The sequence below is a fragment of the Acanthopagrus latus genome, chromosome 16 (assembly GCF_904848185.1).
Source record: "Acanthopagrus latus isolate v.2019 chromosome 16, fAcaLat1.1, whole genome shotgun sequence".
NCBI lineage: Eukaryota > Metazoa > Chordata > Actinopteri > Spariformes > Sparidae > Acanthopagrus > Acanthopagrus latus.
In genome coordinates, this window is record NC_051054.1 from 14,589,193 (window position 1) to 14,798,812 (window position 209,620).

A 209,620-nucleotide genomic window follows, 5' to 3' on the forward strand; every position below is an offset into this window, starting at 1 on the left:
CATCTGACTGGGGGCTGCGGCAGTGCATCTGGCAAGGAAGGGCTGGGAACCACTGCTGTACACATGGCTTATAACATGATACAGTTAAACAGATTAAGACCCTTGATTGAGTCTATGGTACAGAAACAGCTGAGCCGCGGCCAGCTGCTCGCTCACACAGGTCACTGAGCCAATGGTGCTCGCAGGATTTGTCTGTGCATGCTCTGGTCACCTTCAAAAAGGGCTCGAGGGGCAACTGGTCATGATCTACGACATCGACGCCGGCCAGGCAACGTGCCTGGGGGTGGAGTGAGACTGGTGGACAGTCATAAGACGGATGCAGCGTCCCTCTCTAATTAGATTTCTCCTGGGTTGCAAGATGTGCTGTAATCAGCTGGCGCTCTGCCTGAGTCTATACCAGACATGATGTTCCCTAAGAGAGCTGAAAAGGAGGACACCTCTGTCTCATTAAGATTACTAGTGTTCATTCGCTAACCTAAAGTTTTCCCAGTCAACAAAAGAAAAAAAAAGTATTTCTTTTCCGTTTGTGCATCTGAGCTAACTTGGGGAAGAGAATGAATGGATCAGACTACTAGTCTTCCTCTCTGCTGCTGTGTGTTTTGGATGGCAGTCGGCTGAGTGGTGGGGCTGATGGTGCTCGGGGGCCACTCCGTGAGAGAGACAGAGAGAGAGACACAGGCGTGCATCTTTTTTGCGGGCTGAATGAGGGGAAGGGGAAGCCAGCTCTCTTTTTGGGGTTGTTTAAGATCTTATGGGAGAAGAGAAATGTGTTATTTCCAGGCAGTCAGAGAGGGAAAGTGATGATGCAGCATGGATGAGTGGGGGAGATGAATGGGATCTGTTACATAACCTGACCAGTTTTCCAAGATTTGAGACTGAGTATGGACTGAGAGCTTCCCATACATCCCCCCCCCCCCCCTTTTTTTTTAAAGTCACATTTCCAGCATGCACGTTTTTACAACGTTTTAAACTGAACGCTCAGTTGTGCATCTGTGTTGTGCTGTGGCACTGTAATGAGATGAAATAATAAACCCCACGCCAAATGAATCCAAATCATCACAAAAGAGACGGCATTAACTTAAACAACCCAGCAATCAGTTGCTGTGGAGTCCGAAAGAAAAAAAAAACCCATCTGGTTTCTACATTTTTTTTTTTTTTTATGATATTGTAGTAGCCTGTCAATTCAAATTCAAATTGAAGGTTACTATGAACGCAGCTGCATTCACGATCATTTCGGGGAGTCTCGGTTCAAAGGGGGGGGAGGGGGGAGATCACGGTTAAAAAAAAAAAAAAAGAAGACGCACAGGAACATGATGTAACTTGGCAGGGAGAGTGCGTGTGGGCACATGGACCGAGCGGTGCCGTGAGTGAAGCAACAATACAGCCGACAAGGGGGAGTTTCTTCTTGCAGAGCGCATGCAATCCCTACAAAAATTCCCGGTGACTTCAGATCCAAGGAGGTGGTGATATTCATGGGAGCACGATTCAAACTCTCTCACTTGGAGTAGGAGACCAGCTTCAGAAGCCCTGGAGCCAGCGCGCTGCTCTCTCTGCGCCACTTCTCTGCTTTAACCTAAACTAAAAACAGATGGATTAATGTTTGCTTGAAATAACTTTTTTTTTGTTTTTTTTTGTTTTGTTTTTGTTTTGTTTTTTTCTCCCAGCGCTGGAAGGAGAATAAGAGTGTCTCACTTTGGACTGAAGCTCTGATTTGACAACCTGAAGACATTCTGCGCAAAGTCTCACCTGGCCAATATGAAGAGGTATCCAGGCTTTTTTCATTCCTGGGAGAGGATGCCGTCTTGTTGATCTCGTGTAGCCCAATCGCGTTTTTTTTTTTTTTTATTTGCTCATATTACAGTCGCTCTCCATAACGCGATCTGCGCTTTTACGCGGTAGTTTCAAAAAAAAGTTTGCATGCTCAAAATGGACCGTGCAGGATTTGCTGTTTTAGTGGTTCTGACTGTCGCGCTGGTGCGAGCTGGTGACAGTCGAGAGGACACAACAGGTGTGAGGACAGAGAGTGCAGGGGCCGCCCGGGCGGTCTGGGACCAGCAGCTGTCCCAGGTGAGGAGTCAAGGTCACTCGCCCAGGGGACCGGGGGACGGGTCATCCTCCGGACCATCCGGTGAAACCTCTCCTGGGTCCAGCCACTCTAGGAGTCACGTCCGCCTGCCCAGGGGCGCATCGTCCCACGGGGATGGTAGGCACGTATCCGCAGCAGGAGCGGCCGCTCACACCGCGGGCGCTTCCCGGGAGGACCTCGCCTCAGCGCCGCGGGATGGTGCGCCGCGCACCGCCAGACACCCGGCCAGCCAGCAGCACAGAACCAAAGTGAACCGCAGGCAGAGCAGCAGACCCAGCTCTGCCAGCGCGAGGAGACTCGTTGGGTAAGAATGCCAACCATGTGCTTTACAGACTGCTATAAATGTGTTTTTACTTTCTCGAGCCTCTCAGCCTCACTGTTGGAGCTGTGCCCGTGAAGGAATCTGTGTGACCTATTTTACTGTATGAGTCCATGTGGTTTACTGTAAAGCGGCGGTGGCCCACTTTAGCAAGAATCTCTTTTCCTGTAAGGCAAAAACCAAAGAGATGATGTAACATGACAACCCGCAGGAGAAATGGCTACAAAGTGTCCTTCTATATCAGTGCAGGGCTGCATGCACGAAGGCGCATGGAGCTGTCACCCAGGAGGTGAAGGAGCTGCACCCCAGCTACATCTGAACTGCTGTAACATGTGCATTTTGTCACCAGGGTCGCAGCAGGACATGGAATAATAGCCGAGGTTAAACACCGCCGCCGATTACCAGGCTGATAGTGGGAGCCTGTAATGGGGCAGCAAATGAATATGAACTGCAGCTGAACTATTTCGAGGCTATAACGCAACGCTGCGTTATCACCACTTCCTCCCATTACTGCGCGTTACAGTGTATTTCAGGTCGTAGCGGGAGGAGGGTGGCCGCAGACTGCTTCGGTGTGCGCGCCCCAGTTTTCCGCGCTGTTGCCCGGCGGCCAAGTGTTGCAGTGGCTCGAACGGAGCAATCGGGCTGTTGAACATTTGCAAATTGCTGCGCCTGGTGATCAGAAACACCTGTTGTCTCCGATGGCTCCTCTCTCAACTCCGAAAAACAGGACGATGGGTTGTTTTCCACATTAAAGCCGCCCCCCCCCCCCTTTCGTCTTCTTTTTGTTCAATGAACCTCTCTGGCGCGCAGCCCTGTTTGTTCCATAGGGACAGAGTGTTTACATAATAATCAGAAAGGGGGGTTGCATGGCTCACCTTATGTTGCAGGCTGGAGTGAAGATGAAATGTCTGTTCTGTGTGTCTCAGCAGAGCCTCTTTGCCCTTTTGGGGGAGAGGAATTTGATTATTTATACGGCCAATTTATGGTGAGTGCTTTACAATCGACTGGAGTATTCGGCCAATTGGTTCGCCATCTGTAAACGCATGAAAAAAAAAAAAAAAGTGCTCACCTGCCTTGAGTCCGAACACAGAGGGCAGGGAGTGATGGACTGTACATTTTCAGTTCACGCCCCCCCTCACCCATCTGCTCCTGAGCAGTTGAGGTAGCTCTGTGGCGCAGGATACTTACACCCAACAGCCCAAGACAGGTGATGTACAGCCTAGTTTTAATCGAGCCTGTCCACGGAATACACGTGTCATATCATTCAGCAGGAGCATGCCCCGATCCATCCTCCCCAACCTTAAAAAAAAAAGAAAATATTTCCCAGCGCATCCGTCAGCCAAGTCGGTTGCACTTTACGCACGGCTGAGTTGCGGGCGCTGTCTACTTAAAGAAAAAAAAAAATAGCAGCCTTTGGTATTAGATCCAACACGCGAATGCCTCGCTCGACGTTTTCCAACAAAATATATTTCCAGTGTCGAATGAATGGCGCTCTTTGAGTTTCTTTTTAAAAAAAGAGGGGGAGCGTGAAGGTGGCGTTACGCAGGAGCTCTGCTGGGGGAAACATTACCTTACAGTAGAACACTTTGGTTCATTAGCTTCAGATGAATCATCCGTTTACAAGAAAGTGTTTTTTTCGCTTTTCGTGACACATTTCCTCTTGGAGTTCCCACTCAGCTTACCTCTTTTACCGCACCCCTCCGGCACTGGCAGCGCTGGGTTCACTTAACCCCCCCTTTTTCTCTCTCTTTTTTTTTTTTTTTTTTTGCATTGACTCAGAGTGACTCCCCTTTCTGTTTCTGCACCTGTCAGACTCAAGATAGAGGTGAAATAATACTCCACTACCGCCTCGTGTTGGGGGTTTTACATAAAAACACTACAGAAGAAGGTGTGAGCATGATGTTATCTCTGCTCTAACCTGGGGCGCCGATCCTCACCGTGGTGCGTAAACTTCTCCATTACATACATACATAAAGAATATTACGTGACGGGATTCGAGCGCGATGACCGACGTCTTTGGCACGGGCCCGGCCTGATGTGTTTGATTTACGACAGAGAGAGAGAGAGAGAGAGAGAGAGAGAGAAAGGTGGGGCCCCCAAACAACTGCAGGTGTTATCACCGCGACGCCTCACTTACCACTCGGCAGGACTCAAACCGAGGGTCACTGAGTCGACTCATCCGTTATCTCCTCGAATCACAGCGAGGCAGACACCCACTTACCGTAATATGTTGTGAAAAGATGACGGGTCACAGATCCGTGACTGTTGCCCTTGAACGTCCAGGTGCCTTCTCATCTACCTCTGCGGCATTTGCCCCCCCTGCACTGCAAGTGCGGATTAAAGAGCGCAAAGGATCCAGTTGCAGCTGTTTAAAACTTTGTCGACCTTGTCTCTCATTTGTGCAGTGATTTATCGAAGATGCAGGGTGCTTTTTCATGTCCCTTGTGTCTGGCGTAATCCTTGTCGAGCCTCTGGCAGGACAGATACAAAGGAGGGGCCTTGTGGATCTGGCCTTTGGATAGAGTTTCCAGACATTTTTCTGTTTTTATCAAATAAAACGCAATTAAAGGGTAATTCTCTCAGGGGGTTCGTATAAATACGCCAACCACATCAGAGTGAATCCTGAAACTCAAAACAAGTGTTTTCCAGTCAGATCAGTTTGTCATGCGAAAGGTTTGAGGGATTCCACCCTCACTGTCATTGCTCTGTGGATTGTGAAGAGGCCCCTGTATATCAGTGGATGCTTTAAAAACTGTACCAGTCAGTGTCTCATCTCACCCTGTCTCACATTTGTTCAGGCCGAACGTCTGTGGAGGTCAGCAGTGCTGCTCCGGCTGGGCGCTGGCACCGGGAACCAATCGCTGCATTAAACGTAAGTAGAAAATAACAAAAAACAGAAACGTAACCTGTGTACATTTCACATGTATGCAGTCAGCCTGAATCAGCTTCATTCTGCACAAACTGAAGCCGAGACTTTGCAAAGTCGACATGCGTTGTGCGTAAGCTTCGCAGACAGAGAGGCTTTACAGTTTTACGCACACAGACCGAAGAATAACACAGTAAACGGCTACTAATGACTGTGCTGTCGAGCGGAATTGCCCAATGTAAGTTTTTCCTAGTGTGTTATTGCCCCCGTGGCCGTGTTCATCGTGCCTTTTCCTCTTTTTCATGCAGGGATCCTCGCAAAGGAAAATTACCACCACTTAGCACTTGGCTCTCTTTTTTGACACAGGCCCTTAATTATGGGTGGAACTGCCTCTTCTGTTATTTGACCACAGCAGTATTGGATATCCTAACTGCCAGATAATTAAAAAGCGGAATGGAAGACACTAAGGCAGCTTCTTAAACAGCAATATTGACCAAAAAAAAAAAAAAAAAAAAGATTTCAGCATAGACATTCTTGTCTTTAACTTGCACGCAGACTCTCAAGAGAACTGGGCCGGTGTGTCGGAGTCTTATCGCAGTTTACACCAGATTTGCTCTAATGTCATGTTCCAGTTTTGTGTTTACGGCCTCCATTGTTTGCTGTAGACTGAAATAACAGGTTGGAATTGGAGCTTTTTTGGTGGGGGGGGGAGCTATCTTTAAGTTTTACAAGTGAAGTAAAAACCGACATGGCAGCTGGCACCTCCTCACCGGCACACTTGTCTTTTTTCCTTTTTCCGTCTCCCCTATCTAGAACTGAAGTGCCATCCCATTCCTAACTCATAGAATTCAATATGATGTCGGTCCACCTTTTGCAGCTATTACAGCTTCAACTCTTCTGGGAAGACTGTCCACAAGGTTGAGGAGAGTGTTTATAGGAATTTTTGACCATTCTTCCAAAAGCGCATTGGTGAGGTCACACACTGATGTTGGTCGAGAAGGCCTGGCTCTCAGTCTCCGCTCTAATTCATCCCAAAGGTGTTCTATCGGGTTCAGGTCAGGACTCTGTGCAGGCCAGTCAAGTTCATCCACACCAGACTCTGTCATCCACGTCTTTATGGACCTTGCTTTGTGCACTGGTGCACAGTCATGTTGGAAGAGGAAGGGGCCCGCTCCAAACTGTTCCCACAAGGTTGGGAGCATGGAATTGTCCAAAATGTTTTGGTATCCTGAAGCATTCAATGTTCCTTTCACTGGAACTAAGGGGCCAAGCCCAGCTCCTGAAAAACAACCCCATACCATAATTCCTCCTCCACCAAATTTCACAGTTGGCACAATGCAATCTGAAATGTACCGTTCTCCTGGCAACCTCCAAACCCAGACTCGTCCATCAGATTGCCAGATGGAAAAGCGTGATTCATCACTCCAGAGAACGCGTCTCCACTGCTCTAGAGGCCAGTGACGGCGTGCTTTACACCATTGCATCCGACGCCTTGCATTGCACTTGGTGATGTGTGGCTTGGCTGCAGCTGCTCGGCCATGGAAACCCATTCCATGAAGCTCTCTGCGTACTGTACTTGGGCTAATCTGAAGGTCACATGAAGTTTGTAGCTCTCTAGCAATTGACTGTGCAGAAAGTCGGCGACCTCTTTGCACTATGCGCTTCAGCATCCGCTGACCCCTCTCCGTCACTTTATGTGGCCTACCACTTCGTGGCTGAGTTGCTGTTGTTCCCAAACGCTTCCATTTTGTTATAATAGAGCTGACAGTTGACTGTGGAATATTTAGGAGCGAGGAAATTTCACGACTGGATTTGTTGCACAAGTGGCATCCTATGACAGTTCCACGCTGGAATTCACTGAGCTCCTGAGAGCGGCCCATTCTTTCACAAATGTCTTGTTTCACAGTCTGCATGCCTGAGTGCTTGAATTTATACACCTGGGGCCAGGCCAAGTGATTAGAACACCTGATTCTGATCATTTGAATGGGTGAGCGAATACTTTTGGTAATATAGTGTATCTAGCGACCAGCTGGCCATACTTCTTTTTGACTTGTTTACTGAATTCCCTGTTTGTTCTCTGCTAATTAACCCCCCCCCCCCCCCCCCCACACACACACACACACATGCACACACAGTTCACAGTTAACACACATTTCAGCCAGTCGATTACACAACAAGCTGATTGGCCCCAGCAGCCTCCTAATTAGATCTGCTTCGCTCCTGCCCAGTGCAAATCCCTCCTTCCACTTTTTTTTTTTCTTTTCTCAAGCCCTGGCTAAAGGCACACTTACCAAGGTGTAAATTACATTTAACATGGAGCTGCAGTTGCAAATTAAAAGGGTAAATACTTTTAATCTGCCAGAAAACTAACAGGTCCAGTCTAACGCGTCTGTGTTAAACAAGACGGTGCATCCGAGCAGGCCAGGGGTCCCTCCAACCATCTGGACCCTCTTACAGCTTGGCCCTCGCCCAGGTCTGACTGGAGGCTATGCTATCATCAGCTGAGTGAAGCCCCACGACCGGCAAGGTGCCAACACAAAGGCCCCAGACTGGAGCTGGGACTGGAAGCCCCCACGTAGAAGACCTCCGTGGAGGAAAACAGGCTCAGGCTATCTTTATTCTGTCCCTGCCTGAGACCCGGGCGGCTTTATTAGGAGATGGCAGCATGAGAAAACATGTTCACAGTGGGGGAAAGAAAAGGAGAAAACCTGTTGAGCGGCAGCATAAGTAAAAACATATCACGGCTGAGCTGCGTATAGGAAATTCTCGCTGAAGGGATTGAAGTAATGTCTAATATTAAAAGTGTCAGCTGCAGGCTTCACCCGCGAGGCTGGATTGGGTGTCTACAGCTATGGCTTCCTAACAATAACTCCTTGTTCAATTGGGTTGAGCTCAGAGCAAATATATGACAGGAATTGGATCACTAGTTGTCCGGGGAGTGCGCCTACATGTCTTAAGAAATGTTTATAAAAACGGTCTGCGTCTGGGTCTCCGTGGGTCTTGTTTGAGATTGTTGTCTGGCTCTCTGAGGACACGGTCTTGCCCGCGTCCTGGCAGGTTCGGTGCTGACGGTCTCTGTTTTCGGCTTCAGGGTGGATGGTTAACAGACTTGTTTGTGTATTAAACCAAATTCCATTTGCTGAAAATAGCCAGTGCTGTGCGATAGAAAGCTTTGATCCATTAAGGAGAACAGAACATTGCATTTCCACTGCTGCGTCTTGTTTGTTTCACTTCTGGTGAGGTTAACCGCTCTAATTAGTGACTAACGTTTTACATAACCAATATTAGTTTTATTAATGGTGGCCCAGAGCCAAAGGTGTGTGTGTGTGTGTGTGTGCGCTGTGTTTGGCTGGGAGAGTGAGGCCAGGTGTAAGCTCGGGCTGCGCCTCCGTCTGTTTACTTGCAGGCAGGATCGCAGCTCCCGTTGAGATGAATGGAGCATCTTGTTTTTAGGTCAGCGCTCGGACTTATTCCCCGCCGTGCGGGGGTTCACATCTGCTCATCAAAAAGCACTGTTGCTAAGATGAAGAGCCGAGGGAGTCCGTATTGTAGCCTAACCCAGTGAGAGCGCAGCAGTAGTCCTGCCTGAGTTATAAGGAATCTGTCAGCTGCATTACCGTCTCTGTCAACACCATCCCGACGCAAAAACCGATGAAATGCTCCCGCTGCAGATGGTCAGCTCGGCGTCTTCCCCTGGTTTCATCCTGAACAGCTTCACTGACACTTCATCAGCATCATTCATGAAACGCTCCGGTAAGAGTATGGCGTGGGAATGTTGCGCACCTGACAGCAATTACCCAGGAAAGGGAAAACAACAAGTTGATTTAGTCGAATTTGTACCAACAGTTTGAATGAGGAACAGCCACGGAAAGCTGTTTACAAAACAGCAAGCTACTTAGCTGCGGAATTAAGATGAAAGTTTGATTTTCTGACAAGTTTGAGGATAAATACAGAAACCCCTCAATTAGATGTGTTGTCAATCAGCGTAGAATTACTGTTTTGAAGTTTTTGGTTTACACGAGTTCTTGGAAAAAAAACCCCAAAACACAGTAAGAACTTTAAAACCCAGTGTTACCGGAGAATAGATTTGAGTCTTATCTGCTCTCCTTTGCATCAGCTTTCAGGGGCTTTGCTCTTATCGTTTGACTTTCACTCATACCAGGCTGTAAATGGATTGTTTTATGGGCTACTAGAGAGCACACAGACAGTCTGAGGAGCTCTTTGGCAAGTGTAGTATACTGTAGATGTCTACTAGTGTAACAAGGAGACTGCAGCTGAGGTAGCAGCTCTCTGAGGTTGTACTTAGTCTCCACACTGTGGTGCTCTTTTTAATTTTCCTTCCTGTGTCTCACAAACTGCAGCTATTCCTGTGTTGTGGTGACTCCGAGGGGACACACGACTTTTAAACCAAGATGTTTCAATCGGAGGGGGCTCACTGGTCTATGACTGCCTGCCAGCTTGACGGAGCATCGGGCCCGCCCCTTTGACTAAGTTTAGCCTATTAGCACGCTAAAGGATTTGGTCACACACCAAGCACTGGACGAAGTTTGACCTGATGATGGTGCTAGATGAAAAGTTAGAGATCACCAAAGACCAAAGTTATGACAAGTTATCCTGAATGGGTGCATGAATATCTGTAAAAGAAATAAAAAAATTGCAATGGATGAATTATCTCTGTCAGGAACAAAGCAGATGACTGACACGCCGACATAGAGTCATGTTCCGAGCTGACAAGGATTGCTGACGGGGCCACTGTTGGTCAGGGTTATGTTGCGTGACTCTGGCTTCTCCGGTTGACATGGCTGTTTTAGTAATTGGATTAATGGCACGGTCCCCCACACACGCAGTTAATGTACGGGACAATATAGAATACTTCGGACCGGGGGAACAGCTGGGGGGGAAAAGACTCCCAGCAGCACGGACAGGAACTGGCTTCACGTTCAACCTGAGCCCACAGTGCTCCCCCGATGCGCAGCCTCACAGATGCTACAGCGGAATTCATTTCACCACACTATACATCACAATATTTTGTCGAAAGCGTGCACTACATATGGCAACATGCTGACCTACCAAAAGAAAATGAAAAATAAATAAATGAAAAAAAGCACACAGATGGCTGTTGATTTAAACCTGTTGCCGTCTGAGAGAGTGCAGATGAAAGGTGCATCATTCACGTGGAGGAATAAAGTTGTTTTCAGTCTCTTAAGCAGTTGGTGATTGACAGAGCGAAACGCGGCGGAGAGGAGTTTCTTTTTGATTGCCTTCCAGCTTTCTTTGGCCTGCTGTGCCGCTTAGTTCCCCATCCCAACCCTGAAATAACTCCTCATGCGGAAGATCTCTCTCTCTCTCTCTCTCTCTCTCTCTCTCTCTCTCTCTCTCTCTCTCTCTCTCTCTCTCGCTCACCTCTGTCATTGCAAGGTAACTTTTCCTCGCCTCCCATGACAAAGCTATAGCATGTAGCGTGCTTCCCTGACTTCATCATTTCCCCGGCGTAGTCGGATTAGAGCCCTCCAGGGTCGAGAGAGCCATGTTAAGGGCTCGACCCAGCTGTTCACCATGACATCACCACCATCACGATGTTGTTTTTTTTTTTTTTTAACATGAACTAGTTAATGAAATAATGGCATATTCATAGCAACATCGTAAAATCCAGCCTTTTTGAGATTTAAACCAGATCCTGTGTGTGAAACTCACTTAATTCTCTTTTGTCTGCAACGACATGTGCGAACCAGCTGCTGGAGTATCAAGGACGGACACGTGCGAACGTTTCCTGACCTCCAAAACGGTACCCAAATGTAGGTTCACCATCATCGCCTAATAGATACAAGCCGTCTCAGTTTGCTTTTTATTAGCCTCCTTGACACACAACAGAATAGCCTCATCTATTGGACCGGATCTTTACAGCGAGATTTCTCCCCTGCACTCACAACTCATGTTATACTTCAAGAAGCTGTCTCGAAGGCCAGCGCACAGCAGGAGCATTGTGGTACTTGCTCTTAGCCCGACCAGTCACATGTATGTGTTTTTAAAGGTAGAAAATAGACGTTTGAACTGTGCTGTGAGGGGGTTACGGCATGCGCACTTCATAGGATAGTATATGACATGCAGCTGGAGGTCATGAGCCGGAGTCAAGCACATGATGTAGCGTGCAACACGAACCGCCGAGTCACCAGGTCACCAAATAGCACTGCTAAATGCATTAGTGTTTCAGCAGAATTACTGTAGATGTTGTTGTGCATTGCCAGATCTCCAAAGCGCTGGAGGGAGGTCTGGCTGCCTCAGTGCATCAAAAAAAAAAATTGGTTTACTTTTATTGATTTAAACCAGTCACAGTTCTTGTCTTGGGTGGTTCAAAGCACAGGATGCAGCGACGGTACAAGCACAATCAAACAAAGAAATACAAAAACAAAAAAAAAAGGACAGAGACCAACACAACACTGGAAACATGGGCAGGAGCACAGGAGACACAAGACTGATGAGGAGAAACAGAACAGATGACTAGACAAAGAATTAACTAAAGACAGGACTTGAAAACAAACTAAACTAACCAGGGGACGAGGTGCAGGTAGAGTGAGGAGGAGAAACGCGAGCGAGAGGATAAACACTAAGAAAAGGGAAGGAGCCGATAGGATAGAAAGAACAATTGGAAGAGGAGACAGGAGAGCAGAGGGTCTCGTAAAAAGAACAGAAATCACATTGGACACAAATAGAGTGAAAATGAAATGACAGGACTATGAAAGAGATGAATGGCTGGGGTAGACAGTGGAATGAAGGAGGGAAATGCCAGGCTTATACTGGCAGTCTACATCCAGCAAGTCAGATGATTGCAGATATACGATGAGTCAATATCCTGGGGATAATGTGCAGTTTTTAATATACAACATCCCATAGGCATCTGCAGAGTTGAGAGTTTAGCTTTTAGTTTGATGAGCAACTGTAATTGAATCATACATTTGGCATTATTCTGCAGGAGTGAGCATTCAGGGGAAAAAAAAGGAAAGGAAAGAAACATTTTCCCAAAGGCTTAAATGAGAACTGAGCATCCCGAGCAGCATCCTCCAGTTTTTTTTTTTTTTACAAGAACAGAGGGAGGCTTTAAAAGTCCTGGCGTTTCAGGTGACGTCCTTGAAATTACTGCTGCACAGACAGCCACAGAGTCCTCCCCGGCTTTATGTGTCGTGTGTGGATTTGTGGGGGTTGCGCAGTTCACAGTTCAGGGGCCTAACACTCCCCTGGCAAGCCCTGTAGAGAGTTATGGCCCATTAGACAGAACCTGTAATCAATACACACCCCTTCATCCCAAAACCCATCATTAACATAGATGTTGGACAGCTCGCTCTTCGCTTGTCTCCCCAAACCAGGAGTGCCGCTTTCTCCGGCTCCAGCTGGTGTGTCTGTTTGTAGGTTGCAATTGGGTCCTGTTTTTGGCCTCCCGCGCCACATGTTTTTCTAATTGCTACCATAGACTAAAGTGTGGTGAAAATGAGGTACTACTCAGCATCTGGTCCCTAGACGTCTTTCCTGTAGAATTTCTCCTCTGTTTATTTGTACGTCTTTGTTCGTGAGCCGCCGTAATACGGAAATAATAAAGACAGTAGACCAAACTTGGTATTCTGCAGTAACACATGTTTGCCTGTCTCTCTTCAATGTCTTAATTTCAAGAAGAGCTGTTTTCTCTTACGGACATATGAGCCCTTTTACACATGTAGCACACGTGAGATTCAAAAATAGATTAGAAAAGACACTGTTCCACCTGGCATCAGACCCAGTTGAGACGCTGGAACCATAAACTCAAAATGAATGAACAAGGCCTCTGCTCTTCCTCACGATTTAAGACTTTGTCCTACATAGTGTTGCTTTAACCGTCCTTAATGCATGCCCACTGCCTTGCCTCTGTGTGGTTCTGTTTCTCCAGCTCCTTCCTGTTTCGCCTGTTTCTTTCTTCTTCTTTTTTTTTTTTTATTGAGTAGACCTACAGTAAATAGAGGTTGCGTCACAATCAGTGCGTTTACAGGAAGGATGTCTGCAGAGCATGTGTGATCGACAGTGGGTGGGAGCAGAAGAGCGAGGGCTGATAGTCACCTAGTTAACCGGATGGTGTTGTTCTTGCAGATGGATTGAACGAATAAAAGAAGCCTATAACATGCTTAACCCTCCTGTTGTCTTCGGGTCAAAATGACCTGCCACTGCATTAAAAACCCGCAAAAAATCCCCTAAACGATATTTTTTTAACTTGAAATTTTTGTGGTGAATGACAAGTTGTTTCTTCAAGCAAGATGAAATTTGGTGTTTAAAATTCAATTAAGCTGCTTATATTGAGGGTTTAGTGAAGACGGGTCATTTTGACCCGGAGGACACGGGGTGTATACAGAAAATGAGGACAACAGGAGGGTTAAATGAGTAGCCAAATATAGCTGGGTGGACCGCCCAAGTAAACTGCGTGTGTGGGAAACACTGAGCACTACGTACTACATTTCAGTGTATAGAATTTCAATAAATAGGTGTGCAGAAAAGAGTAAGAAGCAGCTACACTGACGTAAAAGTCATCACCCACTGGTTTAATGCCAGTGCTAACTGGTGTGGACATTTGGGCTCATACACAGCTCCCAGCAATGTCTGGACACTTTCAGGATAGAAGTATGTGTGTGACAGGGGATAAAGACATACGTGGGCCAGCAGATCTCTCAGCAGCAAGTCTAAAAAGCAGGCCTTGGTTTGATTGACGCTTACTATGCAACACTAACAACAACCACCCCTCTGCCTCAGTCACACACGCTCAGCGAGGCCGCAGCGTTGTTAGGGCAGCCCGTAGCCGACCGTATATCATAGCACCCTCCTGCTTAAAGACCATATGGAAGTTGTTGTTGGGATGTGATCCCCCTGGAGGATGGGGTTTGTGGCTTCTTGGTGAACACCACGTCTCACAGAGTCAGCTTTACAAGTTGGCGGGGCGCACGCCCCCAGATCCAGATATCCTCCACAGAGCGGCCCTGGCATGTGGCTCATTAGCTAGGAGCTGAATGTGGGAGTTTGAGCGGTGCGGTGGAGCCTCGGTATAGCGTGGCTAAAAGTAATGTACACAGTGTCATGGGTCAGCTGTAGGTTAGCTAAATCCTCCCACAGAGCCGAGGTGGGTTAGGAGAAGGAGAAGCCTCAACTACTGTATCAGACCGAAAAACCCACACTCTGATTGAAAAATGTACATCTATGACAGAGGCACCTTAATCTGGTGAAATATTACCCTTGTAAGATTTACCACAAAGTGAAAATAAAGGATCAGTCAAACAGCGTCAGCGTCTCCCACCCTTCTGGTCCTCATTAGAACAAAAGAGAAGTTTTGATTCAGAAGTTTAGAGTTACGGTAACAGCAGCTCGGTCGCAGACGGGAAAAAGTTAGTGTTTGGCAAGCATTAAATGATAGCACTTGCGCTGGCAACCATGTGGAAATCACATGTTGTAAAGAGATTAACACTCACTTGAAATGATTAGCATCGAGAGGCAATTGTATTAACTGCTCAATAGACCAATTCTTACTTCTTCAGTGGAGAGTGAGTCCGGATGAGGGAAGAATTTTCAGGCCCGTCTCTCCCAGCTAACTCCAGCAATCTCAAACACTTGACCTATTTCATGAGATCTGTCAGGTTCTGCGGCGACTCCTAAAGAGAGGCTCCTGCTGTCATCACAGGAGGTTTACCAGACACGGGAGTTTAACACTCGTCTGCGATGTCCTGCGCAGTTTGGTTCGAAGCTGAAGATATGATAACAACCTATTCGAAAGGCATGTTTTCAGGCAAGGCTCTAGCCTCTGCAACCAAGTGCATGAACTGTATTTACACACAAGCTACCTACGCTGTCAACACTTTTTTTTTTCACCAACCTACCATCAGTGAGTCAGAAAGTAAATATTTCTTTTTGCCCGTTTAAAGATTGTTGTTATTTATTAAGGTTTTTTTTAAATAACAGGAAGGAAGAAAGTCAATCGTCATGTTTAATCCTATCTGCCATGCCCTGCGACGCCCACGCCCTGCGACGCCACCCGCCTTAAACTCCTATTTTTAGTGCCTGATTGGTACTGTGCATGTGCAACAGTACCAATCAGGCACAACTCTCAACATAGATGAGAAGGAAAATGAGATGGCCCACTCCTTTGCTACCTCCGTCATTATGTTTAATACTTTTTCAGGCAGATGAGCTCTAGATTTACTTCCCTGTTGTGGTATCTTACTTGCAGCAACCCTTATTGTTTGAGCCCTGCCTTTATCACTAAAAAAGACTCAGTAATTAATCACTCCCAACTCGCCAAGCTCTGGTCAGTGGCCTTCAGCTTCAAACCATGACGCTGTTGGTAACACTCCAGCATCAGTTCTGCACGGCACTGTTCTGGGTTCAAGTACGAGTGGAATATGCAATGACTGATCAGACTTTCAAAATAAAGTTTGCGGACAAACATTTCACATTTTGTGAGCTTTGGACTGTTAATGTTGTGAAATGGTTGCAGTGTTGTTCAGGCACCAAAATTACTCGGTTAGGTTAAAGACAACATGATAACTTGGGTTAAATAAGTATGTAAATTCAGTCAACTCACACATTTTAGTTACACATGGGACTCATACTCAGGTCTTCTGAGTGCAAGCCCTGTGTTTGACCTACCCAGCCACCCTAATCTCCTCCTAATGTGGACTTTTGTCACTCTTAATAGCGCAATGCAAGAGGGGCGCCTCCAGAAATAGAGAGGTACCTTCAGTGTCAAGCAGTGGGCCACTGACCAGGCTGCTGTATTTGACGCGTCGGGAGTGAGAATGGGCTGTTCCGAATGCCATTTTATCTCTCATTCTTATTTCCCAACTTCCTGTCTCTCAGTTACAGGGTTTGAAAGGGCCTTTAGTCAAGGCCTTTGACAAATTCTGCTAAATTCTAATCTCCAGAGCAGCTCCCAGCCTCTAAATCTCATAATGGCACGTAATGGGCTCAGCCTGTAGAGAGTCCTTGAAAGATTATTGCGATTATGCTTTCATTATCAATATTATTGTCAAAAAAAACAAAACAAAATAAAAGTCGACTTACCTCTGGTGGCACTGTTGACCTTTGTAAAGTGAAGACATTTCTCTACATGTTTAAATTATGTTGGATATTGGTTTCGAATTGCCCCGAGCTCAATGAAGGGACTGTAAAGATTTGATGGGTTGTGTTACCTAGCGTCAGGGAGAGGGGAAGGTGAATCTCTGGTGGATTGTAATGGACTGGAAATGAGCTCTAAGTTGGAAATGAAAGTCCAGTGCGGGGAAGGGAGGGGGGGGCGGAGGACGAGAATGGCAGTGCAAGCAAATGCAAAACTGAGTTTATAACCGGTAACTGTAACCCTCTAGAGAAATCATGAGCAGCGCTTACCTCAATAAAGTCCGCAGGGTTACTTTAATATACGTACAGAATTACTAAGTGATCACCTTAAATCCAACCAAGAAATAACTTAGATTTATAGACTATATTATTAGAAAAGCGATCGTTTAACCCCCAGGCAAATGCTATTTGTAGAGTGATGGATACCTACATTAACTAAGGCCTCCAGGCACTGCTGTGGAGATGTTACTCAATAAAAACCTCCTTAAACTGTTCTTAGGTGGCTTAAGTTTGGGGGAGGGAGAGGAGATACGTCAGACCCACTAAAATAAGAAGTCGAAGAGAAGCCCAAAGAAAATGCTTCAGTATTAATTATGTGTTTTATAACTGATTCGCCTGAATCAGCATGTTTGTTTGCAAGGGTTCAAAGCTGCCAACAACAGTCTAATCGTCTCCTCTTTTCAGATGACTGGATCTGGACACAATCTCCCAAAACTTGGCCAGTCTGTCTTACTCATAATTAAGGCTGAAGTGGCAATGCCAGGAATGTTTGCCATTTCTCCTCTTTTATTTCCGATGGATTCCCATTTTATTATTACTCTCGCAAAGCAATAATTGCCGCACATATTTGTGAAATGGATGGAATGCGAGGCAATTAGTTTTAATGATGTGCAAGACAAATCTGCATGACAGCAATTACCGCGACAATGTGTTCAACAGCCCAGAGGCAGGGCCCAGAGACAACACAGACAGGCAGCGACAGTGTGCGCCGCGGCCACGCAACGGGCTCCATGTGGGGTACATGTCGGGCCCGGAGTCGCTGACCTGTCCCCGCTATTGTCGGCGCAGGCGACATGTTTGTCTGGTGTCACTTCTGCGGGCCGAAAAAAAAAAACAAACCAAAACGGGTCACACGTCACACGATCGCGCGCATATCCCATCGTAAGCCAGCCGTGAACCTTCCTTTTATTGGCTTATTTTTCTGCCCCGTGCTGTTTCTCGTTTCAATTCAGACGGTTTATTTGAAGAATGCAGTTTCACACATTACCGAGTTCTCCCCCTGCAGCGTAATGTCACTGGAATCTGTGGCCCATTTGATCCACCGCTTCATCCCCAAACTTGAGGTTAAACAGACTCCGGACAAGGCGGTGGCACCCAGCCAGCCACTACTTTAGTTTGATGATGTATTTAACTCCTTGCCAAACAGAGCTCAGGCGATTCCTATTTTATCCCATGATGGAAAATTCGGATCACATACCAAGTTATACAAATCCACAACCGCATTTCTCTAAATGTGTATGCTTCATCAAAAAGAAGGGGGCTACATTTTCCTCAGGGCAGTTAAAAGGAAATGCTTGAATGAATGAGTTGGTTTAAATAAAATTTGCTCCACCGAAAGCAGAAGAGAGTGTCTGATATTTAATCCTCCCCAATTTGTTAGTTTTTCTCGTCATACCACAGGCTAACGATGCCTAATGCAGTGGTCATTCAATTAACGTGATCCGAGGGAACTGAAAAACAGAGCCTGATTTGGCTTTCTTTGTGGGAACATGTCTGTGGAAACGCAGTCGCCACTCAGCGCTGTCATGTTTCCCTCTGTCTCTAAAGTTTTGAGCCTCACGTCATCGGGAGCAGCATTTCTGCGGGGGTCCGGCGTGCTTTCGCTCAAGACTAAAGCAAACATGAAGTGGCCCCGGAGTCTGCGCGGGATCGCAATAACAGGAAGCGTGCAGCAGGTAGAGCGCTGTTCGCACCCAGTGGGGCCCTCTTCGACTGCCAGCACTCCTCATTGCCAAGAGCTGTGGCAGCGTTCCTGCCTGCGATCTGTCAGTGTCCACAGCATCTGTGTCAATAGCATTCCATAGCCCTGTTGACAGAGCGCCGCTGTTTGCTTTAGCCACCACAGACCAGTGGCCTGATTTACTGTTTGAGGACAATGCCATAAATCCTCAAGTGCCGTCTACTACATACATTTGTGTCACAAGATCGACAGCCCGTTTACTCGAAATCGTGCGCCACCGGCCTTCTAGTGCGTCAAGCATCTGGAGTGGACCGGGAGGATTTGGGGGTGGGCCGGTCGAGTGACACAGATTATTTTTCCATGACCATGAAATGACCTCACCGCTGCGTATTTGCAGACTGTTGATAAATAGTATGCGCTCATTCGTCTTTAAGTACACTAAGCCCCTTCAGATTTGGTTTGTTTTTCAAATAAAAGATGCAGCTCTGCAGGCCATTTCTTTGATGAAGTGTCAGCTATTTGCAGTTGGCCTTCCGTAACCAGTTTTTCCCATTCGCTCATTTTTTTTTTATGACCTCTTACTTTTATTAGCTTTTTAAGCTGCCCGTGTTACAGTGAAAGCTCACACTGGATTCTAGATCAGTGACCGGGGATATATTTAGGAAATCACTCCATTTGGAAATGCCGCCGGCGCTAAACTGAGCCATGAAACCCAGAGTATAAGCTTTACCTCACTGAGAAATTGGATAAGGATTTCGTGTAAGTGATCATATACGTTTAGACTAAACAGGGCAGTTAAAGACTCAAGGGAAATTGAACATGACAGCCCCTCCAGGTTTTCTCCTGAAGGAAAAAGGACAGAAAGATTTGAGGAGTGAAACTAATGGCCCCTTGATTGAATCAATTTAAAGTGAGCCCCGGTGTTGAGATCAGGGAAAGTCATTTCTGCTACTGCTCCTTCATAGGAGGGGGGCACATACTCCAACATGACCTGCTGAAAACTTGATCTCCATCTGTGCTCCCTCTTCAGCTGACTGCCAGCCCCCCTGCCAGAACCGTGGCTCCTGCAGCAGGCCCCAGACCTGCGTGTGTCGCTCAGGCTTCCAGGGGCCCCGTTGTGAGGAGCTGGCCCCGGAGCAGGTGTACATCCGAGACGGAGGCGGCCTGAGGCGCGTGCAACCCGGGACCAACCCTTTCCAGAGGGACCAACCACGGAGAAGGCCCTCGGAGAGGCAGGCCATTGACACCACCAGGGTCCAGACCCCGCGACCTGCGACCACCAGGCAGCCTGTCCACACTGTGTAAGTGATGCAGCTGTGCTTCCCCACTTCTGCTTATTATAGCCTGAAAGAGCCTCAGCTCTGCCAAATAAGGATTGGTCAAAAAATAACATTTTACGAGACGTCTCCATCAACTTTAAATTATGGCGGGTCATCAGAAAGTGGTGACATGCTGTGGGTACTACTTGAAGGGCAGGGACACGCTAGCACATGTCAGTCACAACAGCTTCTTTCTATTTTCTCAGTTATGTGCCTCTTACTCCCATCAGGCATTTGATGTCATGATTGTACATTATTTAATTCCATAAAATTGAAGTGATGAGGGTTAAATGGCTCTCAGATCTAAGTTTCAGCATATATAATGAAGCCTTGTCTTATTTTGAAAGGGTTGCTCTTGCAAACATTTTTTTTAAGGATTTGGTGAACGCATGTTGATATACTGCATGTTGGTGGTTTTGGTCCGGTGCCTTTTTCACTGAGTCCCATCTGTTCTAGCCACCATTAGTGTCACGCAGGACAGCTCGCGGGAAACAAATCGGCACACTTCGTATTGGAAATTATTTAAACGCTCTCGAGCAAGCAGTAGCTCATTGCCCTCGACGTTCAACGCTGGTTGTGTTTATCGCTGCAATAAATCAAACCAGACGAATGGGTTCACATGTTAAATCTCTAATACACTCTAAGTAAAGCAAATGCTGAGTGAAGCAAGTGTGAGTTTGCCGACGTTCGTCGACATGCTAGAAAAACGAATTAAAGTAATTCACGCAAAAATGTAGGAAAATAGAACAAGATTTACCAGACAGAAGTATTAACCCGTGCTATTTGCTATGAAAATAGAGCAGGGAGATGATATTTTCTTTAGGCTTTGACCAATTCAGGTTTGGGTTTTTGATTTATTGAAATAACTGTGACTATGATGTATCCATCTAATAATTGCTCAGACGAAGGCCTCTTCCAGTGCATTCACAGCAAATTCTCCACAGACTGCTAATCAGACAGGCCTAATAGTTTCTTGGCCTGAACATCTGACTGTTTAAGTTCCAATCTTGATGGAAATTACTTTATGACTTGATTAATCACTTTACCATGACTAGAACCATATCCACGATCAAGGACGCTGAAAGGGAGTAATTGTTTCCGGGAATATTTTGATGGACCATTATTGCTCACAGGTTCAGACTTATCTTGTCAAATTGTGCTCCACTTTGGACTCAGTCCCAGTGTGTTTCTAATCCAATCACACTCACCAAGTACCATAATTTGTTTGGGCAATGAGGTCATCATTCACTTTTTAGCCTGGTTTGTCATCTGGGTAATTTCACCTCACCAAACCACTTAAACATTCTCAATCACAGCTGACATTTATGGTGCCCTGCTTGCAAATTGTGAAGGCCTCGTGTCATTTTGTGCTTTCGCTGGTGTTGTGGAATTGTGCTGGCTGAGCCGTCCGCATGTTTGCGGTAGCTCAATGAAAATCTACTGAATGTTTTGGCAGATGGTTCATAAAAGAGTTTTAATGCATCCTCCTTCCTAAAACGATTATCTCGGAGTCATCGTAAATCTTCTAATCAATACAAGGCCTCTGATGACTGCACAGTTGCTATGCATGTGTTTTCTTTGTTCTTGACTCACAGGACATTTTTGAGCCCTGAGTCAGAGACCTGGGACAAATAGAAAGAGACAACTGCAGGTTCAACATCGTAAGAGGCAGACAGTGTTTCTGAGTCACAAATAATCCCCCTATGACTGTGTCCACTTTTTTATATTCCTGCTAAGGCTGACTAAGAGCTTGCGAGAGGTGCTGCTAAGTTCAAGATGAGCCATTTCCCCTGACTGGAGTGCAAAAATTCCCAAGCATTCTGCTCAGACTAATCCAATTATTATTTGAAACCAACAAGATTTTTTGTGAAATTCGCAGGACACAATAAACACTTCTGCCAAAACTGCCAAATGTCTTCACTTAAACATTAGTCAAAGAATTATTTGGATACTTGACTCTTACATCGGTGCTTCCAGGAAGCTATTTGGGCGCTTGTGTAATTCACATTTAAAACTCAGCCCCCGTAAACTGCCGCAAATGTTCGGCATTCTCTCGGCCCAGAATGATCTTGGAGGGGTGGAACAGCATTCCCTCCGGAGAAGTGGTGGATGCAAGTCTTGGTTTCATATGTCAGCCTGAGGTTCCACTGTTTGCGAAGCCAGGAAAGCACGAGCAATGTGAGGTCACAGAGAGTGAGAGTCAGATAGAGAGACAACACCAGTGCCAAGGCTCAATTAAGCAGTAAGAAGAGGAGCAGGGAGGACAGACCCCCGGGCTCAGATGAATGGTGTCGGCCTCGTCCCCCACTTATTTTTGAGGGGGCGGAGGTCACCCCATTCACGCAGCACCCAGCCAGTCTCCTTTCATTTGTCCCCTACTAGAGAAGGTGTGAGGTACATTATATGTCTTTCTTGGAGCGGCCTCGACTTGTTATATCAGCGGCACCCTGTCACTGACCCGGCCTGTCAAGTGGCGCCAAGAACAAGAAATAGTGTAGAGAAGGAATGAGACAGACAAGGAGGGAGAGAACAAAAACAATGATAATGATAAGAGGAAAAAAAAAATCAATTAGAGAGAGAGAAGGAGAATGTAATCTGTTCAGCTTTAAACGGTAAAGTGAGTGTTCGGGAAATGGGCTGAAGTCAGTTGAACTTGTGCTTTCCAGACCTGTTGCTTGGCCTCGCGTCTCGCCGTCCAGTCAGCTCTGATTCACAGCTATGAAACCCAACTGAGTTGCACGTGTCAGCAGGCGGCAGACAGGGAAAGTGTAGTGTCTGTGGTTGATTTTAAGAGGTTTGTCAACAAGTCAGTGCAGACAACGCTTAACTCAATTTCCACCATGCCGCAGCACCTCAACCTTGTGCGGCTAGACGCCGGCTTTTTCTGATTGGACGCAAGAGCGATTTTGTGGTCTGGTTATTCTTTCGGAGGGTAAGTGTTTTGACTAAACTACTCACTCACTAACCAAAAGAGGATTTCAGCATTTTCCTGCCCACAAGTAAGGATTGCTGCGTTAACATTTAAAGGGTAACTCCACCAATTTTACACAATAAAGTGTGCTCACATGCTTTGGGTAGTATGAGTGCACATGTGGAAAAAAAGTAGTAAAAATCCTTTTGTGGCTCCAGTGGAAGCTGCATTAAATCGGATAAATTGCCTCCAGAGATGTCCCTAAATGGCTGAGTTGCTTTGTGGGCAAACGTTGTCCACTGGCCTGTCATCTCACTGCTGTCACATGACCAGAAGTGAAACAGCAAAGCCAGAGATATGTCCTTTCTCACTCCACGAATGAGTCTTCCTTTTCAAAACCTGTCGACTACATTACCCACGATGCAGTTTAGCAGTCAGTGAGAGTGACGTCACTGGAGGCAATTTATCCGATTAAATGCAGCTTCCTCTGGAGCCACAAAAGTCTTTATTCTACTTTTTTCCCACATGTGCTACCCAAGACATATGAGAACACTTTATTAGTAAAATTGGTGGAGTTACCCTTTAAATGTCAACATTAAAATCCTGACTTGTGGGCAGGAAAATGCTGACATCCTCTTTTGGTTACTGAGTGTGCAGTTTAGTCAAAACACTCCAACAGAGTAACCGAACAGCACAGTAGAACTTCCAAATACTGTGAACACATTTTATGGAATAATATTGGTAGAATTTCAGTTTAAGTCAAGTAGATCTTGACAGTTTAACATCCACAGAAATTATTGTGGTGAGACACATGCATTATATCATTATAATCTCTTGTGGTAGCCATATTTTGGGCAATTCAAATAATTCAGCATACTTTAGCATTTAAAGCAACATTATGTAGAATGTTGGCATTTTGTGTCATTTGGCGCCCTCCACAGTTTCTGAGTGCAACACCATTGTAAATACAAATCCCAGGCAAGGTAAACGTGTGTGTAACGGTGTGATCCTACCCTCTCACTAAAGTTACATAGTGCAGAAACAAGTGATGGGGGGGACGGAGTGGCTGCGACAGACGCCACTCACCTTACTGCTTCTGTTCCATCAATATGATTTTATAGCTGTTATTTTAAGGTCAGAAAGTTACATAACATTGCTTTACAGTACCTCACTAAAATGTGGAAACAGCCCTTCAAAACATTAAGATGCTCTGTGTTTTGTCCCAGCAAATCTCAAGAATGATTTCTCCATCCCTATTGGCTGGCTCCATGGTGACAAATTTGTCCATCCAAAAAAAAAAAAAAAAAGTCTAACTCAGTTGGAATTTCTCTCATGTTGTCAGTCCTGTGTGACCACAGCTGCTTTCTGAAATGTTATTTTAAAGGATAAACTGTTTTGTGAATAGTCCTACTGAATTAATCCAGCACATTAGGAGTGACAGCCCAGTTGGGATGGACAAAACATATGAGGGGATTTGGGGGCATGGGAATACGACTGCTCTACTCCCTCTTCTTGTATTTCTGTCTCAACCTCTTCCTCCTCCTTTCTGACCATTTCAACTGGGTCCCGAAGGCCCCAGCTGCCCCCCTCTCTGTTGGATAAAACTGTAAAAATTTAAAATAGGTACATCCTATATGCAGCTGGCAAACAAATAACCGCTTCCTCTGGCTTTGCTGTGGAGCAAATGCATTTCACTGCTAAAAACCCGTGTTTCCTGTGAGCGCTGTGCTCAGCGGCAGCGAAGGGCTTGTCCCTGTCAGCACGAGATCCTGTGGCTCCCAGTATGAAGGTCAGGGCCAGTGGTGAACACTCCTGGCCAAGCTGGGACCGCGATAACGCACAGAGGACGCATTCAGCACCTCCTATGAGCCCTTCATGTCAGCTCCATACCCCCACCGCTCTCTGACATCAGTCCTCAGGAAACAGAGCAGGGCAGAGCAGGATGTGTGCAGCATGCAGCTCGTCCCTCCAAAGGTCATCTCTCTCTCTCCCTGGTCTCTGTTACATAATCGGACTAAGGACGGCTGGCAGCCGCTACCTGGATAACAGATCTGTGCACTCGCGCTGCATTCAGTCCGAGCTGTCATTGCTCCGCTACTGGAAGTCAGACACACAGTAGATTTGATTACTAGATGGCACGAACACTGAATTATTCCATACCACCATGATGTTGAAACGTTAAAGAAGAAGAGCTTATTTGATGTAAGGAACACCCCAACACACACACACACACACACACACACACACACACACACACACACACACACACACACAAAAACGGCCTCCATTTCAAACCCAATGACAAAACTCACATCGGCTCTGATGTTACGTCTCTCCAACCGCCTCCTCTCGTGCTGTCTCCTCTCAGTCGCGACAGATTATCATTACATTGACCTCCGGCATCACGGGACTGAGATAAGTATTTAGAGTGGCTGGACTTGGTCGGCTGCGCAGCTCTGAGTGGGGCTCAGCTGTGCTCTATCTGTCCCTCTCTCTCTCTCTTACACTAGCTGTTTTTCTTTATAGCCCTCTGAAAACCTGTGGCTTTGGTCACTGGGTCCTGTTTTTGACAGAGTGCACTTTGGACACTCGCGATGCGTTTGGGCCTTTAGTCACTACAGTACGATACGAGAAGATACAATACAACACTGTGATAGAGAGAGGATGGCGATGGAGCCATCAATTGATTCCAGTGAGTCCCACACAGTGAGGTACACACAATATAAATTTGGAGATAGAGCCGCCGATAATCAGAAAGTTGGATGAGTTTATCTTCATTCGAAATGTTTCCGATTTAATCTCAATGCATCAATGTCTGTCTTGGCCCATTTGGTGAAATAATTGCTCTGCAGAATTTTGCAAAGCACAATTTGCTTCGGGGATGATTACAGATGTGGTCGCACCCAGTAACATATGACGAAGGAAAACAAAAACACCCTGTAACATGGAGCAGAACGACCCTTAAGAGGGTGATGCATACTGCTTTCTCTGCATTAACTGTTTTGCTTATATATCAGCCCCACCGTTTGCCCGGTGACTAATCGGGCTGGCGGTTCTGTGGCTTGTTGACTCAAGGCTTTGCACATAGCCACACAGCCGTTTCTCAGAGCAAATTGTGGTTATAGTGGGAGTTCTCCATGTTAATCATGGATCACTGGTTGCTTTCACTCCCACTCCAGACAAGCCACACCACCAGCGCTGACGGGAGCCACTGTCAAAACCCTCTGGGTGACCTCAGCACCTGTATAGAAATATGACTTGACTATCATCACCAGCGTTCTCGGTAGTAACGGCTGCTGAATAACATGACGCTGACTAGAACAGAAACGTGGAGCTTGAATAAAATATGATCACTGAAAGGTGGAAGTGGGAATTCGCTCAGCAGTGTTCTCATTTCTCAGTTGAGAGGATGATGAATTAGAAGAGGAGCCAGAATCCCACAGTAGCTTTCCATCTCATAATCCTCTTGATGTCTTTGATCAGATGTGTGTGTGTGTGTGTGTGTGTGTGTGTGTGTGTTCTTAAGACGAAAAAAATACATCTAAACATTCAGCCTGGGAAAGTTTCCTTACAGTACAACCTGGCAGTCTGCTTTGCTGCTCATTGAGGACGTGTCTAGAATCATCCTCTTGTCTTGCTTTTTTCGCCTGCTGCCAAAACAGGGGAGGCCTGCAGACAGGGAGTCGGGCTAACACGGAGTCAAAGGCTAAAGTGCAGGGTAATTCCCACAGGTTGTATGCGCTGCTCTCTCTTGAATAGGGGCTCTATCTCGCTTCTAAACCAGGCACATGACAGCACATGTAGAGCTGTGATTTGTATCCCTGCATGGGTGGCGGGTAGACTGGGAATGAACTTGACCGGGGGTCAGCTGAACTGGCTTTCGTGTTTGTGTAGTGTGCTGGTTCTCTAAACTTTACCTTTGCCCTGACCCCCCGAGACCCCGGTGAGCATTTCCGGAGCACGGCTGGACATCCTCTGCCACGGTTTTTGTGTTGTTTGTGGGGGGGACACTGTGCACCTCTTCTCCTGTCGGTTTAACACGAACAAAGTGCAGGTTCAGCCGTGGAGGCCACCCTGTCCTCAGGTGAACTCTCCATGCTACAAAAGGCGAGGAAAATATATTAATTTTGCCTAACATATGAAGGTACAAAATGAATCGAGATTGTTTCAGCATATGTTGTTGGACGCTTCTTTTTTTTTTATACGAGTGTCTAAATTCTACTGTAGATTTTTCAATGTGAGCGAGCTTAGCACACAACGATTTTGACCGAGCCAGGGCAGGAAGAGTTGGTGCTTTTCTTTCTACAAACACAGAGCCAAACGAGTCCCATGAGTGTTTGGCTTCCTGCTAGGCCAGAGGGAACAAAGGACCATAGAGAACTCAGCGCTCAGCGTGGGACAGATATGTCTTTCTCTCTCCCTCCATCCCAACTCTCCAAAGCCCCATCCGAAACACACTCTCTGAGCCGCGGTTTGCCAGCAGAGCCCGGCGTCCGCGGCCAAATCCTTCTCATCGAGTAGGCCTGTGCAGTTTGCAGCTGTTGGAGGGACAAATACTGTACAGCAGTTATAGGAAGAGGGGCGCCTATCCCAGAATGCACTCCAAGCCTCCAGCTCCGGAGCTGAGGCAGATGGAGACAGCATCAATCAGGCTCATCTCCCAGATATGGGGCGCGGTGTTGAAAGGATGAATTAGCAGTATGGCCCGGCGTGGAACCACTTAATCCAGTCAGATGTCAGGATGTAGAGTCCCTGCGGGGCCGAGCCGCGGCGACAAAGTTAGAAATCACAATATGAATATGATATTAATATTGTTAATGCGACAACCTTGTAGAGATGTCTCTTGGTACTTGAATATATATATATACTGGTATCAACACAATAAGACTGTTGAGAAATAATGATCAGTTTTGTTGATAAAATGTCAAAGGTATCAGAGCATTTGAACTAGAATTTGAAGTAGAACAACCTGGTAGGTGGAAAATTGCATCACTTTACTGTAAACGCAGCCTTTGCAACCAGGAAAAGGCACCACACATCACAAAATGATGATACCCACAATCTAAGACAGTATAATTTCATACCAAGAAGACAGTGTATCATTACATGTGACAGCCATATCGCAATTTCGATGACGTTTCGATTAGTTGTGCAGCAGCATTTTCCTCTTTCAAATACAGATGTCAAAACTCGACTTTGTGCTGGCCTTTTCCTTGTCTACATTCTTTCCTCGTGTTCTGTAACCCTCTGGTAAAGTTTTTTTTATTGCTTTTTTAAACCAATGTTACGGTCGTGTTCAAAAACTCCCTCTATCACCTCTCCCGTTGGAAACCCTCCTCTCCGAGCAGTCCGACATATGACACTGAGCAGCGTAGGCACAGGCTCAGTCAGCACTTTGTAATGGCTCTTCCTGCTGACCTGTCTTGTGGCATTTTACTAAGTGAATGATCAGAGCAACTACAATAAACCGGAGGGTATTGAATAGCCTCTCAGCTCGCCATGTCTCCAGGCATTTTGATTCTGGCCCCTGAACCACAGCAACCACACTGCTTTTTTGGATTTCTTAGAGCTTGAAAAAGCCCACTTTGAGAATACTGAGGTGAAAACAGACAGATTGGCACCGTTACTCGCCCCCTGGAGATAAAAAAGGAACTGTTTATTTCACAGCTTTTGGCCTGCGATGGAGTAGACGGCAGTAGTAATATGTTTTGATCACGTAGCGTCTGAAAACCTCAATGAGGTCGGACTTACAGAAAATCTATTTTCATGCCGGCGGTGCTGGAAGTTATACCTACAAAACTTGAGTGGAACTTCATCTCCTCATTTGTCTGCCTAGCACTTTGGCTGATCCGAATTACAGTCTTTGCTAAATAAATTTCTCGACAACCTTTGCTGCTTTTAGTTGTGCTCTAGGCCCAGTTGTTGCTCTAATATAAGCCTCGTCTCCCGGGGCGAGAAAAGAAAAAAAACTTTCTGAATCAATCCAACCCCACTGTAATTCATTTCACCCCGCTCTGGCTGCTACTAGCGGGATTCCTGGAAGGCCGTCCAGACAGAGAGAACATGATTTAATCCAGCCTCTGTGGCCGTTGCGATAAGCCTCAGACACACCCAGATTTTCACAAGGGGAAATATTCTGCCAGGACCCACAATTATCCAAGTCATAATGACTAGAGATGTTATCAAAGAGAGACTGGGCCTTAATTGCTCACCGATGTTTGGCCTTAAGCAGCCACGTATTTGAGAAGAACTTGTCCTTGTTTCGGGAGAACGGAGCTTATCGTTAAAGTGCTGCACATGTTCCTGTGACGAGGTGTTTTCCTGTTGGTCCCAGTTTATAGAATGGGACACATTAGACTACTGGCAATGTGAAATTAAATTTCCATGGACCATTCTGTCAAAATGTAATAATTTTGTATTTTTTTGTGCACCCCGACAATTCCCTGAACACTTGCAGATGACATTATTGATTCATTATTAATGTTTGGAGGGAAAAAAATCTGTTGTTTATTGCCTGTTTGCCCAGACATATTTTTCAGATTTCACACTTTCATTGCTGCTTTTGTGGCGCTGATTGCGAGCCAGCCTCATTTAACTCTTTTATTCCTACATTTTATGACCTCTCTGATGTTCAATCATAGTTGAGTTTCAGCTTGAATATTCTGCTCTAAGGCACTTATATATTTGTTCCCAATGTCTGATCAGTAGCAGCAGAGCCTGACTGATCATTTGGCCCATACTATTGGCCTTGAGTAAGTATTGGCCTATGACAGACATATTGATATTGTTGTAAATGATGTGCAGTATGGGCCAATACTGACTGTTTTTTAAATGTAACATCAAGCATGAAAGATGCTTGGGTGTGGTTATGATTATTAAATTCCCAGTGAAATGTACTGCTTTCAGTGCATGCTTTAACAAAGCCGGCCTCCGTTAAGTATGAATCTTTTTGTGTTTGACAGGAACACACCAAAAAAATGGTAATGCATACATTTTGTGTATGTAAAATATAAGCATTGGTATCATTTTTGTAATTGTTTTGCTCCCCAATATCAGTTTTAGCACTGGCCTCAAAATTCCAGTATCAGCAGGGTCCTAGTGAGAAGATAGATGCCACTCTCATGCCTGTTAATAGGAAGATGGAGCCACTAACTAGTTAGCTTAGCTTGGCTTACAGACTGGATAAAAAAGGGGGAAACGGCTAGCCTACCAACTCTATACCTCACAAAAAAGCTTCATATTCAACACATCAACATGAGAGTGTATGGTATCAATCTTCTTAGCTGACTCTTGGCAAGAAAAGGGATATGTTTTTTCCGCCCAAAAATCTCAAACTATGCCATTAACACAACATCAGTGGTCTTTCTGTGAGTTTTAACAATATGATGCAAAGTTCACGTGCAAGTTTCATTATTATCTTGCAAAACAAGCTGTAAGAAATAGCCAGTGTAGGTTTAAACATTTACTACCAGAGATTAAACATTCGCAATAACCTATAATTTAGGGTAAGACTTTAATATGACAGAGGCTGGTGTCAAGTTATTTTTGAATTTCCAATGAACACAACGTTTACCGCCGTGCCACTGCATGACCATGTTGCTAAGAGGGACACACAACAACAGTATAATGAAAATGCCCTATTTATTGGTGCATGCTTAAGTTCAAACCTCAGGATTTTATTGAAAGAAACACACGGGGAGCTCAGTGGTGAATGATGAATGGATGAGGGTGTTCTGCATAAAGCCTGAGGAATGGTTTGTGTAACCACAGTGGGGTTTGACCACTGGTGGCACAGATGGTTTGTTGCGCTGACTGGGTGGGTAAGAGAGGATTAATTCTCTCTCAGCCCGCAGAGACTTCTTTCACCTCCTAAAATACACCAAGGCTGTTAAGACCGACCAAATTCTGAATTAAACTTTTCCCCCTCTTTGCCTGTGGGCCCTGAGAGTGAGATGAAACATGGAAAAAACTCCCATCCTCTCGAAGTACAAACAAAATCGGCTTAAAATATCCAATTAGTAATTAAATCCTTATCAAACATCAGATATTAGAGCTGACGTTTTGCTAAAACAAATTCTGTTGTGGACAGGTCATACTTGGAACGGGAACCCTAGTCAAACTATGATTGGTATCTTTACTGCTAATCTTGAATGTTCTCTCTTTTCATAGCCACATTGTAGTTAATGTCTTCGATGTCACAGAGATTCATAACACTGTTGGGCTTTGTATAGCAAAACATGAACAAGACTCAAGTGCGTGTGTCTGCTAATGTTCTTGAATAACACCTCCCGGGACCAGTTTCAGCCGTCTGCGCTCTCCTTCCTTGCCTGCAAGCTCGAGTCTGTGAAATGTGGAGCACCATCTGTTGTTAAGCTTTTAACTGAAAAACATCTCTCTCTCTCTCTCTCTCTCTCTCTCTCTCTCTCTCTCTCTCTCTCTCTCTCGACATTCTCAAATTTAAGATTGAGAGCAGGAAGATACGTTATCTCCGTCCGTTTCAAGGTGTTTCCCAGTTTAATGGTGGCCTCCCCTGAAAAGTGTTTTTGGAAATCGTTGGCTGCAAACCATATCTCTTAACTGTTGCTTTGCCACTTGGTGGGGAACACTTTGCTTTGGGATGGGGCCAGCATGCTTTTTGGCATCCAAAAACTGTTTGTGCCCCTCGCACAGTGCTCCTCGAAGCTCACGGTCCTCCCTCTTTGACTGCAAACCTGCATGTCCCAAATACACTCATAAATCTTCTCTTCCTTTGTTGCCAAGAGTGTTTGCAGTGGTTGAGCAGTACAAAGTTTTCTTTGTTTCGGCTGCTGTTTGCACAATTTTTTAGATTTCTGCCGTTCCCTCCAGTTAGACTGATGATCTGCGTATTAGGCAGGGCAGGCTTTGAAATTAACAATAGTCTTCAACGCCTCCTCTGAATGAGATGAATGTGTGTAATCTTTGACTTACACTTGGTCTTTGATGACCGTCATTTACTTTCCCATTTAGCAAGTAGCCTTCAAATTGCCCTAATTATGTGCGGTTCTTATGTAATGCAGGCTTTTTGGCTGACGCTCTGTGTTGGAAAGAGGTAAATGGAACCATTAAACGTTTTGTTTAAATAAAAAAGAATAATGACTTGATTTTCCTCGGCAGGGTCGAACGACTCTTGTGTTGATTGGTCCCAAACCCACCGACGGTTCCAGAGGTTTGCCACTCGTCACTCTGGAAGTCAGGTTTAGTCCAACACAAAGAGAATTTTGACGGGACAAAGTGACAAGGCTGGGAGCTATCGGGTTATGCGGTGTGACCCAGACTGGGGTGCTCATGCCAGACACTTCTGCCTGCTGTCAGACTGGCTTGTTTAGACAGTCTGTTCAAAGCCAAATGGCTCCATCCAGCAACCAGACAAGCTCCTCATATCAGTCTATTTTCTGCATTAGCGGTAATAAGCCAACAATCCGAGCCATTAGATGTGGGTTCGGACTTTGGTATTCTCAAACAAATCAAAATGAAAAACGAGCGTTGCCAAGGCAGACTTGTGCTAAGCCTCAAGTGCTGAGAGGGTGGCTGAGAAACCATTTAATATCACAATCCTTTACCTCTATCCATCCTACGTCCTAAGCCCAGAAAAACTAGGTTCTCTGTCTGAAGCACATTAGTCATATCTGACAAATGTGCTTTATTTCACTCAGAGATTTATAGAGAGAGAAGATAGTGAAAGCACCTCAGAGCCTGATCTGTTAGTGAATGAATCAGCTGTGGCCCATACGTTACTGCACAGTGCTTCACATATAAACACTGTTCTGGCCCCGTCATGCAGATGGTTTAAGATGTAAACAGTAGGCCTATTCCTGAGGATCTGGGTCACTGCGTGTATGTGTGTGGGTGAATGTTAGCAGTGAACAGGACCATCAGATAAATCCAGAGTGTTCCCGTCTACCTAGGAAGCTCCTGCGTTCCGGTGGGCAACTTGAAGAAACAATACAGTCACCACTGGGATGATGGGAAGTGGTGTGTTCCAAGCCCTGAGTATGGGGGCTTCCTGGCACTTAACCAAAGCCACTTTACTGATTTTCTCCATGTGACCCTCCCGTCTACTCCAGCGCATGCTCATGAAAACTTCCAAGTTCGCCACCTGTGTCTGGCTATTGGGTTCAATTACCGACATGGGTTATGTACCACATCAGCAGAAACTCCAAGATCAGAGGGGTTTGTAGCCTTTTTGACTGTCCCCTAGTTCTTGGTACTGACTTGCATTTTCACAGTTCTTGTCCCTGTGCTGGTTGTGCTCTAAATGGACTCCTCTCCAACACATCTGGGTCAAAAGGCGCGGCTGGGACCGCTGCCTGTCATTCCTTCACAAGAGCCAAAATTCACGTGTCGTAATGCCGCAATGAGTTCAAAGATACTGTATGTAGCAGCTAAGTTGGAAGCTTTATCGATGTTTCCTGCACTGTGGGGATTCTTGGACGTCACTTTGATTTGTAATTTCCTAAAATATGATGAGGTTGAGTTCAAACTGCTTTCCGTACATATGAAATGAATGATCGTGATGAGTGAAAGAGTGGACAGCGCCAATGGCTTTAAGTCTTACTTGGAGGCCTATTTTGCGATCGGAAACCAAACTGACGCTTTGATCAAGACTTTGGACTGAGATTTATCAGCGTATAAAAACTGATTGTTTCCCTTTGCATGTAATTATTTAGCAAATGTTCTAAACATGATATAATACATAGAATGCACTAAGCCCACTCAAGCCTGCTGCTTAATGCAAGTGAATCTCCCAAATGTAATCACAATGTTTTTTTGGCCTTGTGATTTCAACATCATGTGTGTCCCAAATGCTCTTTCTTTGGCGTTTTGCTCGTATGTTCAATCACAAGAGTTGTCTTGAAGTATTCTCAAACACTTTATGTCGCAGAGTTATATCTGAAGATTGATTCAAATGTCATTTCTTTGAGTTGAGTGTTGAGCTAAAGCTGGGTGGTGATCAGCTTAGTTTCGCATGTAGACCGGAGACAGGGGAAAAGGTCACATCCAGCACATCTCAAGGTCTGTCTTTTTAATGCTTTGGTGGAAGTTACCTGCTGTTCTCTTGGAAAAAATCATGCGCCTGATGAAGTGACTTTGTAGACTCATGTCACGGTGTGGTTGCCTGAAAGTTAGTGTCAAAGTGGCCCAAACCCGAGCACAAAACTTCTGGGTGTATTAGATTATTATTATTATTGTGAAAAACATGTTTCCTCTGGTCTCTATAAGCTGATCCTCCCTTGCCGAAGAGTATGTCGAACTCAGCTGGAAATTGGCTAACTAGTTAGCTCCGCTTCGGTCCGCCATGCAGTGGCGTTTGAAGTGAGTTTAACATTGATAATATTACGATGGAGCTTGGTTGTCACATTAAAAAGTCTGGAAACGTGCAGACTGGAGACAGAGACGATGCGAATAATGTCCAAGAGATTGGAGACTGTGCTGGAGACAAACACAGCTTTCACTAGCTGTTAGTCATTAGCTACATGGTAGTAACTGTAACAGCACAACAACAAGCTAACATTATTCAGACACACTAACCATTCTGAAAAGTCCTGCTGCAGCCACAGAGTCTGGACCACGGATGGGTTTGGGGCAATGCATTTTGAATACAGTGTTGAATTCTTCTTTTTCAAGTTCAGTTGTTGATATTTTGTTGTTTTTTTTATGGCTGCTCTCTTTGGCTCTTTACCCGCTATGTAAATGTTCCATAGTGTTCACCAGCTAATGCCAGTCTCTAACTTTGTCCTATCTGTGCTGGTCGAATCTTTTTCACTGGCAACGTTGATGTCACATGTGAAAGTGAACCAAAACAGTAAAATTAGGGGCTATAAAAACTAAAACAGTGAGCCGTTTCACTGAAAGCCACTGTAGACTTTAGAGGAACTCCAGAGACCCATAATAGTAACTTCTGTAATATTGAAGGTGGCTCAACTTACAGCTTTTAAATATTTAAGCTTTTGGTTAACAGTTAACAGCAACATCGGGAATGATAACGCTTATGAAAGACAAATTTTGCAAATCCTGTATATTTTTCCAATTATTTTTGTTTGACTCATTACAGTCTTTGCACCATATGCTCGTTCAGCAGCTGTCCCATCAACACCAGCGGTGATTTAATTAAAACTGTATGGCCATCATTTGATACCCCAAAACATATTTCCCATCTGTCTGTTCAAACCGTGTTCTACGTAATCTTGGCAGAGGTCTTCCAAATTGCTTTCAAGTCACCCAGAACGAGGCGGGGGGATGGTTCCTCCTTGGATCGCTGGGGCCTTGAAGTTCCTAACGATTACATCAAATGTTGGGAGTGAGTCGCGCTTGCCCTCGCCGCCCCCTGATCTGCAGGCAGAGAGGGCAGCAGTGAGCTCATGCTGGGAGGAAGTGGCTTTGCCATTGAAAGTGAGAGAGAGAGAAAGTGCAACATCTGGCTAAGCCTATGGGAAGCGAGGCAGGATGCTCGAGGGCCAGGTGTCACTGTAAGCGATGGAAAAACCCAATCGTAATTTAGATTGGACAGTGTAAGTCCTTACCACCTTGACACTGGCACCCCTTGTTTCCCCGTGTCACATCCTATCTCCGGGACCCACCCTGGAGATTGAGGATCTGGGTCAGCAGCTGTCAGCTATAGGAGTTGCCTGTCGTCTTTCGTAAAAGGTGACGTCAGAAACCATTATCAAATGTTTGTCTCCCTTTTCCCCTTCTCGTTTACCGTCCTGTTCCCCTTGGCAGCAGGAATGCGGTTCATACTGTGTGAATAAAGGGACATGCATAGGCTTGTGCTGCATCTAGCACAGCTGGGACTGGGTGTGTGTGTGTGTTTGTGTGTACACGTATGCATTTCTGAGTGTTTATTTGCCCGATTATCGTTGTGTGTTTGTGGGTCGACAGAACTGATTCTGTGTGTAAATACGTGGTGTGTGGCTAAAAACCACATGTTATAAATGTTAATGCATGGTTTATATCCATTTGGGGTTTGATTACAGCCTCAATTACCTTACAGGGCCACAGGTGTGCTTTGTAGAGCTGTTCCTCTGATCTACCCGATGTGCTCCATCTTTGTCTTGCTCTGCTGACTGTCTGTCAGGGCAGATCAGTGGGATCCAGATGTTTTTTTGCAGGGCCTGAATCCCAGCACTCCCGGGGCTTTCTCAGACCCTCGGAGCAAAGGTAGGCCCGTCTGCCTGTCTGTCTGAGAGGCACGCGCCTCCCCCAGGTCACTCACATGAGCTCAGCTTCCAGGTCGTGCAACATGGGCTCAGTAATTGACCCAAATCAAATGCTCACTGGTGAAAAAACGTGCCCCACGCAGCCCTGGACGAGCTTTGTTCTTCGACCCTAGTTTTAATACTTCCTCCGGCCCGGTGTAACGCTCAGGATGTTGCTCCCTGGTTGTCAGACAGACAGTCAGACAGAACAGGGAGTTCATAATCTAGTCAAGCAGACACAATGGGTGATGGAAAGGTTTTGCAGTCCTGATGGAAAGATCTAATGTGTTTAATCACACACTCTTCTCCTGAGACAAGCGGAGCAGCCACACGCACGCACACATGCACACACGCCCGCCCGCACGCCTGCACGCACGCACGCACACACACACACACACACACACACACACACACACACACACAGTGGACCCTGTGAGTCTCATTCCCCTTGGTTGCCTGACATTTTTTGTTAATCAGCGATGGTAAATCTTGCGAAATTTCTTTAATGCCAAACAGAATCTTCCAATAATTAGTGAGGGTCATGGCTCTCCGACTTTAAAGCAGATGTTCATTTTGAAAACCCTATGTGCTTAAAGAATGATATGGTAGTATTTATCAAATTAAAGCAAAATTATTTCCAAATCATTGTGTCTCATCTATAAAATCAATTAAGCAAGGCTATGACCTCAGACGGCATGTTTTTCTCTTAGGAATATTATTTTCTGCTGCACACACCGACCACGCTTGAATGGATTTCATGGTGATGCACATACGTTGCTGATGGGTGTATCTTTGAGAGTGTATATATGTGCGGCACATTAGTGTTCGTCTGAGGTCATATGTTTAAGGTCTTGTGATGATGTGATTGACAGGACCCAAGTGAGACGTGGACCCCCTGACTCCTCCCCTCAGCAGACCGGGACCTCCCGCACTGTGAAACGTTATCCATCATCGTCTGGGCCTATTACCTCCAATGCTCTACCTAATGGCAATGGCTACGTTAACGGCAACAGGAACTGGCAGGGACACAGAAACACTCACAGGCCTACAGGCGACAGCCAGCTACAGGGACAGTTCAACAACGCATTATTACCAGCAGGTAAGAGCAAGAAATTAAACATATCTGTTGCTGAATGCGAAAGGAATATCCAAAAACTTGGATCGGTTCTCACTTTACATGCATATTCAACATTTCCACTCTCCCTGGCCACGTCAAAACAAACACGGCCCACTCCAGCTCGGCTCACAGAGGCTGGGAGACGTACATACACATGCTGTGGTGTCATCGTTAAATGGAACATTAGCCACAAGAAAAAAACTTGGCAGCGTCCCAGGCTGCACTTCCCTTCTCCCACTGTCCACCCAACCCACCCCCTCTGTGGTCTGCATCACAGCAGACAGACAGACGTTTGATATCAAAGCTGTGTACAGAGTGTGAGCATGTGCTGCTGAAGAGGAGTGTGTGTGTGTGTGTGTGTGTGTGTGTGTGTGTGTGTGTGTGTGTGTGTGTGTGTGTGTGTGTGTGTGTGTGTGTGTGTGTGTGTGTATGTGTGTGTCAGTTACACACTTTGATATCTTTGGGAATCTGCGCTGTCACCTCTCTGACATGACAGGCACTGAACCCTGGCGCCTCTACCCACAACAAAAAGAAATGTGATCTTGTCTGTCCTAATTTTTATTCTCCCTTCCTTACTTCATCCTCCTCTGATCCACTATCCAGCACACACAGCTGTCTGCTGTTCAAGCTTCTCTTGTTTTTGAGCCCTGTACCAGAGCAACGGCTGTTGAACGGCTTCCCACCATTACACAACCTTAGCTTGCACTCACGCTCTCTTTGTCTCCTTCACACATACACACATCCAAAACACCTTCTCCCAAAGATAAAGGGCTTGGAGCCCAGCCCGATACCTAATAGTATTCTCTCCCTCATTTGCTGGCCTGTGGCACATCGCTCATTCAGCTGCAGCGTGCCACTGGCCAGCCATCAGCACACACCCTCGCACACTTATAAACCTCCCTTTGCCCAGACTGGGAGTGTGTCACAGTCGAGGCTGACGGAGGAAAGGATGCAGCTCGTCTCCAGCCTGTCTCTGCTGCTGCTCCCTCTCATCCAGGTGTGTGTGTGCTTTCCAGGGGCCAACCTCACCTCCAATCTGGACCGCATCAAGATAGTCTTCACACCCATGCGGTGCCGCAGGGTGTGCAACGGCGGGCACTGCTACAACAGCTGCGAGAAGGGAGACGTCACCACAGTTTACAGCGAGACGTCGCAACACCACCAGCAGCAGCAGCCAAAGAACCAGGGCTTCAGACTCTGTGAGTGGCGCCTGAGGGGCCTTAACCCTTGTCTTACTCCTCTGCTCGTCATCCTCTTTACTTCATCTTCGTCTTCTTCTTCTTTCTTTCTCTTCCCCATTCTCTCATGCTCCCTCAAACACTGCTCCTGTGTCTCCATCCCACTTTTTCATTGCTTTTTTTATGGGGTGATCTTGACAAAATAGGTTCCCAGTGGCATGCTGTCCGTTCTGAATACCGAGCTCAGAGAGGAGGTAGAGTGGTGCACATGAGAGCTGAGAGCAACGCTAAAAACTCTCCCTGTCACACAGAAAGGGAAACAGGGGAAGCGGGAGAGACAGGGGTAGGCCAGATTAAAAAGCGGTCTGTGTAAAAAGGGGGCTAATCTCCCCCCCTACACACACACACACACACACACACACACACACACGTGGAGCTGGTGGTCCCACGCTCCCAACACTTAGCCCCATCTCTTTGCGGTTTACACCTCGCGGTTGGCCCCGCCGTTAACCATTTAACGTGCTCCCTGGGAGAGCAGGAATGAATGAAAGAGGAGAGGGAGAGGCAGAAAGAGAGAAAGAGTAGCAGCATGAACAGGATTTTATAGGGATTACATTAAACCTTCCATTTATCCAGGGGGCTTTGCTCCAAATTCACACAGGAGTGTCCATGGGAAGGGAGGGGGCGGTCAATGCCAAGGGGAGGGTCGTACCCCTGCATGTTTCTTAGTTTTCTCATCAGTATAAGGGTCCGGCTAAGGCTCAGACTAATTACTGCTCATGGATTAGAGGGTGCACATACCACACACATGCACCTCACATCTCACACGAATACAAAAAGTCACACGAACATGCAACCCTCACCTAAGTGCGCCAGGCTCTTCGGAGCGCCGACTTATGAATATGTAAACAGGTTGATGTTGCAGATTTATGTGCCCATTAATGGGGCTTTGGAACATGCTGCAGATATTCCAAACACTTCAGCGTCCTGGCAGAGGCCTTCCGCAAGATTACATTCCTGGCACCCCCGCTTCTGCCTGAGTTTGTTTTTATGCCCCGTTTTTAATTCTCGAGAAGTCTCCCTTCATTATGTTCAAGCATGTGTTAAAGAGTGTGTTAAAAAGAGATTGCTCTCCATTTAGGCCCCGCATCCTGTTATTGCTCGGGGTGTGCGTGTTCGTCGAGGAATGTCAAGTGGACAGCAAACAGTTATCTCATGCTGTTGTTATGTTCCTTACGCGGTGCCGTAAAATCTGGCTGGATAATTACAACAGGCTCCCTTGATACGCACCCTGTGTGCGACACTTTACTTTAAAGCCCGATATTAGATTGGGCAGAAGTCTTTTTATTGAGTGAGAAGTGTGTGTGTGTGTGCGTGTGTGCGTTCTGCCGTAAGAGGTTGTTAAATGGACAGACAGATAGTCAGACAGGCAGCATGGTGTGCAGTCGACAGTAGGTTGTTGTCTAAGAATAGTTCCTGCCCCTATGCTGAGGTGGGACTGGCCTGACACAGACCAGTGCAGACCTGCATCCCACATGGAGAGGATTTAATAGCCGATAATTTAGCCAGCATGTCTAATCACACTGGACTTCTTTCAGTCTCTCTGTCTGCCTGACCCTGTCTTTTTTTTTTCCCCAAATTGTTGTCTCTTTCCTGTTTTTAATCTAGTCCTAATCACTTTCATTCCCTATCTGTTGCTCTTCTATTCTTATTCCATCCCTCCCTCTCTTCCTCCGCCAGTCTCACTGTTGTTAATGCCATGTGACAGGGAGCTCATTCCCTACATGCCATCGAGACTGTCCAGAGTCTCTCCTCTCTTCTGCCTGCCTTCACCCTGTTAGTGCGTTGCCGTCTGTCTGGACGAGACAGAGGGGATGCAGCTCACAGCGTGTTTCCATCACTCGTGTCCTCTTTCATCTCATAGTATGCGGGCCATCTGTATCTCCTACTGCCTTGTAAAGCATGCCCCATATTTGCGGCGTGTGGTGCCGCTGATCCGGATAAGTTCAGCGCTTCGCTTTCTCATCCTTCGTGCCCCAAAATGGTTCTTTTCTTACTCGTCACGGTTGGATAGATTTTTTTCATTTGATAGGCTTTGATGTTTTGAGTTAGGTGCGGTCAGGTCAGAGTGAATTGGTAGATGGGAACGGGCTCAGGTATGCTGGGCTGGCACCCATCCCTTACTCCAAAAGATAAGGCCAATGAAAGGGCTGTGAGAGCAATACTGTCAAACACCATATGTCCAGTGCCGGCCTTTCCTGTTAAATTGCAAAAGTATAAATTAAACTGGACTGAGCACGTTTTCGAGATTCAATTGACTGTAAGAGCCAGTTGCCCTCCTTTGAAGATTTAATCGTTTGGCAAATTCTCATTTTCTCTCCATCTGTCAGCCAAGCAAGTGTTCCATGCAGATATCCGTGCACTATTTTCTCCGAATTATTACAGGATGAATCATCACTCATCACCGCGCACAGGAGTCTATAATTACTGATGAGAGGCAAAACATGCCAGTAAAGGAGGTGCAACATGAAGGGCAGTGCCAAGGCTCTGCCTTCAGTAGGAAGTTGAAACTTGATAAGCGTCATGTGGAATGAGGTGTCTGCTGGTGCCAAAGTCGAGAACAGCATGACCATTGCTAACTGTTTGCAAACAAAGCCTGTCCACATGAAGCCTTAGCACATGCCCTTCCCATTAGGACTATCCCTTCTGTTTCTTATTACCGGATCCATGTGTATCAGGATGCATAAATCTGTGTAACTAAATGCGGCGTGCCGAATATGTTAACAAATCTCTCACTGATAGTGCCCTCTCTTCCTTCTCTCTGCAGTCTTCTGTCAGATTCCCTGTCTTAACGGAGGCCGATGCATCGGCAGGGATCTGTGCTGGTGTCCTACCAACTCGACAGGAAAGTTTTGCCACCTGCCAGCCCCGTCTCCTGTCAGGCCAACCCCTCGCAGCCACAAGGATCACCAAGGACCAAAATCTCCCTTCCAGTCCATGTACACACTACCACTATCCAATCAGCAAGGTAATCCCATAGAATTCTGGCCAATGGGAGACTGTCTCACCAGAAAGTGTAACAGCAAAATTAATCTGCACGTCTTCCTGAAATGTGGTTCTAGAAGCTTGTCGCAAAACCATTTTTCTCCCTGATATTTGTTTTCTGGGGATGGGACATGAAGAGGGGAAAATAAGTTCTCAATTATTGTCAGTTGGCAAACAAACTCTATATCTGACAGTTAGCAAGTTCCAACTTGGTTCCCGCCTCAAACCAATCTTTGACAGATGAAGTGAATAATACTGATCATCTCACTGATGTTAATGCATTGCCAAATGTTCTGCTGTGAAACCTTGGATCCTGGCATTCATGTGGATGCCACTTTGACACACCCCCTTCCATACACCGCTACAGACCAAGTGTAGCCCCTCACTCTGATGGTTATGCCTCCTGCAGTGGGACAGCGCGACTTGGCACACCACAAGGAATGGCCAGAGGAATGTGACAAGGAGCTCAAGGCTTTGACCTTGCCTCCTAATTGCCCAAATTGCAATCAGATTGAGCATCTCTGGGAGGTGCCAGAAGGAGTCCAATTCATGGAGCCCAACCTTGCATCGGACTTGGCTATAAGCTTTGGCTCAGTCTTTCTGGGGGTGTCCCAAGGTGTCTGGCACCAGGGCATTGGCAGCAATCCTTTGAGTTGCAAGGTCCCCCATTGATCTGACTTCTTCTTGCACATCACACAGATGCTCGATCGGATTGAGGTCTGGGGAATTTGGAAGTCACGTTGACGCCATTAGCTACTTCTCACATTCCTAGGGTCAGTTTTTGCTGCGTATCTGGGCGTACTGTCCTGCTGGGGCGGGAGCACTGCCATCTGGGGTTGATGTCACCATGCGGGGGTTTGCTCGATCTGCTACGGGTGGGTGATCCGAGTCAAGTGCATGTATGCCAGGACCTAAGATTTCCCAGCAGCACAATGCATTGTAAAGAGATAATCAGTGTTATTCATTTTTAATGTTGTTGCTGGAATACTCTCAACAGAGTAGGGTTAAAAGCAGCCAATAAGCGACATCAGGTTGTTCCACTGTTGATTCTCCTGCAAGAGTCCACAATGGAATGTCATGAAAGTGTCAGTGTTGTCAAGACATCTTGCTTTTGATCAATGTAACTCAACAAAAACAATTAAATCTGCTGTTCACAGTAATTGTGATAATAAATTCACTTTTTAAAATCTTAGTCTAACAGGGCCCTTGTCCTCTGCAAATTCCACCTTCTCTCCTGACAATTACACGTCATATATTTTTTTTTTTTTTCATGTGAACATGTCTGCTCCTTTTTGATTTTGAACACTGTTTATCATGTAGCACTCTGCCTTTGCCGGCCAACAGCGGAGGCCAGACTCTATTTTGAGCAGATTAAGTAATGGATGACTCAGTGGAAGCCCTCGTTTTGTTCGCACAATGCTGCTATTATCAAACAGGGGTGGATATTAGAAACAGAGCAAGGCAACATCATGAACTTATAAAAAAGAGTATATAAGAGAAAAACTTGCTCACTTTGTTTCCGTCTGCAACTGACAACTTTTTTTTTATCATAGATTTATCTGCAGATTACTTAAAAGATGAACTGATTAATCATTTGGTCTGCTAAGTGTAATAAAAAGTGTAAAATGCTCATCTAAATCTCCCAGAGCTCAAGCTAATATCTAAAAATGTCATCTTTTGTCCAACCAGTAGTCCAAATCCAAAAGTCTTTTCATGTAATGTCGTGTATTGCAAAGAAAAGCCGCAAATCCTCACATTTAGGGAGTTGGATGAGCAGATATTTTACTGTATTTTATCAGCTGCATAATTACTTAAACAATTAATCAATCATCAAAATAGTTGGTCTCTCTGACATCATTTTTTTTTTTATTTCTTCCTTGCATCTGACTCAGCATCTCGCTGTCAAACAGTAAGTAGAAGCAGAACCTATGTCTTAGTTAATTTATATTCCACCTAGAAATCGTCCATCCTCCTGTGTTTAAGTAACATGAATAATCATCACTACATGACATGAATACAATCCCTGGCAGTTTCATATCCAGGCCTCTTGATAAGGTCTACTTCTCCTACTTGGACTCTCCCTGCCGTCTGTCTGTGAGACTATGATTTATGAGAGTGGGTCAGGATTCTGGGAAAAAGCCCTGGCACTCCCTGAAGATAGATGCTTCCCCTCTGTCAGGAGGACAAAAGAGCTCATTCTCCACATTGCAACATCTTCTCAACCCCTCAGCAAATCTGTTTTTGGTCTTTAAGATGATTTGATCTAAACCAGAGAATCCAAAACTCTGTGTTGTTGTTGTTGATATGTAGTCTTACTAAAGTCTTCACTGCTGGGAATTCCCCATGTAGATCTCTTGGTGATGAAGCAAGCTAAGTGTGTGTCGAACAAGTTTGTGCAGGATGTTAGCTGATAGCTCACAAACTGCAGTATGTATATACAGCTTTTATCCCTTGGCTGAGGATGCTTCCACTTACGTTATTCAAAAATGTTCAACTATAAACTATATTGTTTAAACTGTCTGCCGCTCCCTCTCCAGTGTCTCTCCACCCATCCCTGGTGAACGTCCACATTCAGCACCCTCCAGAGGCCGAGGTCCACGTCCACCAAGTTGCTCGGGTGCAGCCTGGGCAGAGACCCACAGAGGGGGCTCACTCTGTCCGGCAGCGCTCCCAGCCTGCGAATGGACATGAATTCATCACTGAGCATGGCAGCAGGCACCCACAAACTAATGGGAACGGTCATGGCCACACCAGACTGCACCACCGTCAGAACGGACATGGCAGATGCTTTCAGGAAACAGTCGATGGACAGGTATTGTGTTGAGTCATTATGACACACTACAGTATGTACACAGTCATCTAAAAAAATCTACGAAAACCAGTGTTGGAATGTGTTGTTTTGCCACATATGACATTACGCTTCCTCCCCATCACCTTTTCTGATACCTACTGTCTTAAACAGGAAGTGGCTATGATTCAAAATATGTCCAGGAAGTACGTGCTCTGACCACACTGGTCGTCTCATGTTCCACTGGTGCCAACATCACAGGCATGTTAAGAGTTAGAACAAATTCAGCGGACAAAGGTTAAGCTGGAAATTTAGCCCATGTGCTTCTCTTTTTTGTTCAAATAACAAGACTTTCATGATCCATATGGCACCGTGCATACGGCATGGCACACACTGCTGCACCACAGATTTACATGGTCAGGATAACATATGGCTGTCACAACAGACGTGCATTTAAGGGGAAAAAGAAGTTAGGAAAGGGAATAACTTAAAGGGTAAACCTGCAATTGTACACATTAGGGTGTGTTTACAAGTCTTGATGAGTAGTACTGCAAGTGGTGAAAAAAAAGTAGAATGAAGCCTTTCGTGGCTCCAGAGGAAGCTGTGAGTAATCTGACAAATTGCCTCCAATGATGTCACTCAGTGGCTAAGCTGCATTGTGGGTCATGTGAAGGCACCAGGTTTAAAAAAGGAAGAAGTATACATGGAATAAAAAAAGGCAGCAATAATAGTAGCGTAATGTGAGACTAGTGGACTGCATTTCAAAAGCTGGTACCTACATTACCAAAAATGCCATTTAGCCACTGATTGACATCACCAAAGACAGTTTATGAGATTACCTGTGGCTTTCTCTGGAGTCACAAATGGCTTTGTACTACTTTTGAATAACGTATAACATATGCAGAAGTACTCTTCAACACTTTTAAACACACGTTGATGTGCAAAATTGGCAGACTCACCCTTTAAATGGCAGTGCATGAGCTTGGCTAATCTGAGGCTTAATACTGCATCAGCTCACTTGGCCGTGATAAGGTGTTAGGTTTGACTCTTAGGCTTTAGGTTTGCAGTCGCGACAGCACAGTGATCGGCCGCGGGGTTGTTTTTGCCAGCATTATTCCTTGTTTGTGCCGAATCGCAGCTCCCATTTTTCTCTACTCTGGTTTCACAGAGGGCTTGAAATTAAACCTTCCAGTCAGTGATTTTTCAGAACCGCCTCAGAAAAGGATCGCACAAAAGCTTCAGGCTGCAGTTTCCCCTCTTCCCCTGCCAGTATGTCAGCGCGCTGCTCTCCAGAAGAATGTGCTCTCTGTTGCCTCTTTAATTTCATAAATCTCTACTGGCCAAAAAATCCAATAAGTAAGCTCTGATAGGAATCTCTCTTCACAATTAGCCAAGTGACTTAATGAGGCATGCCAAGAGGTTCATGGTCGCTCTTGAGACTCTGTGTTTATGTCCTCCTGCAACTAACTAGTCTCAGATGTGTCTGGTTCACTTTGTCCTTCCACTTAGGTATACATGCACACGCACTGTTAAAGCTGAACACACGTACAAATTTTGCCTCTGCCAACGTACACAGGCAAACAAGCGTGCATGCGCAAACATGTAACACTCATAGTCATTTCTTAGATGTAACACAGATGTGTTTTGTTGTTATAGTGTGGCAAGCCTCTGCCAGGCCTTACCAAACAGGATGATTGCTGTGGAAGTGTGGGTGCCTCCTGGGGTATAAACAAGTGCCAAAAGTGTCCGACCAAGCCAGGTAAGCCCTCCTGACTAAAGCCATCAGGCCAGCGTGACTTTTTGTTCCGCTCTGTTCTTAAATCTAATCTATTTATAATCCAGTCTAATTCTGTTGGTATTATTTTCTGTTGTGCTATTGGTATGTTGATCTTTTGGTTATTCACATCGGTTCAAAACAACAAGTTGCAGCTGGGCTCTTTTTTTATGATGCTGTCTTTCAAAGTCTTTAGTCAGCGATGCCCATTGTATTCCTGAGCATCAGTTGTTCATGCTTGGTTGAATTTTACAGCTTTTTTTTCACAGGCCTTAACAATACTGAACTGATGAGGATTACCAAATAGGAGTCATCAAAGTCCTCTGAGGTGGCTGTGTGATTCCCCCATACACCCAGTTGTAAAAAAAAAAAATGAAGCCTCCATAAAAGCGAATCCGGGAAGCAAATGAAAACACATTTAGCATGAAGATGGGAGCCTGGCAGGAGTGCCACCCACCCTGCGGGCAGGTCGAGCCAACGTGGCCTTGAAAAAAGTGAGGAAATGAACAGCTGCTTCCCGACCAGAGCTGCGGTAGGTTTGAGAAACAGCAGCAGGGTGGTTGTACGCGGGCAGGCAGGGTGGGTGGTGGCACTCTTCACTGTAGGTGGAGACTCACTCGGCCTGACAGCTCTGTGTGTTATTTTGAGGCCTCATGGGAAGCAGTTTCGGTGGCGCGTGGGGACACTTTCGCAGACAATCATATTACAGTCGTGCCCGCACTTGTCAGTTGGCTGTCAAGTGCTCACGCCCTGTTTAATGTCTGACCGGACCTTAATAAGAAGCAGACATCATCCCTCTCAGTCTCCTCCATCCATCATAGATGCCGATCCATTCTTTTCTCTCCCTCACTTTCGATCTCCCTCAGTATGCCAGATTCCCGCTCTTCCTAAGTCCCCGGCACGATCTCTTTTGGCTCCCAGATGTTTTCCTCTGCTCCCTCCTTTGAAGTTTGAGGGAGAATCTGAGTGAATACCCTGTTTGCTCAGTTTTGGGGATGTTTTTCGGGGCGGGGGGGCAGGCAGCAGACTGTAAGCCCAGGGTCACACGCAGGCAGGGAATAGGGAAAATGGAAGAGAGGAAAAATGAAGTCAAAATGAAGTCATGTACTATGTCCCAGAGGTCTTGGAGGGAGCTTTAATAAGAGAAATGCTTTGAATTCCTCCAGAGTGTTATTGTTCTCAGTTTAGACATTTGGAGGGATCTCTCAGCTACATTCTTCCCCCACCGGCCGAGACGTATGCTGTCTTGCGTGTTTGACAGGAATGATATACAACGTGGAGACAACAGCCCCTGAAAAATGACACTGTTTCCTTTTATTTCATGTGAATGGGTCAGTTGTCGGCTTGCACTGTGGGGAATAAGTAATATAGCTTTATAGGAGTCTCCTGTGTCTCCTGTTGAGTATGTGATAATGATGTCATGAAAGGCCGGTTTGTGTTTAGGGGTGTAACACTACCATCGGTCAGTTTATAGCAGGTTACAGAATGCGCTGTTGACTGAGAGCAAACATTGCTACTTCGTTTATTTTATTGCATTTGTAGATGACGCCAGCATGACCACACTTTGATGGCTAGGTCTGTTGCAGAGAGGTCGTTTAGTCAGTCTTTGCATCCTGGTGTATCCTATCCTATGCTCAATCTACTTCCACATAACAGTATATATCTTATATTGTCCTCAGTCTATTACTACAGTGAATGGTTCAGTATTGGCTGATAATCAGCAAAATGCTTGATACAAAGAATATGCTACAGACTCTATTACTGTGGTTGCAGTTTGTGTCTCTTAAATCTGGGAATGTCTATGAATTTTAGCAAAGCTGACGACATTATATAGCTGAGCATTATTTATTATCATACACCAAGGAATTTATGTCACTGTCGTGGCAATAAGGGAGGAGATTATGTCTGTATAATGTGAAAAAAAGGCTGACGTGATGGAGGCACGAATGCCAGCGTGTTCCATCTCAGTGGGAGCCGAAGCCTTTAGGAGCTGGTGCATTAAAAAAGTCACATGCTGAGGATTCCTGGGATGTAATGAGATCCAGATCAACCAGAACAGGCTGCAGTCGGCTCCGTCCCTCTGGTTCTGATGATGAGGGGGAGTGAAAAAAGCTGCACTGCGTTTTGATGGAAAGAAGGTGGTCAAAACTTTCCTCAAGTATGAGAGCTCACCAGTGACTTGTTGAGTCAAGTGAGTCTGAGTCTAAGTGAGTGGGGCAAGAGGTAATTTGGTTGCACAAGTTCCATTAGAAACAATAAAATGAGTGGAAGTTTGTTCTTGGAAAGCAAAAACCCAGGATACTGTTGTCTGTGCAACACTTTACATGACTTAAAAGGCAGTTTTTCCAGTTTTCTGTCGGTGCCCAATCAGTTTTGATGGTAAATCTAGTCAGTTGAAGCTCTGAATTCCTCAGTGAGTGCCACATAGACAGAAAAAGCCAAGTTCTCCAGCTGCAAAATCTGTTCTGGCACCTTCATTTGACGCGTACAGTGACGTAGTTGGGGTCAGTCAGAACTACATGCTATTACAGCTTGGATTTCTAGTCTCTGCCTCTAGATAGCCAGGGGCTGTGCCAGAAAATCTTGTTCTTTCCCCTTGTATTTCAAATTAGCTACCTTTCCAACAGCAAAAATGTGAGTGCAGAGGTTGTGATGGACCAGGATATCCAGATGATTTGGATTTTCAGCCATATTTATTCGAGCCAGAAAGAAAGGCAGAGGTTGCGACTGTATTAGCTGTGCAAGAGGAGATGGCCGGAGGGGACGATACCGAACTTGAGCTACTGAGAGCAAACAGCAAGTGGTGGAGCCCTCAGATGCCAACAGAAATCAAATTATTCTGCTGCATTGAATTTTCCGGGTGGGCAGTTTTTGTTGGATGCTGTCGCCAGCACCAACCCCGAGAGAGTCCCGGTGTTTGGAGACAGGTCAGTTTGCATGAAAGTTTTGCTTTTCACTTGGACAGACGAGTGCTGGACACCTGGATCACCTTTTCTAGATAAATGGGATAAACTGGAAAGACAACCAGAACGGGAATAGCTAGAGGGCAAATAACCATTAGGAGTACAGTGTTTCCCATAGACTGTACCTGTGGCGACACCAATGTGCACTAAACGATGCTGCAATGACCAAGTGCACTTACAAATGTGTACAAAACAACATAAGTAAGCCTCTGTTAGATAGGAGAAGCCCACGTGCAATTGGCACTGATTGGACATTGACATAAAATTTTTAATCATCCATATCTATCACTGAAGTAATCTAAAGTCCCCTAAACCAACTGAAGGCTGTGTGCTGTAGCCCTAGTCTGACCCATACTGTAGTGCTGGCATGGCCCTGTGTAACGGTGCTGGCAGCCCCTCCCTCACCGAGAGTTTCACAGCTAATGGAATTCCAAAAGCCATTTGTCTCCCCATCTGTCATTACTGGGCAGCTTCCCTCTCTGTGACCCTCCCCGTCTGCGATGCTGGGAGGCTTCCCAGGGAGCCAGATCAGCTGTCCCTTGGGCCCAAAGTAACAACCACACCCACAGGAGCCTTGGCTTCTTCCTCTAACTCTGCCTCTCTGGGTCATTGAGGTCATGATGATGATGTCACTTCCGTAGCGCTGTCTTTGCCCCGCCCTCTTTTTCTAGCTCTATCTTTGGGAGTTGTCTAAGTGCTTCGCCCACCCACCTCCCCGCCTCCTCTCCGGGTCTATCTGTAATGAGGACACTACTCTTCATTTGGTTTGGATCAATAAAGTCAGATGAGGCAAAGAAGGAGGGGGCCCACAGAGCTCCACGGCTCGCACATTTCCCCACATGAACTCATCCCTCCCAAATCTCCCATCCATTCGCCAGACAGATAATCTGACATCCATTGGGGCCAAAGCCGTTGCATATTGCTTTTTATTAGCGCTGATCAAACGTGAACACTTGTTAATGACCAACAAAAACCAGAGACGCAATGACTTTGCCTCAGGAATAGGCAGCTCGAGAACAGATGCATTGGCTCGGCTCCACAGCGGCTTCTCATGGTGATTAGATAGAGACGTCACATATCTTTGACAGCATTTGATACACTGATGTTGACTTAGTGTTATCCCATCACAACTAGAATGATGGAATCTATTAAGCGGGCAGCCGCCTAGCTAATCAGATGTTAACCACTCGGAGAAATAAATCCCAGTTGGAGGCAGATGGATTTGAATTTGCAAAGCTTGCATTGTTGCATTGCTTAATTGGATACGAGCTAAGTAAAGCACATTTTTATTGGGAATGTACCATGGCATGCCTTCTTTTGGAACGAGACCAGGTGGTTAATATTCCACAGTGAATTGGAGATTATAGAGGAATGTGGGTCTGGTTTAAATGTGTGTTTGATGCTGGTTATATTGCCGTCAGCCATCAGCATCTCAGAGAAGGGCGGTAAGTGGAGTTGTCTCAAACAGAGATGTAAAATGCATACTTTCGTGAATAGAAACAATGAAAAGAATGTTTCGAGTAAAGACTTGATGTTGCAGAAAAATGAAATAATCTCATCAAAGCCTTTTTGTTGCTGCTGTGGGATGGTAGTGATAAGCAGCCAAGCATGTCAATGATTGTAGCTTGTATATTTGTTGTATGTCTATGTCTGTATTAGCAGGAGGATGCTGGTATTAGTCCCATGTGTCCTACTGATTAGCCTTTGCTTCCCTAGTAGGGACACATTATTCACAAGGCAAGTGATATGGACTGTGCCAGAATGGCATGTAGCGCGTGCCAAGGAGACATTCTGTTTTGGAAGCAAATTACTTCCCTTTAAGCCGCTTGCTCAAATCAAGCATTGGCTCAAAGGCAGAGGATCTGAAACCCTCCATGGTGATTAAAGAGCTCTCTTTGCTGCTGCTTTCCTCTTTGTGGCACCAGTTTGTCCCATGGCCTCATGTCAATGAGTACATTTCTGGAAAGGGTCTCAAGGAGGACGTGGCTTTGGTATAAGTTGTTTTCCTTTAAACTGGCCCCCAATGGAGTGGATATAGGAAGTCTCTTATTTCCTTATTCTGGATGGCATCAATTCGTTTTGTCTCAGCCAGTTAAAAGGAGAAGTCCAACACCAAGGTTGCCTCCTAGGCTGGTCCCTGGGGAAGCTGGTGACTTGATTGATGGACCAGACCTCTCTATTGCCTTAGAAGAACAGCCCAAGGGCTGGGTGGTCTACAGAGTGATTGTACCAAATTAGCAATTAGATTTCTGTACAGCTGAGGAAACCATCTGACTACAAACTCCCTCTGTTCTCAGGCTCCTGCCTCCCTCTCTCCTTACTTTCTGTATCATTTTGCCTAAGCTGGCCTTTCATTTGAATACCCTCAGCAGGGCCCTGCGTGGCGCAATCTTTACTTTCATGTTGACAAGAGACTAAAGGGATTCATTCAGATTTAATTTAGGACTGCACCACCAATCAAGAAGTTCAAAGGAATTTGAATTAAATTTTCAGGTCAGAGAATTCGAGCAAATATTGTTGAACAGCCGCCAGTGGAATGCAAAACACAATTGAATGGCGAGGGACAATAAATTAGTAAGGGGTGACAAATTCTTTTGTTGAACAGGGCTAAATGGATTGCCAACAATTGGAAGTTTCTGTGTGTAACCTCAGTGGATACAGACCAGTCTGGGTCTACAGTCTTTGTAACCAAGGGTGACACTAATGATGCGCAGCTTGAGCTCACTCTTGCAAGCCACTGCCTGTGTAATTCTGCTTTTTGACACAAATGACTGTAGCAAAGACCATGAGAACGGAACCATCATTAAGTCCTCTGAGGATAACGTAATTCTTAATTTTTTGCACAACAATGAAAATTACATGGCCAAGTTCTCACTGAGTTTTAGTCCTGCTGATTATCATCTTTTCTTTGTTTCACTGTCCAGAATACGTGGTTCTGATTTGCCGTTACAGCAGACTAGGGTTCAGACAAACTATGTTGAATTATCAAGCCTTGCTCCAGAATTACAAAATTAATTGATTAATGATCTAGCCAAGATGTTTTGTACTCTATAATAAATGCACCCTGCAGAAGGCAGCCAGTATTTAGGTGGTCAGCTCTGTATGCCGAGGTTCAGCAGCTGGTTTTTGAAACTTACTTCAAACAAAATGCCCAGGGGAACAGTAAAGCTCTGCTGAGTTGAACTTTGATAACAAGGATTCTTAAATCCAGGGTGCACATGGGCAAATGTTGAGTACAGTCTGCCAAATTAGGTCCTATGTGCAAATAAAATTGTATGAAAATTCGCCGTAAATGCATCTGCTATATGTGGAAACTTGCCAGATTTACATGACTCTTTAATGTGTGGTACTTCTTACATAATTAGGTTTTAAAGCTCAAGATTTCTGCAACACCTCAATCTCTTCTCTGGAGCCATTTCAAGACAAGCCAAGTTTTGAAATGAGCTGTCCCTCATATTCATGTTGAAGTTGTTACTGACTGCAGAGGTCCTCACCTCCCTGCTAATAAGCTTTATTGAGACACCCGGACCTCCCCCACTGGGCTTCCCTTGGCATGTGCGCCCTGCTGTCACTCAGGCCAGACTTTCCCTGATCCCGTCGCTGCAGGAGGACGTGCTCACCGCCCTACCACAACAGCTCATTACTCAGAAACTTTGATGGGGGGATTAGGAGGGTGCGGAGGAAGATGAGGAGGTGGGCAGACAGGAACAGGGGCGTCACTTTGACACAGTTCCCCCCTTTTTCCCCATCACACCCCTCCATGCTGACCCACTTCTGCTTTGTCAACCTTCAGGTACACTGACCCTGCCCGGTCCACTGGGTCACAGCAGGACCAAAAACATAACTCAGCTTCCAGGGCTGAATTCCCAGAAAACTTCCATGTTGCACACATTCCAGTGACTCCTGGGAAAATGACACAAATTCATGACTGATGGCTGGTGCGATGCCATCCTGCCTTTGCATTTACAGCTGGTACTTTTAATGCATTTGTGTTCCCCATATTGAGAATGCTGCAAAACCTGCGTGTGGATAACTTGAGGTCACCCCAGACTCCCTTAAAAAATCGCTGAGTTTCGTCAGTTGCCTAGTTTATAAACTTCCTAGCAGACTAACACTGGAGATTCATTATATGTGTTGGATATTGCTTCAAATGTCCGGTGGCTGATAGATGAGTTGCAGAGATGTAATTTTGACTGGTCCTGCCTGCCCGCAGTCAGACATCCAGGTTTTCACTCTCGCATTTCTGCAGCGAAACACAGTGAAACTTGTCTCCCTTTCCCAGAGCACAATGCCAGGGGAAGAGATGTGTTTTCCTTGTTGGAAAGGCTGTGACCCTAGTTTCTTGTATGCGTCACCTCTGTTTTCAACCCATCGTCGCTTTGGCAGCAAGTTCAAAGCAATGCTGTGCTTTGGTCAAACCTTATTTTTGCTGGCCATGGTGTGAATCCAGAGATTGTCATCGCTGCAATTTGTTCCTGTTTTGTGTGAACCAGAAATCTTGGATACCACGATTTCTCACTACGTTCATTCTCATGAAATGATGATGCAAAGGTGTATTTCGATCAAGGCCTGTTTAATATCCTGGAAAAGTAAAAAGTCTGACCTTTGCGTGATTCTGAAAAGCTTGCATGAGCTTAGACATAACAAACATTTTTGTACATACGCCATGACATATTTTTTTTAAATCTTGGCAAAAACAGCTTTTCTCCAATGCGTTTATGTGCAAAAAGTGCAAAACAGAATTACGGTTATCACGATTAGCCTAGTCCTACCATCACTGCTTTAAGCTGTCCGATTCATGACTGCAATTTGAGTCGACTGTTACAATGAGAAACAGTTCCGTCATGCTAATAAGTATGTCATTATTCTTAGAGCTCTCCTCACCCAAACACACATTTTCCCCTCCAAAATCAGAAGTTAGATCATCTCCTTTCAGCATGATATGAAGCGAAATTCTTCATCGCAGTTTATGTCATGGAAAGATCTGCTTCTAATAATCACCTCATCTCTGTTTAGAAAGCTATAGAACCTCAAACATGCTGGCTCGTTTTCATTGTCAAACACACCGACACAGACACATACAGAGACTTTCTCTTTGCCAGGTGATAGTCACATTGACCTCTCTGTACGTTAAATGCAGCATGCTGGGGCTTGACTGGGTGCCGAATGAGTAATGACATAATGTGTTCAGGCCTCTGTCACCGGGGCATTAACAGACACTGTGTTATTTACTGCAGGACTTCTGTGACCTTGGAATGTACACACCTGAACACTAAATGATGTTGATTGGCAAAAACAAGCAAAAGCAAAAAGTTTGGGGCCAATCACCTTCCCGCGAGCCAAACATTGTTCGTCACGAGCAGTTAAACTATTTGCCTCATGTTTGAGTAGATTCACACTGTGGTTGGTGATATAGATCAGGGCTGTCGCGTACACTTCCTCAATATATTTATGATGTAAGCATTTTCTCCCTCTGTCCCTCAGGGTTGAGGAGAGTTATAGGTAATGTGATTATATATGACGTCGAGTGTTATCGTTACATTCTCCTGGATGGCAGCGCTGTCTTATAAATGTGGTTGATGGGGATCCATTTCCATGCACTCACTCGAGAGTCCCACAGGGCCCAGCCGTGGGTCCCCTCATTTTTCCTCTTGCCACGATGCTGACATCTGTAAGTTATATGTTCTCCCCTCCTAAAGCTGCGCTCCTCTTCTCCGTCTGCGATGAATGCAATGCTTTGTGACAGAGAGGCACGGCGCTGTAAGATCACCTCACTCCTCTAAAGCTGTGCTTTCTCTTTCTGTTTGCAGCCTATGCCGTGATTGCAAACGGACAAGTGGAATGCTCCAAAGGTTTTAAAAGGCTCAATCTCACACACTGTCAAGGTAAGCTTGGAAATATGTTGAAAAATGTTTCTGAATGTTATCATGTTGCATATTTTAATAGGTAGCTTACCCATAACAGAAACATAGCTTATATTAAATACAATGGCATGGGCGTGATAAAAACTTACTGGCCATATGTTTCCATGCTTACATGGACCTCTGGAGACCTCTATAAAAGTATTCCTTGCTGTATGTCTGGCCCCTGTGAGAAACAGGTCAAGGCTACAATTAGCCTTGGTCCAGGGTCAGAGTTCGGCAGCCAATAAGCACCTGGGGTTGCTGTTTTAATTGGTCTTCAGGGTTCCAAGTGGAGACTGGTACAGCAGGCTGCGATTATGGTAAATGTGGCTCCCTGAGTATTTGGAAGGCAGCTTTAGTTGCTTGTTGCCTCCCTAAACTGCCAGCTCACCCAGCCATCTGCATACAAAAACAAACTTAGTCTGTTCACGAACAAACTCTGCATTTTACTCTGTCGCAGCATCCCGGACGTGTCCCGTTATCAGTTTACTATCAGGTCATGACGCAAAAGCCACCCACAGCGTCAGCCCTGCAGACAGCCGGGTCGGGCTATTTATATGTGTTGCTGGTGTTAGTACACAGCATCCAAATTAACTTGCATGAACAAATAAACCTTGGCTGGGAAAAACGCACTGCTTAATCTGTGAACAATGCAACTGATGCTGACACTTCCAATAAGAGAGTGTAGCCTTTCTGACAGCCTACTTGAGCTGTGTCATTGACTTGATTAATGGTGTCATAATCCAAAGGGCAGTGCTTACTGAAGCCTATGGAGAGCAACAACATAACGGTCGAGTGGACAGCTGTGACTACATCTCCAGCAGGCCTCATCCACTGGTTCAGCAGGTTCAACATGTTTTCTGATCTGCACAGTATACACTGTTATTGGCCTGTTGATGTTTTCAGGTAATGATGGAGCTGGGAAACATTTTTTAATAAAACAAAGAGCTGCGGACAAGAACACACTCCTTTTCCAATAGTGTGTCAACTAGCCAACAACTGTGGAAATTTATCTTTCTATTATTCATGCTTTTCTTGTGTGATTGTTTCAAGATGTTCCTCCCTTTCAGTTGCTCATTTCTGCAGTTCCAAAAAAGCAAAGCTGACAGTTACCCACAATATTTACTGGAGCGCTTTAAAGTCTCCGTCCCTTTCAGCTGCTGCTCCATTCCCAAAAATTATTTCTAATTTAAGGTTTCGCAGCGGCCGCCAAGGAGGCGAAAACTTGCTTTTTCTGGGATTTTGTCATTATTATCAGGGTGGTGTCCAGCTTGCCAAACTGGGGGCCACTAGCTGAGCTATTTGCAGTGTGTTTTATTGGAACAGAGCGGAGCTTGTCGCATGTTCAGTAATATGCATGATTTACCGCTCTGCCTTTGTACGCTGACCCTCTGCGGTCAGTGACGTCTGCGCTGCGATACGATAAGATGCTCTATCAGAGCCATACGCTGCTCTCTGACTTCAGAGCTGATTCCTTATCTTCAGAAGCTGCTTCTTGGAAAATAGGTCAGCTGAATTGGCCATTTGTAAGAGTTCTTGTTAGATGAAAGGCGCACATACATGTGCAGTCTCTGTTGTGGGTGGTAAACCGGTGCCGGGAGCAAGTCGTATTACTCATACACCACTTCAAAGGAGAGATGATGGAAGCGTTACATAACTCTTTTGACATTTTGGATCAACTTAATAAAAGCTAGACACAATTTTAAAACAGTGACATTTAACATTCATCATACTGAATGCTGTCTGGGTCAACAGGTTGAGACCTCCATATATTATGTTATTCAGTAGGAATTTGCCTATGAAAACTGACTTTTCCCAGCAATGGCTGCTCTGGCTATATTTTGGGAATTCTCATTCCTTCTATTCACCGTTTCTAAATGGATGCATTTTTGGCCCCATAAGTTATGTCTGGTTTGAGACTTCCAAAGTACTCATAAGGTACTCCCTTTGGCAGTAACAGCCAATACATATTAAGCAAGTAATGCTGCCAATTTCCTTTATAGTGTCCATAAATAATTCTGCAGGTGTTTATGTGGATCTCGGTTTTTTCCAGAAGGTAACCGTGGGCAAGGTCAAATAAGGTTACAGCAGACCGGTTGACACTTAATGCAGAGTTTGGAAACTTTATCAGACAGTAGTTCTGTTGTCATCAATGTATCTTCAGTGCCAAATAGAAAATGTTAATAATTTGAAAGAAAGGCCTCAATTTGCCTAAAAAGTTTTCACGTTTGCTGAACGTGGTCGTGAACCTGATCAGCTGGTTCTATTCCGAGAGAAGAGGAAGAAGAAGCTGTGTCCACCTGGACTTAGCTCTGTCAGACTTCAGTTGTACACACTGTGACATGTTACATGATGTGTTGTACACATTCATAGTAAGTTCTTTTTAGGTTTTTATGTCGGAAATTGGAAAAACAACAATGCCCCGCCTGCAGTGGAATGAATCATGGGTGAAGTCTGGTTAAGTCTACGCTGCAAGCTGACTCTCTGGAAGTCAGCAGAAGGTCTGCTCGAGGGCTCTTTGTGGACTGGATGAATTGTGGGTTTGGGCAGCGCTTGCAGACATCCCGGGAACGCACCGGCAAAGTCTGCAAGTCTGGACAGTTGGATTCAGCCCCAGATTAATTCCCATGTTCCCTAATACATGACCAAGGCAACTGGTTCTTCTTTATTTATTGACGAAACTTTTTTCGTTTTAGGTTTGCAACATCTACTCCTGCGTAGCCTAGCTCAATCACTTGCGATGTCATTATCTTAGAATATTTCAAAAGTTTGCTTCAAATAGCTTGACAGTTAGATGGTAAACATGGCTAATAAAAACACAATGCAAGAACTGAATTTTTACACACAGACTGTTTGTCATTGAGGGCAATATAGATGTTGAGATTAGTGCTTTTCTTGACAAGTTGTCACAGAAATCAGTTTCACTCCTGATCAATCCACCAGCAGACTGTAACAATAGCACTAATCTGGTACTCAACCGAACCATGGATTAAAGACCCCATGTGATGAAGGCTGAGCCCAACGCTGACCTGAACTCTGACCAGATAGCATGCTGCTTAAACTCACCCCCAGGTCCCCACGGTACCTGCATACATAATATTGTTGTTCCTCGCTCTTTAGAGCGTGAACATCAGCACAGGCAGGCATGACATCTTCGGTCTGCTTTATTGTCTTCACAGCATGTGCCTCATCCTTACTCATCCAAACAGGTCGCTCTTGCTAACAGCCTGTTTGCATTGTTATAACATAGAGGCTGCAGGTTTTAACTTTAGAAGTAGTTCCTCCGTGGAGAGAAAGAGACGTGTAAAGGGAAATGGAAAAAAATAAATAAATAAAGTCACCATATATAGAAAAGAACAAACACCAAAAAAGAACATTGAGGCATTCCCTGAATTTGCTTTAGTCCACAGAATTTATCAGCCTCAATCCCCTCTAAACTCACTTTTTCCAGCAGGGAGCCAAACAACAAAACAAGGGCAGATTAATTAGAATTGGGAAAATCTGTGGTGGCAGGCTGTCGGGTTCCAGTCGTCAAAGCAATGGGGAAAGACCTAATGATGTACTCTTTGTTTAACACGGTAGAACAACAAACTTCGCCTGGTCCCGATGTGATCGCTTGACTAAGCACCTGAAATATGTCCCCCTATGCTCCTGGCTGGCACTTTAGCTGGCTAGCTCGCCTCCATTTGGCTTAGTGAGCTCAGGAGCTGTTGGAGCAAACTCCACTGGCCACTGCAGCAGCCCAGCACATGGTTCAGGGAAACAGAAGGGAAAAAACCTCTTTGTGACTTTATTTCATTGACGTAGGCTAAGTATGCTGTGACCCGTGTTGGATACTGTGAAGGAAAGATGCTGAGGGAGGATTATAATCTAAAACACTCTGCTATTTCCTCTGCGTCTGCCCGGCTATCCACATTTCAAAGGAGGGTTACTTCAGCAGCCCTGAGAGTTTATAATACATTGATGATGCGTGATTGAGTGTATTCTAGTTTACAGTGGTCGAATTTATTGTGCGTGTTTCCTCATGTCATCACTCCTCCTTGCTTTCATACAGTTGTGAAACCTGAAAGCTTCCATATTTCATCCCCTTGCAGCAGCTATTGCCTTTGCCTGTGTGATCTATTGCAATATTTTGTCATCTTTCAAGGTGTGATAGATTTCAAAAGCTTTACATCTGTTAGTCTGCGAGCACGGAAACTCTTTGAAAATGCAGCACACCGACTGTGATATTAATATTGGCACCGAGTTTGGTGGTGGTGGGGGGGGGGGTTCATTTGGAGGTTTCCTGTCAGCGGAAAATCATGACTTCATAATATTTCCATTCATCAGGTAATGTAGTAGATACTCCACGACTGACGTGTCACATTTTTTCGCAGACATCAATGAGTGCCTGTTTCCTGGGATCTGCAAGAATGCTGAATGTCTCAACACCAAAGGAAGCTACAGGTGCACATGCAAACAAGGCTACATGTTAGACCCCGAAAGCAAGCACTGTGTCTGTAAGTATGGCCCCTTTATCTTTGAATCATAACACACAAATTTAAAGGGACAGTTCACCCACCAAATCAAAAATGCATATTTTCCCTCTTGTGCTATTTATCCATCTAGATTGATCAGAGGCACCTTTTAAATCACAATGGTACGATGGTCGGAGCTTAGTAGGCTGTCAGCCATCGGCGATGGATGATGGCATCATTCATCAGCCCAACCCTAGCACCATTAATATTCACATCCCACGCTGTCACGGTGCTGACGGTGCATGCTTTCTCATGGGCTGTAAAACAGTTCAGCAGAAAGACAGCAGTTCCAACGTGAAACTGCTCACAACAAGGTCTGTGGTAGTTCTGAGTAACCGGATCATGATTTCTGGAAAGAGACATTGCTGCGAGCACCACGAGCCGAGTGCCATCCACTTCCATTATGTTTGACAGAAGGCAGATATCTCCACAGCCGATCTCCAGCAGTCTGCAACTCACACCGAAACGATCGAGATGGATAAATAGCACTATAAATATGTATTTTGGATTTTTGGCTGAACTGTCCCTTTTAAATCTGTGACCATTTTCCTTCGTTTTGAATTGGAAAAACGATGGACGCATCAACTTCTCTTCCCAGCGGACAAGGCTGTGTCTGATCAGAAGGCTTTGTGCTACCGGTCGGTGTCGGCAGGCACATGCTCCCTGCCTCTGGCTCAACACATCACCAAGCAGATCTGCTGCTGCAGCCGAGTGGGAAAGGCCTGGGGCGCCGGCTGCGATCGCTGTCCTTTGCCAGAATCAGGTACAGCCACCGAGAGAGACTGTTGTACTGTACTGCTGCCGCATGTGTCCCGAATCCTCCCCCGCCGCTCGTAAACTGCTTAAATCCGGGACTTATCTTGTTGTCCATCTGCAAACTTAACCTTCCATTTCTGGTTTTACTGTACTGGCTGAAAAAACGATTTGCTGCATTAAACGCTTTTGCAGACATAAAACGTCACATGTAATCTTATGCAATGGCTAGCAATGGTAGTGAAAGCACAAGCGAAGAATATTTACCACTCTGTCACCGTTCCGCTCTCTGCCAGGCTTGTAAAGCAGTTCAAAATAACCAAATGTGTTTGGAGTGGAAAAGGACCAGAAACATAACAGTTTTCATACTTTGGAGGCTACATAATAGTGGGAGTCGGTCTTGTGTTATCACTCCAATCCTCAGAGAGAAACCCCACTAATAGACCGGCAAGGCTTCACAGCAGAAATAACTAGCTTGGCCAAGTGAAACATAGGAAGTAGTTGTCATCTTTTTTTCCATACCGATCTAATCTTCAAAGTCTCTGAGAGAAACAGGCTGGTTTTTATGGAGTGTCTGTACTGGCCAGTGATTCATGGGGATTGTCATAGATCAGATATCACTGACACAGACCTCCATGGTGCTGCTCGGCCGGGACTGACGCAGCACACAGACACACAGCCCCTGATTATTTCGAACGCTGGCTCTTGTGTGTCCTGACAAGCTGCTCGAGCCGTGTTCTGAGCGGAGCAGCCAGGCCCATTACTTGTAACTCGGTAACAGGAGCCCGTTGACTTTCATTCCATATTTGCTCCGGCTCCTCTGATGTGGCTTCTGATCATATAGGGCCCCATTTCCCCTCCACTTTAAATTCATCATTCAGTAGCCTATCATATCCACGTCTCCTGCATTTACGCAAGCATTTACAACGACCGCATATCTGTCATTACTCATATCTCTATTCCAGACGCTTTTGGCGCAGAGTTGCCAGTTTCAGGTCAGGTAGGGGACACAGGGCTTCTCACTTGTAATGGATTCACCATCGCTGAGGTCTGCCGGGCTCCAACACAAAGAGGTGCAGTCTCCGTCCCATTATCTAGCCAGCCAATCCTCCATTAGCCTCTCACTCACTACACCAAAGGGTTCAAAGGTCGGTCGGTATTACATGATCCTGTACTTCCCCTACTGGCATGGCTCTGTCCGTTTGAGTGTCCCCAGAAATCCTCTCTGTGACAGCCGTCACCGGCTCTGAAGCGTGCTCGTCCTGCAGAAATAGCCAAAACGTGGCCCCCCCCTCATTCACAGCACACAGTAAAACGCAGCACGCTGAGCATAACAGTATTACATGGATGGCTTATAGTATTGCTCTGAGAATCAGACAGAAATATGAGCAACAATTACACTCTGGCAGCGTTTTATTTTAGCCTGAGGAGCCAAAGGAAAGGATGCTGAGGTGATGTTTAATAAGGCCAGCGGTGAAAGAAGTATTCCGAAGTAAAAGTGCTAAAATCAAACTGTAGTATACTGTCAATACTCCACTGCGAAACTTTTTTTTTATATAAGTAACTAACTGATAAGTCAGTTTTATTAACAGAATGTACTAGTATGTAGTATGAACAGATAACTATTCTATCTGAAGTTTCTGGATTGCTTTTACTGCTACATTACTGTAATGTTTAAAGTTCAGCTCATTTTAACTGCTTTATATTCTGTTGGGTAGTTAAATCTTCAGCAGTAAGACACACTCTTTATCATCATTATGTTTGTAGCGTGGCTGTCCTGTGAGAACCGTGCATCTCTATAAAGCAGACTTTTACTAAGCTCGTGGAAAAAAAAAATTGTTTTCAGCTTTGTGACAATGTATTTCCCAGCTTTTCCGAGAGGGTTTTTTTTTAGAATTGTTTATTTAGTTTGAAGCGGCTTCAGGAGACTTTCATTTTCTGTTGATTCTGGTGGTACATATGAACAAAAGCAGTACGAGCACCAAAGCGTCTAAAGATCTTGACCCAGCTAGCAAGTTCATTTGTATTGGACGCAGTTTTATCGCCACTTTTCTTGAAGTAACCAGACAACACAGCAGCTTCTTTTCTCAGACTGTGACTCCTCAACTCATCCTCAGCACTCTACCATTAAATATTGTTTTCATTTTTCTAGGATCTTTGCCCAAAATTGCTGTTTCATTGTCTATGACTCATTTTGTATGCTCTGTGTCATCTTCCCTGCAGATCATTTCAAGGAGATCTGCCCAGCCGGGCATGGATATACCTACTCACGCTCCGATGTGCAGATTTCCCTCAGACACCTCGGTGAAGACGATGTGCAGAGCACAGGGTTATCATGGGAGGAGCAGAGCCCAGTTCGCCCTCACCCTCCATCCTCTCACCCCTCACTGCTGCTGCCTTTTGTCCCGTATCACCCCAGCCACCCACAGACGCCACATATACCCCAGTACCCCGAGTACCCTGAGACACCACAAGCACCCCGGCGCCCTCTGACACCACAGCAGCCTCTTCATCCCTCTCAGCCAGCCAGAGAGACACCTAAACAGCAGGAAGGTGAGAATGAAATGTTTGGCAGGTCGAATCTCTGCCAAGGTGACTTCAGTGTGGGTAAATGTTTACTCTGAATATCAAAGAGACGAATGGCTGCTGCTGCCGCAGGATGCTCTGCGCATATTCTGCATTTAGGCCCTTGTTGTTATCCAAACATGGTAACCAGTATCATATTTTTACCACAACCCATGACATAAACAATATGTGATACACAATACGCCTTTTTTCTTTTTTTTTTCGACCACAGGACGCAAATAGATTAGTCTTTTTTTGTAAGAACCCAAACATCAACAGGATGTTTTGATCTCCATGAAGAAATGTGTGATTCATCCAGCATATTCGAAGCGGTGCTCATGTCCCCCATCCGTCAGAGCGAAGCCCCTTCTGAGCATCACAGCAGCGCTCACAAGTAATCCACGTTGGCCATACGTCTAACTCCGCGGGCCCTTCTCTAAATATATCCTCCCGATTTAATGCTTGTGAGATACTTTATTGGCACAGCTGCTACACTGTGATTTATGCGAGGAGACAATTCTGTAAATATTTAGGGATTTTTGCCTTCATTATCCGAGATATCCATTTTCTCGTCCCTTTCTTTGTGCATCTTTTTTTCTCCGGCCAGTCGTCTGCAGTGCTTTTCTGATGCCGCTCTCTCTCTGTCCAGCTTAGAGGATAAATGTGCCTTAAGCTGTGTTTTATTAGAAGTAAAGACCTCCGAAGCTGCAAGTCAAGTGCCTGAGGCGCAGGCAGGGTTTGTTGTGTATGTTGTGTGCGGTCAGTAATGCGAACAGAATGTCAACTTTTGCTACTGATAAACTTTTCCTCTTCTTTTCTGCAGATGTGGAAATTCTGAGCCCGGTGAGTTCTCCCTCCCTGTCAGCGTCTTGGCACGTACTTTTGAAATGTTTATCTTAGAACGATATGCTCTAGCTATCTCAGCTGGAGGGTTTGTTATGATTATATAACTTATTCAGAACACATTTTGGTTGATACACACTCCTAATTAGCGCCGGCTATGACGACAAACGTGGACACACTCAGTGATCATGAATATGGTGATGAAATGTAACCAAGGCTTGTTTGCTCATTTTCTAGCCAGCTGCTGTGACGGATTCACCGCTGAAATATCCAGGTAATTTTCTCTTGTGGCTTTCACTCGCACTTCTTGTGGTTTGATTCGACATCTCTAAGCTTGAAGGTCAGTCGTAAAAGTAGTTTCAGTCAGGCATCAGACATGTGATGTGTTTTCTATAAATCTCTTAGCCCTGCACAGCGGTGGCAGCTTCAATTGCCGTCCGCTCTTGCCCTCGCTTACGCCAGTGAAAACATTGACATTAAAGTCTGAAAGTTGACTCCATTCAATGAGTATTAGATTTATTTTGGTCATTGTTCTGTTTTTAGCCCCGGAGTCAAGAGTAGATCATTTTTATATAGCCGCCCAGTGAGTGACAGCTGAGGCGGTAGCGGTCAGGAAAACAAGCAGTGTCTCGTTTAGGTTGCAGAGGATGAGAAATGACGGCGCGTCACAACGCTGGTGGTTCGCTGTGTTCGCACTCACCCAGGCTCGATTCCTCTCCACAGAGACCTCTCCAGACGTCTCCATCATCAACCTGACGCCCGAGTCAAAGGAAACAACCCTCACGGAATCAGCCTTAGGTAAATCATACAGTAGAGGATGTGTGTTAATCCCCCGGGGCTCTCTCGAAGCCCTGTATGTTAATCTGATATCGGCATGCTGGTGTTGTTCCTACAACATTATAATTCATGTTGCTCCTGGACAGTTATTGCAAAGGCTCAGCCAGCAGGTGGTCCAAGTGGTTGCACACAGGGCGGGACTTTCACTCAGGAGACTGTGTTTCATGTGGGACCCATTTTTACATTGTTGACTTCTTTTCAGCCTTCGTGTACCTATTATTTACTTCTTTGACAACTCTCTGACACAGTTTGCTTAGTTTCAAGCAACAAACTACAGTGTTTGGTTTGAGAAAAAGACTGTTTGTGTTAAAAATAAACCCTGACACAATGCTAACCAGGTGTCAGAAAGGCTTCTCCCGTGTGCCTATTGTTCCAGTCCCTGCCAAGACCTGACATGACAAGACACAGATACATGTGATTAGTCAGGCTGAAGTGATGAAACCAGGATGCGTGCAGCTCCTCAACGCGTCTTAAAATGTCTTAAATTAATTAACTGCCGCAAACATTTGATTTAATTTAATAGAGGCCCTGTGAAGCTTCCGTGATGTGCCTAAAAGCCAGTCGTTAGTTTATGTTAGCGGACTCCATTTCAAAATTAATGTTAGCTACTACTGCTTTGTGTTAGCTGAGCATCGTTTGGACTGGTGCAGAAAATCCAACATGTAAATTGCTACAATTTGTTACGTACAGCCCCTTTAAATGATCCATCCTTTAGTTAACCCTTTTTGTATTGTTTTCCAAATGATAGAATGTAGAATATATTATATTATATTATCTACATTTCGACATAAAACCAACCTCTGCGTGGGATCAGATGTATTCTGCGAACTGTAACTTTAAACTTACCTTCAGTGCTTGAATACGAAAAAGATTATTTGTCCAAAAACCTGTCTTACATTTGGTTGAAAAGAAAAGTCTTAAAAAGCGTTGGATTTAAGGTCCGATACCCTGCCTTGAGAAACATTTATTTTGATGTAGTACTCGCCAGTCACTCAACTCACCAGTGCCTGATCACAGGTGGGTATGGAGCGACGGGACAACTGAAAGCAGCGCAGCGCTCGGCTCTTCATATTTTATGATCTAAGTCAACTGCTGGCAGACAGCAGCACATCTCATAACACATTTTTTCAGGCTTAAGCCGAGGAGAGCTTGTATTATGATTTTATTTGACCCCTTTTCTCAGAGCCAATTTGGCTTGAAGGGGCCCCGCTGCACAGAGGGTGAGAGGGCGAGGAACCAAGAAAGAGTGTGCCTCTTGGAAGGGGAAGCTATCCTCCGAGTGGACGGAGGCCAGATTTATGAAAAAAAACGAGGGCAGAAGACATAGTTGAGAATGAGAGGAAGGGCGATAGGGAGATAAAGGAAGTGAGGGAGGATTTGCAGTAATCCTATAGAGACACACTGTGGTGGGGCATTTCCTCCTGCGCCAGACACGGGGGCCCAGTGTTGCACCACGGTCCATTTGGATGGAAAAAGACAAGAACAACAATAATGTCAGGCTCCACGGTGCATGACCTGTTTCTCGACGACCCCTTTGTAAGAGCTCCATACCACCTGTTAGAACACTACAGCCCTGTAAAACCTGTCCTCTCATCCAAGACCCCACCTATAAAACAGCACGACGGGTTCCCATGGAAAACAACATGTGTTAATGGAATGTACTTTTTTTTTTGTTTTTTTTTGTTCAGTGTCTGTGATGTTATGCAACCCCAGGTCAAAAATATTCGTGTCTGCTCTCTCAGTAATGACTGTGCACATCTCTGTGGTTTTAGGCTTCGACAAGTGCGCCACCGCCCCCACCATATGCGGCCGTGGGAAATGTGTTCCCGTGCAGACCGGCTACACCTGCCACTGCGATCTGGGATTCAAGCTCAGTGCGCTGCAGACCAACTGCATTGGTAAGCAGCAACGGGACAAACAGGGACAGGGTGTAGCGCAGGGACACTCAAACATGCTGACACCGGTGACCCCGGCAGCTCTGTCTATCATCATCTCTGTGCGAGCAAGTCCTCAGCACCAAAGATTACACGGCACAGAAGCCTTGAGAAATGGAGCGAGCCAAAATGAAAGGGATCCATTTGTTTATGTTGACCTGTTCCGTGACGCCTGACAACAGCCTCCGAGCCGTCCAAAGAGCTGCCACGGCGCTGTGATCCCTTACCTCACGGTAAAGGCCTTGGCGGCGGCCTCTGCTCTGCATTGGCTGGGCTGAGGCCCATCACTGAGGAATGTCTGCACAGTGGAGGAGCCCCAAAGACAGGGCTTGGAAAGTGAACAGTCTCTGCTGGTGAAATGGAGCTGCGATGTAATGTCACATTCAATCTCAACTGAACTCCCTCTACTTTCTTTTCTCTGATTGTAGATGTGAATGAGTGTGACGAGGACCCATGTGAAGGGAAGGGCCGCTGTATAAACAGCTATGGCTCCTACACCTGCCAGTGCCACAGTGGCTACAGCCAAGTGATCACCCAGAACAGGAAGTTCTGTCAAGGTGAGACACATCTTAAATGGCAGAGAGGAGACATAATGTTTCCAATGGATGAATGCCACCGTGGGCTGCTGTTAGCTTTCTGACTCTCTGTCAGGGCAGAACTCCTCTGTCGGCGCTGCTCATTTAAAAAAGCATCCTGGCCTAATTAATGCTGTGGAACACAATAGTCACTTTCTTTTCCATTCTCCTTGGTTTTCATTCAAACTGGCAGACATTAACGAGTGCAGCATGCCCAACAAGTGCCAGAACGGCAACTGCGTCAACACGGAGGGATCTTACACCTGTGAATGCAACGACGGCTTCGCCAAGTCCTGGAGAGGCCAGTGCGAAGGTGACATGCATGCACAAGCGCCTACGCACACATAATCAAGTTCACATAGCAGCAGAATCCTATCCAGACCTATTTGTTTGCTGCCACGAGTTAATGTGTAGCCCGGTAACAAAACACATGTATTTTCCTCTCGTCGAAGCCAGGAAGAAAAAGTACGCTCGCTTCGTGACAGCGTGTTTGTATGTGTTAGCATTTGTGACCATACGCCCTCTCTCTCTCTCCCATGCATATTGTTTGAGTAACAACTAATTCAATTGATTATTTTTCACGTCCCACCTTCTCCCTGAGCAGATGTGGACGAGTGCATGGATCCCAGCTCCTGTCCCAGCGGCGTCTGCGTCAACACTGTAGGCTCGTTCCAGTGCCAGGGCTGCGGGCCGGGACTCAGGCCCGCCGGTGACAGATGCGTGGGTAAGGCAACCCTACACCCCATCATAGCGCAGCACCACCACTACCCAAACTCTTGGAAGGGTGTTTTCCAACCGTCGCATGGAAATAACCTGGGTTTCCCTCTTACACTGTAAAAGCTTCCTGTGTTAGGTCACATTTACGCAGACAAAGCTGCTGCTCCCGGTTGGCAGCACCAAAAATAACCAAGGGCGGCATGGCATCGAGCCGCGCCATTAATGATCTCCTGACAGCTCGTGATGCTGCGCAGCTCACCAAATAGCACGAGCTGAATTACTTTCACTCAGTGGGGACACTCCTGACTGCTGATGTGCGCGGAAATCAAATGAAATAAATTGCGTTTTACACTTCAAAAGACTTATATTGGATGTTTTATGTCCAGTGTGGACCACTACTGGGCCCACACCACGGCCCAAAACCACAGCGATGATGGCTATAGTGCGCAGGCTGTGCACAGCCCTTCCGCCCTCTCCCTTCCCATTCAGTGTTTCCACGTATGATATATCAAGTCCTCCACCCAGCAGCCTCCGCATGTCCCCATTATTGTTTAAACACATTCAACGTGTTATTGCTGATCCTTCGATATCACTGGCCTCCGTAAAAAGATTGTTTATAATACTTCAATTTGGGAGAGTCCAAATATTTTCTCTTGGCCACAGCCTTGAACAAACAGCATATTATTGTTGGAGAGCTCCGGCCACTGTTGGGCCCAGCGGAGGCCGGAGAGGCTTTATTATTACCACTGCCGGGCTAGGTGAGAGGACCGAGCAGCCGCAGGAGGTGTGCGAGAAGGTCGAAGGGGTCAATTCCCTGCTGCAAAGAGGTCCCGACACGCAAACAAATCCTCTCACTCACCCATAGTGTCCGCTGTAAAGCTCTTACTGCCGATTATTAGATTTAAATACACAAAAGGCCAACAAAACCACATTTGGTGTGGGTTTATGCTAACACGCTAGCAGCCCCCAACCTGAAAGTGGCCCTGTTACATAATAGCCTGACTGGTCTTACTTACCACATCCCCTCTCTGTGACCTTGCACCCCTCTAATTTGTTTGGAAACCCAAGCTCCTGGAGTGACTATTCCAGAAATGTGAAAAGCCGAAAGGCCCAGTGAGGGTGGAAAATATGGAAAATCAACTTTGGTAGTAATTTGGAGTTTTTTTTATGATCGATTTCTCAGCCAGTCTGGAAAGCGATGCCCTTGTCATGATTACCTTGCTTCCAAAGAAAACACCTCTACAGCTGCCCTCTGTTTGTGAGTCCACCAATATAATTCACTCTGTGTAAATCCGTTGAGTAAAAATAGTAACCGAGAGGAACCCTGTAAATGAGGGATAACACTGGAGGTAAATATTTTTACTCCGAACGTCCACGCCGGCAGCGCTAACAGGCCCACAGTATACGTCTGGCGCTGTGGGAGTCACATAAAACAGGCAACATGAGCGCCGGGGTTTCCAGTATTTGCTTCAGTCAATTGACGGTAGCACAGTGGTTTGGGCCCAATTGGCCGAATCACGGATAAGCCTAATTGCTGGTGTGATAGAGAAAACAGCTCCGTTCCCTTGCCAGTGCTTATCGCGGAGGCCTGAGAGATGGCGGATGATTGCAGAAACAATGCAGCGGGCCGCACTGACAGACGTCTGGCAGTGCCCACGGCTAGGCAAACAAAACCCTGTCTGTGACTGGCTTGCCCGCAGTGTTTTCACTGTGCAGGCTCTCCGTTTCAGCATCTACAGTATATCACATCTCAGTCGAGTGTCCTCTCTGCACCCACTTTGCAGAGAAATACTTTTCCTTCCTCCAACCCCATTTCCCTTCCTCTTTTAATGTCTCTCTCTCTCTTTCTCTCCTTCTTACACTTACATAATCAGACTTGCTTTCCCCACACTTCTACCTAACCTGAAACATTGCCATTATTAGCACTTGATAAAAGCATAATTTCTGCATGAGCTTTCCCCGTAAATATAATTCCTGAGTAAACTGTTCGGACTCCTGAAGTGGAAAAGACAGCTACTGCTGCAGGTTGTAAAAGACCGTCAGGAATGAGGCTCAGGTTTGCGCACTGATGTAATTTAATGACCGCTATTTTGCACTAATTTTACACAGTAATTATGCTGTAATTGTTTCCCTTTGCTGCTGTTCTATGCCTGAACGAGCCTTATTGTATGTTATGGTTGTTTCCTGCTGCAGTGGCCCAGTTTTCCTTTGCATCTTATATTTTAAAGGGTCAGTACAACCAAATGTACCAAAGTACAAAATTGCTTACCTCCCTCTAGCAGTGTCTAACTAGCCATACAGATCATTTGCTGCTTTTACCCCTGGAGAAAATTGGGATTTGGTGTGTGGTTTTAACAGTATAAAAAGTATACTTTAAAGAAATTACATTTGCAAAAATTTTACAGCATTGTTTCTTTGGCTGTGAAGACTTAGTTGGAACTATGTTTTAAGGCAAAGGTAGTACCCAAAAAACAGTTATTTCTATAAAGGTATTGCTGTTGAATGTTTTAGGTCAGACCCTGAACACGCCATGTTTTGGCTGATGAGTATGAGGGAGTAATTGGCCGCACTCAAATGTAAATGCCGATACCAAAATGTCTCCCAATATATCTATTGATAGGCCGATATTGACCGGTTGAATTCAGCCAACCAATATATTGGTTGTGCTTTACCTCAAACACAAGTTTTCGTCTAAATTTTATCAACTTTCTTTGGGTTGGTTGCAGAAATCTCAAATGTGTAACTTGGGTGAACTCATCCTTTAATCACACTGAGTGATTGCGGCAGAGTAAAACTTTTAAATCCTCATCTCATATGTTTCCTGTCCTGTCCTGACCTCCTCTGTCCTCAGACTTAAACGAGTGCTTGAATCAAACAGTGTGCGGCCCGGGCAGGTGTGTCAACACTGAGGGCTCCTATAGGTGCAACTGTTTCCAAGGATACCAACTCTCAGCGGACAACTTTTGCCAAGGTAACAGCCAGACGTTGATATTGTCTCATATCGAGGTAACAGCTCTGTGAATAGTTCTCCACAGTGCTGCTACAGAAGCCTCGCGGCGCCATTCATGTTATATGAAAAGGCTACAAAGAGTTAGCGGTTGACTTTATTTTCCTGAGGCCCCCTTTTTTCTTCCTCTGTTTCCTCCCTCCAGATGTGGATGAGTGCGTGCTCCCCGGAGTTTGTCTCCACGGCCGCTGTGTCAATCTGGACGGCACCCACAAATGCACCTGTAACCATGGTTACCAAGCCACCTCAGACAGCAAAGACTGCGAAGGTCTGCAAAGGATTATCCAGAGCTGTTGGGCGTAACTCCCCACTGCATACTTCTCCGCTTGTGGAGCTCTTCTCGAGACAGCAGAATAATGCCTGCAAATTATTTCTTTTTGTCAGATGTCAACGAGTGTGCAACTGGTAATGTGTGCCCAGAGGGAATTTGCATCAACACCGCAGGTTCTTATACATGCCAGAACTGCAGGCCTGGTTTTGGACCGTCTGCTGATGGACTGAGATGTGAAGGTGTGAAATCTGCTGATTTTTGACTTTAAGTGCAGCTTTTCGACAAACCCTGGTAGCTTGTGATGATTCGTCTGTGCAGCTGAGATCAAATTAGTATTTTGTTTCCAGATGTGGACGAGTGCGCCCAGGCTGACTTGTGTCTCGGCGGGGTGTGTGCCAACACGGACGGATCGTACACGTGCACCAGATGCAAGGCTGGTTATAGAGTGTCTCAAGACCGGCAGAGGTGTGAAGGTAAATATTCCAGCTGTGAGACCATTAACGCTTTTATGACTCTTAAAGGTGCAATGCCCAAGATATGGCTAAAATTTTAGATGCGTTTAGACATTATCAGCGAGTGGTAGTCTGATAGCTCTGCATAGTCTTAGCTGGGAGTAGTGGCGAGTTCTCCATGCTTCACAAACTCTCTTGTGTAATGAATAACACACTAATTATCTCAAGAAGTGTCAAGAAGGTAAATATCTTTACACCTAATTTGCCTTATTAAACACAGAATACAACGTACAAGTTTCCCTTTAATTACCAAAGACACGCATAATTGCCTCGTGAACTCATCATAAAACACACCTCATTCGAACTCGACATAGTCGAACGGCATCTCACCGTAACAGACTTCATCTGTCTTCCCACAGCCACCTCTGGTGTGGTCCAAATAAACTCTCAATTACCTGAGTAAGGCGTGAAAATACTGAGACTCTACATGCTGCTTTTGGCCAATGCTGATGCCGACTCTCTCTCGCTCTGTTGCCCGCCGTGTCACCCAAGGTCACGCTCCAGACAGACTCCCAACAGCTAACAGGGTCACTAGCTGCACGGCTAACTGAGCTAATTTGCTTTAACGGCAGGTGGCTACAACAAAGAGTACAGTGAGCTGCAGTAAGGGATAATATTCAAATCATGACCATATCTTAAGTGTTACGCCTGTAAAAGAGTTGCTCAACACATCTTGGGCAGTTTGTCAACTCACCATAGAAAGTCCCTGAATTTCTCCCATTATTAAATGTTTACAGTGATGTTCATGCCTGTCTGTGCTGGTGTGCACGTGTCTTCTCCCAGATATTGATGAATGCCAGTCGCTGTCTACCTGTGCCAACGGGATCTGCCTAAACTCGGAAGGCTCCTACACCTGTGAGAACTGCCCTACAGGCTACAGAGTATCATATGACGGGGAGCTCTGTGAAGGTTAGTTTATTAAGCACCGCTCATCCGAAAGGACTCCGGCATAACACCGCATGTATATTGAATTGAGCCTGAAGGAACAAACTCTGGTGGGGTCAGTGGTTCTCGCCTTTCATAGTGAAGTTGGCACGTTTTTCTGTCTTGCCGGAAGAGAGGCGAGCGTCTAACGGCCTTTGCGTTGTTCCACGGCAGATATTGATGAGTGTGCGCTGCCCGCTACGTGCCCCCAGGGAACGTGCACCAACACAGAGGGCTCCTTCACATGTGTCACCTGCCAACCTGGTTTCATAGTCTCCGAGGACGGCCAGCAGTGTGACGGTGAGGCTTTCGGCTATGTTTATGCAGGAATGTGGGGGTTTTTTTGTTTTTTTTTTGTGATTGTATACTTGAGCACAGGTGTGTATGACTCCCCCTTCTCTATTCAAACATGTCAAACCTTGCCTTAATACCCAACAAGTTTGCGGTTCAGGATGAATGTGCCAGCTGGTTCATGTTGTACGTAAGCTGCATCAGGTGTGGCAGCTTTCGACCCCGAAGCCCCATCATCTGAGCTCAAAATCCCCAAATAATCCTCCTAGACATCACATCATAGCTGGATCCTGGGCCCATCCGCCTCTGGCATGGCTCATCTGATCTTTGCTCAAGACAATGAGACACCAGCCCTCGAATAGAATAAAAAATGACGTCAGGCTAATGTCCTAGGTATTGACATTTGTAATTCCTGGTTCCAGTGATTACCCGTCGAACTGATTACGACTGACGGGCTTTATTTATTTGAGGCCAGAGATGGTAATCTGTGCTATGATGTGACTGTGTTTTTCATGTCCAGATATGGATGAGTGCTCGGCGGCTAACGTGTGCCCGGGCCAGCTGTGCTTGAACAGCCCGGGATCCTACACCTGCAGGAGCTGTGGAGCCGGGCTGCAGCTGACCGAGGATGGATACGGCTGCGAGGGTAAAAGCCGCCTCTGTGTTTACCTGTCAGTGTGGCGAGTATTAACCTTAATGTTGGAGTCGGAAAAGGAATGCATTAAAACCTAGAGCATGATTACAGAAAATCTTTACAGTGCTCAGTAATTGGTCATGACATGATTTATGAGATCAATGCGGCGAAACGGCTGCGTTTAAGAATCCGGGGAGGTTGGACCTGTCATGACTTCATGGGAAGCAGAAAAGGAATGATTATTTAAATGGATTCAAACATGGCCTCAAACTTAGTCATATATACCACGGTGTGTGTGTTTTTGAATGGAAGTGCGGATCTAGCCCGGGAGGAAGATCCCCCACTGATATGTGTCTTTGCGCTGGGAAAAAGTTTCACAAAACAAGCCCAAGTCCAAGTCGGCCTCTGATAGGATTTTAATGGATGCTTCTGATGCCATGGAAAATATTAAGGGCTTAATTTGAAATGAAGTCAACCACTCCCCTGCCGTCCGTGTACTGCAGCGGGCTCGCCCCGTTGAACTCGCTCTGCTCACCCCAAAGGCAAAAAAAAAAGCGGAGCCTTCTCAATCATTTAACAATGGCCCGCACTATTTTCTCCGTAAGAAATACAATCTGTACTGGCTCGAGGAATGTCCAATGATCACATAACAGCGAGCTCAGTGACTGTTTGTAGATACAGTAATTATACGCCACCTGTAATAGCTTGCTGTTTTGGATTCGATGACCGTCCCGCATACTTATCTTTCCACCCTTTTTAATAAAACACTGTCAGTGCGATCTAATAAAGAAAGAGGGCTTTGCTTACTGTACGCTGGGCTGAGTCACACTCGGGCCACTAATCAGTTCTTAACAGATAAGACAGGGAGCGATCAAAAAGTGGACTCTTTAGAGGTAAGACGATAACCTATGGCTAACCTTTCCTCCTTCGTCTGTTCCTCAGACATTGACGAGTGCCAGACCCCAGGTGCGTGTCCCACGGGTGTTTGCACCAACACAGAGGGCTCCTTCTCCTGCGTGGCCTGCGACCCGGGCTTCACGGTGGCACCCAGCGGCCTCTCGTGTGAAGGTGGGTGGTTCACTGCGCTCGCTCAAGTTTATGATATCTGTGAAATCGCTTTCACAGTCAGGAGTATGACCTTACTGTAGCAAGAATAAGTCATCACCCACTAATGCTGATGATGCATGCCTTCTCTGACATGCTCCCTGCGGTCTGGAATCTCCTCATCCAAATGACAACACTTGGGCACACTTGAAGTGAGAGCCAGTGATTTACAGCTGGTGTGAATGTGTCATGCCGATGACGCCTCTGTGTGTGTGTGTGGGTGTGTGTGTGTGTGTCCATGCAGATGTGAACGAATGTGAGGACAACGGCCTGTGCCTGGGAGGTCAGTGCACCAACAGCGTCGGCTCTTACAGCTGCTCCTGCCCAGATGGGTTGGAGCTGGTGGATGGGACTTCCTGCAGAGGTACACACACACACACACAGACACACACACTCTCAAACGCGCATACACACACACACACAGACACACACACAAACACATCCTTAAAGGAAAAATTCACCCAAAAATGAAAGTTTAGTCATTATCTATTCACCCCCATGCCAATAGAAAGTCAGGTGAAGTGTTGCAGTCTATAAAACATTACTGGTGCTCCACAGCAAAACATGGTGACAGCAAAACTCAAGTTTATATGGGGACTTGTTTTAATACATGAAAAAGAAAAACTGATAGAAAAACATGAAATGGCTCCATTCTCATCTGGTGTAATCAAAGTCTTGGGAAGCCCCTAGATCCCAAATGGATTTAAAAAGATATTATTTACACAATTTTTTGTGCCGGAATCTCCGTCGAAGCTGCTAAGCTCAAAGTGTCAGCGCACGCCCCCGCCTGGAGTGGGCGCATGAGCCCGACCGCATGTCAAGGGTGTAAATAATCTTTCTCAAATCATTTTGGGATTTCTGGGCCTCCAGGCACTTGGCTTACACCAGACAGGCCGTACGGAGCCATCTTAATGATTATTTTATAGTTGTTTTTTAAGCTTATTTAAAACATATCTATCCACTTCAGTTGTTTAGCAGAACGATGCAACACTGTTTTGCTGCGAAGCTCCAAAAGTGACAACAAAACTTGACTCCCATCAGCACGGGGACGAGTAGATAATGACTGAACTCTAAAATAAAACACACTGTAAGTGGTTAACCATTTCTTGTGGTTTGACACAGCTGTGTGTGTGTTTGTGCTTGTGTGTGACAGATATCAATGAGTGTTTAACCATTATGGGGATCTGTGGAGAAGGAGACTGTCTGAACACTGAGGGCTCCTACACGTGCCTCTGTCCTGATGGATACGCCACCATCGACGGACGGCCCGGCTGCCAAGGTACAGTAACACACTGAGCACTAATAGCAGTGGGAAATAAATTTTTCACATGGTTTTATGAGCTTTGTGTAATCGGGTGAGGCCGAATGTAAATTGGAGAAAGTTGGTAATTACGTAATAATGGGGATTTTTCAGCCCCTTATTCGGCAAGTTATTTTACAGTAACCGCGTTGGCTTGCACGAGTGTGTTCACTCAGACAGACAGTATCCTCATCATACTGTCCTGGGTGCTGAGGCCAGGCCTGGGACCCCTTGGCATGGGTGCTCACGCCAGCCTTTAATGGGCCTCATCAACTGTCTCGGTTTGATGTTATTCCAGCCGCACCCAGTGACCCAGCGATGGGGGGAAAAAAAAAAAAATTGAGCCTGATCACCAGCTGAGGAAGGCTTTTCTTTTCAACAAACTTCTGTCAAAATACATGATATAAGTTTGGCTGGGATGTCAGAATTGGATCAGTGTTTTTGCTGGTGTGTCTTGCAAGAGTAGTAAGAGGTGATGTTAAGTAAATGGCTGGTTGTCTGGCAGCGAAATATCCTGATGGATGTGAAGCAGGTAGGGCTGGATCTCTGGACTAGAGAACAAGGGTCAGTCCTTCTGGCCTTGGAGCTGTTCAGATATCATCCGCAGGCTCAGAGCAAACTGCCCAGCCAGCGTCAGGTACTCTGGCTGCCCGCCACGACAAATACCGGCCTCTAATTATCCTATAAATCAGCAGTTGTCGTATATTTTCTCGCGGCCTGCCATTGTGTGTACAGTGCTGACACAATAAAAGCCAGACCCCTCTGACATGAGCCTGCAGGGGGAGGTGAAGGGAGGACGATGAGAGTGTGCAAGTTTGTAGGAGTGAAAAATGGGTTTAGTCAGGTGAGGCCAAAACGATGCTTGGCCTTGACCGGAGCAGTCTTTCAGCGAAAACAGAGCATACGTAATGAAGGACTGACAGCCGAGCGAAACACATCTAAATTTAATCCAGATCAGCGGGTTGTGCCATAGCCGCTCTGTGCCTTTCAATACGGGCTTTGAAGTCCTTGAATCAACTCCAAAACAATCCAGTCGCAGCATATTTATGTGTTTACCTATAGTCTGGGATGTTGTTTCTTTTTCTCCCTATCTTTGCAAATTGGTGTTTGCCTTGTCGTCTCTGAAAGATTCATCTGATTATCAAAAGCTGGGAGAGGGAAGACAGGCTTTTTCCCCAGCGATGAATTTTTCCCCACTTTCTAACCTTTCTACCCCGGGTCCAAGTACCTTGCGAGTCATGTTGTAATGCCGCAATTATCCACCACTCTCGGGCTAATCGAGCGTGTCGCATTCATTATTAATTTTCACGAGTCGGAGGGAAATGTTCTCAGCCCAGAGAGCTGAGATAGGTGGTGTTTCTTCTCCTTTGTTTCTTGTTTGCCAGCATATTCTTAAGCGCCTCAAAAAAGGCCAATGCATCTTGTGCTCAGACAAGCGCCTGATTACAGATTAATTTTGTGCAACTTATGAAAAGGAGGGGTGTTCCCTATAGACTCAAGACGGAGGATATGTGGGGATAGAAAAAAAAATCAGTATGTAATGAATCTTGAGCACGCCCTTTCTCCAATTTTTTCCTCTCTGCCTCAGATGTGGACGAGTGCAGTAAAGACAATGTCTGCATCCGGGGTAACTGTCTCAACACCGACGGCTCCTTCTTCTGCTTGTGCGAGGCCGGCTTCAAGTACAACGCTGACACGGCTGACTGTGAAGGTAAGATGGAATGAAACCCTGTGACAATCATATCATGTCCTGCTGTGTATGTCATTAGGCACGTTTCCTCTGCAACCGAAACTCTCCCCAGGGACTAGGAGGCTTTGAAGGAACTCCACCGCAGGGACTAGGGTTTAAATTTAGTCCCAGTGACATAATTTTGTCCTGTAAAAGGTCCCTGCTTCGGGGTTAGTACTTTCCAAATGTCCGCGCTGAATATTACAGGATAACTTCAAAACAACCATCCCAAATAAATTATATGTTTAGAATCAGTTAAACTTTAATTGTATAGTTACTTGATGATTAACTGACAATAACTTGTTTTATGAACCTTAAATTGAGCAATTATCTATTTTAAAGGTGCAATATGTAAGAACTGTAGTTGAAAACATTAGAAAAAAAAAGAATGTGAAGGAAAAGACAATTTTGAGGTCCACTGAAGTTAGCATGCTAACCAGCTAGCCCTAGCCAGTCCCAGTCCAAAGCTCTGACCCATGTAGGCACCAAAACTCTGATGCTCCAAGCTCAGCATCCAGCCCACTAAATGCATAGCTAACTGAGCTAACGAGGTGGCTGCAGCTGCAGTAAGCAGCAATCAGTGGTTACCCTGGTGCTGCTCCCTATTTGTTTTGAGTATGAATCTGACAGGTGACCAGTTCTTACATATCATGCCTTTAAAGCTGCAACTGATTTTTTATAGAACCTGATACATTTTCTGATAAACCTTTATACACTTTTACACAAGCTTATTACTTGGTTTATAAAATATGTCATTGTAGTTAACAGTCAAATAACTATAAACTAAAGTTTGGTTAACTATAAATGTATTAACACGCACTTATTAATGTTGTCATGTTGGTTGTTATAAAGTGTTACTGTACCAGTATCTGTAATTGGCCAAGTACTCATAGCATTTTATTTCAGCCACCATTTCTAAAAGTCTGCAGGCGCAAACCAGTGAAAGTTACAGAAGGAAGAGTCAACAGAAAGAGAGCCAATGTTGTTGTATAGTCACGTGTAAAAATGACGTGTAAAAACACCCTTTTTCATACATGCTGACGTAGATTAATTAACCTAATCTTTGCAGGTCTTTAGACCAGGTGGAAACACAAACACCAACAGGCGGAAAGAACCGTTTAATTCCTTGAAAAGTAGTCCCTGGGATGAAAGGTTTCAGGCACTTTGGGTGGAAACGCGTCTATAGTGATTATTGACCCCAAACCCTACACTGAGGTTCCTACCCTCTGAGTAAACCAACATGTCAGCATTAGCTGTTTGATCGTCACGCTACATTTAAGCCTCACCGTACCCATTATAGCAGAGTTGGCTATGATTGATTATCTATAGCCGGTGGGGACTGAGCTCCAGTAAAAGTGTCCAAGCCAGGTTTTAGAGGCTTTCCTCCATGGTCTCAGGACTGAGGGGTGCCTGGATTACATGGCTGGAGCCCTGAAGTCCCTCTCCCCGAGGGAAGTATGAATGACCCCATTGTGAGCAGGAGGTGTTTCTCCCTCTGGAACGTCTCCCTTTAGCTCCTTCACAAGTTCTTTGGTTGCTGTGATAATATTGTTCTTGGCCATTCCTGTTGCCTGCTGCGTTTACTGAGGACAGCTACACCGCAGGCCTTCTGGCCGACTCCTGCTCTGCAGCCCATTACACTGGAAGCAGAGGAGCAGTGGAGGGAATATTACTGTGCACTTGGTGTGTGTGTGTGTGTGTGTCCACATTAATGTCTGATTGCGTATGTTATTGACTTTGTGCCTCTGTTTGTCAGTCAGTAACAAACATCTGTCTCTAACTCCCTCTGTGTACAGACCAGAATGAGTGTAAGGAGCTTGGAAGCTCACTGTGTGGTACCTGGCGCTGCGAGAACACCATCGGCTCCTACCGGTGCTTCATGGGCTGCCAGCCTGGCCTGGAGGGAGAGGACGCCACAGACTGTGGTGAGTGGTCCAACTGCCTATCGTTACAGTTAATTATGTTAAGAAATAACAGGCAGGTTTTGAGGCTGAAGCGAAAAAAAAAACAACAAAAAAAAAAATCGCATGAATCGAGCTATTTTTGTCCCATACATCTAACCCGATTCTATCCATTTACCATGTGTGCCGTGGTTAAAGAAGGGGGGAGAGCACAGCCTCAAATCAACTCGGCACTCTGCGTACCCTGCAGGGCTCTCCCTCTGCGCCTAGATAATGATATCTGTTTGGCATGCGGACACACAGGGAGGCTGATGCGTATCAAAAGCTATCAGGTACTCGAGGTCTTCCCGCACAAGGGCCCGTGAGGAAGATGAGGAGAAGTGGCCCCTGAAATTGGGGCACTCCAGAAAGAGGAGTGCACTGTCATTGGAGGCGGTGTGTGAGGCCAGCGGTTGATAATGGGCTCCTCGTCCTGACAACGGAGCTAATGGAGCTCCTCTGGCAGAGACACAATGCTGCAACCTGATCACTGCTGGGGATAAGATTGTCAGGCCGCTGCCTCTTTCACCCCCCAATGTGGAGAGGCCCGGTCACCTGGGTTGACTTGCTAGGCTTGTACTCTGTACGCTACATCTGGGCCAACATCTGTCCAACAACAGCGGACACATAACCACGACTTTGAGAATACATGAAGCCTTCTGTGTTTACTGGCAGGATTAGACACCTGGGGTTTGAGATATTAGTGTGGTTTGTTGCACAAGGATTTCGAGTTGAATACTCTTTGTTTTGTGGCGCAGCATTGCTTGTCTCTGTTGCTCTCGCAGCGCCAAAAAACAACAAATCTGGTTTATGAGGACTGCGAGAGACAAAAAAACAAGATGCCAGATATTTCCCTCATATTAATCAAAGCTCGAACAGACGCTGGAGAGTGACAGGGGAAGAGGAGGAAAGCAGTCTGAGAGCATCGCAATGGAATGATGTGTTGGACTGCACATGCAAAGCCGTGGGTGTTTGCGGGTGATTGTGAGCGTGTGCGAGCGCGAGTGTGTGCGTGCATGTGGTCAAGAGTGGGTTTCTGCATCCTCAGCTCGCGTGTTTGTGTTAGAGAAAGAGAACCAGAGACCGTTGCGGAGATGCACTCGGATTGCGGCGCAGCTTCACAAGTTCTCATGACCCGGAGTTTTTATTGGACTATCAACAGATGGGAGATCAGGGGAGAGTAAGCTGCTGCGCTGCTGATCAGTGACAGATCGGACCTTCGCCCCCTCCATCGCCCTGATCCCGGCTACGTGTGGCTGCCTCCTCGCTGCACTTTTATGATGTTGTCTGTCTGGAACCGGCTGAAGAGTGCAGGGGCCTGTAGTGCGATAAGGGGCAGATTGAAACCAGCTGCTCACCTCCGCGCTCCCTTATTGTAGGAGTCCAAACACCGCTAAGCAGCTCACGCAGGCCGCCTCTGGCGTGTGATTTAAAAGTACATCCCCGGTTATGTTATGTGCTTTAAATTCAGATATTGTCTCACCTGAAATGTCCTGTGATGGAATCTGTAAGTGCCACAAAAAAACTCCCAGCTTCACTCTGAATGGGTGCCCAGTCATGACCGCATCTGACCATCTCTCCCCCCGGTTGCTATGTCGTGACGCCAGCTGTTCCTATTTTCTCTAGACCCCACAACAAACACTTGTACAGCTCAGCGCTGACTCACAGCCCCGGTTAAAGGAACCGAGCCCTCTTACCCTCAGAAGCCCTGCGCTTACACACAATAGTAGCTTGTTTCACCTCACGACGGCAAGTTGTGGGAGATGCTGCCGTCACCCCAATAAACGTCCAGGGAGGGGAGCTCAATTACTCCGGGGCATTTTTGTCTGCTTGTAAAAATCATCAAATATTTAAGAAGAGGCCAGACGCTGTAATTTGCCGTTTCTGTGAGGGGCGTTGTTTTATTTTTACTCACCGAGCCTTCGAAGGGGCAGCGGTTGTCTTTGGCTCCGCTCGCCATGCACTCATTTAGATTTAGAGGCCATAACACAAAAGGGGAAAACAGGGGTTTTTCCTGCAGCAATCGCGTCAGCTGCGACTGTGCTGCTTGCGGCATGTGAAAAAGGCAGCGTGTGTGTATTCGAAGGTCATTGTTTTTTAAGCTTTAATTCGCCGTCGCGCTCATAAATTCCCTCGGGCGATGCCTTTTTCTTTTAATAAAGCTTGGAGCGGAAATTCGTCTGTGGTCACGCTGTTTCCAACCTCCAACCCCTTTAAATGTATAGAAATCCAAAGACTTTACCATGTGTGTGCGACTGCTCATGCCGCTCTGCATGCGTAAGAGGCTTTTCTTAGAATCTACACACACAGAGGTTTAACCTCCATTGTAGTTAACCCACGACAGGCTTGTAGATAAAGCTCACAAAACGTGCTTCCCCGAAAACAAATACCTCACCTCATCCTCGCCCAGCCGCGTGTGAAATCACCTCTACATATGGGTCCAATCAGACGAGGGGTTGCCCACGGAATACGGGAGACGTGTGGGCTGCGCAGGGTGAGCCAACAGTCACCGATTCCTATATTTTCATTGCCTGCCACCATGTGCTCCAGATTAACACATGGCACAGAGACACCACACTTAACCCACCCACACACACACACACACACTCACACACACACACACACCCAATCACCACATCACGGGGTTCCAGCAAGCACGTTCTCCCGGGTCAGAGCATCAGGATAGGTGCCTGTCGGGCCGTGTCATGCTTTTAACCTCAGCACCTCCCATCTCGCGTGAACTCCTCACCCTCCTCCCCTGCCTCAGTTCCTTCCCCCCAGGGCAATTTACAGCCCGGCGTGTGTCCTGACGTAACTGATTAGTGCATGGAAAAGACTAGGAAAAAGCAACCCCCGGGTCCTGCCGGTGGGAGCTCTTGGTGGAGTTATCTCACTTTTTTGTATTATCCGTTTCTTCCCACAAACCATCATCAGAAAGCTGACTCCCCGCCCGGATGACGGGTCTTAACGGGCGGTCAAGTACCACTGTAATGCCGCCACTCAAACTCAGCTAGAATCTGAGGAAAACAAAAGCCATTAAAAATAGCTTTGGTCGCGATGCTCTCATTTTTATCCCTGGGATGATACACTGATTGCATCTCATCTCATCCCAACATGTGGTTTGCAGCAGATTTTGTTCCATGTTACACATGAATGAAAAGCCGCCTGCAGACACTGATTATTTCATATATTAGCGGAGAGCTTTCATCGCTTTCCCTCCCAGACCTCCCAGCTGGCGGCCGCTGCCATTCCAACATTCCAAACTCCACTTAAGCTCTTCACACTTGAGGAAAACTTCCTTAAAGTCTGATACACAATACTTTAACCTTACAACGCGGAAAACTCTTGATTCGGCCCTGGGAATGTTCTTCTCGAAAAAAATGTAAAAAAGAAAAGCAAACGAAAAAAAAACAAAACTTTACCAGTCCTACACCAGTTCGGCATCTGAATCCGCAGCTGCAAAATGCAAATCCAGGGGGGTTGGCGGTTTTCAGTATGCATCCATCCATTCGCCCTCTATCATCATGCAGCCATTTGAGCCCACAAGTCTCAGCATTTCCTGTAAAAGAAGGTTTTACAAACGACAAAGACAATTTTTGTTTCTGCAGTTTTAATGGCCTGTGGGAGCCCCTGTCTCTGACCCCAGAGGCATGTTAGTTCGAGAGAGTGGCCAAGTCGGGACAGCGAAACTGACAGAGGACTTGTCCCCCAGCGAGCCTGAGAAAGTAGTTGTCTGCGTTGGACGCCGGCCAAGCGCTCAGTTGAAATCGAATGGCTTGTGGCTTCTCTGGCCCACTGTCTGTCTTTCTTTCGGCAGTGGATGCAGCGTTTATGAGTGCTCAGAGGCAAAATGGAGCTGGTTTAGACAATAGTTGAATGACTGTGGACTTGACTCTTTGACCCCAATGGTGGTAGGAGCGGATTGTTCAGTGGAAGCGATCAGAATGTGCCTTAGACATCCAAGTTGTTGGGCTTTTGCTGTCTGAAAGTCTTGCTGTTTTTACTGTTACTCTTTCCTGTTTTTCTGTTACTCGTGGAAACTCTGAATGAAATGCTGAGGGAGGGCTGTTATGAAACAAAAAAAAGAAATCGAATCATGCATCTGATAAAACAGACATAGCGGTGTGGGCTGTAATTTCATCAGTGCAGGTTGTATCAAATAACGGGGGCCTGCATTTCGTAATGTTCCCAGCTTAATCACATGCAGAAAATATACAAGCCATGACTTAATTTTTGTCTCCGACTGAGTTGTTTTTGTTGACTTTTTATTATGGAGTTTTGTTTTTAAACAAAAAACAAAGAACAAGATGTGGTTTTTCTGAAATGAGCTGTTGAGCAAATTTCTCGTAAACGCCAAGATTGGAACAGATGAATGGCCCTTTTGTTTTTCGCTGTGTGCGCTCCTTAGAACAAGTAAACACTCACAAAATAGTTTTGTGCAGCTGAAAAAATTATAAATGGTTATGTCACGAAAACTTGCGAATTTGTCAGAACGCTGACCGGTAGCCGTCCAAACTGACCCCGAGGATGGCTTCACGTGACTGAAGTGTGATCATTAAAACCCTCTTGGTCGTTTTCCAGACAATTATAATCACACTTGCCCTCCAGCGGTATCAGTCTTTGGCCTCTCCGCTGAGAAATACGCCAAGAAATACTAAATCACGTATGAGAGAAATTGCTAACAAATGTTGCCTTCAAACAGCGAGCGGTGTTACATGGTTCAGTGTTCACAGCCTCAGTATCCATCCCCTCTCTCTCTCTCACTCTCTCTCTCACACACACACACACACACACACACACACACACAAACACCCACATGTAGCATGAAATCTCTCCACTGCTTTTTATTAAACTTGTTTTATGATTTATTGCCATGCAAAAAGCAATCCCCGAAGGCCCGTTTTTGGCCCCGAAAAATCCGGTCCTCGCATCCTATCGTGTTACCATTTTAGCATTAAATGAGATCTACAGCTGATGTCAAACACATTAAAATTGGTTGAAACGTGTAAACCACTGATTAGGATGGAAAGCAATCCCTGCGAGAGGGGCTGTCGAAAAATCTCTTCATGCCAAGCCTGAAGTCGCAGCCATCTTTTCTCCAACTGCTTGTAAAGTGTCTGGGTAAACGCTGAGTGCTGGCTGCGTGCTGCGAACCCTCCCGCCCCCCCCCCCCGACCATTTCACCAGCATCCCAGTGACCTAACTATCACTTCTCACTCTGTCGACACGACCGGAGGACATTCGCCTGCAGTTTTCCATGTCCGCGTCGCACTCCATCTCAGAGAGAAAGTCTCCCCTGAATTTATTTTGCCAGCGCCACAGTTTGAAAACCCCACTAATGAATTGTCTTATCTGTGCGCCACTCTCCGACGTGTTATGGTGGCTGTGATTTCTGTTGTTATTGTAAAGCTCGGGGGGTGTTTATTTTGGAAAAGCGGCGCTGTGTTTACCGCAGCAGTTTGAGAGGCTATTGTGCGGCGCGCGGCTGTAAATATTAGCGTTTCGCTCACCTCTCTGTGCGCTCTCGCCCCGCAGATATTGATGAGTGTGTCAATGAGACCATCTGTGGGAACCACGGCTTCTGCGAGAACACGGACGGCTCCTTCCGCTGCCAGTGCGACCAGGGATACACCAACCCGCCGGGAGACGCCAGCAAATGTGTCGGTCTGTATCTGCCATCAAATAAATCTTCTCTGTGCATAGCTGTTTGAAGGATAAGTGAGGTGATACTCCACTGTTGTTTGAAAACTATTTAAAACACACCAGAGAACCCTCACTGTTGTACTGACATGCTCCTCCGTTACAATGAACATGGACACTGTGGTGTATTTTTGTTGGTCCTGCTGCTTCAAATCCTCACAAGATCACTGAATGTGTATAAATCCACGTCAGAATATAGTCCCCAATGAATCCACAATTTACATCTGTTTGGATGACTTTTGCTAAAATACTAGTGCCCAGCTGTTCTGGGAATTTATGTCACCTTTTGTGAAAATTAAAGTATATTTTGTAGCCTTTTGTTAAAGATTTACATTTTGATGAGGAGCCCAGAGGCCTGGTGCTGAGAGCCTGGGACAGATTGATGTTTGTTTTGCTATTTTAATCGACTCCAGTGATAATGCTAAAAATACAGAATATCACCGGACTTTTCTTTGAAGTACTCTGTGTGATTGCAAACACTCACTTTTATCAGTTTTATGCATCAAATTTTCAGCCTTTTGCATGAAGACAGGTGACCTGATTTATTCTCGTCTTCAGGGAGAATTATTCACTGCACTAATAGAGTAACAGAGAAATGTGGAATCGAAAGTAGAGATGATAGGGTTGGAAAATCTCACATCACTTTTACAGTGAGCAAAACTAATGACATTTTATCAGTATTGTCCATGTCAGATGTTGGGAAAGGTATTGAAACACACGCTGACATCATCTCACCAAGTTTGATGTTAAAATCATGGATGGAGTTAACATTTCAACCCACACGAGCAGTTATGAAATGAACAGAAACACTCTTGGCTGACTAAACTACACAACGTTGTCCTGTTCGCAATTGGGCAAATCGAGTCTGCAGCTGCGGACGACAGCAGAACAACCCAAAGTGCTTTTACAAGATTAGGTAACAATGAAGGCTTTAGTTTACAGTATTGGAAAGCTATTAGCGAGTTAGACCGACCATGACGTTTTCTCTCCTCTATTCTCAAGTCCCCGTGTCATGCGTCGAGCTGAAAGTTAACTTAGATTGCATTCGCTTTAAAGCGCTGGTCGGTGATAACAGCGATGACTCACGAGATTCAGTGTGCTACCTCCATTTTCTTTCTGCATGATCTGCGTACAGAGGGAATATCTTTGATCAAGTTTCCCCTCAGCACTCTTGCTTCAAAGAAATGCTTATCTATAATGACCATAATGAGGATTTGTTCATGTGTATTGTGTATGAATCATTCTGCCAATAACCACATGATAAAGGCTTTTTATTTTTCGAGGTGACCTTGCTCCGACCTCTGTGCGTACGTGCCTGATACCTCACTGACCTCACGCCCTGCTCTCCCGTCTTTCTCAGATGTGAACGAGTGCGAGATGACCCTGGCGCTGTGCGGTGAGGCCCTGTGTGAGAACTTCGATGGCAGCTTCCTGTGCATCTGCCCCAACGACAATGAGGAATTTGATCCCATCACCAGCCAGTGCCGCTCCCTGGGTAATAGAGCAGGACTAGCGCTCACAGCGACTCGCTGGACTTAATTCTCCATCCCATCATTGGGAGACGGAGTTGTCCCTGATTTAATGAGCCGTCTCTCATTATCCAAACAAGGGTGACGAGGTGGACATGACTTACTCCACGTCTCGCAGAGGATCTTTTGACCTCGCTGTTTCCATTTGTTTTATAGGATGGGGTTATGGTTGGGTGAGTTGCCTAGAGAAATTTATATTAGCCTAATCCCTCGGATGACTGATGAAGTAACACCTCCAGTAGAGCCAAGTACATATCCTGAGGGTCTAGTTACTGCAACCCATTTCCTGCCCAAGACAAACAGGGATAAGGTGTAGCTATTGGCCATTAGCGCTAAAGACACATCGCTCTCTTCCGAGCTAAAATGATCTCAAGTGCAGAGGTCACAGATATGCAACGCACTGCAGTTTCACAATGAGAGCGAAGGCCTTTTGAGTCATGGAAACACCATCACCTCCGCAGCTTGATAGGCGTATGTGTACATGAATTGGCCGTATTTACATTATTAAGCGGCGCGCCCTCAGCGGGGATGTTTTTTCTTCTGCCCGGGCACTAAACCCCAGCTATGCCTTTGTGTACCTTTTTGCCACATTCCGCTGTTTGCTTTTGACGTGTGTTAATCAATCATGTGAGAGTGAATGGTGTGTTGACTCACATGCCAGTGTTTCCATTTGGCTAAGCCGGCAGCTTAACGGTGAAATGCCTGAGCCCATGCCTATGGACAAATGAGCAGGCTCAGCAGTGGCAGGCGAGGGGTAATGCACTACCTGCTGGAGTGTTACTGTGCGATGATGTGCAGCTGAAGTGTAGATTCTTCTTTATGTGCTGGGAAATGCCAACTCAATGGGGAGTCGAGCAGCTCTGTAAGTGAGCATGTACCCTCTCCATCACCTCCACAGGTGCTCCTCTGTAGCCAACCATGACCTCTGACCCCCCACCAGACTAAAGAAGTTCTCTCTTTGTTCTCCTACAGCTGATATGACCATCAAACTGCCAGCTAGAATCCCTCCGCCTTCCTCCGCAGCAGAAGAGAAGAAAGAGTGTTACATCAACTTGAATGACGCCAACTTCTGCGACAACGTTGTGTCTCGAAACACCACCAAGCAGGAGTGCTGCTGCACGGTTGGCAAAGGCTGGGGGGACAACTGCGAGATCTATGCCTGTCCTATTCCAGGAAGAGGTACAGCGAAGGACTCAGGTCATCCAGTGCATTGCATTGTGGTCTTTTTGCATCGTTTCCGCCGCTAATCCAGCCACTTTTTGTTTTTCAGATGATTTTAACCAGTTGTGCCCTCATGGCAGTGGATTACTGCCTGTTTCCTCCAGACAGGCTCTGGGAGACTCACATCCTTTCATAGGTACCCTCCACTCTCGTACATGCATACTAACTTACTTTATTGATATTCTTGAGCACACAAAACTTTGCATTGGCTCAGAAAGGTGCAATGTCAGCCTGTTTTATTTCCAACTGCACAAACTCTTAAAGCCAGAGTTACAGACATTATCCCTCACCACATTTACAAGGGTGTCTCCACAGCCGGCCAAGGCTTAATGGGATACCTGCCTGCATACCTAACTAATTATTGTACCCACGCTGTGCCGTGACAGCTGCTTACAAGAGATCTCGGCTGTTGGTACTTTCCGTCTCGCTTATTTAGAGCATGAATCTCTCTTTCTCCCCTTTAGATGCAAACGAGTGCGAGATGTTTGGATCAGACATTTGTAAGAATGGACAGTGTTCCAATCTGTTCGCGACCTATACGTGCTACTGCCGCAGCGGCTTCTACTACGACAACATCCGGCTCGAGTGTGTGGGTAAGAGTTGTCGTCCACATTTACACTTTTAAAGATTTGAAAGCATCCGTGCGACAACAGCAGATACGCTTGCCTCATGCAAGTGCTTCGGTTGATTTTACTGAGGATTACATTCCCCATGAACCTCACTGCTTTCAGGCCATATGTTGATTTTGCACTGAAATCCACCATTTTTTCAGTGACAACGTATTGGCGTAACTTCTGGTTGACTGTTTCTTCATGTTGTGACGTCTGTGTGCATCTCTTTGTGAATGTGTCTTCAGATTACGACGAGTGCGGTCTGGGAAATGCCTGTGAGGACGGAGAGTGTGTGAACACCGCCGGCTCGTTCAACTGTTTCTGCAGTCCTCCGTTGGTTCTGGACAGCACGCGGCGGCGCTGCATCAGCCTCAACACTACAGAAGGTGCGACGACATTCTTCAATCTCAACGTGACCAGTTTAGCATTTTTTACTTTACTTTTACTTTTTTACTTGGTTTGTTACTCTGCAGTCTGTGTATCACCGTCAGTGATCAACGGGAGGAGAGTGCGGAGCCACCCGATCAATTGGAACCTCACTAAAGCCGGTCAAAGAGAGCTTATAGTCGTCACACTCGTCAAGCCACAGCAGTGCCCATAGTAACTCTTGATTGCCGTCCTTGTTGTTTTCAAGGAACTGTTGTGTCTGCCGTTGGTCGTCACAGCTCCCTCAAAGTACACTGACTGGTCTCCATTTAGATAATCCGATGATTTAGTGTAATTCGATTTTCAAGCAGAAATGTTCTGTTCGGTTCCAGCCTCTCAGATGTGAGGACTTGTTGCTTCTCTTGGAGATGTTTCACTTGAAATGTAATATCTTTGGGTTTTTGGCTGTTGTTCGTACAGACACAAACAAACAGCAACAATGTGGATGTGTCAGTATGAGCTCTGGGAATTGATGATTGGCATTGTTTACTGTTTTAAGGATAAATTATTGTTGTGATCCATCAAATGACGTGATGAAAGCGATCTTTAGCTGCACCCCCTGCTTCTGTTAGCTACTTCTCATTTCATCTTTGGTGCAGATTTATTGTCCCCGGAGGGAAATTTGTTTTCATAATCTGCACATGTCTCATCTCTCAAAAGAAAATCATCAACAGTAGCTGGGAAACAACAAAGAGTGTGTCCATAGTTTATGGATAGCAGTGCTCTCTTGGACAAAACTGAGTTTATTGTCTGTAGATCATGGTTTTTTTTTTTTTCCCTTCATCTTTTGTGAATCTCTTTTTCGTTCTCTCTCCCAGAACCTCTCGAGTCTGATCACGATGTGCACATGGATATTTGCTGGCAGCGCCTGGAGAGGGACAACATGTGCGCGGAGCCCCTCCAGGGACACAGGACGACGTACACCGAATGCTGCTGCCTGTACGGGGTCGCCTGGAGCGGACAGTGTGCCTTCTGTCCCAGGAGAGACTCTGGTGAGCAGCAGGGTGCACATAAAACATGCTTTTTTTATATATATATAATTACAGTTTTTATATGAACAAATAAACATATATGCAACAATATGCAAAGTATAACTGCTTTATGTGCTGCTGTATTCAGAGGACTACGCAATAATGTGCAACCTGGCTCGGAGAGGAGGTGCAGACAGTCTGCGGGAGCGGCCGGGATACGAGTACGGCATCGAGGGCCCAGATGATCCTGCGGAGCCTTTTGCTCCTCCATACTTTGACAGTTATGGCAACCCCGCGGGACCGTATGACGTTCCTGAGAGCATTCCTCTCTTCCACGACTACAGCGTTCAGCAGCCACCTGCCCGCGTCCCTGTCCAGCGACCACGGGAGAACCAGCCACAACCAGTGGATCCCTATGCAGGTGAGTGCTTGCATCCTTCACAGGGAGACATCAATTATTGCATGATGCTTTCGCATGCATTTTAATTTTTTTTAACATGTTTCTGTGTCCAATCAGGACGCTACGATGCATTTGAGGGTCTCCGAGCGGAGGAATGTGGGATCCTGAACGGCTGTGAAAATGGCCGCTGCGTTCGCGTGCGAGAAGGTTACACCTGCGACTGCTTCGACGGCTATGAGTTCAACCTCGGCAAGATGGCCTGTATAGGTGGGCTTTTTTTTCTTTTTTCTTCCCAGCAACTTTTATATCTTATAACAGGCCATCTGCACTTACACTCTGCAATCCAAGAGAAAAAATATGTTCGGGGACCTCCTAGAATCAATAGCGAATCAATCATCTCGTTTAATCTGGTTTGTAAAATGTGGTGTTGAAGCTCGGGATTGAACTGCGGTGACCTCCCCCTTCAGGTTTAAGCCCTTTCGGAGCCACGTCTTGGATTGATTTCAGTGAGGTAACTCGCAGTGTATCATCAAGCTCAAGGAGACGCTTTGAATTTAACAACCTTGAGTTAAGTTATATTTTATGGGAAACTAATAAAGCCGTGTACTCCTTAAAACCACTGTGTGTTGCCCTTTGGTTTGAAATTCCCCAGCCACAGGCTGCCAAGAGAAAGGAGGCCTTGAATCTCCGCCACTCGGTGTATTACACGAGATATTATATCGTTTTAAGTATACTTTGTTTGTTTTGTGTGAAAGTGAGACCGTCTCGTCGTAATGAAACACTGTGATTACAATATTCTGTCTACATACGTGCTTATCAGCTCCAAGGCCAGACGTTTTCCCAGGAAGAAAAGTGATTGAATTCCAACACTGTGGAAACATGTGGGAGCTGTGCAACTTGTGCCATGCCTCCTTTTATAAATATCACCACTCACGATTTTTTCCCCAGCAGAACATGACATAAACAGCGGGAGGGTCATTTGAGATTGACTGCCATGAAATGACAATCAAGACCTCCCGGGCCGGAGGAGGCGGGAGGCGGGCGGCGGGGGGTGGGGGGAAGAAAAATCATTCGAAGGCCAAAAGGAAACATAATCCAATGCATTGTTAATTTAACCATCATTCTGAGCTGCTCGGCGCTCAAGATGGTCGGGGAAATTCAAGTTCACATCCTTTCCAGCTGACACGCAACATGACGGCATGGTTGATTGAAGATATGCAACGTGAGACATTATGCAACGTATCGCTGAGTTGGAGTGAAAGTCCTGTACCCCCAAACGTGACCTTTACTGGAGCACATTTCAAACATGTTTGTTTGTTGTTCTCAGGGTTGCACAAAGTTCTCAGTCAACCAAGTTGTATAAAGATTGTATAAAGAACTGTTGTTTTCATTACCAATACATTTGCAGATTGATCGTTTGACCAAATCGTCTTATTTTGTCAGACCGACAGTCCAAATTCAATCATGTGAGAATGAGAGTCCAAAAAATATTCAGTTCACGACATGATTTATGACAGTATGATATAAGACAAAGACGAACAGCAAATCCTCAGAGTTGGGGAGCTGGAACCAGAATGTTTGACATTTTTGCTTGAAATATGACATAAAAAGTGAACCGATTATCAAAATGGTTTCTGATCCATTTTCCTTTTGTTGACTTATCAGTTTAATGATGCTTGAACCTCTGGGATCACTTCCCTGTAATCATCTGAATCAGTACAAATTGCCTAAAGGACATCTCCTCCATCTTAGCTGAAGTGGGTTTATAGTAATTTTTTTTTTGGTGTTGTGAGTTTCAACTTCATCTGCTCACGAAGGACTTGGATATGAAAGGCAGTTTGAAAACAGCAGCTAAGTGAACCTTGAGGTGAAACAGAGAAAGGGGGAGAAAGGATGGAAAAATGAAAGGAGGGAGGAAGAATGAGGGAGGGAGGAGGAATGGAAGGAAGTAAGGTCATAGTAAAATGGAATTAAGGGGAAAAGAAAAGAGGGAAGGAGAGAAAAACAGAGAGAGAGAGAAAGGGGAGGAAGAAGGAAAAAGAAGTAAGGCGTTAGGAAGAGAAGAAGGAAGGACAGAGGAAGGAAGGGGGGGAATTAAGGGGTTTGGGCAAAGTTAAAGTGAAGCTGAAGGAAAGAAACAAGAAGGGAGAAGATGAACATAGGAATGAAGCAGAGTTGAAGGGAAACTGAAAGGAAGGAAGAAGGATGGAGAGAGGAAGGCAGAAGGGAGGAAAGAAGCAAGACCAATGAAGGAGAGAAGCAAGGAAGGAAGGGAGGGAGGATGAAAATACAGGAAACGGTGTTAAAGTGAAATCAGCAGTCTGAATCACTTCAGTTTCCCGCCACCCAGCAGCAGATGTGGCCGCAGGCAGCTGTTTCAGCTGTGAAATCTCCCTGCCGACTGACCCGTCATGTCTCCTCTCTCCTTGCAGACATTAACGAGTGTGAGGACATCAGCGACAAGGTGCCCTTGTGTCAGAACGGGCAGTGCACCAACACGGAGGGATCGTACAAGTGCACCTGTTTGCCGGGCTTCGTGGCCTCTGCCAAGCCACACAAGTGCATCCCGGCGATCCCGGTGTCGGAGCTCGAGAAGACAGAAAACTGAGACAGTGACTTCTCCCGCTCCCCCTCAGAGATCGCCTTACAACCCCCCCACGCCTCCACCCTCCCTCTGCCCTTTTCCCCCCCGAGGGCCTGGCACTAAACCTCCAACAGTAACGCTGAGACGTCCAAACTCGTTTCCCTACATAACACACACACATGCACAGACACAAACACGCACATACGAAAAGGCACACACGCACGCATTCAGATCCCCTTATACACACTCAAGAGGACCAGGAAATGTGCAGTGAATGTATTACATGGGATTTAGTATTCACCAGATATCCATTTGCCTTAAAGGGATTTTGTGGACTGATTTTTGTTTATTCAGTAAAACCCCCCCAGGCAATTTGATATGCAGATATATTTTCCACATTATTTTCTCTGTAACTTTTTCTCTTTTTTTGTGTTATTTATTTCATTTACACGACGGGCCTCTGCAAACTAAAAAAAGCAACCTATTTCAGAGGGCAGACTCCATTCCTCCTGTTTTATTCGTCTCTGAGACAGCGTAAGGGAGATAGATAATGTGTTTTGAAAAAGAAAGGAACGTCATAAGAAACAATCAGCCACCCGTAGATCAGCTCGTGCCACACTGTCGAACCCTCTCGCCGACACGATCTCGCTCAGTCGTATTAATTCACATTGACCTTGGACTAAATGGATGCCAGGGCCTACACACGCCATCAGAGCTTCTCCCCACAGCGACCTTCTGACTGCGAGCTGAAGAATCTCTGGACCAAGAACTGGGACGTCACCGCAGCCAAACATGAGAAAGTTCAGCCTCTGCGTGGGCCTGGAAAGACTGTAGATGTATATGATGATCTATGTGATGTTTTGAAAAAAAAAGGTGCAATAGGTATAACCTGCCTTCCTCTGTTTGACACCAGTTTTTAATCTTAATACCAGCAATGAAGTAGAAAAACATGGACTCAGTTGCTGATCCCATTTTTTCCCTTTTCTTCTTTTAACAGTATTAACTTGTTTTATACTTAAAACTGTAAAGAAAAAACACTTCCAGGACTTACCGAAGTTTCGTCTCTAGCTAACTTCCACAACATTCGTTGAAATCACCCACAGACATCACCGCTCAAAGTGAACGGTTGGTTTTATGTTTCACAGGCAAAAACGGATTTTACATTCAACTGCAATGCAATCGTTTCCCAGATCGCACATCAGACCATTCCCATGTGTGCATCCCCTTCCGGGTGCATGTTAAGACAAAGGCTTCGTTGGAGAGGTTTGGTATATTTTGTACAGATCTAGTACTATGTATTATTTTTGTTACATATTCTCTTAATGCATTATAGCACAACCAATATTTTGTCTGACATAAAGCATAAAATGTAAGAAAAAAATCTGGCATTATAGCTTTGTAGATTTATACGTGTCTGTAAAAAAAATTTTTTTTTCTTTTTTTTTTTTTTTTAAAGCATATCTTTTAATGTATGAGGAGAGTGGCTGACACTGTACCAGAGGAACTGTGTGTATACCCTGCCCTGTGGAGCAGACAATGAAATATATTTTTTTGGAAGTGGCAGCACTGTTCTGATCGCAGACATTTTGTCTCTTCAAGTTCATTACAAAGACAATGCTTTTGAAAATGCAAGTGCCGACTTCATGTGCGTCACAACTACATGGCTTAATATTAGTGATTCTGAGCATTATTTCTGTTAGTCACTGTTGGATCCTTATGTCATGAATGTATCATAATAGTCAGTATCAGCCTATGCATTTGGTTTCTGAACTCCCACTCATACCGTTATGACTTCTCTATACAGGTTGTAGAAATTAATGGCATCATTTGTCGAATGTGTCGAACTTGTCTCAAGAAAAATCTCAACCGAAACATAAAAGTCCAATTCTAACTTTGGAGGATGACTAAAGTTGATGACTTGCGCCCCGCTCACACATTCATAACCTATGAATCTACAGCTTCACAAATGTCTCCACCTGATGTCTAACCGTACTTTCCTGTGCTGTTCAAATCATCGCCTGAACCGGAACCGGACGTGTAATATTTGGGTCAAAGTTGGAATATTTAAAAAGCCTTTCTTTCAAAACCGCAAATAACTTGAGATAAAATGTCTTGTTGTAAAGCTGTGGTCATTGGAAATATCATGCTCGTTCATTTTGTTTACCTCTTGACTGTAATCGCTATCAGTCAGCAAAATAAAAACATAAAAAATACCTGTCTCTTTGATCATTTACTTTGCAAAATGGCACCTTGCACACTTTGCATTTACCATGTGTGTGTTCGTATGGTAATTTCTGTCAGGAAAGTTTGTGATCCATATTAGAATAACAACTGTAAGTCTGTGAGTTGAAGTTTGTTGTATGATCTAAAGGCATTTGATGTTTTAATTGTATTTTTGTTACATAAAGCAGGACCACTATATGGACCACTAGGACATTATTGTCTAAGCATAAGTGGTCAGAAGTAATTAGTCAGAAGTAAAGGTCCAGTGCAGGAATGTTTCCACCAATTGTACTTTAAGCCATTATATATATTAATTATGAAGAAAGAAACATTTTCACAGTGTGATATTTGACCATTTAAGTATTATTTGAGGCATAGCTCTCAATTTAATTTACTGCCGGGCAGCTTAATCTATAATTTCAGCCCAGGAGTTTAATATCTGAATCTGCATAGCTTTAAAATCCATGTTGTGCAGCACAAATATTTTCCTCTGAAGTGCAGTGAGCTGCAAGATTTATGTATCAGAAAATCAAAATAATTAAAGGCTACCTCAAAATTGGACTTAGCAGTAGTTGAGAAAATGCAATTAGCTTCTGACCACTGGTGTTTGTGTTTTGGCTGCAGAGATGAGCCGCAGAATATCTGCCACAGTCAACACTATAAACATGTCAGGACTGGAGTTCGGAAATGATCGTCCCAGGAAAGAAAGAAAGAAAGAAAGAAAGAAAGAAAGAAAGAAAGAAAAAAGAAAGAAATGAGCATTCCAAATGATGTATTATACTATGTCTCCCTCTAGAGACCAAGTATAACAACACATCACTGTCTGCTTTTCCAGCTTTTCCATTACTCTGTTCCCATTGGTCAACCGGGGAAGCGAGCTACTCCTGAAGGATTCTGGGAAATCGCGTTTACCGCGGTACAGCGTGCCCGCGTTAGTTTCGCAGGGGGAATACACCTCCCAGAAGCCACCTCGCTTCGTACGTGTTTCGTCGACTCGAGCCGCAGACACCCACTCGTGCTTTTGCTGTGTTGCTAATGTGACTCTTTTAATAATACAGCAGTCATTTGAGGCGATAGCGACCTTAAACTGACGCAGTTTTTGCTGGGAATTGCGCCTTTTTGCAAGGGGATACGCGGTTAGAAATGTGCAAGCCGGGATAAGCTAGGATAAGTATGTTATTGGTGGAAATGTCGTGGCTACAATATGTCTGATAAGTTGATGAGTTGGAAAGGTGTGACAGTCACTGTCAGTACCAACTGTTGTGACCTGCAGTATTGAGGGATTATACCTGGTGACCAGTGTTGTTATAACAGCGCTAAATGTAGGTATTTGTCCCAGATAGCAAAGCTACACATCATCTAGCCATCACTCATTAACTACCTTTTTTTACTATATGATAAGGCAGTGTTACCATAATACTAGACCCACCTGTCTTCCACGGGAGTCTGGTCATCCCATCACAGATTGTATGTCCTAATGGCAAAGGAAGAATGCATTTCACAAAGGAACAGAACAGCAGGGGACACTTCAACACTGCGAAACAGGAAAATCTTCCCCAGCTCAGAAAAGACCCCCTCCACCCCGCTGTCAAAAGACACACACAGTCAGCCTGCAGGACACCACTCAGAAGATGACGCCCGGTCGTCGAATGGGACACCTGCTCAGTGCTCAGCCAGAGGAAACCACAGCGATGAGCCTCCGAGCAGGGTGCTGCTGATGTTGGTGGTGGGGCTGGCCTTCTCTACTCGCCTCTACAAGATCGCAGATCCCCCTCATGTGTGGTGCGTTAAAGTCCTCTGCGATGCATGCGTGTGGATTTAGTGCATTTTTAGTCTGTGTGGTTTTTGTACGTGATGGCTTGTTTTTTTTTTTTTTTTTTGGCGTTTCAGCTGGGACGAGACGCACTTTGGGAAGATGGGAAGCTACTACATCAACAGGACCTTCTTTTTCGATGTCCATCCTCCTCTTGGAAAAGTGAGACAGCCTATTGTGCTTAAACTCGTGTGTCTTCAGTGAAACCTCTCTAGTATTAGTACTGATCTCCTTTCTACTGTGTTGCAGATGCTGATCGGTCTCGCTGGTTACATGACCGGTTATGATGGCACCTTTCCCTTCGGAAAGCCGGGAGATAAATATGAGCACCACAACTACTGGGGGATGAGAGGGGTATGCCACTTCCCCCACTAGAAAGCTTTTAACATTGAGTTATGTGTTCTTAAGACATATTAGGGCTGCTGATGTGTCTGTCTTGATTTCTGTCTTCCAGTTTTGTGCCATGTTGGGCTCCTGTCTCCCAGTCTTTGCCTACCTCATAGTGCTGGAGTTGTCTCAGTCTCACACCGCAGCTCTCATCACTGCCACCCTGCTTATATTTGGTGAGTGAACATGTAATGGTTGAAGCATCTATTTCAGTGTCAAACCATCCAATGCATCAGAGGTTCTAGCAGCGTGCATTCTTCCTGTTCTCACAAGGAGAATGAATTTTTGCTTGATTCCTCCCTCTTGACAGACACCGGCTCGATCACAATTTCCCAGTACATCCTGTTAGACCCCATACTCATGTTCTTCATCATGGCAGCAGTGCTCAGCATGGTCAAGTTCAACCAGCAGAGATACAGGTAGGTCAAATGTTTTCATTCATGGTGCACATTCGCTGGTTGCAGAATTGAATTTTTTTTGTCAAAATTAACAGATTTAAGTCTAAGTCTTTGGACTTTTGTTATTTCTGATTGATATCCTTACTTAAGTCAGGAGAAACTACAAAAAAGAGCTTGATCAGATAAGAAACTGTATTTACATCCCCAAAGAAATAATAGCAAATTGTCCAATAGGAACTGAACTGAAGGACAATAAGAAGGCAGGGTATATGACAGAGATACTTTTCTTACTTTTCAAGCAATAAAGAGACACTCAGAGTTGCATCTAATGGTTATTTTCATTGTCGACTAATATGTGAATTATTTTTATAATGATGATTATAATGTTTGTTTTCAGGCCTTTTTCTGCCTCCTGGTGGCTGTGGATGGTACTGACTGGTGTCAGCCTTGCTGGAGCGTTGGGTGTGAAGTTTGTCGGTCTGTTTGTCATCCTGTTGGTGGGACTGAACACAGTCTGGGACCTCTGGAGACTTTTGGGAGACCTCAGTCTGTCACTGGTAATCAACATTTGTTTAGATCATAGTCTACATTAACTGTCCTTTGGCTGCTGTGACACACAAATTTCCCCGTTTGCGGTATCAAAAAAGGAATTCTGATTCTGATTTAATGTCACTGGCAGCTGATAATGTTTACGAGTAGAAGTCTGACTGTATTTTCTGGCTCCAGGTGGACATCGCAAAGCACCTCCTGGCTCGGGTTATTGGACTCATCCTGCTTCCACTCCTCCTCTACATTACAATATTCGCAATCCACTTTGTAGTGTTGAACAAAAGGTATGTTGCGGACACACTGATTACCGCTCATCTCACGGAGTACTGCAATGATGACAGCCAGTCCATTTGTTTGGGTAATCATGATTGTCTTCTCTCACCAGCGGACCAGGAGATGGTTTCTTCAGTTCAGCCTTTCAGTCCCGTCTAATTGGAAATAACCTGCACAATGCATCCATGCCTGAGTGTAAGTGCCAAACGTGTGTGAACAAAAACACATGACGCTGCAGCTGTGTTTACAAAAACACTAATAAGGAAAATGGGAAAGGAGGTCAGAGAAAGTCCCTTAATTTTGATAACAGGCAGATGGGCTGAAACATTTGCTTGCATTGCAAACATTTGCACTGTCTTCATAAAATGACATATCATGTATCACTTCTTATCAATTCTTATCTTTAATTGATTTATGTGGTGTCTCTTTGCCACTTTAAATGACATTTTATGAGGCAGTTTGAAAATGATGTAAGGCAATATCTCGTCCGTTCTTCTGATGCAGACCTGGCGTATGGCTCCACCATCACAGTGAAAAACCTCCGTATTGCTGGAGGCTATTTGCACTCTCACTGGCACTTGTACCCAGAAGGAGTGGGAGCAAAACAGCAACAGGTCAGGCTGCCAGAGAGATGAGTGATAAACATTATCAACATAACATAACTGAGCATGCTAATATCTGTGCTGTATTCAAATTGAACCATTTTCTTTTACAGGTTACAGCCTATCTTCATAAGGACTACAACAACTTGTGGCTTGTACACAGACACGGTGATAATGAATGTGAGGAGAGGGGGTTGATTTACTCTTATGACATATCGATAGGATACTATTAAGGAACTAATGCATCTTAAATTTTTGCCTTTTTTAAGCTCAATCGGGGACACCTGATCTGGTTCGACATGGTGACATCATTCGACTGGAGCACAAAGAGTAAGCGTCATGACTCCACGGAGCATCGTCTTGAAAAACATTTAATAATTGAAATGAGTCTGTGTCATTCCAATCCAAATTATGTGAATGTTTTAGAAAATAGATGTTTTCTCTGTCCTTGCAGAACAACCCGCAACCTTCACACTCACCTCCATGAGGCTCCTCTGACCAAGAAACACTTTCAGGTTACAGGCTATGGCATTGTGAGTAGCTCCACAGCACAAAGTTGCACTAAAAATAGCTGTTAGCTTCCCTAATTCAGTATTAATAACATTAAATTCCAATTGCATGTCACTTTTCCACCTTTCTCTGCCCCCTTCTTAGAATGGCACAGGTGACATCAATGACCTGTGGCAGGTGGAGGTGTGTGGAGGGCGGAAGGGTGACCTGGTGAAGGTGCTACGTAGCAAAGTCCGCTTTTTGCACCGAGCAACCGGATGTGTGCTTTACTCCTCCGGCAAGACACTCCCTAAATGGTAAATCTTATCTTCTATGCTCTGATTACAGATGATCCTAATGACAAGACTTTGGACTTTGTGTCCAAACACAATTTAATATATAAGGTGACACATTATCCATAAAAACAATTGCATATACTACTTTGTAGACATATAATTTTAGATTGATTTTAGTGTGTATGTGGACAGTCATGAAGTGCAATTTTTCTCTTCTATTCAGGGGCTGGGAACAGGTGGAGGTGACCTGTAGCCCCTACTTGAAGGAGTCTCCGAGCTCTCAGTGGAACATCGAAGATCACATCAATCCCAAGTGTAAGATGACAACACTTATTGCATACACACTTTTTTTTCAAATACTTGGTGATGCTAAACATTAACCAACATGTTAATATGTCCCTTGTGTCTTCTTGCAGTACCCAATATAAGTTTGTCTGTGCTGAAACCCCATTTTCTGGAGATCTTACTGGAGTCCCACATCGTTATGATAAGAGTAAGAAAGAAAAGATGTCAATCTGTCTGTGATTCAAGAATGTGTTTTATCATAAGACATGTTTTGATGGAGACATTGTCTTTTTTTTAGGGTAACAGTGGCTTGAAACCCAAAGACAATGAGATGAACTCAAAACCCTGGCATTGGCCCATCAACTATCAGGTGCATTGAATAATCTACAGTAAGAATGTTTATATTTGTGTTTTATCCTAATGTAGTAACTAACTCTAAATGTTCTTTATTTGTGTAAAGGGACTGAGGTTTTCTGGAGTGAATGACACAGATTATCGTGTTTATCTGCTGGGGAACCCTGTGAGCATTTTTAAGATTTACATACATTTACAGATACATTTTATTGTTGTCGCACTTGACCATTTCGCAGTAATGTGCTCATGATTAAAACCTGTTTTTCAGGTGGTCTGGTGGATAAACCTTACGAGTTTGGGATTGTATGTAATCATGGTGGCGGTGGCTTCTATAGCACTACAAAGAGGTTTCTCATTGGGACAGAAAAGAATAGGTATGGTTATTAACTGTGATTCCACGGCACATTTTTTTGCACCGATTGCACTGATAATGGTTGCAAGAACAGGAAAAAGATGTAAACATCAAATACATGTTCTGCACGTTGTCTCTCAGAGGATTCTCATGTGCTCATGAGAGAAGGAGGACTGCTGCTCCTCGGCTGGCTGCTGCACTATGCACCTTTCTACACCATGGGCCGTGTGCTCTACTACCACCACTACTTCCCTGCGATGCTCTTCAACAGCATGCTAACAGGTACCAAATCCCACCGCATATTGGCTGCTTACATCTGTTCAAACTGTGAGGAAGGGCCAAATGCCGAGGGCAGAGAGAGAAAGACATGAGGCAAAGATGTAACATGAAGAAAAGAATTAAATCGTTCTCCTACTCTGAGCCCTAGTCAAGTATGATATTTAATGTAATAAGCACCATAAATCTGCTTAGAAATTAGAGTAAAAGGCACTCCTTACCTCTATACACTTTTAATGGTACCAAAATGTATAAAGAAAGGATTAGCTAAATAATATTACCAACAGCGCACTGTCCCACCTGTGCACAGCTCCCAAAGTATTATGGGAACTGTATTTCTAATTGTTGCACAACGAATGTCATCATCAATCATTGTGTTTATTCTTCACAGGTATCACATTAGATGTTCTGTTGAAAAGCGCTGACTTGCTTCTGCGCCGACCGTATTCAGATTGGCTGCAGAAAGTCGGTCTGATGGTACTTCTGTTCAGTATTCTTTACAGGTGAGATGACTCTTTATTCTTAGAGTCATCATAAACCGTATATCATCAGTGTTCGATTTCTGTTGCAATTAATGAGCTTCCTTGTGATTATAACCTACTTCCATTGTGATTTTCAAGTTCTTTTAATGTGTATATATCTTATAATCCCCTCTCTGTCCGTCAGTTTCTACTTGTTCCATCCTCTCTCCTACGGCATGACGGGTCCTCTGGCACACGAGGTGGGCAGCGCCATGGCTGGCCTGAAGTGGATGGACTCCTGGGAGTTCTAGTCACATTGGCACCAAGAGGAAACATAGATTGTGATGTGAGTTGAAGGGAGTTTAATCAAACATGTGTCTCACAGACTTACGGTCTTCGAGTGTTTACACAAAAAAAAAAAAAAAAAAATTATAAGGTATGGACTGTCCACATTAGTATAGAGTCTCCACGTGTCCAGGTTTTTATGTCTCAACATTTCAAGTGTCAGAGTCTATAAAGTGTAAAGAATGTTTTACAAGACAGACATGAACCAGTGCAATATGAAAGCCAGAGTGTTGTGGAGTTTTTGAAAATAAAGATCTAGACACTAATCGTCACCAAGCTGCCTTAACTCACAGCACATCTCACACCCTGGACTTAAATGTGTATATGTGTGTACTGTATGTCACGATGACGACGATGAAGTGCCTGAAAGGAGCCGCTGAAAATAAATCTGAAACGTTTAAATGCTGCATCATGTTACGTAGGTTTAGAGTTCTCAGAGACAGTATTTTTTTGTTTGAGAGTGTCTTGATCTTAGTGCCCGGTATTTTTGTATTAGTGCTGTCTGACTACTACTGACTCTCAGTGTCATACGTTTGTTTCACTATGATCAATAAACTATGATATTCTTGTAGTCCCAGCTTACTTACGTTGTTTTCACCTTGAACAAAAATTGAGACTCAGAATACACACAATTTTCTGGATACTTCTGTTGATTTTAATATTATATATAGTAGTCTAGTCTCTTTTAGATGAATTATCCCCAAGTCCTTGCCTTAAACCAAACATGAAAAAATGGTCTAATTTTAATCTGTGATCATTACTTGATTCGAAGCTGATCTTTCAGTGTGAATTTGGTAATGTAGATTAAATTAATACCATGAAACTTTACATCCAATGAGAGTTTGGATTTCTCACTATCGGTTATTCACAGCTGGAAGAGCAAAGGCATAACAAAAAGAATGCTTTTTAATGTTAAGTCATTTTAAACCATGAAGTGCAAATTCTTGTCTGAGACTACTGCATTATTTATAACAGGGAATATATGCATTTGCAAAAGAAAATAATAGCATAGCTATTCAGTGGCTAAAACCATCGAAATTAGATTATAATAGATTACTTGAAATGCAGCCACATTAGCATATTCATGCAGCTAAGGAGATTATGCTGTGAATGTCAGTGTATATGATATATGTTCATAACTATGGCCTCACCTTGACATTAAACTTCTGGCCGCCTGGTGGCGTGTTTGTGAACTACGCCGCTACGCGTCAACTCCCAGGACGGCCGCTGTGATTGGCTGTCGTCCGTCACGTGCGTATTCTGAAGATGGCGTCTCCAAATGGAGGTAAATTCTAATTCCTTACCCTGCTATGCGGTGTATAAATTGCAAATTTGCCGTTATTACGGACTTTAAATCGTTAGCGACTCCTTTGTTGCTTTACACGAACATCCAGAGTTGACAGAAAACACATGTTAGCGATGTATTTGTGCTGTTTGGAGATGTTTTTTCTCCGCTGGCTACAGCCTTCACTAGCCCCAGTGTTGTGTCTGACCAGTGTACAGAGGCACACTGGAGACAGAAACACAGAAGCTGTCGTACAGTTTGACCCACAGAGATGAAACTGTGAGTGCTGCTAGCTACAAACATAGATACCCGCCGAAGCTCGCTGCTGTGCTTTCAACAGGCCGAATCACCTTTATTTATACCATGGGTAACAGTTACAGTGTTTGGTTTCACAACATTGGGACTAGTAATAGGTTTTACGTTACTGGCTGCTGTCTTTCACGCTTCACCTCCTACATAATGTTATTGGTGTTAACGTGACTGCACGCTACAGTTATGTTATGAGCCATGCCCTTGTTAAGCTGCAGTTGTTTTACAGCCGAATCTCATGAAATATGAATAAAACACAAGTACATCAAGATCAGGTGTTCATCTCCCTCATGTACAGTTTTAAGGTTCTAGTACTTTACTTGAGTATTTCTGTTTTATGCTACTTTATACACACTCCCACTACATTTCAGGGGGAAATATTGAACTTTTTACTCCACTTCATTTATTTTAAAACTTAGATTACTACTTACTTACTTACTGCAGATTCTGATCAACAAATAATGTGTAATTAATGCATGGGTCAGTGTGACTGAAGTCCAGTCTGTAAAATAAAATGAAAAAACATTTTTTTGAAAAAGGAAAATGAAAATCATAATGGTATGTAATATAATGTCAATTTCAATGTTCATTTACTACCCTTCAGATAAAGTGTATACAACATTTGAGTCGTAAGCACATAAATGCATCAGTAGGCTAACGCCTATAAACCAATAATGTTATATGTACATTGTTATCATTCTGGAAAATAAGTTGTGTTACTTTTAATAATTTTAGCAACTCTTGTTAATACAGAAGTATTCACCTAAATACAAACACTTTTACTTGTACAACCATAAGACACATTTTACAGTGTATAAGCCATCTTTGTGAACATATAACTGTAAACATATGCCATATACTTTTATTTTTTACATATATTATTGTGTATTGTGTATCTTAACAGGGCTTGACGCACAGTCAAATTCATAACACTGTTCCAATGCGGATTCCATTGCATTCATTTGACTGTTTCAATCTAATGTGAGGTCCAAGACTTAACCAGTGCCCTACTGCATGCATGTTTGCTGAAGAAAATGAGGGTTTTGGGGGGGATAAATCATATTTCCACCTAATAAATCAACCCTAATAAGCAACCCTTGAACATTTTCTTCAAAGGGCTGCTATCTTTTGTTAAAAGACATGTAACTATTAAATTGTACTGGAACTTGTCTACTTAATGTTTGTTTGTGAAACTGTAAAGTTAGATCATGTTTTTTTAATGGATGTGAGCCACATCAGTCTCAGGAGAGATAAATGGCATGCTAAATTTTGAGATGAGGAAATGTGATATAGAGTAAAAAGATTGTAATGACTTGAAAACATTAATTGTTTAAATTGGCACCACAGGGTTTGTTGTTTTAAAATATATATTTTGGGTCAGAGGTTAAAGATTATGCTTGGCATATATTTATTAAAGGGCCTGTTATATTATTATGTAAACCTATAGTGACATTTTGACATTTCCACCAGAATTCATCTACTTTTGTTGCTCAGAGGTGCATCAGCAAAAAATGTATACACACACACACACACACACACACACACACACACACACACACACACAGTGCTTGGAGAGACTTTGGGTTTGAAAATAAAGTGAAATAAGTGTTCATCATTGAGTAGAACTTTTCGTGTCTTACATGATTTACAAATATGCAGTTTATGCCTTTTCCTTAAAAATGTTACAAAACCAAAATACTTTCTGTGTTATTTGGATAGGTGACGATTTTGAATCCTCTTTGCTGAGTTTTGAGAAGTTGGACAGAGCATCACCAGACCTGTGGCCAGAGCAGTGTAAGTTTACGTCCTCCCTGCCCTTGTGTGTTTTCTCCCTACTGAATTGTGTCCTATGTAATTATAATCCTGATTATCTTGTAATCTCTCATATAGTGCCTGGAGTTGCAGAATTCGCTGCGTCTTGTAAAAATGTGAGTTAGATTCACTGTGGCTCAATTTGATTTACAAACAAGATGATTAAATAGGCTTGATGTACTGTAATATATAGGCCTGATCTATAAATCTGTAATGAGTTGTGTACTGTTGTGTATTAACATCACAGCCCATCACTAATTCGCCCCCAAAGTGGATGGCTGAACTAGAGAGTGAGGACATTGAGATGTTGAAAGGTAAGTGCTGACATTGTCCTTGTACCTGAAACAGTTGGTGTTAAGATGGAGTATTCGGAACAGAAATAGTCTTAACATATAATTGTGTCAAATGAGATAACGTTCTGTTGAAGGTAGTTACATGTGGCTAAGAGATTTGATTATGGGTGCTGTTATGCTTTGTGTAGAGCTGGGTAGTCTGACCACAGCCAACCTGATGGAGAAGGTAAAAGGACTTCAGAACCTCGCTTACCAGCTGGGATTAGAGGAGTGTGAGTACATGAACAACACAAACTATGCAAAGTACACCACAGATGGTATTTGTAAAGGTTAAAATTGTTGGTGGAAATTTAGATGTTTTTGCAAGAAAACAAAATCAAAAATCTGACGGACAAATATGCAAATGCACAGAATACTGCTGAAAAACACACGATTCAAGCCATAGAGCAAGTCACGTAATACCACTAGATGGTGCTCATAGCTTTTCCATATGGAGCTGGTGGATTTCAAAGCATCTTTGTGCATTTTGACAATCAAAACCCAAACAGGCAGACTGTACAGAAGCTCTTTTTTCCCCAAAGACAGGGTGAATAATGTTTATAATCTTTTATAACAAACTCCCCTCTGTTTAAAGACCAGGAAAAAGGTGATTTTGAGGTCTTAATTCAGGTCAGATGGTAGATTTAGGTCAATCTTGTTAACATTGGAAAAATTGAAGAAGCAAGGGCAGACCCACAAGAGCCCATACAACAAGTGCTCAAGCATTTGATGGATGCAAAATCTAGTTTTTAATCCATTCCCCGCTGCCTCCATTGTCATAATCCTTATGGAGTGTGGATTAGAGAGATGTAGCTAAGTGCTCATATTTTCCAAAGAGAAAAAGGGGTATTTATTTTTCCTGTGGCGAAAGCACATAACCAATGAAGAATTGTGGCACAGCCCTCATCTTACTGGGATAGAATATGTAAATAAAAGTACATTCAGTCAGTTAAATTCAACCTACATACCTGTACATAGCACAGGCAAGGTCATTTTACGTAGACAGTGAGTTCAATTGTTGCACTGCGGCCTGCTTGTGATGAACGCGCTGCTTTGTTAAACTCCTTAAAGACAACCTGTAATTACGAATTAAATTATACCAAATGTAATTTGGAAAAGGCTTTACTGAAAAATCTTGAAATATCTGAAGACATTATCAGATTTTAGGTAGGAGTGATTAAAATGTTCAAGATTTCCTGCAATGATCAAATAAGGCATGTGAAGAATTAATAGGGCCGCAGTCAACCATTATTTTCATTAATGAATAATCTGCAGATTATTGTCATGATGAATTGATTTTCGTTCCGTCGCTCCATTTGCCATTTTCAAATTGCTGCTTTTTCTTTAACCAACATTCCAAAACTCCAAAAGTCTTCATGCATCATTAAATACAACGAAGAAAAGCAGCAAATCCATCAATCGACTAACGGTTGCAACTCTACATAGCAGGGGACCTGTGTAAGCCTATAGAGGACCAACTACTTATTAAAAGGCTATAGATTGAATTGAGTGTGTTCTTTTTGCATAGACCTCAAGTCGCAGATTCATTTAGCAGAGAAAGTGTCTAATCTCCCTGACCTCCTAAAGCCTGGAGAAGCATGTCATGTGGCCGGTATGAAGATGTTAGCTGTCACAGGTGCAGGCCTGTAGGCTTTGCAATCATGTCATGTACCTCGGGATGACGGGACACAATGATGGTTATTATTGGTGTCGGAGCAGCCCTGTAATGGGTGCCTGTTTAATGCTCTCTGGTTTAATTTTCTCCTTTTCCTGGCTGTCAGGGGAGGCCTTGTAAATCTCAGCTACTTTTTCATCATGTTTGTGCACTCTTCAGTACCCGTAAACGACACTCCGCAGAGGCACGGCGGAGCGAGGGCAGGGGGACAGGATTTACTGCCCCTCCCCCCTCGACATGTGGACCATTAAAGAGGATGCTGGTTAATGGGCAGAGCACAATCAAGGAGTGAAAACTCACCCATCCTGCTGCAGTGAGAGAAGGGACCAAACATTATTACAGGAGCACCATTATCCCATGCCTGGAATACACCTCAGCGACACCACTGTTGGTTTCTGCCTTTTTTCTCGCAAAGTGTGCACAAACCACCATGTTTGTACTCATGTATTGACATGGATATGAAAGGGAGTATGTGACACAACCATAACACCCCACCCTCCTCCCACCAGCACCCCAAATAATGGCTGGCCCAGTCTTGTCCCAGAGGGGTTTGACGCGTGCCTCTTCCTCAGGCCCCAGCTGTTACTCCACCCAATGATGAATGCCCCTGTCGTGGGCCACTGAGCGCGGGCATCAAGCCCCGAGTCTCTGGGGAAAGCTGAGGATTCTGATAAGTGCTGTTATTGGAGGTAATTGAAAGCTGAGTGTTCCTTTGGGACACGCTGGAGGGCCTCAGCCACTGAGCACCAAGCTGCTTGAGATGGTGACAGTGCTCTATCACACTTGTGTGCTCAAGGCCACTGACTACCATTCAACACTTATAGGTCCAGGACGTGCTGTTAATTAGAAGGTGTTCCTGCTTGTTAATTTAGATTTTCAGAAAGAGAAGGTGAACTGAAACCAAAGGAAATTACAAAAAAGACTGAAAAGCTAACTACTGTGCTTATAGTAATTGTGATGGTGAGCCCTTCTCAAACCAGACCTTCCTCACTCTCACTCTCGTCCTGTCACAGAGTGTACTTAGTAATCACATCACAGCTGAATGAAGCACCTTTCATTAAGGTGTAGGGCAGTGAAAGGTGTGGGAAGAACTTCCCTCTCTCCAGTTGAAACAGAAATCTTTGTACATATTCATTGCATCTTCTGGGAGCGTGATTCCTTTTTTGTTAACATTTATAAACTGCTTGGATTTTACTTGGTAGAGTGTCTTTGTATGTGGTCGGTAGATGCTATCAGTGTACAGAAGACTCGTTGTTGGAGGGTTTCAACTAATTACCACGTCATGCTGTTGGTCACGTAATGTTGCGGACCCTTCATGTTGACATGCAGCTGAAGTGGAAGTGAGTAGGAAGAGGATGTACAGGGTGGTTTTAGATTTAGATATAAAGTCTGAAGTCTACCATTTAGGCAGAAATTATGGAAACATATGTGTCAATAGTTAAAGTGAAGTGTGTTTTTGAGAGACTTAAACAGAAAGTTCATGTGCTGATAACAATGATCCTACTGAAGAAGTGCTCAGACATATCCCTTTTCAGAAATGTTAACCAGATAATGTGTTTATTTCTCTTCTTCTCACCAAGATAGAAAAAAAACACATCAGAAAAAATGTATCACTACCATTTATACCTTAGAAACACCATATTACAATGATTCAAAACTTTGATATTTAGGTAAAACATGTAACACTCATTGTACTCTCGGTCTAGGACCACCTGTTGTCTCTCATGAAGCACCTGTCGTCCACCGTGACGCAGCGTGGCTTAGACCCGGGCCTGACCCCTGTTGCGTCTCCCTATGTGAAGGTGAGACTGAAGGTCGCCCTGCCCTGACAGCTCCTAATGGGCCTCCGCAGTCAACACCTCCTCCTCCTCCTCACCCTTAGGATCAATCTCCGACCTATTAGAAGCACGCCGCTACTGAATATGATTGCATTCACTGGGCCCCACTGGTTCTAATGTGCCTCCATCAATCCATCAGGCGGGCTGACCGCGGGGCGGGCGGTTATGAAGTGCCTGAGCTGACAGCCGCTGAATGAGGAACAGGGGATGCCTCCCCAGCACCACTACCCTTCCTCCTCCTCCACCTCACTTCCACTCCTCCTCTGTGCTCGTCTTTTCACCTCTTCTCCTGTCTCAGTTGCGATGAATGGCAGTGTCGTGGCGCGTCTCTTTGAAGGTGAAACAGGGATCTGAGATGGTTGGTTTTTATCATCTAACATTCAATAACCTTGGGCCTTTTGTGGTTCCTGCTCTCAAATTGGCTCCCATCTTTTTAATTATGGGCCGTACCATTTCATAATAGTGCTGCCTCTATAGTGACGGTCCATCGCTCTGCTCACATTTTGCAACAGGAGGATGAGTGTCTCCTTCCTCTGTGTAGCAGGTTGCAGCTGTATTTGATGGAGCCTGTCCATATCTTGAGCAGGATCAGTGTCGGAGATGTGTGAAAGCACAGGCAGACAGAGCTTAACACACACACGCACACACACACACACACACACACACACACACACACCGCTCCTCAGTTCTGCCTGCCTGCCTCCTCCCTGAGCAGATCGGAAATGACACCTCATTTCCATAAAGGCATTAGGAATTCATTGGATTTTCTTTCCCAGCTAATCATAGTGCGGGTGTAAAACCTTTTAGGCTTTTTAATGAATGATTTTTGACTGATTGCCTATTAATAAGGACACCTCTTGAACAGGCATAGGCTGGGGCAGGGGTTGGGAGGTGCAGATGTGTTTGTTTTGGTGTGTGAATGCGTGTGTGTGTGTGTCAGCCAGGCGAAAATACATTGGATGAGGAGAGGAGGGGTGGGGCCCTCTCGGTTGGGACATAAAGAGGAACCAGTGGCTCCCCTGGGAAATCACAGCTCGTGTCTGCATCTTAAATATCCCTGTGAAGTATCAATAAGTGGGTAATTGAATTTTGAACACAAACATGAGCGTCATGTGTATGTGTTGCGAGACCGAGGAGGGGGTGCGGGCTGTGTGCCGCCGAGTGTCTCTTTACTTGTGTGTTTGTGTGTTTCATCTCCTCTGTGTCTCCCCTCGTCCCCGGGGAGGAGGGCGGTGAAAGAGGATGTTAAATCCATTAAATAAAGCTTACAGGCCGTAATAGCTGAGCAGCGCTCCGAGATGGGCAGTGAGGGTCAGATAAGTCCTCTTAACTCTTAATGAAAGCGAATTGGGGCAGTCAGGGCGCAGGTCCAGGACTCCAGTTAACCCAGGTGGTCATCTGTCTTCGGAGCTAACAGGGGTCCAGCGGCTCACCGGGAGCGTGCCATCGAGAGGGGCAGGCGGAGGCAGGGGGTTGCGGAGGGGAGGGCGAAGTGATGATTACTCTCATTTTATACACAGGGGAGTGGTGAGGGGGGCTGGGAGTGGGCTGTGACAATGACACCCAGATCACTCACCGTAAACGAGGGAAAAGTGAGATGTTACACCACCGCGTTTCCTCTGCATTTACATTTGAGCCACCTGGGTTTTTTTCCAAATGAAAATGATTTGCAAGTTCAGGAGGGACAAATTGCAGAAATGTGTGGGTTGCAGTCTGGTTTTCGTGTTTGCTCTATAATCTTGGAAAAAGGGCATCAGTTTTAAATAGCTTGGGGCATATTTGGCTGTTTGTTTATATAGGTTAATCTCTATTGTTGCAGTGTTCCTCTGCAGCAGTAATCAGGCCTAAATCTATAGCCAGAGGATTACTGTGCTGATGGAGGAGTTAGGTCTGTACAGGAGCCTTCATACTGGTCTCTCTGCAGTGTCCTAAGCCCTCAATCTGATGATAACCTGGCTTTGTTCACATATTGTGTCTATTTAGGGCTGAAAATGAATTCAGATTGCTTCAATAAAAAGGGATTGCAGTCGAACATGCAGAAAATGTAACACGGGTGAAACTGTTTCGTCCAGAATGATGTGGCCGTGTTTACTGTTAGACTGTGATGGAATCTCAGACCAGATCAGGCTAAATGATAATTAGATAGTAACAAATCAACAGGGCAAGGAGATGGCCCACAGAATCCATAAGGTGTCATTTAGTATGGATGGCAGTGGTAACAAGATGCTGATTAACTTAGTGCAAAATTAGTAATTGACCTTTCTAATCAACTAAACAAATCTCTAAGTCCCCCTAATCAGTATTGATCTCGCCTGTTGTATGACAAAGCATGTGTTCGCGTGTGTGTTTCGGTGTGTGTGCGCAAGTGTGTAGGCGTTTGAGGCTTTCTAACCTCAGCAGTTTATGTACTTATTCCAAAAATATACAATCAAATGTTGTAAAAAAATAAAAATAAAAAATAAAAAAAACTCCTTAATAAATATGATAATCAGAAATAAAATAAAATGGAGCACTGTAACATGCCAGTACAGCGGAATTACAGTTTTTCATTGAGGTCAGTCCTTCATCATGTGTACTGCAACACTGTTTTGCCTTTTTTCTGGAAGACATTTTGACATGTCACAGATGTAAATGATCAATTGAATTGTGGCTGAATCCCATTTAGCTGCTTCAGTTTCAGGGTCTGACCCACTCGTCAAGTTCCCATCCAAATATGGACATTTCTAGGGATGCATGAGGTGGACTTTTTTCAGGTAATACCAATAACTGCCAAGAGGGAGGTTGTGTTTTGATCCCGTGTCCATTTGTTGGTTGGTTGGTTGGTTGATTGGTTAGTTGGTTGACAGAAACTTTGACTTTAACTTCTAGTGCGTAAGGGAGAGGAATTTTTATTCACTTTCAAGTTTTCTCTCAATATTTTGTTTAATTTCTTTCAACAATAATGCATGGATCCTGAAAAGAAAAAGGTTGTATTTAAGTGGCGGGTATTTACAAGTATATTTTGATGTAGATCCTCAATCGGGTGATCTTGAAGTTATGGTTAAGTAGTTAAGTGTTATGTAAAATATGGAGAAATACAGGCCTATCATGTTTGATATTGGATCAGGCTCGACTAAATTAAAGGGTACTGTTGGGCCTTAGCGAAGGAATGCATTCTACTGAGTGCCCCTCTGATTTAAACATTTCTTTTATTTAAAGGATCATAAACTTTGGTTAAGGCCCACCTTAACAGGTAAGACAGGCTAGGATATACAAATGGTGGGTGCCATTAAACCACAGCAGAAGAAGAGGGCCCAGTTGTATAAATAAATACATAAATGTTTGTTTCTTGAATTCATTTGAGGAACATTACAGTCCTCTTATGGCTCTACACAGAGCTGACCTCATAAGCAGCACACCAAGCCCACCTTCACCGTGCCAAGCACTTTTCCCCATAATTCTGTTTTATAAAAAGGAATCATAAATTGGGCACTGATTTATGTTTAATGGGGTCTTTAATGTGATGATATCAATGATATTTCTTTCTGAGCAGGGGGACGCTGAACTGAACCGTAATTAATGAGACGCTCAGTGGGGTGAGGGGTCTCGGGAGGAGTGGCACAGCCATCCTTGATCTGTTTTACAGTTTGGGCTCATCAAGAGATGGAAAACGCGATAAGAAGAGAGAGAAGCATGACACCTTAAAAATCCAAAATATTAACTGCTGCCCTTTACCAATCCTAGTGTAACTGCTCCTAATAACAGAGTGACATCAGGGTGCCTGCGCCTTTAGGGTCATCCCAATGTAATTGCTTTCCCTCGCCTAATTTTTTGATGGCTTCATTTCAATCTAAAGCCCCCGCTGCACATCCAGGGGTCCCCTGATGACTTTGTTTAGGGTGATTTAAAGAGACAGCAAAGTGCAAAATGAATCCATCCCATTCCAATTAGCATCATCTTTAACCTAATGAGGGACACCTCAAGGTGACGTGGCCCCCACGCCCAGATGCACCATTATCATTCCACACTGGGCAACTCATCTAGATTACTAACTGGCCCGGATTTTTCATTAGCCGCTGTGGGCAGGGGGAGGCGGGGCTCCTTTACAGCAGCACACAGCAGCCAGTCAAGATCCTGATCGCATGCAGGCATCATGAAGGTGGATGACTTTCTACTAAATGCTCATATAAAGTCTCTGCCGCTCTGTAGTCTTATATTTGTGTGATATGATGGTAAGGTGAATAGGGTCTTTGCAACTCATAAAAACTGCAGTGGAGACGAGCCTGATCCTTGTCTTATCTTTAACGGAGAGTAATTACTGTTACCTGCATGGCACCTTGGCAGGCGTTCTGATGCTGCTGCATTAAAGTCCCCACAGTCTCCATAGTGACACACAGGTTTGTCTTTCACAGGAAAGCCTCAGCAGTGATTGCTCTCCCAGTGAAGACCAGTTTCACCAAGAGGCTTCAGCAGGGACGGTTCTGTTGTAGGACTGTCTATGGCACAGAGTTTACACTCTTGTACAAAACGTACTTCACTTGATCCCACATCTTCAAATTGCTTCTTTTGTCCACTCAACAGAGTCTTCATTTACTATCTTAAATTAAAAAGAAAAGGCGCAGATTTTTACTTTTAAGAAGCCGGAGCCATGTTCAGCAAAGAATGTTCTACATTCATGCTTGAAAAATAACTGAAACGATTAATCAATTAAAGATAGTTGAACTTATTTTCTTTTCATTAACTAATCCACTAATTGCTGCAGCTCTCATATAGTCTCTGACTCAATAGTCCATATGAGCCCAAATAAATGGGCAGTATGGAAATGGTTGTGTTTTATTAAAATGCAAAAAGTCTTAGAGTGTAACCTCTGACCTCAAGCATCAGCTTCTTGAAGAGGCATATTCCCAGTAAGAACAAAGTAACAAAACAGCTTTAGGTCAAGTTGTATCCAGAATATTACTTGAAGTAGAAGTAGTAGTTGCCTTTTTTATGCTTTTGTCCTTTAAAGAGAAGTAAATCTCTCCTGTATCAGATTTTCATTTAATTTGAACTTTTTTTCCTAAGATTGCAGGAGGAAAAAAATCCTCCAGAATTTTCAGGAAAAATGACAAATATTATAGAACATTTTGGAAAATACCCATTAATTTCTTATGGCAGAATATGTTATTTCAATCCCATTAATCATTGTTGAAAACCCACTGGCCTGAAGGGTTACTTGTTATAATCATATTTCAGAGTTCAACAATAAGGATTAGTAAGGGACAAGTAAATCTAGCAACTCAGTTGCCTGATTGGGCAAGAAGTAAAAGAGAATTCAACACATAGTTTTAGAGCTTATGATGGACGTAGTAAAGAAGTTCTGATCTCTGTTGAGAGTTGCACATGCTCAGTACCAATTGTGCACTCACAATTCCACAATTGTGGAAGGTAAAGACGATGATGTACTGAAGCACAAGCAAATGTTTATGAACTGGAGTGCAAGCGAATGTTTCAGTTATCCTGAAAACAGGAAGAAGAATGTTTGCTGCTTCACATCTGTGACACACTGTGTCTTGGTTCTGATTCATTTACTCAAGTTAATATCAAACATGACACTTTAGTGTTTGCTGTTATTTGATAACCATATTTTTTATATGGTTGCCAGTAAAAACTGACTTTCTCACCAACCTGGTAGATTTCTGACCAGCTTGCCCCCAAAGTGAGTGATTTTTTTCCTCTTGCCTGTTATTAACTTCTAGTAAATACTGTAATTTTGCCTTAAAATGCTTTCCCTTTACTTACTTTGCTGGTCACTTATTTCAGACATGGCCATATTCTATTATCTCAAGTGGGGCGGATAGAGACAATCTGCTCTATTCCCTATCATCTTGGTGAATTGCACACACTCACGTACACACACTTTCATGCACGCGTAGGTCTGAGTACTTGTACCCACTGCATTGAGACAGCAATCAAGCAAATCACAAGGCTCTTTGGTAGCCACGTCTCCATTTTATGTTGTTTTCCATGTCCTGAATGAACAGATGTTTGTATAAATTGCCTCCCTGTGTGACAGTGCAGATATTAAATACATGCTTTGCATTTCTAAACAACAGATCTGCAGGCCAATGTTGTGGCAAGGCTGGCAGGGATTTTCTTTCTCATTTTTTACAAACTTGTCAATGATTGTCGGAAAGATGCAAAGAAAAGTAATGAACATAACAATGAACTGAAAACAGATCTTCTAACCTTGTGTGTGTTGTTGTGTTTTCTTGTGTTACAGCCCGGGAAATGACCAGAGGGAAGTTTCTCAACATCTTGGAGAGACCCAAGAAGTGACATGTTTTGTTTGTTTTGTTTTGTTTTGTTATTTTGTCCAAGCAATAGGAAATGTGTGAGTACGTGAAGTATCTGATGTATGCGTTAAACATGTTCAGTCCTTTTTCAACAAAGTTCAGAGACGTTGAGCTCAAACTGTAAATTGGAGCAAAATGCTCACACACACAAACACACCGAGGTCCTCTTGCTCCTGATAGATACCTTTACATTTATGGAATTGATTTATTTCTTTGTCAGTTGATTTTCTCAGTAGCTTGTAGACCTGTTTGATTAAATGTTCCCTATTTATTTTTATTTCTACTTTAAAAAAGAAATACATGTTTTGCATTTTGTGAAGTTGTATAATAAAGTTTTAAATGTAGAGATGATTGCCTTTTTATTTAATATACCTTTGGAATGATTAGGTTTGCAGCCTGAGCATCTAACTTTGGTGATGCAACAGTTATGAGAGACTGTTCAACTTTTAATCAGGGCAATAACTTCATGCCTCTCATTCCACAAAGTGCAGCACCTCTCCGGCTGTGGACATGTAAGGAGCTCCGACGTGAGAGTGCTTTCCCGGCTACCAGGGCATGTTTTCCATTTAATGAGCATTGGAAGCAGGGTCCCCTACACAAAACATTGCGTAAAAATAATATTGCTCATTGTCATCGCCGTTAATGAGAGTTGACATAATTACTAGGACCATTTCTTTTCTAATTAGCACACTTCGGCCTTGTCGGAGCTAGCGGCCGGGCAAAAAGGGAATCAGACAGGCATGCCGAATGGGAAACAAAAAGAAGTCCATCCGCCATAATTAGGTAGGACAATGCCTCGGACTGTTCTCGGCTGGAGATGTCGCTGGGGCTCTGGCCACTCACTCCCAACAAGTTACACTTCTCCCCAGGCCGCTAATAAGCCCCTAATCGTCTTTCCGATTCACACGGACAGAGGCCGCCATTGCCTCAGTGGCTTCACCCCCTGCCTCTCACACAGGGACCCTGGTTCACCCCTTAAGAAAATTATTTAAACAGTTCTGCAAGATTCAGACAGAGTTTGTGGGTCTTTGAACACAGCATGGCCTGGAAGCAGGGAGATTGGGGCCAGATAGAGCACACAAACTTAAGCTGTGTCCAAATCATTCCAAAAAGTGTTCATAGATAAGTTCTTTTTCAACATAAGCTATGTAATAGTACAAGAGGCTCCTAACCCCACCAACCACTACAACCGCCACGACCCCAAATTATATTATTAACCTCTATATGACTTATTTTCCTGTAAAACATGGATCATTAAAACTAAATCTAAAGTTGTCAGGGGCTCAGATACAGCCAACCTGTATTACTAAACCCTGATAATTAGCCTACCCCTGTAATTAGACACGTCTTTATCATTTGTAACAAGTGACTTTATTAATGGCAGATAAATGTGTGATGATGTGACTGATCAATAACAAGACATTAATCAGTAAACATTAGAGTTGCCCAACTTGTGTAATCAAGCATCCATTTATCAAACCGCAGATTTAGTGGATTGCAGCAAACAAAAAACTTTATCAGGAAATAATGACTTATTAACATGTATAATTCCAGACCTGATGGCTTATTATGAAGTGAATACACCTTCAGTGGTTTTGAACACAGTAGCAAAATAATATAAGAGAATGCTGCAGCTCTACTGATTTTAAATTTAAGATGCAATAATGGCTAAACTCAGCCCAATCATGCACCCATCACACAGACACTTAATTTTAAAGTCTTGAAATCTTGTTTGTATTGCTGTTGTGTTAGTCGTATAGTTACCTGATCCCAGAACGTCATCCACACCTATCTACTGAGCATAAGTGATATCAGAGAAGTTAGATGTCTGATACTAAAAGACAACACCCAGCCCAGCCTCAGTCTGTTGACCCTGCTGTATCTGCTGCCGCACCACCAGACTACAGAACAGTGTGTGAAAATCCTCGACTCAAATTTTGCTCTACAACCCTGGTGTTGTAAAATGACTATTAAAGGAACATTTGTTCAAACCTATCAAAGGAAACTTTTATTTTTCTTCACAGAGACGTAACTACTTTGCTCAAGTACAAGGGGTGTAAATTAGTTCATAGCTAACTGCAGGGCACTGCCCCTGTCAAATAAGCATGCCAACACATAAACACAATCAAAAAATTGATATATCAAAGCATTGCAAACACTTATAACTGCTCGATTACTAAGTAGAAATAAGGAGAAACTACATCAAACCTGGCAACCCACATGCTGTTTAGGTTGTGTAACCAGTTCTAACTACTTAGCAGGATTGGAGGAAATAAAATAAAAATAGTCCGTTACAATAAATTCTGCATTCCAAAACCTTAAACCTCAGACAATAAAAATTATAGGCTGTTATCATTTATTACTGAATCATGGAGGCTATAAGTAGCATTTTAGTTGGGGGAGGAAGAGCTATTTTGTGACTATTTTACTGTCTGTTAAGAATTTTACTGTCTGTTAGGAAAATGAATAGATATCAGTCTCTAATAATTTAAAAGGTGATATGGTAATTGTAAAGTAACTGTATCTTTCAAAATAAATACAACATAATTGGCCACAGTTAGGCCCGCCACCTCTGCTCATACAGCACTCAGTATAGGTTGTCCACATTTCAAAAGTTCCCTGATGTCGCTGTAACTGGTTGCGTGTGGACACTTGTTGCTGCTGACCGATAAACGATGCTGACATCCTCAGTATGCTGCACGCACCGGTGGCTGCCCGTCACCCCGCGGCCTCCCCCCACCCCCACCCGGCCGAACAGCCTCCTCAGGAAGCGGCGCGAGGCCCCCCCGCGGAGCTGCTCATCCACACGGAGAGGAAAAATCCCATGCTCCCTCCCTCCCTCCGTCCGTCCGTCCGTCCACCCATCCGCGGTGCGTTGCCTTGACCTCACATAGCCTTTGTGCCCCGACAAACGTCAATCCGATGTGCCCCGAGTCCTTAAATTAGCTGTCAATTAGTGCAAATTAATCAACTCCTCGCCTAATTAAGCAATGCCGACGGGCAGCTACCAAACATGCCATTGTGGAGGAGCCATGAGAAAGCTGCGGGGCTTGCAAACTCTTTCTGTGCTGGGGAGGAGGAAGAGGAGGAGGAGGAGGAGGAGGGTGGAGGAAGGGGTGCATCGCATCACATCACGCCCTGCAACTGCTTTGGGAAAAGCAGAGGCTCCGGCTGTGCTCCAGTTTTTTCCCCCTGACTCGGCTCTACATGTGTGCTGTCATCAAGTTGCTTCAACGCCGCCGAGGACGCCGCCTGATTCAGCACTGCCAGAGGCTGCTGAAGAGTTTTACACCACTTTGATAAACCAAGAGATTGAGGGAGAGGGAGAGACATTGAACGCATCAGTGTTGCATGAGTAAAAAGTTCATATGGGATGATAGATGGAGAATGATTCCGGATCTGTTAATGCATTCGGGTATGTTTTCTGCTGTGACCTTTGCGCAACGGAAAAAAAAAAAAAAAGTTGTCTTCCTATTCGTGACCGCGAACGCATCTCGACTGTCAACATCAGCAGGTTCTGACATTCATTAGACTGGGCGGTTTCTGCTTATGAGTTTTCTAACCTGCTGCAGACACTGAAGGTCACACGCTGGGTGCTGTTCATCACTGTTTGAGGACACCTTGTTCCCTAATTTATTTATTGTTTATTAATATATTTATTGCATTTAAAGTCCCAGGAGCAGAGGCGTGGGTGTGGGGGTTGGTGGAGGAGGGGGCAGATAAACAAAACATTTCCCAACAGCTGTTTGCTTTTTTTTTTTTTTTTTTTTTTTTTTTTTTAATTTGCAGCCGTCAGATCCTGCAGGTCTTTGATGGGCAAACCCAATCTACACGAGTGACTGAACTAAATCTTCCCTTAATCTACAGCCTTATTAGGCGGCAACTCTCTTCTGCATGTAAATCGGCGTGCGGGCCATTTCTACAGGAGATGGATTATTTAAAAAAAAAAAATCCACATGGAGAGGAGACGTGTTGCAGGACAACAAATCATCGTCTATAGATCGCGGTGATGCTGGAGTGAGAGGGGAGCAGCGGGTCACCGTGACTCACAACCCCTCCGCGTTAATAAATGACTCGATCCCAACAGGCCGACGCGCCATTAGCATATCCTGATCACATTGATTCCTTCATTAATAGAATTTCCACTAAATAAGCCCTAATTAGTTTCAACTGGCCAGTCAGCCACTAATTGCAGCAGCAATATTTTTTTCTCCCTCTTAATCAGCAGCTCATCTCAGACTGTTTGATGTCCTGAAATGTGGCTGTGGGTCTGTGGGCGGATCTATTTTCTGCTTCCGCCACAAGCAACAGGGCTCCAGGCTGCTTAAGCCATATTGTGCAATTGACTTAATTTTATTCATTTTTATTTTTATTCTATTTATTTTATTCCAATATTTTTGCTTGCGTTTTTTTCATGGTGCGTTTGCGGGAGGTTTGAAAATTCAAGCTACACTTTTACCATACAAACACAAAATGGAGCAATAATGTGTTTTTGTTTTTTTTTTTCTTCAAATTCGGAACGAATTTATTCCAGTATAATAAAAACTTGGATTACACTACAAACAAACAGGGAAAGAGCAAAACATTCACGTCAGTCCACGGGTTTTAATGTCGGCACAGTAATGTCGAAATTAGCCTCATGATAGTGAGAATATTCTCTCTCTTTTTATCCCCAACGTCAGCTTGACACTGGGACGCCGAGAAGAAAAGATGGACTTCGCTGGCATCTTAAATATCCTTATGATAACGAGGATTATTGTAATAATCACACGACCCAAAACATATTTTAAATGCAGGTCTGCCTTGCATGTAAGCATGCAGAGGCTGCGCTAAAAAACTAAATTCCGGTGCACAAATTACACTAATTGTATTCAAAATGATCAGTAAAGCAGCATGTTACATCAACTCCCTGACAGCAAATCTTTCCCATAACTTCACTGAACTTTTAAGCCTCCATTATTTAAATACAAGCCTTAATTAGCCGTCATTCAGTACAATCATGAGATGAGCTTTAATTAGTGCAGATTCCCTTAATATACGAACAGTATTGCTGTTATACATGAGATAGAAATTTAAAAAAATAATAATAATAATAAAAAAATGTTTTACACTTGTGCAAAATCTTCTGTATTATGTTCCCACGTACTGGGAGGAGATGTCCCTGTGATTTAATCTGCTCTCTCCAGCCTGCACTGCTGCTGCTGCTGCTGCTGCTGCTGCTGCTGTGGGATTAGCGGTGCAGGCGGGCGGGCAGATCACTGCACACTCTCTCCGTCCGTCCACCGTCCAGCTGTCGGTTTTGGGAGGGCCTTTGATTTGCGTGTGATGAGTTTTCCCATAGCATCTGGAGATCAATTATCCATCCGTGTGAGCCAGTGGATCTGCGCGCGCGCACGTGTGTGTGTGTGTGTGTGGTGTGTGTGTGTGTGTACACAGCCTGCTGATTTATTCTAAGAGATTGAGGTAATTTTCTAAAAAAAGAAAAAAAGAAAAAAAAGAAAAGGAAAAAAAAAACGAAAAACCTGCAGCATTTCAAAGAGAGTAAGAGGCGTGAAGCACAGACGATTTAATTAGGCCCCACTTCCTACAGAGAAAACAAAGTATAAACAACAATACCATATATTTGTAGTGAGTTTATAACGGCTTAAACAGGCTGGTGTTTGTTGCCATAATATTCATAATTAACGCCTCTGTAAGAAAAGAAAAAAGAAAAGACGAAAGTGAAGCCCTCCTGCTTCTTTTTGCGTCATTTAATTTCCGTCCTCAGCCTCTTTCTTTTTTCTCCCCGCTTTTCTGAAGAAAGCTTTTTTAATTCCCCCCCCCTCTCTCTCTGTCTCCAGCCTAAATCCCTGCCCGCGTTCATCCATACAGTCCTGAGGAAAATGCAGATATGTATCCGAGAGGGCGTATAATGCATCCATGATCCACAGGAATCCTGAATCCTTGCAGCTGATTGGCTGCTGGCTTCCTGCCTCTTGTTGGGATGGACCTGTTGGATAAAAGGACCATTTTCTAAAGGACTCTTGTGTGTTACACAGAGGATCATGCACTGGGGACCATCCTGCGAGGCGGCACAGCGAGAACAACAACAATAAATAAAAGGCCCTTTCATCACAAGAGACCATGACGGGGAAACAAGGCGCCGTGCTGTCGGAAAGTTTAAATCTGTCGGAGAAAACCTCCCTGGGAGCGAACGGAAGGGATAACAGCCACCAGCCGAAGAGCGGCGCGACCCATCCGCCGCCCAGGTGCACCGGCTTCGGCATCCAGGAGATACTGGGGCTCAACAAGGAGCCGTCCGCGGCCCCGAGGAGCCCGCTGGACGCTCTGCCGGCCGGGGCGCACCTGATCGCCGCCAGGTCGCTGCTGGGCCCCGCCGGAGTGGGCATGGGCGTCGGGATGGGAATAATCGGCCCCGGTGGGATTCCGTCGTTTTACAGCCAGCCCGCGTTTTTAGAGACGGTGCTGTCGGACGCACAAGACGTTCACCTGCAGCCCCACAGCAGGTCCGTGGGGCCGCTGGACACCAGCCAGTCTGCCAGTTCAGGTGATCTGCACACACACACACACACACACACACACACACACACACACACACACACACACACACACACACACACACACACACAATAAATACTGTATTTCAAATTGGGCGACTGTGCATGTATTGACAATTATTATTATTATTTTTTTTTACACTGTAATATCATTATCATTATTATTATTATCAGTAGTGTTATTTTAAATTAAACGATTGAAATGACCCATTCAGAGACGCTCTCACCATGGATGTCATCACCTCTTTTAACACTTGACTTCCTGTTTTTTTGTTTGTTTTTTTTTTTTGTTTTTTTTAATCCAGACTCAGACGATTTGTCCTCAAACGAACGAAAAATCTCAAAGTCGTCAGTAAATCAGAGCAAGAAACGCAAGAAAAGACGTCACCGGTGAGTGCTGATCCTTGGTTCACCATAAAGTCTGATCGTATTTATTTTTTAGAAATGAAAAAAAAATGGCAGAAATTGTTTGTTTTATGCCCGTAAAATAAATAACGAGTGATGATTTGCTGGGACTATTTCTTCAATTAATGTAACACAGTGTTTTTACTGTAGCCTCGATGATACAGATGGAGTCATGAACTACTCTGTACTGTTATGAATACACTGGCCACAGATTAATTGTATTTCCTATCATACTCACATGAAGTTTTATCCAGGTCCAGATTTGGTTCTGCCACATTTTTTTAAACACATATGCACGTGAATAATGATAGACCTAATTTGCTGAAACTGGCCATTACCTTTTGCATTTTCATCCCCCTCCTCATTGAAAGTCCCATTGACACAATTTATTCTGATCAACATGCCAAAATATTTAAACTGACTATAGGATATGTATATGTTTCCACAGAACCATTTTCACCTCATATCAGCTGGAGGAGCTGGAAAAGGCCTTTAATGAAGCGCACTACCCGGATGTTTACGCCCGAGAGATGTTGGCCATGAAAACAGAGCTGCCTGAGGACAGGATACAGGTGATACAAGACTCTGACCCCACGTGTTTTATTTTGACGTGAATAATAATAATCATTCGTATAATCAATCAAAGGTTTTGACTTGTTGGGGTTATGGAAGCCTGGATATTTTTCTTATTATTATGTAATTCTTTTTTTTTTTCCCCCAATCATCCTTTATGGTGTATTTTACATATCTCACCTCGTGGATACATTTTTTGTGTGTGCCAATATTACATTTGCATTAAATACGATATGCTGATGTGTTTTAATATTATATTTGGCTGTGCACTCACAGCAAAAAATACTCTAAATTAATATATATATATATATATATATATATATATACATATACATATATATATATATATATATATATATATATATATATATATATATATATATATATATATATATATATATATATATATATATATATAAATAATTGTTTGGTCAAATTGCCAAATGAATTTGAATGAGACACCGTGTTCAGCTGTATTTTTGGGCTATGCAAAACACCCAACAATTGTACAATTATTCAGACCTTTTTATTTAAAGCATGAACTGGCCTATATACTCTTTGAGAGCTAGATGAATAATAACTCGCTACACAAGGGTAAAGAAAAAGGGTTTAGATGATAAATTCAAAGCAGGGGGTCTTACTTCGTTTATTCAATCTTATTCAAAATATTCAAGATGACTGAATTTCTTGAGACTGACACCTGTGCACACGCATCGCGAGGCATACGCCATCAGACTGTTACTTAATGAAAATAGAAAAGATAAAAATATTTCTGTCATTTTAAGGCTAATTAAGTCAAATGCATATTTTAAGGTAGGCTGGATTTAAATGGCACATTTTTGAATATGCACCTTGTAATGATCCCATCAGTGTTAATAAGCTCCTGGAAGGCCTCTCGTGTTTTGGGGGGGGGACGAGCTCCTCTCTCCTCTGTGAATCGATCAGGGCTGCTCCCCCCTTCCTCCTCCTCCTCCTCCTCCTCCTCCTCCTCCTCCTCCTCCTCCCTTCTTCCACACAGCCCGGCTACCCCTCGCCAGGATAGATCATCTCTCATCGGGCTGCAGTTGGATGTGAAACAATTTGTTCTCGGAGAAGGAGCCGCTAACGACCTAATCAAGCTATCAAGGCGGAAGAAGATTGCGGTGTGACCTGGACCATCCATCTGCCGGGGAGGAGGACGGGGGGGCTTTTAATCTCATTCTCATTACGCGCTCGCAACAGACAGACACAGCCGCGGATAAATAATAAAGGGGAAATAAATAAATAAATAAAAAGCCTTGCTCCTATACCTAAATAAAATTAACACCCAATTTCTTATTGAGTGTAATTAGTTAAATCAGACGAGCTCGGGGAGAGAGAGAGGCCGGGCTGCCGGAGTGGAGAAGAGGCGCAGGGAGTTCAAATGAAATAACTACATTGAATTTATTAGCGCGGGTCAATGGCGCCGCTCCCCCGAGTCCCGGTAGTTTAATTTCCCGTGATATTTGCCCGCCTGGCCGCCATCGATTGGGCCTGAAATTAACTTATTTTTCAATCAGCCGCGGCGCGCCCCAGGGTCACTCCACCTCCCCTGCAGCTCCCCCCCTGCGCTCGCTTCTTTTGAGGGAGGCCCGAGAAGCAATCTCTCTCCTAAAAAAAAAAAAAAAAGAAAGAAAAAGAAGAAATAGTGTCTTGTATGAATTAAGGGTTATCATCAGAATTACCAGAAAGAAGCTTGCAAAAAAATAAAAAACGGTTTGATCGTTTTTTCAATTTAATATCTGTCCCAGAGCCCTCACAGCTGCCGCCCTAAGTAGAGTGTTTAACAGTCCTGTGTTGTGCTATACAATCAATTTGGCCCCTCTCTCTGAGCTGACGGACAGCCTGCAGGGCCTCAAAGCAGCCTATTTGGCTGCGGCCCGACTCAAGCGTCTTGACGCGTCGAGCCATTTATAACGCCATTGCGCAGGTATAGCTGGAGATCAGCCCTGACAGCGGGCAGAGATCCTTCACACCTGTGAGCCAGGAGGTTTATGGGAAATCAATGGGGGGCAGGATCCCAAAAACAGAGCCGCTGTTCTCTTAAGTTAGTTTCAGCTGGATTCCCAGAGAGGGAATAATCTTTGGAATAACTGAAATTGAGCTTCCATTCTTAATTAAGTGTATAGTGTTGCAACCAATGGCTCTGCTAATGGTTAATAAACCGGTTTTGATATGTTTTGGGTTGCCAGGTTGTGAAGTCTCTTATGATGTCATCCTTTCTATTGGGGCAGTTATAAGTGTCATATTATCTGTGATTGTGACCAGTGAGATTAAGTCATCAATTAAAAACTTTCTCCCACAATCTGACAAGTCTGCAGTACACACATTGTTCCAACTGGACATTACCATATTGGAGAATGACTGCAGAGGAGATGGACCACAATCCAAATTGGAAGGATAACAAACAGCCACATGGATTTTTCACAACCACCGACTCAAACTTAAAGTCTCTTTGATAGCTTATATTTGATCTGTTAAGCATAATTAAATTATTAATTCCTCGTTAATAAGCCCAGAACCTCTTTAGGGTGCCCTGTTTGAAAGGGACACCAACTGTGCAGAAGCAAATACGGATTGCAAGCTGCTGTTGGACTTTTTCAAACCCTTAAAATAAAAATGAACCCAGGAGTTTATTTGTTATCGACACCCTGCCACTGTATAACTGGGACCACTAATCCCATGGAGTTCCATCTCTGCCATCCCCAAATGACAGAGAACATCATCTAGTCTGTGCCATGCTGGTTCAAAGTTATCAAGACAAACAATCTTATTGAATGTGCGCCGATATTCCACTCGAGAGAACAAATATTTTGCAGACTTCACTTTTCCCACTGGCAAAAACTGCGAGACTCTCTTCTGACAGGCTTACGAGATGCTGCCTCATGCGTCTTATTGGGAGGTGAGGTTGCAGGAAACAAACATTTTTGTTGATCTGTCCCCCCGTGGCAGGTATGGTTTCAGAACCGCAGAGCCAAGTGGAGGAAGAGGGAGAAATGCTGGGGCCGGAGCACCGTGATGGCCGAGTATGGGCTGTATGGAGCCATGGTGAGGCACTCGATCCCCCTACCGGAATCCATCCTCAAGTCAGCCAAGGATGGCATCATGGAGTCCTGCGCTCCCTGGCTGCTCGGTGAGGCTTCATGTCCGACCTCACTCCCATGTATTCATCACATAGTAGCGGTGCAGCATTTTACATGCGGTTGCTCATCAAGTTATTCATTCTAAATCGTGACAACATTGAACTGTTTCGCCTCAGTAGTGACAGATTGAATGCAGGCCCAGACACCTTCCATGCACAGCTGTGGTAGATGCTATAATATGCTAAGTATGACCCTTTAAAGGTGCAATATGTAAAACCTAACCAAAAGTTAAAATGAATATTCCAAGAAAATAGGGGGCAGCATTTCACCAGAGTGTCATGTTTGGCTAAAATAGGACCCAAATGTAGAACACCAAGGTAGGCAGGTTAAAAAGCTAAATGTCAGCTTTAATGAAATTGGATAGACCAAAGTACATAAATACAAAAATACAAAATACGAAAAGCAGAAATAACGACGGGAGGTTGGACAAAAAGAGGAAGTAGAAAGTAAGCCATAGGATATAGACTACAAAATGAAACAGGAAGTGGCCAACAGTGCACTTAAACCATGACACGGAGTAATCACTAACTGCTACTAGCTGTAGCTGCCTTTAGCTAGTTAGCTCAGTTAGCCATGCAGTTAGTGGTCATGGCTGACTCTGCCTGGAACTGGGAGCTTGGAGCACCGGGGAAGTGTTAGTGATGCTTATTATCAGATTATGACAAAGTAGCTAGGAGCTAGCTGGTTAGCATGCTAACTTCAATATTTACCTCAGCAACACAATACATAGACGACTTTGACATAACATCAAAACTGTTATTTCTTCACATTCAGTCGATCATTTTTAGTTTATTTTTTGAATGCTTTGAACTAAAATTCATATACAAACAACACATTCTACCTTAAAATACAGAATATTTTGCATGACGTGACATTATTCCATCCTCGCTGGTCATACATTGCCATCATCAAATTCAAACATTATTTTCTAAACCGGAACTATTTTTGCTTGCTATTTTCAGTCCAAGATGGCTTACCAATCAACAGACGCTATTCTAAATCTGAATACCCGCAACTCTTTGCAGGGATGCACAAAAAGTCAGCAGAGGCAGCGGCTCCCCCGCCGGCTGGAAAGTGCGATGCGCCCCAGCAGCCGAGCTCTCAGAGGGCGGAGGAGTCTGAGGCGGAGGAGAAGAGGTCAGAAGGCAGGTCCGCCGCCATTTCTAAAGAGGAACTGCGGGAGAACAGCATCGCTGCACTCAGAGCCAAGGCACAGGAGCACAGTGCCAAAGTGCTCGGGACGGTTTCTCAAGACAGACTGCTGGAGGGCAAACAGGAGAGACAGGCGGCCGAGGAGAAGGCCGGTGAGCCCCCGAGTCCAGCAGAGGAGGAGAAGAGTCCATAGAGACTATCACCATCCTGAGGACTGTTATTCTCCAGGAGTGAATGTAGTCACCTGGCTGCTTTCAGCATGTTAAAAAAAAAACTCTGTGTCCAGCTCATTGACTTTCTCTAAACCGGCCCGCATCTGGACTTCTTTGAGAAGAAAAAACTCAGCCTGGCCGACTCAGCTGAGAGGATGCAAATGCACTTTTTTTCTGATTTACTTCCAAACACACAGTTGTTCATGCACAGTAGAGAACGTTTAAGTGGGAGTAAAGTGTCAATATTGGTGTATATAGATCCCACAATTATATATAGAGCCAGATGAGTAAAAGTCTATCCATTATAACAGTTATAATGCATTAGTTAGGACCACAAATGACCACCGAGCATTCTGAAGGTCTACGTTTCTATGTTGGCATTCATTTTTTAACATTGCTCATACTAAATGGTGACATTTGACATAAGAATCATCCCACCGACAGGACTCTTTTAAGAGGAAGAAAGTAATCGTTGTATCGCGCTCTGTATAGTTGATATGTTAATCTCTCTCTCTCTCTCTCTCTAAGGCACAATTTGAAAGATGTTTTCTTGTAGTCCTGAGGAAAAAATGTTTGTGTTTCCATTTCAAAAATATGTATAACTCAAAATACAAAGCATACAATAGAAATCACCTTTTATTAAACGTGACTTTTTGGTGTCTGCTTTCTTGTCAAACAAGTGGTCTAAATCTGTAAAAAAAAAAATTTCATCGTAACTCAGCGGCATGAGGTTGCTCCTCATTGTTGGAGGAGCTACTTGTTGTCACTTGATGCTCCGCTGGCCTGGGCTCATTAGGACAGAGTCCACAGCTGCATGCTCGGGTTAGCCCCCTGTAATCTGTCGCAGTTGAGAGCCTTCAATTTCAGATTAAATTAAGGGGCCGGTGCTTTTGGGACAGGGGAAAGAGTGAAAGCAGCCCCCCTCCCCACCCACCTCAAGTGGGATGACCTCAGCCTGATTTCAAATCACTTTAATAGATGCTATTACTGGCCGCCTCTCAAGCTGTTTCATCCTCTTATCTAAACACTTAGCCAAAGTCTAACAGCTTTATTTGTTGGCAATCTTCCTTTTTTCTGCGGGCTGTCCGTAAAACCTTGTATCGGGCCACTTGAACTCGGCTTTACAACACGTCCGTGCGTCTGCATTAGCCATAATCCATATCACATTTTACACTTCATCCCCGGTTAGTGGAGCCTTCCTAATGAGTCGAACAATCGAGTTCTCGCCCAATTAAACAGAGAGTACTTTCAAAGGGCAAGGGACGACTATTATCAGTATGCTGCTGCATGTCTCCACACTGAATGGCTCCAAGATTGGAACCATAATGTCACCGGATGGGGAAAAGGTTGCTAATTACATTGTTGACAGAGATAAGTATATGCACAATAATTAATAGTGGCTGGGAAATGGACTGGACCGCGTCAGAGCGATAACAACAACACTGATTGGTTGACGTTAGGAAGATGCTTTAACCATGCTGCAACATGAAGCAAGTTTATTTTAAACAACATGAAAAGACAGAAGAACTTTAGAGACTGTTCATCATCATACAGTAAAAAACAGTACTTTGAAATCAGATCAGAAAATGAGCGACCAAAGAGATTCAGTATAACGTTTGAGCAGAGAGAGTGCTTGAAACTGCTATTGCTTGTTTAATTTATAAATTAACTAATCTAATTGGTTTCTTGGTACAAGTGCAACTTCTGTTTCTGGGGATCTGGTTCAAAGCCAACAAGTTATAGAGATTTTTTAGCAAGGCAGTTTCTGAGGGGCAGTCGGTCCAATTGAAACATCTCAAAAACTACTGGATGGCATGACATCATTGTTCTAAAAAGTACCCAAACGTTATACATGAGTACAATTCAAGGAAGAGGGTTAAGTATTATATATTTAATGTCCCAAAATTAATGGTCTGACAATTAATGTACCAAAACTACAATTAATATACATATACATGTATGTAAATTGTTTTCTAATACAGGCTGGACATTTATTTGCCAGATCTGATATCCAGCATTTTACTGATGATCGGAAACAGTGTTTTTTCAGCTGAATGCCCATTATACATTTTAAAGTGTGCTAACTTTGCTTCAATGCACTGTGCGATCTGCAAAGTAACTAGCAACTTAAGTTTTCAAATGAATGCAGAGTAACAAGTACAAGATTTGTGTCCAAAATGTGGTGGAGTGAAAGTTTAAAGTGAAAGGACAGTGGAAACATTCAAGCAAAATTCAAGTACCTTAAAACTGCATGCCAGTAGCTACAATGCTTGAGTAAAAGTTTGTACCGACAGCCGTGTTCCTCACAGGCTGAATTACCATGACTTATCTTTCATAAGAGGGCAGTCACTGTGTCAAAATCTCCATCTGTCCAACAATGTGACCAAAAAGCAAATGAAAACAAAGGACAGATTTATCTGCCTCAACTGTACTTTGTGTTTAATGCTAATTAGCAGATGTTAGCATGCTAACATACCAAACTACAATGGTGACAATGGCAAATAGCCTATCACAGGCCTGCAGAACATCACTATGTTAGCTCTTTTATTGTAAGCAGTGTTAGATCAGGTGATTGTGCGTGGCTGTCTCCACTTACTAATCAGGGCAGGATATAATCTGGGGCCCGAGCTGTGGCCGGGCCCCGTGTGTCATCCAGCAGCGTCCATGCCGTGAGTGAGTGTGTGTGTGTGTTTTCTGAGGACAAGAGCAGCGTTGACAGACTGAATTTGATTTACTGTTTTTGTTCAGTTTGCACTATCCTTTTGTGTTCTTGCTGAGACAATCTTTGCTTTTGGTAATAAAATCCTGAAGCTTGATTTGGGAGTTAAGTCTTGTTTTGTAACGGGTTACCCCCCCACAGTGTCTAGATCTCCTAAGCGACGTAACACTGAGGTTAGCCACTGTTGATGTCTGTGAGGAGGCACTCAAGAACGTAAATAAAATCTCATCCTTTGGACTGGCTCGAAATCTGACCCGGGTTCCTCACAAGGAACTTAATGTCACGCCATAATCTGCTCACAAATGGCCAATAAAAATGTGATTAATACCTGTAAATTGCTACAAATTGCTACATAGAACCCCTTTAGATAACATTTTTCCCCAGCGCTGACTGTAAGCATGGTAGCATTTAGCTCAAAGTAGAATGGATTCTTGGTCTTCATGGTCTTCCTACACCAGAACCTTATCAAAACTTAAAAGATGATAACTTGTAAAGGATTTGCTGGCAGTAGGATTTCCAAAATTATCTTTAAACTCACAAAAAAAGAGAACATTTTGATTCAGTCTTAAATCTCAGGCAAATTACACATTTTAAGCAGCAAATGTCCCAAGAAATATGATTTTTCACATCCTCTCCTAAGGCGGAAATCTCGAGGAATTCTCTAAGTCTGCGTGACTGAAATCCTGTGCAGCAGACCGAGCCCTCACCTCCACAGACCCTCAACCCAATCCAGTTATTGGGGCCAAGACATATACAGAGCGAGGATTATTCCTCTAAAGTGCAAAGCTATTTAATCCTTTGAGAGTGGGATGGCTATGATAGATCAGATTTGCTGAAGATCAAGCTGTTTACATTGGATGTGAAGAGGTAATTCACAGTATCCCTCATGATGGACAGCCTGCACGCTGAAGACCATCATAAGATCATCTCAATCCATGCAAAGTGAGATCAGAGGGATGTTTTACAGGGAGATTTCCACTAATGCAATATTAACATTCAATTTCTTTTTGATAGGGGCGAGAGCGGGTTTGATTTCGGCAGTGAGATTAAGTCCTTGCAGATCATTTTGGGATGGCTCCTGGCTCCTGTTGCATGCTGAGTCGAGATGAAACACAAAGATGTAGTGAGACTGAAGGGAAGCGAAATGTGGTGCTGCTCTGCCCTCTGCTGCATGGAGTTATCGGTACAGCTGGAGCCAGGGCGCGAACTCAGTGTAATATAGTGCTGGTTGTTAATGCAGTGAATCCTGGATATTCAATTAAATCTAAATAAATGGATCAAAAGAGCTCGATGGCACGTTTGTATTGCCTAAAAATGATAGATGAATATAATCTGTCCAAATACTACCTAACCCTAGTTACAGGCAGAAGTGAACCGAGTGAACTGAAATGCTTTAACTCTAAAACTACTGACATAAAATCACAATAAAGTATAGAGCTGATAGAAAATAATCTAATGACCAGTTATTTTCAGGTCTTTTAAGCCTCATTTTTGCTCAGTAAAAAATTAATTTACTTTTCCAGTACTTATAGACATTTAGCTTGAGGGAGGATTTGCTTTTAATAGTTGAGCAAACAATCCTGCGACCACTGAGGTCCATTAATATACACTCTGAAGCACCTCAGACATGGTCTTTCTTCAGCGAATGAAGTTTGCTTGTTTGTCGTGGACTTGTGGATGCTCTCTGTTTTTTTTGTGTGCATTTAACTACTATCTCTGTCACTTAACGCTGCACTTGAACTGTTTGAATTAAAGGGGGCTTCTGATTAAAATGTCTTCCCCAAAACTACATAGCGCTCCTTTAACAATCTCCTTCTCACCACAAGCCTGAATCAGAAAGAGAGAGAGACCATTATGGAGCAACAGCTGAATCTGAAAATACTGAATATATGCAACTGAGCTGTCAGGTAGTGTGGTAAATAAAATGTACTTTGCTTGTAAAATGCCAGTTTTTGATGTTTGAAATTTGAATGTTTTTCTTTTGGTAAACACACAGCCTGACAACAAGACTGTGTGATCTAGGTTGAAATCTCTATGTATGAGTAAAAGTAAGTAAATGGATCTGGTGCTGATGATTGTTATATTTTGTTTCCCCAACTCTTAAATGCACTCAAAAAGTCCCTTATGTAATCCTGGGTAAAATAGCCCTCACTATACATTTAAATCAAATGTGTAAAAAAAAAACAAAAAAACACATGAAACATACATAATGCCTAAAGAACATGCACATATTTATTCATTAAATTCAAACCTTTATTCATGATACACTGACACAGTGCTAAGCTGCCGCAGTGCTGAAGCCAATGGGGATCCTCATAAATCAACTGAACTATTTAAACCCTGAAAATCTTTGAGGGTCCCCTGATATCGAGACACGCAAAAGTAAGAAGTTAGAGCATTTAGAAGAGCAGTAGTCGATGAGAACACACTGACATTAAGTGTTTTTGATATTGTATACTAGGCAATAAATACACAAACAAGCATACAGTGTGTGTGTGCTTCTTTGCATTTATGACCAATGAGTGTGAGAAGTTATGTATCTACAATATGTAGAAGTGACGTGTGTATGAATGCGTGCAGTGTGTGTGTGTGTGTGTGTGTGTGTGTGTGGACTGTTGATTGACACATGCAAACAGCACATTCTTTAACATAAAGCATGTTAATCCTACACACACACACGAGCGTGACACATGATTACATAAATACATAATGACAAACACTTCATGTTAGTGCGTGCATACATGTGTGCGTGCATTTGCAAGCGCTCCATTAATTCTGTTAATGTTTTAGCCTGTCTGTCATCATGTCACTAGTGCAGGTGATCTAGACAACAGTGTAGTGCAACATTTCATCCACACGGCGGCAGTCTTGAGCTGAGCTTCATCCAGAATCAGAACCCTTCTGTGAGAAGATGCTCCTGTTGAATCAGATCACACGGTCACAATCACAATCTTTCCTCTGTCGCGGTCAATATATGAAAATCTTGACGCTGAAACACCGCACACGTCTTGACATTGATCCATATTTGTCCGGGTGAGAGAAAAAAAAAAAAGGCTCACGTTACAAGCCTTTGAGCAGACACCTGATCTGATACCTTGATCAATATTTGTCATCCCTCGTCACTCCTGCGGGGCTCTGGGTGATGAGGCTGTCTGCTGTGGGTTTATGGAGACTGGATTGATACTGCGGCTAAATGATCTGTCCTGGCTGTGGGGGCTGATTTCATCTCCCAGGTTCATTTTTTTTTTCCTTCCTCCAAAGCCGTCCTGGTTGATCACACAGAGCCAGTCGGCTCTATTTGTATTTTTATTTTTCACCCTTCACTGGATATGAGTCTTCATCTTACTACTGCAAACTAAAGCATAATCAATATTCAGAGTATGTGCAAGATGTAAGCCTTATTTGTGAAATTGCATAGCTGCTCCTTTGTGGATGCCTGTGGCCTATTGAATAGTAGAAGGAGCAGGGGAATTAAATAATGGCTCGGTAAACAGCTTTTTTATTCACCTGCTGACCTGTTGCCATTTTCATTTAGAATTACAGCTTAAAAAATAATGAATCCGAAATGTACAATCCCTAAAAAAAACAAACATGTGCAATTTATTTCCTTTTCCAGAAGACACTGGCAGTTCTTTAAATACTACATCAGGCATCAGGATTGTGGGGTGATGGAGCTCTGCGTCCCTGGATGACCTTTGCTGTCTCTGCTCAGCTTTATGGACCGTGACTCCTCTCCGTCACTCGCTGCCTTGTCTAGTAATAGACATCGGTTATCTCTTGAAGTCGGACTTCACTGCTTGTCCCAAAAGATTTATGATGTGTGGCACAACCCCAGCAGCCGTCCACTGCTGCCACCCCGCAGCCCTCCGCTGCTCGGTATTTTCAGCAGGCCATCTGTGGGAAGTTTCAGATGCCAGCTTCCAGTCAAACGAGCAGACTGTAAACCGTGTTAGCCTGCCTCTCTACCTTCATGTTATCTTCTTGCCGGCTTTTTATTTCTCCCCGCTCGAACATTTCATGTCGACGTCACCCCTCCCTGTGAAGTGTCAGCCACTTCGGTTCGCAATTAAAACCCATCACATCTCCGTTAGAAGCCTCCGCTGGTGCGAGGAATGCTTAGAGCAAAAAAAAAAAAAAGAGGGGGGGGAGTGTCCAGTCTGGACTTATCAAGAAAAGGGGGGAAAAAATGAGCAGATAAAACACACAGTGCTGCTTGTTGCTGGAGAGTGATAAGTGAAGCCAGAAGATGAGGCTGCGAGGCCCTTATCAGTCCACAGTGTGTCCTGGCACAGAGAGAGGCATGTTGCTGTGCGACAAAGGTGTGAGGCCAGATAAGCATGTATGTGTGAAATGCTTCAAAGATGAGCTTAACTCTGATATTAAAGTAGGGTTTGAGAAGAAGAGAGAGGGAGGGAGGGAGGGAGGGAGATGGGTTCACAGAAATGGATGCAGACATCTGTTGTGCTGTGTAGGGATGTCTTCATTTCCTCATGCACACTATGGAGGAGCATGTTTGGAATGTAGATTTGTCCTGCTCAAAATCCGCCTGTATAGCTACAGTATCTGCTGAATGTACATGAATGAATAACAAACATGAAAGTGTTTGTGCTGCATGAAAACTGGATGCATGATCATAAATGACACGATTCTTATCTTAATGCATCGACACATCTGTAACATTTCACCGTTACAGCTGTTTGAGGTGGACCAGTGGTTCTCATCCAGGGGTCAGGCCTCTCCAAGTGGTCCCTAAATAAATACGAGGGTTTGTCTTGTCAGATGATTTATAGAGAGGATAGAAGAGAGAAAGTTCCACTCATTCGTCTTTATCTTGAAGTTTAGAGGAAAATCAGTTATTAGTGACATTGCTAACCTTAGGAAACAGTGCGATCCAAAACAAAAATTCTGCTATTATCTCATAACCCTCATGCCAGTGGAAGGTCTGGAGCATTTCTCTCTGGATCTTCACATCAAAACAGCGTTTCAGCATTCTGTTCCTCTGAGAGGATCAAAAAGGTTGGCAAACATGCAATAAATGCAGTGGAGCTGAAAGTGCATTATTTCCCTCTGAAATGTGGTGAAGTTAAAGCATAAAGTAGCATAAAAATGGAAGTACTTAAGTAAAATACATGTAGATCCACCACTTAAGCTAAGAGCTATTAGACTGAATCCTTTGAGATTACCATCAGAGGGATGCAAATTAATAATAGCAGGCATTATTATTTAATGAATATGCTATTATGTTATTCAGACAGCAGACGAACAGAATCGTTATGCAACATCCATCGGATCTACAGCGGGCTATTCTCTTTGGCTGCATTTCGACTAAGTTACCCAAACATATCTCAAGTATAAAGGGACCCTGGCAGCAGACTGATAGAAGCCCCACACTAAAAATAAATAAATAAAAAAAACATTCATATTCCTCTGAAGATTTGCTCAGTTATATATTTGCTTTGTGCAAGTGTCGTTCTGTTTTGGAAGAGGCATATTGACATAGATTCTTGAGACGGACATAAATCTTCTAGGAGGTGTTAGATTTGAAATTAATCCGCCCACACGGAGGTTTGTTTTTTTTTTTGCGGGAGCTGGAGCTTATCCCAGCTGTGCGGGAGGCGGGGTACACCATTGATGAGTCGCCCGGCTCATTAAAATACTGCAAAATCATCACGCTGACAGTAGTAAGAAAGCTTCTGAATATGTTTGAGTACCAGCGTCTGAAAACTCCCGGCATGTTGAAACTGCTGAGCCGGTGCTGTTAACGGAGCCATTACTATTCATATCTGTACGCAAACTGTTGAAAATCTCAAAGGACGTCAGACGTGAGTTTTGGTTCCATCCACCGGGATGCCATTGGCTCCACTGTTGACCTAGAAAAGTGTCCCTGGAATAATCAAACATACATAAAATATATCCGCCTGCATGGGAAATGATCTCTGGATGAACTTCAAACAGCATCCCAGTGTCTGTAATCTACCAAATGAACTGTGTGGTTTCTGATTTAAGATCTGTCAAACAATACGGAGCCAAGAGCTTTCCCACCTTTTAGAAGATACACCAGCATGTCCCCAGCAGCTTCAGATTTCAGGTCACAGTCTCTACACTCCTCCTTCACATCCTCCCATTGTGTGTGTTTTTTTGTTGTTGTTGAGCATGTTGGAAATGAGTCCGTTGAATGCGCTTTGTTTTTTTGAGCATCACGCTTTTCATGGGGCAAAACCCTTGATGGTGTTCCAGGATTTTACTGTAAATTGTTGCAACTACCCCAAATAAACCGTGACACTGAAGATGTTGTTTATGCACCTGCATCCATGACTGGTGACAAGCATTTCATCACGGCGACGACAACAATCTGAGAGTGCCTTTTTCCGTGTCATGACCAGTCGATAGCATCATGCTCCTTATTAATGCAGCCCTCGGCTCTAATGTCTTTTCGTCTTTCCCTCGCTTTCTGTTTCTTATCCATTTTCTTTCAGCCCATTCATCATTGTTTTTGCCGCTACAAACGTGCCTCTCACTTTTGCTCTTGTGTGCAACAACCCATTCGTTTTCTGTCCTTTTTTTTTCTTGCCATTCGCTCGATGTGACAGGTCAGGATATGACTTTCGTTCAGTTTCAGATACGGGGATCATATTCAGAGACACAGTTCTGACTAAATATAAAAACGCAGACCTCTAGTAACCACGCCGAAACTGTGCATGTAAAAATTTGCAGGAGATCGAATTCAACCTGCAGCAGCCTCTTGGAAAGTTTTTTAACCACATGGGGGTGGATGACTAATGAAATCAGTTTGCTGCTGGTGATCTGAGCTAGCTATGGATGCTGTGAGCGACCGAGCGAGCGGGCGTGGGTGAAGCTTCCTATCTATTGAGGGAGAGAAAAACACATGCGGTGCCACACTCGCTCGCAGAGTGAGTCCACTTCAGCACCCCATACAGCGCCCATTGATGAGAGCAGCACTTTTTCGCCTCCGTCTCCCCCCCACCCCCCACCCATCGAGCCACATGCATTAAGAGAGGCCGCGAAAGAGAAAATGGACAGATATAGGAGAGGTCAGGGCTGCGCGGGACTCTCTCACCTCGCCATCTGCTCCACTTCTCCTGGTGCCGCGAATGATACGGGTTCGGATGGAGTGAATCCTTCCCCTCTCCTGCGCTTCTCGGGCTCAGCGTGCGATCAGTGATGTCTGAGTTAAACATGAGGGGCACCGAGTGGTTGAGTATACCGCGGCTCCGGAGGGCTAATGTTCTGATTAGATGGTAGGTGGGCCACGACGGCCCTTCCAAAGACCCGGCGGTGGGAATAAAGTGCTGCTCTCATTTTGTTCCCACACCCTGACTTTAGAAAACAGGCATTGTTCCTGACACTCACAACAGTCTGGCAGCAAAAGTCACCTCGGGGATAGACAGTGAGTGATGCCAAAAAGACGCTGAGGAGCCAGGCCAGTTACAGCCGCAGCCGCAGTCAATATAACGCTCCGTGATCTGACAGGATTCTCTAACCGCACAATCCATGACTTGTTTAGCGGTTCCCAATCCTTGTCGTCTGATTTTGCTACCTCGACAGCCCAATTAGTCGAGCTCAATTACCCCTTCATCGACCCTATCCATCATGTTCTAAATATATTCTTACTGTATGGATTATAAACTGGATGCTATGACACTATTAACAAGGCTGTGTAAAAGTGAAATTTGCAACAGTACTTCTTCCAGCCATTACATTTCCACTGTATGGGTTTAAACTAACTGTGATGCCCAAAGCAGGGACTGCCCAGTTTTCCACAGGCCAGCCAATTATTCCGATACATTTCCAAAAAGGCCCACCCTTGATTGGCAAAAGAGTTCATTGCTTGTCTAGCGTTTGGTTTAGATGGTTGGTTTAGTTGGTTTGGGTTAGAAAAAAAGGTCACAGCCAATCTCCATGTCATGCTAATGCACAGGATTACCAAGAAAGGTGGGTTTTTTTTCAAACATTAGACATTAAACGTGGAAGTGCTGTGTTTGGATGAGCTGACGTCGCATCATGCCAGGCAGAGCTGGAAAAGAATTTGGTCAACCTGTTGAAAAAAAATATATATATATGTATTTGAACTTATTATTTTGTGCATGCAATGACCACTGAAAGTGAAGCGATAGCCCTCTCCCATGCATTCAGATAGAGGGCCTGGTCTTGTTAGCCTGAATAACCTGCCCAGGAAGGTTGCCAAGACGACTACCGAGTCCGACCATTAGCAGCTAATTCAACTGTTTATACTTTTGAGTAACTTCCATCCATCAGCCTACTTTCAGCTGTTTAGTTTTAGCCAAGATTTTCAACTGTTATTTAGTGCTTTGTTTCTCTCCTTGCTTCCTGATGAGCAACTCTCATTTGCAGCATATCATGTCTGTGTGTTACCACTGACTGGTTGGTGGACAGTTTGGCAATGAAAATCAGCATCACACCAATCATTATTTGGCTGTTTATTGTCCTCCTTCGCAGAAATATGGGAACGTTTTCCCTTAAAAAAAATCTAATTTAATTTCTATCCCAGTTTAATCGAATAGCTGGTCTTCACACATTTACCCCCCAGTACCTTGTAGGCTGCCCCTGGTTTGGATGGCAGATTAAGGCCCGCCTCTCAGAAAAGAAACAATGAATAGGAGCGTGAGAGATATGGCCGAGCATGTTTCGTTATTCATGCCAAATGTATTTATTGACTAATTTTACAGTACACAATAAACACAAGTAGCCTAACCCTCTTGACCGCCGCTTGGCATCTGTGTGTACACTGTGAAAATCACCTTTGCTCCCCTTCCTACAAGGAGTCCACCTCTCTCCGTTTACTGCAGCCACAGCCATATTCCTCACATAAACAATCACATAAAAACGGCCCACTGGCCGACTGTTTTTCCAAGAAATCATAAAGTCGACAATACACAATCTGCAACAGTATTGACAGAGAATACACCCACTATAGAGGTAAAATAAAACTGCTGTAAACGGCTATTGTGGTAAAAGGTAGGTAGTTCTTTACTGCTATGAGCTCAGTAGTTCGTCTAACATATAAGTACAGCGCGTCCTTAGTCATCCTTCTGTGGGCGGATTTTCTTCTTCATGTGGTGGTGGAATACCTTGGTGGGAGTGTTGGATCCCAGAAGTAACGATTCAGTCTGGATCAATATGCAGTCCGAGTAATACTTCATCCGCACGTCTTGTTTTTTTCTTCTTTTTTCTCCTCTTTCTCTTCCTGGTTAAGTCTTTTCTCTTCATATAGATTCTTCTTTTCACAGCAGCTAAGGCGCATGCCTTCAGGAGAGGTGAAGAGATCTATCCAGCCTAGTCTTTTCCCTTCCTCCCATCTTGCCTCCTATTTTTTTTTTTTTTAATCGCTGTCTCCCCCCGTCCCCCAGGCAAACTGGTCCCAGTGCTATACATGTCCAGGCTTGGACAGGTAGGCTATGAGGGCCACAACCACCCCCACATACATCCCTGTTCCAACGGTGATGGAAAGGGCAGCCAGGAATAGGGCTCTTCTGGAGCTCATTCCTGCTCTGGAGAAGTCTCCCTTAGCGATGGCCTTGCCAGTCTGACAAAACAAAGCAGAGAGTGAAATGAGCCGGTGTGTTACTCATCAGCACTGAGTGTATGAGTAGGTGTTAAGCCACAGTTAAAAGAGAGAAAACAAGAAATGCTCTCGGGGAGCCATTAGTTACCATGGCAATTAGGTCATTATCCCTCTGACAGTGACAAATGTGTTGTTTGGGTGTTTTGGTTTCCTATCAAAAAATGAACCTGGCCTTTATTTATTCTTCTGACACATTATTTTCTGCTCCGGTATAATAGTCCCTGCAATTACTGTGGAGGATGTTGCAAAACCACTAAGATATGGCATGATTTGCTCGAGGTTGCGCGGCGTGAGCTCAGTGCTTCCGGACCAGAGAGATACTGACACTAGACGATGTCAAGGTGCTGCAGTAATTATAAATGTGGTCTCAGCTATGGATGCAACAACCTGAAATAATGTAATTGCAGTGCACCGCTCGCACAGAGCATACTACCGACCGAAACCTCAATGTTAATGGCTTTCTAAAGCGAATACTACAGACTGACAAGTGGGCCGAACCTGCTGAATTTACGTAGTCAATCATCTGTAACAACTGCAAAGGAGGGTCGCAGGGTGGAAAATAGGCTTCAGTAGTACAGAGTCTGAGTGCTTGTGCTCGCTGACCTTAAATAGAATGCAGTGTAATCAGAGTTAATGACAGGCTTGAGGTCTCTGGGTCTTTACCTTGTGAGAGTAGTAAAAGGCAACGATGCCCAAGGGCCAGAAGCAGCAGAGCATGGAGAAGATGGCTAGGCCCAGGTAGTCCCGAGGGGGCAGCACGATGAAGTTGTCCTCACTCTCGCTGTCGCTGGAGCTGTCACTCTGGAAGACAGTGGGTTGATGAAGAATAATCAGATGTCAGAATAGGAGAGGATGATGCACTTTTTACACGACTACGTGCGCCGCAACTTGCGAGGCAAACCGCACGTTTGCCTTTGTGGTCTTGTTTGACATGCAGATAATAACAGATGGAGTAAGGTTGACGTGTGTAGATAGTCGGGTGGATTCTGCGCATCTTCGCGGTGGCCAGGTCAGTGTTTCTGCCCTTGTTGCACCATCGCCCAGGACAGGATGTGCTCAGCCAGCCGGAGAGGATTTGGTGCCTCTGTCAACACCCATGAGCGGCCTGACAGATAACACAGGATTAACGGATTGTTCCATCATTGCACAGTGACAGGGGAAACGGCAAGAAGACAGTGTCATTTATGTGCTAAATTGCCTCTACAGCACGCGCCAGACCTCCACCGTCTCTCCTCGGTACACCTGCCGTCTTACGTGGGCGAGTGTTCAACAAGCTCCCAATGCCGCACCTCGACACTCCCAACTCAGGGCCACGAGGGCCGAATGGGCCGACGAATGATGGATTCGAGCGCCACTCAGGCCACATTGGCACATCGTGCCTGCAGCGAGGATCACGATGTGACTGCATGGGTGACCTTTAAGAGGACACTGCCTGATACTTCTCTCTGCTGTCCCAGGGACGGAGTGGATGTTTGTCTAAATAAATAGCCCCCATGAGCAGCAGGTTTCATTTGTTAGTCTTGCTGCCTTCAGGGATCAATCAAAGGGGGTTGGGGGGGGAGGAAAGCAACAAAATAGAAATCGATATGTAAGGCAGGAACTGGACCAACCATTTCGAAGGTAATTACAGAACAGTCAGGAAGGCAGACAGAGAAGAAAAGAACCGTACTTGTGTGCTGACGTCCACATTTTTGACCGCGCACAATTTTCTCTCTTTAAGCTCTAATCTGATCTTCAGTTACCAAACCACGGGGCGGCTGTTTTTGGGGGTGTCCCTGTCTGAAGACCTGATTGCGATGGCAGGGAGTAGTTTAGCACTGCAGCTCTATACTATCCAAACAGTTTCCTATCCATGGCCAATAAAAGATTATGAAGCTCTCTGTTATCTGCTTTATGAACACCGTCCACCTGGACAGCCGGGTGTGAGCCATCAAAAACAGCAGCTGGTCATAACCACGTAATCTGACATCACATGAATAAACCGGTGGGAACAAACAGCAGTAATCTCCTTTTATCTTTGTAGCGGGACCTGATAACAGTTGTGAGTGACTGGTGCATTCAGTCCTACTGACAATCTGCCTGACACCGAGTGCGGCCGGCCGGGGACACATTCCCTGTCTGGTCTGATGCCAGTATAACTGATGGGGCTCCTTGCCTTTAACAACCCCGTCGCAGCGCTCTCTGAAGCCTCGTTTGGGCCTGGAGGGGACAGTCGGCTCTACAGCAGGGCACACGTGGACCCCTTCAACACTGTTGCTCGGGGCAATCACAGAGGCACCGTCCATGTGCTCTTGTTAAGTTGTTACCTGCAATTGATTTTTTTCTTCATCACACAGATGTCAAAGATCCGCTGATATAGACTAGCTCTGGACTGTTTTTGTGCTGGTTTAACAATGGATGAAGCTCAGTCACCAGAATAAAATTTGATGATTTTATGTCTAATCCTAACCCTAACCCTTGGGTGTTTAACCCTGACCCTAACCATGAAAATATATATTTTTTACAAGTCATACGTATCATATCTACAGTTCTTAAGTGGGTTGCACTGGGTTGCAGCACATCCCAGTCACCCAAATAAAATTTGGACATTTTACGTCAAACCCCAACCTAGGGCGTTTAGCTCTAATCGTAACCTTCAGGTGTTTAACCTTCAACCTAACCATGTATAGGATATGTATGATATCGCCATTTTTACAAAATGTGTCATATTTTGATCATGTGTTTGAGATGACTTGCTTGTCAGAAAGGGTGTAGTCAGAGTGGGCGGGGGTGTTACAGCGAGGAGAGACTGTGGGAAACAACTGGATATTTTCAAGGAGGTAAGCCAAAGCATGATCTTTCCTAACCCTAATCCCTAAAGCGTTTTTTGTGCTTAAAGCTAACCAACATAAAATTAAGAATTGAACTTAAGTAAAGAGTATAAAAAAATGCATCTGCTGACAAACAATAAACTGTATTATGGGTGAAAACTGCCACAGGCTATGTCCTGGAATTTCAGGATGTGTATGAAAGTTTCACCAGCTCTACTCTATCCTTATTCCCAATCTTCACTGCTCTGTAAATCCTCGCAAATCGAATTTGTCTTCTCTGCATCAACACACATCTAGCACAACCGATGTGTCTTTTTGTGATTCTCAAAACACTGAGGCCCACAAACATACAGACACATACGAAGGGAGAGTGAAGAAACGCAGGTGCTGGGCAAAGACTCTCATATTCCAGCTAAAAAAGCCAGCTTTCGTCTGTGCACTGTTCATCAGATTCATTTGCTCTTTTGAAATTGATGTGGAATAACTTTAGCTCCGGGCACACCTGCTCCGACAGCCATGCATCAGCCGAGTCCCGCTTAATACCCTCGCAGCACGGCATTACTTATGGCATTAATGGCAGTCGGTGCCACGTCTCTATCTATCTGCCAGGCCTCCGAGTGACAAGCGCTGGCTCGATCATCAGCCCAGTTAGGTCGCAATGCTTCTTCCTCTGCCAGCTCCGAGCCCTGGGTACTTCACAAGCAGGCCTTGGATGAAATTAGATTTCTCGCACTTCTGAAAAAGACTTCTGCTCTTTTTTTCTGTCACGGTTTTCCTTTGGAGAGTGAAGTTTTATATCTAAAAGAACAATAGCCTGGGTAGATGAACTCAGATGTGTCGTTTTCTGCGAATGTGATTATGAAACTAAAGCGTACAATTACCCCTGCGCTGGATTTGAAAGACTCTGGTAAATTGACCATTTGGAGAGCAGAGAGAAAAACGAGCGTGAATCACACTGGCAGTCTATTAAAATGAAATAATGAAATAATAACACTTTAAATGCCATGACTCACTTTGTGCTGAAAGATGTCTCTGACAGCTACCACTAAGTGTTGCAACGCCTTTAACTTCATATAGCAACTCAATATTCTAATTACTCTGTCAAACACTGCCAAACGGCTCTTACTTGCATCAATGTGGTCTTTATTGTGTGTAGTTATGGTGATTATCCCCATATAGCTCATAGCAGGAGTGAGAAACCTGAAGCATACTTATGTCGTTAGGCTACAATTGAAACACAGACTGCTTGTACATCTCCAAACAAAACACAACTGAAGCACTGTGATGATATTTTCCTCTCACCTCATACTCGGGTCCCTGCTCCTCCTCCACCTCGTACGACACCGTCTGGATCTTCACATCCTTCTCCCCCTGTACGCTGTCCAGAGGGTTTTCCTCGGAAACTCCGTCCAACACAGCATCCTTACTCTCCGTGAAAGTGGTCTCAAAGCTCTCGCTCTTGGAGTCCTTGCTGTGAAGACTCACATCGTCCTTGTACAGGATGAAATTGGGCCTGTAGAAGGCCTCCACAGCTAGATGCAGGGAGGTGGCATCCAGAAACTGCTGAGTCTTATGCTTGCCATTAGTATCAGTGTAGTAGTAGCCGATGAGGCTGTCCTGGTAAGGCTGGCCCGGGTAGTCACACTGGTAGCCCTGGTAGTCGTTGTGCACCACGTGTCTGCTGGTTTTGTCTAGCAGGGGGTTCTGGAGCTCACTCAGGCTCTCCATGACGGCAGCTTCAAGCTTCTAGTGGATCAGTCCCAAAGATTTGGCAGTCTGGTAGCTGGAGAGTTAAATAGAATCAAACTTGTTAAATAAAAACTGAGACAGTTATCCCCCAAATCAAAAATACATATTTAACCTCTTACTTGTGGTGCTATTTATCCATCTAGAGTTTCGGAGGTGTCGGCCAAACAGACTTGTGCCTTCTGTCTAATATAATGGAACTAGATGGCGCTCAGCATGCCATGCTCAAAGCACTGAATAAAAATTTAAAAAAGCAATGTCTCTTTCCAGAGATCATGACTGGGTTTTTACGTTGGCACTGGATGTTAAGCAATACATCCAGGAGAGGGTAGCTCAGAGATGAGAGCTGCTGACAACAACAAAAGCTGGTTGAGGTTGTGATAATATACCTCAAAAGGTTAGGTAGGTCTGCAAGGCCAATAAATACATGGTGACATGTAGACAGAGACTTCTTTAGAATACACACTTGATTGAATACTAAGTTTTGAAGTTGGAGTTACAACTGTATGCCACTAAAGTCCGCCCGTAATGACAAACTGGAGTGCAGATGAGTCACCGCCTTCTTCTGTGCAGCGATACAGTTGGTGTAGTTTGGCAACAACAAAATAGTTCCTGCATGAAACTGCTCCCAGCAAAACTCTGTGATTTATGTCGAGTAACCGGGTCATGATTTCTGGAAAGCGACACTGCCACTGAGATTTTCAAATGAATTTTTTCGGAGCCTTGGGCACCACAAGCCGAGTGCCATCCAGTTCCGTTATTTTGGAGAGAGGGGCAGTCATCTCTGCACGTCACACCAAAACAATCTAGAAGGAAAAATAACCCTACAGGCATGAGCGAAATCTATTTTTTGATTTTTGGGGTGAACCGTCCCTTTAAAAGACACGAAGAACATGCAGTTCAATCAAATCTTCGCACATTCTTGGGGGAATACAGTTATGTCGCTACGCAGTCAGACCCGAGATTGGGTTTTTTTAGTAATGTAATAATCTAGGACATGAATTCTGTGCAGGAGAGGTTTCATCTTGCCCAGCAATCAGCATTCCTCTCGTAAGCTCTTGCCAGACTGAGCCATAAAATCACCATCTGCTGCATGTTCAACTGTTGCACCCCACACCCCCTGATTCACGCAAAACATATAGGGGAAAAGTACCTTCCACATAGCACGGCTGCCTATATCGGAAAAAAAAAAAAAAAAACAGGGAAGGGCTGGCAGGTGCTGCTGTGCTTTGTACTGCATACGGATAACTGCGACTGTCTGTGAAGTGGCCACCCTGACTCCTCCTGAATGTTTTCAGAATACTGAGACAGGTGATTTTGAGTTGAGTTAAAACATTTGTGGCATACGTAGACGAACGAAACACGGGAACAATGTCAGGAGAGGCTGTCACTTAGGCAACAAGTCCACCGATGACATGTGATCTGAGAGGTGTGAGTAAGCAATGCATTATTTTGTTTTTTGTTTTTTGCAAAGCCAGTACCGATGGTTGATCCCTTCAGGCCAACAAAGACCTCATCCATCCAATTAATCCAGCGTCTTACAGTGTGTCTGATGATGAAATGAGATAATGAGATAATAACAGCTGAGCTGCGGTTGCATCACATTTTTAGAATTAGTGGCAAATCAAGTCATTTCATGCTTTTATGTTGAAAGAGCTGTAGTGAGAGATAAGCCACAGGGTGAGGAGAAATTAAAGATTTTCCCCACATTTTTTTTATTAAAAAAAGAGGGGCTTATTTGTGAAATTTGGGAGTTGACTGAGTTGCAGAGACCTGGACAAAATAACACCCCAAAAATGGGATGCCACCTGAAGCAACAACATTTAAAAAAGGGAAACCGTCACAAAGCAGGTTTTCATTGCAGAGTGCTGTCCTTCTTTGCATTGTACCACCCACATTTGCAATGCTTTCCCTGGACCTAAGAGTAGACATGCAGATCAACTGCAGACCTTTGCCCTCTGTGACCCCTTTGAGACCGAGCAGGAAGAGGTTTCAGAGCTGCTGGATGTGGAGGAGCATGAATAATGTGGGCCAGTGGCTGAATCCACTGAGTCCACGCATCCCACCGCTGCGTCTCCATCCCTTCTCGCATGCTTCTGAGGCTCAGCCACTCTCCAGATAACAGGGAATTCCATTACACACTACATTAGACAACAAAAAACCACATCCCACACGCACAAATAATTCATCTGACTCGAGAATATGGGCACTTAGCACATGTGAGTGTGTGCTCAGACTCCACAATTATTGATGATCGTGAGCGCATTCCCCTTCTCTTACAGTGTGTCTACAGTGCATGCCAGCCTCTATATCTCCCTCTCACACACAGACACACACACACACACTTGCACACACACACAAACGCTCACAATCTTCATTATTTTGATGACATCACACCTTTCTCTCCCCTTCTTTCTCTCCTTTCATTTTATTTTAACCTCAAGTAGAGTATCAAGTACAGATGATCATGAGCGAAATCTCGCTATTTTTAATTCATGTATTCAACTGTTTTGCGCTGTCTTCACCAGAGAGAGATCTCATGTCTACCCAGAAACAAACGGCTAAGAACATTTTTTTTTTCTCTATTGGTCGCAAAACATCTGCGAGAATCCTCTTACCTGTGCTGGAAAATCCTCCCGCAGCTTTGTTCAGCATCGTTCCTCGGCGCAACTGACTCGATGGAGACGGACGGACGGACAGACGGAGCCACCACCTTTTTTTTTTTTTTTTTTTTTTACTTCACATGATCAGTTTTTTGGGGAGGGTGAGGGGGAAGCAGAACTGCCACAGCAGCAGCGCAAACATACGGCATCCGTCTGAAAAGGTAACTTACTCCGTGCGTGTGAGGACGGACTTTGCTCGCCGCTGAGCTCTGCCCGCCATGGCACCGCTGCCGCGTCTGACAGGTAGATTTTTACGCACAGTCTCACACACTGAGCTCGGGCTCCAAAACAACTCCGGCTGAGAGGCTGAGCGGACTCCGGCGAACTGATTGGCTGAGCGAGGACGCGCAGCAAACTCTCAGCCCCGACCCCGGATTTGACATTTCCAAAACTCTTCTCTGCCTGGGCGCGTCTTCCTCCCTCGCCGGTGTCTCACGTGCCAGCCCCCTCTGGCATTCCCACTTTGCAGACTTAAATTATTGCATCGCCTGGCCTCCCTGGACAGCTGATGTTATCCCTTCCCACCGAGAACGCCCACCAAATGTGAAAAAAAGAAAAAAAGACCCACACAACAAGCTCTCCTTCTGCAGCATGAATTTCAGGATCTCCCCCCTCTTCACATAATTCCACTTCTTCTTCTGTTTTCACAAAATGTGCCACTTTGCATACATTTCCTCATCCCCTTGTCTCCTGCAGTGTGCTCTGAATTAGTTCCCAACTATGGCAGAGGAGTAAGCCACTATTAAATTCATTGCACATTTATATTTGATTAATATTTTAGACAAATCCCATGCATTTATCATGAGCCTGCCAATTCTGCTTGCGCCTTTTAACCCCACTCTTCTAAGCTGCTTATGAATCCATGCCATCGTTTATCATTGTAAACACTGTTTACATCAGAGTGAATAAAGATGCATCATTCCCAGTGCGAGCACTTGGGTGACATAATGGATTGCACACACAGCCCGGCTAAGCCTAATTTGTTTTGATCCCACTGGGGATATAATAATGACATAACTACAGTATTTAGCGTCCGTGCTTTGGACACATGTAAACACAGTGCCTGCCTATAATGCTAGGCCGGGAACTAAAAGACTGATATACAGCTTCCGAAGCCTGGACACATATCTTATTCAGAAGGAGCACTCTGTTCCACAGGCTCATAAAAATGTCTGGAGTTAATAATGTGCAAGCCCAGGCTCTGACACTTTCACTGGGAGATGCATTAAGGTGCTGATGGACACTTTATGGGGGAAACATGGGGCTGCATTTATAAGACTGGGCGCACACGGGCTGCGTCCCTCCCAGAGTCACCTTGTGTTCACATGCACGAGGCGACGTGGCATAACAGCCCCCGCGCCGCCTCCGTGATGGATGCCACTCCCTCAGGAGACGAGTGTATTAGGAGAGGGGGGCGAGGAGGAGACCAGGACCCACAACCGATTATTCTTCTTTCTTTCTCTCTCTCTCTCCCTGTTTCTCTCAATCAGCATTCACAGCATGATCCAGAGCAATGTTTTCTAATGAAGATCTGCGTCAGAATGGCGCAGGAGCGTCCACAGCCGCCGCACCTCCGGATCAGAAATGTGGCACCGTGGAGGCGTGACCGGTGTAGCTCGGTAGTGCCACATTGAGCATAGTTTATGAGAAGAGTAGATTTCTCCTCGGACCGGGCTTTTGCCAGCTTTTTTCTCTAGATGGACTGTGAATATTTATGGTCCTCGCTGTGCCCCCTTCTTCTGCTCCATTTTCCGCTCTATATTTAGGCATGGTGTCACTATAGAGCACATGCACCATTTGTCAAGCGTTCTCCCCTACGAGTCTTGCAATTTCGGGGGAGACAAAAACGTTCTCAGAGCCCAATATGCAGGTATGCATGAGGGGGCTGATTGACAAACGGCAACGCCAAGGCCGAAAATGTTCCCATTGAAGTTCCTCCACCCCTGCTTGATATCACAGTCAACCCCTTGACACCGTGAACTTTCCTGAGGCCCATTAACCGGCTTTAATCATTTAAACACGTTTGGGAATTAATCAGCCTAATCCGATTGGCAGAGGAAGTATCAAACCACTTAATTTGATCTGGCCTAGCCGGCTTTTGGGAAGAAAGTGGGGGATTTAAGCAGCTTTTCCCACATGGCCGTTGTGTGCATTATTTCCTGTTTGATTAAACACTTTAACTAAGCGTATGCCGATAGAGCACCTTTGACTAAAGCAATAGCCCATGAGACTGTGAGGAAAGGAACAACTACACAATTACATGTCCCTGGGCTCTTGGTAGCTCACATTCGCAGCATAATTGTGTGCATTTAAAGGGTACCTCCGCTAATTGTACACATTAAAGTTTGTTTACAGGTCTTGGGGAGTGCTACTGCGCATGTGAAAAAGTAGTAGGCCAATAAAGCCTTTCGTGGCTCCAAAGAAAACTGCATGTAATCTTATTCATTGCTTCCAGTGAGGCCACTCAGTGGCAAAGCTGCATTGTGGGTAATGTGGCCACCAGGTTTTCAAAAAGGAAGACAGATGAAGAACATATGGTTCTGCTGTATCGATTTCAATCATTTGTTTTTCGGGAATGCAATACTAGACCAGCGGTCTGCTTTTCAAAACTTGGCACCTACGTTATCCACAGTGCAACTGAGCCACTGAATGACATCACTGGAGGCAATTCATCAGATGACATGCATCTTCCTCATCTACTCCTCGTGCATATGCAGTAGTGCTCCCTGAGATCTGTGAACACACTCATTTGTAAAACTGGTGGAGCTACCCTTTAAGTTCACTCTCCTCATATCAAAAAGATCAAAATGTTTCTTATATTGGCAGTTTTTTTTTTTTTTTTTTTTACTGCAGACATCAGGTGCTGCGTAAGGACCTTATCCATTTGGCCCAAAAGAGGTCAGTTTGCAGAAAACAGTGGGGCTTCTTTCCCCGCGGTGCCAGGTTCAGGTGCAGGAGCGAAAGGGGAGGTGTTGGCAGGAGCACTTTCTAGACCTGGAGGCATGGTGCAAGCCTCCAACTGAAAACTCACAGCAGCACAGCAAGTCCGGCTAAACACTCTGCCTCATGTTCTCCGCCTGACTCAGGGGTACAACAAGCTGGTCAGGAAGTAGATGAGGGTGTCACGTCTTGTACAGGCAGAGTGAGAGTATGTAAATGAGAGTGGGTGATGAATCAGATTGTAGGTTACCACCTTCACGCAGTGGGTGTTTCTTTCAAAGGAGAAAAACTGTCTAGCTTAAGAGCCGACAAGTGCAACAAAAGCTCCTTTATACTGCTCAGTTTGTTTACCACAAAGGACTGCTATCAGGCTCCCACAGAATTAATTTCAGAGAGCTGTATTACAGAGCTTCACTTTAGTTATTTGTTAAGGTCTGATGGTGAAGCCGGGCGGTCTGCGGGGCATTAAAGAAAATGGATTTATTGTCCTCTTACATCCAGACAAAATGAAAATGAGTTTGACTCCTACAGTAGGTTGTCATAATGAAAAACATAATAGTCGGTGAACGCCAACATTATGAGAGGCAATTTCATTAAAGTGTTAGAAAGTTGCACAGTATGTGACTTTTCAAGGTCCTTCTACAAATGTTCAATCAGAATATTAACAGTATGAGCCTGGAAGTTGGCCCACGCCGGTGCCGGTGCGGTGGGGATGGATGCGCGGGGAGTCCCGGGGGAGCGGCGGAGCCTTTTGGCTCTGCAATTTTCCGGCACACAAATGCAATATGTGTCGAATTAGCTGAAAGCGCTCCATCAGGAGGGGAGAGGTCGCAGTTTGTCATCCACAATTTGAGACAGAAGCACCACTTTGTAGCTTTACCCTTCACCTATATGCACATATCCCTTTAGCAGTGCATAAAAAATGCAAAGTGTGCAAACTTGGGAGGGATCCGGTCTGGAGCGGGCGGTAGTTAACGTCAATCACGATTGCACTTCCTCCCACGGACGGAAAGTGAACGAGGACAGCGGGGAGCTTCTCATCTTCACAGATCGCTGGCAGTGGTACAGTAGCCGACCGTTCCACTCCGGGGAGATGCTGCGCACAGATTAATGGCATCCTCCGTGGCGAGATTTGAAAACTTCCATTAATGCAACACCAATGATAATTTATTTGGACAGGCGAGCTGCTTCTCTGTGAATAATGAACTGGCCTTGGGATCATTAATATGATGGATTCCCTCTAATGTGGTGATGCCTGTGCCAGGAGCCCTCGCTGTAAAAAATATATATAATAGCTGTGTGCTTTGTTTGCATTATTGATTGCGGAGCCGAAATGATTTGATGCCAACACTGTCTGTCTTTAAGGGGATTAGGGATTTTTAAAGAAATAATACCTCAGAGGATTAGCATTCGAAACCTCAGAAGTGCTAATGAACAGCGCGCTAATCCTGTGGAGACTGTTCGCAAGTGTACCAGGTGATGAGTCAGCCGGCCATGACAGCTCGCTGTACGACTTGCGGGGGTACTGCTTTTTATTCTCAGCGGTACAATGAGAAGAATTAACAATGAAACGCTGCCAGAGCTGCAGGTCCTGGCATGTCACACATATGCTAGACCTCTCCACTTTGGGAGGTTCCATTAAACCCGTTAAACAGCAGAGGATTTAGGGTCGCATCCTAAGCTTCAGGGAGCAAAACAGAGCTGAGACGGCACCAGACTTCCCAGCGTGTCAGTGGTTTGTGGGTCTGCTGTGGGAGGGCTATAAATAGGTGATCGTATGGAAGCCGCTGCAGGTTAAGCAGAGGAACGCGCTGTGGGCCGGGGTGACTCATCGGCCTGTCTCGTTGCATTATGTCAGTTACCTGGTGGCTGCACCTGCCACCGCCACCACCACCAATTTAAAGCCACTGACTTGCACACACTAACAAGAGCCTGTTGAGAGTTTCCCTGATTTATTTGCAAAATGGCAAAATGTAGGAATTTTAGTTGAAAACATTTAGAAATGATCAACAGAATGTGAAGAAAACAGCAGGTTTGACATTACGACACGTCTATGTATTCTGCTGCGGGATGCCCTCTGAAGTTAGCATGCCAACCAATGGCCTCTACAGTGAGCCATATACCACTGGCAAGTAAAAGGAAATTATACCTAGTTCTAACAGTCGATTGAGAGATATGTACGAGCTCTGCTACCAGCGTATGATAATAATAATCATATGTGTAACAGTTGTTGTCAGGATTACGATGAAGTTACAATCAAGTTATAAAAATGAGAAACAGTTACTGAATAGAATAAAGAGATTAATCAGGCAAAAGTAATATAGTAGTAGAAATGTGGCAAGGGTCGAGATTTCACAATGAGTTTGCGGATAAAAAAAAAAAAAGAAAAAAGGAGCAACAGTTGACCAGTGGGTCATCATGCTACCGGATACGGCTGCATGGCATTATAAGGAAGTGAGCAAAATCTCCCTCTTGAGTAACATTTGGCCAGCTGAGCCAGCCAACAGAGGACACGATGGTCTTGCACCGCTCTTCTACCTTGGATTAACCTGCAGGACGGAGTACGGGAGCAGCCTATCATCAGAGAGTGGACTTCAAGAGATTTGCAGTCGGATCCGAGGATAACAGAGCACAAGGAGGATTGACCATTTTTACCAGCCACCTGTGGATTATAACTTGGACACTGGAGTTCTTTTGTTCACTCTGCCGGCCTGAAGTTCGGACTTTGAGGAAATCTGGGGACCTCGGCCGGGGTCGCGAGTTACCGCAAGGACTCGGACTTTCAGCAGGAAGGGAAAGGCATGCCTGCATCATGGCCTGGCCCTCTCATACTCTACCAAATGTAAGTACTTATCAATAGGTATTCCTGATAATGGTTGATAGTAAATGAGATAAAATTGAGCTGTATGCTTTGCCCTTTGCTAAAACCTTCTAATAAACCTTCAGCCGTAGTTAAACTAGAAGTTGTGGACACTGATTTTATGTCTCTTTGATGTAAGTACATGATAGTGATAAGTGTGCCAAATATCTCCGAAGGGGCTGAAAGGTTACTCTTGCCTGCCAAATTGAAACAGTTCCCTAAAATTCATCCTGTGCTCAGATCATTTGGAAGAGAGCTGTCATTAACGGGCGTGGCTGGTGGCTGTATCCTAAACCTTTATACCGGAGAGCTGGTCTGGTACCTCCTGGGCTGGGGTATACTCGAAATTTAACACCCTCTATTTGTTTTTACCGCCTTTAATAATCAACATTTTTATTAATTACAATAAAGACATCACAATTACGCTCTTAATGACAAACCCAAATGGAGTCCCCATCAGCACTAGAGGGCATTTTAGCAGCTAATTGTTTTGGTTTTTTGACCTTGACTTCTGGCCGTAAGGAGCCACATATTTCCCTCAGGAGTTAGCGGGGAACAAAAGAGAGTTCAACAAAAGCCATACTCCATTCGCCGGGTGGACCTGAACCTGACTCCAAGTAAACGCCCCGTGTCTGCTGAACGTGTGAATAGACAGGTGTCTCGTAACATATTATAACATATACAGTTAGTGACCGTGGCTGTCTGTGAGTGGAGCGGAGAGAGTCAGTGAGACAAGACACTCGAGATCGTGTATTAAGTATCATCGTCAGAGTGTCAAGGAAAATCCAACCCCAAGAATTCCAGGGGCCAGCAGCATTACAGAGATGGGGAGCTTCTAATTTTTCATGTCACGTTACAATCTACTCAAATATGGCCAAAGAGAGAGAGTGATTTAACAAATGTAAATTGATACATATTGTTACACAGAGCACTTTGCAGGAAACCGTGAACTTACCATTGCTTTTTGAAGACTTCAAACCCAGTGGAAACATTTTCTGCTGAAGCTATGATTGCTTTGTCTTCAGCTGCAGGATTTAGCTAGCTTAGCTCTGCAGCCCTGCTGCAGTGCCGGCACTCGTGCGCCCTGATAAAGATTTGGGCTTATTTACGAAAGTCTAATGCCTTTGTGCAATCCGAAATTCTTTATCAGTGCAGTACAGTTTTTGTAGTGCACATTATCATTTTGTACTTTGTGAACAATAGAACTAAACTGCTGATGCACAGATTGTTGTAGATTGCATAATCATCTGCAGGGTAATATGTTTGAAAACCATACTCTCCCTGAACCAAAAACAGCAAAACCAATTATTTCATTTCATGAAGCTTGTGTTATGTATGCGCCGTAAAACTCCTCCACTGCTTCCCCGTCTGATTTGAATCAACAGCCACGCGTTCCCTAATGTTCCTCCTTAATGTTCTTCTCTGAGCTGTAATTTCAGGTGGGTTTATTGTCTGAGCCTTGGCAGGCTGCTGTTGGTGTCCTTATTTAAAAAGCTATTTTCAGTGCGCACTGTCACTGCGGCTGGTGTTGTGACTAATAAACTGCACAAGAGACCCTGGGATTCCTGCGGGTGTCAAAAGGTCAGGAAGGACTACTCATTTGTGCCAGGCTGCCTCTCATTCTGAAAAGCCTCTAATGGACCCGCAGGAGATGCAGCTCTTTCACGGTGAAGGACCAATCCGGACGTAATTACCGTCTGCCAGAAAGCTATGATGCGCTGCCACGCGATCGTTTTCCGTGTCAGCGGCAGCTCTCAGCTGCTCCACAGGATATGTGTTGACTTGGACAGTCTTATAAGAGAATCAATGCTCACATGTGTAACCCCGGGAGGAGGAGTAATCACAAGGATCAAAGATGAAGAAAGATGATTTTCTGTAACTGCTCATCCTTCTGAAGCACTCTGGTCCAAGGCTCTTTAAATGACTGGTCTGCTCTGCTATATCAGTTCGGCCATTTATCCCTGGACAGCTGTCTGCTGCAATAGAGTGATCCTCCAAAAAGCAATACAGGGGGAGAGGATGTGGCTCATATTTCTCACCCTTATTTCATGACAGGAGTGTTCCCATGTGCTCAACGCTATGAGAGGGATGTTTCCCTTCATGTAAATCCATGAAACAGGCATAAAACCAAACATGACAACTTGGGAAAGTATGTGAGATCGATAAAATGAAAAGCTTCCGCATCCAGCTGATCTGAACCATGGATGATATTTGACAACATGTCTGCAATATCATTAACATTGTTAGGCTGAATGGTGGATGCCTCACTGTGCATAATTCATCTGAAATTATGTATTTGCAGATTGTTTTTTTAAGGCTGTAGTTGTCACAGCTGCTGTCACTGTGTCAGCTGTGTACTCTCGACATGAAGAGAGAATCGGAGGCTATCTGCAGGATGTAATAAGCGCATCACGACCACAACTGACCACATTCTGTGCAGGATAGACCACAGGGGAGGTGCTGCTTTTGCGTTCTGTCCTCTTTGACTGAATAACAAACTGAACATTCATGCATGTGAATGACAACTGGCATGCAATATTGGCCCCTGCACCCACGGAACAGATTTTCTAAGGTCCGTGGCAAACTAATTGTGGCTCCAGAGAGATGCTGGACGCTGAAGTTGAGTCAGTTCAACACTGGGGACTGCTGGAAGTATACATATTTTATTGGCGTATCCATATTTTATTGAAGCGCTCATTATGTTGAGTGATGGCTCGGATGGAGATTTAATCAGGTCCTTTTTAATCCCTCATTTATTTCATAATGACCTATTTCCCACTTGACATTGAGTCAGAGGTGGACACGCTGCTTTACTGTGGCACTCTAAAACTGTCTGAAAAAAGTAACATGTCGATTTCCACTTTGCAAGCAAGAAATTACAAAAAACAATATTAGATACGGATGACTTTCTTGATAGCTGGATAACCCAAGGACTCCATCACTTAATTTCAAGCACCGAAATTGCAGAGAGACCGCAGGAGTCCAGAATAATAAGTCTCCTCAGTTGGATCATATTTTGGCTTTAATTTGCCGAATTAAATTTTAGAACGTTATTTTTGTATGCAGTTGAAACTCAGGTATTAACTGCCTTGGTTATTACTTTATGATGGTGAGATATGTTACCAGATAGGAGCGAAAAATTTGACCAGCTTGACTCGACATCAGGTTTCCTGGGATCCATGAATGCCCGTGCCACATTTCAGGGTAATCCATCCAATATCCGTTGAGATGCATATTCCAGTGTGGGCCAAAGTGCTGCACTGACTGATAAAACGACGCTGCCGTCAAACTCCAGCTAAAATTAGTTCATGTGTAAACCTCAATTCAGTCTCTATACCAATATGTCTGTACTAATTAGGATCTTGTGGCGCCAACATAACACGGTCTGGTGCTGTATTTACACTGCGTGAGCAGTAAAGTGATCAGCGCGGGTTAAACATTACATAACTGAAAATATAGGCATGACATATCGCTTTTTCCTACAAGGGGTGTGTGCATGTGTGTGTGTGCGTGTGTGTGTGTGTGCAGTGATCTATGTAAAGGATGATAGTTTCTTAAAATAGGTTTACAATGTGACACCTCAGGCAACCATGGTTACCAAGAATGAGGTAGAGGAAAAAAAAAAAAGCGTGGTGCTGCAGAGGAAACAAGGGCCGGTCATATATTTTCTGTAGACGGCGTGTGTGCGTGTGGAGATTGCCTCGTAAAGGTAGCGTATATGTCAAGATTAAAGCTACTGAATGGCTTTGTTCCATGTAAAGGTTCCCATGACTGCGGGCCCGCTCGCCAAGTTACACTGGCAAGCGTTTTTTGTGAGAAACAGGAGATCACACAGACAGTCATGGTGGAAAACAGAGATTTTTTTTCCATCAGAGGTGTTGTCGCTCCCTCTTGTAAAAATGGATGAAAAAGATACACTCTTTGCTGCAATGATATCAAGCAAGTACATGTTCTCATCGGAGTAGATGTGATTGATATGATATTTTGGATGCTCGCGTGTGTGTCTACACCACACTAACAACGTGAGATGATGCATCCATTGACAGTAGATTATTACCCAGTGTTATCAGCTTTATAGACATCTCCTGAAATGATAACTTGTACAAGGAAATAAACAAATCCTGATATTTTCGAAGTGTAAGTGATCTATATATGAGAGCTATCTAACCATGTACTGCATGTACTGTAGTCTAAAGTCGCAATCCATGTATGGTTCAGAATCCTTCAAATGATACTCTGAACTGTGGTAGCGGCATTATGACCTTGTTTTTGCTCCTTATTTTTGTTGTCTTTTGCCCCCCCGTCCACTACCCACTCCAACTGCATGTTTAAGGAACTCTTGCAAGTAATTGCAACACTCCTCGCACAGCTAGTCCAAAGTACAGTAGCGAATCCTAAAAACGGGTTTGTAAAGCAGTGCGGCTGACAACTACTGCGGGTTCTGTGTCCTTAGCCCTGTGTGCCCACATATCCTTACTCATCAAAATGCCCACCACTTCGCAATTCGAAAGCGGACGTCCCGCAGTTTGTGCAGCATACTGCACCATTCGCCGAATCCACTGGGACGTGACAGTTTGAGGTTTTCTGACATGCCAGGAGAGAGGTTCCCACAGGTGATGTGATGTATAAATGAAGAGCTGTGGCTGCGCAGGTCTGAGCTGTCGACTCACATTATCCACAGGCGTCCTCCTCTCATGCAGTTGGCGAGGCTTCGGGTAAGGTCAGGAGACAGCCGTATCTCCGGACCTTGTGGGTCGATTGAAAGATGAGACCTTGTAAGCGGTTCGCTGGCGGGTGCGGTCGTTACCTCGCAGCGGTTTCACATAAATGACTGATGAGCAGCACAGGTATGCCTCGGTTGAATCAAATCTACTCCAATTTGAAACATCCGAAAACAAAAAAAAAGGACCATCTTTCATTTCCAATTATCCCGCTCTGAAGGTGGTGTCTACAATGCTAATGGTCACTCTCCTGGGACGTCTGTGGGGAGGAAAACATCAAATCACATTAACGAGAACAGTTGGTCGTTCCCTGTGGGTAGGCCGCTCGCAGATGGCGGAGAGTTGTGTGTGATGTGTTTGACTTCTCTCCAGTTGACCCACATTAACTTGTGCCCATCACTCGACTGACTCCAGGGATCAGCAAGGTGATCCTTGATGAGTACAGTGAAAAATAATGGCTCGAGGTAAACCTACAAGTAAGACAGGAGTCACACAGTGCTGTTGAACCAAAGGAGCCACAATGCTAAAACTTTTAAAATTATAATTACGAGACGCTCTACAACATCTAAATGATGCATCATGCATTTGACATTTTGGGATTTTATTTCTTGCCAAGAGTTAGATGAAAAGAGTCTCTATGAACTGCAGCCAGGAGATGGTTAGCTAAGCGTAAACACTGAAAAAAGGGGGGAACCAGCTAGCACTGTTGTTTCCGAAAGGTAAAAGCTTGGTGAGAACAGAGCCAGGCTAGCTTGCCAAAGTGTAAAAATGACAACTTGTAGTTTTACGCAGGATTATGTGCAAAAGTGTATCTTGGCGGGAACAGTGACTTGGCACAAAACCTTCTGCACAAGCACAATTTTCAGTTTGAAGAAGATATGTCTTAGAGGTAATAATCTCCAAGTAATGCATTTCTTTAAATGGTGAACACTTACTTTAACTGTTTGATACATGTTACAAGTCCCCTGTATTCTCCTGAACAATAAGTAGTTCCACCATTAAGGGCATAAAATGTAGAATAAAAAAATATAAAGTCAAGCCAATGCAGAAGTGCATGGAAGTGCCATCAGCAGGGGGGCAACCACACTGGTTTCAAAAGAGGTCAGATTGTATGTAATCATATGAGAAAAAGACCTTCCTCAACACAGCATGATGTCCATTCTTTGAGTAATTGTACCTTGTGATTGACAAGCTGCTGCCATGGCACGGACATCCAATTAGTGTCCCCCGCCCCAAGCTCCACACTTCTGATCCAAATATGGCCAGAAAAACCCAAAACAAGATGGCGATGGGTGTAGTGCCAAACTCAAGGTTACAGGGATTACAGAGTAATTCTTGGCGGAAGAAACTGGCACAAAAACAGCCTTTATAACCACAACTCCACTCTTACACATAGGTTTTTTTTGACAGATTAAACTATATATAACATGTAACATAGTCATTGTTAGAGGTGGTGGTAAATGGATTATTTATTACATAGGCTAGCACGTTACTCTTTCCTGTCTTTATGCTACTTTAGGCAAACTGTCTCCTGGCTGTAGCATCATTTATGATAAAGACATTAGAGTTGTATTTATTTTCTCTCCTTGTTATGTCCTTGTTATAATATTCTTATATCCTTACATATAAGAGAGCAAATACGTAGGTTTCCCAAAACCGTTCCTTTAACTGGAAGATACAAGTGATTTCCTATGCCGTGAGTAGTTCCACACATTGCGTTTGATGATAACACAGAGGGAAGTTTCACTCATGTAGCTCTCTGGGAGAATTTCATTTGCTGTCAGTACAACTGAGCACCCACCACATATATGACACATCACCGTTCTTTTGGTCTGCAGGAAACTGTTCCAATACCATGCAATAAAGTAAAAAAGCACAGAAATGTGCCCCATTTTTTTTGTTCACCATCCAGAGACTATATACGTCTTCTCCTTTCCACTTTTTCTCTTGGAGATGTGACCTTCAAACAGAATATATAGTAGATGTGGGGAAGGAATGATAGAACCATGTCTCCTTGTGACCTTTACATGATGTATTGCCACTGAGCGGTAATTCATATCAATGGTTTTCGTGCCACTATGATGTGCCGGGTACATATGTCACTGTATCCTCCGGGCATTTTAGGTAGACTGTGGCGAACACGTGGACACGTCCTTATGTCTAGGGTCATTGGAGAAATCAACGGAAGGCGGTGGACCAACAGCAAGCAGCAAACAGCCTGCTGGCCTTCATTAGAGTCCTGTGGCTATTTCAGCCAGCCACGATGGAGAGGTGTGGGACTGATGGTGTGAATAAATGGACACTCACACCCTCTCTGTGCTGTGTCTGCAACAAACAACCTATCATTATACATAGATGCACTGCCGAGGCAAACTGAAGCTCCTTTACCAGGCTAGCCCAGCTCTAGTGCAGTGATTGTGTTTTCAAAAGCCCTGAAATCTGAACGCGATATAGTTTGATTGTCGCATTAATAGATGCACCATGTGCTGAAGTGAATATCACAAGCTCACTGAGGTTCCTTGCTCTAAATGTTAAATCAAAAGGCCTTGAAATATTGGACCGCTCCAAACCGGCGCCTAATTAGAGAGTAAATCCATCAGGGAGACGTAACAGAATATGATACGTAGCTCCCTGCCAGTGTGTATCATTTCTCTAATAGCATCATGTGACATCTAATTTGTATTTTCACTTTTTAAAGGGACACATTCAGTGGACAGCAGTTATTGCAGATGATCCATTTCATGGGCTATCACACTGAGCACAAAATATTAATGTAAAAGTCATTGCTCCCGTTATTACATTTTGTCCACACAGTTTTTATTTTCTGTCTGCTTCTATGATATCTACAGTGAATCTGCTCCTGCTGGAGCGCACATATTGGAGCAAATGATGATTGTTTGGAGATACACTGTGCAAATATACTGTCTACGGGCTGGTGTATGCAAATGAGGAGCAGCAGCTGTAGAGGTCTTGCCTCAAGGAAAACAATAAAGTCTTGCCAGAACAAGAAGAATATGAGACGAGAAATGAATTTAAAGTTAATGCTCTTTGTTTGTATGACTTGGCAGTAAGTGAAATGGAAAATCTACAGGCTTGTTCAGAATTTTATTGTAATGCAAAGTCACCAAAGACACATTGTGTCACGAATAAAGGCTCTAAGGGGATGGAGGTGTCGATCGGTCCTGATATTAATATCTCTACAACAATTGGAATGGATTGCCAGGAAAGTGTGTCCAATATTTATGTTCATGACCAACAATCTGCAGAACGGGTGACATTTCCAGCTGTTTAGTGATTATTTGCAAATGATAGCGTGCTAACATCACATGCGTGACAGTACAACCTCACAGAAAACGACAGAATAGGTCAGCTGCCACCAGCTCCCCAAAAGACCTACATGACTTTTCCCAAAAACACTACACGTAGTACATACTAATCATGAAACAGTCACAGTGTGGTTAGGTTCAGACAACAAAACTGCTTGGGTTCAGGAAAAGATCATAGTTTGAGTAAAATAAGTGTGCTAGGTACTCAATTTAAGTACATTATGTAACCTAAGTTAACCAAACTTAAAATAAGTAAGTGCTGACTTTCAATTTCACACGGGACACAAACGGCAGCCTCCTGAAGTTTAGGTCCTGTGTTTAATCCATTCATCCCTTTCGATGGCCATAGAAACACATGTTGTCCTCAACAGTTGGTGGAGACCAAAACCAAAGCTATAAGAGTGTAAACATTGGACATACAGGTGACCAGAAACACGACTCCAAATAGATGCTATGTCATATGCCAAGTCATGCGATCTTATAAATCCATCTTGGCAAGCTCCAATTTATGTGCTCCTGGCCGAGAACACTGTGGTTAAATGACTCAGCGTCCGATGGGTGTGGTAAAGTTGTGATATTAAAAAAAAAAAAAAAAGGTGGCTCCTCAGACGGTTAGTGCAGCTGCTATAGCAACAGATCTATGAAGATTTCTTATTTTTCTTGGCGTAAAATATGTTTCTTTCCTCCCCTTGAGTGGCTTCAGTAACAGTCTGATTTACCTCGCGGCTCTGCAGGTGGCAGCGATCTGCTGCCGTTGATCTGATAAGTTGAGTGTGTCTGTCTTTTGACGACCATAGACAGATGGTTCCTCTTACCACCTGCTTAGTATCTTTTGAACGGTCCTGGTGATTTCCAGACAGTTACTAGTGGCTTCTTTCCAGATGTTATTTTATAACAAGCCATGTGGCGTGTCAGGTTTCTCCTGAACTGTTTAAAATAAGCAACTTTTATGTCACATTAACGTAAAAAGGTGGTAACCTAAGCTTGTTTGAGCTGTATCTAATGACCAAAAAGACATGTAATGTAATATTTTTAAGTCGTGGCACTTAAACTGTTTTATAGCACCTAACATGTTTTACAAACCAAATGAGCTCCAGCTTGAGTGCTACACTTTATCTTTATTAAGGATCCTGCAATGCAAACACACACAGGTGCTGCCACAAAAACAACTTTCCACTGTAACACCAGTGCAATTTCTCATTTCAGCTCTCTGTACCGCACCTTCTATTTCTGTTACTGTAAGCTGCAAACTGTGGTTTCTATGAGGCGAGTGGGGGGAGTCCAACAGTGTCCCACTGCGCGATGGAAACAGAAGAAGACGTGGAGTGTACAGGGTTCAGACACAGAACGGCTCAGACGAGCGCTTGATTTGCTCCGCGTTACTCACCTCCACAAGGGATTCTCACTGGGGGGAAATTCATCCCTCCCGCTGCTACTTCCTCCCCTCCTCGTTCTTTATCTGTTCCTTCGCTGCAATGCTGTGCTTCACTTTTTCCTTGATCCCGGCAATGTGTTGCCTCAGAAGGTTCCGCTGATTGTCGAAAGGCGCTCTGGTTGCCTCAGCACCGCAGCATCTGCTCCCATACCAGCTCTTGTCTCTCCATTCCTCTTACTTCCCTTTTCTGCTCACCCACCTGCTTCCTTTTTTTCCCCCCTTTCATCGATACATCTACCTCTTCTGCAGTATTTGTTCTGTTACACGCCATATACTGCACCTTTCAGTTCTAGGCATGAGTGAGAACTTTGCATCAAAGGATCACAATGCAATTTGGCAGCCTCGCTATGTGAGTCTCCGTGGCATAACATATATATACACACACACACACACACACACACACACACACACAAAAAAGGCTTGGGTATTCCAACAATCTGCTCTTCCATTCAACTCAAACACGATCCCACACGGTGCATTTATGTCAGCACAATTGCAACGTTTACATTTCTTTTTTTCTTTCTTTTTTTTCCCCCGCCAACAGTTTCCATCAAAGTACACCTTGAGGACGGGGGAAAAAAAGGGAATTAAAATCAATTATAAATCATTCCGACAGCCGCACTGGTGAACTGTGTTAACATAAATCTCGCATTAGCTAAACAACGTGTCACTCCAAGCTGCATCCTGTTTCCTCTCCCGTCGTGTGCATTATTTACACCGTGACTAAACAAGTCACAGCAAAAACACGCAGCCTAAATAAGGAGATGTGCTCTTTGGCTTTTTGAATGCATCATCCTGCAAGGGTGGCAAAGTATGTCTCTCTGTATTCAGCCAAAATACAGGCCCATGCCAAAGCCAGTGGGGAGCCATTACTCCAGGAAGAGCAGAGCTGCATTGTCTGGGCGAGGGAAACACTGTGAAGCCAGTTCAATGGCTGTAAAATTCTGGGACCCATAGATTGCTTTATGTGTGTACAGTCTCATTCAGAGCCAGAGATGTAAACTCACGCTTCGCTGTTGGTACTTTCACAGTCAACAGTTTCGCCCACAAATTCATTACCCCTCGTATAAGCCTTGGGTTCTTTTTTTTTTTTTTTTTTGCCTCTTCTGTCTCTACTCTGCATTTACCGGGGAACTGATAAGTGGATTCGGTCTGCGTTATGAAGCTCCGGCTACGTGACTGTGAAAGGCCAGGGAGGGACACAGCCGAGCGGTGATGTTTCTCTTGGCAAACTCCTGTGCAGCCCCTCTCTTGTTGCACTCCTCCGCTATCATCAAGGTTAATTAAAAATTTCACCATGGCTTCACACACATTTTCATAACCACCTCCAGAAAATATTTTCCACATTGTGTGTGTGTGTGTGTGTGTGTCTTTTCTCCACCTCCTCCTCCACCACAGCCTTCTCTCCCTCCGCTCCTCCGCCAGGGTCCTTTGGCCATCATTAGAACTTAATGAACTCAGTTTAATAATCAGGGGAATTAGTGGAGTTGAGTTCGGCGGTGGCGTGTGCTGCTGCATCCTACAGGCTCTCTCCCGCCGCGTAAAAAGTGTTGTGTTCACATTGTGTTTTTCTGCCGTGTCTCCGCACTTTTACTATCAGGGGGACGTAATGGGATGTTCCACATCTTTCCCCTAATTAGTTTTCAGAGTGTGTTCATTAGACCTAGCAGATTTAGTTAACTTATGGGTATCTCACAGTGGCCCAATTCCCCCCAAGTGCGCTGATGTCTGGGTAATAAATCATCTCTGTCTGCCCGCTGCAATTACGCAGACTGGTGAAGTGTCATATTTTGCTCTGAATGTATGGAGCGCTGAGTTATAGGTAGCCTGTCTCGCAGTCTCCTTCAGGCTCAAATGCACCACAATTAATTATGTTTGCATTCTCTGTTGGGCTTGTAAATGGAGTTTAGACTGATGTATTTATCTTTATGATGACCACTTTTACATGTCAGGGTGCACACATCTCTCCTATCAAGCTCGCATTACAGCCTTGATGGAAAGCAGCAGCCTCCCTCCACCCCTCCCGAGTTTAACACATGTTCTCTCTGTCACTTTCTCTCAGCCAGCCATGATATTGGAAATTATTCAGCATTAGTGTGAATGGAGCCTGGTAGACGCGGGGTGTTACTCCCTTGCAGCTGGGTGTCACATTCAAATAGAGGTAAATTAGCTGTCACCGAGGCTGGGCTCGGGAGCTGCTGCTGTGCCTCAGAGACCGCCCTTTGGAACAGGAGCTTGTGCTCACCGGCAAGTCAATGCAAGGCAACAAGTCGTTACACCTGAGAGAAACAAAGAAGCACAATGTAATTAGGGGTCAAACGGCTTCCTTTATCCGACGATGGATTCCCCGCTGTAGGATTGTACATACAGCATCACAGCCAGTGAGGGTGCTGAGGCTCGGGGATGAGGCGCTTGGTTTGAATCTCTGCCTCGCCAACGTTAGACGGTCGCCCTCTCATTATCTACAGGCCAACATTTACTGTGGAGCCGGGCTCATTACCGGCGGCTAAGCCCAAGGGACAGACTAGACTGGCACAGTCTCCTGACAACAGGGTGACACCGCCCGTCTTTAGAGGTATGTGTGACACAAATCCATCACTGCCAACATTTTATGGACACAGATGACGGCAAGATGCTCAGATTGATCACTCAACTATAGGTCTTTCTTCGCTTTTTCTTGTAAAAGTCTGTTTTTGTTTTTATTTTTATTTTGTCTCATCTTTAAACTTTTCACGTATTTGTCTTATTAATTAATCAAATCATCCACAACCAACTGGAGATAATTATCAGATGTTGATGTCCGTTTGCTCTTTAATAACCTGACGCACAGATAGCTAATTAGGGAACATTTATAGCACCAGTTCCAGAGATTCTGAGAACTGGACGTCAATAATCGTTAGTAAGGACGCATGAGGAATATTACGAGGCTTCAGCGACCCCTGGTGGTCAAACTGAGTAACACAGGCAGTGATTTCATGTGGAGTTTACAGTATTTATTATAACAATAAGAGAACAATACTGAGAGGGAAAAAAAGGGACGAACCTCGACTTAATTACGATGGCACTGTGTATACCTCTGTATTTACATCACACACACACCACAAACACATGTGTCTCGACTTCCCCCCTCCATTCACAGTACAACACGGCTACAAGTTGACCACACGATAGTAAACGTATGAAACAATATGAATTAAGAGAAGTTAACGATATGATGCCAAACGCTCACGAGCATAAATAATCCACTGAAAGTACCAGCATACTGTACAAAAAAAATATGTGAAATCACTCTTTATGAAGTGTGTAGTGTTTGAGACAATAAATAGAAACAGAAGCACTGAAAACATCTTGTGCGGTGATATCAACAGGGACGATGATGTGGAGCAACAACAGTTCTGTACATTTGAGGCCTCCTCTCGTTGCACTGTTGTTACCTGTGGGCCCTCGTCAGTGAGAATAATAATGATAGTAGTAATAATAATAATAATAATAATAATAATAATAATAATAATAAAGATGCATCTGTCATATTCACAATAAAGTTATTGATTTCTTCTCTTTTTTTGACTGATGCCTCTGATTTCGGTTCTTATGTTTAACATAAATTATCTAGTCTCTGTTATTGATCAAGAACTGATCAAACGCATCCCCGCAATGTTTTCCCCTCAAAATGCTGCACTCTGCCGGTCAGCTTTTTCCCACGCTTACATACCTTTCACAGAGGGCACTCCACTCCAGCTTCAGCTCTTCACTAAACAAAGTAAGTAATGCTCATTGTGATGACTTTCATTCCTCTCTCAACAGTACAACACAGTGAAAAAAGGCACCGTCTGCTCACTCAAAGCTCCTTTAAATGTAACACCACAGCCTTTTTTGGCTTTTGTACTGTATTTTCTATGAAAAATCTACCGGAGCTTCTTTTGGAAAAAAAAAAAAAATCTCAAAAAAGTCTTTAACTTCTTTAGTGGTGGTATACTGATCAGCTTTTTCTTAAATTGACCGTGCACCAACAGCAGTAAAACAGCTATGCGCACTGTACTTATACCACGTGACGCCAATTTGCCTGGTAACACTTGCACTTTGGATCCAGTTTTACTCACGCTGCCATACGGGGGCAGCACAAGTCTCCCTGGACGAGATCCGGTGTGTGCGTGTGTGCCTAGGAGGAGGAGTCCTCCTCCACAGGGTGGAGAGCGTGCCTCTTCAGCAGTGTCTTTAGTATTTCCACCTCCCGCTCCGCCTCCCTCAGCTTCCTACGTAGTGTCTCATTGGCTTTCTGCAGCTTCTGGTTGTCCTGGGAAAGACACAGAAGACATGCGTGATGTAAACTAGCTGCGGCCCATTAAGGTGCTGTTAGGAGTGAAAGCCTGACACTCACTGATTCCAGGGATTCATAGGGGAGTTTGTTGTCCTCTTCTGGTTCTTTAGGCGCAATGGACGCCCTGTTTTCCCACTTGGCACAGTGTCGCTGTTTTCTCTGGGGCACGGGGCTGGGGCACGAGGTGAGGGTGGGCGTTATTGGGATCAGCAGAGACGGCTGAGCGCGGCCAGGCTCAGGCGATGCGGAGGAGAGCTGGGGTCCCTCTGTCTGGGTGCCGCTGTGGACCCTCTGAGGCCTCGAGTGGGGGGTAACCGGAGAGTCTGGGCTCCAGTCTTTGCTGTCATCCGACTGGTAGGGAAAAGGGAATTCCTCTGAACCTGGAGAGTGCAGCATCATTAGGATTTATTTCAAAAGACACAAATGGAAAAAATATTGCAAACGTTCATGAACTTGACTCTTCACATTGGCCTTTGATCACTTCATCTAAGTAATCGACAACCACAAAACAAAATGACTCAATTCAGATAACATATAGTACGTCAAAGAGAGTCATCCGCAGAGGGGCGTGTTAATATAGCCGCCGTGGTTTTAAGATATGTCTCACTGAGTCAGTCCATATTAAGTAAAATCGAAAGTTCTTCTGTTCTGAATATAGATTCTTTCTCGCAGTAGGAGGGCAGCTTCATTATTACTGTAAGTCAAACAGGGAAATAACCTTGACTGTAGACCCTGTGCTCTGTTTTTTTTTTTTTTTTTCGTTTTTTTTTTAAGCTGCAGCAAACTGCAGAGAAAATCGTGTACATTCTGTCTTTTCTTGTTTTCTGTACAGTGCGGCAGGCTGCAGTGATTACAGGAAACATCACGGCTTGCGTGATAAACTCGCTTCTGAGCGAGTTTTTGCCAGCAGATGGCACGCAACACAGAGACCTACTGTTAACTGATGTCACATTAGTGTTGTTGTCTGCATAACTTAGGTGAGAGTGTGGGTTTGTGGGAACTTGTGTAAGAGGGTTCTATTTGTTGTGACTGTGTGAGGAATAAAATGGTGTGCATTCATCACTCGTGATCAAGCCCACCCTCTGAAGTGCCCGTGGTGACAGACGTGAAGCTCGGCGTCGGGCTGTCGATGGTGCTGGTCAGCCTGGTGTTCTTCTTGCACTCGAACGCCACCTGGTCCTTGCACAGCTTGTGGCAGTTCATACCGCAGTCTGCGCAAGCCAGAAGAATGCACAACATGTCAGGAACAGGAACTCGAGTCTCACATCGGCAAACTGACTTTCTGCCGACTTCTCTTTGAACACTGTCTGTTCTGCAAACGCGGTTCTCTGAGCTTTGCACACTTACTGTCAAGGAAACAAATAGCTCTCGGGCCTTTTGAGGGACGGGGGAGGGGGAAAAACTGTGGTTCTGGCTGCAGTCTGGTTTTTTTTGTGTGTGTTGTTTTTTTGTTTTTTTTTGATGTGCTGCAAGGTTTCAGCTAGCAATGTGCAGCACAGAAAACCACAGTGCACCTTCTCAACATAGCTATGCTTCACCTGCTCCCCACAAGACGCTGCGTGACACTTCATTTTTACACGGTACTGACTGACATTTGGCAAACGATAGATGTGCACACGATGAAGTGCCATAATTACCTTTGCATCTGTAGCCTTGCTTGATGACACCCCACAGCTGTGATATCGAATATGGGGGGGGGGAAAAAACATCACCGAATGTCAAAAGCAAACAAACCTCAAAAAATAACACAACACCCATTCAACTTGTGCTGCGACTTACAAATCCTGAGCAGTTGTCACAGAAGGTGGGTTTCATGTAAGTGGTCTCCTGGAAGTTGTGGACAAAGCCAAGGCCCAGTTTGGAGCAGATGACGCTTGCCCTCATGAAATAGGCTGTGATCTCCTCTCGGCTGACGAGGCCCTCTCTGCACAACCATAGCACATATGGAGCGTCATTTAATAGAGGAGCTTAAATCATACAGTATATACAGGAAGTAAACACTTTAACCACATTTTCAGATCTTAGCTTCGTATTATAATGTCTGCTAATGCATCAAACAACCCCATCCTCCCCATGGGTTAAACACTATTCTCTAATGTACAAACTGTGACATCAGTGATGGTGGTTTTCACACAGGTCCATGAATGAGGAGTGACAAGCCTCTCTTTGGTTTGTGAGCATCATGTACCAGTCTGCATGCATGAGAAATAAAGGAGTGATAATGTTGTGGTGGAGGGTTAGTGTTAGGTCTGCAGCTATTTTATGCTTCCTGTTGCTACACTCGTCACTACAAATACCACCCTTTCTTTTCTCTCCCCTGTAGTCGCGAATGAGCCGAGTGCGTGACCCGTGAAACACTCACTTCTCTTTGTCCATGACACAGAAGGAGAAGGGAAAGCTAGCAGCAATTTTCTCAAATTCCCCTTGAGAAATGAAGCCGTTCTCGTCGTGATCGTAGTTCTTAAACACGGACTGTGAGAGAGACAAGAGGCAAACACCATTGTTGCTTGGAAATTAGTGAACAATAGCTGCGAGAGCAGCCTGTCAAAATGGCAGCATCCAGAAGAATAGTTCAAATAAATGATCGTGCTTATATAACTGCAGCGCCGCGTAGCCATGCAGAGGCTACACTTGAAAAAAAGAAAAAAGAAAAAAAAAAGGAAGCACTTACATCCACCATTCTCTGCACATGTTTGCTGATGGTTCGGGGGTCAGGTTTAGGAGCCACTCCTGATGCCCAGTCCACAACCACTGGAGGTCTAGAGGGGGTGGCTGGCTGATAGAAAATTAATTAGTCATTAAAAAAAACAAGCCTGTGCAGGCAGATACACATGTAAAATATTATCTGAGCAGTGCTAACAACTAGATTTATTCATAACCTGCTCTACAGAAGCAGAAGCAACACTGTAAACTAGCCAGGCATCACATAAACTCAGAGCTAAGTAACATTTAGGACCTGAAACACTGGTATTTTTTACACTGGTAGTATCATTAAGTATTTCAACATTTTGGGAAATAGATTCATTCTCTTTCTTGCAGAGAGTTAAACGAGGGGGTTAATGCAACTAGAAACTCTCATGTCTGTAGTTGTAGCTAGGGTGTGATTTTGGCAGCATTTCCCATGTGTTCCCGGTCTTTTCCCTATGCTGGCTGCAGCTTCATATTTAGCGAGCTGCTTTCCCCCTGTTTCCAGCCTTTATGCTGAGCTATAAATGGCTGCAGATGTAGCTTCATGAGAGCGGTCTGAATCTTCTATACTTCTACCCATTGCAAGTTAACAGGCTACTTGTTTCAGTATGTCGCCGGTCTTAAACTAAGCTACCTGGCCACTGGCTGTAACTTCAAATTTGGCATAAAGACGTGAGAGTGCTATCAATCTTTTCCACTAATGTGGCAAGAAAGCGAATGAGCATATTTCCAAATAAATGTCAAACTATTCCCTCAAAGCGAAAACTTGAAGAATCTCTGCCTCTATGACTCACAGGTGCTTTACAGTTCTTGGGTTCCCTGGTGTAAGACAGTTCATAGATCTCATCCTCGGTGTAGTAAAGGTCCAAGGACAGCTGCGGGGCAGGAGAGATCACATGTTAGCACACGGGGGGTAAACAGAATGAGAAAAGATCTCTCGGCGTATCTAGATGTTTTCTCCTTGAAACATGTTTGGACGAGGGGCAAAATCAGATCACAGGGCAACTCTTTTTTTCTCTTCATGGGCATTCTGCCATTCGAGTACGATTACACAGATAACACAACAATACAGCTATCTGAACTCACTCTCATTCACACTCGGTTCGTCACCCACACACTCATAGATCATAGACTCTCATCGCGCCCACACACAGGAGTGCGGACAATCCACATGCTGTAACGCGCTCATTTGCATCTGTGCTGGCGTTCAATACAACCTAGTGAATCACGCGAAGATACATGGTGATTTGATGAGAAATGCAAAAGTTGCAGTGAGGGGTGCGCTACCGTCAGCAGATGGACCAGGTCCTTGTTGGCGTCCAGCTTGGGGGGGATCTGCTGGAGCTGGATCAGCTCATTGATGTGGTTGTAGAGGGCCTGGAGCTTCTGGACGTTCACCTTGTTGTCCTCCACGTAGTCCGACATGGCTTCATTGACCGAAATCAGGTCTTTGAGGTGGACGCCCAGGATAGGGATTTTAAAACCCGTACACCTGTTGTACGCTTGTCTGTAGTTGTCATAGTTTCTGCAGGAGGACAGCAGGTCTGTCATCTCGTTCAGTACCTGAGGAGGAAATAGAAACCATTTGTAATGATTAACGTGAAGGTGTTTCGGCTCTGTTATCGGCTGGATCTCGCTACGGTAGGAGTCGTTCACCTTGGTGACCTCACTGGGTACATGCGAGGTGGTGTCCTTCAGTCTGGAGATCGAGCTGTGACACAGCCCTCCCACCACCGCCATTAGTGTGTTGTAATTGTGCATAAGGTGTAGACACTGTTGGGACACACACACAAACACATGAGAAGAAATGCACACGTATCAGTACATCCGCGCGCACACGTATAAACACGCACAATTAAACTTGTTCCAGGTAGCCCTGGTTATATAATGCGCAACACTGCCGTTACATAAGCCACTTATATTGTTGGCTTTTTCTTACTGCGCTCTGATATCTCACTCTTTTTTGGAAGTGCTTTTCCCTCTCTTTTCAGCTCTCTAATTCGTGCTGTCACTGGAGCATTATGGTGTGAAATTCGTTTCCACACCCGTGGGTTTCAAGGTTGACAGCAGTGAGCAGCAGCAGACTGGTGCATTAGTGTTGCAGTGCAAGAGGTCCTCCAGAGTACAAGTCTGACTAACGGCTCCCCGAAGCCAGCGTGTCACTTCTCAGCAGGCTGCATGCAGCTTGACATTGGAGTGGTTTAAACAAGCTAGTTCCGATCTGTGACTGCGCTCACGAGTCGTTTCTCTCTTTTCCACTTCCCTAATCCCCTCAGTGTCTAAGTGTGTTCCACTTGATGGCTCCATTAGTGTGCATTCAGTTAATATTTTTCTATTGGTAAAATCTTTGGATGTGCTAAAAGCCCACAGCAGAGCTCTCAAGAATCATTACCTGCTCTCTGTGAATATGCATTACGCAACTGCTAATTATGTGGCATCTACAGTGTGGACAAAAGGCTGTCATTAGTTAGATAAGGTGTGTGAACAGCAGCACACAGCAGAGATGCGAGCAGAGAGGAAATGTGTCAAAGATAGTTGCATTTTTTTTCTCTGTTGCTAAACCAGGAACAGAAAGTGTAACAGTGAAGGGTTGACTGAAGCGCTACCTGAGCCACGTGGATAAACTTGGTGAAAACCTCCGCCCTCAGCTGCGCGGTCGGCCGGCTCAGCACCATCAGCTGAACCCACTGGGAGATACCATTGCACAGGGCGATGGAACGCTCCATCACAGGGATGTCCTTCATGCAGCACTTGCGAATGTAATTCTGGTAGTCTACAAACTGGCACAGAGGGCAGAGAGAGACGAGCATGAAGTGCTGTACGGAAACTGCGAGGCATTTCCCCTGGGGAGGAAACAGCCTAATGGTTTCTTTTAACTCACAGAGATGCATGTCGAATGAGCACGCCATCAACAAAGAAATAATAAGCTATGCAGTGAGCAGTCTTTTAGCGTGTGTACTCACTGATATCCTGCAGAAGGACTTGAATTCCAGGTACGTGAGATGGTCAGCCAGCTCGATGGGCTCCAGATGGTCGAAAAGGAGAGAGACCTTCCTCTTCTTGCTGCTGTTAGCTTTGATTTTCTGGCTGGCCTTCCACGACCAGTCACGCTCGTTTCTAGAACGCATCACGGAAAATAACGCAAACCACATCTACAATCAGCAATGGTTAAATGACGGCATGAGCAGACATATGTTGATGCGGTTAGGCATTGCTCATCAACTTAAGTTGGAGTTGAGACGCAGAAACTTTCAAAAGGCACCCGTATGGTCAATGACATATCAGTTTTGCAATACTATGTGTAAAATGTGTCAAGGTTCGTAATGGGTTTTTTGGGACTTCTTGGGTGACAGGACATGGGATGAGACAGAGGGGATGATATGCAGCAAAAGGTCTCAGGTCAGTCTCAGACCCAGCGCTGCTGCTGTGAGGACCCAGCCTCTGTACATGGGCTGCTCGCTCTAACAACTGAGCTACCGGGGCGCTCCCATAAAACTAATTGTTGACCAAAATTTCGACGATTCAGTGGTACCAGCTTCTGAAAAGGAAATATTTGGTGTTCTAAAATAGTTTTCTATGATAGTTAACAATATCTTTTGGGTTTGGGTTAAGGAATCTGAAGATGTCAGCTTCGGGTCTGAGAAATTGTGATCGTCATTTTCTGATTGATTAATTATTTAAAAAAAAAAAATCCAAGGGAAGATTTATAGACTGACTTTTCTTTTTATTACCAAGTAGTCAAGGGCTGAAAAGATGTGGAAGCATATTAATTTGCTGAATTTTACTGAAAATCATCTTTAGTTGCAACCAAGTAGGTTAAATGACATGCTGGAGCAAGAAGATACTCGATGTCAAACTGTGTGAAATCTTTGATCTAACTTCGAAGACGCACAAGCGGCCTCACGTTGGTCGCAGTTCAAAGTCTGTATTCTCGCTCGTGACTGATTTCAGTATTTTCCATGACTGAACAAACAACCGAGAGTCGTGTGGGCCTAATGTCAGTTGCCAGCTGGTCAGAGATTAACACTTACATCCACTTGGTCTCTAGGAGCGAGCAAAGATGCTCCTGTCCCTGCTCTCTGATCAGCTCGCGAAACTCTTCCAGGCTGTCTGACAAGCTGTGGTTCAACCGGAACATCACCCAGAATTCCTGGATCCAGTGCCTGGGGGTCAGGAAGACACCACGTGACTGATACGGAGGAGAGACGACTGAAGTGAGGCTCTTAAAATGTGTCAGCAGGTTAAACTGACCTGATGAAGAAGCAAATCCTCTGGCACTCTGCCGGCTGCTCATTGTCCAGCGCTACTTTAAATGTAATGGCTTGGGTTAAGGAGCAGACGTGGTTATCAACCTGAGTAATGTGCAGTTTTATCTGAAAGTTAATTCTTGGGATTCATTTCAGGAATCAGCAGCGTTTCAGGCCCACTCACAACTTTGTGTAGGTGAAAACAGCTTGTCAGTGAATCTGCTGGTCCTCGATTATTCTTCGGGACGGGAGTGTTTTGAGTAAATAAGGAACATATGGTCGAATTTCCTGCGCTGTTACTTTTGCACAAGCGAAAGTCTTTCATGAAAACAAAAAAAAAAAACAAAAAAAAAAAGACTACACGAACTAAACAAAAAAGGCGAACAGAAGTGGCATTTGGCGATGTGGGAGGAGGCGACTGCACGAAGCGAAACTCTGATGAGCACCGCTGAATCATTCTGGCATACAGAAGTAGGTGAATAACAGAATGGACAAAGAAAAAGCACACAATCGGTGCCTCATATACTGTGGAGCGGCTGCTGTGTCATGTGCATTGTTTACTGGTAGGACGTTTCAATCAATGTCTCGCTGTTTCTGTCCTCCGTCTTGCACACACTGACCACAAAAGCGTGGCCCCCATCGATTTTTATACAGCGCACACGAAAGCGGGCCCTTGTCATGCGAAGTAGCTCCCGTAAACAGACTGACACTATAGCTCTCGACTGGCAGAAATCAGCGTGAAGTGATGCACATAAAAAGGCTAATTGCGTCATGGGAGCAGACGCACTGCCCACGCAATCCCAAGGCCAGGCTGTGATGAAGGCTGTTAATGGCCCCTGTGTCTCTTCCCTGATCCTAACCCACACAGTGAATTCATTTGATGTATCCTTTTGGGTCTTCGGCTCAGAACGAGAGGGTTAAAAATAGCAGGGGGGAGGGCATTCGGCGTTGAGCGCTCTGACGTGGGTTTGCGTGATTCGGGGGGCCTCTTCAAGCAAGAGTGGGTCTGTGTTTATATATAGTTGAAGGGGACTTGTGTCTGAAAGAGGCAGAGGTAATTAACACCTGAAACCCCCCCCCAAGGCAGCTCGCCTGGGCCACTGGCCTCCTCTGAGAGGCTGTGTGACGCCACCGCAGCTCCCTGAATGGAGGCCTAGATTACAGGCCCCCCCCCCCTCCACTCAGGTCACAAGACGCCGCAACAACACAACAACACAAAAGATTATTTTTCTAGGTGCGAAGTGGCGAAAAAATGGAAGAGATGGAATCAAACGTTTTAAACGGGAACAAATACGCGCTGGTAATAGACTCCCTGTTATTGAACGCATGGGATACAGGGCCCCACAGTGAAGGACATTTACACGCAGGCGGAGATGTAAAAGGTCTGAAGCGGCTGACAGCAGGAGTAAACACGAAGTGCCACTTGCCTATCACATTTTGCACTGACAGCTACAGGCTGCATTGTAAGCCAAGTGCAAGCTTGATTGCCTGTTGCTGTTGACAACCACAGGAAAGCAGCACACAGCTCGCAGCGATATGAGCCGATCACTGCGAGAAAATCCATCCTACCAAGTCTATTAGTCTAAATCCTAGTCGAAACGTCTCCTTCATATACGATAAGGGTGTAAGACACAATCACCTAAAATGCCCCTATGACATGTATTTGTTGTTTGTTTCACTTCCGGTGCTCAAAACTGACCAGCCCACTGTCTGAATCATCTGTCTGGGGTGCGGTGGCAGGAAGTTATGACTTCACGCCGCACTGCTGAAGGATATAGAGCAATGAGTTTGTCGAGCAGGTCGCTGGAGGAGATGAGGAGACGGTGCATGGTCAGGCTGATGTTCAACAGGTGGCTGCTCCCACACACGCAGCCAGCCGAGTCTGCAAGACAAAAAAAAAAAATGTTCACACACTTCAAATGATCAGGTCTTGTTGTTAAATCTTATTGATAAAGCCAAAAAATCCCTGCCTCTTGAGACCCTTGATTCCAGTAAGGAAAACTCCCCACAATAAAAAAACAACACAACCAGGAACAATAAACTTTTTAAAACAAAACTAGTGCAAAAAAACAGTAAACTTATAAGAAATGTAATAATTATTAATGATCCCAATAATCTTTTCCTGCTTTATAATCTCTAAAAAGTTCTAGTTTTGCATACCCTTATATATGCGATCGGCTATGATCTGATAATATCAGACAACTGATATATCTGTCAGACAATCTATATATTATCTTACTGTCACAAATTATTATGAAAAACAACTCAACTCAACAATGGGAAATCATTTCTTGAAACAGCACTGTACTATTTAGCCAAAGCAGTGAGAATAAGATACTTGTTTGGGACTAATGTCGGCAGCAGCTTAATATCCTTGTACCAAAAGAAATGATGGTTCCCTCATCACAATAAAGAAATGTGTCGCCCAGTGTGTTGTGGCTCCCTAGGGTGTTTTTTTTGGACAACAATCGATCTCATTGGAATAAGCTGCATCAGGCTTTGTACTTGTGAGCAGGATCAATTCGTTCCGGAAATGTGGTGCCTTATTCTTTAGTATTTTGGGGATGAACTGCAATGATGGATGGACAACAAAAACACAATGTCCACTGATGCAGACTCTTGTATTATTATATTTCATTCATTTCATTCTATTTTCTGATGTTACGCACTGGAGTGAGGACGAGCAAAGAAATATATTGTAAACTGTCATGGGAAATACATTATTTCCATCAAGTACATCAGCGGGTTGGGTTAGCCAGGTAAAACACCAACCGATGCGCACACTGTAACGTTTCATCATACAATCCGCAGACCCACGTCTGTGAAGATCTGCCTTTTTCCGCCGATTGTGAGAACCACTGCGGCTTGTTTGTCTCACTAACTCCTCGCTTCCTTTTTCCCTGTGTGTATATCTCACTTCCTCTCTTTGTGCCCTGACCACCTTCCTTTATCTTGGTCGTCTGACGCTACGCCGCTGCCAAGCATCTCGAGACCCACGGAGTGAGAAATTTCGTTGTCACCCACTTTTCAAAAAAAACAACAAAAAAAAACCAACAACCTCTTGTGTGCAAAAATATTGCGAGACGTCACAATGCCAGGTCTGACCTATAATTGTAAGAAAACACATTTTCCTGCCCACTTAGGCGAGGTGAACACAACACTTATCTTCCGTGGAAACTTGAAGCCGCTGCGAGGCGCGCTGAATTAGTGGCTGACATACAGAGGGAAGTGCTTTTAATTGCATGCTTGAAAAATATTATTTATGTATACTGAAGGACAATTTTAGATTTTATTGCCCCACTCCCCCCAATAATCTGTAAAGAAGGAACAGACTGTGCTGGAAATATGAAGACTGACATTTGTGAATCCTCAAGCCGAGCATTGTTTCCCTTTAAGCCTCACCACTATTTTGACACCATCAAGGACATCAGGCGTCTATGGACACGCTTTCAAACCGAATCACCTTGGAAATACCTCGGCCGCCATGGCAACATGTTTTCTAATCTTTGTTATCTGTAAGCAACTCACTCCAGCCGCAGCTGACTAATCCAGCCCTCATATCCTGCACGGGGTGTGTTTCTGTTTGTAACACACAGCTGCCGCCACCAGCTAAAGCCGGCGAATGGCGATGACCTCATCAAGTCAATAAGAGAGTAAAAAGAGACAAGTGAAAAAGCGTCTTGTCTTTTAAAATCACACGGCCAGTTAACTGGCAACGCTCCAGTGAAGTTAAGACACAGTTAAACAAAGCAATATCCACTTCTCCTTCTCGATCTGAACAGTGTGGGAACTCAGCTATGAACCCGTTTTCATGAAAATATTAATACACACACGTGTTTCAGTCCACGCTCTGATAACAATCAGGTGTGAATCAGCCAAAGCCAGACAAATTCACAAACAGGAAGCCATGACTCTCCGTCAGGTAAACAATTGCCCCATCCTTTTTTTCACAACTTTCCGACCACTAACCCTCCCCGTGCAGGGTTAATTGCAAGAGGAAATCCTCTCCGCACCGTCTGTTCTTCACTGGAAAATTAGGAAAGCTGCCACCCGCTGCACTGGAACATACCAAACCCGTACGGCTGGCGAACGCTGGTGAGGGCACACAGCGCCTGACCTACTTTTTTAAGGTTATCTTGGACGTTCATCAGTGGATCCAAACTCGCTTTTCCTTGTTTTGACAGAGCACATCAGATTAGACGGTCTCTGTGTTTCAGAGGAATGCGAGTCAGCAGCACAGTGATGTTTATCTCTCTGCGCTCTCAACAAACTTTATGGACTTGGTCTGAATTTTATAGGCTACATTAGAGCAGAGATTCCCAATTAAGGGTATCTGTACCCCAGGGAGTAGGCTGCCTCTCCGGGGGGGGGGGGTACATGGACGGACTGTGGGGTGTCTGTGTTGGGCAGGATGTCAGATTTAAATGAAAAACATATACCCACATATTGAACCTGCTATCACACTTTGACATCACATGACAAAAGGTGACAGTTAACTAAATGTAAAAATATGTAAACAGCTGGAAAATTCAGAAAAATGGATAAGGGGCTGAAATAGAAAAGGCATGGATAAACAAATAGTATAGCTAAAAGCAAAGGATGGTTAGCCTAAAGTAATAAACTAATTGTTGCCCAAAGGTTAGGAATATAGAAATAAAGTTAAAATACCTAGCTAAAAATAATGGATAATGAAAACAACTAAATGTGTTAAAAGTATTCTTAATCGATAAACTGTTAATTAGCTAAAAGTATCTGATAAACAGTTGGGCTAGTTAGCTCAAAGTAATGGACCAGATAGTTAGGCCTATATACGTTAACTTTTTAAACAGCTAAAAATAATGGATCCATAACAAGTAAAAGTCACTGCTGAAATAGTTAGTAATGGAAAATGATTTAAAATAGCTTAAAGGGACATCAGAAATAGTTAGCCTTCAGTAATGAATAATATGGTTTCACATAGCTAAAAGGAACAGCTATAATACCTAGCTTAAACTCATGGATACTATGATTTGAATAGCTTATAGGAACAGTTGACATAGTTAGCTAAAAGTAATGAATTACGTAGTTGAAACTACTAAAGGAAAAGCTTAAATATTAAGCCTAACATGAATAATTAATGGTGAAAAATAAAGGAAATGGGTCTATGGTTGAAATTTTCTGCCACTGTACATGAAAGTATAATGGATACAATCAATGACAGTTCAATAGCATGATTAATGAACTATTATATCCACTTATATATCATTAAAAAACAACTACTCTAGACATAGAGGGCCTTCTATCAGACCAACAGAACACTAGTTCCCACTGTAAGAATACTGTTCAGTGACACATAGTTTTTTTAATTGATATATTTAAATTTAAATATATATGTACACACACACACACACACACACACACACACACACACAAACTGTAGATAGTAATTATAACATATACATGTATGTATTAGGCCGACACTGTTCAGCACATGCAGCCTGGTACAGCCGTGTGGTCCACAGACGGTGATGATGTCAGCAGCTATTGATCCACACCTCGCAGTGCTCTGCATTTCAAAGGCTGGTCAGCATCTGAGGACCACTGTTAGGGGAGCTGACCTTTCGGCGCAGCCAGGCTTGAAGCTGGCTGCCACCAGGTAATCCTTCAAATAGCTCCTACGTGCACTCTCACATTTTGAAAAAAGGTGGCAGGACTCGCGGACCTCGGGGGTTCGCCTGTGATGTGAGCCGGGGAGGAACAGGGCTGTACGAGCATTTCACCGGGAGAGGCTGCTCAAGGAAACCCCCCCATTCATAACACACTGTAGGACACCCAAGCGGAGATACGGGCGTATGGATCTCACATTTTGCATAGTGACAGTGAACGACTTTTTCAAATTAAAAACGTTTGCTTGGCTCTGTGTCACCCTGATTCAATTGTTCCCTTCGTGAATGTAAAACGAACAGCGGGGCTGTCATTACTGCCCGGATCTTCCTCTCCACAGACAAATGTAGTTACGGGATGTCATTTCATGTGCAGCCCATTGTAACACCTCTCCATCGCTCTTGCTCCGTGTGTGTAACCAGGCAACGGCAATTTGAAAGCTCGTCTCTTCAGAGACGCAATCACCATAACTCTGAGAGCACTCCAGACAACTTGATGAAGCCAACGATCTTTGCTTGATTGATCCAACTGCAGCCTACTCAATCACTGCTGTTCACTTTTTTTTCATAAAGAAGAAAAAAACAACCTCCAATAATAATGCACGAATCCACAAAATACAGCAAACCCCACACGTGCAGATGTATAAGAAATTGGAGTGATCATTGTGTTCAGTTTTAAACATTTTCACACCACAAAAAACTGAAAAAAAAACAAACAAACAAAAAAAAAAGCAGACTCGAGAGCGTCATAGGAGTGATATCTCCCTTAAAACATAAACTCCCACAATAAACAACAACGTCAATGTCAGGAAAATCCCTTTCCCCTCTGGTCAGAGACCTGCCTAAACTTGTTCTGAGATTTGCGCAAAATGCCAGGGCAACAACACAGACTTCTGGGAACCAGCTCCACTCTGTGATCTCATAAACTAAGACGGAGTGTTTTCCTGCCTTCGGGGCTTATCATCGTTTTGTTTTCTCAATAACAGAGACAAGCACTGCAGAAAAGCGTGAGTCAAACTCATAACAAAAGATGATCAGCGTTACACAAGCATGGCCCAGAAACACCTGCTGCACGCTTCGGGGTCACTGTTGCGCCATGGCGATCTGGACACCGGTGCCAGGAGCGGGTCAGACGTGGACTTACCGAAGGACTGCAGGCAGGTCTGGATGAGCTCCTCCCAGCTCGCCCCCTTGGTGAGGTGACCCAGGGGCATGGTGGACTTGCCCTGGGTGGTCTGGGCCGGGCTGGGTTTGTGGAACCTGTGAGGACGGCCCGGAGGAGAAACTCTAGACCTGGAGCTGCATCCTGGAGTCGCTCTCCTTGAGGAAAAAAAACAAAAAAAAACACCAAACACAAGAAGAGTGAGGGGGAGGAGGGCCTCGGTGGACCGAAAATGTGCCTTTTTTCTCTCTATCTCTGTCTATTGGCATATGAGGATGTAGAGCATGTGGACGAACAAACCATAATCTTATGATACCGCCGCAGATTATTACGCATGAAACAAGATGTGTTATTGCCGCAAATACTGGAGCCATTGTTGGAACTTCAGAAACCCCCCCGAGATTCTGCTATTCATTGTTCTCATTTCCTTCCTTTGACTGAGGGAAATACCGGTTGATTGCGGACATCCACTTTTAAAACTGTTGAGTGAACGGTAAACAAGAAGGAATTTATTTGAAAGAACATCTTTTTTTTTTTTTTTTTTACCTATTGCGCGTTTGTGCGCAAACTAGTTTGGCGACATGGGATTCACTTTTACGCACCGACTGAAGACGCAAATTAAGATCTGATCCACCGCTGAGCAGCAGTCACACCGCAATCCAGATAACTGAAATAATCAACTGTTGAATAAAGAGCGCACATTTCCGCCAAAACCACACCTGACGCCCTTCTTTTAAAACCAAGAGAAAAAAAAAAAGATTATCTGACTTACGCATCGTCCTTTCCCTTATCGTCCGACGCTACACTTTCGCTGTGGATGTTTTCTCGTGATTGACATCCCATGGCGAGGTACTGGGCGACGAGCGGCTGAACGAGGCTGTCCATCTGTGTTCTCCTCGATGGGAGCATTTCATCGCTCTGCTCGTCTAAGTGCGCCTCCGCGGTCTCGGCAGCATTGTGCTGACTCGTCAATGAACGTTACACAATTAAGAGTCACCCCCCAGCTCGTCTGCGAGTGGGCGGCCGCGGTGCCGGGCTTGTCACTCACACACGGAGTGGGCTCCCTCCGTGCGTGCTTTCGCTTCGGCAGCCTTCACGACTTGCGTCAAAAAAAAAAAAAAAAAAAAAAGTCGAGTTCCCACAGGTCCAATGTTTGGCAACTTTAATCAGATAATTAGTCTGGTCCCTGAAGGCAACACGTTGAGAGGCAGTTAGGACATGCTCACTGTCATCTCACTCATATGAAACCGCTCTAAAGATGACTAATCTGGTTATGGGTTGATTTCTGCATTCACTTTTCACAAATACGTTCATATTTATATATTCATAAGAGTATTCAATTTAAAAAAAAAAACAAAACAGGCAGGCTCCGTGTCCCCTGTGGGTCACATACATGCAGAAAACTGTTGGATGGTTCATCCCTTTTGTAGTTTACCAAAGCTTTTTGTTTGTTCAGTCTGCAGCACAGGAAAAGGGTGGACCTTCCTCTGAAGATAACAACGGCAGCGGATTCCAGTATGGCTCATATGGAGGATAAAGTTATTTTAGCGTGCTGTAGGTGGTCCCAGAGAGGATGTCGAAGTCCTGAGGTCTTTCAACTGCTTCGAGAAGTGAACCGAGTCTTATCACACGCATGTACCTGTGGCTTAACAATAGTTTTAGATAAAGCCCGAGCTCACCTAAAATAATGAAAAGTCAGGTGAAGTCGGGTGAAGTTTTGTGGTCCATCAAACTCCGAGAGACTTAAATCAAGACCCTATCTAATGTTTTGCGGACTGCGAAACTTCACCTGACTCGCCATTGCCATGAAAACTTTTGTTTTTGGGTGAACTTATCCTTTAACATCTGATTGCTTAAGTGACAGCCATGGGCCATAAAATGGCACAGTGATGGATATTTTATTTTTTTATTTTTGTTACTTTCCCTCAAAGAATCAATGACGCTCCTTCTTACTTCACATGTAATATTTCCAGTTCTATTACTTGGAAGACCGTTCACACTATCAGGGTGATAGTGTGAAAGGTCTTTCAAGTAATAGAACTGGACATTAAATTGATATTAGCTTTTCTCTGATGGTATAACATCCAATTTAAGCAAAAAGGAATGTAGTTTTTCACTTAACTTAAACCAAGTACAAACTCAGGAGGAGCAATTCACAGGACAAATGATAAAAGGTGCTCACAGTTTCCCAGACTGATCCTGGACCCCCCCGGAGCGTCCTCCCTTTGGTTAGGTGCCTCCCTGTCCACAGATGAACAATAGTCTGAGTTAGTAGTTTGAGTTAATGTGTTTCCACAGACAGGGTGAAGTCATGAGAACCTGTGTATTAGCAGCTGGTTACTTCTGATAAGATGGCTTGACTGTACCGCTGCTGCTGCTGCGATGCCTTTGAGCCTGCCCCCATGTGGGCTGAAGGCACATCTAGATCTGATTGGTTTCCATTCATGACATGAAGCCCACCACTGCTGGAAGAAATCCACAGCGTAAATAACAATACATTCACAAATAAACATATTTTATATGATGTTTCAAGGAAGTCAAGGAAGGACATTTTCATGAACTAGCATAAAATGCCATTTAGGGTGTCTCCACCCTCATGAGTCTCCACCCGGCTACAGTCAAAAAAACAAACACACACTGATAAGGAAAATTTGAAAGGCAGATTTGAGATTAGAGATTAGAAATGTACTGCAACTAAATGAGAGATTTGATTTAACTTATTCCAATGCAAGTAAACTCTTCTCGCTGCAGCACTGTTTTGGACGCTATATGAAACATTTGGGAGGATCATAATTCCACATCCGTTTATGATTATGCACTCTGATCGAGACGGTGCAAAGTTAATTTCCTCAAATCTCTGACAAAAAGGGGAACAAGGGCATACAAGTGTCAATGTTTAAAAGAGAGAACAGTTTTGTGATAGCAATGTAAACGTCACCAGTGACCTTTATTTGCATTTTCCTATTGTAAAGATATCTGACGTGTTTGCCATTTGGATTCAGACCATTTAAAGATGATCAGGTACCATTTCAGTCTTCAGTACTGTGGTCGGATGCAAAATATGCTGAATGGCCAATTAGTAGTCAGCCAGTCACTGCTGCCACCAGGCCGCATGCTGATTTATGTCTTTAGGGTGTAAGTAAAAAGGGCAGTGAAGGATTTCTTGATAAATGATCAAGGTCTGATTAAAGTGTATTCAAATTGTCTGGCTAAAGTGCGTCTCTCAACGCCGGCTGAAACACAGGAACACTGAAACACCCTTCCCGGGCAAATTAAAAACGGTCACGTGCACACATATGATGTAACGTGGATTAAAATAAAAGAAATTGTTACTTCATTCGTCGACCCAAAACTTACATTTTTAAAAGACACACTGAAGCCAAAAGACTGAGAGACCTGAGACTAACAGCAATTAGGCTCAAGACTTGGACCGTGACCACCCCCTGCTGGATATTCTGAGTCATCTGCTGGCCAACAGGGAGCGCTGGCATTTTGCAGTTAATAAATATTAGTTTCAGTAGCATGCCGAGTAGCCTACACAAGAAGAAATAGAATATTTGAGTACTATTGGTGCACTGTGTATTGTTGGGAAGAAATTTTAATCAGAAGAGAAATACGCCCCAAAAGACTGAATAAACAAACCCTTTGTTTTCATGACTGAATGAACTTAAGAAATAGAGTCACTTTAAAAACACCATTTCATACTGCATTACTTTGTATGTGGCGGACCCTGCCACCATTATAGTTTCAAAACAGTGTTGTTGGGACCTTATTTTTCTTGTAGTCATGGATACAATAAATATTTCCAAGTTTGTGTTATAATCTCATTAATATAATAAAATATTAAAATTCTGAGCTTGAATTTCCTCTCGTGAACTACACAGGGGCCCTTTGAAGTATTTACTGCAGGAGCTCCTTCTGCTCATGTTGATCTTCACCAGCAGTCTCCATATCAATCAGGTATGAAAAAAAAAAAAGGACTTGGAGCACATCTCAGCACTAACTTTTATAACAAAGCAATTTAACAAGCATACTTTAAATTTCATTTTGTGCTTGTCTAGCTACCTAACCTATGTTAAGATACTCACATTGTACCTGCTGCATGCTATCACATTATGCAAATATTGTGATTGTGAAGCAGAAAATCTGCAGTCATATACAGAACGTTCTCTTTTGATAGTTCATATTGTCTTCAAAATTCATGTTAACATACTTTTGTTGCTGTTGCTAATTGTGGTAGTGTTCGCAGGGGAGGGCGTCGAAGGGGAAATTGACAAGGAGGTTGTGAACGCAGCGTTGATTTGCGCCACATGGCACCGCTGCCGCAGCTAGCAGCTAGCAGCTAGCTACTACAGGATAACAGTACCTCGAATGACAGAGTGTAAGCCGAGCTGGTTTCTGCTAAAGCTAGTTAGAGTCTGATACCCATAATCCAGCAGCTTCACTCTTCTTTTTCTGATAGCTTGTGACAACTTTTAGGTGAGGCCAGATGGCGGCGGAAGACGTCCAGTTCTTGAACGTCTTCAGGGGGAAACGCATCAAGCTGACCCTCAAGAGTTCATCTTACCTGGGCGTCGTGCAGCGCATCAACCTCAACAAAACCTTGGTTCTGGTAGACGGTCAGAAAAAAAACTTTTCACCTTTTACACTGTGTACTGTAGTAACTGTGGACTGCGCTGGTTTCTTAGAACTGCCATCAACTTGTGTGTGTGTGTGTTGTGTTCAGTTGTTAGCTGTAGTAATGGCTGCAAAATCCCGGGCTCCAAACTGTTCTTCGGGCGTGAGATTGTGAACGGTGAGTGTGTCTGACACTGACAAAGCCGAATGTGGTGAATACTTTTTTGTGTTAATTTTTTTTTTCTAATTCTTTTTAATTGTGTATAATACAGTGGAATTATCCAATGAAGCTGACGGTGGGTAAGTAACCAACCAAGGAACATATTAGCATCTCTGGCCTGGCCTTAAGCCGTAACATCCAATGTGCTGCGCAGAAATATTCATGACCCCGCAGCTGAAGAGCGCTTGAACGTGGAGAGGTTTCAGCCCTACAGGAAGAGCATCGCCTTTGGTAAGCACAAAGACGAGGGGCACCTTTTCTCTTTCGCTCATACTTCAAATGCATGTCTTCCATATGTGTTTTTTTTTTCTGAGCATTGAGAGGTTCCTTTCACACAGATGATGATGATGAGGAGGAGGAGGAGCAGGAAGAGGAGGAGTTCATCAACTTTGTGGTCATTGACGAGTTTCACGAGAAGTTTGGAACTGCTGTAAGTTGACTTTTGAGTTCTTTTTCCGTTGTGTAAATCACAAACTTGCAGTTTTATCTGCTCGGTATGCAATGGCAGTGACCTGTTTGACTTAAAAGCTGATTATAACATCCCGGGCTTGCTCCCATCCTGCAGGTGATGCACATCAAGAAGCACCGTGTGATCGGTGTGGGAGCAGATGGAGTCGAGGCCTATAAGCTCGGGAGGCTCTGTTGGCTGCAGGTGAGGAGCTCTGAATTCCCTCTCTTCCATCTGGCTTTGTGTCTGCCTTCTTTTCCTTTCGTGGCAAGCGCGAAAAGGTGAGAAAATAACTGAGGCTGGTCGTCATGTGTCTAGATTGCCACCAAAAACAAGGTGTACCTGTTTGATATCCTGTTACTTGGAGCCCAGGCCTTCAAGAATGGTCTGTCCATGATCCTGGAAAACAAGCACATACTGAAGGTGAGCGGCGTAAACAGGCCAGCAAATAACTGCTCTGTCATGGTGAGGATTATTACCATAACATCTGTGTTGCTTGAACATTTGGTACAGGTCATTCATGACTGCAGAGCCATGGCTGGAAGTCTGATTGCGCAGTTTGGAGTCAAGCTGACCAACGTCTTTGATACTCAGGTACATGTAGAGTTTGTACAGTGGCCTTTGAGTCTTTAATGTTTCCCTCCTCTATGTCTAACTGAGCTCACTTACTTTCTTCTTTTCTGTGTGTGTGTGTGTGTGTGTGTGTGTGTGTGTGAAGGTAGCAGATGTCATGTGCTTCTACTCCGAGACGGGAGGTTTCCTACCCGACAGAGTCAGCACTCTGCAGGAGGTGGTGAGTCTCCATCTGAAGGTGCCCTCCTCCCAGCTCCTATCCCTTCAGATGAAGTCACAGTTCACCAAGGTACAGCACATACTCTCACCTGAGATGGTTTCATATCCAGTATATAGTATACAGTATATGCTGTAAAACCCTGGTGTGTGTTTCTATACAAGGAACAGGAGATGTGGCAGCAGCGGCCCTGTCCGGTCCCCCTGCTTAAAGTAATGGCTCTGTCAGTGATCCACCTTCAGCCCCTCAGACTGGTGCTGCTGGATGCTCTCATGATAGACTACATGGCCCTGGTGGATTCATACATCAGCAGCAGCCACTACAAACCTGATGACTTACAGCATATTAGCATGGTGAGTAATTCACCAGTGATCGTTGTTGTATTTCTTTTTTTAATTCCTCTTTGCCTCAGAGGAAATATCTTGTCATACTGACACTAATGCACACATTTTCAGGGGTCATAGTCATCAGCCTTAGATTGTAGAATCCTGCACATTTTGTCTTTGGTGAGCAAACTATTTATTATAAGTTCTGTTTGTTCCTCCTGTTCCTCTACAGTCCTCATTCTTTGTAAAATTACATTGTGAAGAGTAGCTGAACTTGCTGAAAAAGTCTTCTTATTTTTTAAGTATAAAGTTGTCCTTTAGAATGTTGCTCTAAAATACTGCTGATTTGCTGAAACACCTCCATGGTCAGCTTTCAAATTTTGCATTCTGCATTTTCTAACCCTAACCCCATTTCTAACATTGAAATTGTGTTCACAATTATGAAATTCTGCTCAAAACCAGCAGGTCAAATAGCAGAGCCCAAAAACTGCTTAGTGTCCTTATGGAGCAGGTCCTTCCTTCCTGCTGCCATCAGACTTTACAACCAGCACTGCTCCCAGTAGCATACATCTGCATACATTTTTTTAAAAATACCCATATTTATTACTATTTGTAAATCCACTGCCACAGTGTTTCTTTGAAATATTTGTACGCTAAATGTACTCATGTATAAAGGAGTTTATTCTTCCTATTCTATTTCTTACCTTTTTTAATTATTTTGTTTATTTCTCTCTATTGTTACTGTTTTTTAAAGTACTACTGTCCTTTTGCTGCTGTAACAAAGAAATTTCCCCGTTTGTGGGATAACAAAGGTATACTGATTCTGATGACTAAGAAGAAGATGTAAACTTTAACTACATCAGTTTATTTTTGGTTGGTGCCTCAATATTTAATTCAGCTGTTATGTGGTGCCTTAGCTGAACCAAAACTGTCTGTTTTATAATATACAGTAGCTTAGAAGCTACATATAAGCATTAAACAGTCTACTTGTTCTCCAGGAGGACATGTTGGAGATGCCCAGAGAGCTCAAGCAGCTGGAGCAAATGCGCCGCGATCGGCAGGAGTGGGCGGCCAACCACTACCCCGTCACAGAGCAGGGTCTGCTGGCTCGATTCAAACCCCGAACTCCACCCGAGACCTCAGCTGCTGAACAGGAGCAAGGCCAGACACCGGCAAAAGAGTCCTGTGATCCTGCAGCATCACCTTCCTCAATACGAGCGGACCCTCACAGCTCACCCAAGGGCCCTCTGAGAGCAGCCAGTGTTTCGTCTGTGGATGCCCGTGCCTCCCCTGACCCGGCAGCTCAGGCTCCTGTCCCATGTGCCACTCCAGACCTCAGAAAAGAAATGCCTGTGAACGGTCCCCTGTCTCTAAGTGTTGGCAGAGGCCGCACAGAGGTACCGATGATGGGCAGAGGAAGGTCCTTTGAGCAGTCATCTGTCCCGGCCTTACCTACCATGGGAAGAGGCTTCCTTCTCCAGATGTCACAAGCTCACAAAACCGGAGAGTCCACTGGGGACATAGAAACTCCCGGTAGGATGGGGGTGACTCCTTCATGCCCCAACCAGACTCTTACCCAAGACGTGATGCCCCAGCCTGGACAAAGTGCTTCTAACAACCTGCCAAAGGATACCTCAGGGATGAAAGGAGACATTTTTAGACCCCAGCCCCCCTCTTCATCTTCACTCAGCCAATCATTCATTTCTTTCAGATATTGAAAAAACATACAAAGCAATGTGAGGTCGCATCTTAGACACGTTTGCTGTTCCATTGTTTCTAAGTGTGTCCAGTAGATGGCGGTAAGTGTACTGTTTTATGCAAAGGTTTGCTTGACACCAGTTGTTGTATGTCAGTGGAAAAAAAGAAGAGAAAGATTTTGTTGACTGTTGCATGCCATTATAGTTAAATACATTTCTGTTGTTTTTGAGAAAAAGCTGGTTTGTATAATTATTTATACTGGAGTGTTTGCCTCCAGACCTTTCTCAGTTTTGTTATGACTAGGTTGTAATTAATTGTACTCTTCACGGTAATCTAGATAATCTGTGTGATATCCAAAAAAATTCAAGTGTAGAGTTTGCTTTTGCAATGCAGATAACTGATTGTTTATATTATGCAGAGTGTGTTCAGGTCTTGTATTACAGTGTCTTGAGTTAGTGAGAAATATTATCGTTGGCTGTTATAGCCAAAAACAGCTCCTCGTGCCCATTAAACCATAATGGTGCAGAGCTAAACTTGATTGATTGCCGGTACAGCTTGGCTTCTGTGTTGCAGCTAATTGATTGTGAAAAGCAGAGAAAGACATTGATGAATCTGCTGTTAATTGCGCAAAAAAACACTGCTTGCTGACACTTCTTTTGATTACTGATGACCAAAAAAAAAACCGACTCCATCAGACTTGGCACGGGCTAGACGGTGAAACTGACTCTGCAGCTTCAGTCGGCGTACGTGATGACACGTGGCCAGCACCTGCCTCGATCTGTAAATCCCGAATCTTGCCCATTTAATTTGCTGCTCGAGGTGCCATGCAGACGTGCTAGTGAGACACTTTTTTTCCTGGATGGCTCATCAGAGGTCGATGCGAGGGATCAAAACAAGGCATGCACAGAACAGCGGGGCATTTCTGCAGCCAGCAGCGAAAAATGGCCCCCCCCTGTATTAATCACATCTTATTGCTATGGTTATCTACATGCAGAGGCTTGGGCCCTTTCCAGAGCTTTCTAATTGAAAGCATGAAACAGATAAAGTAGGATTTTAATTAACTGGGAGGCAGCCCGGCACAAAGCCTTGCATCTCTCTTAGCAACCAGCTCCTCCTCGGCTCCTGCTGAACACAAGCAGGGTGGATCCTACCCATATGCCTCCTTTAACCCTTTGAAATGCTGTCGGTGCTCTGTATGTGGGTGGGTTTAGCGGGGAACAAAAGGTTTAACGCATCATCTCAGAGCTGTTTGGGTTGATTTTTATCTCAGAGCTGCTGCACTCAAATCTTCTAAAGGAGTTTCCAGTAGCTTTGAATGTATTTATTATTATTTTTATTATTATTATTATTATTATTATTATTATTATTATTATTATTATTATTATTATTATTATTATTTGAAGGTAAAAGTTCTCTATGGCTAGATAATGGTTGTTTTTATATATCTGCGTCACTCAGCAGCAGTGAAGTTGTGGAGGGGGAGGGAGGGGGGGGCTGTGCAGGTCTCTGTGGGGCTGTGGAGGACAGGCTTCTGTCACTGACAACCAGATCTGGGCTCTTATTTTAGAGGACCTTGCATTTCCTCTCCGTCACAATAATGCCTTATGTGCAGCACTTCCTGTTTCTCAGGCCTGGGAGGAAGGAACAGGGCGCTTGTCACACGGTAGTCACCGCTTCCTCCCTCCCTCCCCCACTCCCCCCGCTCCCAAACTTCAGACAGTGTTGTGTCCTTCACAGGGGAAAGATGGCTGCACCTCCAGCATCACAGCAGGATGCTGCAGAGCTATTTTTAGGCGCAAGTCGGAAAGGTAGCGCACAGACATAAACACAAACTTTAGGATGTCCAGCTGTGTTGATTTAGCATCCGAAAATGGAGGATCGGCTGTGTAAGGCCAATTATTGTTTTGACTGAGCAGTGGGACGCGGGAGGCCTGCGGTTTGCCGAAGGTGTAATTTGAATAGGTCACCCGTAAACTATCATTAGCACGTTAAAGATGTTATAAACGTTCTCCTATGGACTGTTTTGAATCACACAAAAAACTGCAGATATTTCCACACCAATGCTCAAATCCACCTGGTCACGTGCCAGACTGCATCATTGGTCAGCTCAGCTTGTAACGGCCCTCAGACAGCACCCATAACAGAGGTAATTTGTCCCCCCCCCCCACCACCACCTCACTGCCTTATTTACTTTCCGCCATATTACTTTCATAAAGCAGGGGCTCCAGTTACCAACAACACCAAAGCTACAAGGTATTCAATGCTCCTAGGCAACCGTCCCTCCTCTTGATGAGTGTTGGGCTACAGATTTGTTCATAATTAATAGGCTTTTGTTAATTATTAAGAGGACAGGAATAATTTACCAAAAACCGCTCCCTTTGAATGTTACCGTGTCAGAATTGTCGTGCTGTTTGTCGGTTTGCACGTCATTAAAATTCATCGTCGAGTTTTGCTGACCTGAGTGCTCAATCGCCTCGCGGTGCGTTTCTCTGTTAATGAAGGCAGGGGGAAAAGCTGAACACACGGTTCGGAACACTGCGCTGTCAGGGATCTGATTGTTTGCGCGCTTCTTAAATTTGCACTCATGATCGAGTCCTGCCACATTGACAGTTCTTTCGCCAATTACAAGGCCCGTTCCACGAGGGAGTTGCTGTAGCCTGAGGTGGCAGGCTTGGCCAGAAGCGACTCGTTTGATTGGCTTGTTGAGAGAACTCGATCCGTTCTGGTCTTACCTGAGTAGTGCGGCACAAAGAGGGGAGACTGATGGGCAACCTTCATCAGTTCACGACTGTGGTGCAACAAATTAGACACATGTCAACAAAATAATCTCAATTTCATTATTCATGTAACCACATGTAATCCCTTTGGATTCATCGGGCTGTGGGGAATATAATCTGATATCGGGTTCCACTGTGACGCTGCACTATGTCCCCGCAGCCAATCTTCCATCTGTTAGGAAAAACCTATTGTTGAATCCTGCTCAGCAACCCTCCCTCTCCCACCACCAGCTCTCCCCTCCTCCTTTTCTATCACATTACAAATTGACCCTCTTTTGCTCTCCCCTGGTCGTGTTCAACGTGAGAATGAATATTTAACGTGAGAAAGGCCGACCTATCCAGATGGCCCCTCAAAAAAAAAAAAAAAAAAAAAAACGAGAACAAAACACCATCAATATTTCAGCTAGCCTGACTCATGGTATGTAGCCTATGTGTCCCCACAGTCAGGAAACCCAACTCAGGAAGACCCCTCAATATGCACACGTTGATTTGAACACATGGGAGTATGCACAGATGCAGGCACACAATATGCGTCTTTATGAGCTGCTGCGCCGTGTTTGCTCAGGCAGCATGGAGCATCGGGGACCTCAAGAGCCTCTCCAAAGGGAACCCGCCATATTGTGACCTTCAGCTGGGACCGAGGAGCTCAGACGGAGGATGAGTGACAGACGAGGGAGCAGATGAGAATGTGTTTGATGAAGAGAGAGTGGGCCTCAGGAATGTCCGCCCTCAGCTGGTCTTGACTGTGCGTGTATAAGCACACCGATGGCCACGTGTATGTAAATGTCGGTCAGTCGGTTGGTCTACCACTTCGTTCTGGACTGAAAAATTTCAACGACGATTTGATGGATTGCCTTGAAAGTTTGTGCGGACATTTGTGGTCGCCAGAGGATGAATCCAAATGACTTTTTACAAGTCATTAGAAATTTCTCAAAATTGGAGCAAATAACAGTTTTGACATGACGATGTCTATACATTGTGTTGCGGCAATGTGTACTGAAGTTAGCATGCTATCCAGCTAGCTCCGGGCCCTCCCAGACCCAAAGATCCTGTGCTAGCAGTGTAAACACTAACCCTGAACTCCAAGATCCCAGTGATTGCTAGCTACACAGCTAACTGAGCTAACTAGCTAATAGCAGCTACAGTCTGTAGTTAGTGATTACTCTGGTAATATGTTGCCCTCTATTGGTTTGAGTATGAATTCAATAGGTGACCAATTTTAATGTATTGTTATTTACAATCCATTAAATATATTAACATGTTGCAAGCTAAACTACAGTTGTGAATCGGCTGCTTAATACCAGCAAATTGTTAGCATGTTCGGATCGTCAGTATTCATATGTTAGCATGCTGTTCAAAGCGCTGCTGTGCCCTAGTACAGCCTCACAGATGGATGTTGACATTCTTGATTAAAAGTGTGTCTGAGAGAGAATGATAATAAAGCGATATGGTGTAATGTTTTTACATCTAGGGCTGCGGTTCTCAAACAGATGTCCGATGAGAACAACTGGGGTTCTCGAGTGGGATGTCGGAGGTCACCAGCCAAAGGAGGAAATTAAATAATACTTATTTTTTAATCACATTTTTGGAGGATGGAACAAAAAGGAAATAAAAAATATTTATTAAGATATTTGTATTTTCACTTTTTGTAATTGCTAGTGATCCATTGCTGCATCAGAAGCAGGTATTTCCTCAGCCCACAATAAAAACACAATCTGCTCACTCCATGTAGAGAAAAAGTTTGTCCTTCCAGCCGCGAGCTTAGCTCAGGGGGAGAGGCCCAGGACACAGCAGGACATAACCACAAAAAAAGTCTTCATCACATCAGAAGAGCAGCTGAACGCTTGTGAGCATTTTGGCCATCGCTTAACCAACCACAGAGCAACTGGCCCGGCCACGGTCCCCCGGGCTCTGTGACTGCACTCTCGTTCACAAGAGATAATGACAAAACGGGCGGGATGTTAACGATTTGTGCAGCGAACATGGACGTGTCAGCGGCAGGGCAAGCTTGTGATGTTCAGAGATGATGAATTTTTTTTATTAGTTGAATAAAATCGGGATATTCATTTAATCGCTGTCGGTTGGATAACTTTGGACTCGAATGGTCCCATGTAGCTGCGATTAATCTTCTACACAGCATCAAGCAAGAACTGTCCTCCAGATTTTTCTTGCATCGATGGCTTTGAGAGATTTTCAGGCTTTGCTTGATTGAGAAAGGCCACTGTTGGTCAAAGGAAAAAGGTGTTTATTCACCAGAAATTCTGGTAATTAGTTATTAGAATACTGGCAACCCCCTCAGCTACAAATGTCTTTGATTAAAAAGATGGGAGATTAGCTTTTGGCAAGTTTGTCATAATTAAAGCCTGTATTGTGTAAGGTATGTGTGTGTGTGCAGGCACAGATGAGGGGGTAGTTGTAGCCACAGGGAGGGCCTGGATGAAGAAGGGGTGGTGCTGGGGTGGGGGGGCTCCCCGTGGCTGGCTGAATTAGTGCCCGCTGGTTTGGCCTGGCAGCTGCTCTCTGGGCCTGGCACAGTGACAGCCTGGCACTGTGGCGCTGTGTTGTCAGGGCCAACCAGCAGACTGTTGGGGAGGCAGCAACGCCAGGCCCACCAAACACAAAACTCTTTCACCAGGGCAGGCTTTGTCTTCCAACCTGCTTGCCATACTTGCGTTACTTGTTATGGCAATATCGTTGGATTAGTATGAGATTACGTTGAGTAATTAAAAGGGGCAAATTGCACTCGTGTCATTGGGGGGAAAATGTAAATGCCTTCCTGGGCTGGTTATGACATTCAGACATAATGAAAAATGTGACCATTACGTTTTGGTTTTTTTGTTTGTTTTTTTTTTTTTAAGCTCCGTCTGGCTCCGCAAACAGTCAGGTGTCACATTCACTGTGGTGTGCCTCGTCCTGATTGGCTTGAGTAAGGACGATGTTTTGTTCACTTACATCAAATTGAAATTGAATTTAATCTGCTTTGTCAAGAGTGCTCAACAAAAGGAGCCTAAATGGTAAATTAAGTGCGCTACACAAAGCAATGCCATCTGTTTTATCACCTACTTGTTACTGCAGTTGCACAAAATCCACGCTGTCGACAATATCTATTTCATTTCATGGATTTACAGATGATGGAGGACGTTTCATGACCCCTTTTAATCACTGTCTTGGGGGCATGCTTGGGCAAACAGAGATAATTAAGCTAACAGCCATTTGAGACACTCAATTTTGTACCATTCATTCATTCAACTATTTCATCACCATGCAGTGACATACTGAACATGTCCTCTTCGATCTCCTGCAGGCTGCTAACGCTGTTCGTTGAGTGTTTGACCACCCTTGCGTGGAGGGTGTGACTGGTGGGATTTTGGACAGATTCAGGGGGCCTGGATGGGACCTGCCAGGGCCGGCTGGGCCTGCTTTGGCCCAGATGCAGGGGCTCCTGTCCAGGCATGGCACTGGGATATCTGTGGGGCCCAAGCACACCAGCTGCTATCTCCGTGTCACAGACAGCTGTATCTGAATATTCATACAAAGTGCAGATTAATGTGAGCTTGTTTGGCCCCCACATGGTGTGCCGTCACATTGGCCAAAGTGTGGAGGTAACCAAAAGAAGTTATAAGTGTTGAAGCACTGGGCCGACTGCAGTGTGAATGGAAAGCTCCCACAGTCCCTGAATGTAACCTCTGCCTGAGAGAGAGGGACAGGATAGAGAGGAGCGATGTGCACAGAGTTGAACTTAACAATGAGCTGTTTGCCACCTATGTGATTAAAAACTAGATTCTAACTGCTCTGGCATGCTTTCTCATACGCTTGTGTATATATTGGCCCTTTCGTGGCCCACAGAGCAGCTGCCCATCTTTTTTCTTTTTCACCAGTGGCTGCTCCCGTGGCTGTAATGCCTCAGCTCGAGCTCAGTCCAACTCCTCCTTTAGTCGACGCCATTCATCTCAAGCCAGTAGTAGACGAAGGAGCAAAGACTCATTCAAAGCGCATGGCCACCTTCCACAGCCGTGTCTTGATCAACCTTCACTGGGACGTGGCTTGGAGAGAGTTTTGGTGGATGTTTGGTCAAATAATCTGCTGGCGGGCCGCAATAGAATCTGTGAATGTGCATTGGTGGGTGTTTTGAGAGCGGAGTTGTATAAAATGAGCAGATGGTCTTTACTTCCACGCCTGAATAAGTGGAGTGAACCAGTGGGCACACAGAGGGAGATTTGTGGGTAAACTGTTTTACCTCCCCTTTCTTTGTGCTGTAATGGGGAAGGCAAAATGGTTGCTAACTGCTGATGGACAATGCCTCAGCCCTAATGAGAGTAAAGTGTTTTGGTGCCGCTGGTATAATGAGGATGAAGTGGGGCAGCTAATTATTGCAACCAATGAAGGTATCAGAGCCAGACGAGCCTATGTTTTATTTCCAACATAATGCAACAGCAACGATTGATGTTGTCATTCAGTACTGTCAAATTTACCAGTGTTCTGCTTTCATATAGTGTTGAAATGTACCTTTAAATCAGTACACCATATGTAGCCTATTATCATTTTTACACCAAGATAAGCATGTTTATGTGTTTGTTTTTTTGTTTGTTTTTTATATTTATATGCAGTCATATATGTGGTTCTGGTGTGTCTCATTCAATGTCATAAAGGCGCTGAGCAACAGTCGAAAGCAGTCGATAATAAAAAAAAACCCATCTGACTTCCAGGCGGCGTAAATCTTTAATAACATTCCCAATGAGACACACTGTTGAATTGTCGTTACCAATCAGTCCCCAGCATCCACATTTCTTGTTGTTTTTAGAGTCCTTTCTGGTCGCAGTGTTATAAAAACGTAATGTGTTGTCTGCTTAGGGCTCACTCTAACACATCCTAGGGGGTTTGCTGCAGTACGAAGGGAAAACCAGACCGTCCGAGCAACATGTGAATGCAGCATAAGATATTGTCAGGCAAACCGAAACAGAAAGCGGTATCTCACCACTACAGTGAGCAGTCTACTGTATGGTAATCCATCACAGGGTAGTAAAACCACGCTGCGACTGGTTGTATAGGTTATTTGCTCGGCCCTTATCTGCTGTCTGGCCCCCTGCTGACCCTGAGAACATGTTGGGGTAAACTAACAATGTCAGTAACACGAGCCATAAAACTCACAGGTCACTGAAATCTTTGGTTTCTCAATGAGGATCTTCTTGGCGGCCATGTTTGTCCCGTGGGTGTCTTGGTGATTTATAGAGGAAACGGCATGCGGGTGTTCCCTTCCCATACTTCCCAGTGTCCTTCACGCATCCACAGCTGGATCCCTATCCATCAAGCGTCTTAAAAGGACATTGGGAATTAGTAAGTGCACTTAATTGACAAATATATTCAAGAATAAAACCACTTTTTTCTGTGCCAAAGAACATTCCAAAAAACACACATTTTGTTTTCAACAGCAAAGCCTTACATCATTCCACTGTAAACGCTCCGTAATGATCTCTAATAATGAGCTGGATTTCTACTTCCAGCACATGATTGGCTGTTGGTTGATCACCGAGTGGGTTCTCTCCTCGGGGTAAGCAGTGTGCACTCTCCTCATCAGCAGAAAGCTTGCAGTGATTGCTGAGCCCGTGCCCGGGCAGAATCCAACTGGATGGTGGTGATTGCCCTTGCAGGGTGGGTGCAACACGTAACCAGCTCATTTGAAAATGAAAGAATGAAAGGGACGAGTTAATTGAGCTTGTCTTGAGATTCTCACAAGGGTACAGTCATGGAAGACAGTGACTTTGTGTGACGACAAAGCAAAACAACATTTATTTGACATTACATGATGAACACGCATGATGAACCTGCAAGAGTTGGCATAATTCCGTTGAAACGTCAGTGTTGTATAAATGCCATCATCATTTTTCAATGTGTTGAGACTGCCACCATTGACTTTGGCGCTGTGGACATTGGACAGTTTCAAACAAGACGGAGAAACTTTGCATTTTTTCGAATTAAATTATAGATCAAGTTCTGGGAAGTTAGAGAGCTAGAGGTCACTTTTCTCCTTCTCCCTTACAAAAAAAAAGGACTTTATATTGTGTAAATAAAGATAAGAGCAGCAATGCTATTTCATCTTTTGAAATTTATGGTGGAGTGTGGGTGTAACGGAGCTCACAGAGCCCTAAAAGGAGACGTTTTTGCGGAGGCTTCACAGTTTCCCAGCGAGCCTGTGCCTTTGCTCTCTGTGGCAGCAGGGCCAGAGCACTTTTCCCGTCATTACCAGGGCTCCAGAGGAAAAAGAGAAGTGAAATGGTTTCCAGGTTTTACTGTAATCTGAAAAGGGAGGGCCGAGAGGAGGTGGGGGGGGCTCAGTCGCAGGTAGTTCCGTCAAACTGGGAAGGGACTCTGGGCTGTGGGAAACCAGTTCAAAGTAGTAGTTTGTCACAGTGACATGACATAATGAAAAAAAACTCTTCCCCGCCCCGCCCTGCATAGACGGGTGTGTATGCAACAAACACATGACCACATATGAGGGCATATTTACTGTATTTTGGACTAATAAATCTCACCACTGAGATTATCAGTCCTCCGAGCATAATTCTCAGGATGTCAGCCAATGGCAGCCATTAGAACAATGAGCATTGTGATGTCTGACAGTGACGAACCCCTGCAATTCTGTGAGTTACACCGGGGGATGACACCCATATAGAGGGGAAGTGGGTGTAGATTAGGAAGGAAAATGACACAATTTCCAAACTGGATTGTGGAGCAGACAAAACGACAGCAAGGGTCTTTCAATTTCATGTCAGCAGGTTTAAATAGCAACATGACATCCTTGCATTAGTCGTTTCCAAGGTGCTGTCCTTTCTTTGTTGACGTTTTCACGATAAACTATAGGTTTAGGTGATGATGAAACGTGTTGAAATGCATTAAACATCGCGTTTAAGTCTCAATTTAGCATACTCAGCAGGGAAGGTGGTCCCTGCAGCAGGATTCCCACATTGTCCCCTGTCTGGAGGAGAGCCTTATTGTCTGAGGAGGAGTCATGTTGTCTACAGAGGGTCCCATTCTCCTTTGTGCCCTGATAGGTTTACCAGCAGCAGCATGAAATAAGTAGTCACTCGCTCCCATACGACAAACAGGAACCGGCCTGAATGTGGCTCAGATGCTTATCTGTTTCTCCCATGACTACTGGCTGTGCTTTGGAAATTAAATGCCACTAAGGCTATTTTGAAAGTCTTTTCAAGTCACTGATAAAGTCGGACCTGTGGCAGGAGGAAAAAAAACTTTTAACATTTTTACCTTAATACCATTTTATTTATTCGTAAATTAATCTCAAGCTGCAGCCAAGTAATTGTTATCTTAGCTTAGCACAAGGACTGGAAATGGGTTGACAGCTCGCCTGGCCCCATTCGGAGGTCACAAAATCAACTCAACAGCATCTCTGAAGCTTACCAACAACCATTTTATGTCTCACCAAGCTAAACAGCTGCTGATTATTGAGACATTACAAGAGGGGAGACCAATTGAAGAGCGAAATTAAATACTGCTGTTTGGAAAATCTAAAAGAGCCACACCGTAAAATTAATTCCTATTCCAGTAAGCAGATGTCAAAATCAAAGGTCAGTCTGCTGCTTCCCCTGCAGAAGTCTCTAGTTTGCACGTTCCGTGGGCCACACAGTGTAGAAGCTAGGTGGAAGATCAGGGTAATTTTACAACCGAGAATTGTAACATTCTTGGCTTCATGCACCACTGTGCAGCTTTTATAGGAACATGGGAGTGAGTCTTGCACATGTCTAAAAGAACTTTGCTCTGGCTACATATTTAACATACAGACATTAAAGCGGTAATGAGCTCATCAGTTAGCGCTGGAGGGGCCTTTAGTCAAGTTATGTCACTTTCAATTATGGTTGTTCTAATATGATATTAGTAGCATAAAAAAAAGACAGGCCAGCTGTGTCCACTTTCCCAGTCTTGGTGCTAAGTTGATCTATCCAGCTGTTGTTTTGAATGTTAGCTTAGTATTTACTCTAAAGACATTAGAGTTTTATTCATTTCATTTAAGACTTAATAAGAGAGTATGAGGATATTTTCCAAAAACGTCTTTTCTTTTCACCTGCAAACAATTGAAATTGGTCGATAATCACAAAATCACTTTCGTTTGTCAATTCATTAAAATCCCTGCATTTTGTTCTCTGTCTAAATTCTGATATCTGGCCAGATCTGAGGCTTGCAAAACATCCCCCTCGCACATTTGCTGCGTCCAAAGAGATCTGAGCCAAACCAGCCGTCCTGTTCCATTTGAATCTGTTGTCTCCAGCAGACACACCTGCAGCACGTGAGCAAAATAGACCCAGCGAATGTTTGCTGGGTGTCCAGCATCACATGAAACATCACCAGCTTTCATGTCTCCTGCAGAACACTGGGTGCCATGGTAACACTTTTTTTTAAGGAGATTGATGATGGGACAAAATAAGTCTGGCAGGAGGGAGCAGAGGATGACCATCTTCTGCCATCGAGACCAACATGGGACATTCCACCTTTAATAGCAACGTTTGTGGTTGTCTAGACTCCCTCCCTCCATCTGCTATGAGGGACGCCAGACAAAGGCCATCATTTCAAAGTTATTTTCATGCCATTTTGCTTTAACTTGACAGAAGAGACTGACATTAAGGTTAAATGGTTTTGTGTTGTAGGTCGTGAGCCAAATTGGACGATCCTTCAAAATAAAACCAGGCCAAGAATAGCTGAAGTAGATTTAGAAAAGAGCCCAAAAAGTACTGGATCCAAAATGCAGTCAAATGTCAGTTGTTGTGCTGATGATCTTGAAGTGTTTTTCGTGTCCCTAAGGGTTAATTTTTCACTGATAAGGAAATCAAGAGATGCAGAACTAAACAAATGCGCAGTCATTCCAAATGAGGCATGCAGTATTTGTTCCTGTACTGAGCTGGAAGCACTCCTGTGATACATTGTGACATAATTTAAAGCAAACATGCTTAGCTTTGCATAAACAATGAGAGCCGGAGAACAATCCACTCTCCTATAAGGCAGGAACTTCCCTCTGATTTCCCCTACACTTGCAGGAATATTGTTGTTTTACGGTGGGGGGGAAGTTGTTTTCGTACGGAATCGCAGTCATTTTTCACGCTCCTGATGACTGCCAGGGTCCCTTTTTCCCTCGCCTTGCAACATTGCCTTATCAAAGCAATTTTCGTAAAACGGTTACTTGTCTGGCTTTATATCAAAAGCCGTGTGAGGCACTGTGTCTATCGAGGGCTGATCTCAAGGTTGTGTGCTTAACTTGGTTGGTTCCCAGCATAGCTGAGCCTGGCATGAGGTAGCAGGGAGCAAACCCAGCTGCTCAGAGGGCCTCATGTGTGACCTGCCCCTGCTGCCCAGGGGGGAATGACTACAGCCATAGTCTGGGGCGGGGGGGGTGGGGTTCCCATGTCACAGCTAGGGCCATGCTGATGTTGTAGGCATACTTTACAGCATTTATTTTTATTTTTTTCGAATTTGTACGTCTCTGACAACCCTCTTGACTCTTCGGAGACCTTTAATTCTTGGTCCCACTCTGCTCACTGTCAATCTCTACATCCCCGGGGGTCGTTCCCATCCATGGGAACGTTGGTTGTAACAGTAGCATTCCCGGAGGGCATGGTACAGGGTAGACCTTGACATAAAATCACCAGAATGGCATCATTTTAATGTTCAAGTATTGCTTGCTGCAGCCAAACGGGAGGCGGGTTGAGGTTACAGGGAGGGCCATCTCGTAAGGACCGAGCAGTGCCGGCCTGCAGCTCCCCGTACAGACAGGCCACATGCTCCTTCCGGATGCAGTGGGATGCGTCACTTCTCCCGAGAATAGATCACTGCTGCGGGACCTTGGTGATATAGGTGAGAGCATGATGGCTGATTAAGGGCCAGGATGTGTGTGAGACATCCTCTGATGTTCAGGAATTCCCTCATTAAAGAGGGTCATGTTGACGGTCAGTCGGAATCAGCCTGCGGAATAAACAGGGGTGGTGCCCCTAGCAAAATTCAAATAAACACACTTTTCATTCGGTCAACATGGAAGTGGTTGTCACAAATATGTACATTTCTTAAATGTACCACTTCCTTTTTGGTAGGCCAGAAAATTGCGCAGTTCCGTTCACGTTACAGGACAAAACACCTTCTCTCCGGTTGCACAATGTGGTGTGATGTATATCCGCTTTACAAACAGCACGTCCTTCTGCTTCCAGTGCTGTTGTCACTATATATAATAACTATAGTGATCTCTGTGCTTTATCATCTGTAACTTGGTTTAAAAAAAACTTCACTTTTCACAGTACACTTTGTATTTATTATTAATAGTTAACTGTTTTTTGTTTTTTTGTATTTCTAGCGATGTTAGCCATTAAGGGTTAGTTAAGCATTCTTTTCTTTTTTTAAATGTCTGAATTGCAGCAATGAGAGAGACATTCAGCGAATCTGCTCAGTGTACAATTCAGTGCTTGGGGGACATCGCAGCCCTGATTCTGTTGTTGTTTTTTTCCTTTTCCTGGCCCCCCTCCCTCCCTCTCCTCTTTCTCCTGTCTGACAAATCGTTTCCAGCTAATTTACGGTGGTCAAACTGTGGGAGAACAATACTCCGTGGACGTAACACGGCGCAAGCTCTACCACATGTTCCAGAGAAGAGTGAGGTGCTCGCAGGAAACACTTACTGAGATAACAAGATAGTACGGAAGGCAGGGCCACCGAAAGGCCATGGAGTAGAAAAATGCCCAGCTCAAGGAGTTTGCTTTGGGCGCACGTTTTGCGTTCACCACTCTGTGTTGTGTTTTTTTTTTTTTTTTTTAAAGTTCCATGAAGAAAAAGGACGATGCAGCCTGATAGTCGGTGGAGGAACTGTTTTACTGAGTCACAACTCAACTGATTGAGATATGAAATTACAGTTGTTGCTTCAGTGAGTCACTTGGCCGACCGTCAGAATCTATGACGTCAGACCGGTTCGACTCTTGCCAGAACAAATAGATCACCACCATCATGATGGGGCATCTCGGGTATGATCCCTGCAACCGAGCGGGGGGAACCACTGCCACATGTGTACACAGACTGTTTCCACCATCTCCACACACACACACACACACACACACACACACACACTCAGCCCTGCCTCCTGGTGAGAATGAACATTTAATAAAACAGTTTACATGCGCATCTGCAGAGGTTGATTACATGTATTTAGCCCGGATAATCATTTCTGGGTCTCATGTGCACTATAATTACAGACAGCACCTGTGCTCGCCCCACCTGCAGTCATTACCGCGAATGCCAAGCGGCAATTTAACCGTAATTATATCAACGGGGGAAAAGGAAACGTTCAGCAGTGGTGGTACAACTCAATAACTTTGCTATTAAAAATGCTGCTGCGCTCTCATCACGAGAGGAAAAAGCACCGTCTCAATAGGATTCCCGGAATAATGAACTAAGAGAAACCGCTGCGTGAACACTTTAAACACCCTGAACCCTCCCAGGCGGGTTGCTGTTTAAAATATCGCCAGCTGGGTTAGGGTTGAGCAATACAGGTGACACGGAGGACAGCAGGATCAAGGTTATCGGTCAGGCTAATTGATGAGCCCACTTGTTTTGACTGAGCCCAAGTATAGGCGCGAGGAGGAAGAGGAAAGCAGTCGTCAAGGCTGCCTTGTTTGTGCTGCGGGGACAGAGGTGAGAGGTCGAGCGCGGCTTTGAGTTTTTCGGCATATTAAACCGATCATTGTGTTCGTGGCGGGTACATTTTCTCCTCCGTGTAGTCACTCTGATGGGAAAAGAGAGTACGAGGAAGTGGCAGGCCCTCTTAAGATCAATGAATTGTGGTGGAAAAAGGAGTGGCCCCAGGCAGCCACTAGGGGCCGGGCCGCAGGGAGCTGCAGGGGAGATAACGTAAACAAGGAAACCACCTGATGTGAGCGGGGTCAGATAAATGCTCAGCCCTCCGCGCAGGCAGGTGCTTCCTGAGTCCTGCTCCCTCAATCAAGTCGAGCCCGGCTGCCCTCCTCACTTGCCTTTTCCTCATTCGTTTTTTATTGTTTTTTCCCCTTCTCTGTCTGTTTTCTCAATCTGCAACAGAAGGGTTTCCTAAAAGTATCACTCACAGCACGATAGCGCGGTGTAAGATCAACCCCGCAATCGCCGCCTGTTTTCCAAAAAGCAAGCATTCAGAGACAGTGGACGGCAGTGCGTGTCGAGATTCACCCAAGTGATGACAATCACCCGGGCAGTAAAGATAAGAGCAGCTTGCTGTTTGTCGCCAGGACAGCAGACGTGGATAATGGTTAGCACGTTGCAGGGGTCTGTGTCTGCAGATAAAGGGCCTTTACCTCTGAAAGGGGCTGTCAGGTGAATACTGGAGACATTCTGTGTGTTTTCCAGCCCCAGATACACAACCTGCACCAACTGAGAACCTCCTCAAGCCCAAGCTCCTTTCTCCTTCTCCTTCTTTCTTTTTCACTTCGCTGGTTGGTCTGGGATTGTTTTGCGCTGTCCAATGAGGAAGGAAGTCGGTGTGAGAAAGTGCCTGTTTTTTTGAGACCAACAGGAATTGGCCTCATCACAAGCGGTTCCTTTTTTTGCCGCTGGAACAATGCACTGGCGTCACACCCCTCGACTGAACCTCGGCATTTCACATGGAAAAATGTTCCCAGAATTCCGCTCCCAGGATCGGTGTAAGGCCGAGGATGGGGTGAGGGTGAGAGGGCGGGAGGTGGAGGGCGGAGGGTAGCGGTTGTTAGCGGAGGGGGTGACACGAAGCGACCGCTGGACACTTGTCACCACCACACCCAGGGAAAGTGAAGTGCAACAAACAAATTGTGGCATTGTCAACAAAAACACAAATCTTTACACCCTTAATGGAAACATTGTAAGTGATAGCTTTAGCTTCTCTGTGCTACCCTACAAAATAAAATCATGATCAGTTCTGATGTAAAAAACAGGAAGTAGCTGTATGCTCATAAAATCATCCCTTCTTCCATGATGCAACAACGCATGAAACAGTAGCCGAAATAGTCTGCATTCCCATAATGCTGTGGACCAAAAATTGACCAAAATTATCAACAGATAACAGAATTCAGAATTCAGATTCAACAGAATTTGAAGAAATAAAACTCATCGACTTACTACTGTGAAGTCGATATGTTTTACAGAGGTAAATACTTAAGTTAGCATGTTAGCCAGCTAGCTCCAGCAAGTCCCAGCCCAAAGCTCCTTCAGCTTGCAGTGTAAACTCTAACCTTTGTTCCCCCGAGCTCCCAGTCCGGATCGCTAGCTGCATGGCTACCTGAGCTAACAGCTAACAGCAGCTACATTTAGCACATGTGTTGGTCATTGCCTTATTCCGACCACTGGCCATGTCATGTATTTTACCTGCTGCAATGGTCATTAGAGCTGCATCAATGTGGAAGCTGCTGAGAAAGATCCATTTGGATGTAACTTACTGGTTTACTCAAATTCTTGGCTGTAATATTGGCTAATGTCCAACTATTACCCAGCTACTAACTGTTTTTTCCCTGCAGATGGAAATGTGGACAATATGAACCATATTCTATATTGCAAAACATGTGTTTGATTTGACCCTGCATGTGTAGAATTAAAAATACACACCCTTTATGTAATGTGGTTGCTATCACAGTATTGCACTGCACAGATTTTGTATTTATTTATTTATTTTGCTGTGGTCCAGCAGCGTAAGGCTGCAAGACAAACAAATTACCCCCACTAAAATGTGCAAAGTCGGCACTTATGATATCAGTGTCATTCATCACCCTGGCTAATAAATCAACATGGAGTGTATGAGAACGCGGACTCCGAACAGAAAGATTAATTTGCACAGTCCAGTTCACTATTCATCTAAATCCATTAGAAGTGCCCCAGCTTCGAAAGAAAACATCAAAATATCCATATGTGTGCGTCGGGGAGTAGCATAACGTGCATCCCTATGTTACCACGCCACCGCCTCGCCGTGACTGATCACTTCTCCCACACGTTCGTTCTTCCACATAAGGAAGAAATTGCTTGTTTAAGCTGTGAGTTAGGGGCAGCGTGAGGCATTTTTTAAAATGAGGGGATATTAAAAGAATGACATCCATCCCGCGAGCGTGGTCGAAAGAGCGCAGAGTTCTTGAGAGATGTCAAATATTGGGCAGAGATATGAAAATTGCCTATGAGAGCCAAGTCAGAGGGGTAAGAAGCGGGGCAACTTGGGACTCACGGGGTCAAGTTGGAACAACACTCCACGGCCATTAGGGCCTGGCAGTGAGGGAGCTCCTCCTGGGTAGAAAGTAGGCCGGATGCACCGCCGCTACAGAATGTATTCATCATGAAACTCATCTGCAGTGTCATCGGTGAAGATCCAACCTCAATGAGCCTTTACTAGACAAACACCATGCTCGCCATCAAGCTCCCACTGAGAGAATTAATCAAACGGCACCCGGTCAGCTCCCGTTGTCTCAGTACGAGGCTGCATGGACAGAGGCCCGAATGATGTCAAACATGGCGTGAAGCCCACTCGCTCGCAGGAAGACAAACCGGCCGTGGAAACGTATACATCTTCCATCTGTGCGCTGCTGTTAATATCACGGCCAAGGCCTTAAGTTGACTTGGGCAACAATCACTCGACACAAAAGGATCTGCATCTGTTGTTTGTTCTGCAGCGTGGTGATGGGTTTTGTGTGTATGTACACAGTGAGCAGTTATGAGGTCAGCTGCAGTTCAGCTCGCTAAATGGAATTCAAACAAAAGGTCACATTTCACTCTCACGGCTGCAGAAAGCTCCTGATGCCCCTCGGTAGGGCGCGGAAAAAAAGCGGGTTTCCTCGCGCTTTACCCAAAGACACAACACTCCCGCACGCAAGAGCAAAATTCCCAAGAACTGAACAACCAAGTCTGTGAAAGTCGGAAGCAAAGGTAGGAAACTCAAATGGGAAAAGGACAAAATAGGAATTTCAAATCGTCAAAGGAAAAAACAGCCGACCCTCCAGAAATACCTCTAGATCCGTCTTCATAAATAAACAATAACAGGGTGTAGTGTACTGCGGAGGTCATGTGCCCCTGGTGAGGAAGTGGAGGATGAAAAAGGCAGATTAGTGATCATTAAGTCTCGGGATAATTAAACCAGAATCACAGGCTCTTATCGCGCCGCATCACAGCATCTAACAGCGGGGAATGCCAAGGTGAAATTACTGGACGCTAATCATGCTGATGGTGTTCAGTGATTAAGCTGAACTCCCCCCCCCCTCGGTGACACTGAGGCCAAAAGCCCCTTGCAACTTTGAAGATTAATAATTGGCTTTCACTTTGATGGAAATTTCCCCTGATTCACAAAGCAACTTCAATAAAAGACAATTAATAGGAGCTGTTCCAAACTCTTAAGGACACGGAGATCCCCCGCCGGGTAGCACATAAAGGGAGTGCACCTGTTCGCACCTCATCGTAGCGGGCAGACCAGTGTGTGAATTGCGGTTGAACCTGCGAGAGACCGAGGAAAAAAAACCTCGGGCCGTTCTTCCTGATAGGCCCACGGGTGCGGTTTTAACAGCCCTCTTCACACCAGCACGCTCTTCCCACTCCTCCATTTATCTCTTTCCTTTTCCTGCTGTGAGGTTTTGTCTTGTGTGGAGCAAAGATGCTTTGACTCTTGGCAGAGGGAGGATTTCCTTCAGGGCGATGGTAGCTTCTTCCACTCGCACACAATTAGCCCGCGCGCTGGTAATCACTCAAGACCTGCGACAAAAACATGTTTGGCTTTTCGTGCGAGTGTCCTTCACATATTTATTTTTCCCTTTAGCAGACAGAGGGACGCTATGGAACGGAAATGCATCTGCTCAAAATGGAGGATGTGGCATGGTTTGGGACGGAGCGACAGATGTGGTGGTGGCTGCTCCATGTGTCAAAGGTGGAGCAGGTCTGTTAGGATCAATATCAAGTGTTGTTAGGGAGGGGTGTGTGTGTGTGTGTCTATGTGTGTGCTTCTGTCTTTGTGTGGCACACTGGCACACACACACACAGCTGTCACACACACGTAGCCCCAAATCACCCTGGTCTGATTTACACACTTCACCCTGAGCGGAGGCCTTTAAAAAAAAAAAAACAGAGCGTTGTTGAGCCGTAAATTATGCTGAGGGCATAAATGATGTCATGGTGCTACTATCCATGAGCCGCCAGGCGTCTCTTCGCGAGGCGCGCTCACCTCACCAGTAGCACCTACATGCATCACGACAAGGTGCCAGTGACCATAGTGTGTTGTTGGTTTCGTCCTGAGGGTAGAGACGTGCTGACATGGCCGTGTTTTGTCAATAGTTTAACAAGAGGGTGGCTGGAAAGTTCCACAACAGAGCAGGGCTCTTATTAGGCAGCCAACATAATGTCAGGGTGTCTAAATTCAGCCTAATGTCAGCTGAAGGTTTGAAGGTTTACGCCGAGTGGAAACAGACATCCGTAACAGTTTTTACACAAGGCGCGTGCAAGCTCGAGAAATCAGTTTGAGGTCCAGAAGTGACACATTTAGTTACATCGCTTTAACATGACATGTCTCATATTGTTATGATTCAGAGCAGATGGAAATCACTTTGCTTCTAATCAGCTGGCTCATTCAAACCAGTGAACTGTCGCTGACTACAGACATGTTTCCTCCTTAGCAGCAGGAGACTTTTAAGAAACTGTATCATACAAATAACTAAGTACATTTATTCAAGTATGGTACTGAGCAGGTAACTGGTAACTTTAGTTCCTGGTTACTTTGCAGAGGAGCTGTAAATGCATCAATACAATGAGGGACATCAACGTGCTTCATATTATATCATTGTGTAAGTTCTCATAGTGAACAGGAGGGTCACTGGATGTGTTGTGTCTTGAATATCTCACCGATTTCTCCCATCTTTCTTCAAAATAAATGAATTTTTCATCGAAATCTAATTTTTTTTTCTATTCCGTATATTTCACTGACAACATCCTTCCACTTTGAGGTAATTGGTTTATCATCTTTTAAGCACTCTCTTTTAATTTGGATAATTACTGCTTCCCTCATTTGAAAAATATTTAATGCATATCATCTAAGTGCATAACATTTTCCTGGAAATGCTCTTTACACCCACCCACACGTATTTCAGCTTTCTATGTGCGCACAGAATTTGTGTGTCTGCAGGCAGTGTTGAGTTAATACAGCACAGCGGCGGTGCTGCGAGAGAAGGCAGCCACCCCTCGCCTTTTCAAATTGCGGCCGCAGCAGGTGATTCCTCCTCCGAGGGCGACATGCTCAGACGCCTCAGATCCATTGGCAGCGCACATCAAAAGCCCCATTGATTGGCCGGACAGATTGGGGCGTAGAGATCAAATGCGCTGTAAAGAAGTGTTAAACTGCTGTGCATTAAACGGGGCAGATCTCAGGGCTAAAAGGAGCCATCTGTTAGCACTGTAGCTAATTTCCTATTGCACTCGCCCAGACTGTTGCTGTTTTGTGCTGCTGGAAGAGTGGCCGGAGCAGGTCCAAATCAGGCCGGGCAGCATGTGAAGCTGGAAGTGGGGAATCTATAAGAAGAATATGAGAAAGAGAGGAGTGTGAATTAAATGTTAGCATGGCTCAGCACAATTTCTTGTGACAGTAGGTCAACTTTTTCCAGGGCGTCACCGCTGTTTTAGTGACCTACTGTCCAATTTAGATTAGCAGTAAACACATGCTGGCATTTAGAAGAGGACAATTTAATTTTAAAAGGTCTTTGATCCCAGTTTTATTGATGGGGGAGACGATATATTTCCCTTGTTTTGGAAATAGATAAGTATCAACAGTGTGTTGGTGTGACCGTTGGCCAGCGTTTCTAGTAAATGTGATCTGAGGTGCTAACATCTGACAAAGCCCAAAGCGCACTGGATTGGATTGGAATGGATCAAATTATGAGTATTCTGAGTAATAAAAACGTCAGACATCTTTTTAAAAATCCACAGTGTTGAGAAGGCAAGCTTTCCTGGGAACAAACATCAGCCTGCCAGATGACCAAACAATTGCATCAGGCGGTTCCTCGTGAATAGCGGCTTGCCTAATAAGTCCCAGTCCAGAGGCACTTTCATACCTCTTCATTTCCCAATCAAAATGTTATTTTTGGGGCGTTCGGATGCCAGCTGAAAAGCCACAGCAGGATCAGGAGTCGGCTTTACAAAACACTGTCACAAAGAAAAATGATGTCCCGCACCAGAGCGAGATGGTGCTGTGGTGGGCTGCTGTCTGTTTCCAGGGCTTGTGTTTACTCTAGAGCTACACAGCAGAAAACAGCCTGGATGGAGAGTTAGACTGTTGTTTGCATTGGACCGGGAGTAAATAACCCATACAGCTTAAATATGCTATTATTTCAGGCCAGGCTTTCTCGGCTATTTATATGCACAAAATTAAATAAGAAGAGATAAAATCGGGAGATTAATAGGTAAATATTAAGACAGCCGGGCGAGTGCATCAGCAGAAAGGCACTTCTCCATATCGGGTCCAAGTTTTTCCTTCGTGCTGCGGTTCAAGCATCGCTGCTTGTTTAGCACAGTCCAAAGCTTTACAAGGAATTGTAACCTGAGGCGCAGTTAGGAAACCTTAACCATGGTCCATCAAATATTAAAGTGTACGGATGTTTTGACGTGTATGAAGGGGGCGAGGGAGCACCATTACCCTGCACACTTCTCCCTACAAAAGAGATTG

The 209,620-nt window shown here is 44.6% G+C and overlaps 7 protein-coding genes across 13 annotated transcripts; 5 read left to right on the forward strand and 2 right to left on the reverse strand.

Moving 5' to 3' along the window:
* The first annotated feature begins 1,456 nt into the window (after positions 1-1,456).
* On the forward strand, positions 1,457-94,672 carry LOC119004987 (latent-transforming growth factor beta-binding protein 2-like). Its single transcript, XM_037072347.1, has 41 exons — positions 1,457-2,390; positions 5,204-5,277; positions 19,380-19,650; positions 36,669-36,895; positions 37,930-38,112; positions 40,919-41,119; positions 43,674-43,948; positions 45,581-45,683; positions 54,472-54,546; positions 58,941-59,063; positions 59,680-59,844; positions 62,058-62,387; positions 63,223-63,242; positions 63,480-63,516; positions 63,966-64,040; positions 65,852-65,977; positions 66,442-66,570; positions 66,782-66,901; positions 67,193-67,312; positions 70,157-70,276; positions 70,458-70,580; positions 70,697-70,822; positions 70,931-71,056; positions 71,879-72,004; positions 72,194-72,319; positions 72,831-72,956; positions 73,887-74,012; positions 74,293-74,412; positions 75,202-75,327; positions 76,937-77,059; positions 78,874-79,002; positions 84,553-84,681; positions 86,078-86,212; positions 87,219-87,425; positions 87,517-87,603; positions 87,932-88,060; positions 88,324-88,464; positions 89,323-89,496; positions 89,624-89,896; positions 89,993-90,142; positions 92,308-94,672. Exons 1-41 carry the CDS (start codon positions 1,918-1,920, stop codon positions 92,481-92,483), a joined length of 6,225 nt encoding a protein of 2,074 aa, XP_036928242.1. The 5' UTR covers positions 1,457-1,917; the 3' UTR covers positions 92,484-94,672.
* A 946-nt stretch (positions 94,673-95,618) lies between these two features.
* On the forward strand, positions 95,619-102,133 carry pomt2 (protein-O-mannosyltransferase 2). Its single transcript, XM_037072739.1, has 21 exons — positions 95,619-96,464; positions 96,573-96,657; positions 96,745-96,849; positions 96,950-97,058; positions 97,193-97,301; positions 97,678-97,837; positions 98,007-98,113; positions 98,215-98,297; positions 98,607-98,716; positions 98,818-98,884; positions 98,974-99,034; positions 99,159-99,237; positions 99,359-99,510; positions 99,713-99,804; positions 99,906-99,982; positions 100,073-100,144; positions 100,235-100,294; positions 100,397-100,502; positions 100,622-100,762; positions 101,148-101,259; positions 101,423-102,133. The coding sequence occupies exons 1-21, from the start codon at positions 96,160-96,162 to the stop codon at positions 101,526-101,528; spliced, it is 2,298 nt and encodes a 765-aa protein (XP_036928634.1). The 5' UTR covers positions 95,619-96,159; the 3' UTR covers positions 101,529-102,133.
* A 667-nt stretch (positions 102,134-102,800) lies between these two features.
* On the forward strand, positions 102,801-115,420 carry lin52 (lin-52 DREAM MuvB core complex component). The gene is made up of 6 exons (XM_037072741.1): positions 102,801-102,847; positions 104,876-104,950; positions 105,047-105,084; positions 105,216-105,282; positions 105,450-105,533; positions 115,055-115,420. The coding sequence occupies exons 1-6, from the start codon at positions 102,829-102,831 to the stop codon at positions 115,108-115,110; spliced, it is 339 nt and encodes a 112-aa protein (XP_036928636.1). The 5' UTR covers positions 102,801-102,828; the 3' UTR covers positions 115,111-115,420.
* Positions 115,421-118,150: 2,730 nt separating this feature from the next.
* On the forward strand, positions 118,151-127,789 carry vsx2 (visual system homeobox 2). Of its 2 annotated transcripts, none has more exons than XM_037071803.1 (6): positions 118,151-118,542; positions 120,968-121,674; positions 121,990-122,074; positions 122,538-122,661; positions 125,633-125,813; positions 126,786-127,789. In XM_037071803.1, exons 2-6 carry the CDS (start codon positions 121,251-121,253, stop codon positions 127,166-127,168), a joined length of 1,197 nt encoding a protein of 398 aa, XP_036927698.1. In that variant the 5' UTR covers positions 118,151-118,542; positions 120,968-121,250; the 3' UTR covers positions 127,169-127,789. The 2 variants fall into 2 exon arrangements, with proteins under 2 accessions (XP_036927698.1, XP_036927700.1); XM_037071805.1 differs by having other exon boundaries at positions 126,849-127,789.
* A 10,580-nt stretch (positions 127,790-138,369) lies between these two features.
* LOC119034265 (synapse differentiation-inducing gene protein 1-like) lies at positions 138,370-147,225 on the reverse strand. The gene is made up of 4 exons (XM_037125103.1): positions 146,685-147,225; positions 143,623-144,103; positions 140,174-140,311; positions 138,370-139,471 (listed from the first exon to the last, which is right to left on the reverse strand). Exons 2-4 carry the CDS (start codon positions 144,046-144,048, stop codon positions 139,313-139,315), a joined length of 723 nt encoding a protein of 240 aa, XP_036980998.1. The 5' UTR covers positions 144,049-144,103; positions 146,685-147,225; the 3' UTR covers positions 138,370-139,312.
* Positions 147,226-164,989: 17,764 nt separating this feature from the next.
* LOC119004370 (RAS guanyl-releasing protein 1-like) lies at positions 164,990-182,520 on the reverse strand. Of its 4 annotated transcripts, none has more exons than XM_037071214.1 (18): positions 182,410-182,520; positions 182,251-182,309; positions 180,051-180,226; positions 175,041-175,146; positions 173,269-173,331; positions 173,049-173,180; positions 171,981-172,134; positions 171,624-171,797; positions 170,674-170,790; positions 170,305-170,580; positions 169,812-169,892; positions 169,001-169,105; positions 168,692-168,801; positions 168,109-168,253; positions 167,967-168,003; positions 167,409-167,540; positions 166,390-166,709; positions 164,990-166,305 (listed from the first exon to the last, which is right to left on the reverse strand). In XM_037071214.1, exons 3-18 carry the CDS (start codon positions 180,118-180,120, stop codon positions 166,171-166,173), a joined length of 2,157 nt encoding a protein of 718 aa, XP_036927109.1. In that variant the 5' UTR covers positions 180,121-180,226; positions 182,251-182,309; positions 182,410-182,520; the 3' UTR covers positions 164,990-166,170. The 4 variants fall into 4 exon arrangements, with proteins under 4 accessions (XP_036927109.1, XP_036927110.1, XP_036927107.1 ...); XM_037071215.1 differs by having other exon boundaries at positions 182,435-182,502; XM_037071212.1 differs by lacking the exons at positions 182,251-182,309; positions 182,410-182,520 and adding an exon at positions 180,841-181,167.
* A 1,788-nt stretch (positions 182,521-184,308) lies between these two features.
* Positions 184,309-188,402, forward strand: exd1 (exonuclease 3'-5' domain containing 1). 3 transcript variants are annotated; one of them, XM_037071217.1, is made up of 12 exons: positions 184,309-184,449; positions 184,548-184,687; positions 184,795-184,863; positions 184,958-184,985; positions 185,060-185,136; positions 185,244-185,335; positions 185,471-185,557; positions 185,672-185,776; positions 185,867-185,947; positions 186,072-186,215; positions 186,308-186,496; positions 187,468-188,402. In XM_037071217.1, the coding sequence occupies exons 2-12, from the start codon at positions 184,558-184,560 to the stop codon at positions 188,185-188,187; spliced, it is 1,722 nt and encodes a 573-aa protein (XP_036927112.1). In that variant the 5' UTR covers positions 184,309-184,449; positions 184,548-184,557; the 3' UTR covers positions 188,188-188,402. The 3 variants fall into 3 exon arrangements, with proteins under 3 accessions (XP_036927112.1, XP_036927111.1, XP_036927113.1); XM_037071216.1 differs by having other exon boundaries at positions 184,318-184,449; positions 184,531-184,687; XM_037071218.1 differs by having other exon boundaries at positions 184,377-184,687; positions 185,247-185,335.
* Positions 188,403-209,620: the final 21,218 nt, after the last annotated feature.

What these genes read in the sequence shown, in the direction of transcription:
- LOC119004987 (XM_037072347.1), top strand. Translation starts at nt 1,918, where the DNA reads ATGCTCAAAATGGACCGTGCAGGATTTGCTGTTTTAGTGGTTCTGACT. An exon ending in AACCAATCGCTGCATTAAAC is followed by an intron (nt 5,278 to 19,379) that starts GTAAGTAGAAAA and finishes CTCCCTCTTCAG; the next exon opens with CTGACTGCCAGCCCCCCTGC. An exon ending in CGGACGGCCCGGCTGCCAAG is followed by an intron (nt 75,328 to 76,936) that starts GTACAGTAACAC and finishes TCTCTGCCTCAG; the next exon opens with ATGTGGACGAGTGCAGTAAA.
- pomt2 (XM_037072739.1), top strand. Translation starts at nt 96,160, where the DNA reads ATGGCAAAGGAAGAATGCATTTCACAAAGGAACAGAACAGCAGGGGAC. An exon ending in CCCACATCGTTATGATAAGA is followed by an intron (nt 99,983 to 100,072) that starts GTAAGAAAGAAA and finishes TCTTTTTTTTAG; the next exon opens with GGTAACAGTGGCTTGAAACC. An exon ending in ATTGGGACAGAAAAGAATAG is followed by an intron (nt 100,503 to 100,621) that starts GTATGGTTATTA and finishes GTTGTCTCTCAG; the next exon opens with AGGATTCTCATGTGCTCATG.
- lin52 (XM_037072741.1), top strand. An exon ending in TCGCTGCGTCTTGTAAAAAT is followed by an intron (nt 105,085 to 105,215) that starts GTGAGTTAGATT and finishes TTAACATCACAG; the next exon opens with CCCATCACTAATTCGCCCCC. An exon ending in GGACATTGAGATGTTGAAAG is followed by an intron (nt 105,283 to 105,449) that starts GTAAGTGCTGAC and finishes TGCTTTGTGTAG; the next exon opens with AGCTGGGTAGTCTGACCACA.
- vsx2 (XM_037071803.1), top strand. Translation starts at nt 121,251, where the DNA reads ATGACGGGGAAACAAGGCGCCGTGCTGTCGGAAAGTTTAAATCTGTCG. An exon ending in CAGCCAGTCTGCCAGTTCAG is followed by an intron (nt 121,675 to 121,989) that starts GTGATCTGCACA and finishes TTTTTAATCCAG; the next exon opens with ACTCAGACGATTTGTCCTCA. An exon ending in CGCAAGAAAAGACGTCACCG is followed by an intron (nt 122,075 to 122,537) that starts GTGAGTGCTGAT and finishes ATGTTTCCACAG; the next exon opens with AACCATTTTCACCTCATATC.
- LOC119034265 (XM_037125103.1), bottom strand. Translation starts at nt 144,048, where the DNA reads ATGGAGAGCCTGAGTGAGCTCCAGAACCCCCTGCTAGACAAAACCAGC. An exon ending in AGCAGGGACCCGAGTATGAG is followed by an intron (nt 140,312 to 143,622) that starts GTGAGAGGAAAA and finishes ACTGTCTTCCAG; the next exon opens with AGTGACAGCTCCAGCGACAG. An exon ending in CCTTTTACTACTCTCACAAG is followed by an intron (nt 139,472 to 140,173) that starts GTAAAGACCCAG and finishes TTGTTTTGTCAG; the next exon opens with ACTGGCAAGGCCATCGCTAA.
- LOC119004370 (XM_037071212.1), bottom strand. Translation starts at nt 180,977, where the DNA reads ATGCTCCCATCGAGGAGAACACAGATGGACAGCCTCGTTCAGCCGCTC. An exon ending in CCAAGAACTGTAAAGCACCT is followed by an intron (nt 169,106 to 169,811) that starts GTGAGTCATAGA and finishes ATTTTCTATCAG; the next exon opens with CCAGCCACCCCCTCTAGACC. An exon ending in CCTATGAATCCCTGGAATCA is followed by an intron (nt 166,306 to 166,389) that starts GTGAGTGTCAGG and finishes TGTCTTTCCCAG; the next exon opens with GACAACCAGAAGCTGCAGAA.
- exd1 (XM_037071217.1), top strand. Translation starts at nt 184,558, where the DNA reads ATGGCGGCGGAAGACGTCCAGTTCTTGAACGTCTTCAGGGGGAAACGC. An exon ending in TCCAATGAAGCTGACGGTGG is followed by an intron (nt 184,986 to 185,059) that starts GTAAGTAACCAA and finishes TGTGCTGCGCAG; the next exon opens with AAATATTCATGACCCCGCAG. An exon ending in ACGAGAAGTTTGGAACTGCT is followed by an intron (nt 185,336 to 185,470) that starts GTAAGTTGACTT and finishes CCCATCCTGCAG; the next exon opens with GTGATGCACATCAAGAAGCA.